General features: G+C 40.4%; 1 protein-coding gene and 1 pseudogene across 4 annotated transcripts; both read left to right on the forward strand.

The window, feature by feature from the left end:
- Nucleotides 1–22621: 22621 nt before the first annotated feature.
- IGSF11 (immunoglobulin superfamily member 11) lies at nucleotides 22622–160553 on the forward strand. 4 transcript variants are annotated; one of them, XM_065876115.1, is made up of 7 exons: nucleotides 22622–22980; nucleotides 126747–126910; nucleotides 129211–129418; nucleotides 132151–132306; nucleotides 155522–155644; nucleotides 156458–156608; nucleotides 158233–160553. In XM_065876115.1, the coding sequence occupies exons 1-7, from the start codon at nucleotides 22929–22931 to the stop codon at nucleotides 158675–158677; spliced, it is 1299 nt and encodes a 432-aa protein (XP_065732187.1). In that variant the 5' UTR covers nucleotides 22622–22928; the 3' UTR covers nucleotides 158678–160553. The 4 variants fall into 4 exon arrangements, with proteins under 4 accessions (XP_065732187.1, XP_065732189.1, XP_065732188.1 ...); XM_065876117.1 differs by lacking the exon at nucleotides 22622–22980 and having other exon boundaries at nucleotides 126755–126910; nucleotides 156542–156608; nucleotides 158233–158677; XM_065876116.1 differs by lacking the exon at nucleotides 22622–22980 and having other exon boundaries at nucleotides 126755–126910; nucleotides 155522–155572; nucleotides 158233–158677.
- Nucleotides 138106–138911, forward strand: LOC136122575 (tetratricopeptide repeat protein 19, mitochondrial-like; annotated as a pseudogene).
- Nucleotides 160554–288358: the final 127805 nt, after the last annotated feature.

Genomic DNA, 288358 nt, shown 5'->3' on the forward strand with positions numbered 1-288358 from the left:
ATTAATAGAAGCATAGTATTTAAGAATAAAGCACCAATTTCTCCTATAATCCTCAGAGTGTGAAGAATCAAAGCTTCGACCACTAAGCATATAGAAAAATCATAAAAAGGGAAACTTCTAGGGGTTACAGCTAAGGACAAGAATAAGTATAGTTAAACAGCCAAATGTAAAATTAGAAATGCCACTTAAGAAAAATTACTCAAGAAGGCAGATGTACAATTTGACAAGTTACTTAGCAGGTCTACAATTTGGCCTATTTATTTATTTTTTGTGGTACGTGGGCCTCTCACTGTTGTGGCCTCTCCCGTTGCGGAGCACAGGCTCCGGACACACAGGCTCAGCGGCCATGGCTCACGGGCCCAGCCGCTCTGCGGCATGGGGGATACTCCCAGACCAGGGCACGAACCCGCATCGCCTGCATTGGCAGGCAGACTCTCAACCACTGCGCCACCAGGGAAGCCCTTGGCCTAACTCTTAAAGGTACATTGGCAAATTGTTAAATCCAAGGACTCATAGGAGAACTCCTTAAATTGATCTAGAGATTCACACAATTCCTATCAAAATTCCAGCTCTTTTCTTTTCTTGCATAAATTGTCAAGCTGATTCTAAAATTCACATAGAAATCCCAGAGACCCAGGATAGCTTGAATGATTTTGAAAATAAAGTTGGAAGACTTAAACTTCCTGATTTCAAAACTTAATACAAAGCTACAGGAATCAAGACAGTGTGGTTCTGGTGTGAAAATAGACCTATATATTAAGTGCAATATAACTGAGAGTTCAGAAATAAATCCATACATATAAGGTCAGTTTATTTTTGACAAGGATGCCAGAACATTCAATGGTAAAAGAATAGTCTTCTCAATAAGGGACACTGGAGCAACTGGATATTCATGTGCCAAAGAATGAAGTTGGACCCTTACCTTACAACCCTTACAAAAATTAACTCAAAATGGATCAAAGACCTAAAGCTAAAACTATAAAACTCTCAGAAAGAAAAATAGGTCTCTATCTTCATAAACTTGGATTAGGGAATGGTTTCTTAAGTATGACTCCAAAAGCACAGGCAACAAAAGAAAAAGCAGATAAACTGGACTACATCAAAACAAAAAATATTTGTACATCGAAGGATACTATCAAAAGAGTGAAAACACAATCCACAGAATGGGAGAATATATTTGCAAATAATTTATCTGATAAGGGTCTAATATCCGGAATATACAAAGGACCCCAGCAACTCAGCAAGAGAAAAAGTCTCAAAAAGACAAACAGCACAATTTAAAAGTAGGCAAAGGACTTGAATAAACATTTCTCCAAAGAAGATATACAAATAAGCACATGAAAAGATGCTCAGCATCATCAGGAATTAGGAAAATGCATGTCAAAACCACAACCAAATACCACTTCAAAAGAGAAAACCATAAATGTTGGTTAAGATGTAGAGAAATTGGAACCTTGAGACACTGTTGGGGGAATGTAAAATGGTATAGCCACTTTAGAAACAGTCTGGCAGTTCCTCAGAAAGTTAAACATAGAGTTGCTATATGACCTGGCAATTCTACTACCAAACTGTACTTTGGTATATACCAAAAAGAAATGACAATATATGTTCACACAAAGACTTGTACATGAATGCCCATAGTAGCATTATTAGTAATAGCCAGAAGAGGAAATAGTTTACATACCCATCAATTGAGGAATGGATAAACAAAATATGGTATAGCCATACGATGAGTTCATAAAAGGAATGAAGTTCTGATACATATTACAATATGGATGAACCTTGAAAAAAACTATATTAAGTGAAAGAAAACTGTCACAGAAAACCACAGATTGTATGATTCCATATATATGAAATGTCCAGAGTAGGAAAATAGATAGAGACAGAAAGTAGATAAGTGGTTGCCTAGGGATGGGAAGGCGTTGGGGGATGGGAAATGGGGAGTGACTGCTAATGAGTATGGATTTTCTTTTGGGGTGATGAAAATTTATTGTGGCAATGGTTGTACAACTCTGTGACTATACTAAATACCATTGAGTTGTGTACTTTAAATGGGTGAATTATGTGATAGGTGGATTATGTCTCAATAAAGCTGTTTTTTAAAAAAAAATTCATATCTTCTGACTTGTAGTGACTCTAGCTTGCTTACTGGGGGACATGAGGGAGGGATTTAATGTAATACCTAAGTCTCCCAAACTGGGTCATAGCTTCTCAAAAATGGAATGTGAGAGCAACTGATGGTTATTTGCCAATACAAAAATATTCTATATACCTCAAAATTGGGAGGATTCAATGAGACATGAGAAGCACCAAGAAAAGTGCCTAAATCTAGCTTTCACTTCTTGACAGATTGAAACCACCATTATTAGATATAATACTTTGTGGCATGGTTGCCCAGTAAGGTCAGACAAGCCAAATCTATGGCAAGTTAGCCTATGGCAAGTGGTTTACAAATTCTGTATTTTTAGTTTTGAACTTTTGATAGGGGGTGAACGATTGAGTTTACGTAGTTAAATTTGATACTCATTTCTAATAAAACTTCTACTGCATGAGTGTGATTTTTCAGATAAGCGTTGGTCTGTGGTCTCAAGTCTTCACCAGATCTCTCGTCTGACTAGGGCATTGTTCTGGTCATGAACATCAGTCATGTTTTCTTGTGTGTTTCCTTCGAGAGAGTAGCCCTGAGCAGGTAGCAGCTCCTGCGTGGTCACCTCAGGGACTTCTGATTATGTAAACTAAGCCTTTCTCAGAAGTATGGACATTTTATTTTTTATTTTTTATTTTTGCAGTATGCGGGCCTCTCACTGTCGTGGCCTCTCCCGTTGCGGAGCACAGGCTCCGGACGCGCAGGCTCAGCGGCCATGGCTCACGGGCCCAGCCGCGCTGCGGCGGCATGTGGGATCCTCCCGGACCGGGGCACGAACCCATGTCTCCTGCATCGGCAGGCGGACTCTCAATCACTGCGCCACCAGGGAAGCCCTGGACATTTATTTTGATATCAGTTTCCTTATATCCCTGGACCATGTTAACTAGATTAAAGTAGATCAGATCTTATTATAGTTATGTACTTTTGCTTGGCTCCATTGGTGACAGAGAACAGAATGCATTGGCACCAGTTGCTTTGACAGGGCCAGAAGTATCTCTGTAGCCCACATAATCTCTCAGAATATACAAAATTGCTTAGCAGCTCTGAGAGCCAGGTTCCGGATGATACTAAACACTTATGCAGTAGATAAATATAGGGCAGTACTGCCAGTACTTCTGCATCTGTTGTATGCATGGTTTATTTTTAATAGGCTGCTTTCAGACTACATGTTGTAACCACTTCATGTTATAATAGGTAGAATGGGAGAGTGGAAAGAGGACTGAATTTATAGTCAGATAAGCTTGTATCAATTCCCCATTATTTCTACAAGTAGGAATTGCCTTCCTTGTATATGTTACTTCACCTTTGCACAATGAACATAATTCTTCTTCCTAAGTTGGGGTGAGGAGTAAATTGTGTAGAACCATCCTGCACATCCTCTTGCTGAGGACCTGGGGTGAAAAGCTATACTATTTTCTTCTTTGGTCTGGAAGAACTGTGATATAGGGGATATAGCATGTGCTCTAAAGTCAGAACATCTGAATTCCAACTTCACTGCTTACGTATGTATTCTTGGTTAAGGAGCTTTAATGGACCTCAGTTTCCTCCTTTGTAAATTGAAGATACTTCCCAGTATTGCTGTCATGGTTAAATGAGATAATGCAAAGTGCCCTGCACCTAGCAGGGGCTCAACAATCATTACTCCTCCTACCCAATGCCTTTTCTTCCAGAGTTGTCTCATACTTTAGTGAATCATTGCTAAATGGAATTTCAGAGCTGGAAAGATAGAGGTCTCCATTTCCATTGCCATGACAACAGAATCAGAGAAGTGAAAAATTTCCTCTCAAAGCAGTGAGGAACTGTTAACAAAGTATAGCACCTTTTTAATTGGTGGCAAGTATGTGATTTCTTTCCCTTTTCCCTCTGCTTTATTTAACTAGTGTCCCTAATCCTATTTGTTTACTCTGAAAGGACCAAAAGGAGAGGTTGGAGATGGATTTTCTGATTACTAGGTAAATGTTAACAACGACATCTAATACATTTATACCACCTACCTCCTAACTGCTGCCTGCAGAATATCATGGAAGGTACCTGGGGTTTTATTATTATCTGAAATTAGACCTTTTCAAAATCAATATCTGCATTTTTCAGATGTATTTAAATTATACTCTGTAATCTCAAAAAGTTACAGTGGTCGCCTAGTCTTTCTTTCACCCTCTACAGGATCATTTCCAAGAGGAATTTCTCTCCTTTTTGATTTGTCGTACCTAAAGTTGACTCAGTTAATTTCCATGGTAATATATTTCACTCCCTCATAGCTTTTATAGTCTTAATTAGGAACCCAACCTACTAAAACTTAAGCCTCTTCTCTCTCTTACCAATGATGTAGATATAGATCATCGTCACTAACATATCTTTATATGCGTTATTAAGAAATACTGCAATTACAATCTCTTCTTTAAGATAAACTGTTGTCCTTGTATTACATTACATAGTACAAAGCTAGTTTAAAATAATATATTCCACTTAAAACATATTTTTAAAAAGTTGCTCTGAAAGCCTGATTCCTTGAAAGCAGTTTGACAGAAATCTGTGACCGAGGTCAGGCTTCAGAGATCAGTAAAGAAGTCATTTACTGAAAATTTCTTATTTGAGGGAAGAACTGAGTGAGGTAGAAACATGTTGCCAGTAAAATTATTTCCTTCTCATTGGTAAAAGATCACTACAGATAGGGAAGTCATGCTTCTTCCATGCAAAGATGAAATTATAGGACTCTCTTTGGGCTTTGGATAAGGTTTTTGGAACAGAAAAGTTTTCTCTTGTCCAATTATAGAGTTTATTAGTTAGATAAGAAAGAAGATAAAAGAAGGGCTAAGAATGGAACTGTAGCAGAGATTGCTAGGTGCCCACCCAACATCCATTCTTTCCTTTCTCCTTACTAAGGGAAGTCCAGTTTTCTTAGAGGCAACATTGTATTCAGGTTAACAAATATTACATCCCTTGTGGACAAGTGATACAGTTTGGGTCAATGATGTACAAATGGAAGGTTAAGTTAGAACTTCTGGGACTACTTAAAAGTGAGTGATCCATGGCTGGTATGCCTTTTCTGTTGTATGGACTTGTTTCTTTTTCCTCCATGAAACATGAAAGACATAATGGTTAGGGGTGATTTATCTTGTAGAGATGAGGGAAAACCGTAAGAATCACAGGTGCCTCAACCCAGACCTCAATCTTGTAACAGTTTCCAGCTAAATCTAGTTCTCTGAAAAAGAAAGTCTTGATTTTTAGTGATACAACTGATTGCCATTGTGTAAACACTATTACCATAGCGATTTCAAGCTACTGATGATTTAACAGATATCTCACAAAATTCCTGAATATTTAACAATTCACTCTGGCAACTGGTACAAGCTGACTCCAGCACACCCTTCATAGGAATCATATGCAGACGGTCTTAATTATGTTAGTTAGAGACCCGAGAAAGAGAGAGATGAGAATGGGGCAGAAGCAACATTTGAAAAGGGTATAACTGAGAATATTCCAAAACTTTTAAAGTAAATCAAGCCATAGATTAAAGAACTCAGCCAACTGTAAGCATCATAAATACAAAGAATACTACATCTGGGCACATCCTTGTAAGACTGTTGCAAACCAAGTGTAATGGGCTGGATGGTAATGCCCCAAAAGATATGTCCACGCCCTAATCCATGGAACCTGTGAATGTTACTTTGTTTGGAAAAAAGGTCTTTGCAGATGTAATTAAATTAGGATTTTGAAATGATGATTAATTCAGGTGGACTCTGTTATCCTATTCCTGTCCCACCATTGTAAAAAAAAATACAAATTACCTACATAAGTTATAAAAAAGGTGACATTACCATGGATTTTACAAACATCAAAAATACACAAAGAGACTATTATGAACAATTTTATACCAGTAAATTTGGATGAAATGGATAAATTTTTGAAAACTACAAGTAACCAAAGCTGACAGAAGAAGAAATAGAAAACCTGAATAGTGTTATATTTATTTAAAAGGTTGTCTATTAAAAATAATTTTCCATAATGAAAATCCCAGGTTTGATGGATACATAAGTGAATTCTGGGCTTCCCTGGTGGCGCAGTGGTTGAGAGTCCGCCTGCCAATGCAGGGGACACGGGTTCATGCCCCGGTCCGGGAAGATCCCACATGCCGCGGAGCGGCTGGGCCCGTGAGCCATGGCCACTGAGCCTGCACATCCGAAGCCTGTGCTCCGCAACGGGAGAGGCCACAACAGTGAGAGGCCCGCGTACTGCAAAAAAAAAAAAAAAAGAAAGTGAATTCTTACAAACATTTAAGGTGAGATAAAACAACTCTTTCACAAATTCTTTTGTAAAATAGAAAAAAAGGAATACTTCCTTACTTTTTATGAGATCAGCATAACCTTGACTTTAAAACGTGGCAAGGAAATTGTAAGAAAATAAAATTACAGATCAATTTCTCTCATGAAAGTAGATTCAAATATTCTTAATAAAGCATAAAAAATCCATTTATATGTAAAAAGGATAATACATCATGACTATTGGGATTTATTTCACAGACAAAATGGTAGTTAAGTATTCAAAAATCAATTAAGGTAATTTACACATGGCCAAGAAAAAAAAAGAGAAAATCCATGATCATTGCAACAAACAAAATGAAAGCATTTGAGAAAATTTAAGACACATTAATGATTTTTAAAAATCTTGGTAAGCTTGGAATAAAATGGATTTTTCTTAATTTGATAAAACAGTAGATAAAAATCTATAGGAGACATCATAATAAACAATGAAATATTGAGATTTTTTTCCTCTGCTATTGACTAGACAAGGAGGCCTGCTACCAGCACTTCCATTCATCATATTTTGGAGGTCTTAGGAAGTATAATAGGTAAGAAAAATAAGTAAATAAGAATTGAAAAGGAAGAAATAAACTTATTGTCTTCAGATGATATGATTGTGTATGTAGACAATTCAAAAGAATCTATAGATAAACTATTGGAGTCAGTAAATGAATTTAATGAGATTGTGAGAAACAAGTTAGATGTACAAGAGTTAATTTTTTCTATACACTAGCGATAACCAAATAAAAAATGAAATTTGAAAAATGAAACCATTTACAACAGCATCAAAGAATATCACATACCTAGGAATAAACTTAACTAAAAATGGACGAGAAGCTACTAAATATTATTGTGAGAAATGAAAGAACCATAAATACATTGATTGATGTGACCTGTTCTTGGATTGGGAAACCTAAAATAGTAAAGATATAATTTTTCCTAAATTAATTTATAGTTTCAACACAATCCCAATCAAAATTCCAGGAGACTTCACTGTGGAAATTGAGGTGTGATTCTAAAATTCACAGGGAAATGTAAAGCACCAAGAGTAGCCAAGGTGCTCTTAAGAAAGAGAACAAAGCTGATATCAGATATCAAGACTGTTATATACCTATAGTAATTAAGACAGTGTATTATTTTAGCTAGGATAGAGAAATTGATCAACAAGAACAGAATAGAGGCAGAAACCCCACACATACTCAATTATCTCATTTATGTGGGCTACACTGTAGTTCAGTAAGGAAAGGATTTTTCTTACTTTGAGTAAATGGTACTGGATTAACTGGCTATCCCTACTTCACACCATACACAAATATCAAACCCATATGGATTGCAGATATAAATGTGAAAGGTAAAACAATGAAGCTTTTAGAAGAAAATGTAGGAGAACATCTTTCTGACATTGGTGTAGTCTTTCATCTGTGGTCATTTCATTCCAACTGCAGGGCCCTCTGGCACACCAGTTTTCTTGGCATCTCAGAGTGCCCTCCCTTCCCTTCCCTGAACCAAGAGCATGAGAACCCTAACCTGTCCTTAGGCGCCACCATAATGGAGTGCGTGAAGCTCTGTGAGGTCATCTTCTGGCCTAAGTGTCAAGACTTTGCCACAGCCGTTGTTCTTCCACCATCCACTTACCTAGCTGCAGTAGTACCTCCCTGAACTGCTAAACACTACAGGGAAAGTGAGGACACTCCAACTTGGCTTCCTGGCCTTCTCTCTCTCTCCCTCCCTTGGTTCATCTTTGAAAAGTTTCCCTTACCTTTTTCCTAGGGTTGGAACCTCACTTATATAATATCCTCTGACCTGTCTTAAGGGTGACTTAACAGTGAAATCGTTTGTTTGAATCCATCTGACTTATCTCTTGATACTTAAAAAAGGAGCTATTAGAATTAAAAACAAACAAAACTACAAACAATAATGACAAGAACAACAATAAAAGTAGGTAGAAATTTCCCCTCTCTTGAAGCTTGGCTACAAGAAAGTAGCTCTGCCATAAACTCAAAGAAGTAACTGTCATTCTCAAAGCAGAAGAATGACATTTTCTGTCCCTAGGGGCCTTTTATGTCCTTCTCTGTGCACAACAAAACTTATGGCTTGACCTGGGAGAGGGGGGATTGCAGGAAAATGTGATTTACAAAGGGGAATTAAAATGCATAGTTCTAATTGTTTCAAAATACCCCATTACACATTCTATTGCCTGTGCCACAAATTACCAATTTCCCCTTTGCCTGGTCAACCTTTCAATCTTTGTAAAGGAATCATATTTTTAGGGAAATTTCCCAGATCTCTTTAATTACATTAAATTCTGTTTCAATCCCACTTAACATCCAATTTCTCTCCTTCATATCACTGTCACATTTATTTGTAGGATTATGTGATGAATTTCTGCCCTTTCCACTTAAAATGGAGACGGAGCCTGGGAGACGGTATACTCTTAACAAATACTGTAGAACCAACCCTATTATAATATGCCCCATCAATAATGAGAATTAGTATATAATGCAATTTACAATTCCTGTTCTGTGTTCAGCCCTTTTTTCACATGGGGCGGGAGTGGAGGCTAAAGTGTTTACTTTCTAAGGGAGGATTTGGTGGGGTGAGTGAGTTTAGAAGGTTAAATGGCAAGTACTTCCGTCTTAGGAAGCAGAGGGTGTGTCCCCATATTTTATGGCCCAGCATTCTTGCATCAAACTGATGAAACAAGTGCTAACTCACTGTTCCTGGAATCACCAAGGCTGCCGTGGGAAGTACCAATCAATACAGGACCCAGAAACATTCCCAATAGCTGAGCTTTAGTTTGAGGTGCCACCAGGTGGCGCTAAACCACAGCTAGGACAGGAATAGACAGGGATCCAGCAACAGGACCTCTGGAATTCCTGGACAGCTAACCAATTTATTAACCCAGTTATTTTTTTAACCTCACAATACTGTGGCTGTGCATTTTACATGATCTAACTGTTTATTTTCCACTCAACAATCATAGCTGGGTTTTTCTATACCTGTTAAATTGATGAGGGACTGCATGGAAGCTGTGAACTTTCAGTAATGGGGGAAGGACAGGGTAGGATTGGTTGTGAGACAAAGGTATTTGTTAAAGCAATAATGCCTTGAAGTCTCTCGTTTCAAAGATCCAGACACAGGTTTGCTCAGTTTATTCTATGGATATATCTTGATTCCAAACACTAAATGAATTCAAATATTTGCTTATGGCTGCAAAATACAATTAATAAAAGGTTTTTGGTGAAAATACCAAATCCACAAAATGGATATTTTATCCCCATGATGGCAGAGTTCCAAATACAGTCAATAATCTACACTAATGATAATAATAAAGACAGCTAACATTACTTTCCAGGCTGATTATCTGCCAGGACCTGTAACAGGCATTTTCACATATATTACCTCATTGAATCCTTGTAACAACCATGAAGTAGGAAATAAAATAATTTTTATAAAGGAGATAGTTGAGGCATAGAGGGTTAAGTGACTTTCCAAAGGTTATTAAAAAATAAAGCAGAGTTGAAACTGAGCAAACCTTTCATCATTTAGAACTTCAAATGCAAAAGCTATATTTTGTGTTTGCCTTATCTGATTCTAGATATCAAGAAAGACACATGATAGAAACCTGCCAAGACCTATAGGACAAGAAGAAATGTACTATTCCCAGAAATCTAATGTGCAATATGAAGAGATCTGGCTATTAAAAAGAAACTATAGTAGAATCTTAGTAAGAACTGTATAACAGATACATAAAATTTACTTAAGAGTAGGTCTCTTAACCTGGGTTCCCCTGAAAACTTGTGTCAAGTCAAAGGCTTATGTAGAGTTAGTTTATTTAAAAAGTAATTTCAGGGTTTCCCTGGTGGCACAGTGGTTGAGAGTCCGCCTGCCGATGCAGGGGATGCGGGTTCGTGCCCCGGTCCGGGAAGATCTCACATGCTGTGGAGCGGCTGGGCCCGTGAGCCATGGCCGCTGAGCCTGCGCATCCAGAGCCTGTGCAAAAGTAATTTCAGAGGGGAGGGTTAATTGATGGGGGAGTGAAAAGGGAAGGCAGGAGAGCCAGTCAAGGCTGTGTTCCTTGTCAGTTGGTTACTGTTGATCACTGCCAGGACCTTCTGAGGAGCTTGATGAACTAAGAACTGTCTACTTGGAGAACACAAGGGAGAAGGATTATCCACTGGTGCCCATCCCACATTAGTCAAGAGTGGTCCTGTAAGTGTTGACATCCCTGTGCTACCAGGTTGCACGTGTCACTACCACCAGATTCCTGCTGGTGTCCCAGGCAGCAGTGTCAGAGAAGCTACTGAGCAGGGAGAGGTACTTGGCATAGGCCACCATGAAGCAAGTCACTGTCAGGTTATACAGTGAGAAGATGAGCTAAGCCTGCAGCAAAGGATGGAAGAAGAGGTAGGGCTGAGAAGGTCTGAAACAGTGTACAAGAAGGGTCTCATACTGTGGTACCCTTCCCTTAGGATTACAGAGTATTAATATGTGGATTTTGGTAACAATGAGTAGATACATATGGATTTTTCTAAAATGGTATTAAAGCTATAAACCAATTTATTGGAATTAAACTATCTTTTAGGGCATCTAACTGTTTCCTCATTATGTTACTATAGAAACATTAGTGTGGCTCACTGTTTTTTAATTTGAATTCCATTTTTGTGGGTTATTTCTGATTTTATTATTAATGGCACACAAAATCCAGGTATTATTTAGTCCTTCAAGCTCATTAAATATAAAATTTTAGAATAATTTTTAAGGGGGATGGTATCCATTTAATTGTGTAAGTCTATATATTTTAAGGAAGAATATTCACGAACAGATTCAGAAGACGGGCTAACATCTAAACCAACAATCATTTAATACTAAAAAGTAGCCGAAGTATTATCAGTTCTGAATGTTAACCAGGTTGCTAATTCAAATAGAGATTTCAGGGTCTAGTGGAAAGAAAACTGGCCTTAGAGTCAGAAAGATTGGGTTTTACTACATAAAGAGTTGAGTGATCTTGACCAAGCATTTCAAAGCTTCTCTGAATCTGAGTTTTCTTCAGTTGAAAACATGGAGTAAAACCACATATCTCACAGGGTTTTTGTGAGGATTTATATGAGACTATGTACACTAAAACACATAGCACGGTGCCTGGCATATAGTAAGTATGCTGTAAATATGGATTGAATTTAAATCTGAAATGTACACCAACTGGCTCTGATCCACACACTGATAGCAATGTGTGGATGTTACCAGACTAGAGGCCATCTTTTTGAAATTTCTGTTTTTTTTTCATGGCTTGTTTCTTCAGATCTTTTGAGTACTAGCCTAGAAAGATCTTCTCTGATGGCTCTCATCAAGTACGACCTTCCCCATTTGAAGTATGAGTTAATGAGTATCTCTAACCTCCTTCTAGAAAGGAAAGAACCTCAGAACTCTATAATCCTAAAGACAGTGTTCTTTGTGGCAAGCAACAGAAATGGATGGTGATTAATTAAGGAAGAAAAAGTCTAGGATGTTGGGTAGCTCGTAGAAAAGATGGGGAGTCTAGAGGATCAGAAAACAAGCAGCAACCCAAGGAAGCTAGGTAGCCAAAATGACAGTGTAGGAACAATCCAGTGAGTCCTCCTGGCACCGGCGCCGCTGCCAGCACCACGTACTGGATACCATACCTGGTTGCCCTGACTGCACTCTGGTTGCTAGGAGGCGGGGAAGCACTTTTGGCTTCTGTAGTGGAGAGTATACTCTGCTTCCCATTGAGAATCAAACCTTGGGGAATTCTCTGAACACTGGAAGAGGGTCTTGATGCTTAGCAGCCAGAAAAATGTTTAGCAATCAAAAAATTCCCCCGAGTCCAGCCCTTCTGATACCCAACATCCACCAATACATTTTTCCTTATATTTATACTTAAAAAAATACATAATGCATGTATCTTTCTTACAACTGAAAAATCACTCAATTCTTCCATTTTAGAAGACAACCCAAAGTCTAATATTAGTTACATTTTCCAGATTTAAGTCCAGTGGGTTGTTCTTCTGTCTTGATATTATTCAGTCTGTGGACTAACTGTAAAGTTACCTTTACATCCTAAATAAAATAGCAGGGTAAAGGAAAAGGAAAGAAACAGAAAGCTAGTTAAACTTGTAAATATATAAACAACCCAGCAAGGAATGAGATTATAGAGGCTACAGACCTTATTTCTGAAACTGATTCTGAGGCCCTGAATCTATTTCAACCCTAAATCTTTGAGAAAACATTATTTTCGCACACTCTTAGAAAGCGCCTGACTTTCATTCCAGGCCTTTAGCCCAGAATTTAGGAATTTAAGCATGTTACCTTCTTTCTTTAAGCAGTCTAGTGCCATTAAAAGTAGTCACCTACCCCACAGTTCTTCATGCTGATTTTACTGTTCTCCAAGAGCGGAAACCAGATTTCTCAAAGCCTTGCTTTCATGGACACTTAATAAAATGATCATATGATTTTTCTCCTTTCATCTCTTAATGTAGCGAATAGCATTATTTTTCAGATGTTAACCCGATCTTACATTCCTGAAATAAATCCAAGTGGTGTGATGCATTATCCTTTTCATTTTTCACTGGACTTGGTTTGCTAATATTCATTTGCATATCTCTAGATGATGAAAATTGGCCTCTTTCCCTTTCTCCCATTATTTTTGCTGATATTTGGGATTCAATATAATACTAGCATCATAAAATTAGTTGAGGAGTGTTTGCTATTTTTTCTGTATTCTCAGATAGTTTGCAAAAGACTGGAATTTTTAATTTCCTGAATATTTGGTAAAAATTGCTGTTAAAATTGTCTGGATCTGAAGTTTCATTTGTAGGAAGATTTTAAACTATTACTTTAATTACTTTATCCATATGAGACTATTCGGGTTTTCTGTTTATTTTCGAGCAAGTGTTGATAAGTTATATTTTTCTAGGAATTTGTTCATTTCTTCCAAGTTTTCAAATTTCTTGGCATAAAATTGTTCATTATTCTCCTTATCTTTTTAGCAGCATCTATAGTGATGTCTCTTCTTTTTTATTCTGATAGTATTTGAGAGCTCTCCCTCCCTCATTTTAATTTTTGATTAGTCTCATCATTTTAGTTAATTTAATTAAGCTTTTCAAGGTACCAACTTTTGGCTGTGTTTATCTTCTCTATTACATGTTCATTTAATATTTTATTAATTTTACCTCTTTATTATCTTATTCCTTCTATTTTCTTTTTCTTTTTTTAATATGTGTATCTCCCCTTCTATTTTTTATTTTATTTTTTGGTCATGCCACCTGGCTTGTGGGATCTTAATTCTCCGACCAGGGATAGAACCTGTGCCCCCTGCATTGGAAGCATGCAGTTTTAACCACTGGACCGCCAGGGAAGTCCCCCGCTTCTATTTTCTTTGGACCTATTTTATTTTCTTTGCCAAACTTCTTAAGCTATATCTTAATTAATTAGTGTTTAGGCTTTTATCTTTTTTAAAAAATTGAAGTATAGTTGATTCACAATATTGTGTTAGTTTCAGGTGTACAGCAAAATGATTCTGTTACATATATTATTTTTTCAGATTACTTTTTATCATGTTATTACAAGATATTGAATACTGTTCCCTGTGTTATATAGTAAATCCTTGTTGTTTATTTATTTTATATATGGTAGTGTGTATCTGTTAATTCTATACCCCCAAATTATCCCCCTCCCTCCCTTTCCCTTTTGGTAACCCTAAGTTTGTTTTCTGTCTGTGAGTTTGTTTCTGTTCTGTAAATAGATTCATTTGTATTATTTTTTAGATTCCACATATAAGTGGTATCATATAATATCAATATTTGTCTTTCTCTGTCCAACTTATTTTGCTTAGTATGATAATCTCTAGGTCCATGCATGTTGCTGCAAATGGCATTATGTCATTTTTTTTTATGACTGAGTAATAGTCCACTGTGTATATATACCACTTCTTTATCCATTTACCTGTTGATGGGCATTTAGGTTGCTTCCATGTCTTGGCTATTGTAAATAGTGCTGCTATAAACACTGGGGTGCATGTATCTTTTTGATCTAGAGTTTTTGTCTTTTCTGAATATATGCCCAGGAGTGGGATTGCTGGATCATCTGGTAGCTCTATTTTTAGTCTTTTTAGGAACCTCCATACTGTTCTCCATAGTGGCTGTACCAATTTACATTCCCACCAACAGTGTAGGAGGGTTCCTTTTTCTCTAGCGTTTATTATTTGTAGACTTTTTGACGATAGCCATTCTGACCTGTGTGTGGTGCATTATAGTTTTGCTTTGCATTTCTCTAATATTTAGTGATGTTGAGCATCTTTTCATATGCCTGTTGGTCAACTGTATGTTTTCTTTGGAGAAATGTCTATTTAGGTCTTCTGCGCATTTTTTGATTGGGATGTTTGTTTTTTGATATTGAGTTGTATGAGCTGTTTCTATATTTTGGAAATTAACCCCGTGTTGGGCGCATCATTTGCAAATATTTTCTCCCAATCCATAGGCTGTTTTTTTCATTTTTTTAATGGTTTCCTTTGCTGTGCAAAGGCTTTTAAGTTTGATTAGGTCCCATTTGCTTATTTTTGCTTTTATATCTTTTGCCTTGGGAGACAGATCTAAGAAAATATTGCTACGATTTATGTCAGAATGTTTTTAGGCTTTCGTCTTTTTTAATGTAAACATTTAAGGCTCTAAGTTTCCTTCCAAGTATATATTCTAGTTGCATTTCACAGGCTTTGATATGAAATATTTTTATTATTGTTTTCTTCTAAATACTTTTAGCTTCCTTTATGATTTAATTTTAGGTTTTGAATTATTGAGTGGTGCCTTTTGTTTTTTTTTTGGTACGCGGGCCTCTCACTGTTGTGGCCTCTCCCGTTGCGGAGCACAGGCTCCGGACGCACAGGCTCAGCGGCCATGGCTCACGGGCCTGGAGCTCCGCAGCATGTGGGATCTTCCCGGACCGGGGCACGAACCCATGTTCCCTGCATCGGCAGGCGGACTCTCAACCACTGCGCCACCAGGGAAGCCCCTAGTGGTGCCTTTCTTAACACCCAAATGTGTGTGTGTGTAAATTCAACTTGTTATTGATATCTAGCTTAATATAATTGTGGCCAGAGAGTGCATTCCGATTGGTTTCAATCCTGTGAAATTTTGCTTCAGTCACTGATTCATCTATTCAAAATGTTTATTCAGTGTCTACTATGTGCCAAGCACTGTTAAAGATACCAAGAATTCAGCAATGAATAAAACAGATCAAAATCCCTGTCCTCATTAGTTCTATTGGGTGATGCAGACAATAAACAAGCATGATTATTAAGTAAAATATAGTGTATTAGTGATGGAGTGCTAAGAAAAAATACAATAGGGACGGGACTTCCCTGGTGGCGCATTGGTTAAGAATCTGCCTGCCAATGCAGGGGATGTGGGTTCGAGCCCTGGTCCGGGAAGATCCCACATGCTGTGGAGCAACTAAGCCCATGTGCCACAACTACTGAGCCTGCGCCCTAGAGCCCGAGAGCCACAACTCCTGAAGCCCACGTGCCATAACTACTGAAGCCCGCATGCCTAGAGCCCGTGCTCTGCAACAAGAGAAGCCACCTCAATGAGTAGCCCGTGCACTGCAACCAAGAGTAGCCCCCGTTTGCTGCAACTAGAGAAAGCCTGCATGCAGCAACGAAGACCCAACGTAGCCAAATCAATCAATCAAAAAAAAATACAATAGGGAAAGGTATTTTAAAATGTGTTTAAACTTTTTATTTTATATAGAAGGGTCAGCTAAGGCCTAACTTTAGGTGACATGTAAGACTTAAAGGAAGTGAAAGGGGAGCTATGCAAAAACCTAGAGAAGGAACAATTTCAGTGGCCCTGAGGTAAACACGTTCCTGCTTATTCAGGGAACATCGAGGAGATCATTGTAGTGAGAGCAGAATGAGCGAGGGGAAAACAGAAGCAGCGATCAGAGAGAAAATGGGGGACTGGATCATGTAGGGCCTTGTGGTAAACAGAATAATGCCCCCTCCCCCACCAAAGATGCCACCTCCTAATCCCTAGAACCCGTGGATATGTTACCTTACATGGCAAAGGGGAATTATGGTTGCAGATGGGGTTAAGGTCATTCTTCAACTGACTTGGAGATGAGGAGATTATCCTGGATTATCCAAGCAGGCCCACTGTAATCACAAGGGTCCTTCAGTGTGGAAGGAGGCAGGAGAGAGAGTCAGAGAGATGACAGTGGGAGAAGGTCTATGCTGATGGCTCTGAAGATGGAGGAAGGGGGCTGTGAGCCAAGGAAAATAGGTGGGCTCTAGAAGCTAAGAAGGAAAGGAACACAGCCCCGTTGCCCTCTTGAGATGAGATGATTACCTAATGACACTTTGGACTTTTGACCTCAGAGCTATAAGATAATAAATCTGTTTCATTTTATGCCATTACGTTTGTAGTGACTTGTTACAGCAGCAATTGGAATCTAATACAAGCCCTTTAGTTTATGGCAAGGACTTCACTCTGAGATGGGAAGCCATTGTAAGGACTTGGGCTGAGGAGTGACCTGATCTGACCTAATAGGATCATTCTGGATGCTGTGTTGAGAATAGACCAGACAAGAAGGATTCCTTCCTACTAGATTTTAGCTTGACTTTTCCATATTTTGTTGAGAGCTCATCAATTCATTTAAGATTGAAAAAATAATTTCACAATTTTTGTAAGTCAAGGTCTCTCATCTATTTTGTTGTCAGAAATGAAAGTCTGATGTATACTTTAAACTTCTATGAAAAACTCATCAAATTTGAAAAAAATAAGATAATTGATTGCCAATACCCCAATATATAGAATCAAGTAACAGAGTTTGAAGCAGATTAATTTAGATTAGTGAAAACTGGTAAAGAGACTTTAAAGAATACTTTAAAATTATTTTCCTTATAATAAAGAGAATACAAAAAAATTTCAGGTGACATAAAATGCTTCTTATGCTGTTGCCCTTTTCAAGTCCTAAAAAACATAGTGGTGCCATTTTACATTTGCCATTAGAATAAATTCAAAAGCACTTAGTTACACTGGGCCCTGCTCAGAGAATAACTTTGCCTAAAAATAAATGTGTTCATAATGACATGGTTTCAAGGAAAAGAGCTAACTTCTCCCAAAATGAATGAAGATGTGAAACTTCACTTCAGCATTATTCACAATGGTGACAGGGACTGGGCTATGGTGAAGGGGATGGAGATGCTGTTTACCTTTGCGTAAATCTTGTCTAGCAAGAGTTACCAGAGGAATAGGCAGAAACAGATATAAGAAAGACTAAGCTGTCGATATATCTAGGTTACAAATTGATCCAAAATTTGAGAAGGATGTTTTAAAATATTAAATGATCTATTTATGTCTCAACATACAATAAACACTTATTAGTTTGCTTGTTGCTTTACTCTAATGATTCCACTATTATCTTTTCTACTCCTTTATTATTATTTTAGAGACCTTATTGCCTCTGCACAAAGGGGAAGAGGGAAGAATTCCTCTCAAGTTCTACTTTTAAAAGGATCAGGCTCATAAAAAAAAACCAAAATAATGCCATTTGCAGCAACATGGATTGATCTAGATATTCTCCTACTGAGTGAAGTAAGTCAGAGAAAGACAAATATCGTATGATATTACTTATATGTGCTATCTAAAAAAAGGGTACAAATATTTACATATTAAAGAATTAAATATTTATTTCTTATTTACAAAACAGAAATAGAATCACAGATGTAGAAACAAACTTATGGTTATCAGAGGGGAAAGCGGTGGGGGCGATAAATTGGGATATTGGAACTGACATATACACACCACTATATATAAAATAGATAAGGACCTACTGTATAGCACAAGGAACTCTTCTCAGTACTCTGTAACGGCCTATATGGGAAAAAAAATTTAAAAAGAGTGGATATATGTATATGTATAACTGATTCACTTTACTATATAGCAGAAATTAACACAACATTGTAAATCATCTATACTCCAATAAAATTTTTATTTTAAATCATAAAGAAAAAGGACCAGGCTCTGCTCTAGACTATATATGGTTCTAAGCAGCGAGGTTAAAATAGTTACAGAATGAGTTACTGGCTCAAACAAGGATCAAAAAGATATTTTCTAACTTTATAAATGATATTCTTATAAAATATTCCATAGACAAACATTCTCAAAAACATAAATTAACCTTTAATTATATACACGAATGGAGAGGGATAGGTGGTATTAATAATTTAAAATAGCTAATTAAAATAATTTATATTTAGCTTTGGAAAGCCTTATGATTCCATCCACAGTTTTTCTTTCCTAATTATGTTTCTCCTGAGCTAATCATAAATTTAATTTTCCATTCTTTTTTTTTTTTTTTGCTGTGCGCGGGCCTCTCACTGTTGTGGCCTCTCCCGTTGTGGAGCACAGGCTCCGGACGCACAAGCCCAGCGGCCATGGCTCACGGGCCCAGCTGCTCCGCGGCATGTGGGATCCTCCCGGACCGGGGCACGAACCTGTGTCCCCTGCATCGGCAGGCGGACTCTCAACCACTGCGCCACCAGGGAAGCCCTAATTTTCCATTCTTGAATGCAGAGTAACTGATTGTGGAAAGAGATGGGTCCAGCATTTTGATGGGTGGAGGAGAGAAGCTGGTCTAGGACTAAAATTTGAATTTGGATAATTCCTATTTAAATATTGAGAAGTTGACTGTATTGTCAGGTCATCAGTGTTTTTGATCCAAAATTATTATTCACTATAACAAGAGTCCCTTGTCCCAGTCCTTCCCCGCTCCATTTCTTCCTTGGTCAGGTAAGACAACTATAGCCTCCTCAGAGGTGAGAGTGGGGCTTGTCTCATTCAAATTATACAGCTACGGGCTTCTCTGGTGGCGCAGTGGTTGAGAATCTGCCTGCTAATGCAGTGGATACGGGTTCGAGGCCTGGTCCGGGAAGATCCCACATGCCGTGGAGCAACTAGGCATGTGCCACCACTACTAAGCCTGCACTTCTGGAGCCTGTGCTCTGCAACAAGAGAGGCCGTGATAGTGAGAGGCCCATGCACCGCGATGAAGAGTGGTCCCCGCTTGCCACAACTAGAGAAAGCCCTCACACAGAAACGAAGACCCAACACAGCAAAAATAAATTAATTAATTAATAAACTCCTACCCCCAACATCTTCTAAAAAAAAATATTTTACAGCTACTCATGTGCTGGTGGGATGTGGTGGTGGTGGGATGCTGATGGGGTGGAGGGGGGATTAATGTTGGGGAGGCAATTTCAGTGTTCCCCACAGATAGCTTTAAGACACTATGGTGGATATAAATTTCTTTAGATGTTGGTCTATAAAGAGATAAAAGAAAGACTTTGTGGTGTGGTTGAAAAAACTGTTGGGTTGGTTCCAGTTCTGCCCATTGGTATTTGCAATCCCTGAGATGTTCATTGATCTTTTTGAGACTCAGTGTCTTAGTGACTGAAGAGGGGGTAACACTATTTGCCTTACTTACCCCCTAGGGTTGCTGTGAAGATCACATCAGACAATATATGTGAAAGCACTTTGACATTTATAAAGTATTATACAAATGAAAGATGTTGTCTGTTGCTTTAGCACTCAGAATAATTGAGATTTAAAGAAAGCTTACTGTGGTCATAAGGCAGATTAGGATAAAAGAGTTGGTAAAACTCATTACTAATAAAAATTTTACTCAGAGTACATGCCTGAGGTATTAGCTCTGTGAATTAAATAGCACAGTTTTTCTTTGTTTCCTGTGAGAGTGTCCTTTTGGGTGCCTCTGTGTACAGCGCTTGGAGTTTCCAGTACTCCGATCTGCTTCCTTTGAGTCAGCCATCTACCATCTGCCCACATGCTTCTGGGCAGCCAGATTGCCTCCTGAAATCTGATCATCCCCAGTCTCCCTTCAGAAGCCACACTTCTTTTTCAATTAGAAGGACTGCTCCACCAAACTGTGAGCACTCTGTCCTCTTAATAACTCACTAGCTCCTGTCCGGCAAGGCAGAAGTACACTATGGTGACAAAGAGGCAGGACAGCTCTCTTTCTCTGCTGATTCATAACATTGTAGATATAGCCCAAGTGTAATTGGAAGCTATTTAAGGGTGAGGATCATACACTGATATTTTATGTTTAACCTTCAACCCAGTGCCTTAAACAGTGTAGATACTCAGTAAATATTTGCTGAATTGATTTGGTAAGAAGTATATCAGGTAACTTGCTTTATGAAGGCTATTAAGCCTAGATTATTAGGTTATTTATTTAATTATAGAATCAATATTCTATCTATTTAAATCTGGGATTATAGTGAAGCAAAGTCCTGCTTGGAGTAACACCTTGCTTTTCTCCTTATATTACTTGCTCTTATACCCTGCTTGTGGCTGGGTTAGAAAGCAGGAATATGTACAAGACAAAGGAAGGAACTGAATTGGTTGGAGAAAAAGAATATTTAGTCCTTACTCTGGAATTTAAAAGAATGAGAATGATCCCAGTGATGAAATACTTGAAATATTAAACTTTTGTTAATATCAAAAATTCTATACTGTCATATCACTCTTTTCTTGCCATTAGGGATCTGGTAAGGGATTCTAGCAAATTGGAAGTAGTCAGCAAAGTTGAAGCATTTAAAATTCATAATCAAACTATCTTTTCAGGGTATTGTTGTTAAAGGTGGTTGATGTTTCTTAATGTGGTTTCTTTTTTAACTTCAAATTATAACAGCAACATTTTCAAAAAAGAAAAAGTGCATCCATAATTCCATCATCCTGATACTATTTTAATTTTTACCTATGTCTCCCAATCTTTGCCCAAATGTATAGATGTTTTATCTTTCTCCCGTCCGTGCCATTTTCATTTCTGAGTTGCCCTGGGAGGATTGTATCTGCCAGATGGGGGCTCAGAATTTCTGAATGGCTCCAAGAATTCTAATCTATGCTGCTGTAGAAATTGACCAGAATGGTCTGACATTACCGGGGGAGATATGTCCTCAAATCTAGAAGGACTGGGTGGGAGGCTGAAGTAGAATGGGACTATGAGCTTTAAGAAAGGGAGAAAGGGGCTTCCCTGGTGGCGCAGTGGTTGAGAGTCCGCCTGCCGATGCAGGGGACACAGGTTCGTGCCCCGGTCTGGGAAGATCCCACATGCCGCGGAGCGGCAGGGCCCGTGAGCCATGGCCGCTGAGCCTGCGCGTCTGGAGCCTGTGCTCCGCAACGGGAGAGGCCACAACAGTGAGAGGCCCGCGTACCGCAGAAAAAAAAAAAAAAAAAAAAAAAAAGAAAGGGAGCAAGAAGCTCATTGGAAAAGGAATGAAGATTAGGTTTTATAAGGAAAGATGTAGGTAGGTATTTAAGTAAAATAATTTCAGATGCCATGAAGGTCTCTCTTCCCATCCAACCAAAACAAGCAAGAAACAAAAAATAGAAACCCAACCAAAGTAATCAATCACCACAATAAAAGCATCTCTAGTTAACATTAAGATAAAAGCATTACTAGTTAACAAATACTTGAAATTAGTTTAAGAAAGCGATAAGGTTTAAAAGAAAAAATTTTAAATATTGTAAGTTGTTATAAGTTTTACTAAAGGGGCAAGAGAGGGTGGTCTTTGATAGGAATTGGGAGTTAGGGGCATGCTACAGCCCCTACGCTCTTTTCAAGGAAGAAACGGTAGTCGGAAAAATAAAAGGTATAGGACAAACCTCATCGATTCTCAATTTTGCTAGAGTCAGGTTCTTTTGGGTTACTTAGGGTACAGAAGAAAGGATTGAGAGAAAGTGAAACGGCCAAATAGAAATCATCTGAAAACTGCGATAGAAAAGAACCTTGCCTCTTCGGACGCAAGCTGTGGTGAATTGCCGTGTGGGGCTCTCTGGCGCTCAGGACTGTCACCGCCGGTCTGGGGAGTGGTTCAGGGCAGGGGAGGGCCCTGGCTGCGGACGAGGAGGATGCCCGCCTTCGGTTCCCAGCGCTAGTGGAGGTGTGCTGGGAGCGAGCGGCCCCGCGCACAGGTGGCCAGGGCCGCGCCAGCTGCGCGCCGCGCTCGCTCAGCTGGTGGGCCGCCAGGCGTCGCGCTGGAACCGCGGTTGCCGGGGAGACCAAGCGGGGCGAGTGGGCGGCGCGGAGCCGAGCCGCAGCCGGGCTGCCGCCCAAGTAGCCGGGCGAGAGTTGCGGGGAGTGGATCCCCGGGCGGCTCGAGGGGCCGGCGGGTCCTGGGGCAGCGCGAGGTGGCCGTGCAGCCGCGGGGCAAGGCCGGCGAGCCCGGGACGCACCTGGTCGCAGCTCAGCCTCCGGGGAGCCGGAGGGCGCGGGTGCCGCACTTGCCTCGTTTGCGGCTCCCACCGTCCCAGCCCCGCCGGGCGGACTGCGGCCGGGCGGCGGGTCTGGGAGGTCCGGGCTGCCCCGAGAGCTCAGAGAGCCCGGCCCGCTCCTCCGCTGCCGCGACGAGGAGCCGGGCGGGCGGCGGGCGCGCTCCCCGCGGCCCCGGAATGACTTGTCGGGGCTCCCCTCTGGCGCCTTTGCTGCTCCTCTCTCTGCACGGTGAGTAGCCCTCCCCTCCCCTCCCGGTGGGGCCTGGCGGGGCCGGTGGGCCGGGGGAGGCTTTCCGCGACGCAGACAGCCTTCTCGCCAGGGCCGGTCTTCGGAGCCCAACTTTCTCGGGGGCCATATTCGTTGCTGTCGGCCGAGGCTCCCGCGCCCACGCGGCGGCTGCTGCCCAGCCGGCGCCCCCTGCCTCGGTCCGCGGCCCCCGCACTGCTCAGGTGTTCCGATCCAGAGGTAACTACACCCGCCACCCGGTTACCGCCGGTCCTGAACCCGGCGCTGACTCCGACCCCGCTCTTTGCCCCTTTTAGACAACGAACTCCCTTACTTACTGGGTCCAGGGAGAAACGGGATTTAGAATCGTTTCCGTTGTCAGGCGGCTGCAGGAAAACTGGAGATGCTTTTAAAATAATTTGGAAAACTTTAAATTGTAGTTTTCCCCAAATCTTTAACGAGCACATGTAGGTTATGACGGAAAATGTGGTCTTTATTTTAAAAAATAACTACGGTGTGCTACACTAGATTAGAAAACAAGAATTTATTATTATTTTTTTTATAGTCTAGCTTCTTCCCCAAGGGATTTAAATCGACTTACAAAAATACACAGAACATAGCAACATAAGAACAAAAGAAATAAACATATGTTTAATTTTCTTATTAACTGTCTTTAAAAAAATCTATTTAAGTTTAATATTCTAATTTCTACTTAATCTTTCTTATATTTTATTTTCTATGAATAGTCGTCATATTTAGATCCTGATTTTCATTTTATACACTGCCCTTTCTTTTTGTGTGTCCTGTCCTATGGAATCAAGTTTTCTGTTCCATTTAATTGATTGTTGAGATTTACTGAGATTTATTCTGAAGGCTTTTATTTAAAAAACAGGTTAACTGATTTATGGAGTATTGTGGTTAATACAGTTTCTTTCTGGAGATATCAGTATGTTTCCCATAATTTTAGTTGCACTGATAGTGTACCCATAGATCTTGAAGTAACCTAATTTTAGCCGACTTAAATTGTACAAATTCAATTTAAGGGGTCCATAGGAGTAATAGAAGGAAATAATCAAAATTACAGATAACTTCTCTGGACTTCATTAGGTATATATTTAGTGATGATGTGTAGATAATAAAGTGACATCAGTATGTGCATTATGTAAACTTGTGATTCTAAATTAATTTTGTCTGGTTACTACTTTGAGAGGGCCAACATTTTTCTCTGTCCTTCCTTTAGGTATGAAATAAGATAGAGTAAATGGGCTTTTAAATAATCCCTCGGACATAACTGAAATTATTATAAATATTACTATAAGAACAACTGAAATTTTTGGTGAAAAATTGGGTTGTTAACCTTTGTATATTACAATAAATGCCACCCTCTTCTTGTAAATAGCATTTGTGTATGGTTTAGTTTTTGAATTGTTAGGCAGTACTTTTAAAGAGTTGATGAAATTTGCAGAATCAGCCTTACAAGGTCATTTGATGTGTTTCTTTTCCTTCAGCAGAACTATTCCTAAACCATACTAGGATGTTTTTAAAGACTTCCAAGGACATTTCAGCCTTTGTGGTAATCTATTCTGTAGAGGCACTTTTCACCCTCAAAAAATGTGTTCATTTGTTCAGCAAGTGTTTACTGAGCTCCCACTCTGGGCACTTGGGTGTCTGGTGGAGCAGGATGGTGGTGGAAGACAAAGATGCACAAGAGTTTGTCCACAGCCTGTAAGGAGTTTGCAGTTTTAAAACAAACTGTAAGCATGCACAAGTGATTTATGATACAAGGAGTATATGATGAGTGCCATTTTTAGTTGGTGATATCAAGGGAGACTTCATGGAAAAGTTTCCTTTTGATCTGGACTTTGAATGAGTAGAATTTGAATTGGCTGAGATGAGAGTGTTTGGCTTTCCTAGCCAAAGGAACAGCCTGGCTGTAGGATATGAAGTGGAAAGTGCAGGGGCATATTCTGGAAAGGCCAGGCTTGTAGCTGCTGGAGCAGGAGATGTATATGCAAGGCAGAAAGGGCTAAAAAGGTAGTAAAAGGAGGGTAGAGAACATTGAATACTGAGTTTGGGCTTTATTCAGTGGGCCATGGGTAGGCCACTGATACTGTTTCCATAATAAGATGGGGAGGGGATGAGGATGAACAGCTGTTGAGTGCCCAGCATAACAGTTTCCAGGAGGGTACCATGTCCTGACTGTGTTAAGTTCTTGAACCAGTCAATGGTAAAGTTGGAGTGAATGAACTAAGGCCCATTCCTAGGACTTGCAATGTGGAATGAGGGGAAGAGTGGATATCGGGTGGAACAAAGTTGGGTCCATTATGAAGGGAGAAAAGGGAAATGGATGCTAGATAAATAACCATTATAGTAGTGGCCAGTACAATGGGAGAATGCACCAAAGGTAGAAAAAGGCTCTTAAATTTTTGAGAGAAAATGGTTGTCAAGAAATTTCTGTTTTTATTTCTGTTTAAATCTCTGTGGAGTAACTTCAAAGGGAATTTGAATTGAAAAGTTGACTTCTGTATAGTTCTACCAGTGGGTTATATATATCTAAAGCATTTCTTGTATTACTTCTGATTCCTTGAAATAGCAGGTAACCTTCCAGAATCTGAGAAAAATATATAAAAGATGACATAAAATGAAAAGAATTATGAGCTCCGATTGTTAGCATTATGAAAAATTTATTGTAAACTCCCATTTCTTATATCTAACTTTAATTATGGAACTGCTTTGGAAGGATTCACTTCTTAAAAAAATTTGTAGTTAGACCTACATGAAAGGTGACAGCCATTGGATGAAAATTTTAGAGAAATTAAGTTCAGTATTCAACATGGACTACTCAGGAAGCAATTTAAATATTAAATCACCAAGTGCTTTAAAAATGTTATGCTTAGAACTGTTGTCAGACCCAGGGTAGTGATGCAGTGGGTAAAGACTTCTCCCCACAGTAACAGTATGTGGCACATTTTCAAATGTGTTTTCATACTTCGATAGTGGAAGCATTTATATTGAAAATTCTCATTTGAATCTTTATACTTAAGCCATGTGATTTAGTGTCAAACAAGGTGATGTGCTGGTACACAAGATTCTTTAGTTGCTCTGAGTTGTACAGAACACTGGTGTGGGATTGAAAGTTGGGAAAATTGTGGCGTTCCCCTAATTTCTCATCTAGAACTGGACTATTTAGAATAGGGATTCTGAATCTATTGTTATCTACACCAGTGGTACCAGTTTACATGTTAGGCAGTTTGAGGTAGGATTGCTGACTTTCTAGTAGTCTGATGACCTCAAGTGAACCCTATCCCCTCAATTTCTTCCTCCTTTGTTTGATGAGGACTCCCTGGCACTTACACATCTAAACCCTGTGTTTTGAGGGCAGCCTTAGACCATCTGGAGGCTCTGAAATCCTCCCTTGATCATACTTTGAGAGAAGCTAGTTTAAGAGACGCTGTCTGTTCTTGGGTGATATTCAAAACGCCATCTGATTTGAGCTGATTTTGGTCTTAAAAACGGAAAGTTAATTAGTTTACTTATTAAGCTGATCTTACTAAACTGGAAGGATTTCTTCCTGTTAAACTTTGGGTAATTGATTTCCTCTGTACCTGGTTTCCTACCATGTAAGAAAGAGACTGTAGTGGTGGTTTGCCTCTGTGATGGTTTTAAAATTTCAGAAATGTGAAGTCAGTCAGTGTTTCCTAATTTTACAAATGATAGGCTCAGTCACTGATCTGATACCAGTTCATCATTACCATTATTGGGTACTACATAGGTGCTATATGGTGTGGCTCTGCCTCACTCGTGTTATAGGAAGGTCACATTTTCATAAATATCATTAATTTTTTATTTTTATAGAACAGTATTAAACCAATGCAATTTGCCAATGTGAACAAGAAGTCTATTCAATAAAAAATTCTTAGAAGTTGTCTACTTACTGATTTCTCTTCAGTTATCATTTTCATCTTGGGAGAGGTAACAAACTGACAAGGTTAGATGCACACTTTTATTTAGAAAAGCATTGTGGGTAAAGAAGTTGAGATCCCAGAAGCGCTGAGTTCAGGAAATTCTTGTACCACAGAACGTTTTTTGGAAGAATCTTCAGAGAAGTAGGTTAGCATTAATGGCTAATAACTATAGTGGATCAGGATTTAGAGTTGGGATAGATGGTTAAAGTATAATAGGTTTGTGGGATTGGAAATTCAATATTGTTTTTTCATGGAGGGTCACAGCTATGTAATAACACAATTTGACATTGTGAATGTCACTCTAATATAATGGGCCTACTTCTGGGCCATTCTTAAAAGACTCATTAATCCAAATTTTTTTTAAAAATGAAAAGAAATTTAAAATGCCATCAAAGTCTGTTGAAGATCACACCAGTGGAAACTTAAGAAATGTTCAAATTTAGAGTTTGAGCTTTATCCACCTTTGCCCAAAGTCTCCCTGTTTGCAGCAGTAGCTCATGTAAAATCTGTTCTCTCACTCCTGTTTTCTCATTAATGTTGATTCTTTTCTCTCCTCATCCTCCCCTTCCGTTTTGGAGAATGTTATGTCCTTTTAGTAGCATCAGATTCTTCCTAGGTAAATAAATCTAGCCAGTCATAGCTCCTTTCAGTTATTCAGCTCTACCTATTCCAGGATTGACATTAAAAAAAAACAAATCCTGCAGCCAACCAGACAGAACCAGAAATCCCCTTAGAAGCTAGAATTGGTGGGAGTGTATGAGAGTGTGGACATAGTTCTATGCTAACAGTTTTCCCTTGTTCCATGAGGTTAATTTTATGATATAATTATGGGTGTGTATATATGTATGTATGTATGTGTGTACATTTTCCCTAAAAGACAGTACCATGCCTGGCACAGAATAAATGCTCAGTAGATAATTGTGACTGAATGAGTGAGTGGTTACAAAAGCAGGTGGTAATCCCGTGTGCTTGGAGTACCTGAAAAGAATGCTTTCTTTTTCTTTTAAAGAAAAAGAGAATTTCTCATTAAAATTTTCCTTAAGGATTTGGTTTGGCTATCAGCTTCAACTAATCTTTAAACCTTGCTGTATGTTTTGTGGAATAGAGGTGCTAGAGTTCTATTTTCATAGTCTTTTCAAATTCTATGATTTTAGAAGTTTATTTAGAAATGCTGTATTCACATATCTTTTAAAATTGATTCTTAGCTTATCTTTAATCCTAAAATTTTGAAGTTGTCCAATTTGAGATAGTTTTTTCTTAAGGAATTTCTGAAGGTTTTGCTCCACGTAGTGAAGAATGATGTTAGACTTCTAGAAATCCATTTAGAACCTCGAAGTTTCCCATTTACGTCACTGGTATTCTTCGTCCTGAGGGCCTGTGTGTTAGAACTAGTCTCCCAAGAACGGAGATAATTAATTAAAATTACTCCTCATGTGGTCTGAGCCCTCTCTCCCCCTCCCCATATCATGTGTATAAAGTATTAGAGAAGCTTTTTTAGAAAAAGGAGCATTAACTCAGTCAGCCTCATGTGGGAGGCATTATAACCTCCTCCTGGTGGAGATTGCTAGTTGTCTTCCCCGCCCATTCCCTTTCCGTCCTTTGAAGGCTATGTATTTCCAGCCATAGTTTCTTCCAGCTGTGATTCATTCCTTTATGGACCATGCTCTCAGTCTGCAGTGATGTTTTATAGCTCTCAAAATGTCCAAAGTCTTCTACTAATCATAACTGCATCCTCAACAGTGTGCTTGCAGATGCCTTAAGTATCATCATCATTTATTTCTACTTTTTAAAACATCTTTATTGGGGTATAATTGCTTTACAATGGTGTATTAGTTTCTGCTTTATAACAAAGTGAATCAGCTATACATATACATATATCCCCATATCTTCTCCCTCTTGCATCTCTCTCCCATCCTCCCTATCCCACCCCTCTAGGTGGTCACAAAGCACCGAGCTGATCTCCATGTGCTATGCGGCTGCTTCCCACTAGCTACCTATTTTACATTTGGTAGTGTATATATGTCCATGCCACTCTCTTACTTCGTCCCAGCTTACCCTTCCCTCTCACCGTGTCCTCAAGTCCATTCTCTACATCTTGTGTCTTTACTCCTGTCCTGCCCCTAGGTTCTTCAGAACCATTTTTTTTTTTTTTTAGATTCCAGATATGTGTGTCAGCATACAGTATTTGTTTTTCTCTTTCTGACTTACTTCACTCTGTATGACAGACTCTAGGTCCACTCACCTCACTAAAAATAACTCAACTTCGTTTCTTTTTATGGCTGAGTAATATTCCGTTGTATATATGTGCCACGTGTTCTTTATCCATTCATCTGTCGGTGGACACTTAGGTTGCTTCCATGTGCTGGCTATTGTAAACAGTGCTGCAATGAACATTGTGGTACATGACTCTTTTTGAATGATGGTTTTCTCAGGGTATATGCCCAGTAGTGGGATTGGTGGGTCGTATGGTAGTTCTATTTTTAGTTTTTTAAGGAACCTCCATACTGTTCTCCATAGTGGCTGTATCAATTTACATTCCCACCAACAGTACAAGAGGGTTCCCTTTTCTCCACACCCTCTTCAGCATTTATTGTTTATAGATTTTTGGATGATGGCCATTCTGACTGGTGTGAGGTGATAACCTCATTGTAGTTTTGATTTGCATTTCTCTAATGGTTAGTGATGTTGAGCATCCTTTCATGTGTTTGTTGGCAGTCATATATCTTCTTTGGAGAAATGTCTATTTAGGTCTTCTACCCATTTTTGGATTGGGTTGTTTGTTTTCTTGATATTGAGCTGCATGAGCTGCTTGTAAATTTTGGAGATTAATCCTTTGTCAGTTGCTTCATTTGCAAATATTTTCTCCCATTCTGAGAGTTGTCTTTTTGTCTTGTTTATATTTTCCTTTGCTGTGCAAAAGCTTTGAAGTTTCATTAGGTCTCATTTGTTTATTTTTGTTTTTATTTCCATTTCTCTAGGAGACGGGTCAAAAAGGATCTTGCTGTGATTTATGTCATAGAGTGTTCTGCCTATGTTTTCCCCTAAGAGTTTGATCGTGTCTGGCCTTACATTTAGGTCTTTAATCCGTTTTGAGTTTATTTTTGTGTATGGTGTTAGGGAGTGTTCTAATGTCACTCTTTTACTTGTAGCTGTCCAGTTTTCCCAGCACCACTTATTGAAGAGGCTGTCTTTTCTCCATTGTATATTCTTGCCTCCTTTATCAAAAATAAGATGACCATATGTGTGTGGGTTTTCCTCTGGGCTTTCTACCCGGTTCCATTGATCTATGTTTCTGTTTTTGTGCCAGTACCATACTGTCTTGATTACTGTAGCTTTGTAGTATAGTCTGAAGTCAAGTCCAGGAGCCTGATTCCTGCAGCTCCATTTTTCTTTCTCAAGATTGCTTTGGCTATTCGGGGTCTTTCGCATCATCATTTAAGTATCATCAATTTTAAGTATCATTATACTAATCTTTGTTTCTTTGGACCATGCCCATTACTATCAGTTATACTTTTAACAGCCCCTGTTGGTCAAGTTCATTTGCCAGAACACAAAATACATGGCAAAAAGAGAGACTGAAGTGTAGTGAACATCGCTTGTTGCAGAGCATATTCAAATCAGGCTAACAATTTATGCTTTCATTGGTTGAGAAAGTTTGTAGTACATTTCACTTATGCGTATTGCCTACGTATAAGTACAGATTGCTGTACTTGCACTTGTTGGCCAAGACTTAAGGCAGTAAGAAAAACACATGAAAAATGTGTTAACAGTACACTGCAAAGATTCTCAAACTTTTTGGCGTTAAAGATTATTGGGACCTTAATGATTATAGAGGACCAGAAGGGCTTTTGTTTATGTGGGTATGTCTATCAATATTTACCATATTGGAAACTAAAAATGAGAAAATTAAAAAATATGTATTAATCAATTTAAAAACAACAATAATATATCCATTATATGTTGACATAGTATATTTCTATGACAAGTAAGAATTTTTCCAAAACCAAAAAATATGAGCAAGAAGAGTGGCATTGTTTTACATTTTTGGAAAACTCTTAAATGTCTGGCTCATTAGAAGACAGCTGGATTCTCCTATCTGCTTCTGTATTCAGTTTATTATGAAGTGTTGTCTTCGTTTGGTTGAACTATATGAAGAATATCTAGCCTCACACAACTATGTATTTGGAAAAGGAAGGAGTATTTTGATAGCATTTTTAGATAATTTTGGTTATTCTTCTTTGATATTCTACCAAAACACTTTAAGTGGTAGTAACTTAAAGACTGGTTGCAATGAAGAATCAGAAACCATATCAATAAACATTTCTTACTCCATTATATTAAAGTCCACTTTAATAAATATTAAATATTGTACTTTAAATGGATCTTTTACTCGTGTGATTTTTTTGTAACATTATTCATTGATTATTCAGTTGAATAATTATTCGGTTGAATAATAATATTCGGAAAATATTGGTTCACTTATGCAGACCTTACAAATGTTGACGTGTATTACATTTTATAAAATGTAAAAAAATAATCACATGTTAATATCACCATTGATCTCACCAGAACAGCCTTTAAGTATTGGGAAGCCATTAAGCTCACAATGGCAGATTCAAGCTTTCCAAATTTTACTATTTACTCAAATTTTATCTTTGGCAACAAACAGTTATCAGTTATTTCCCTTGAAGTGAGAGTCTTACTTTGTTCAGTTTTGAGAAAATGTCATCCAGGTACCTAAGTCTGAATGATTAGTCTGTCAGTTGTTCTTTCAAGTCCTGATCCGTGGAAAAAGCGAATAGTTGAATTAGCCTTGAGCTCCAGCAGCTGCCCCAGCGCTTCTCCTTGGGACACCATTTGGCTCTGGTAGCCACATATGAGATTCATGTTTCATTCTGCCCATTCGGTCACACAGAATATTAGAAAAGGTCAAGATGTAATGAAACTGCTGTTGTTGCTTCACAAAGACATTTTTTAAAAACTGGTTTTCCTTTCTTAACTGTGAGTGCGTGATGGTGATGACTACAATAACTTCTCCCACGGTTTCGTGACAGTGGCTTGACTTGTGCCAAGGCACCAACAGTTTTACCCACCACTGCTTCTGCACCATCCGTGCAAATGTTAACTCAGGCAAAGAGGCAGATAACACTTTACCATTATTAAGAAAAAAGCTTTTACCTCATGGACTTTCTGTCAGGATCTGGGAGACCCCCGTGGGTCTGTGGACTAGACTTGAAATGCTGGTGTACTGTGATGGGATGTTAGTTTCTTTTTTTAAAAAAGTGTTTTAGAGACAAATAGCCACACAATTATTCTATGTTATGGGGGATGGCATTAAATGGAGAATGCATGCATTAAAAAAAATAAATAATAAACTCATTTAAAATTCTTTATTTTTGTATGATAATTTTTTAAATTATAAAAGTAACATATCCTAAAAATTCAGACAATGCAGAAGTGTTTAAGAATTGACTCAAACCCACCTCCACCCACCGAATTCTCTGCTTTTACTGTGCATTGTTCTGGACCTTTCTTTAACCACAAATAAAGCCTGCATGCACATGTAATTTTTTTAAAAAAAGAAATAATGCCATAAATACTGTTCTGCAACTTATTTTTAAAACATAACAATTTAGGGCTTCCCTGGTGGCGCAGTGGTTGAGAGTCTGCCTGCCGATGCACAGGACACGGGTTCGTGCCCCGGTCTGGGAAGATCCCACATGCCGCAGAGTGGCTGGGCCCGTGAGCCATGGTCGCTGAGCCTGCGCATCCGGAGCCTGTGCTCCGCAACGGGAGAGGCCACAACAGTGAGAGGTCCGCCTACCGCAAAAAAACACACAAAAAAACAAAAAAACATAATTTAATATGGGTATCTTACCACATCTGTTACATGGATCTACCTCATTCTTTTTAGTGACCATTTAGTATTTCGCAGCATGTATATACTGTAATTTATTTAGCTGTTTCCCCATTATTGGATATTTATGTTGTTTCTGATTTCTTGATATTAATGATGTAGTAAACATCTTTGTACATATAACCTATAAATTTGTGTAGGTATTTTTGTAGTCTAGGTTGCCCAAAATGGAATTTTTTGGATGTACACATTTAGCATTTGCGGGGCGATGAGCATTGTTTAAAAGTTCATGGGTTTGTATAGTCAGACAGGTTGGGTTTGAATTCCTGACTTATTTATTTGTTCTATGACTTTGGGAGTGTTATGATGTCCTGAGCCTGAGTCTGATTATCTTGTATCAGTGCGTTGAGAAGTACTAAATTAAATGAAATGACACATCTCTCAACTGTCTAGCATAGTGCCTGGCATATAGAAAATACTTGGTTAGTAATAGTTACTGTTATAAGTATTGCTAAGCCCCAACTTGAGTCAGGAGGCAAGAGCTCTATCCAGGGTTGTCAATGGAGGTGTGACCTGGGACACATGATACAGCTCTACAGGCCTGCTTTCATCTGCAAAATGAGGGATTAGGTAGGGTAATCTCTTCTTTTCCAGCTCTGTGATCTCATGATTCTTTAACTTGGCTTCCAAGTATTGAGAATATTGGCAATAAAATAAGCTGGAGATAATATATGACTGGTGTTAACATATTTTAAAAACTTTTCCTAAAATAGTTACATGACTTTCTTCTCCCTCTCACCCATCAATATAATGAGACTTTATGGTGATATCTGTTCTGGGAATTAAAACCATCTTCATCTGTTGTAGAAACTTTATAAAAAGTGGTTTCAAATATAAAGAATTATATTTTAAAATTAATTTCTGTTCACTTTGACTCAGGCTATGTACATACATCTTTATTTTCTTAAATCCTTTATAGCATAGATAGGTATCGTATGTGTCAGGAGAGGGTCAGTTGTGAACAGGCTTTAAATGTGACAGAAAAACTTTTTACCACAATCACTGTATCCTCATCCTTTAAATTGATTTTTAGGACCTTTCTCTGCTTTTATCTCGTAATGACTTTTCTTGGTCTAAGCCAGGCATAGGTGTGAAAATTTATCTATACTGGGTTACATGATGAATATAGACATTTTAGTCGTACTGCTGTTGATTAAAGGTGAAAAGCCTGTGAGCTTTTAAAAAACAATGAGTTTTAGTCAGGGAGGTAGTGATAAAAGCTTTGGAGAGATGTGGTTGGGCACATCTTAATTCTGACGTATGTCATTGATAGTGTTTCCCAGCTGTTCTTTGTGCATTTTCATGAAAGAGAATGTTTTTATACAAAGCTAGGTGGTCTCCCAAATGGACAGTTAGTCACATTAGCGGAACTTGCAAATTAATTCTGAGATTCGTAAACTCACTGCCTACTGTGTTTTCTTGGTAAGTATGGTTTGTCTTCAGATCATTAAATTTTTCCTGAAACTAAAACACACTAGTAGAGAAGGTTCTTGAGGTTTGTACTCCAAAATAGTTATAGAAACTTAAATATGATTCATTTTCATGAAAATATTTTCTGAAAATGTGACTTTTTTACGCGGGCCTCTCCCTGTTGTGGCCTCTCCCGTTGCGGAGCACAGGCTCCGGACGCGCAGGCTCAGCGGCCATGGCTCATGGGCCCAGCCGCTCCGCGGCATGTGGGATCTTCCCGGACCGGGGCACGAACCCATGTCCCCTAGCATTGGCAGGCGGACTCTCAACCACTGCGCCACCAGGGAAGCCCCTGAAAATGTGACTTTTAATTCTTCCTAATTCGTGATTTCACTGTCCTCAGAGCAAGACATGTTTCAGTTGCCCTTTGATATCTCCAGTTTCCGTGTTAACATTTGCACTTCTTTGGACAAATGAATTGTGCTCTTCCCTCCTCCCTCCCTGGTTACTTCGAATCCAGGGGGTTGAGTTGTCTTTCTCATTAATAAGAAAGTGCAATGTTGTGAGCCACTGGGAGCTGGACCAGTAAGGTCTCTTAGAGCCCTTTAATTCCATAATGTCCTTGATCTGATGAAGCCGCTCAGTAAATCTCTTCACAATTTCCACCACCAAGCCATCTGCTTGCATTGAAATAAATCAAATCTGCTTATTCCGTCAACGTCTAACGAATATTCTATAAACTGATGATGATGACCATGAACACGAAAATAATTTGCAATCTTGAGCACTTCCTCTTGAATTCTCATCTCAGATTCTCTTGACATAGTGGAAGTCGGCCTGCCAGCTTTCTGTTTGACTTGAGAAAGAGGGTAGTGGAGCCCTTTCCCTAACTCCTTGTGGTGTAGTTATCCCAGGTACAGTGAGTGCACTTCTTCAGCTTTTCCACATTCAGATTAAACTTCACAAAACCTTTACTTGCCTTTCTACTTCATATATGCTTGCTAATATGTAAACACACACATAGTTATCTAATTTTATATGCGGCAGTTTGTATATATACGTGTGTGATGTGTGTGTATATGTATACACACACACACACACATACACACACATATAATTAAACCTCAGGCAGACTGATTTTATGTGTGGCCCAAGCTTCTGGTGTTCTCCAGACTTTGGAGACTGTGGCAGTCATGCTGTACCAGTGCATGATCCCATGGCCTGTGCCTCGGCAAAAATAATTCATTTTTTTCACATCTGACACCACCGAATCTAAACTGTTTCTTTTCAGCGTTCTTAATTTCTTGCTCTCCTTTCTTTCCTCACCACCTTCCTTAATTTAGATTCTTCTTATTTTAAGTTTACAGTATTCTGACAGTTTTCTAGCGGGTCTTTATTTCACCTTTCTTCTCTTTGATCCATCCTTTCGTCTCTGCCAGGTTGCTTTTCTGTCAAACACTGTTTTCATTATATTTCTCCCTTCCATCAACAACAATAACAACCGCAAACTCCGAAAATCTTTAGTAGTTACTCAGCCTTTTCCTTTATGGAACTAAGTTTACAGTAGCTTCCCACTTTCTTCTGACGTGTTCCTGCTGCCTTTCTAGAATTTATACGTTGTTCAGTCCACTGAAGAACGTTGACATACAGAGTTATTTTTTGGATTATATTTCAAACTTGTTAAACTTATTATAAAAGAGAATAGTGACCAGGACAGTGTAATATACACAAAAATAGTGTAGAAATATTGAGTACTACTTAGTGAATTATCGTAAGTCATATACTTAGGTAACCATCATCTAGATGCAGTGGCATGCATTGCCCACACCCAATAGCCCCAAAAGACCGTCTCAATCATCCTACCATTCCCTGCTCCCCAAAGGTAACCACTTTTTTTTTTTTTTTTGCGGTACGCGGACCTCTCACTGTTGTGGCCTCTCCCGTTGCGGAGCACAGGCTCCGGACGTGCAGGCTCAGTGGCCACGGCTCACGGGCCCAGCCGCTCCGCGGCATGTGGGACCCTCCCGGACCGGGACACGAGCCCGTGTTCCCTGCATCGGTAGGTGGACTCTCAACCACTGCGCCACCAGGGAAGCCCTCTTCTCTCCTTTTTTGTTATCTCCCTCTTCCTCCTCTGTTGCCACTGCCATCTTTGCCATCATTGTCTCCGTCTCCTTCATTAATATCATCCTCGTCGTCTGGAACTGAGGTTAGATTCTGAATCTCATGATCTTAATTTTACCATTATATAGTATTCTCCTTTAAAAATAATAATTTTAGTCTTATAATCGTGTTTTATATTGCTGAGTACCTTGCATCATAACAACACCACCTTACATTTGTTTTGTACCAGGAATTTTAACCCATGGTCCAAAAATGGTTTTCAGAGATGTCACAGAAATTTTTGTGTTGTACACATTTGGTATTTTTCTTGGTGAGAACACCTCAACTTTTAAAAGTATATTCTTTCATTTTCCAATAAACTGTTGAGAAACCTACTCTATGTACACCACTGTACGAGGCATTGTGGGTCGTACAGAGTATTCAGTATGGTACCTGGTCTTAAAGAACTTAACACACGTGTAACTATAGGTAAAACTGTAAGCGCACTTACAACTTGGAGATTTATGTGAATCAGAAAAGGAGTAGTTGTGGAGCACTTGTTGTCAGAATCGTGTGTGGAAGTTGAAGTGCAGATATGTAGTAGTTGAAGTGTCAGGCGCAAGAAGGTAGAGCCAGATAGTTAATGGCCTTGTGCAACTGCCTGTCTGGTCTTCATCCCAGCTGATGAGGCAGAACACCTTTGTTTTTTCTTTATTCAGCAGTTTTTAAGGAAAAAATAAAACAAAAAAAAGGAGGGCTTATTATGCTCCAGGCGTTTGGGGATAGAAAGATGAATAAGTGTAGGATTCCGTCTTCAGGACTCCGTGAGTTTAGTCTAAAAGACAAACATGATTCAGCTCATTATTATTTAATTTGTCACACTGATATGAATGCAGTGTTGTCTCCTGCTCAATCCTCATTCTTGTTTTGACCAAGCCATGTCATTTCCCTAGGTGGTATGGTTCTTGGGGTCTTCCAGCTCTGCAGCTGGTCACTTTCAGCATGTGCTGGAGTGATGTGGTGGAGGTAGTGGCAGAAGGCAGGTGGAGTCTGAGGCAGCGCTCCCGGTTCCCTAGGGCCTGCGTGAAGTGTGTAAGAGACCTAGTAGTGCTTGTGTGTCCGGGTGATAGAGGTCTGAGGTTAGAATGAAGAAATCCATGTGTGTAGGAATTTCAAGATCAGAGGCAAATGGTCAGGACCCCTGAATAAGGATGGGAACCAGCACGTAGCCACCACTGTTCCCCATTCAACACCACCACCACCACTGGAAGGAACATCCCCACAGAGCACCAGTCTTAACTTACTGGTTATTAGTCTGGGAGTAGCGAGTTAAGATACTCTACAGCAGAGGCCAGTAAAGACCCAGAGGACTTTGTGTGGATATGAGGGCCAGCTTTCTTCTCTGCCTTGGGGTAGTTTGAGGACTCTGTCCTTCATGCAGTCAGATACCATCTTGAAGAAAAGCAGGACGAGGGGAAAGAAATCTGAAAGATGGAGCATTTATCTGAGCCATCCAAAAGAGACATCTATGAGATTACTTAAAGAAGGTGTTCAAATTATTGGAGCAGCCTTAGATGACCAGATTGGGCTGAATTGAGTTATCCCCCTCACCCCCACTACCCATCTGGTTTTGGGGTGGGTTGTTGGGAGGTGAGAAGTGGTAAGAAGATCATATCAGTTTGAGAGAAAATAGACTGTTTCTTTGCACATGCTTATTTATTAACAAAGAAATGCAGACTTACTTATTGCTGTCCTCTTGGTAACATGTGGTTTAGATGCATGGCCAATCCCACAGAATCTAGGGTCCTCCTCTAGCCAGATGCGCCCACCTTGAGCTTTGTCCTGGTTTTTAACTGAAGCTGACGTACCAACATGGCAACAAATGTGTAAACAGTTGCAAGAACCGTATGACAGTGGTTTATTGAATCTCAATAAATGATCTTTTAAGAAAAGCCTCTTTATTTGCTTGATCACTTGGAGTGCTTTTAAAAAATACTTGGATCTGGCAGGCTTTTTCGATACTGAGGTACCCACAGCGAACCGAATGTGGTTAAACAGCTTGGAACACTGGAGTTGAGTAGACTCTGGGCACATGTGCCAAAGGGTTGGCAAGCCAAGCCGTCCTGCCTCCAGTGCCAGCTCTGACAGGCTCCAGCTCTGCTGCTCCACCGCTTCTAGATGCCTCTCTAAGTCAACACATTTCTCCTGCTTTTAGTGTCCCAAGTTTCCAGTCTAGATGTCAAATTTCCATTAAGGTCATAACTGCCATTATTTGGTACCCACCATGTGCCATGCATCACCCAGGCATTTTAGGTACATTTACTTGAAGATCCTTAAGACAAGCCTGTGAGCTAGATGAATATTAGCCCTGTTTCCAAGCGAGAAAGTTGACTGTGGTTGGAGAGTAGCGTGAATTTCAGTACCTGGAGTTAAGTGCCTGGAAGAGTAAGATAATATGTAAAGTGCCTAGTGCTGTGTCAGGCTCAGACAGTCAGTGACTGGATTACATTTTCTCTTTTTTTTTTTTTTTTCTTTGCGGTACGCGGGCCTCTCACTGCTGTTGTGGCCTCTCCCGTTGTGGAGCACAGGCTCCGGATACGCAGGCTCAGCGGCCATGGCTCATGGGCCCAGCCGCTCCGCGGCATGTGGGATCTTCCCGGACCGGGGCACGAACCCATGTTCCCTGCATCGGCAGGCGGACTCTCAACCACTGCGCCACCAGGGAAGCCCACATTTTCTGTTTTAAGCTCTGACTTTGTGGTGATTTTGTCCCCATTCTAGGGCCTAACTGGAGAAGAATTTGGGGAACTTTTATATGAGCTGTGTGAGCAGGGCTTATAAAGACGTTTAGAACCCTAAGCATGCAAAGATTATGGTGCCCTTCCTGTGAAGCTCAAAAGAAATCTTAAACTGTAAAGCAAGAGTCAGCAAGTCGAGCACAGTTGTGATTTTTCCTTCAGGAGGACTGCTTTAATCTTTGTTCTGAAATATCAAATATCAACCTTAAAAAACCCTCTCTCTCCCTCCTGCCTTGTTGGTGCCTTAGGTATTTGTTTGGTGTGCCTGTTGGATAATACAGCATGAGCCATATAAGAGTTTAGAACTTTGTTTTCATTTATTTCAAATAAGTTGGCATGGTAAATTATAAGTTCTCACATTCAAAGGGGAATGATTGAAAAATAATTATACCAAGAAGAAATTGTGCTTGGCCTTTGTGTTAGACACTGCAGGTGGTAGGATAGAAGTGCACAGCTCCTTTCCAGCCTTCACTGAGTTGACAGTTTTCAAGGAGGGAAGGGAGGAAGCATTTTTTTGAATGCCTACTAGATACTAGCCCTTCAAATGTACATTATATAATTAATCTTCATCACACCATTGCATTAGTTCCATTTTATAAACAAGGAAAAGTTAAATAAGGTCACACCTCTAGTGCCTTTTGGTATCCAAAACCTACCCTCTTCTTGCTTCAGGAAAAGGAGAGAAAGAAAACACTGTCATTTCAACTTGAAATCCCCTTTCTTCCTCTTTCTTCTGGGCCTGGAAAATAAGACTTATGCTTCCAGACCGAGGTTGGATGTCACCTTCCATGTGGTCTCTCTGAGTTGGCTTTTTCCCTCCCTGTCTCCATAGAACGTTGTTCAGACGTTAGCCCGTCCTGTTTTCTGTAGTCTACACACTCTGCTTTGTTTAACCCCCCTCTTCCTTCCTTACCTTTAGGCACTGTGCCTGGTACACAGCCAGTGCTTAATAGGTATTTGTTTAATAAATCATAAGTGATAATTGCATAGCTCAAGCTGTAAGAGCAACTGGACTTCAAAGAGACTTTATGGAACAGCAGGGAACTAGCAGAGTCTCGCAGTATCTGAATAGGATTTAGCCGAGCACTAGGGAGGCGGGACACAGCAGATTGGGGAGGCTGAGTGTGGCGACAACATCAGAAGTGGTCACATGGAAAGGAGCATTGCTAGCTCCTGTTAGGAAGTAATGTGAGTTAAATTTGGATGCCACGTTTATTATTTCAGCTCTTTGAAAACTGCCCCAATGATATCTCTTTTCTTTTGTTTCCTCAAAATTAATTATCTTTTTGTAGCTATGGCAACTCATTTGAAGCTCTATTATGCTTGTAATCTGTACACATTGAACTGTTTGCTTCAGCATTCTAAGCATTTTCCTGCATAGTCAATAATTCTATATTTACAATGTTCTCTTCCTTCTGGTGAAAATTGGCTTTTCCCTTTAGATTTCTATAGATGATTTAAAAAAGAATTAGGTTTGACAGCTTGACTAATGATTTACCATAAATGACCGTCGTCTTTGTCACTAACATTCACGCCATTATTTGCTTATACAGACATATTTCTAGACCGTTTTTACTTTGAGAACTTTGAACACATGACGCACACCACCCTGGTTTCCCTGATTCCCCTGGTTCCGAGGACCCCTACACCCTCACCCCTGAGGGTCCTACACCTCCCACCCTCCCTGTCGGGCTCCAGCAGCCCAGCGGGACACCTTTTGTGCCTCCTGCCTGGCTCTGTGGTCCAGCCGGTTACACTGTTTGTACCTGCTCTTCCCGTGTGCTGCTCATCCTGTTGCTAGCCTTCCCAGCTCAGCCTTTTTTCCTGGTTGTCTTTTATGTCCTGCTTCTTGGAGGAATTTTGCACCTGCACCCCAGCCCATCTAGGTAGACTAGATGGCCAGGTGGTTCCATGTTTTCTCCTCTTCTTTGGTCAGAGTATTGTTTAGGCTTTGAATCTTTTTCTTCATTGGAAAGTGAGGCACATGACACCTACCCCACTGAGTGATGAAGAGGTGGCCCTTACACGTGTGGTACATAGGAAGAGTCTGTAACTCTAAGTCCCTCTGTCGTCTTGAAATGCTTGTTCACTTATAATGTAGTGATAGGTTAAGAATCATGTAACTGACACAGAAAGAAATTATGTTAAGAACTTAAGTTTCCTTAAGTCATGGTAAACGTGCTTTTTAAAGTTTTTACAACCTTTGGATTTGTGTTTATGTTCTCCAGATAGATCAGTTTCTTTAGTGAAGTTACAACCTGTGCTGGGTTTCTGTCTCCATAACACTTGCAGTTAGTTGTGTTAGATAAGCTGGATCTTACACAAGAATTTGAAACGGACTCCCGTTAGTTGTATGGTTTTTATTTCTAATTAAGTGACTCCCTGTTACTAAGAACAGTAATAAAAACTTTAACAATTTCGTCTGAGACAGTCATTGCTTAGTATTACTTATACCACAGTACCTTACAGTGGGAAGGTGTTCAGGAAAGGTTTATGGACCCAGGAAATGTTTATTTCGCTAACTGAGAAATAAACTTCTTTTTTGAGGGCTTTATTAAGAATTACAGCTGATGTTTATCACCGGTAATAAACATCATCCTTGATAATGCTTGTTTTTCATTTTCCTTTTACCTTATTTTTGTACTTTAGAAATGTAAAATTGTCCCGTTTGAATTGTGTTTATTTTAAAAATACTTCTAGGTTGTTTTAGTACTTACTAAATATTTGTTTAACTTCCAATGTATATACTCATACATTTTAGGGGTAATAAAAAGGTATATAAATAAATATTGATCCATTTGCTTCTGGGTTTAATGTTGCAAATTTCAGACTAGAAGGGGAAAACTTCTTATGTTTACGGTGGCTTTTTGTGAACATTTCTGCAGCTGTCATACAGTTCCAGAACTGTATGGTGTTCCAGAAAACACCTTTAGTCTCTGGTTTCTCTTCGTTGCTGACCTCTTTCTTCCTTCCCCTCTTGCCTCTATTCTGGCATATTCTGGTTGTATAATAAGAAACCCAGAGAGGTAAAATGTTAAGTGGCAAAGTTTGGACCAGAATCCAGGTTAATGCTCTTTCCAATAAAGGCAAATAATACAGCCAAGCAATGTTTCAGTTACTTTTTCTGTCTTGTTCACATTAATTTTAACCGCTTTAGGGTCAAACATCATCTCTTCCTAGGGTCTTTCTGTCTCTGTCACACCACCACCTCAACAAAATATTATACAAGAGGGCTTCCCTGGTGGCGCAGTGGTTGAGAGTCCGCCTGTTGATGCAGGGAACACGGGTTCGTGCCCCGGTCCGGGAAGATCCCACATGCCGCGGAGCGGCTGGGCCCGTGAGCCATGGCCGCTGAGTCTGCACGTCCGGAGCCTGTGCTCCGCAACGGGAGAGGCCACAACAGTGAGAGGCCCACATACCAAAAAAAAAAAGAAAAAAAAATATTATACAAGAAAATTGTACATATACCATGAGTGTACACAGGTGTGTATAAATAGCGCATGTGTTTGTATAATTGTGGTAGGATTATTTAAACACAGTGGAGATGTGTGCACATATATATATATATATATGCACACACACACACATATATATGTGTATATATATATATATATATATATGTGTATATATATATATATATATATATATATATATATATATATATATATATATATATGATACCCTGCCCTTACTACAATTATGCTTCTGTCATGTCCTCCTATTCCAGACTGGGTAAGACAAAACAGACAAGAAAATACGCAAATTTCATTTCAGAATCTGTAGCAGCTGGAGTGAACTCAAACAGATGGGCTTTTCCACCCTGATTATCCTAACTTCCTAAATTTAGAAGTACATGCTTTAAAAAAATGTAAATTACCCCAGGGGGTGGTGTAGCACATGCCAGGCAGTGCTAACCAGTGCAAATAGATGTCATCTGCTGACTTAGATGAATCTCAGCTCCCACTTCTGTGTCTCTGTTATTTCTTTTCCTTTAGATTTGTTTTATGTCACTGCTTTCCTTTCTGAAAATGTAGTGTTAAGCCTCTTTTCACATATAGGTTAATATTATTTAACATTGGTGCGATTTATATAGTGTCTTAAACCAAAATAGTGTTTAATCTGTCTTATTACTCAAAGTTCCTTCGAATTGGTGGAAAAGGATAGGAAAGAGACATTAGATGAGCAGTTTCTTGTATCTTACCTTTGCAGCTAACTAGCTGGGTGAATTTGGACAAGATACTTACTCTACCATCAAATGGGTGGACTGGACTCAGTGGTCTCTAAAGTACCTTTCAGTTGTAAAGTTCTTTGTTTCTGAAAATTATCTGTATCTATAAATTATTTTGTGCAGTGTTGTGGCCTTAAAATCTAGCTCAGTGCCTGGTACATAGCAGGTATTTAATAAACATTGTCAAAAGCATCAATACAGCCTTATATTTTCAGTTTTACAAAATTCATTGGGCAAATTGTTTTAGAACTAAGTGTTTTATAGCCACCCTGTTCCTATTAGAATAACTATGTATATTTCTCTCCTGTGTCTTATAGTTAAGTTGAGGAGGTAACAGTCATCCAAGGACATAAAAAGCAATATCCAAATAAGTGAGGAGGTTTGTGAATATGCACATCACCTCCATTGGAATGTGAGTTGTATGGGGAATCACATTTTATGCAAATGAATATGTCGATAGAATCTCCTTTATTCCAAAGTTACAGGCGGGAAAGCAGACAACAACCTGTAAGTCCATCAACCAAGGGAAGTGGAATGATCAAGTTTGCAAGATGAGGTCAGAAATGAGTCCAGAAGCTTCATCTTAGGTGATGAGTAGGAGTTCAGGAAGTAAGGGGAAATGTTGAAGGGAGGGGGCCTGAGAGGGCCAGCCCTCTGGCAGAGAGAGTAGATGAGCAGAGTAACAGAGGCATAAAGTCGTCTGAGAGCGACGAGTAGTTCTGCATGCCGGGAGGGTAGGGTTCCCCGGGAGCAGAGGCCAGAGATGGGCCAGCAGGATAGGCCAGCACAGGGATCTGGACTACCTGGTGAGCAGTGGGAAGCCATCCCAGGGTTTTCAGGAGGAATAACTTGCTCAGCTTTGCTCTTTTAGCAATTTGGCTTTAGCAGCAGAGTGGAGAATGGATTGGAAGTGGACCAGGAGGGAGATGGCGAGGTCAGCTAAGAGGCTGTTGTGGAAGCTCAGAATCATGTGAGGTTCATCATAAATGTTGATAAATTAAGTCCAAGAAGAGAGACATACTCTCAGTAAATCTTAAAAAAACTCAAAGCTTCCCTCCCCACAAAGTGAAGACTTGTAAAGAGAATATTTTCTTCTCAGAATGGGGGAAATGTAAGAAGGAAAAAAGTGTTAAGTTTGTGGGAGTTTCATTAATATATGGATAAATATGAATAATTGAAAGGTTATTAGTGTTGTATTGAGCCTGAAATCTAGGCATTTGTGTCTATGTTCTAGTTCTGTGGTTGGTGACCAGGCCAGACCTTAGAAGTCTAGATAGCATGGTAGACAAATTCAGTTTCAGTAAAACAGTGTCCATCTGAGCACAAACTAAAACAAGCCACTTTTTTACAGGGGGTATACAATTGTGAATACATCAAATAAAGCATGTAGAATCATAGTGTAGCCCTTATTTGGGAATCTCGTAAGGTTTGGGAAATGTCATAATGAATAATCCTGAAAATGGGAGGTCTTTGTGGTTTTTCTTTTCTCAAATTTGCCTTGAGTCACTAACCACTGATGGTTTGCCAGGTTCTCTGTATTTCTCAGAGGTCTCCAAGAATCTCTGACAATCTCTTGGCCTCAAGGGTCTTTTCAAAGATTCTAATTAAGTTGCGTCTTCCACTTCCTGGAATGGATCCTCTCCCATCATCCTCTCCCTCCTCTTTCCCTTTACCTTAGACTCCCCAGTAGAAGTACATTAAGCTAAGTTAGCCCTTATTAACTGTAGCTTCCTTCCCACACCCCACGGGGAAATGGTTTTTAAAAATTTACATCCCTTTGACTTAGGGTATTTTTGGTATGGAAATGAAACATGATTTCTTTTTTTAGTTTGGTTGATGTAATTACAGCCTTTATTGAACCATGATTTCATGGAAGGTGGTAAGATGGTGAGTTGCCTATGACTAGGTCACTCGTCTTACTACAGAAAAAAGGCCCTCGAAATGGGCATCGATGATTTTTTTAAAAATACACTTTGATAAGGTACAGTTTGAGTACAAAAATCTGCATCCATTTTAAAGTACACAGTTCGATGACAGTTGTATAGACATCCATGGACCCACCGCTGCAGTCAAGATATGGAACATTTTTACTGCCCCCTAAAGATTATCTGTCTCATTTTGCATCCCTCCCTCCCTTCTTCTGCCTCTAGCCTCAGGAAACCACTGATCTCCTTGCTGCTACTGTGTGTAGGTTTGCATTTTATGGAATTTTTGTGAATGGAATCAAACAGTGTGTACTCTTCTGTGTCTAGATTCTTTCACTCAGCATGATGACTTTGCCATGTTGTTGCATGCATTGATTTGTTGCTTTTTTATTGTTGAATGGAACCCTTTTGCATGGATATACTACAACTTGTTTTTCCATTCTCCTATTGAGGAAAATTTGAGTTATTTCCAGTTTGGGGACTAATCTTGTATGAGTCTTTGTGTGAACACGTTTTCAGTCTTTTGGGGTAAATAATTTTACGTGGAATGGTTGATGTTTAACTTTCTAAGGAAACTTGCCAAACTGTTTTCCAAAGCAGTTACCTCATTTTTTTTTTTTTTAACCCCACTCCCAGTGTGTAAGAGTTTCAGTTGTTTCACATCATTGCCAAGATGTGGTGTGGTCAATCTTTTAAAATTCTGGCCATTCTAATGGATGTGTAGTGGTTTCTTGTGGTTTTAGTCTGTATTTCCGTGATGACTAGTGATGTTGAGCATCTCTTCACTTGCTTAATGGCCATTTGTATCATTTCTTTAGGGAAGTGTTTGTTCAGACTCTATTGCCAATTTTTTAAAAAATGGGGTGTTTGTCTTATTATTGAGTTGTAAGGGTTATTTATATATTCTGGATACCATTTTTTGTCAAATATATGTATTGTAAATATTTTCTGCCTTTTTGTGGGTTGCCTTTTTACTTTATTAGTGGTGTCTTTTGAAGAGCAAAAGATTTGAATTTTGAAAAGTCCGCTATAATTTTTTTCTTTTATGTTTTATGCTTTTAGTGTCATAAGAAATGTCTACCAAAAGTTGCAGATATTTTCTCCTATGTTTTCATCAGTGAGATTTATAGTTTTAGCTTTTACATACATGTCTATGATCCATTTGGAATTAACTTTTTGTAATTCAAGGTTAGGTAAGAGTAGATGTTCATATTTATTTATTTATTTATTTTTGGCTGTGTTGGGTCTTCCTTGCTGTGCACAGGCTTTCTCTAGTTGCGGCGAGCGGGGCCTACTCTTTGTTGCGGTGCAAGGGCTTCTCATTGTGGTGGCTTCTCTTGTTGCAGAGCATGGGCTCTAGGTGTGCAGGCTTCAGTAGTTGTGGCACACGGGCTCAGTAGTTGTGGCTTGCGGGCTCTAGAGTGCAGGCTCAGTAGTTATGGTGCACGGGCTTAGTTGCTCCGTGGCATGTGGGATCTTCCTGGACTAGGGCTCAAACCCGTGTCCCCTGCGTTGGCAGGTGGATTCTTAACCACTGCACCACCAGGGAAGCCCCTTAGTTCATTTTTAACTAGTATCATTCCTTGAGTTCAAAATTATATTTACTTAAGGTGACCAGATGGCCTATTCTTTGCTACTGTTCTTGAGTATTGAGGTATTAAGAGAAGCATCTTGGTGTTTGCTAATGTAGGAATTGCTCCCATCTTTCTTGCCTTTCCCTTTCTTGTTGTGTTCATTATCTTTATTCCTTTTAAACAAGGCTGTTGGGAATCCCGGTTGAATCTGTGTGACCTCATGCATACTGCTTCGCCAGAGGAAGCCCTATTCTTGGTACACTCTGTGCAGTGATGTCACCTGACTCTAAGCCTAGCTGGCTCTGAAACAGGGGTCTGAGAGGGAAAACTAGCTGACAACACACAGAGCCCCAGAGGGCAGCCTCTGGGATGACTCTTCTCTTCCTAACTTCCTCTACTTTCCCTTCATCCCTCATTCCTCCATTTTTGTCTTTCCCCTTGTTTGCTCATTCCTATTCTCCCTCCTTCCCTCATTGTGCTAATTAAATTATTAGATTAATATTCAAAATCATATCAAAATAGTATCTTATGTTTCCTAGCCAATAAAACATTACCTTACTTTTTTTTTTTGCGGTACGTGGGCCTCTCACTGTTGTGGCCTCTCCCGTTGCGGAGCACAGGCTCCGGACACGCAGGCTCAGCGGCCATGGCTCACGGGCCCAGCCACTCCGCGGCATGTGGGATCCTCCCGGACCGGGGCACGAACCCGTGTCCCCTGCATCGGCAGGTGGACTCTCAACCACTGCGCCACCAGGGAAGCCCCATTACCTTACTTTTTAAATTGTCTGTTTCATTTGAAATGTAGGCATTGTATGTTTTAAGGTAGATGTTAGGTATTTTATAGATCCTTCCCTTCCTCAATTTGTAGGGTAGCTGAAAATAGTGTGACAGAACAGTAGAGAGTGAAGCAAGAAAGTCCATGAACTCCCAATTATGTGGGAATAGAAATACCTGGAGAGGCTGAGTGTAAACAAAATCTTTTTATCAGTTAATTCCTATCAGTTCTCTGTTAAAGTCCTAAGTTATTATTGTTACTATGATGGTTATTATTTTGGTAGTATTATGGATGTCTCAAGGAGTGTGTTATGGAAGACGGTGTTGGATGGAGAGAAAGCTTTGGTAGCAGAATTTCAAATATCTTAGTCTAACACTATTACAGCTTGGTCTTTAGAACTTACAGTCTGAGAGACTGAGCACAAGTAGATTACAAGTAGGTTAAGGAATGTACGCTCTTCATGCTCATGGGCATGTTTATTTGTAAAAGAGGCTAAGCTCTAATTCAGGAAAACTCCAGGGACTTACTTAAAATGACCAACAATATCTGAAAGAGTTCTGTAGGGGAAGATGTGCACAGTTAGCATTCAGCACTGCTCCCTGCTTCCTCCTCCTAGAAACTCCTTGCTTCTTATTCCCCTGTTTCTCTTTCTACTTCTCTGACTTCAGTTTCTATGCAGGATCTTTCAACACTCAGATTTAGACTGTGTATTGCAGACAAGTGCATGGCAGAGGGAGGGATAGAGAAAATGAGGAGGAAAGTTGACTTTCCTGAAAAGATTTCACAGTGGAACTTTATTATTTGGTTTAGATGTTTAGGAATTGGTAAAGATCAAGGACACATTCCAAAGCCAACTGAAATGAGCTTTGGACTATCTGTTGCTGTATTTGTATTAACCTTCATTTCAGGTTATAAATGTGGCTCTTCCTTTTTCTTTTGTGGAGATACCTGAAATAATCTTGAGTAGGGGTCATCTTGCTTTAGTTAGTTATCTTTTTTTTTTTTTTTAATCAAGAAATGTGTATTCTTCTGGATGGAAGGCTGTCAAGATTCCAGCCCACAGTGATTCACTGTATAATGTTGGTCAAATTAATCCCTCATGAGTGTCAACTTCCTTATCCATATAATGAGCTAAATGGAGTAGATAAGCTTAAAGGTCTCTTTCAGTTTTGACTCAGTGATTAGGAGGACATTAGGGAACTTTGATAAGGCTATTTTAGTAGAGGATTTGAAACGGAAGGATCCTGAAGGAAAATGGAGGAGGTAACGGATGTGGATTATATTTGGGCAGCTTGACTAGAAGAAGGAGAGAAATTTGACAACAGTTAGAGGAGAGAGCAGGGTCAAAAGAAATTTTTCAAAATAACAAAATTTTTTGCTTTTTTGAAGGCACAAAGGAAGCGGCCAAAGAAAAGGGAGCGCCTGAAATGTGAAGTGGTTGGGTGATGAAACAAACAAGATCCTGGTGGAGGTTGAGAGATGCTTTAAGTAAAGGAAGGAGTTACCCTACCTCCTGTGGGATGGAAGAGAAGGGCAAAAGGATAGGTAAAAAGATGGACACTACAGTGTGGTAGAGAGAATTCCTTGAATTTCTTCTAGAAAAGATGAAAAGTGAGGTGTTTGCCAGGAGTTGGAAGGGTAGGATGGGAAAAGGAGTTAAGGAAGTTGCATCTTTGGAAGAGCTGTTAAAGTCTGTCTGCTGTGAACTCAGTGAGAGATGATTAATGGGAATATCTGTTGGAAGTTGGATGGTGAATCAAAAAGCCAACCTGTTTTGTTCATTTTGTTTTATATTTTTAGATTTGTGATTTTTGTTCCCCAACAACTCTGGGTGTCAGTTGGTCACTAGTACTGTAGGCAGCTTGCTTTGTTCTCACCGTTTTTTTGACCTGAGACCCTGCTTCTCAAGAACCTCCTTATAAATTAATGTTTACAAAGCATTCTGTCATTTTGGGGCAATACTAGCTAATGTGGTTAAAATAAAAGTGACCTTAAATGGACATTCTGTTATTAAGTACTATTGCTATAAAGTTTATATATAATATATGCTTTAATTTAGCATTATAAATGAAGAGACATTTTGACTTTTTTACTTAACAAGTGATATACAGTGTGATTAGAAAAATCAAATATTTTCAAAACTTTTTTGCTCAATCATTTCTTATGAGGATTTTTCAAGAAACTCGTGTTTTTACTGCCGTTTCCTTGTAGCCCTGAAGGAAACCCATTGTAATGAAATGAAGGAACCCGTTGTAGGTGCTATTTCAACCATTGATGGAATATAGAAAGGATTTGGGATGAAATTAACTCTAAGATTGCTGTGTTCCGTGTGATTCAAGCGGGCGTGTATTGAGCAGTTTTAAGATTACAGACATAATTGTGATAGTTCCTTTTTTACAAAATGGTTTTATCATTGTGGTTATATATAACCTAGTTACTGAATACAATGTTTTTGAAAGTGTTCATTTCTTTTAAAATAATCTTAGACATGGTTTACTTTTTGAAAACGTCATCTATTTTAAACATTTCTATCTTGGAAAAAGGTTATACATGCACATGGCTCAAACTTCAAAAAATATATAAAAGAATACTTCATTGAAAAGTTTCCCTTGACCACATTCCTCCAATGTGTCTCCTTCACAGGGCAACCAATGTTAGTTTTTTTTGTTGTTGTTAAGAAATATCATTTTAGAGTTATTTTAAGCATATTCAAATACATGTATAACCCTCCCCTTTTTCCTACACAAGTAGTAGCATACTGTACCTGTATGCTTCCTTATTATTTTTTTAATACCTGCACAACATTTCATTGTATTGGTGTACCATAACTTGTCTTCCCTGTTGATGAATACTTAGGTGGTTTCCAAACTTTTACTGTTGTAAACAATGCTAAGGTGAATAAACTTATATTGTATATACATTATTTTGCATGTGTGACAGGATTGCTGAATTTACTTTAAATTAATCACATCAAAGAAAGCACCACCTGTCAAATTTTAAGGTAACAGGCTTTTGGACATGAATATAGAAAGTGCAGATTGAAATTTAAGGTTGTATTGAGGCATTGAAAAGAAATAAAAACCTTACTTTGTTATCCTGTCTGGTATTTTGTCTTATTTTTTAAAAACTATTTTTGAGGCTTCTTTTTGAATATAATAATAGACAAAATATTTCAAGCTGCTATTTGTAAGTACTTTTCTGGCAAATAGCACATTGTGGGGGCAGCCTTTATTCCCCATAGATGAAAAGCCACTGTTGATGTTATGTTTTCTGTATCTTTCCTTTTTTTCCATTGGATTTGGAAGTACTGGAGACATTTTGCAAGGCATAAGAAATTTGACCAGATAATGTGATATACGCAGCTGGTAAATATCATCTTGAGTTGAAGTTGTAGGATTTAACGTTTGTGTTATTTTATTGACTTATATTTCAATAATTCTCATGTTTTCCTTATTTAACCAGTGGTTCTTTATAGATATCAAATAAATGATACATGACTAAATATAAATCAGTTTAAAACCTTAGTACTGGCAAAGTCACCAGGCTGTTGTCTGTGGTCACCTGAATGGTTAACCAGCTGACTAGGTCATAAGCCGACCCCTCTTACACTGTAGTCATACGTGCTCCCTGGATATGCAGAAAGAGGTTCTCAAAAGTTCTGTTTTAAAAGTTAAAATATTTGAATAATTATTTTATTATTGACTTAAAAATTGAATATTATCTTATTGAACTTGAAGGGTTTGTATTCAGTAGTTAAGAAACACTGCTATTGAGGAAAGTTAAGGAGGAAAAAGAATTAGGAGGTTGTAATCAGTGTCCCCTACATCTGCGTTTGGAAAAGTAATCATTACTTAAAGAAACTCTCTGGAAACTCTTCATGTTTATTTGTCATGTACAGTATTTTACATTAACTGCTTTGCACAGTACTATAGGAAGCCCACTGTAAGTCATAATTTAATTATTATTGTCTAAAAATCCTTGTAGCAGCACATTCTAAGGCAGCTCTCTAGCGTCAGTGGGAGAGAGGAAGGGATATAACTTTTGTATCTGTCGCCTAAACTGTTAACTTAGTCACGTGCCCAGACTGAGAAATTGCCTGGTGTAGTGGTCAGGATATGGACTTCCAAGCACGGCCCCAGATGTACTGTCTGAGAGTCAGGAATGATTTATGATTAACTAATAGAGAAGGCATTTGGAACTTGGTGAGGACATCCGATAACAGAGGTATTGCAAAAGCAGTTTGAAGGAAGTGCCCAAATCATAGGCTTTGCGACCAAATCACTCCTTGTAAAGATCCCACCACAAATCTAGTGCTATCTCAGTGGTTTCTCTCGTCCTTGAAATGTTAACCTAGACCTGACCCGGAGCTGCCGAATTTCAGATTAGAGAGACACTTTAATCTCTTCTAAGAAGCTGAGCTTGCTTCAAGCTTTATTAACTTAGTTCATGATTATCTAAAATAGTCTTAGTCCTGTTTACCATAGATAACTCTACTTCTGTTCTGAAACAGTGAAGCCAAATGTCATTGGGATCTAGGCCCATACTGCCAGTTGCCAGTAGGGTAACTCTACTTAGATGTACCATAGGCACCTCAAACCCAGCTGGCCTGTAACTGAATTCATCGTCTTGTCCCAGACCTGATCCTCTCTCTTTCATTCTTTCAATGTACTAGGCACTGAGTATCCCAAGATGAATAAAACTGGACATGTTCTCTGTCTTGGACATTAAGTGCAATGGGAATTCATGGAAGGCTTAAACTTCAAAAAACAGGTTTTTTTAACACCTTAAAAAAACTAAAAATAGAACTGCCATATGACCCAGCAATCCCACTACTGGGCATATACCCTGGGAAAGCCATAATTCAAAAAGATACATGTACCACAATGTTCATTGCAGCACTGTTTGCAACTGCCAGGACATGGAAGCAACCTAAATGCCCATCGATGGATGAGTGGATAAAGAAGATGTGGCACATATATACAATAGACTATTACTCAGCCATAAGAAGGAACAAAATTGAGTTATTTGTAATGTGGTGAATGGACCTAGAGTCTGTCATACAGAGTGAAGTAAGTCAGAAAGAGAAAAACAAATACCAGATGCTAATGCACATATATGGAATCTAAAAGAATGGTACTGGCGAACCTAGTGGCAGGGCAGGAATAAAGATGCAGACATAGAGAACGGACTGGAGGACACAGCGGGGGAGAGGAAGCTGGGACGAAGTGAGAGAGTAGCATTGACATATATACACTACCAAATGTAAAATAGATAGCTAGTGGGAAGCAGCCACATAGCACAGGGAGATCAGCTCGGTGCTTTGTGATGACCTAGAGGGGTGGGATAGGGAGGGTGGGAGGGATATGGGGACATATGTATATGTATAGCAATTATACTCCAATATAGCAATTATACTCCAATATAGATTAAAAAAATGGTTATCCTTGTTTGTAGACTGGATTGGAGTGAGTCGAGGAGAGTGATTGAGGCTGTTGGAGAAATCAAGGAGTGAGATGATGATGGCATGAACCAGAGTGGCAGCAGTGGCGATAGAAGTGGTGGATAGATGAACCAAATTTTGGAATTAGAATCAGTGGCACTCGGTGATGGACTGAATGGTGGGGGTCTGCTCTGGAGAGCCAATGTCAAAGGTGATTCCCAGGTTTCTGGCTCAAACAGTAGCATCAGCCTGGTGCCATATACTGAGATATGAAACCCTACACTGGAAAACAGGCTGGGGAGAAGCAGCAAGAGTTCAATTTTGAGAATTATTAGACTTCAAGTATCTTTAGGAGAGTCAACTGTCTCTTGTACGTTTCCTCTTATCAATGACATTAATTCTCTTCATGCAGGCTAGAAGCCCAGAAGTTATCCATGATTCTTTTTCCTCACTCTCTACATTCAGTAAGTTGTGAACTCTTGTCAATTCTGTACTTCTTTAGAGTTTTCTGGACTCTTTTCTCCCCTTTCTCCATCATTAATGTTTATTTTAAGCATTGGTCATTTTCCCCTGGACTATTGCGCTAGCTTCCTAATAATCTCCATCTCCTGTTATCCTCTCTTTAGTCCAAAGTTTTCCACACCTTCTTCTGCCAGAGCACAAAGGGCTCTTCTGTGGTGGGGGGTAGAGGGACATTGGCCAGGCCCCTCCACCACTGTTTCAACCAGAAGAGCTTTGCTTTTTTTTTTTTTTTTTTGCGGTATGCGGGCCTCTCGCTGTTATGGCCTCTCCCGTTGCGGAGCACAGGCTCTGGATGCGCAGGCTCCGGACACGCAGGCCCAGCGGCCATGGCTCACGGGGCCCAGCCGCTCTGTGACACGTGGGATCTTCCCAGACCGGGGCACGAAGCCGTGTCCCTTGCATCGGCAGGCGGACTCTCAACCACTGCGCCACCAGGGAAGCCCGAGCTTTGTTTTTTTTACATCTTGGGTTTCTGTGTAAAATTTCATTTGAAGACGCATTAAAAATAACATAGGTCAATAAAAACTGGAAAACCTCTTTCCCTAGTGAATCTTCATCCTGCAAACAGTTACATGGATGATATTTCTAAAATGAATCCGATCGTTTCATTCACTGCTTAAAACCTTTCAGTGCCTCACTATTACCTTTAGGGTGAGGTTTAAAATTTGTAGCACATCCACAAGATCTTTTGTGATCTGGCTTAATTTCCCCAACTCATCTTCTAACATTCTACCTAGTCTCACCCTTATTTGTTCCCCAGTTTCTTTCAGTCCCCCAAGCCTACTTGCCTTGATTCTGGTTTGCTTCTCTTCCTCCATCCCCTTTCCCACACCATTCCCTTTTACCAGTCCTTTGAAACCCTGCTCAGGTGTTGTCATTCCTATGAGACATTTGTCGGTCATCTCTAGACAAAGTTAATTACTCTCTTCTCTATACCATTTCTCTGCCCCCATACTTATACTAGTTTGCATACAGAGCACTGAACTTGAATCATTTGCTTACATGTCTGTCTTAGACTTAAGAGGCTATGAACTCCTTGGGCGTTGGGCCCACTGTATCTTTTGTCTGTGTGTTGTAAACCTAGTCCTGGCCTATGGTGGACTTCAGTCAGTGTTTGTTGAAGTAAATGGAGCCAAAATTGGCAGCAAGTGCTGCTAGCTTTTGTTAATTCTTAGAGATTCAAGGTGTTTGGAATATAAATATTGCATCCTTTGGTGCCCCCAGAGCCAGTCCAATTATAGACCAATGCTTGGGATATGAATGCATGTTGATATGAGAATAATTGTTCTACTTCAAATATGCCTGGCCCCATCTGATATCAGCTAGCTTGCAGGATGGCTTTTAGGAGTGCATAAAGATTTGCAGTTTGGCACAATTTAAAAAAAGCTTTATTGAGATAAAATTTACATACCATAACATCCACCCATCTATACAGCAGTTTTCAGTATGCAGATTTGTGCATCCATCATCATGATGTAATTTTAGAACATTTTCAGCCCTCCAGAAAGAAAGCTTGTGCGCATTAATGGTCACTCTCTGCTCTCTCCCACCCCCTCCTAGTACTGGGCAACCTGTAGACTATTTTCTGCCTTTGTAGAGTCGCCTATATGGTCTTTTATGACTAGATTCTTTCACTTAGCATAGTGTTTTTGAGGTTCATTCATGTTTTAGCATGTATCAGCACTTCATTCCTTTTGTTTAATGCTGAATAATGTTATATGTGTGGGTGGACAAATTTCTATTTATCCATTCATCATTTGGTGGACATTTGGATTGTTTCTACTTTTTGGCTTTCATAAAATACTGCTGTGAACATTTATGGACAGGTTTTGTGTGGACATAACGTTTTCATTTTTCTTGCATATATACCCAGAAGTAAAAATTGCTGGACCTTGTGGCACGTCTCTGTTTAACTGCCAGACTATTTTCCAAAGTGGTTGCACCATTTTACGTTCTCCCCAGCAGTGTGTGAGGGTTTCAGCTTCGCCTCCTCACCAATACTTGTTACTGTCTTTTTATTGTAGCCATTCTAGTGGGTTTGAAGTGGTTTCTCGTTTTCCTAATAACTAATAATGCTAGGAATATTTTCATGTGCTGATTGGCCATTTCTATGTTTTCTTTGGAGAAATGTGTTATTCAAACCCTTTGTCGTTCTTTTTTTTTGCGGTACGTGGGCCTCTCCCTGTTGTGGCCTCTCCCGTTGCGGAGCACAGGCTCCGGATGCGCAGGCTCAGCGGCCATGGCTCATGGGCCCAGCCGCTCCGCGGCATGTGGGATCTTACCGGACCGGAGCAGGAACCCGTGTTCCCTGCATCGGCAGGCGGACTCTCAACCACTGCACCACCAGGGAAGCCCTGTTGTTCTTTAATTGGGGGTTTTTTTTTTTTGTCTTTTTATTATTAAATTTTAAGATTTCTTTGTAGATGCTGGATGCAAGTCCCTTATCAGACATATGATTTATAAATATTTTCTCTCCTTCTGTTGGTTGCCTTTTCACTTTATTGGTGGTGTCATTTGAAGCACAGACATTTTAAATTTTGATCAAGTTTAGTTAGCAAGTCTTCCCTTTTTTGCTTGTGCTTTTAGTACATATCTAAGAAATCATTGCTTAACTCTGGTGCAATTTCTTCAACTTCTCTTTTTCCATTGAACTTTTTTCTTCAATCCCAAAGTGGCTATGGAATCCTTGTAATTTATCTGAGAGCCTGTGACTTGTTACAGACCCAGGATCAGTTTCACAAAGCCAGGTGCATAAATTAGATAGGCCAAAATTGCATGAGTGCTTGGAGGTGGGGGTGAGGATGGTAACTGTTTGTCTTGCCAGTCTGGAAGAGGTATTTGCTAGAATCTGTTAATCTGGTGAATAAAAGCTTTTTAAATGTAGATCCAAATAGTGTATAAACAGGCTTTGCGCTCTTTTACTAAATGTTTGAGGAATACCATCTAAGTTAACTACGTGCTGGAATCTTAGATTGTGGTTTACACTTGTACATATGTAGTAAGAGATTTACAAAAGGGGAGTATTTGGGTGAAACCTCCCAGTGTAGGTTGACCATCCAGACTCAGGCCTGCTATGTGAAATTTCTCAACATGCGAATAACCCTAGTAGTCTTTATTTTTTATTTGACATTTTGAAATATGGGTTGTTTGTGATGATTCTGGTACAATTCCCTGCTCTTCCTCTTAGTGCCAGTTTAAGAAATTGCTAATTGTCCATTCTTGCTGGAAAGTACTGATTTCCATTTGAATATAACAGTCTTTTTGCTGAAACTTTCCTGTGGTTGATTCGAGCAAATACAAGAAGCCTTCTGTTTGTGGACTGAATGTTCAGCCAGCCATGACGTGGCCACTATTCTCAATGAAGCTTATTCATCACTTTCCGTGCTGGTGTATTATACGGGCCTTGCTGAGGATCCTGGGGACTTTGAATGGAGAGCTTCTCCTCTGCTTACCTCCATACACTGTCGGTATTAAGGGATTCTGTTCTTGATCTTTTCCAGACCTTGTGGATAATTAGATCTTTTTGTTTTCCGTTGATTCCCAATAGTGTCTTGCAGATGACAGGCGCTGATTGAGAATTTGTTCTTTTTCTAAAAACGGAATGGCAATTAATGCTCTTAGGAGAAAGTTTTTTGTTCTCATATGCATGAACATTTATCTTCGATCGAATGTCATTTTACACAGACATAGGCAATATTATGTTTCTGTAAAATAAAATAAAATGAAATGGCTGTTGATGATGTTAGATTCAAGGCTTATTACTCTTTAGGTAAATTAAACTTTTTAATATTTAATCTTGGATACTTGTTGAATAATTAGATTAAGTTTACAGGTTAATTGCTGAATTTCATTTATATAGGTAGAGCTGTAGAGATACAATAGTGGTTATTTGTTCCAGTTCATGACTAGAAGGCAGTCAAAGTTGTTATAAAACTAAGCCTATTATATACTTTGGTAAAATCATGTGCCCTGAAACACAGCAGGCACTTATTAGGAGAGCCTGGTCAAACACCGTCAGACCACCATATCATGGCTCTTGAGCCTGTCTCACAGCAGTACTGTTATGATAAGCAGTGTTCCCTGTGTGTGTTAGTTATGGCCATTGGGGGTATAAATATCCATGACAGAATAATATTTGAATTGTTTTTGACTACATCTAACACAGGCTTATTTTTTTTTTCAAAATATTTCATGAAAATGGTATATGCTTGCTCTACATTCCCCACTCTTGTTACTTTCTCTCAGGAGTCACTGAGTGTCAGGGACTCACTAAGCCTGTGACCTCTATTCTAAGAAAAAGCCTAGCTCTGGATCTCAGTGGAGTTTACACTGTGTGTGGGAGGGCTGCACTTTCCCTGAAGACTGGGTGCTTCCAGAGGAGCTGGCTGGCTCAACAATTTTCATTTCAGGGATTCAAACTTGCCCTGGGGACATTTCAGGAAATACAAATTTCTTCCAGCCAAGGGACCCTCCCTCCCCACTTACCACAACCACACACACACACACACACACACACACACACACACACACACACACACCCCTCATACCCTTGAGAGATTCCTTGAACCCATAGAATTCTCTTGATTGAAAGTGAGTCTTGGTTTGTTACTTACTGAGGTAAACACCTCAGACCTTCTGTGGTCCAGAACTAACTTCTGGGGAGTCTCAGGAGACCCTAGAATTGCCCTGGGACTAACAGTGAGGTACCTCCTCTTATTCCCCTTTGTAGCTCCTGTAGTATCTACAATACTGCTCTGTTCATAGAATGTGCAAAATAAATGTGTTGGCTACAACTCTTTTTTTTTTTTTTTATGAAAGCTTCTTTCTTTCTTTATTTTATTTTTGGCTGTGTTGGGTCTTCGTTTCTGCGCGAGGGCTTTCTCTAGTTGCGGCGAGCGGGAGCTACTCTTCATCGTGGTGTGTGGGCCTCTCACTATCGCGGCCTCTCTTGTTGCGTAGCACAGGCTCCGGACGCGCAGGCTCAGCGGCCATGGCTCACGGGCCTAGTCGCTCCGTGGCATTTGGGATCTTCCCAGACCGGGGCTTGAACCCATGTCCCCTGCATTGGCAGGCAGATTCTCAACCACTGCGCCACCAAGGAAGCCCCAGCTACAACTTCTTCTCCACTGATACATGTGAATCTATTTAGATTATTTAAGCCCAATATCATTCTAGAATTTCACATTTCACCCCAGTTACCTCCCCTGTTTCTCGGCAACACACCCACTGTTCTTGTGTTTACTGAACTTTCACATTTTCATTCCAGAATTTCCCATTTTATCCCAGTATCTCTCCTGTCTCTCAGTAACACACTCACTCCTCATTCTTATACTTACCGATTTCTCCCTTGTTTAATCACTTACTAAGCGAACAACTGTCTTATTACAGATTCTGACCCATATTGATAAGCAAGGAATATTATACCTTTAAAAAATTTTCTCTAATGATACAGGTGTGCTCCAGGATGACAATTATGAACCTCAAGGTTATGTAATTTTCATAAGTTTTAGGTTGTCCACATTATCTCTCTAGGTAGCCCACAAACAGATGAAGACTTGGCTTAAAAACAACTCTTCCCACAGAGAAATAGGATGTGACTCTAAATTCCTTGATTTCTCTGTTTTAATTCTGATCTAAATTTATGTGTAATAGTTGATAATTATTTATTCATTTGAGTAGGATCTGTGATATAAGACAAGTGATTTTTTTTTCTTGAAAATAGTTTGTTCTGATTGCAACAGGTCAACATATTCTAGGTGGATTATGCTGAATAAAAACTCCATATTGCCTCTTCTTAAAAAAATAAAATAAAAAAATGAAACATTTCTCTTAAGTCATTCTCTCTTGCCTGTTTTCCTTGACATATGCAGGTTTCTTCACTTTCCACCTAGATTATTTTCCAGTATGTTCATAACTGGTCTCTATCTCTCCCTGTTCTCTCTCCCTTCAAATCTGCCTACTGTACTTCTGAAAGAATACCTTTATGAAAATATAAACACGTCCTTCTCCTGGTTATAAAAATGGTGATTCCCTCTTGCGTTTTGGGTAGAGCCCAAAGCCTAAACTATAAAGTCATACAAGTTTCTTTGAATCTTTGTAGCTTAACTTTCTGCACTTTTACTGTTTATTACTTTGCCTCAAAGTCTGTGCTGTAAACATACCATCTACTTTTATGACCCCCAGGCTTTTGCAGATGCTCTTCCTCTGCCTGAGATGCCTTTCACGTCTCACTATGTCTGATGTATCCTTTGCAGCTCAAAGGTTATCTCCTCTCTGGAGCCTCTCTGAACACGCCATTTGTCTTCGTCTGTGCTCATACAGTATCGTATTATATATAGTACTTCTGATATATCACTTTATTGCTTTGTGTGCCAATACTTTTGTAAAATGTAATAAAAATGAAATAGAAAAATGAGGTGTAAAGAAGACAGAAAATAGAAACCTCATTTTAAAATTATTAGATTCAACAGCCCTAAAATTACTAGGTTTCTAAGTGTTTATTCTCAGTTTTGAACTTAACTATGTTTTTATGGACCAACAGCAAACAATTCACAGGTCGTCACTGGTCCACAGGTCACATTTTGAGTAGCACTGTTTTATAACATTTATCAAACAGTTTTACAGTTATTTGCATGCATATTTGCTTTCCTGACTAGACTGGGGTTGTGTCTTTTTTATCTTGTGTTTTCCTTTATCTGGCTTCTCATCCTTTGTCCCCTAACCTCCCCCCGACACCCCGGTCATCCCCTCCCCCCCAAAACCAGGTCTTACAATAGTACGTGACAGAGTTAATCAGTGAATGTTCATTGAAGGATTTAAGTGTAGCAGTGGTCTCATTACCGTATAATCACAACTGGCTTGCATTTCAGTTCGCAAAGTCACATGGGTAGAGCTTTGTGTTAGTTCACACGGGTATTGCTTTGAACTTCGTGATGCCATAGTGAAGTTCTGTTGGGGAAGGGGCTTGCTGACTCAGTCTGAAGTAGATTCACTTATGTTGTACTCTGCCTAATTTCAGTAGTCTCTGAGAAATCTTGCATGCAACACATGTCCACATTCTTAGCACAGGTGATAAAATAGCTCTCTGCTGTAGGGGAGGAGCAGAGAACTAGTAACACCACTGAAGCAACTTTTTAGCAAATACTTGTTTTGAGGAGAATGTTTGCTGCCAGTTACAAATGAAATGCTTTTAATTTTTCTGGTTTTACTGACACACTACACGCAGATGCCAGGTCTCCCACCCTTGAGGACACCCAGCCCCCACACCCCTCCTTCCATCCCCATTCACAGTTCATTACTCAGTTTAGAATCTGCATTTTTGAAAGTTGTAGTTAACCAGCTTCAGAAGCTTAGAACTTGTCCCATATCTGTGATCTTGGAACAGTGTTCTGCTATGGTGGAAAGCAGTGGATATCTGAGTTCCAGCCCAGGCTTTTCTGATAGTTGACTGCATGACTCTGGGCAAGTCATACTCCCCTTATAACTTGTGTCCTCATTGGAAAATCCAGACTAGATGATTTATAGGGTTGTTTTTTAACTCTCCCCTTTGGTCCCTGTGGGAGTCGACGTTTGCCTGCTTCGATTTTGGTCATTTAACTCTGGCTGGTGATCTTCATATACTGTCATGTACATCGTGTGCCAGCAGTTACCATATTATATTGACATTCTCTCCCTATTAATGTTGGTTGACTTGTTAAGCTGAACTCTGTCCTTTGTTTTTGCTACAGAGCTTTGTTTAGCACTCTGCCTACCGGGGAATAAACCTTGCATCAGTTGCATATTTGATATCCAACTAATATATTACAGAACTGTTTCAGGTTGTGGACGTCATGAAGCCCAGTTGGAGTGATGCTGATCAGTCCCACGACTGTGTAAAGCAGGTGAGAGTTGTGGTTATTCATTCACTGTTCTCCTCTGGAGGGTCTCATTGATTATTAGCTTGATGTAGGATCTGAGTTGGTAGTCCTCTGTCTGGGCCTTCTTGGCCTCGGGCAGCTGAGAGAAAGATGTGAGTTCTCTGCCCACAGACTGTCCAGCCCTGTGGGGCAGCCTGCCAAGAGTCTCAAGTCACATGCCCAGGGAGTTGCTGCTACATTTTTTCTTCCTTGTCTTTTTCAAGGCTGCTGTTGTTGGGCTCTGTGCCTGGTGTCCCCGAATTGTAGCTCTTTTAGTTCTCTGGGTGGTGAACTCCAAACATCGTTGAGCAGCCAGTGCAATCTTTATTGGGGCTGGATTACCTCCACCGAGTAGACCAAGCGTGTTTTTATGATATCACCAGGCAAGACTTGCAGCTGTGACCCGTACACTGAGCCCACAGTCCTCAGTCCCCACAGCGTGCCCCTGAATATCCCCATGCCGGGGTGTGCAGGGCTGTGGTGTGAGCTGTAGCTTGTCCTCACCCGCTTCTCTAGGTAGGTATTCCATTGTGCATTCCGTTTGCAGAGCTGAGCCCTGAGCCCCTTTGTAGGATCTTTCATACACCAAAGTGCTCAGACGCCACGAGGAAGGTTAGTACTTGGAGTTGTATTGCAGTGGTGGTGAAGGATTAAAACTGAGCCCCTACACACGTTTTCCTAGGCTACGGGTTTGTGAAATGGTTCACAAGGTTAGAAGTTTAGTAGATGGATATCTAGTGGAATGAAACTAATTAAGTTTATTGCACCACTAGCCTTAACTTTCCTTAACGTGGTGTTCTAAGTAACAGCCGTGGTTTTAGGATGATCCCGTTACCGTGAGTCACCTATTCTGCTGAGAAATATGGAGAAGAGACTGTGAGTCTGGAGAACTTAGAAAATTTTCTTTTCTTCTTCTTTGTGTGGCCTTTTCTTTCCATTTAATTTCTGTGTTCTCTCTCTTATGTGAGAGGCACTAACGGATTCATGTAAAACCTGTATTTTAATGTTGACCCATCTGCTTTCCAGTTGTTTAGCCTTGGGAGAATTTATTATCCTCTCTGAGCTAGTTTCCTTCCTAGTAAAAGCAAGATATTGCCACTACTATTTTAAGCATTATGCATCACGTGAAGGTGTGTACTTGGTGTGGTACCCGGCTGACCTGCGGAAGGATGATAAAGGATCCTTGCCATTTTCCTGTTACATTAAGCATACACAATATTTCTTACTATAAATCCCTCATTTGTACCTGTAGTGAAAATGTTACAAATGGCATCAAGTAGAAATCGAGGCACGTAATGAAAGAAGTTTAGTGAATGTTTCTTGGGCACCAGGCACTGTGAGTGGAGGAGAAGACAGCTTCCCTGAGCTGTTGGCAGTCTCATGGGTAATACAGAGAAGCAAGCGGTGTTTGCAGAGGGTGTGATGGGTGCTGTGGCGGTGCGGCTGGTGTGCTCTGCAAATGTGGAGGCAGGCCACTCGCTTCTAAGGCGAGAGGAGCAGAAGGGATGGCAGAAAGTCAGGGAAGAGTTCCTGGAGGAATGGGGTTTTGAACTGTGGCTTGTTGAAGGGAGGAAGGAGGTTCCAGGCTGAGGGAACTACACGCAAAAGACCAAAAAGTGTAAAGTAGCATGGGGCATGCAGCGCAAGTCGTTCAGGCTGGCTTCATTGTATCGATGTGTGATACGGCCAGTGCTGGGCGGTGGAGCTGCTGATGACCGGCCCGTGGAAGGCCTTTCTGTCATGCTGAGAAACTTGGTTTGTCTCTTGGGGAGAACGGGCTCGTCATCGCAAGGCTCTCTTCTGAGGTGTGGCATGATCAAATTTGCATTTTAGAAGCATCCACCTGGTGCGAGGGCATGGAATCTGTTGGTGGGAGACAAGGTGAGGAGAAGGGGGGACATATGCTAAGAGGCTGGTGCAGGGGTTCAGAGGAGAGATGAAGATGGCAGAAGGGATGAAGAGGAGGACACCAACTGAGAGTAACTGAGGAGGTAAGAATCTGTGACTCCTTCATCTTAAAGAATGAAAAAGCATCTGGGGGAATCTCCTAGGTTCTTGTCTTGGCTGCATAGGAATGGAGAATAATAAAGGAGGAAGGGCAGGTTTTGGAAAAAGATGATAAATTCAGTTTTGGATAAATTGAATGGGTGCTGCTTGTGGAATGTGACCCAAGGGAAGGGAAAACCAGGAAGCAATTTGATACATGGGACTAGGGCTTAAGGGAGGTCTGAGCCAGAAACGTAGCTTTTCACCTTGATCAATAATAACGACATAGGAAACAATAAGTAAAATGGTCGCTTTGTCCTTGCACTGTGACAGAGGGACAGACATTTATAATATATCACAAATGAAGCTGTCATTAAAAATGTCCAATAGATCCCCTTCCCCTCCTACCTCAGTTCTCTCCTTAGTAGAGATAGGATATTGCTATTTCCCTTTTCTCTCTCAACCCCCATAGGGCCTTTTGGTTTGAAATACTGCTTTGAAATTAAATAAGGTTGAATTTTGAAGGGTCTTAAATTTTAATATGATACTTTCCATAACTCTGAGCTGCATTTTAATGGGGCTTAGCATAACTTCTGATGCCTCTGGGAGTGCTTCTTAGTAATTTATTATTATTTTATCATTAGCTCTTAGACAGAAGTTGAGAGAAAATTATTAGAACAATCAGGATGTATTCCCTAGGCTGTGAGAGGGATAAGCGTAAGGTCTCGGCTCCAGTGGCTTTCTGTCTTCTCACTCGGCACGCCCTGGCTTCTGTCTCCTGCGGGCTCTGCAGTTTTAGATCAGCATCAAGTTGTCGCTGAGCGGCAGCGTTCAGTGACAGAGTCCTTACAGGTCAGAATTTTTTGGATAATCTTCCACACCCTCACCTTTCCTCCTACCACTCTCTCTTCTTTGTTTCTTATTTCAGCGGACCTTAGGAAATCATATTCTTGGATGTTCTCATTCTATTCCTTTGTGGGCTATACGTGTTTTCCTTAATTTTCCTCTTGTCAGTATTGAGGTTTATGATAACCTGTCCTCTTCTATCTTCTTCCACGTGAATATGCATAGAAAATCAGCCATGCTCTTCTGGCATCCTTAAAATTATAGCTTTGCCTGTTTTTTATTTTTCTTTCTCTCTCTCCTACTATCCATTGAGATGACAGATATTCTAGGTTCAGTCACTGCCACCTCTCCCACCCCCACCCTCCAAATATACCTGTTAAACCTCTGTATTGCTCTAGCGACATGACCACGCTTGCCTTAAATACTTCTTATACTGGGAAGTTTGCTGTCTCGTATGACTGACTTCATTTTCAGCAGCTTCAGTTGTCAAAAGGCTTTCTTTATAATATAAACACGTGCTACTGTGATATGTTAAACAATGTACTTTCTGTTCCTGGTATTTTCTGCTGCCCTCTGACGGTTTTACTTTTTCTGGTTAGCAGTGGGGGAAGAGACACCTCAGCAGAATGCAGAGAAGAGGCAAGTGTCTGGTTTTTGAATTTCAGAAATTACAAAGCCTGGGTCTGACTATAAAACTAAATTTGGAAAAGTCAGGAAAGAAGATTTTGTAGACAAGTTGAGGGAGAGTCAGATAGGGAGTTGAGAGAGCCCAGATATTGGCCTTGTGCTTGAGAGAACCTCTAGGAAGGTTTGATGAATTCTAGAGGAGAGTGAACTTCTCCGTAAGACCTCACAGCAAAACCGCAAAGATTAAGTTTCTGCCTCTCAGCTCAGTGGGGGCTCACAATGAAAATTAAGTTTAGTTACTGAAAAAATGAAGAGAATGAAGTTACATTTCTTGCCCATCTGATTTGTAGGCTGAGATTTGTATGTGTTATTTCTATATTGAAAAACAGTGAGACGTAGTGGGAAATTGCACAGGCTTGGAAGCCAGATTAATTTGGGTTTAAATCTTAGCTCTGCATAATATCCTAGTCAAGTTACTTAATCTCTCTGAGTCTGGTTTTTTTTTTTTCATTTGTGTAACTGTAATAATAATACCCACTTTGTGGGAGTGTTTTGATGCTTAGATGAGAGGAACATACAGTCTCTAGAATGGTGTCTGGCTTATAATAGGCACTCAGAAATAACTCTCTCACTTAATTTTTTGTCTCAGTACTGCTTCTTATTTTGTCCTCTTAAGACTTAATAGAATATATCTAAATACTTCTTTCATATGATAGGCTTATAAATATTTGAAGACCAATATCCTCAACAGTGCCTAGCACTGTGTCTTGCATATTTGAGAAGCAGTGTGACATAATGTATTCTGGAGCCCGTTGCTTGGATTTGAATCCCAGCTAGGCCTCTTACTAGCTTGGGTAAGTTACTTAACTTTCTTTGGACCTCAATTTCCTTGTTTGTAAAATGGGATAATAATAATAATACCTATCTCGAGGTGGTTGTGGATATTAAAGATGTTAACACATATAAAGACTTCCAGACGCACGGTAGTTCATTAGGCATAGAGTAAGTGCCTCATGGTGTTAGAGACAATGCTACGTGATCACCTAGTCCTGTTTTATTTTCCTCTTTAGAGCCAGGTCCTGGCTGCTTTTTCTTTCCTGCCTTGTGGGTTAGGTTGGGACCATGTATTTATTCTAAACAGTAGATTATAAGTGGAGGTGACAGGTGTCATTTATGAGCCAAAGCACTTTGCCACATGGATTGTAGAGACCCTCATGTGGATTGTAGAGACCTTCATATGATGGTTTCACAAGGTCATACTTGACTGAGTCCCTGAGTCACCATTTAGTAGAGAGCTTCTGGATCCCTAGAGGACACTGTGTGAGCAAGAAATAAACTTTGTTTAAAGCTGCTGAGATTTCAGAGTTAATTTGTTACTGAGGCACAATGTAGCCTATGAGGATTAATGTAATATGGCTGTTATGGTTGTTGACTAGTTGAATACCAAATGAAAGAAACTGTTGAGTCAATTTTAGCAGAGGCCTTTTCAGTGAAGGTATTAAGGAGAGAGGAAGGGATTTTTTAAAGGAAACAGACAGGGTTGAGACAGGCACATTAATTTTTCTTTTTGAAAGAGGTTTCACATAAGTTTATGACTGGGTGATAGAATTCTTTGCCCTTCTTTTTCTTGCCCCATATCCTATAATAGAAATCTACTTGTTTTAAAGCTTCTTGTATCTTGTTAAAACTTCAAACAGTTGTGTTCTGGAGTGGTAATTGATAATTTTATTAGTGAATGAGTTTATCAGATACCATTTGATAGCATTGACAACAGCATGAAAGGAGTTTGAAAAGATAGCTCCAAGGTTAGAGCCGGTTGTTACCGTTAGCTAGAAAAAATATTGGGAAAGCAAACTTATTTTTAAGGAGAAGATGGTGACTTCACTTTTGGATATTGAGTTTAAAGAGTATTAACATGGTGGTTGGAAGTTTGACACTCCATCTCTTGTGAAAAGCTGAGCTAACAGTGGTTTAGATAGAGACTTTCTGTTGTTAGGCTCAAATAACCCCAGTCCCCCAATTTTATATTTGATAGAGCACATCTTTGAGATTTTAGAACAGGTTTGTGGAAGTATACAATTTATTATATAAACTTCGGACAGACTTTCTATGAGCGCACCTTTTGTTCATCGGGGGTACAAACTTATCTTGTTATATGTAGTAACAGAAACCTACATGAAGTGAGTGAATTATTTTTTTAAGGACAGGTACTACTGAAGAAAATAGAAAAGTGGAATGGCACTTAAAAATATACATTTGGCTCTGTGAACAAAATGATTTTTTGATTTTTTTTGTTTAATTTCTCTTTTTCAAGGCAAAGTTTCTTCAATAAAAGGATGAGACAGGAGAATTTCTTCTCTGTCAAATTTAATCTGTAGCCATCTGCTGCTGTATCTCATTATGTTCTTCATGTAATTAGAGCAATTAGGCTGAGGCTTGCACTATATATTGTATTGGTCTTGGAAAGAGGGTTGAGCTGTTTGCAGGCTTATTTTGAGAGACTGGAGATTAACGGCCTAATCTTTTAGGTAAACTGATGGAAACTGAGAAATGTTTAAGCTACTAAAAGAAGAAGGGCAGTTTTTTCTCTTCTCTGTAATGTTGCTTTCCTATCACCATGGTGACTAGGTATCTTGGCAAACATGTTTTTAATGAGATGAACTCAAAAGGTAATAGAGAAGAAAGGTTGTAGAAGAAAGAGAGGAGAAGGGCTCTGTGGAGTGGTGATTGTGGTGGAAACCTCTCTCCAAAATTTTGACACTGAGCTGCTTGGAAGGCAGGAATGGAGAAAAGGAGAAGGAGAATTGAAAGGAGACAGCATTGACTAGAGATGTACAGAACTCTCTTTTGGGGAGCCAGTCACCTGAATTTGGTTTGTGCACTGAAGAAGGGCAAGGGGGTTAGGTACTGTAACAAAGATGTGCTAAACTATTGTGGGATCCCTCGGATAGGACCGCAGTGCCACTCTGCACAACCAGCTAGGATTAGTGTGCCATTCCACGTCCTGGAAGGGACTTCTCGTGAGGGCTGACAGCTCTTCCTTCCTGCTCTGTCTCCCTCTTTGCCCTTTCATCTTCATTTCAGTTGCCAGTACACTAGTGGTGATTCTCATCACCAATAACTGAACTGTTGCATTATTTTCCAACTGATCTTTATCAAGTCATTATCTACTCCAATTCAACCTACCTGAGGCCACCAAATGCATTTTTATGAAACATCACTTCATTTTCGTCTCTCTTTTAATTCACGTGTTTTCCACATTGCCCGCAATGCCACACTTCTTACCCTGGCATTCAAGGTCCCCTGAAAGGTTACTGACCCACGTTATCAACCACGGCTCTTCCACATGAACCCTACTATTTCCAGCTAGTCTCGTGTCTTCCCTGTCTTAAGAATGTTTCATGTTCACGTCCACTGCTGCATCTCTGCACATGCTATTGCTGTTTTCTGAAAACCTCTTTATTTCTCTGAGTTCTAAATCCTTCAAGGTCTACCTCAGTACTTAACTATCCTAATTATTTTCTACCACTATTGTCTCTTACATTTTTATTGAATAGTCCTTACAGTGCTCAGAATAGTTGTTTATAACATGATAGATGCTGAAAAGTTGGTGGTGATTGAACCATAGGCCTTTAGATGTGGAAGAACTTTAGAGATCAAGGTGGCCCATCTTGTTCTTAATTTCAAGCAGTTGTGGCACCGAGTCTCTGGGAACTCAGGCGGGCAAATCAGCTTAAAGAAATGAGTTGGGTCTTTACTGCATTTCTTCGTTTAATCTTCTGTCAGAGCCCTGTTGTCATTGAACGGTTGACAGAGACAACCATTTTCTCCCGTTTTAAGGGGATTTATCCTGGATGCACTGAGTGTGTTTAGCGTCTGGGTGCGTGCCCAGGGCTGTGTGCATGGAACACTTAATTCTAGGGGCTGTCCGTGCTCCACTCTATTCAGATCAGAACTTATTTATGTGTGCCAGGCCACTGCTGAGCTTGGCACATGGTGGTGGGCAGGAGAGGCCTGCTGGTCTCTGTGCATATGACAAGTTCTGCTCCTGCTGGGCGGGGCATATGCCCGGGTGAGAGAGCAGCAGAGGGGCAAAACACTGGGAGGGGGAGGCTGGGAGTGAGTGCTAAGAGAAGAAAGAAAAGGAGATATTAAAAATGGAGGGGATTGGTATCCACATTCCTAGTGGAAACAGCCAGGGAGAGCGTGGCTGTGATGTCTTTCTCAGTGTCTTGCATCTTTATCTGGGTCCTAGCATCACTTGAAGGTAACTGACTCCAACTCCTCATTCATTTATAGTGTGATCTATGCCTTATCCCAACTCTACTTTAAGAAGGTGTTAATTCTTCATGAAAGGTGTCCATATTTTAGTTCTCCAAGGCTACTTAACTCTTTATTTTAGTTATGCCAGTGAGATCCTGGTCTGCATATCTGAAACTGTTCCATTTATCCTTGAATTATATCTCCAAAGCATTGAGCTCTAGGTTTTACAGATTCAGCCATGGAGTCTGTCCAAAGTGTCCAGGATACAGCTGTCCAGCCCTGTAACCATACTTTATGTTTCAGGCACATGGATTTTGTTGCTTCAAAATGGCAAATTTATAGGGTGTCAGGAATTGCACAGACTATGCACATGCATCCACTCAACAGCTATTTATTGAGCAAGTATTCTCTGATATGAAAAATGTGAAGATCCTTGCCCTCACAGAGCCTCCATTTTACTGCAAGGAGAAATAGACAATAAACAGTAAGAAAAATAAGGATAATGTATACTACGTTAGGAGGTGGTAAGTGCATTGGGAGACAGAAAAAGTACAGAATAGTAAGGAGGTGACTTGAAAATATGTGAATGAGACTAGATATAGCTTAATATTTTCAATTTGAATAAATTTAAACCTTTTTTTTTTTTGGCCATGCTGCACAGCTTGCTGGATCTTAGTTCCCCAACCAGGGATTGAACCCCGGGCCCCGGCAGTGAAAGCGTCGAGTCCTAACCACTGGACTCCAGGGAATTCCCCAAACCTTATATTTTAAAAAAATATGTAATTTGAAGAGATTGTACCTTTTCATGGGTTTTTAGGACCATGAGGAGTCGGGCATTCAGATCCTGGTGTCTGGACCCTACAGGAATAATTGGTTGTTTAGTCCTGTCCATTTGGGACTGGAGAGAAAGACAGGAATAAACCCCCAAACCTCAAGTCTGTAGATCAAAATTTAGTGAGAAGAAGCTCCAAAGCAAAGAAGACATTGAATGCCCCCTTTCTGTTCTCATGGACTTGGGAGTTGCTCCTTAAAGATAGAAATGCGTCTCGTTCTAATATTTATCTTCAGTGTACAGCAATAATAATTGGAGTTTTAGGTATTTTTGATTAAATACCTTTTTACTAATAGATTTAAATATGAGTTTAGGAATATGTTATCTTGAACATGCCATTCTTCATTCTTAATTTACACGCTAAAATATTAAGGTGCAAGGAAGGGCTTAAAAAGGTGAGTGGAGAAAGGATGCATTTCCTTTGTCTACCTACTATACTTTCAATCTTTTATTCTCCCTTTTTCTTCCTGTCACTTCTCTTTAGGATAATCAGTGTTACTGAACGGAGCAACTGTATCTCAGAATCAAGATCAAACCACATGTCCTGGCATAATCCTCAATTTTTGATGTTCTGTTTTTCATGCTCATGCATAAAATGTTTTCCCTTAGGTATTTATTTTCTGTTACCTGATTTTCACTCCCTAAAGTTCGCTAATTTGACTGGAGCTGACCTAGTAATTTATAACTTGAAAGTCGTTCTCTGCTCTCTGCCCCGTCTGTGTCCATGCCATGCATGCCCGTTGTGTGCTTCAGTCATTCAGTGCTTTTTACTCTCAAACACTATAATTGCCTCTAGTTATATATTTCTTCAGGTTGTTCTCTGGTTAGAGATTTAGTTAGTGAGATAGCAGTAGGATCATCTGTCAGTTCCAGGGCTCACCAGGATTCCCCTCCCGGCTTTGGTGGGGTGTGGAGAGCTGGGCCAGGCTCGTTTTTGTCGGCCTATTGTTGCCTGTTCTGTTTTAGCTGCCCAGCTCTGTGTGTGTGAAGGTAGCACAGCATTATTCTTGGTTTCTTTTTCAGCTAAATATTTTTTTCCCCAAAGAATAAGTAACCTATGTACCTATTCCTATAAATGAAGAGACTGTTTAATAGAGAAGTGTGAATGGAAAGGCAGATTTTAGGGTTTGAAGGTCTTAAGAACTTTTTTAAAAGATCAGTTGTGCTGTCTCTTTCATAAAACTGTGTATCTATTTGAAGTCTGATAGTATTTGAAAACCATAGTAATGAATGTGTTACTGAGAAACAACTCAGTAGTACTAATTTCTAGAATAAGTCTGGAATCCTTTTTCTGCTGGCATTTTAAGTCATGATCTTGAACCAGAAAAACCTATGTGAATGTAATTCAAAACCAAATTCAGAACCTTTTCACTCTAAACTGGTGTCTGTTTTGATAATGCCATTATTTTCCTAATCTCAAAGGCTAGAAAAACCATGGGATGATTTTATTTTCTCTCTTATTCAGTATCCTTTACTTCTGTTAAACATTCCCATCAATTTTTCCTTTTAATATCTCTCACCTTACCTATTTACTGTCCATTTCCAAAGATCCCCTGGTTCAGGTCCTCTTTATTTCCCACTTAGTTTGATGTGATAATGTTTGCAGTATTAACCAGTGGCCATCCCCTCCCTATGGTTTCTCTTACACTTACGCTTCTTTTCGTTTGGCACTCTGACTTAGTTTTTAATGAAAAGATTAAACACAGCATATTCTATAGTATAAAAAAGTCAAGTTTTTGACTTTTCAATTTTCGAAGTCAGGTTCCAGGGAGAAAGGGAATTGGTGTGGAAGATTCCAAATCTGCTCTTCCTGTCCTCAGAAAAGTAGAGCTTGACGTGGTGGCACAGAGATCCCCGTGCCCAGCATGGTGGATGGAGCTGAGGTAGCTATGCCAATTCCCATGGCCAGGATAATTTAGGTGGCAACAGGAGGTGCCTTTGTGTGCACAGGGGGGTATAAATGTGGCCAGGAGAGAGCCAGACTTGGAGAAGGCTTGTGGGAGGGATGAGGAGGATGAGGGAAGGATCTGGGTAGACCTGTTGGTGGAAGAGCTTCAGGTATTTGCGGGGATAAAGGCAAATGATGGTCTTCACCCATCCTGTCCCCAGATCCCCCAAATCTAGCATTTTGTAATCCTTTGGCATTTAGATATAACCTTTGAGAAAGAAGAAACCAGAAATTGATTGAGATTACCCTGAATTGATTGAAATTCAGTTTTTACCATTCAGTGGAATGGTAGCGCCCAAACAGAAATGAAATTCAGTTATACAGAAATAAACTCCAATTTCCTGCATGCTTGCGATGGTGCTTTGCAGTATGTGTACCTGTTACTCTAGTTCCTTTCCAGTGCTGCCTTCCTAATGTTGCTGCTTTCCGTGTGGAGGAATCTACCGACGCTGTTTGCAGTACATGGCCTGGATTTCCAGATTCTTCATAGTCGAGTTCTACCCCATTGTTTCCCACTGTGCTCCAAATTGAACCTCTCATTTAGGCAGGCTGGTCTCCTCATTAGCCTCATGTCTGCCAGAGAACCCCTCAGCATCTCACCCGACTACTCTTTATTTGCTTATATTTCTCCTCTTTATGTTCAGACAGGGACTGTGCATCTCCTCTTTTACGCCAGTCTAAATCCTATCCATTTTCAAGATTCAGCTCAGATTGTACTGCCTTTTTAAAAGGTTTTTTTTTTTTAATTTCAAAATCACAATGGTCTTGGTTTAAAAAAATTACAATACCGCCTAGCCCTTAGTTACATAGTGCTATTTGTGCCTTGATTTTTGTTCTACAGCCATTAGTCTTTATTTCTCCGACTAGATGATACACTTCTTGGGAATATGGGTCATACGCCCCCATATTTTTCTTGCATTCTCTTAAATATTAGCACATGATGGGCAAGAGCAGATAATGGAAAATTACTCATTAATTAGCAGGGTAGAAGCCATAGCTGTTTATATTGTGCATGTGAGACAAAGTTTATCTTTATCTGTTTTTGCTGTGTATTTCTACATCTCTACCACTCTAGCAGTTAGATAAAAGAAGCAAGCAGTGTTCTAATCTCATACTTTTACATGTACCTGTCCAGTTTTCCCAGCACCACTTATTGAAGAGGCTTTCCTTTCTCCACTGTACATTCCTGCCTCCTTTATCAAAGATAAGGTGACCATATGCGTGGATTTATCTCTGGGCTTTCTATCCTGTTCCATTGATCTATCTTTCTGCTTTTGTGCCGGTACCATACTGTCTTGATTACTGTAGCTTTGTAGTCTAGTCTGAAGTCAGGGAGCCTGATTCCTCCAGCTCCGTTTTTCGTTCTCAAGATTGCTTTGGCTATTCGGGGTCTTTTGTGTTTCCATACAAATTGTGAAATTTTTTGTTCTAGTTCTGTGAAAAATGCCAGTGGTAGTCTGATAGGGATTGCATTGAATCTGTAGATTAGAACACTCCCTAACACCAGACACAAAAATAAGCTTAAAATGGATTAAAGACCTAAATGTAAGGCCAGACACTATCAAACTCTTAGAGGAAAACATAGACAGAACACTCTATGACATAAATCACAGCAAGATCCTTTTTGACCCACCTTCTAGAGAAATGGAAATAAAAACAAAAACAAATGGGACCTAATGAAACTTCAAAGCTTTTGCACAGCAAAGGAAACCATAAACAAGACCAAAAGACAACCCTCAGAATGGGAGAAAATATTTGCAAATGAAGCAACTGACAAAGGATTGATCTCCAAAATTTACAAGCAGCTCATGCAGCTCAATGACAAAAAAACAAACAACCCAATCCAAAAATGGGTAGAAGACCTAAATAGACATTTCTCCAAAGAAGATATACAGACTGCCAGCAAACACATGAAAGAATGCTCAACATCATTAATCATTAGAGAAATGCAAATCAAAACTACAATGAGATATCATCTCACACCAGTCAGAATGGCCATCATCAAAAAATCTAGAAACAATAAATGCTGGAGAGGGTGTGGAGAAAAGGGAACCCTCTTACAATGCTGGTGGGAATGTGAATTGGTACAGCCACTATGGAGAACAGTATGGAGGTTCCTTAAAAGACGAAAAATAGAACTACCACATGACCCAGCAATCCCACTACTGGGCATATGCCCTGAGAAAACCATAATTCAAAAAGAGTCATGTAGGGCTTCCCTGGTGGCGCAGTGGTTGGGAGTCCACCTGCTGATGCAGGGGACACGGGTTCATGCCCCAGTCCGGGAGGATCCCACATGTCGCGGAGCTGCTGGGCCCGTGAGCCATGGCCGCTGGGCTTGTGCGTCTGGAGCCTGTGCTCCACAACGGAAGAGGCCACAACAGTGAGAGGCCTGTGTACCGCAAAAAAGAAAAAAAAATAAATAAAAGAGTCATGTACCAAAATGTTCATTGCAGCTCTATTTACAATAGCCAGGAGATGGAAGCAACCTAAGTGTCCATCGTCGGATGAATGGATAAAGAAGATGTGGTACATATATACAATAGAATATTACTCAGCCGTAAAAAGAAATGAAATTGAGTTATTTGTAGTGAGGTGGATGGACCTAGAGTCTGTCATACAGAGTGAAGTAAGTCAGAAAGAGAAAGACAAGTACCGTATGCTAACACATATATACGGAATCTAAGAAAAAAAATGTCATGAAGAACCTAGGGGTAAGACAGGAATAAAGACACAGACCTACTAGAGAATGGACTTGAGGATATGGGGAGGAGGAAGGGTAAGCTGTGACAAAGTGAGAGAGTGGCATGGACATATATACACTACCAAACGTATAATAGATAGCTAGTGGGAAGCAGCCGCATAGCGTAGGGAGATCAGCTCGGTGCTTTGTGACCACCTAGAGGGGTGGGATAGGGAGGGTGGGAGGGAGGGAGACACAAGAGGGAAGAGATATGGGGACATATGTATATGTACAACTGATTCACTTTGTTATAAAGCAGAAACTAACACAGCATTGTAAAGCTGTAAAGCTGTAAAGCCAATAAAGATGTAAGAAAAAAAGAAGCAAGCAGTGGGTGGATGCATGCTCCCACAAGTGAAACAAAGCTGATTTGCTCTATTTTTAGAAAGCTTGATGGTGTTCGTTTTTCAGGTGTCACTTAAAAATAGGTAGCTGAATAAGTACTCTGTTTTAATGCAGTCGTATACTTTGGTAAAAAGACCTTTGGAATGTGGGCACCTACAGGTTTAACCTCTTTAGTTAATACTTGCTCAGAGTTATTGAAGGGATAGAGAAAGCAAATGCTCTGTCTTGTTTAAGTTTTTTTAATTATGAAAAATTATGTGACATTAATTGCGGTCCCTTGACCGCAAGAATAATTTTATCACAGATTGTAGTTCTGTGTTTCATTTGTTTGCTTGAAAGAAACTCAGCTGGTTTCCTGTCCTGTTCTGTACTTTCTTTTTTATTCAGTATTTGGAGCCTTTTCATAGAGGGGTCGTCCTCAATTTTGTTTTGGAGAGGCTGGATCTTCCTTTTGCATATTACCTCTCTGGCTATAATAACTCCCTGGAGGTCCAGGGCAGGCAGGAGACCTGGGAAAGGAAGGCAGGAGCTGAAACTCGAGAGGCTTCAGCCACATGTTATCCTGTTCCCCCTCCCCACCCTCCCCAGCTATGCATCTCTTTCCCCCAGTTCCACAGGAGAACGCAGAACCCATTTTGCAGAAGTCAGCCATATGCCCCTCTTCAGGGATGACCTATAAAACATGTATTGTTTTTTACATGTAAAAGTATATAGTGCATCTAATATTTTTTAAGTCCTTAAATGACCCCTTACAAACAACTTGAGTTTTGTAATACTCTGCTTTTAATGCAATCTTATCTGAGTTTTTTTTTTTTTAATTAAGAAGCTCTCAAAAAAAATCACGTGTGTGTATACATACACATGCATGCACATGCACACACACACACACACACACACACACTTTTCTACTGGTAATGACCCTGTCACAGTAAGGTTATTCCAAAGTGTGCCCTTATTGTGAGAGTAAGGAAGAAGATGCATTAACTTTGGGCGGAATCCTTGCCCTGTTTGGTGATACTGCTTGCCAGTGAATAATAAAAAAATGAAATAAAATAAATAGAAAATCCTCTACAAAGAGAAAACAGTACAACTATATTTATTTACTTGCTTGCTCACGCACTTATTTATTTAACATGTTTCAATAGATGCTGATGAGAAAAAAACACCTGGTACTATGAGAAAGAATGCATAGGAAAGGGGGCCTTTCTGAGAAGGGTGCTTTAAGGAAGTGATGTCTAAGCTGACACCTGAAAAGCAAATAGGAATTAGAGAGTAAAAGGGTCGAAGAAGAGGCTGTTGTCTTGAAGTTGGAAATGGCCGGGTATGTTGGAGGACCTGAGGGCTGGACATGTGGCACAGCGACTGAGGAGCAGAGTGGCAGGTGCTGGAGGCAGCTTCATTTATTTTATTTTTTTAAAAAATTATTTTATTTATTTAGTTTTGGCTGCATTGGGTCTTCGTTGCTGTGCACAGGCTTTCTCTAGTTACAGTGAGCGGGGGCTACTCTTCGTTGCGGTGTGCGGGCTTCTCGTTGCAGTGGCTTCTCTTGTTGCAGAGCATGGGTTCTAGGCGCACGGGCTTCAGTAGTTGTGGCGCACGGGCTTAGGTGCTCTGCGGCATGTGGGATCGTCCCGGACCAGGGCTTGAACCCATGTCCCCTGCGTTGGCTGGCAGATTCTTAACCACTGTGCTACCAGGGAAGCCCGGCAGCTTCATTTAGAAATGCTTATATTTAACTTCTAAAAGATAATTCTTGGGTTCATGATTGACAGCTGTGGAAAGTGAAATAGTTTGTTCTGGGTCATCAGTTTGCCAAAACAGTAGATTCTTATACAGTCATGTCTAACTCTTAATAGAGAATATAAAGAAAGCCTAGAGGAGAGACTTAACACAGGTCATACTATGATCAATGGCCTTTATAAGCCTCTTAATCTTTTACTTTAATGAGTGGAATACCTGGACGTTTACTTGACACATTTCATATATATATATTTGTCTTTGAGTTTAATGTTTTTGGCATTAATTTTTGAAACTCAGTATTTGGCATCCCCTTATGTTTAGTAACTTTTAGAACTTGGGTTACTTCACTGAGAATATAACAATGTGGTTAAGTTAGAGCCCTCCTTCAGTACCCGGTTAAGTTTGGAACGTGTCCTTTTTTTCCCTTTTCCTTTCCCTTCTCCAGCTTATCTATTAGGTAGAATTACAGAAGGCAATGGGAGCAGTTGTCTCTTCTAGACATGGTGCTGTGTTACCACCTCCTGTGCAGGCAGAACCCTGCGCATTCCAGAGATGTCCTGGGAATGGAAATGAGGTAAAGGGAGAGGAAGGAGCACTGGGCTGCTGGGTTAAGCTGCGGGATACTCAGTTTATGAAAGAATAAACTGGATGTAGAGACTAGGAAGTGGCAAAAAGATTCTTTCACTTGGCTATCTTAAATTTAAATCTAAATCTGGCCCTTATCACTGTAATCTGGTTGCCTTTTATTTGGGTAAATATGTAGTCTTTGACATACTGTCTCAATGCTACCTTTGTACTAACCTAAGTCTGGAAATCCTTATCTGTATCATTGGAGATTCATGATATGGAGATGGAAGTTGCCTACAAGAATGAGTTTGTGGAATCTTCTCTTCTACGGGCCTTCATAAATAAGACAGATGTTTTGTTTGTGTGAGGTGGTCTAGAAGTGATCTTATTTGGTGCTAAAATAGGTTAGATTACCTATGAAAGAGCCATATGCTCAGAGCCTTAAAAAAACGAAACCTAACAGCTAGTTAAAAGTATAAAATGTCTTTTCTTCTTTTGGTTTTGCACCTTCTCCTCTTGCCTTGCCCTTCTTCCTGCAGGTAACTTGTGTATTTGCTGTAATGTGTGTACTTACCTTAAGCTAGTATTTCAGACCCTTTTCTCAGCCTGTGACATACTGGTAGGAAGTCCTCAACCCTGAGCCCCTTTCCTTTTCTCTTTAGCTCTGCCCATTCTTTAACCCATCCTCTGACTTGCGCTCATTATCTACCTGTGTGTTACTTGTTTCTGAAACACTGTGGTTAATACACAGTCACAGGGCTTCCCTGGTGGCGCAGTGGTTGAGAGTCCGTCTGCCGATGCAGGGGACACGGGTTCGTGCCCCGGTCCGGGAAGATCCCACATGCCGCGGAGCGGCTGGGCCCGTGAGCCATGGCCGCTGAGCCTGCGCGTCCGGAGCCTGTGCTCCGCAACGGGAGAGGCCACAACAGTGAGAGGCCCGCGTACCGCAAAAAAAAAAAAAAAAAATACAGTCATAGATATAACCCATCCAACCTTCTGACTTTTTTTTCCACTTGCTATTTTATTTACAAATCTGTAAAGCAAGTATGCAAACCCAGAGTGTAATGATACCCAAGAGCCATCTTTCCCCAAGGTAGTCCAATATACAGAATGCCACAGATGAGTCAAGAGGGAGTGACTGGAAAAACTCAAGGGAAACAAGCACATCCTTTAGGCTTCAAGTGGGAATGGGGAGGTGCTAGAGTGATTTTTAGAAAACAGTGTGTGGCAGGCTGCACTAGAGGGCCTCCCAAGGATCTTTCTGGCTCCAGTATTCTGAGACCTAAAAAATGTTGCCTAGTTGGAAACCACTGAAAACAAAAGGTTTCTGTACGTAGTGGAGCTCATTGTGCTCCTGACCCAGGAAGCTTGGCAGCTAGGCCCATCATAAGACTGTCAGTAGTCAATTCAAATCAATACCAATTAGGGAGTATTAATTAAAATTGCTGCCTCCCTAAGGAAAAGAAAATTGATTCTCTGTTTCTATACATAGATAAAAACAGTGACTGTCTATCTCTATATATAAATAAGTAGAAATATAGTTTTTTTCCCCAAATCAAAAGAAAGGCAATCACACTGAATATCTTTAATGTATCTAATAATAGTAATCTTTTTAGATTACTTTTATAGTGCTTTTAGGTTGCATGACTTCTTTATAGCACCTCAGTACCACCAAACAGAGCTTTTTCTTTTCATTCTTGTTTTACATAGTTCACCTGGCCCTCAACCCTCATCTCCGTGGTCTCTTGTCTACCCATGAACATAATTCTCCCCCCTGGCTAGTGTACTTCCTCAACCCTCATTAGAATGATGGTAATCATAATTGAAATGAGCTGATGTAAATGAAGAGCAGAAGTGTTATTTTTGCCCTGAGTACTTCTGATTATTGTATTTTTATCATGTAGTTTTTGACTTCTGGGTGGATGCTAGTAATTACTGTTGTAGCATCCTATTTTCAGAGAGACAAATTACTGAACTACAGAATGTCAGAGGGAGAATGGACCGTGAAGAGCATATGGTGCAGTGATCCTCAAGTTTTAGTATGCATGGGATTACCTGGGGAGCTTACTAAGGATACCTAAGCTTGAGTTTTAACTCCTTAGGTTCTGATTCAAAGGTCTGAAGTAGGGCCCTTGAATCAGCAGTTTTAAACAAGTGTCTCTGATAATCCTGGTGCGTGTGGTTCAGGGACCTTATTTCTGTAGATCACTGGAGCACAGTGAGTCCACTCTGGTTCACCTAGGGTTAGGAACATGGGCTTCTCATTCTGCAGTTTTATGTTTTAGCAAAATGGCCACATCTACTACCCTTTGTGGACTGCTTTTGTAAAGACCACCAAAGACATCCTGGTTGCCAAATCCAGTGTGGTTGATTGCAGGTTTCTTCATAAATTGACTTTAACATACAAATTGATTTTGTGTTTTTTTGTGCCTGTGTTACTCTCCCCCCGACACCCCCACCCCTCACCATATTTTTCCCTTCTCCAGGTACTTGCCTTACCCATCCTCATTCATCCTTGTTCTCTTTCCCCAGTTCCCCTTCCTCTGCCTGCCCTTGAAATGTGGTGTGCCACGAAGTTCTGGCTTTTATTTTTGTCTTTCCTTGAATGACCCTTTGTTCACTGTCATGACTTCATGGCCCATTTGTTCGTCTGTGACTCTTAGATCTTGCTCTTTACCCGTATTTCCGGCTACATCATGAGCATTTTCATTTGCTAGTCCCTTAGAAGTTCAAGCTCAGTGTCTAAAATTGACCCCAAATCATTTCCCCCCAAACACTTCTTCCACCTGTATTTCCTATTTTAGTAAATGGTCCCACCAGTGGCCTATCCAGAGTACTTGATAACCAGAGTAGATTTTTTGATACCCTCCTTTTTTATATGACAAAATTATTTTACTTTCAGTAATAAACATGAAATGAAACAAATAATAATGGCCAGGAAATAAATTTTTCTCTCATGCCAGTAACAAAATAAATATTAGAATGCAAAATGAAAGCTTGTAAATTATAGTAATGCAATTATATTGATATAATAGTTGAAAAAAGAAGGAAAATATGTGAAGAAACACTTCCAAAAGTGAATTCTGCAAGGTTCAGAGAATGATTTGCAGGTAGAAAGACAGACTTGAAATAATTCAAGTTGTGTTTCTTCCCTTACAATCACTGTGCTAATCACTGTTTATTTAGAATCTACTCTTCAAACACAGGACCATGTAGTTGGAGACATAACGTGGGTTGAAGACAGGAACTGCACTTGAAGTGAACTCCAGTTCTTTCAAATAAACATGTATCAGAGGCCAGGCCATATAATTACATATGTGTAAATCTCATATAATTAGTGATTTCTGTGAAGTAACTTCCATGTGGAATATAATGTTTATTAAAGGATAAGTAATAAAAATGTGCTAATTCAAAGTTTACATATGTATTATACTACTAAAACTTAATAACCATGGCAAATGTTTAGACCAGCACATTTTCTCAGGGAGTAGTTTATTTATTTATTTTTTGGTGGTACGTGGGCCTCTCACTGTTGTGGCCTCTCCCGTTGCAGAGCACAGGCTCTGGACGCGCAGGCTCAGCGGCCATGGCTCACGGGCCCAGCCGCTCCACGGCACGTGGAATCTTCCCGGACCAGGGCACGAATCCGTGACCCCTGCATCGGCAGGCGGACTCTCAACCACTGCGCCACCAGGGGAGCCCAGGGAGTAGTTTATTAATGACATTGTTTAGAATTACTGGTTCATAGTGACAAGAAGAAGATGACTTTTGTGAGCTGTATTATTATTATTTTTATTTTTAAATTGGCTGTAAACAGTGCACCCCGGTGTTGTCCAGCTCACTCCTATGTCCTCACTACTCCACTGCATCCTGCCTTCACGCATTTACCTCAAGCCAGAAACCTTAGAATCACGTTAAAAAATTCCTTTTCTTCTATTTTTTTTAAGTTTACTTTTTTATTCTTTTTTAAACTTTTCTATTATGTGGTTAATTCATTAATTTTGAGATTTTCTTTTTGCTAATGTGAACATTTTGGGCAAATTTCCCTTCACCACTTTAAAAATTAGCTCTTTTTTTGAGGAATGATTTATGTACAGTACAATTGACCCTTTTTCTAGTGTACAGTGCTGTGAGTTTTGAGAAATGAATATGGTGTGTGAGTGTGAAAGAGCCTGTGGACCCGCAGACACCTAGTGTTGGAGTCAAGAGGTCTCTGTGCACGGCTTCACAACCAGAGCCAGCTGTTAGGGCCACAGGCCCCATAGTGAGTGGCAGCAACTCTTTGCGGAATAGCCCAGGACCAGCCACATTTCAGCAGGAACCAGTAGAAGGAAGAGAGCCACCCTATACCTGACAACAGTACTCAGATCAGGGCCCTCTTCTCCCCCCTCGCTGGAAGGATCTTGTGAGCCCCCATATATACTGTCTCCTTGGGTGTTCCTGGAGAAGGGGACGGGGTGACAGAGCTCTGAGAGTCTGTCCGAGTTCTCCAAAGGGGACCACTTAAACCAGCAATTTTGTCAAGTCAGATTTTAATAGATAAATATTTAAACTGAAGAACTGTTTAAACTGGAAGAGTTTGAAATATTGCTGATTAGCAAATCTGTTTTCCCACTTCCCATGAGGTGCCTAAGGATGATTAAATCAGCCATAGAAATGAAAGAGGCTGCATTTCTTTGCACACGGAAAGTTTTAAAAATAAATTTGCAACATTTTACTGCAAAAAGTAACCCTTGCTAAAAACAGGTGTGTAGCCTTGCTAGGTGATAATAAGAGTAATATAATAAACGCATGGGAAAAAGATCAGAAATATGCACCAACAGTCTTCATCTCTGAGAAGTGACATTACAGGTAATTTTTCTTTTTTTTCTCTTTGGTTTTTTCCTCCTAAATCGTCTGAAATAAATTATATACTTTATTGCTAGGAGAAACAAATGCTATTAAAAATGATAAATTAATCAGCCATCAGAGCTAATAATTTCCTTATCGGATATATATGCATTATTACACGGCCTTATGGTATACATTTTACGTGTACATATTTGATGCAATATTTTTTATAGAATTTCATATCCTGTTTTTTATCACCTAATGTTAGAGCATGATCATTTTCCCTTTTCCCTAAAGGCTTTTCAAAAGCGTTTTAAAAAAAGTTATATAATAGTTTGTTGCTGAACCACTTCTCTCTTGCTGGACATTAAGATTGTTTTAAAATTTTTACCGTTTTAAGTAATCCTGTAATATAAATAATTCTTTGTAAATCTTTGCATCTTTGATTGTTTCCTTGAGATAGAGTCGTCGAGATGGTATTACTGGGCCAGAAAATAGGAACATTTTCAAAATACTAGGTAGTAGTTTTACTTTATTTCATTTTTTAATTTTTAAAATTTTATTTATTTTTGGCTGTGTTGGGTCTTAGTTGCGGCACGTGGGATCTTTGTTGAGGCATGGGGGATCACTCGTGGTGCAGGCTCTTTGTTGTGGCGCACAGGTTTCTCTCTAGTTGTGGCACGTGGGTTTTCTCTCTCTAATTGTGGCGTGTGGGCTCCAGGGTGCGTGGGCTCTGTAGTTTGCAGCATGCGGGCTCTCTTGTTGAGGCACGCAAGCTCCGTAGTTGTGGCGCTCAGGCTTATTTGCCCCGCGGCATGTGGGATCCTAGTTCCCTGACCAGGGATCGAACCCGCGTCCCCTGCATTGGAAGGCGGGCTCTTCACCACTGGACCACCAGGGAAGTCCCATAGGTAGTAGTTTTAATTTTAGTGATCCTTTAAGCCTTAACTAAGGACTGAGCTACACTACCTGAATATAGCCTTTTCATTTCACACATATATTATTTCTTAATAAAAACAACAACAGCAACAATTAATACAACCACTTGTATGTGTGCACATGCACACACACACACAGCTGTTCTGTTCTATCTAATCAAGACTTGCAAGTCCATACTCTCCTAAAAATTGAGGACACCTATTTGTCTGTTCTCTTTGAGAGACCTCTCACTCCTTTTTTTTTTTTTAACATTTTTATTTTAGTATAATTGCTTTACAATGATGTGTTAGTTTATGCTTTTTAACAAAGTGAATCAGTTATACATATACATATATCCCCATATCTCTTCCCTCTTGTGTCTCCCTCCCTCCCATCCTCCCTATCCCACCCTTCTAGCTGGTCACAAAGCACTGAGCTGATCTCCCTGTGCTTCCCACTAGCTATCTATTTTACATTTCGTAGTGTATATATGTCCATATATACACTACCACACTCTCACTTTGTCCCAGCTTACCCTTCCCCCTCCCCATGTCCTCAAGTCCATTCTCTAGTAGGTCTGCATCTTTATTCCCGTCTTGCCCCTAGGTTCTTCATGACTACTTTTTTTTTTTTTTTTTTTAGATTCCATATATATGTGTTAGCATATGGTATTTCTTTTTCTCTTTCTGACTTACTTCACTCTGTATGACAGACTCTAGGTCCATCCACCTCACTACAAATAACTCAATTTCATTTCTTTTTATGGCTGAGTAATATTCCATTGTATATATGTGCCACATCTTCTTTATCCATTCACCTGTTGATGGACACTTAGGTTGCTTCCATGTCCTGGCTATTGCAAATAGAGCTGCAATGAACATTGTGGTACATGACTCTTTTTTTTTTGTTTGTTTTGTTTTGTGATACGTGGGCTTCTCACTGTTGTGGCCTCTCCTGTTGCGGAGCAAAGGCTCCGGATGCACAGGCTCAGCGGCCGTGGCTCACGGGCCCAGCCGCTCCACGGCTTGTGGGATCTTCCCGGACTGGGGCACAAACCCGTGTCCCCTGCATCAGCAGGCGGACTCTCAACCACTGTGCCACCAGGGAAGCCCATGACTCTTTTTGAATTATGGTTTTCTCAGGGTATATGCCCAGGAGTGGGATTGCTGGGTCGTATGGTAGTTCTATTTTTCGTTTTTTAAGGAACGTCCATACTGTTTTCCATAGTGGCTGTATCAATTTACATTCCCACCAACAGTGCAAGAAGGTTCATTTTCTCCACACCCTCTCCAGCATTTATTGTTTCTAGATTTTTTCATGATGGCCCATTCTGACTGGTGTGATCTGATTGTAGTTTTGATTTGCATTTCTCTAATGATTAATGATGTTGAGCATTCTTTCATATGTTTGTTGGCAATCTGTATATCCTGTTTGGAGAAATGTCTATTTAGGTCTTCTGCCCATTTTTGGATTGGGTTGTTTGTTTTTTTGATATTGAGCTGCATGAGCTGCTTGAAATTTTGGAGAGTAATCCTTTGTCAGTTGCTTCATTTGCAAATGTTTTCTCCCATTCTGAGGGTTATCTTTTGGTCTTATTTATGGTTCCCTTTGCTGTGCAAACTTTTAAGTTTCATTATGTCCCATTTGTTTATTTTTATTTCCATTTCTCTAGGAGGTGGGTCGAAAAGGAACTTGTTGTGATTTATGTCATAGAGTGTTCTGTCTATGTTTTCCTCTAAGAGTTCGATAGTGTCTGGCCTTACATTTAGGTCTTTAATCCATTTTGAGTTTATTTTTGTGTATGGTGTTAGGGAGTGTTCTAATTTCATTCTTTTACATGTAGCTGTCCAGTTTTCCCAGCACCACTTATTGAAGAGGCTTTCTTTTTTCCATTGTATATTCTTGCCGCCTTTATCAAAGATAAGGTGACCATATGTGCGTGGGTTTATCTCTGGGCTTTCTATCCTGTTCCATTGATCTATGTTTCTGTTTTTGTGCCAGTACCACACTGTCTTGATTACTGTAGCTTTGTAGTATAGTCTGAAGTCAAGTCCGGGAGCCTGATTCCTCCAGTTCCGCTTTTCTTTCTCAAGATTGTTTTGGCTATTCGTGGTCTTTTGTGTTTCCATACAAATTGTGAAATTTTTTGTTTTAGTTCTGTGAAAAATGCCATTGGTAGTTTGATAGGGATTGCATTGAATCTGTAGATGGCTTTGGGAAGTACAGTCATTTTCACAATGTTGACTCTTCCATTCTAAGAACATGGTCCATCTCTCCATCTGTTTGCATCATCTTTAATTTCTTTCATCAATGTCTTATAGTTTTCTGCATACAGGTCTTTTGTCTCCTTAGGTAGGTTCATTCCTAGGTATTTTATTCTTTTCGTTGCAGTCGTAAATGGGAGTTTTCTTAATTGCTCTTTCAGAAATTTCATCATTAGTGTATAGGAATGCAGGAGTTTTCTGTGCATTAATTTTGTATCCTACAACATTACCAAATGCATTGATTAGCTCTAGTAGTTTTCTGGTGGCATCTTTAGGATTCTCTATGTATAGTATCATGTCATCTGCAAACAGTGACACTTTTACTTCTTCTTTTCCGATTTGGATTCCTTTTATTTCTTTTTCTTCTGTGATTGCTGTGGCTAAAACTTCCAAAACTATGTTGAATAATAGTGGTGAGAGTGGACAACCTTGTCTTGTTCCTGATCTTAGTGGAAATGCTTTCAGTTTTTCACCATTGGGGACGATGTTGGCTGTGGGTTTGTCATATATGGCCTTTATTACGTTGAGTTAAGTTCCCTCTATGCCTACTTTCTGGAGGGTTTTTATCATAAATGGGTGTTGAAATTTGTCAAAAGCTTTCTCTGCATCTATTGAGATGATCATATGGTTCTTATCCTTCAATTTGTTAATATGGTGTATCACACTGATTGATTTGCATATATTTAAGAATCCTTGCATTCCTGGGATAAACCCCACTTGATCATGGTATATGATCCTTTTAATGTGCTGTTGGATTCTCTTTGCTAGTATTTTGTTGAGCATTTTTGCATCTATGTTCATCAGTGATATTGGCCTGTAGTTTTCTGCCTTTGTGACATCTTTGTCTGGTTTTGGTATAAGGGTGATGGTGGCCTCGTAGAATGAGTTTGGGAGTGTTCCTCCCTCTGCTATATTTTGGAAGAGTTTGAAGGATAGGTGTTAGCTCTTCTCTAACTGTTTGATAGAACTCGCCTGTGAAGCCATCTAGTCTTGGGCTTTTGTTTGTTGGAAGAGTTTTAATCACAGTTTCAATTTCAGTCCTTGTGATTGGTGTGTTCGTATTTTCTATTTCTTCCAGGTTCAGTCTCAGAAGGTTGTGCATTTCTAAGAATTTGTCCATTTCCTCAAGGTTTTCCATTTTATTGGCATATAGTTGCTTGTAGTAATCTCTTATGATCCTTTGTATTTCTGCAGTTTCAGTTGTTATTTCCCCTTTTTCATTTCTAATTCTCTTGATTTGAGTCTTCTCCCTTTTTTTCTTGATGAGTCTGGCTAATGGTTCATCAATTTTGTTTATCTTATCAAAGAACAAGCTTTTAATTTTATTGATCATTGCTATCGTTTCCTTCATTTGTTTTTCATTTATTTCTGATCTGATCTTTATGATTTCTTTCCTTCTGCTAACTTTGGGGGTTTTTTGTTCTTCTTTCTCTCATTGCTTTGGGTGTAAGGTTAGGTTGTTTATTTGAGATGTTTCTTGTTTCTTAAGGTAGGATTGTACTGCTATAAAGTTCCCTCTTAGAACTGCTTTTGCTGCATCCCATAGGTTTTGGGTCATCGTGTTTTCCTTGTCATTTGTTTCTAGGTATTTTTTGATTTCCTCTTTGAGTTCTTCAGTGATCTCTTGGTTATTAAGTAGTGTATTGTTTAGCCTCTATGTGTCTGTATTTTTTAGTTTTTCCTGTAATTGGTATCTATTCTCATTGCGTTGTGGTCAGAAAAGATACTTGATACGATTTCAATTTTCTTAAATTTTCTAAGGGTTGATTTGTGACCCAAGATATGATCTATCCTGGAGAATGTTCCATGAGCATTTGAGAAGAAAGTGTATTCTGTTGTTTTAGGATGGGATGCCCTATAAATATCAACTATGTCCATCTTGTTTAATGTATCATTTAAAGCTTGTGTTTCCTCATTTATTTTCATTTTGGATGATCTGTCCATTAGTGAAAGTGGGGTGTTAACGTCCCCTACTATGATTGTGTTACTGTCAATTTCCCCTTTTATGGCTGTTAGCATTTGCCTTATGTATTGAGGTGCTCCTATGTTGGGTGCATAAATATTTACAGTTGTTATATCTTTTTCTTGGATTGATCCCTTGATCATTATATAGTGTCCTTCTTTGTCTCTTGTAATAGTCTTTGTTTTAAAGTCTATTTTGTCTGATATGAGAATTGCTGCTCCAGCTTTCTTTTGATTTCCATTTGCATGGAATATCTTTTTCCATCCCCTCGCTTTCAGTCTGCATGTTTCTTAGGAGTGTTGTGTGTCTCTTGTAGATAGCATATATATGGGTCTTGTTTTTGTGTCCATGCAGCCAGTCTGTGTCTTTTGGTCGGAGTATTTAATCCATTTACATTTAAGGTAATTATTGATATGTATGTTCCTGTTACGATTTTCTTAATTGTTTTGGGTTTGTTATTGTAGGTCTTTTCTTTCTCTTGTCTTTTCTGCCTAGAAAAGTTCCTTTGGCCTTTGTTGTAAAGCTGGTTTGGTTGTGCTGAATTCTCTTAGATTTTGCTTGTCTGTAAAGGTTTTAATTTCTCCGTCAAATCTGAATGCGATCCTTGCTAGATAGAGTAATCTTGGTTGCAGGTTTTTCCCTTTCATCACTTTAAATATGTCCTGCCACTCCACTGTGGCTTGGAGAGTTGCTGCTGAAAGATCAGCTGTTAACCTTATGGGGATTCCCTTCTATGTTATTTGTTGTTTTTCCCTTGCTGCTTTTAATATTTTTTCTTTGTATTTAATTTTTGATAGTTTGATTAATATGTGTCTTGTCGTGTTTCTCCTTGGTTTTATCCTGTATGGGACTCTGTGCTTCCTGGACTTGATTAACTACTTCCTTTCCCATATTAAGGAAGTTTTCAACTATAATCTCTTCAAATATTTTCTCAGTCCCTTTCTTTTTCTCTTCTTCTTCTGGGACCCCTATAATTCGAATGTTGGTGCGTATAATATTGTCCCAGAGATCTCTGAGAGTGTCCTCAATTCTTTTCATTCTTCTTTCTTTATTCTGTTCTGCAGTTGTTATTTCCACTATTTTATCTTCCAGGTCACTTATCTGTTCTTCTGCTGCAGATATTCTGCTATTGATCCCTTCTAGAGAATTTTTAATTTCATTTACTGTGTTGTTCATGACTCTTTGTTTGCTCTTTAGTTCTAGGTCCTTGTTAAACGTTTCTTGTATTTTCTCCATTCTATTTCCAAGATTTTGGATCATCTTTACTATCATTATTCTGAATTCTTTTTCAGGTAGATTGCCTATTTCCTCTTCATTTGTTAGGTCTGGTGGGTTTTTATCTTGCTCCTTCATCTTCTGTGTGTTTCTTTGTCTTCTCATTTTGCTTAACCTACTGTGTTTGGGGTCTCCTTTTCGCAGGGTGCAGGTTTGTAGTTCCCGTTGTTTTTGGTGTCTGCCCCCAGTGGCTAAGATTGGTTCAGTGGGTTGTGTAGGCTTCCTGGTGGAGGGGACTAGTGACTGTGTTCTGGTGGATGAGGCTCGATCTTGTCTTTCTGGTGGGCAGGTCCACGTCTGGTGGTGTGTTTTGCGGTGTCTGTGACCTTATTATGATTTTAGGCAGCCTCTCTGCTAATGGGTGGGGCTGTGTTGCTGTCTTGCTCGTTGTTTGGCATAGGGTGTCCAGCACTGTATCTTGCTGGTTGTTGAGTGGAGCTGGGTCTTGGCATTGAGATGGAGATGTCTGGGAGATTTTCGCCATTTGATATTACATTGAGCTGGGAGGTTTCTTGTGGACCAAGGTCCTGAACTCGGCTCTCCCACCTCAGAGGCACAGCCCTGACACATGGCTAGAACACCAAGATCCTGTCATCCACATGGCTCAGAATAAAAGGGAGAAAAAAAGAAAGAAAAAGGTAAAAAAAAAAAAAGTTATTAAAGAAAACAAATAATTATTAAAAAACCTTTTAATAGTAAGTTTAAAAAAAGAAAGAAGAGAACAACCAAATCAAAAAACAAATCCACTAGTGGTAACAAGTGCTGAAAACTATACTAAAAAACAAACAAACAAACAAATGAAAAGGAAAGACAGAACCCTAGGACAACTGGTAAAAGCAAACCTATACAGACAAAATCACACACAGAAGCATACGCATCCACACTCACAAAAAGAGAAAAAGGGAAAAAAATATATAAATATTCTTGCTCCCAAAGTCCACCTCCTCAACTTGGGATGATTCCTTGTCTATTCAGGCATTCCACAGATGCAGGGTACATCAAGTTGATTGTGGAGATTTAATCCGCTGTTCCCGAGGCTGCTGGGAGTAATTTCCCTTTCTCTTCTTTGTTCGCACAGCTCCTGGGGTTCGGCTTTGGATTTGGACCCGCCTCTGCGTGTAGGTCGCCTGAGGGCTTCTGTTCTTCGCTCAGACAGGACAGGGTTAAAGGAGCCGCTGATTCGGGGGCTCTGGCTCACTCAGGCCCGGGGGGAGGGAGGGGCACGGAGTGTGGGGCGGGCCTGCGGCAGCAGAAGCCAGCGTGACTTTGCACCAGCCTGAGGCGTGCCATGCGTTCTCCTGGGGAAGTTGTCCCTGGATCCCGGGACCCTGGCAGTGGCGGGCTGCACAGACTCCCGGGAGGGAGGTGTGGAGAGTGACCTGTGCTCGCACACAGGCTTCTTGTGGCAGTAGCAGTAGCCTTAGCGTCCCATGCCCGCCTCTGGGGTCTGCGCTGATAGCCGCGGCTCGCCTCTGGAGCTCCTTTAAGCAGTGCTCTTAATCCCTTCTTGCGCACCAGGAAACTAAGAGGCAAGAAAAAGTCTCTTGCCTCTTTGGCAGGTCCAGACTTTTTCCCGGACTCACTCCCGGCTAGCCGTGGCGCACTAACCCCCTGCAGGCTGTGTTCACGCCGCCAACCCCAGTCCTCTCCCTGCGCTCCGACCGAAGCCGGAGCCTCAGCTCCCAGCCCCGCCCGCCCCGGCGGGTGAGCAGACAAGCCTCTCGGGCTGGTGAGTGCCATTCGGCACCGATCCTCTGTGCGGGAATCTCCCCACTTTGCCCTGCGCACCCCGGTGGCTGCGCTCTCCTCCGTGGCTCCAAAGCTCCCCCCGTCTGCCACCCACAGTCTCTGCCCGCGAAGTGGCTTCTATTGTGTGGAAACCTTTCGTCCTTCACAGCTCGCTCCCACTGGTGCAGGTCCCATCCCTATTCTTTTGTCTCTGTTTTTTCTTTTTCTTTTGCCCCACCCAGGTACTTGGGGAGTTTCTTGCCTTTTGGGAGTTCTGAGGTCTTCTGCCAGCGTTCAGTAGGTGTTCTGTAGGAGTTGTTCCACATGTAGATGTATTTCTGTTGTATTTGTGGGGCGGAAGGTGATCTCCACGTTTTACCTTCCGCCATCTTGAAGCTCCTCCCTCTTTGTAGTGTTTCGACCTCTCACTCCTGATACTAACTGCTCTCCTTCTGTGAATTCAAGGACAGCCAGCTAAGAATGGCTTCGGAAGTCCGTTCCTTGGTGGGGTCCCATTTTCTTGGAATATTATTCCTTACCTATCATTCCATCAAGAGTTACACACGACATGTTTCTCTGAGGAGTTCATTGCTGTTTCCTTTGTCTGGAGTATGGTCCTGTCTCCTTGATGTTTAATTATTCTTCTCCCTGTGTTCTTTATGTTGTTGCTTATGACACCATTTTTATTGTTTTCACTGTTTTCATTAGTTGGAGACTAATGCAGTGCTTCCTACAAGATCCCTAGACGCTCATATAAGTCATCTCTGGGTACACTGTGATAAAGTAAGGGAAAGGAAAAATTAAATTACCAAGTTTAGTCACAAAATATGCCTACATTCCTCCTTGCTTTTCCCTCTAAAGCATGAGTGGTGGTCACAGTGATGGTAATTTTGATGGCTTCTGGATTTTGGTTCACTGCCACATTTGTCAACTTTATTTATTTCTCTTCTTCCTTTATGAAAGAAAAACAGTAGTCTTCATCATTGACAAGGTTAGTTGTGAACTTTAACCCTTCCTTTTTGCAACTTTGAATATTTTAAAAGTACCATATCCTACGAAATATTACAGAGAACTTTGCGGAAATATTTGATTCTGAGAAATACAAGAAAAGAGGTGGTTTGCAAGTGATTGTAGAATAAGCAGAGTTAAGTTTATGATTTCCTTTTTCCTTTGAATGTCCAGTTTTGGATTGTAGTACCTTTGATTTTAGGAAAAGAGCTGTGCAGCTGCTGTAAACCTCATTCATTAATGACGTTAATGTTAATGTCTCCTAATAAATCAGAACTTTGTAACACGCTCAGTAGCCCAGAGAAAGCAGGAAAGGTAAGGAAATTTGGAGGGTGTTGTCCTTTCTTGGAGGTAAAGAGAGGAATGTTGGTTTCATGAGCCCTGATAAAGTTTATAACAAAACGAGCTGTTCCTTTACTCTGGCCTATAGAGAAGGCACTTTCCTCTGAAGCCTCTCCTAGCAGTTGGCTGCTGTTTCAAAGTAGAAATTACTTTTACTCTGTAAAACAGGGATGATATTAATTGCATTGAAAAATTATGTTTGAAATGAATTGCTTGTGAAAAAAGTGATGATTGGAGGAAATAAGCTCGCCTGTGAGGCATGGAGAGCATGGTGGTTAAGAGCGTGCATGCACTCTGGAGACAGGCTTCCTGTATTTGGGACTGGGCTCTGTCATTTATTTGCAGTAAGTTGGCAAATTACTTAATCCCTCTCAGTCTCACTTTTCTTATCTGTATAGTAATAGTACTTATATAAAGGTTGTAAAGCTTGAGCTAATACATGTGAAGAACTTAGGATGGTTCTTAACACATAGTAAGTGCGCATTAAAGGGCTAGATACTATTAGAACTATTATTCTTTTAAAAAGAAACATCAGGGCTTCCCTGGTGGTTTATTGGTTGAGAGTCCGCCTGCCGATGCACGATACACGGGTTCGTGCCCCGATCCAGGAAGATCCCACATGCCACGGAGCGGCTGGGCCCGTGAGCCATGGCCGCTGAGCCTGCGCGTCCGGAGCCTGTGCTCCGCAAGGAGAGAGGCCACAACAATGAGAGGCCAGCATACCACAGGAAAAAAAAAAAAAAAAAAAAAAAAGAGACATCACCTGAAGCTTACTAATATGTAAATGTGTGATGTTTTATGAAAAGGAATCTGAAAAATAATACCACCCCCATTTTGTAGGAGTACCAGAGTCAAATGCTTGTGTGTGTGTGTGTGTGTGTGTGTGTGTGTGTGTGCGCGCGCACGTGTGTGTGTGTTTAGGGGAATCAAGAAATGTTAGATATATTGGCCAACTGGGGATTACCATGTGTAAAACTATTTAATTTAGATTAAGAGCAAAAAATGCTGTGATCACCAAACCAGACCCATCTGTCAGCCAAGTTTGGTCCATGGATCACCTGTTTGCAATCCCTGGTGTGGAGGAAACATGCATGATGAATAGTTTAGCTCTATAAAAAGACTAAGAATCTAAAACTGTGCTACCCATTAGCCACACATGGATATTTAAATTAATTAAAATAAAAATTTGGTTCCTCAGTCACACTAGCTACAATTCAAGCGCACAATAGCCACATGTGGCTAGTAATATATTGGAGAATGTATATATAGAACATTTTCATCATTACAGAAAACTCTGTTGGATAGAGCTGATCTAATGGTTTATAAAAATATTCACACATTACTATCTACCAACTTACATGTACCTCCATGAGAAATGGCCAGGCCAAAGGCAGTAGACCAGTAGTTTACAGTAGTATGGGATTGGGAGGAATTGTTTTCTGCTTGGTTTTACATTATAGCTGTTAATCCACTCCCTAGCAGCAGTTTCTAAGTTTGTTTTTGAAGTATTTTTAAGAAAGCTCTTTGGTGACTGTAGCCTTCTGGCACTAGGTGAATCTCATTTGCGGAGAAAATTCTATAGGGTAGGGGAATAGAAAGGGTGGTTTTCCCCACAGAACTTCAAAAGATACATTATTAGTGCCTTTCCAGGGATGAATGGGAAAATTGAACTGAGGTATATATGTGTTTGCATTTGTGTGTATTTCCTCCCACTCAGAAAAATACATCAGTGAGAAACTTAAATATTCTTTATAGAATATATAAAATGCATATTGCCTTAGAAATTTTTTACCATCATAATAATCTTGTATCTCAGGTTGGCCATCAATATCTACTGTTGCCAGAATAATGCTTTATCATGTATAGTGGGAAATAGCACACTTTTAATCATTTAATGGTGATTTGAAGAATTTTCACTATTAGAACTACTGGAGGAGGCTTAAACTGGTGGTGGTGTGATGTAGCAGATAACATTCCTTAGGGCTGTTCAGGTTAGTGGATGGAATTGTATCTCTATTGCCATTCATGATAGAGCCCATGTGTTACTCCTTGAACAAAGAAAGCACATAGAGGGAGAGTGTGTATGGCTATGGTTTCTTTAGGAAGAGCTGGTAGCATCAAATGTGTGTGTCAGGGGGAATTACCAGTTTTTCCTGAACAAATCTGTTCTTCCATTCCTGACTCAATAAATATAGGGCAATTCTTTGTATTTTCTCTCTTTATTAAGCTTTTGCATTGGTAACTGTCCCCTCACCTCCCAGTCTAATTAATTTATTCCAAGCCTTGGGCTTGAGGATTATAGCACATATACCAATTTTTATTGGTGAATTAATTTCAGATATTACAGTCACATTAAAGTGAATGTATCCCTTCTCTAAGAGGTGAAGTATACAGAGGCATATATTTGAGATGTGTGCATTTTTCTTTATGTTTGTTATGTTTCAAAAATTTCACATTAAAATATGAAGTTACAGCTGATTTTATCTTATTTGTAAATGTTGGATTTATTTACTTTTGGTCACTAAATACTTTTTCTTGCTAATCCATCAATTTAAAGAACATTTATTCTTCTTTCGTTTTGTTCCTGATTATAAAAATAACTATTATAAATTGTCTTTGCTTTATTTTGTTATTTTCTAATACAAGCATTTAGAGCTATAATTTAAGCACTCGTTTAGCTGCATGTCAAATATTTCAAGGTTATAGAGAAAAATGCCCATGGCACTCCATGGCAAAGCCAAGGGGTTAATTCAAACCTTACTCATCATTACCATGGGGAAGGCCCCTAACCTTGATTATACTTATTTAAGGCCCTCTGGAGGAAGAAACTTAACTAAACTATGAGCAGGGTAGAGAGGATCTCCCTGAAGTATGTGAGAAATCACTGAAAAAAAACCAACAAGCGGATACCTGGATACATGAGAAAGAAACAAAGAACTGAGTCAGAGATCCTAAATTTGACCCAATTGGAAGCCCAGAATTTACTAAAAGAATGTAACGAAAAGATAAAAAGACACCAATTGACTTTTGCACCTCTGCAACATAGGTTCTGAGTTAATTTTAACATCTGCTGAAATGCACTTTCATTTCATGTCTTAATTGATGCTGGGACTCAAATTATAGTTATACCTGAGGATCTTAATATATTTAAACAAGGTAATCTGTACATGAAGACCCTACCAAATTTTAATAAGGTACCCCTAATACCCCTAGAGAAGTTACCAAATATGTAATAGAGAACACATAGGCCTGTCTCACCTTACCCATTGGAATTAGTGCCTTGCCTAAATTCCCCATGGTCATAGCATTTATTGCCCGAAAATATCCAAGGTCAGCATGGATGCACTGACCCAATGAATAATAAATTAAGTTACATCTGTGACACTTACAGTTGGCTTGGAAATATGGGACTTCCTTGAATCCCTCCCCACTCCATGATTAAAATAGCTAATATTGCCCAATGTAAATGAAAATAAAGAGCCTTCAAGAATTAAAACCCATATATAAGACCTTTTAACACAATGGGTGATGATTCCTACTCTTTCTCAGTTTAACAGCACAATCTGACCTGTTTTTAAACTCAGAAAGAACGAATAGTACCTCACAGTGGATTACCATAACTTTCGAGCCATGATCCTACCCATTAAGGCCTCCATTCCTAATATTATGGAAATTACTGACTCCACCTAATCAGCAGCTGGTAGTACTTGGCAGTCATAGATCTGGCTAATACGTTCTGTTCAAAGCCTACTTCAGCAACCTCTCAACTGCAGCCTGCCTTCATCTTTGAAGAGTACACCTCTGCCGAGCTGTCCATGGGGTCCATCAATAGTCCTATTATTGTGTACAGTCTTTGCAGGCAAGATCTTCACCACATCCAGCTTTCTCCAGAAGCACAAGTATGACATCACCCTGGTGACATTCTCCTCCAAGGAGATCCACTTGACATACTCATTCAGGACATTCTAATACTCACAAAGGACATGAGCCATTGATTGCCCCACACATAGTACAGGGCCCTGCTACCTTTGTTAAATTCCTGAAAATTATTTGATAAGCCAAGAGCCACTCCATCTCTGACACTGTCAAGAAACAGCTCATGGCCCTTTCAGCACCCGTAAATGTTAAAATAGGCTCAACGTCTTTCTGGGTTTTGAAGACAACATATTTTTCATTAAAGAATTTTACTTAAGTGAATTTGTGCTGTTACTTGCAAACCAGCCCATCTTAAATGGGACTCCCTACAACAAAAGGCTATAGAATCTGTCCATATTGCAATACGGTGGCACTCCTGTTGGTGCCCCTCCTCCGACCCCAAGACTCTTACTACAGAGGCTTTAACAACCTCTTCTCATACCTCCTAGAATCTCTGGACCACCCATAATCACCACACAGCATTGACTTTTGATGCAATCACCTGGCCTCCTGGTCCCACGCTCTTTGCCATTAGATACTGAGATCTGGAAACAGAGGCTCTCATAGGCCTGAGCCATAACCTTCTGGACTATCTCAACCTGCAGCATCTGTGTTCAGCTCCCCAGTAGCTCTTCTCTATTGAGCTTCATCGAATCCTGCCCTTTGCATGCACAGCTTCACCTTCAGCCAAAGACTTAAGGGGAACTCTTTGTGGACATCTGGAGCTCGTTCTTTTTACAGCTCCTACTCTCTTGTGACCTACTCCACAAATTCCACCCACCTCAGTAGCCCCAAACTTGTCTGCCTTTTCAGCTTGATGAGTATGCTGTGCTCTGCTTTGACTCCACTTGTCTTCACTAAGTCTAGAATGTGCCTCAAGGCAGAAGGCTGGGACCATCATGGGACTCACATCATTACAGTCCTGTATGCCTCTTTTCCAAGTTCTGAAAGCAATTGCTTCATGTGTTCTGCTCAATTTTATAGCTCTTTGTACACAATGAAGAGGGAGAGTATGATACTCTTTAGTCTTTTATGGCTGGTAGTAGAAGTTATAATATATTTTTTACTAATACTTGGTAGGAACTTTATCCTAACCATTTCAAGTAATATCATCAGCTTTATCCAATGGTATGCTATGTTTTAATTGTACATTATACTTAACTTCGTTTACATAATCTAGACAAGATGTTTTTACTTCGATCGATCACACTCTTCTTAAATAGCTGTTGAGTTACTTGTAGGTTTTCTGCAGAACTTGTCTTTAATATTACCAGATTCAGTTGTATATAACTATGGTACATGATACATATATTTTATGCTTTACACTTTTTGTCGAATTCAACTCTCAAAATATTTCAGTAACTTTTAAAAATACATTTGAATTTTTTATACAATGTAATTAGATTATCATAAATAGGATATTCTGGCATTAATTGTAGCCAGATAGCTTTTGTACTTCCCCATGACAGAGTAAGTTTTCAAACATCTTGTATTTAGTTTGAGTTCATGCAGAAACATTAATACCAATGATTGATTTTCTAATTTAGAGAATATTTATTGATGTTTTCATGGGGATTGTGGCCTAATATATTAGAAGGTGGGGAGACATGAAACATAGATAATTGAAATGATTGAAATCACCAATTGCAATTTCTCCTCTATAGTTTTAATCTCTTTTCATCCAAAAACTTTAAAATAACTAAGTTTTCCAGAAATTATTAGAATGGACTGAGTTCACGGTCATTTCCTTTCTCTCTATCATCTATCATTTGATAAACAGCCAAATGAGTAATGGAATAAATAACAGTGGAAAAGATAAAGAAACATAAATTTCAGGCTTCTTATTCAGAAATACTTGAGATTTATTCCTTAGTATTTGAGTTTCTGTCTTTTGTGCAACAAATCTGATACAGTGGGAAAGACACTGAGCTGGGAATTGAGGACTAGCACTAACTAACGGTGATTTCAGACCTGTGACTTCCCTGTTGTGGGAGAAGTTTTTCATTTATGAAATAAAAGGATTGGATTAGATGATATTTAAGGTCACTTTCTACCCTTTTAACATACAGAAAAGCTTCAAATTAAAACAAACAAACAAACATTAAAATGACACCTATGGGGGGCTTCCCTGGTGGCGCAGTGGTTGAGAATCCTCCTGCCAATGCAGGAGACATGAGTTCGATCCCTGGGCCGGAAAGATCCCACATGCCGCGGAGCACCTAAGCCCGTGCTTCACAACTACTGACCCTGTGCTCTAAAGCCCGTGAGCCACAACTACTGAGCTGGTGTGCTGCAATTACTGAAGCCTGCATGCCTAGAGCCGGTGCTCCACAGCAACAGAAGCCACCGCAATGAGAAGCCCCCACAATGAGAAGCCCGCGCACCACAATAAAGAGTAGCCCCTGCTTGCCGCAGCCGGAGAAAGCCCGCATGCAGCAACGAAGACCCAACACAGTCATAAATAAATAAATAAATAAATAAATTTATATATGAAAAAAATGACACCTAAGGTCTAGGATTTACCCTAAACCTTGTTTTTTACATGAAAAGTGAAAGAATCTGTGAGCTCTGTAGGGAATCTTAAGGGTGGCACATGAAACCATCCAAAATAAATACTTTCAAAGAGACTCCTAATGAAAGAAGAACAGGAGAGCAACAATGGCAAATGCCATCTGGTCACTGACTTTATTTCTGAGTACAGCTTGGGTAATCGATACTTTTAGGAATAGAAAACTCACTGTAGCAGACAGCAGAAGGAAGAAGAACTAAAATCTGGCAGCCTGTGGAACACAAACCACATTCACAGAAAGATAGACAAGATGAAAAGGCAGAGGGCTATATGCCAGATAAAGGAACAAGATAAAACCCCAGAAAAACAACTAAATGAATTGGAGATAGGCAATCTTCCAGAAAAAGAATTCAGGATAATGATAGTGAAGATGATCCAGGACCTTGGAAAAAGAATGGAGGCAAAGATCAAGAAGATGCAAGAAATGTTTAACAAAGACCCAGAAGAATTAAAGAACAAACAAGCAGAGATGAACAATACTATAACTGAAATGAAAAATACACTAGAAGGAATCAATAGCAGAATAACTGAGGCAGAAGAACGGATAAGTGACCTGGAAGACAGAATGGTGGAATTCACTGTTGCACAACAGAACAAAGAAAAAAGAATGAAAAGAAATGAAGACAGCCTAAGAGACCTCTGGGACAACATTAAACGCAACAACATTCGCATTATAGGGGTTCCAGAAGGAGAAGAGAGAGAGAAAGGACCCGAGAAAATATTTGAAGAGATTATAGTCGAAAACTTCCCTAACATGGGAAAGGAAATAGCCACCCAAGTCCAGGAAGCACAGAGAGTCCCATATAGGATAAACACAAAGAGAAACATGCTGAGATGCATAGTAATCAAATTGGCAAAAATTAAAGGCAAAGAAAAATTATTGAAAGCAGCAAGGGCAAAATGACAAATAACATACAAGGGAACTCCTATAAGGTTAACAGCTGATTTCTCAGCAGAAACTCTACAAGCCAGAGAGTGACATGATAGACTTAAAGTGATGAAAGGAAAGAACCTACAACCAAGATTACTCTACCCGGCAAGGATCTCATTCAGATTCGATGGAGAAATCAAAAGCTTTACAGACAAGCAAAAGCTAAGAGAATTCAGCACCACCAAACCAGCTCTACAACAAATGCTAAAGGAACTTCTCTAAGTGGGAAACACAAGAGAAGAAAAGGACCTACAAAAACAAACCAAAACAATTAAGAAAATGGTAATAGGAACATACATATCGATAATTACCTTAAACATGAATGGATTAAATGCTCCAACCAAAAGACACAGGCTCACTGAATGGATACAAAAACAAGACCCGTATATATGCTGTCTACAAGAGACCCACTTCAGACCTAGGGACACATACAGACTGAAAATGAGGGGATGGAAAAAGATATTCCATGCAAATGGAAATCAAAAGAAAGCTGGAGTAGCAATACTCATATCAGATAAAATAGACTTTAAAATAAAGAATATTACAAGAGACAAGGAAGGACACTACATAATTATCAAGGGATCAATCCAAGAAGAAGATATAACAATTATAAATATATATGCACCCAACATAGGAGCAACTTAATACATAAGGCAACTGCTAAAAGCTATAAAAGAGGAAATCAACACTAACACAATAATAGTGGAGGATTCTTAACACCTCACTTACACCAATGGACAGATTGTCCAGACAGAAAATTAATAAGGAAACACAAGCTTTAAATGACACAATAGACCAGACAGATTTAATTGATATTTATAGGACATTCCATCCAAAGACAGCAGATTACACTTCCTTCTCAAGTGCACACGGAACATTTTCCAGGATAGATCACATCTTGGGTCACAAATCAAGCCTCAGTAAATTGAAGAAAATTGAAATCATATCAAGCATCTTTTCTGACCACAATGCTATGAGATTAGAAATCAGTTACAGGGAAAAACACATGCACAAACACATGGAAGCTAAACAATACGTTACTAAACAACCAAGAGATAACTGAAGAAATCAAAGAGGAAATCAAAAAATACCTAGAGACAAATGACAATGAAAACACCACAATCCAAAACCTATGGGATGCAGCAAAAGCAGTTCTATGAGGGAAGTTTATAGCTGTACAAGCCTACCTCAAGAAACAAGAAACATCTCAAATAAACAATCTAACGTTACACCTAAAGGAACTAGAGAAAGAAGAACAAACAAAACCCAAAGTTAGCAGAAGGAAAGAAATCATAACAATCAGAGCAGAAATAAATGAAATAGAAACAAATAAAACAATAACAAAGATCAATAAAGCTAAAAACTGGTTCTTTGAGAAGATAAACAAAATTGATAAACCATTAGCCAGACTCATCAAGAAAAAGAGGGAGAGGACTCAAATCAATAAAAGTAGAAATGAAAAAGGAGAAGTTACAACAGACACTGCAGAAATACAAAGCATCCTAAGAGACTACTATAAGCAACTCTATGCCAATAAAATGGACAACCTGGAAGAAATGGACAAATTCTTAGAAAGGTTTAACCTTCCAAGACTGAACCAGGAAGAAATAGAAAATATGAGCAGACCTATCACAAGTAATGAAATTGAAACTGTGAATTAAAAATCTTCCAACAAACAAAAGTCCAGGACCAGATGGCTTCACAGGTGAATTCTATCAAACATTTAGAGAAGAGCTAACACCTATCCTTCTCAAACTCTTCCAAAAAATTGTAGAGGAAGGAAAGCTCCCAAACTCATGCTATGAGGCCACCATCACCCTGATACCAAAACCAGACAAAGATACTCCAAAAAAAGAAAATTACAGACCAATATCACTGATGAATATAGATGCAAAAATCCTCAACAAAATACTAGCAAACAGAATCCAACGACACATTAAAAGGATCATACACCATGATCAAGTGGGATTTATCCCAGGGTTGCAAGGATTCTTCAATATATGCAAATCAATCAATGTGATACACCATGTTAACAAACTGAAGAATAAAAACCATATGATCATCTCAATAGATGCAGCAAAAGCTTTTGACAAAATTCAACACCCATTTATGATAAAAACTCTCCAGAAAGTGGGCATAGAGGGAACCTACTTCAACATAATAAAGGCGATATATGACAATCCCACAGCAAACGTTATTCTCAATGGTGAAAAACTGAAAACATTTCCTCTAAGATTGGGAACAAGACAAGGATGTCCACTCTCACCACTATTATTCAACATAGTTTTGGAAGTCCTAGCCATGGCAATCAGAGAAGAAAAAGAAATAAAAGGAATACAAGTTGGAAAAGAAGAAGTAAAGTTGTCACTGTTTGCAGATGATATGATACTATACATAGAGAATTCTAAAGATGCCACCAGAAAACTACTAGAGCTTATCAATGAATTTGGTAAAGTTGCAGGATACAAAATTAATGCACAGAAATCTCCAGTATTCCTATATACTAATGATGAAAAATCTGAAAGAGAAATTAAGGAATCACAGCCATTTACCATTGCAACAAAAAGAATAAAATATCTAGGAATAAACCTACCTGAGGAGCCAAAAGACCTGTACGCAGAAAACTATAAGACACTGATGAAAGAAATTAAAGATGATACCAACAGATGGAGAGATATGCCATGTTCGTGGATTGGAAGAATCAATATTGTGAAAATGACTATACTACCCAAAGCAATCTACAAATTCAATGCAATCCCTATCAAATTACCAAGGGCATTTTTTACAGAACTAGAACAAAAAATCTTAAAATTTGTATGGAGATACAAAAGACCCCGAATAGCCAAAGCAGTCTTGAGGGAACAAAATGGAGCTGGAGGAATCAGACTCCCTGACTTCAGACTATACTACAAAGGTACAATAATCAAGACAATATGGTACTGGCACAAAAACAGAAATATAGATCAATGGAACAGGATAGAAAGCCCAGAGGTAAAGCCGTGCACCTATGGTCAACTAATCTATGACAAAGGAGACAAGGATATACAATGGAGAAAAGACAGTCTCTTCAATAAGTGGTGCTGGGAAAACTGGACAGCTACATGTAAAAGAATGAAATTAGAACACTTCCTAATACTATACACAAAAATAAACTCAAAATGGATTAGAGACCTAAATGTAAGACCGGGCACTCTAAAAGTCTTAGAGGAAAACATAGGAAGAACACTCTTTGACATAAATCACAGCAAGATCTTTTTTGATCCACCTCCTAGAGTAATGGAAATAACAATAAACAAATGGGACCTAATGAAACTTAAAAGCTTTTGCACAGCAAAGGGAACCATAAACAAGACGAAAAGACAACCCTCAGAATGGGAGAAAATATTTGCAAATGAATCATCGGACAAAAGATTAATCTCCAAAATATATAAACAGCTCATGCAGCTCAATATTAAAAAAACAAACAACCCAATCCAAAAATGGGCAGAAGACCTAAATAGACATTTCTCCAAAGAAGACATACAGATGGCCAAGAAGCACATGAAAAGCTGCTCAGCATCACTAATTATTAGAGAAATGAAAATCAAAACTACAATGAGGTATCACCTCACACCACTTAGAATGGGCATCATCAGAAAATCTACAAACAACACATGCTGGAGAGGGTGTGGAGAAAAGGGAACCCTCTTGCACTGTTGGTAGGAATGTAAATTGATACAGCCACTATGGAGAACAGTATGGACGTTCCTTAAAGAACTAAAAATGGAATTACCATATGACCCAGCAATCCCACTACTGGGCATATACCCAGAGAAAACCGTAATTCAAAAAGACACATGCACCCCAGTGTTCATTGCAGCACTATGTACAATAGCCAAGTCATGGAAGCAACCTAAATGCCCATCAACAGATGAATGGATAAAGAAGATGTGGTACATATATACAATGGAATATTATTCAACCATGAAAAGGAGCAAAATTGGGTCATTTGTAGTGATGTGGATGGATCTAGAGACTGTCATAGAGTGAAGTAAGTCAGAAAGAGAATAACAAATATCGTATATTAACGCATATATGTGGAACCTAGGAAATGGTACAGATGAACCGGTTTGCAGAGCAGAAATTGAGACACAGTTGTGGAGAAGAAATGTATGGACACCAGGGTCACAAGATCACTTTGACTCCCTGGCCTCCCTGTGGGGAGTAGGGGTTGTGGTGTGATGAATTGGGAGATTGGGATTGACATGTATACACTAATGTGTATAAAATAGATAACTAATAAGAACCTGCTGTATATAAAAACAAAAGACTGGTCATAAATACTATAAGAGATACCTCATAATTGAGGAGTGGATTACTCAGTTTGGGGATTGTGTAGACCTCTGGTCTCAGTGTCACTTTCCTCTTTATTGATCACTTCTCTGGTGAGGTGGTGGTCCCCATTGGAGTCTGGCTTCAAGGAGAGAAGTGGGGTAAAGGAAGCAGATGTTTCCTTTGAGGATATTTTCATTAGGAAATTGGGTTGAGAAGGACAGAGCTGTGACCTCCAATTTCTGGTTTTTTGTGTGCCATGGAAAAAATATTGAACACTTTGAAAATTGTAGATAATGTGGCAGTCTTATTTTTCTGCTGATCTTCAGCTCAACAGCTACTTTCTTCATGCAGTTTTATTAATACTGTTCTTTTTTTTTTTTTTGGTATCCAACCTGGGTAACTGATTTTTATCTCCAAATTTTCAGGTTGTATGTATGTATGTATATGTATATGTGTGTGTGTGTACGTGTGCATACACACACATACACAGGTGCTTCTATGGTTTTTAATTAATTAGTCACAAGCCATTTTGCCCCTAGTAGTCTCTTTTCATCTGGCTAAATCTGAAAACTCCAGACAACTTTGAATAGCCATGGAGTTGTCTGAAAGGATTAAATTGGAAAGATGTGAGACTCTGTCTAGTTCACAGGGCACTGAGGGAGTGGCCTTCTTGGGTGAAGGACATAAGATGGTGTGCACTGTACAAGGAAAAGTCGTCAGAGTCTAGGACTACTGCTTCTAGTCTCCAACTGGAAGGTGTTTGGGGGAGGGAGAAAAGGCGAGAAGAACTTTAAAAATCATATGGAAGGAATGTATTACTCATGTTGTATAAGTAGTTTTAGTACCTTAGATCTGAGAGTGCTTTACTATTTTCGAAGTCCTTTAACTCAGAAGTCAGTGGAAGCACCTAGTTTCTTGTACACAGCTTGTTCCATTGTGACTAGAGTGGAGCCAGATAAGTTTCACTCTCAAGCCGTTACTCTCAGGCAGCAGCTTAATTTTTGCAGAAAAGCGGCAGCTATGCAGAAAGTTCTCCCTGTCCTGCTTGTTGTCTCTAGTTCATGATCATTTCTTCTCATGCCAAAGAAAACATCCCTCCACCAGGCTGTCTGGGCTTCCTCTGAAAATCAGTTTGATCTAAATTCAACTGAAATCCTCTCTGAACCTGAGACAGCTCTGGAAGGGCTGGATAACCAGAGTGGGTGCCCACACACCCTCTGCACCGGGGCACAGACTCCTAGGGCTGCAGGAAAGAGTCGTGCCCTTCGGTTTACCCTCTGGGCTCTTGTGTGTCAGTTTCAGACCATGAGCCAGCCCTGGTTCCATGATATTTTTCCTGAGACCTGAGGACTCAGCATTGTAGACAGGCTGGGAGAAATAAAAGTGCATATCTTCTGTATAACATTTATCACCATTGTGTTTAATCGATTAACAGCTGTATTTCCACTAGATGGTGGATTCCTTGAGGGTAGAAACTGTGTCTCCTATGTTTGCCACTCATACTGGTGTCTGGCATTTGGTTGGCTGCCTGAATTAATAAGGGTAAAATGTGATCAGCCTGGGCTCATGTGAGCCTGGGGGCCGAGGTGGAAGCATGAAGAGTATGGTTGCCCTGTGCTCCCCAGACTTTAGCCCCAGCCAGTGCCTCCTCCTTCTCTCCCCACAGCTTCCCCCTCCACTACTCACCACACACACCAGTGCTCCAGCCTCAGTTCCCTTCTCATGCCTGAAAAGAATTAAATATATCTTCTCTATTAAACAATAATATACCTGTCATCAATATATTTTCTCCCTATTCTTCCTCCACTTAACCTGTTTTGTCCAAATCCCTTATTGCCTGTCCTTTTCCTATATTTTAATAACAAACCCCATAAAAATTTATCTTCCTGTGACATTTAAATTACCGGATGTAAACATATGGGCTGAGCCATTAATAAGACTTCACCATGTAGTGAGAGAACCGAGTGATCATCCTAAAATTCCCCACGCGGAGACCTGCTGGATTCTAGTGTAGGTTTTTACAGGTGTTTAGCACCTTCTGAAATGGTCCCCGGGCACCCAGAGAGTAGGAATGGAAGCAGTGAGAAGATGTAAAATGTAGTCTGTTCCTCAAAAGAGCAGGTCTGGCAGGGGAACACTCATTCATCTAACGTTGTCATTCCCATCTCAACCCTAAGAAGCTCTTTCCCTTTCTATGCAGTGGGGCTCTGGGGGTGCCATGCTTTTTCTGATAACATCATGCTTCCCGACACCTGGTTGTAGGACCTCTTCATGATGAAACCTAATGTTTTATGTGCATTTGTTAATCCTGCAATTGAACATCAAGGCTAAGCCAAAATAGGGAGACAGTGACTGCAAACTAGGGCGAGTTTGTCCCCAGTGAGTTAGTTACTCCAGCCCTTTCTTGCTTTTACCTGGCATAAGAGCCCTTGTCAGTGGAGTGACCTTTTCTCGTTTTCTTGTTTTTCTAGTTTTAAACTTTTCACCAGCAGTATAATGTGCAGTGGACACAAAGTCACAATCTTATATTACTGTCGTAACACTCTTATTTATGAATAGTATGTGAGGTTCTTGTTCTTCTGGACCAAACATTGGGACATCTGTTAGGCCTCAAAAGAATTTTTTTTTTTTTTTTTTTAGTAAAATGGGCTCATCTTAGAGATTAAATCTGTTGTGAAATGCTATATATATGTTACAAATATAAGTGCCAAATGACAAGTATGCTATGTTTGCTTAATTCTGTTTTTTAGTTGTTAATCTTCTACAGAAATTTGAGATTATAGAGGAATGTGTAATATTTTTAAAAACCATTACTGAATTCTGCAGTGTGCGTGTATACATAATACGTATATTTTTTAAACTTCTCATCTATTTCTTGCCACTGCAGTTCTGTGGTTGCTATGGAGAAAGTTATGATAAGGAGAAGCATCAGAAGGTTAAAAGTTCTTCCTGTATCTGGGACAGAAATAACAATCCCCCCACACCATCTCTTTGTGCCCTCCCACTCATGTGATGATACCAAGTACTGTACCACCTATTGCTGACGGAGGGTGGCTTGATGCTTTCTTTTCAAAATTACATAGGAGAGCTAATTCTCCTCTTTTTCACTTTTCAGTTTTATCACGTTATCATTTTAGTATAGGCACAGAATGAAAGGAAAGAATAGGAACATTAGGGTGAGTTGTCAACTCAGTACATTTTTGTTTTGTGTGGGTGGGCTTTTTTCTTCTATTTTATTTGTGTGTTTAAATTTTTAATTTATCCTTTATTTGCTGGTCTGAGGGAGGACAAGCTTAGAGAAAGGACCTGATGTAGAACAGTTGGGATTTGGTTAATCTGCTTAGAAATAACATTAATCAGTGTCTCAGATACTGTCAACAATACAGGGCCTTCTAGCCCCATTATCTTCCCCCATTCTCTTCCTGCTTATTCTTCCTGTGCCATCTTTGGTTTCATTTAGATTTGTCTTTTTATTTCCCACCGGTTGTCTTCTAATGCTTTTTAAATATTTTTACTTCACATTTAATTTTTGAATTTCACTCCTGCTTTGTCATGGGGAAGTATTCAGTCTTTTAGCTTTTTACTAGGGGCTATGGAGGATATGAATATGCAGTAATACATCTACCAAAAGAAGTTTTCTCTTAACTTAAACATATGCTTAAGCATAACTTTGCATAGCTCTTAGTAATTAAAAAATCACAGTTATAGGTATATGTCAAAAATAAGTATATGATCATAATTTTCCTGCGAAGTTTCATGCCCCTGGGACAATTGTGAGTCTGGGTGAATACATACGTGCTTTCTTCTCTTCTTTCTTACTGCTTAATACTACTTTGGGTTATCTTCCTGAGATCAGATTCAATTATTATGCATTAAGGACTTCCTTTAAGCCAGGTACTTAAAGTACACTTCTTCAAAGTGATCTTGTGAGGTAGATATTTTTATCCCTTTCCTTAAAAATGCAAGAAAACTAAGGCTCAAAGGTTTAAGTAACGTGTCTAAAGTTATGCAGCTATAAGTAGCCGTGCCTGGATTCTAAGTCCTGTGCCCTTTTCACTGTTACTAGGAGGCTGTATGAAGTACTGGTTAGGAAAGGCCAGGGAGTCAGAGTGGACGTTGGTTTGAATCCCAGTTCTATCTGGGAATGTGTTTTAGCATCTCTGGACCTCAGTGTCCTCATGTGTAAAATATGATTAATAATTCTATCACCTCCCAGTCTTGTTTGTTACTAAGCTTATATAAAGTGCTTAGAAGAGTATTTGGCATGTAAGTTCCTGATGAATATTATCAAATGCATATTGGACATTTACTGTATTATCGGGCATATTGGGACCTGGGCATATAGTTTCTACTTAGAATCTGCCTAGAAGGTTTCTGATAATTTCAGGGAAGTACAGGGTACTGTGGAGGTATGTAAGAGGTCTGGAGGTCAGGGAAATTTTGAAATCTGAAGGATAGGTAGGAGTTAGAAGGATCCTCTGTGTGTGTGTGTGTGTATGTGTGTGGCGGGGGAGTGTATTTCAGGCTATGGAAAGAGACCATACAAATCCCGGAGAGGCCAGTGTATTCCTGGATCTGAGAAAAGTCCACTGTGGGAAAACGTGCTGTAAAACTGGTTGGAAAAACAGGCAAAGGCCATATTCAGCAGGGTCTGAAGGTCATGGAAAGTACTTAGACACATTGTGTCAGTACTTAATTCTGATGTAATATTACCTCTGTCTGCGCTCTTAGATTTCTAAGAGTTTCTAATAGGATAGATAACAAAATTTCCTACTCTCGCATTTTTTAGTTGAGGTATATTTGACATAAACATTATATTAGTTTAAGGCGTGCAACATAATGATTTGACACTTGTATACATAATTGCAAAATGATCACCACGGTATGTCCAGTTAACATCTGTTCCCATATATATACAAAATTTTTTTTCTTACAATCAGAACTTTTAAGATTTACTCTCCTAGCTAATTCCAAATATGCAATAAAGTTTATTAACTATAGTCATCAAGCTGTACATTACATCCTCATGACTTTATAAGTGGAAATTTGTACCTTTAGGCCTGCTATTTGGCCCGTCCTCCTGCCTTAGGCAACTAACAATCTTTTCTATATCTTTGAGCTTGGTGTTTTTATTTTATTTTTTTAGATTCCAAATATAAGTGAGATAATGTGGTGTTTATCTTTTTGTGTCTGACTTACTCCATTTAGCATAATGTTTTCATGGTCCATCCATGTTGTTGCAAATGGTAAGATTTCATTCATTTTTATGACTGAATAATATTCCATTGTACATGTACACCACATTTTCATTATCCATTCATCCATCCATGGACCTTTAGATTGTTTCCATGTCTTGGCTATTGTAAGTAATGCTGAAATGGACATTTAGGTACACATGTCTTTTCAAATTAGTGTTTTCATCTTCTTTGGATGAATACTGAGAAGTGGAATTATTGGATCATGTGGTAGTTCTATTTTTAATTTTTGAGGAACCTCCATATTTTTCATAGTGGCTGCACTAACTTATATTCCCACAAACAGTACAGTTTGTGAGAGAGAACAGTGGGTTCTCTTTTCTCCACATCCTTACTAGCACTTGTTATTTCTAGTCTTTTTCATGATAGTCATTCTGACAGGTGTGAAGTCGTATCTCATAGTGGTTTTGATTTGCATTTCCCTGATGATTGATGAAAGATGAGGTTGAACATTTTTCATGTACCTGTTGGCCATCTGTATGTCTTCTCTGGAAAGATCCTCTGCCTATTTTTTAATTGGATTGTTTAATTTTTAGCTGTTGAGTTGTATGAGTTCTTATTTCCTCCACATTTCAAATCTCTTATTTTTTCATATTGTACACATTGAAGAATGCTTTAAACTAGTTAAAAGTTAAACTGGTACTGACACAAACATATCCCTAAAAATCAAGAAAATTTTAAAAAAAAGTGTTTAGTTTGGAAAGAGGCAGTGTTATTGGTGAACAAGAATAAAAATTTCAGTTGAGTCATTTTTAAAAAGGAATTTAATTGGTTTCAGAATATAACATCCTTCCTGATGGTTTCAGATGGCTTTATTTGTTCATAAATAACTCTACTTTTGATTTAGCCTCTTTTATCATATGAATGCTTCATTAAACAAATGGAGCTCGCTCATTATAGCCAAGTGGGGCTATATTCAACCATTTAGTGACGTTGAGCGTACGTGGTTGTATTTAACAGTAAAAGCCATTTATCTGGCCTTTTGCCATCTGGAAACTCTAGTTAGTATTTCCCAATATAAATCTTCAATCTGCTAACCAGATTGTTACTGGCATTTAGCTAGTGTGACAGTGTCAGAAAGGCCTACCCAAATATAAACTAAAGAACTCTGTAATTTCTTTAGAAAACACAACAAAACTAAGCCAGGAAAGAAAAGTACATTCTTCCACCCTAGTCATTGTCTGGATTAAAAGCCTACATATTTAGAAGTTCTTTAGAAAGCTAAACAGTAAAAGCATTTTAATTTTTTTATCGCTGAAAAGGCCAGTGACTTGCACGTTCAGATTTGCCAAAAGGTTACCCCTGTAATAAAAGGTAACCATGAAAAAATAGCTCATAAACTGTCAGTTTTCTCTCCCCATGCCCTGCCCTCTTTCTAAACAGTGATTTCTGCAATTTGAAAGCACAGTGATTTTTTTTTTTAAAGTCTTTCATATAATCCTTGGGACATGCAGATTTTTTAGATTATACTTATTCCTAGGACCTGCAAAGGTTTGCAAGAAATGCTCTTCATCTACTTTCTGTAAGGCAAGTTAAATACAAATGTGAGACTCTCTTCTTATCAGCGTGGCAATAAATTTAATATCGATTTTTATTGGGGCTCCCTCCTACACAGCGCAAGGTCTCATGCAGAGCCAAAACACTGGGGGACTCCTCTGGTCCTCTGCAGAGTAACTATTAACATGCCCCATGTTTGAGCCTGCAGGTCCGTTGAAGTCTTGCTCTGCAGCTCTGTACTGTGTAGAACTCAGGGGATCTTGCAGTGACAGAGCCCCAGTGTCCAGGGGCAGCCATCCTTTTTGAGACACTGCTATTTCCCTTGGCCTCTGAGGAAAGTAGAGCTTGGATCCCCTCTTCTCTGGGAAGTTGGCTATAGCATCCACGCCCTTCCTAGTAGTCCGTGTTCTCCTTTCTTCAGCTCAGAGGTAGCCCCTCCTACCTCCTCTTCCCCAGGACAGTTTCCTCAGTGAGCCCAGGCTTTCCCTAGAGATAGCCTGTTTGTCTTTGGTAGTTTCAGCTTTCCACCTTGCAAAAGCCTCTGAGGTGAGGAAATACAGAGTGCTTGACAAAGAAAGGCTTAGAAGAGGTAGGGGAGAGGAAAAAGAAAGAGAAAGAACTTTTCATGTTTTCATTTACTGCTTGTTGTCATCAACATTTGTCCTATTCACGTCTGGCCATCACATGTTGGACAGCATTTCTACATTTGGAGAAATCTCCACATTATGCATCCGTCTCCTTAGGGTCAGAAGTGAGAACTCAAATTTCCAGCGTCTTTTGCTGCTTGGACTTCACTCTCCAGTCGGAGGCACTTAGGTGAGACCACGACTTGGAAGAGAACCATGTGAGAAACGGGCTCTGTGCTGAGCGTAGGCAGCAGCAGGAGAGCGTGGCTCTGGGGGATGATGGTGTTGTAGGGTTGAGTGCCTGGTAGAGACCTGGCATCAGTACTAGTTGCAGTCAGGTTTTGGCATTTAGGGTTTGGTGACTGGGACAGATGCAGCAGTTTTCTCATCAAGCCAGTTCTACAGCATAGTTTTGGATATTTTCCTAGAAGTTTAGCCTTGAGCTTGCTTGTTTTTCTAGTCATCTCAGTGATTCTGTGAACTTAAAATCAGATTTATTGAGGTATAATTGACGTGCAATAAAATACTGTTTTGGGTTTATTGTTTGTTGGGTTTTGACAGATGTTTACAGTCTCCTAATAATCACCACAATCGTGATACTGAATATTTCTGTCACCCCAAAGAGGTTATGCCCCCGTGTAATCTTCTCTGTGCCTCCTTTCCTCTCTGCCCTCACTCCAGCCCATTTTCTGCCCCTGTGGTTTTCCCTTTTCCATAATACCGAATTTTTAAAAACTGTGAATACATATTGTATATAGTTTTTGTTTCTCTGTTCTTTCACTTAGCATAATGCCTTTGATATTTATCCATGTTGCATGTATCAGTAGTGTGTTCCTTTCTGTTAATGAGTAATTTTCCAGTGTATGCCATAATTATTTTCATCCATTCACAAGTTGCTGGACATTTGAGTTTGTTCCAGTTTCTTTGGCTATTGTGAATAAAGATGCTATATGAACCTATAAAAAAACCTATGCATATAGGTTTTTTTTGTGTGTGTGTATGTGTGTTTTTACATCTCTTGGATAAATACCTAGGATTGGAATTGCTGGATAGTATGATTAAGTGTATATTTAACTTTGTTAGAAACTGTGAAAATATTCCCAAATGACTGTACCACTTTGTAGTCCCTCCAGAAATGTATGAGGTTTCGAGTTGCTCTGCATTTTGGGCAAAACTTGGTATTGTCAATCATTTTAATTTAACTCATTCTAGTTGATGTGTAGTAGTATCTCAATGTATTTTTTTTTCATTTTTAAAGTCTTTATTGAATTTGCTACAATTTTGCTTCTGTTTTATGTTTCGGTTTTTTGGCTCTGAGGCATGTGGGATCTTAGCTCCCTGACCAGAAATCGAACCCACACCCCCGCATCGGAAGGCAAAGTCTCAACCACTGGACTTCCAGGGAAGTCCCCTCAATGTGACTTTAATTTCCATGTTGACTAATGAAATTGAGTAATAAGAATTTTTATATTCTTATTACTCATTTGTATGTTGTCAATGTTGCGCTTAAAAAATTGGGTTGTTTGTCTTACTGAATTGTAAGAGTTGTTTAAATATCATAAATACAAGTCCTTGATGTGTTTTGAAAATATTTTCTTCCAAACTGTGGCTGGTTTTTGATTTTCTTAATAGTGTCTTTTGAAGACAAGAAATTGTTAATTTTGAAAGACTACTTTATCAATTTTTTAAATAATTCATGCATTTTGTATCCTAAGAAGTCTTTTCCTAACTCAAAGTCATGGAGACTTTCACCTATGTTTCCTTACAGAAATTTCATAGTTTTCACTCCTACATTTAGGTTTTTGATCCATTTCAGGTTAACTTTTATATAAGGTGTAAGGTAAGGGTAAAGTTAATATTTTTGCATATGGAGGTCCAGTTCTTCCAGCATTGATTTTTGAAGAGTATCCTTTTCCCACTGAACAGCCTTGAAATCTTTGGAAATCAATCGACCATATTTGTGTGGATCTGTTTCCGTACTCCGTATGTCTGTCCTAATGCCGATCCTACACTATCTTGATTACCGTAGCTTACAGTAAGTTTTAAAAATCAGGTATTGCAAGTCCTCAAACTTTTTTTTCTTTTCAAAATTTAGGTATTTTAGTCTTCACTTTTACACATACATTTTAGAAGCAATTTGTTTATTTCTACAAAGAAGTTCACTGGAATTTTGATTAGGATTGTATTAAATCAATAGATGAATTTGGGGAGACTTGACATCTTAAAAGTATTGTCTTTTGATTAATGGCCATGGTTTATCTCTTTATTTATTTATGTCCTTAAATTTTTCTCAGGAAAGTTTTGTAATTTTCATTGTATAGGTCTTACAGATATTTTGTTAAAGTTATTCCCAAGTGTTTCATCTTTTTGGTGCTATTGTAAAAGTGGTATTATTTTTATTTATTTATTTATTTTTTTGAGGTACACGGGCCTCTCACTGTGTGGCCTCTCCCGTTGCGGAGCACAGGCTCCGGACGCGCAGGCTCAGCAGCCATGGCTCATGGGCCCAGCCGCTCCGCGGCATGTGAGATCTTCCCGGACTGGGGCACAAACCCGTGTCCCGTGCATCAGCAGGCAGACTCTCAATCACTGCGCCACCAGGGAAGCCCTATTTTTAAATTTTAATTTCCAAATATTCACTACTATTAAATAGAAATATAGTTGATATTCATATATTGACCTTGACTTCTGCAGCCTTGGTAAACTAATTTATTAATTAGAATTTTTTGCTTTTTAGTAGGTTCATTAGGATGTTTAATGTAGGCAATTGTGTTATCTGCAAATAATCTGTACAGTTTTACTTTTTCCTTTCCAATCTATATGCGTTTTGCTTCTTATCTTTGACTTATTGCAATGGCTAGGAACTCCATGTTGAATGGTTGTGGTGAGAGCAGACATCCTTTCCTTGTTTCTGGTCATAGGAGGAAAGCAACTTTAGCCATTAAGTGAAAGTTGTCTTTTATCATTAAATATAATGTTAGCTCTCTATTTTTTTGTAGATGCTTGTTATCCATTTGTGGAAGTTTCCTACTCTTCCTTGTTTGAAGAGAGTCTTTATGATAAACAGACACTGATTTTTGTCACTTTTTCGGTACCCATTGAAAAGTGTGTGTGTGTGTGTGTGTGTGTATTTCTTTTAGTATATTGGCTTGGTAAATTATATTGATTTCAAATACTGAGTGAACCTTGCATTTAAAAGGGTAAACGTCACTTTTGTCATTATTAATTATTTTTCTATATATTGCTGGATTCAATTTGCTAATATTTTGTTAAGGGCTATTATGCCTATATTTAGAAGGGATGTTAGTCAGTAATTTTCTTTTCTTGTATTGTCTTTGTTGGATTTTGGTATCAGGGTAATGTAAGCCTCATAAAATGAGTTGGGGAGTGTTCCCTTTTTTTTCTGGAAGAATTTATATATGGAATTGGCATTATTTTTTCATTAATTTTTGGCACAGTTCACAGTTGAAGCCATTTGGACCTGGTGTTATCTCAGTGGGAGAATTCTTACATGCAAATTAATTCATTTTTTAAAAAATGAACATAGGGCTAGTCAGGTTATATCTTTTACAGAGAGCTTTGGTAGTTTGTGTCTTTCAAGGGATTTGTTCATTTCATCTGTTTCCAAGATATTAGCATAAAGTTATTTATAATATCCCTTTATTATTCTTTTAATGTCTCTGGGATCTGTAGTTATGTCCTTTCCTTCATGATGGTAATTTATGTCTTTTATTTTCTTGATAAGTCTGGTTAGAGATTTATCAATTATTGACTTCTCAGAGAACCAGCTTTTTTGGTTTCAGTGATTTACTCCATTAATAATTTTCCTGTCTTCATTTTCATTGAATTCTACTGTTATTTTTATACTTTTCTCTTTTGACTTACTTTTTTTTTTTTTTCTTTTGTGGTATGCGGGCCTCTCACTGTTGTGGCCTCTCCCGTTGTGGAGCACAGGCTCTGGACGTGCAGGCTCAGTGGCCATGGCTCACGGGCCCAGCCGCTCCGCGGCATGTGGGATCTTCCTGGACTGGGGCACAAACCCGTGTTCCCTGCATCGACAGGTGGACTGTCAACCACTGCGCCACCAGGGAAGCCCTTGACTTACTTTTGATATAATTTTCTTTTCCTAGTTTCCTAAGGTGGGTGTTTAAGTTTTTGACTATAAACCTTCTTCTTTCATACTGTGAGCATTTAGATGCTATTAATTTTCCTCAGAGTAGTGCTTGGTTGCTTGCCTTAAATTTTGATGTGTTGTATTTTCATTTTTATGCAATTCAAAAAATTTTCTGATTTTCCTTGTAATTTGGCCTTTGACCTGTGAATTATTTAGAAGTTAATTTTTATAAATATTTGATGATTTTCTATATTTCTTTCTGTTGAGTTCTAATTTAATTCACATCCCTGTGTGTTTTTAATGACTTTAAATTGGTTAAAGTTTATTTTGTAGCTCAGAATATGGTCTATCTTGGTGAATGTTCCATGTGCATTTGAAAATAATGTGTATTCCATGATGTTGGGTAGAGTGTCCTAAAAAAATCTCAGTTACGTTAAGTTCATTTGTAGTGTTGTGTAGGTCTTCTGTATTTTCACTGATTTTTTCTTATTTATTGATTTTTATATATTTGTTTTATGTAATTGTCAATGACAGGAAAGTGTTCCACTCTCTGTGATTGAGATTTTTTTCTTTTTATCCTTTCAGTTCTATCAGTTTTTGCTTCATGTACTCTGAAGCTCTGTTGTTAGATGCATACACATGACTATTATGTTTCTGATGAATTGACCCCTTTATCATTATTTAATGTCCCTCTTTATTCCTATTTTGGTGATTTAGTTCTCTCTTCACATGCTACTTCTTTCAGACTCTCCAACAAGAAGGACCGTTGTGTTTGGTACATCTTTTGACAAGGATCTTATGACAGCTATTTCATAAACAACTGTCTGGTCTATATGTGACTGATTTGGTCAGGTGCTGATTTCTGGTATACAATCACTTGTAGCCAGGATGTGAATGAGATCCTATGTTAAAACCATGGTGACCTATGTAAGGAATTGCTTCATTCTGCTTTCCCTGAGGGGAGTTTTGGCTGTGGTAGCCATCATATTATCATGTTCATCATAGCACTGCAAATCTTGCATCTGCTTTTGTGGCTTGCTTCTTTAGACAGCTAATTTTAATCACATTACTCATTTTTACAAAAGGATTTGCAAACACAGATGTTCATCAGAGTCAGGCAGGGATCCTGACTGAGAAAAGTGGTATATTGTAGATAATAGGGAGTGGTGAGGATTGTGGCAATATGGAGAACTCAAAATTTGTGTGAAGGGGCAGCACTAATTAATTGCCATGAGAAATTCAGGCCCACTATTACTCTTACAGTTTTTTAAGATAAGTTGGTAATCTAGAGTTTTTTATTATTTAATTGTAAGTAATTCGAAGTACTTAAAAACTCTGAGTGGGTCATATAATATAGGCCAAACAAAATATGTATGTATATCATCTGTAACCTTGCCAGATTGTAGTCAGCCCTGTAAGGGAATTCCTAAATGGAATAGAACAACTATGTCCTAAGTCAGATGTAAAATTAGGGGAGGGTGATAATAATGGGAGACTTGCTGTAGAAGATTCTGATCAAGATCACATGGAGTGTTAGGAATTATTGCTGAGTAGAAGTCTCCCATATAATAGATATGCCATGGCACGAAGGGGCCGAGTAGGCAGATGTATATACTTTTGATCACTTGACAAAGGGGCATGCTAATGTAGAGTGTGAGCACTGGTTCAGTACAAGGCCTTGACCTCCCTCTGGACCTCTGTCTCATCTCTGGGCCTGCTCTTTGGAACTATACTTGAGGAAATCATTCCTATACCTGGGTCCCCTGGCGTGCTGTTTGCCCTTGGCATGCTTCCTGAGGAATGTTTGTGGCTGAAGAGGAGGAGCCAGTGAGAAGGCAGTGCAGTGGCGTTTAAAGGGGCACCATAATACCATGGAAATACAATACTGTGATACCGTGGCACATGTATGGGGCTACAGTGCTCCAGTCAGAAGATGAGGATGTGTAATTTTATGGTAACCTGCCTTTGTATACCAACAATAAAGTATGCATATTGTTTACAGAGACTTGGCAGTGGTTCTGTAAATTGATTAATGTCGATGACCAGTGCATAATAAAGCCGTCTACACTGATCAAATTAACCAGATATTTACTCTTCATTTAGTTTAGTGCTGTGTTGATGGCCAAAGCCTAATTTAATGTCAGTTAACACAAACATTGTTTTTTAGTTAAAATGGCAGTTAAAATTATATAATAATAACAATTGTAAAGATAATTTCATCTGATTAAAATTTGCTTAAAATATGAAGAGAAAGTGATTTCCTTAAAAATCACTACAGTAAAATAAATAGCTAGTGGGAAGCAGCTGCATGGCACAGGGAGATCAGCTCCGTGTTTTGTAACTACTTAGAAGGGTGGGATAGGGAGGGTAGGAGGGAGACGCAAGAGGGAGGAGATATGGGGATATATGTATATGTATAGCTGATTCACTTTGTTATAAAGCAGAAACTAACACACCATTGTAAAGCAATTATACTCCAATAAAGATGTTAAAATAAATAAATAAAATATTTAAAACTTAAAAAAAATAAAAATCACTGCAATGTTAGAGACTTGTGTTATTCCATAATTTCCTTCAGAAAACAAGTATAGCATAGAATTTTTGTTTTTTTGAAATTTATTTCAGTCTGATGGATCTATAAAACTTAATTTGAACAGGTTAGATGGATTTTATAATTTTTATATGCACGAAACAGCACTTATGAAATCATATGGGAATCATACAAGCCAATAGGCATTATGTGACCGCTGATATTAACATTTGGGGCAGAAGGACAGCATAGGTCCTCCACAATGCCATAAGATCCTGTTGATGCTTTACTGACCATATTCCTGGAGGGAAGTGCTCTGGCAGTTGGGCTGATCCTGAAACATGCACACATGCTCCATAGATATCAGCAAACACTCTATTTCAACATCTCAGTTAGATTTTTGTGCCAGTTCTGCTTCTGAACTTCAGGTGTTCTGGCTCTGATGGATTTGTAGGGGGAGGGCTTGTGTCCTTTGAGTCTAGCCAATTACTGTAAAATGTCCTTTGTTTCTTCTCTTGGCTATGCAGTGTGGATGATTCCTTTTCAGACTTCTAAGGATTCTTTGCTGCCAGCTTTTTTCCTCTAACATGTACCTCTTGGTCTGAGAAAATGTGAATTTCTTCTTGCTTTAAATCTTGAGAAATAGAGGTCTAAAGAAAGAGTATACACAACTGTTATTTATGGTTTCAACTCCTGGGAGGAAATAGGGCCATGTGCTTTATGTCTTTCTTGTTTAATTGCTAGGAGTCATTCAGAATTCATGAGTTGACTTAATTTTTCTTGGGTGAACGTACTAAGAAAAGATTCAAGTCTGCAAAATGCTGCCAATTCAACTGTTAAATTATGCATTTTACATGTAAATATTGCAAATTGTAAGATATTTTAAATGAATTTTTAATTTAGTATTTAGCATTAAAGTTTAAATTCCTGCCCAGAATTTCAAACATGGAAATACACTCTAACAGAAAATAGGGTTTTTAGGGTTTTTTAAAAATAAAATAGAAAAAAAGAAGCATTTAAAATGTGAAACACACCCATTTCCTTCCTTCTTACTCTTTCTAAGAAATTCTCAATTATATTCAGTTGAATCCATATTTTAAATAGGAATCCTGAGACACAATCACAAAGCAACTTTTTGTCTTCCACATCTTTTAAATTTTATTCAAGATCCAGTTTTTCTTTTTCTAGATGAAAATTTAAGCAGGTTACACAACTTTTCTGATCATTCTTAGGTTAAAAGTAAAGCAAAGCAAGAAGATCTCAATTTATACACAGAAATATGTGTGTAGTTCTCAGAATGCCAGTGACCCACCCTCTAGTCCAGAGGTCTGCCTCCAGCTTCTTTCTCCTGGAAGGCTCATTAGACAGCCCTCTGGGACAGAATCTAAGGGAACCCACATGTGATCCACTCAGATGCCCTTTGCCCTGATATATTCAGGGAAAGTAGCCCCTTTTCCTGGGTGGGAATGGAATGGAACTTACAGCACACCACAGCTCTCCACAAAATCTGTTTCCAGACATTCATGCCTGACCCATTTATTCTCTGTATAGTCCTAAAAGTTATATAGCCAATTTTCATCTGTCTTTGTACAAATCCTTCAGGGTAGTTGATCTTAAAACTCACTTTGAATGGGCATCATCAGAAAATCTACAAACAACAAATGCTGGAGAGGGTGTGGAGAAAAGGGAACCCTCTTGCAATGCTGGTGGGAATGTAAATTGATACAGCCACTATGGAGAACAGTATGGACGTTCCTTAAAAAACTAAAAATAGAACTACCATATGACCCAGCAATCCCACTACTGGGCATATACCCTGAGAAAACCATAATTCATAAAGAGTCATGTACCAAAATGTTCATTGCAGCTGTATTTACAATAGCCAGGACATGGAAGCAACCGAAGTGTCCATCAACAGATGAATGGATAAAGAAGATGTGGCACATATATACAATGGAATATTACTCAGCCATAAAAAGGAACAAAACTGAGGGAACAAAACTGAGTTATTTGTAGTAAGGTGGATGGACCTAGAGACTGTCATACAGAGTGAAGTAAGTCAGAAAGAGAAAAACAAATACCGTATGCTAACACATATATATGGAATCTAAAAAAAAGAAAAATGGTCATGAAGAACCTAGGGGCAAGACGGGAATAAAGATGCAGACCTACTAGAGAATGGACTTGAGGACACGGGGAGGGGGAAGGGTAAGCTGCGACAAAGTGAGAGAGTGACATGGACGTATATACACTACCAAACATAAAATCGATAGCTAGTGGGAAGCCCCCACATAGCACAGGGAGATCAGCTGGGTGCTTTGTGACCACCTAGAGGGGTGGGATAGGGAGGGTGGGAGGGAGGGAGATGCAAGAGGGTAGAGGTATGGGGACCAATGTATATGTATAACTGATTCACTTTGTTATAAAGCAGAAGGTAACACACCATTGTAAAGCAATTATACTCCAATAAAGATGTTAAAAAAAAACAACTTGCTTTGAATGGGCATCATCAGAAAATCTACAAACAACGAATGCTGGAGAGGGTGTAGAGAAAAGGGAACCCTCTTGCACTGTTGGTGGGAATGTAAATTGATACAGCCACTATGGAGAACAGTATGGACATTCCTTAAAAAACTAAAGATAGAATTACCATATGACCCAGCAATCCCACTACTGGGCATATACCCAGAGAAAACCATAATTCAAAAAGTCACATGCACCCCAATGTTCATTGCAGCACTGTTTACAATAGCCAGGTCATGGAAGCAACCTAAATGCCCATCGGCAGACGAATTGTTAAAGAAGTTGTGGTACATATATACAATGTAATATTACTCAGCCATAAAAAGGAACGAAACTGGGTCATTTGTAGAGACACGGATGGACCTAGAGACTGTCATACAGAGTGAAGTAAGTCAGAAATAGAAAAACAAATATTGCATATTAACACATATATGTGGAATCTAGAAAAATGGTACAGATGAACTGGTTTGCAAGGCAGAAATAGAGACATAGATGTAGAGAACAAATGTATGGACACCAAGGGGAGAAAGCTGGAGATGGTGGTGATAGTGGTGGGGTGAATTGGGAGATTGGGATTGACATATATGCACAAATATGTATAAAATAGATAACTAATAAAAAATAGCTTTTAAAAAAACTTGCTTTGATATCCCATATCTTATATCTGACATTTTAAGGTGTTGGTTGACTTTCAAAATTGTCTTTCATAGAGAATTCTGATAGCTAAAGAGCAAAGTAGACTTTTTATATTAAGTTCTGTATACATGAGACAGAGTAGAGCAGATATATTTACAAATAAATTGAGTTTTTATTGCTCAGTGTTGGTTCTGTTGGTAAAGAAGTATCTCTTCGCCTTAATCATACTACAAGTAATCCTATCATTTGTTTTCAGAGTTATGGTCTGTGGAAGAGTTTGGAATAGTAGAAAATGTACTCTATCAGAAGTCAGAAGAAATAGATCCTAATCTTAAGACCTTTGGCAAGTCTATCTCTTTGGACCCTAGTATCTTCGTGTGCAAATTGAATTAGATCAATTAAACAATATATATTTATTGAGTTCTTATTGTGTGCTTACAGTAATGGAATTACTCTGGAGTTAATGTACCTCACAGTATTCCAAGGATGTTATCTTAAATAATCACACTGATGAAAGTGTGATTACAAGTTTGAATAGTGTTCAGAATAACAGGAACACTGCTTTATGAGACCCTGACCTAGGCTGAGGGGTCAGGAAATGCTTATCTGTGAGAAGGTAGCACTTGAGCTAATATGAAGAATGAGTAGGAGGTAATATATTAAGTAAAAGATTGGGTGTGGAACAGAGAAGGTCAGAGGAAAGACAGAGGACAGAGCAAAGGCTGTGATGGAAGTAGTCAAGAGAAATTTTATTAGTAAAATGGATCAGATTTGATCGTGGACTGGGTTTGGGAGATGATGAGAGAGTAGAAGGAATCAAGAAAGATTTCTAAATTTCTGACTTGTCCAACTTGATGGCTAGTTGAGCCATTTGCTAGCACAGGGAACTCTAAAAAGGAGCCAGATATACAGGGGATGCAGGCATGGTGGGGAAGATCAAGAGTCTGATCTTGGATGAGTTGACTTGAGGTATCTTTGAGATTTCTGTGTGGAGATGTCTAGGAGGCAATTGTATATAAGAGGAGAGGTTTGGGTTAATTAAATTTGGAAGCCATTGGCTTGTATATGAGAAATGAACCCATGATAGTGAATGAGAGTCTGCAGGGAGAGAGTTTAGAATAAGAAAAGGCAGCCGGGGGCTTCCCTGGTGGCGCAGTGGTTGAGAGCCTGCCGATGCAGGGGACACGGGTTCGTGCCCCGGTCCGGGAGGATCCCACATGCCGCGGAGCGGCTGGGCCCGTGAGCCATGGCCGCTGAGCCTGCGCGTCCGGAGCCTGTGCTCCGCAACGGGAGAGGCCACAACAGTGAGAGGTCCGCGTACCGCAAAAGAAAAATAAAAGAAAGCAAAGGCAGCCGATTGAGGAATGCCAACATTTAATAGCTGGGTAGAGAAGGGAGAAACAGCAGAAGAGATTGAGAAGTATCCAGAGATATGGAAGGAAAACCAGAAGTAAATTACATCACTGAAGCTAAGGGAAAGCTGTGTTTCAAGAAGGAGAGGGGAATGGTCATCACTGCTAGATGCTACTGAGAGTCCAAGAATGAATTCAAGAGTCATGGAGCCATCAGAAGGTCTCTGGGAAACCTAGGGAGAACTATGTTAAGAAGTAATGGTGGCAGGAGTGGATTGAAGACTAAATGTAGAAGAGTCTGGAGAGAGAGCAGTCCCTGGAGGGAACTGTGGGGTGGAGGGTGGGAGGAATTTTGTTCTAAGTGGAAATACTTGAGTATGTTTAAATGCTGTCAGGAAGTCTCCAGTGCAGAGCAAGAGGCTGAGGCTACAAGAGAGGGGACAGTCTATGATAAGGTTACTGAGGAGGCCAAGAGGATGAAATACAAATTATGCTCACCTGAGAGGCTGGCCTTAGATGAACTTCTCTAATCTAAGGGGAGAGAGGAAGAAGAGGGTAAGGCAGATCAAAGCTGACTTGGAAGCAGGAAGTTGAGGGAGTTTTTATCTGATGGCTTTATGTAAAAGTCCATACTAACTTAAAATTTGGTGATTGTATAATATAGTAGTGATGATAAAAACAAACATTTATGGACTGATTTCTGTGTGTTATGTGTGGTCTTTAAGTATATGTTCTCTGTAGATAAACTGTCTGGATTTGAATCCAGAGCTTACCATTTCCTTGAGCTGTGTGACCTATAGCTGGTTTTTAGTCTCTCTGGGCCTAAATTTCTTATGGATAAGAAATTATATATGAGGTATAATATACTTTATAGTATTAAATGAGTTTGTGTGTGTATACGTGTATGTACATGTATATGTTTACATATAGTGCTTCGTGTGGACTCGCTATGTGGTCAGTGTGCCCTAAATGTCAGCAAGCAATCGTGGTGTGGTGATGGTCACTGTCAGCCGTCAGCATCTGGTATTGCCCTCATCATACCCTTCTAACGATGTGATGATAGTGTTAGCCCTATTTTACAGGTGAGGCAATGGAATCAGAGAATAAGTGAGGCCACACAGTTAAGGAGATGAAAGAGCCAGATTTCAAACTAGACCTATCCAGCTTCAAACCCATACTTTTACAAGTTCTGAAAGCAGCTTATCTAGAGTATTTATTCTGCACCTATCTCAATGCTTGAGATTTCAGGGTTAACCTTATGTAAAAATGTGAGATAAATCAGTCTTTCCCAGCTTCTGCCACCCTGGGGGCCCGCCCTCTGCCAGCAGATCTGCTCTGTTTCCCTCAGCTCCCACCCCGATCCTGTGAATCTACTCTTCCTTTACTGGAATCCTATCGTATTTTGGTAGTTTTCCCATCTACATCTTTATCTTTCATTCATAGTCTATATTGCCCTTTTTTTCTTTTTAAAATTTGTATCAAAGATTGTGTGAGTTCAGCTTAAAATTAGTAAATTGAGGGTGGGGGGCATATGTTATCCTGTATAGTTTAAGGGGTGGCGTATTCCCTATACTTCTTCCTTGGAGTATTATCTGAAGAATGAAGTGATGGAGGATTTTTGTTTGGTTTCCACACTTACTTTTAAAAATCTCCATTGCATTTATCATAATGATCATAACATATATCCTCCGTTAACCCACTTCTACCCATGAGGTGACTTGTTCCTGCCATTGCCTGTTCCATGCTCAAGTAACCTCCACTTTCTGCCTCTTAGCACCTGAGGTTCATTCAACTTTCCTTTTTAAAACTTAGAGACTTTCCCTAATGTTATTTAACTTAGAGATTTTTCCTGATGTTATCAAGTGCTTTATATTCTACCACAGATGGCTCATTTTATGAAACATTTTATCCTGTAAAGTTAACTCCTAAGAGCGTCATTGGACTATATGTGAAGAACACAAAGTTTTATGGAAGGAAGGTGTTATGTATGTTTATTTTTTAAACAAATTGTAATCATAACAGTATGTTATTGTGTTACTTTTTTGGGCGAACTGAGGTAATATCACTTCAAAATAAAACAGTTTGAGTTACTGCCATGGACAGTGTATTTTTCATAGTTAGAATAGCTTCTTTATTGGATCCCTCTGACCTATTTTAATCTCCTGTTATTCCCATATTGTACTATAGTCCCAGGGGGCAGGCATTATTTTCAGAAAAGATTACAGTTGATTTTGACTTGTCAGGAGTTAGCTCTGGTAAGTTACTGTTTTCTTTTTTTTGAATTTTAGTAGCAATACTGAGGTATAATTTACATTCCAAAGAACTCATCCATTTAAAGTATAAAATTCAGGCTTCCCTGGTGGCGCAGTGGTTAAGAATCCGCCTGTCAATGCAGGGGACACGGGTTCGAGCCCTGGTCTGGGAAGATCCCACATGCCATGGAGCAGCTAAGCTCGTGTGCCACAACTACTGAGCCTGTGTTCTCGAGCCTGCGAGCCACAACTACTGAAGCCCACATGCCTAGAGCCCGTGCTCCGCAACATGAGAAGCCACTGCAATGAGAAGTCTGCACACCGCAACGAAGAGTAGCCCCTGCTCGCCGCAACAAGAGAAAAGCCCACGTGCAGCAACGGACACCCAACACAGCCAAAAATAAATAAATTTATTTATAAAAAATATAGAATTCAATTATTTTTAGTAAATTTATACAACTATCAAAGCAATACAGTTTTAGAAGTTTTCCATTGCCCTAGAAAGTTTCATTGAACCTATTTGCATCAATCCCTTTTCCCTTCTCTCTTACCCCATGCAGCCACTGATTTGCTTCCTGTCTCTATAGATTTGCCTTTTCTGGATGTTTCATATAAATAGAATAATACAGTATGTAGACTTTTGAATCTGCCTTCTTTCACTTTAGCAAAATGTTTTTGAGAGGCTCATCTATGTTGTAATATGTATCAGTAGCTTGTTGCTTTTTATTTCTGAATAGTATTTCATTGCATGGATATACCACATTTTGTTTATCCATTCATCAGCTGATGGATATTTGTATTATTTCCATTTGGAGGTATGATATCAATAATGCTGTTATAAGCATTCATGGTCTTTGTGTGGGCATATATTTTCATTTTACTTGGGTAGATTCCTAGGAATGGAATTTCTGGGTTATATGGTACGTTTGTTCCACGTCTGTGTTAAACTTTTTAAGAAACTGAAGCTGTTTTCCGAAGTGACTGTACAGTTTTACATTTCCACCAGCAGTGAATGAGGAGGATTCCAGTTTCTCTACATCTTTGTTCAGCACGTGGTTTTGTCTTGATTATAACCGTTCCACTGGATGTGTGATGATACCTTATTGTGGTTTTAATATGCAGTTTCATAGTGAATAATAATGTTGAGCAGCTTTCCATGTGCTTGTTATTAACCTTTGTTGAAATACATACTCAGATGTTTTGCCCATTTAATATTAGGTTGTTTGTCTTTTTATTATTGAGCTGTAATCATTCTTTATATATTCTGTATACAAGTCCTTTATCAGATATGTAAATTAAAAATATTTTTTCCCAGTCTATACCTTGGCTTTTTATTTTTTTAATTAAGTCTTTTGAATCACAGAAGTTTAAAAATTTTAATCAAGTCCAGTTTCTTAATTGTTTTCTTTTACGGTTTATGGTCCTGGTGACATAGCTAAGACCACTTTGACTAATCCAAGGCCGCAAAGGTTTTCTTCTATGTTTATTTCTAGAAGTTTAATAGTTTTAGCTCTTACATTTAGGTCTATGATACATTTTGAGTCGATTTTTGTATATGCTTTGAGGTAAGGGTCTGAGTTGAATTTTTTGCATATTAATATTGAATTGTTCCAGAATCATTTTTTGAAAAAACGATTTTTCCCTCATTTAATTGTCTTGTACCTTTGTTGAAAAGCATTTGATCATAAATAAATAAGGTTTCTTTCAGAACGATCAAGCCTGTGCCATTTGTCTGATGCTCTGTCCTTACGCTAGTATTACACTGTCTTGATTGCTATAGCTAATTTATAGCAAATTTTGAAATCAGATAGTGTAACGTCTCCAAATTTGTTCCTGTTTTTCAATATTCTTTTGGCTATTCTAGTTCTTTGCCTTGTCATGTGTTTTAGAATTAGCTTGTCAGTATCTGCAAAAAACATGCTACGATTTTGATTGGCATTGCTCTCCATCGTAGATCTATTTGGAGAGGATTGGCATCTTAACAGTGTTGATTCTTCCAACCCATGAACATTGCATATCCATTTATTTAGTCTTATTTGATTTCTTTCATCAGCATTTTATAGTTTTCAGTATATACATCCTGAGCATATTTTGTTGGATTTATATATAAGCATTTAATTTTACAGTGTGCTATTGTGTAATGATTCTTTAAAATACTTTCAGTTTATTTCTTATCCCTCATCACCGTTAAAGCTTTGCTTAGACCCTGTCAGTTGAATTCTCCCAATCTGTATTTGAATCTGGCAAATATCAGATACCGTCTTACAAAATAGAATGTGTCTTCTAATATTTTTCCTTTATAGTTTCTAAGAGGTAAAAGGTTGAAAAATTTTTATTATTTTGACTCAGTGAGTGGTCAGTAGATGTTTAGTAAGACTGTTATATCAGTCTGTTTACATAACTGATAATATAAAACACACAGACCTTTTATGAAGAGATGTGGTCTATCACATAACCTCTTTGTTCCTCCTTCTGTAGGTGTTGCAGCTTCCCTGGAAGTCTCCGAGAGCCCTGGGAGTGTCCAAGTGGCCCGGGGTCAGACAGCAGTCCTGCCCTGTACTTTCACTACCAGCGCTGCCCTCATTAACCTCAATGTCATTTGGATGGTCATTCCTCTCTCCAATGCGAACCAGCCTGAGCAGGTACTTCTGTCCCATCCTGTGCTACCTCTGAAATTTTAATCTTTTCACAAGAGGTGGGTAGGAAAGCATCTTGAGTACATATTTGATTTCTAGAATAAGGTGATACTTCCACTGAACCTAAGCTGTTTTAAATCCTACTCCTGCATTATTAGTCAACTATCAGAAGAAGCTATCCTCTTTGTAAAAAAATTTTTTTTTTTAAATTAAGAGATGTCAAGGGGATCCTTCCGAGGATTTTATGTAGGAACCTGGAATTTCATCAAAACACATTGCTGACAGGAAATACTAAGACAGAAAAAGCAAAGTATATTTTGACAGGGAGGGACTAGTACTAACATAGGTGGATGAGAGACTACTTTTTAAAGATAGTGATAGGGCTTCCCTGGTGGCGCAGTGGTTAAGAATCTGCCTGCCAGGGTTCAAGCCCTGGTCTGGGAAGATCCCACCTGCCACGGAGGCGCTAAGCCCGTGCGCCACAACTACTGAGCCTACGTGCCACAACTACTGAAGCCCACGTGCCACAACTACTGAAGCCCATGTGCCTAGAGCCCATGCTCTGCAACAAGAGAAGCCACCACATTGAGAAGCCCATGTACCACAACTACTGAGCCTGCACTCTAGAGCCCACGAGCCACAACTACTGAAGCCTGCGCGCCTAGAGCCCATGCTCCGCAACAAGAGAAGCCACCGCAATGAGAAGCCCGTGCACCACAACAAAGAGTAGCCCCCGTTCGCCACAACTAGAGAAAGCCCACGCACAGCAATGAAGACCCAATGCAGCCAAAAATAAAAATTAATTAATTAAAAATAAATAAATATAGTGATAATATTAAGGAAGTAACATTAGGTAGTAGTACTTGATCTTTTTGGTTAATTGCACAAGTATTTTAAAATAAACAAAGCCAGGCATGCTAGATCTCTTCCAAGATTCTCAAATAAATTAGGGTACATGAAAATAGAAGCTACTATCTAATGAGGTGTATCAGTTATAGGTAAAAGATTCCGTAATATGCGATACCCACTGCAGAAAATAATCCTCGGAAAATTAGTGAATTGTGAACATGACTATACCTTCATTCCCAAAATTAACTTATTTCTGTTATGAAGCTTTTCGGCTTCAGTAAGCTTTTCACTACCTAAAAATATTTGAGAAGCTAAGTTTTCTGATAGGAAATTTAAATTGATATATTTAATAGTAACCTCTTCTATTTCCTTAATCCATGGAACTTTAATAATTAGACTGAGCCTTTGAGATCATTTTGTTCAGCTTCATCATTTTAAGAGTCAGTGATAGAGGCAAGAAAAGACTTGACCACAATCTGCCAGACATTTAAGGTAGAGCTAAGATAAAACCAGGTACCTCACTCTCAGCCCAAAGGGCTTTTTGCAGTACCACTCTGAGTCCTCTCCCATGAAGAGTTAACTTTGGTAAGGAAATTGACATAGGTAAGCAATCATGGACTCATAACCCTTCTTCCCTTTCACGGCGTTCACTTATATTCAGTCTATAACTGTGAGCTATCATTTTGTGACCTAGTAAGCATGAGAATGGCAGTGTTAATTTTTTTAAACATTTTTTCTGGAATTAATTTTTGCACTGGTAAAAGTATCTATGAACTAATAGTAAGGTATCATAAAATGCACTTTCTCTAGTCTGTTGAGTTAGGTAAGGATACAATGTTATTCCAGTTTGGTATGTAAGAATTTAGAATCCCTGATATCTACAGATAGGTGCTGTAGTACAAAGTTGGTGACCTAGAGGGGTGGGATAGGGAGGGTGGGAGGGAGGGGATATGGGGATATATGTACACATATAGCTGATTCACTTTGTTATGCAGCAGAAACTAACAGAACGTTGTAAAGCAATTATACCCAATAGAGATGTTAATAAAATAAAAGAAAAGAAAAAGAAAAAAGAAAGCCCAACAAATAATTTAAAAAAAAAGTTGGGGGGGCTTCCCTGGTGGCGCAATGGTTGAGAGTCTGCCTGCCGATGCAGGGGACACGGGTTCATGTCCCAGTCCAGGAAGATCCCACGTGCTGTGGAGCGGCTAGGCCCATAAGCCATGGCCGCTGGGCCTGCGCGTCTGTAGCCTGTGCTCCGCAACGGGAGAGGCCACAACAGTGAGAGGCCTGCGAACTGCAAAAAAAAAAAAAAAAAAAAAAAGTTGGTGACAGCTTTAATATTAGAAATATAATTTTCCAATGTTTGGTATAGTCTGCTGTTTACTAGATAGTTATTGTTATGTGTCTAGAAGGAGGTGCAGTGGCCAATTTATTTCTTTCGCTTTCCTTTGCAGGTCATTCTGTATCAAAGTGGACAGATGTTTGATGGTGCCCCCCGGTTCCATGGTAGGGTAGGATTTACAGGCACCATGCCAGCCACCAATGTCTCTATCTTCATTAACAACACCCAGCTATCAGATACAGGCACCTACCAGTGTTTGGTTAACAACCTTCCAGATAGAGGGGGCAGGAATATTGGGGTCACCGGTCTCACAGTTTTAGGTGAGTGACAGGAAAATGTTGCAGCTACCTTGGCTTTACTTACGAATTTACTCTCAAGCATATTTACTTCTGCCAGTTTTTCTGTACTCTCTTTCTGCTTGTGTCGTTTTCCTGTCCTCTCTCCTTTCAGCTCCATCTGGACTCTGCTTCTGCATGCTTCTTCCATGTAGTCTCCCCACCCATTACTCCATTTCAGGTGGCTCTCGAAAGCTTACTTGTTAAATGACTTTTCCTCAGGGTGGAGAAAGGTGGTATAAAATACCATCAAAAGTGGCCTCTCACTTCTCCTAAGCTTTTATAGGATAGGACTTATTGCTGAGAGCAAATTAAATCAAGAACAATTGATTATAAGCAGGGAGCAGGGTTTTAGCACACGTGAGAATAAATTTACTACTACTTCACATCTATGTAATGCTGAGTAGGCCCCCGACAGTTCTAAGCTTTCGCCTCTTGTCCTGGAAGAATTTTAATAATACTTCCTTTTACTCTCAAAAGTATCCTTGTTTGAACAAGAAATTATATGATCAGTTTGGTCTTAATACCGAGATCAAATAGATTTAGAGTCTTTCCCAAGGTTTTATAGACCATGAACAACAATAAAGTTTAGCTTAAAATTTAGGTCTCTGTAACTCAAACCAGTATTCTTTCTGTTGTACCATACAGATAGACTATCTCATGCTAAATGAAATTCATTCTGAGCACGTTTTATTTCTCACTTGCGCTGCTTCTGAAATAAAGCGCTGCCTCCTAAATGGGTACTTGTGGTAGAAGTGGCTACATTCAGTTCATCTGGGGAGGATGAGAAGTGCCTAGAGAAGCCTGATGCTCTGGACTGTCCTCCATCCTACTGAAGTCTCAGAATCGACTCCAGGATTCCTTGGTACATTCTCCCCCTTTTCCCTTCCACTGTTGAGTCCCTTGAAGATACCAGTGTTGGGGGTTCTTGCCATTTTCCTTCTTTGGGCAAGAAAATGCTATAGCCCTGGCACCTTGTTCTCCCAGTCTTCAAACAGAATAAGAAAACCAAGGACAAGTGAGAGATTTCTGTCCTAGAACTATTGTTCATTCAAGTATATTAAAATTATTTAGACTTTGAAGCACTCTGAGTACTGAATTAAGAGTACTGTTGGAATTTAACATTATTTTGATGCTTACACCTATAGTTTAGGTAGTGAGCTTCCCACGTGATCCACATTTTTTTTTTCATTTTTTAAAGGAAGAAAAAAAACCCTGTAATTTATCTTATAGTTAGTACTACCTTCAAATAATTATTTTGGCTTTCCCCTCATAGCCTCATGGTGGCAATGTTTAAAGCAGTAAATTGAGATTGGTTTATCCCATCACAGGAGTTAAGATTCCTTGAGATTTTTCAGCCTTTCTACCTAACCCTTTCATTGTTCTCTCTTCCCCCACCCATTTTCTTTCTTTCCTCTGTGTAATGCATTCATTTTCCACTCATTCATTCATTTTTGCAAGGTTGAACACATTTATTAAAAAGTCATTAGCATTACAAGTGCATCATCACTTGTATTTAAACTCTACTATATGCATTATCAAATATGAGAATCCAAGCCATGGGCTTAGTTTATATTTTTATTTGCTTGCTTTTTCATTATAAACTATCACCTTCTTCCTTTAATATTCTTTTGTTTTTTGTAATTTTTTGTTTCACATCCTTTGTGTCCTTATCTGTATATAAAATGTCCATTGCATTACTATCAAGTACTAGATATACTTGAACCTTGCTCTGACTCCTCCCACCATAAAACCGAAGTTGGTATAATGTTGGTGTGTCTGGTTTTGTTTGTAAAGTAACAAAGATCTATGGTAAGGTGGTCTTAGCCGAGAGTAGCCGGCAGGGTAAGTGGATGCTGTTCCTTGAGATATCTTCTTTACAAGGGGGCTCTTTCATCAATTAAAAAATTTTAATTGTGGTAAAATATAACAAAATTTACCATTTTAGCCAATTTTTAAGTGAACAATTTAGTATATTCACATTGTTGTGCAACCAATCTCCGGAACTTTCTTCAGCTTACAAAAATAAAATTCTGCTCATTAAATGACATTTCTCCCTCCGCTCAGCAGCTGGAAACCACTGTTCTATTTTCTTTTTCTATGAATTTGAGTACCCTAGGTGCTGCATATAAGTGGAATCATACATTATTTGTCTTCTTATAACTGAATTATTTCACTTAGCATGTTCTCAAGGTTCATCCATGTTGTAGCATGTGTCAGAATTTCCTTACTTTCAAGGTTAAATAATATTCCATTGTACGTATACACTATATTTTGTTTATCCTTCCATCCCTCTATGGACACTTGGGTTGTTTCCACCTTTCAGCTATTGTGAATAATGCTGCTCTGAACATGTGTGTATTCAGTAATGCTTTTAAAAGCAATATGTTGACATGAAGGATCTTAAGAATTCTTCGAATACTTCTTTGGAGGAAGAAGAGTGAAACTAAAGCCATAAGGTATCTTAAAAATATAATCTGAGGGTGTTGCCCCTTATACATATTTGCTCCCTGCCAGCTGAAATTGTAGGCCCTGCACCTATGGCCAAACCTGTGCATCGTACATACCATTCACTGGCTTTGCTCATGAGGTAGTCTTCTGATATGTGTCCCCAAAACAGTGTTACCTGAGGTTCTAGTGCTGAATGTTGATGTCTCCTCTGTCATCATTTGACTCATGGTAAATGTATTCTTTATTGCTTACCCTTCCTATTATAGTTCCTCCTTCTGCCCCACACTGCCAAATCCAAGGACCCCAGGATATTGGCAGCGATGTCATCCTGCTCTGTAGCTCAGAGGAAGGCACTCCTCGACCAACTTACCTTTGGGAGAAGCTAGACAGTAGCCTCCAGCTACCCCCAACAGCCACTCAGGGTATGTATGGTGTTGCTTCACCCATTTAATTCATTATCATGGAAAATTCTGACTCGCACGCTCACAAAGTAATTGACTTTGACAGAGTTTGAAAAATAACACACCCTATTTGTAACTGCTGAAAAAGCTATCTGGATCGTTTTGTGTTTTCAGCTTTAAAGAGAATAAAAATATCTCCTTTCATCTTCGCAATGCTGTCTTTATGAAATATATCTTATCCAGTGGTAACTATATATGGAAATTCTGTCTCTTTGTAGTGAAGACTTAAAATAGCTAATTGGTGGTTTCCTTGAATTGTTAACTGTAAGACAATCCTTGAAGTTTATAACTGAGAATCTACTTCCTACTTAAGAAAAAACTGCCTAATTTAGTATGAGAAACATCAGCATGGTCATGAGAGGGTTAATCATCCTGTTTTCAGCCTCAAGTCTAATTAGAGGAGGAAGATGGGAAAGAGAACAGGAAAAGGCCTCAGATCATGGGAGATCTAGGAGTTGATCACACCAGACAGGTAAAGATGGAGGAGGCATGAGTATCACCGATGGTTTTCTGCATGTAAATCCAGCTGCTTAAATTTGATATTAAAGGAAACACCCTTGAAAAATTGAGGAAAATTTATGAAATGAGGGAAATTACAGAATCATATATGTAATTTCTATTTCAAGAGAATAAAATTTAGCAGTCTTGTGTGTTGCATCATCTCTAATACAGAGCATGTCTCTTCTAGCATTCTCAGGGCAGATTTACAAATCTTAACTTAAAGAGTTGGCAGTTAATGGAGAGGTCCCAAACAACCTTAGTTATGCCTGATAAGTTTGAATCATATTTTTGGTATAGACCTCTCATGGAAAGGAAAGTCCTAAGTTGTATGGTGAAGTTAGACATTAAAGAACCAGGATCACCAGCCTCTTAAGAGCTTTTAAGTTTCCTTTAAGAATCCCCACAGAAATTATTAATAGACCTTCCCATCACTTTTTAGTTAACTTAGCCCAGTATTATTTTAAAAAACTTCTTTTCAACATAATAACTTTTGGGTTACTCTAATAATGATTACTGCAATGCTGTTGTTGCCTACTGATTGTTCATTGCTAGGTGTTTTAGCCATACTGTGGGCTAAATAGCTTTTTTTTTTTTTTTGGTGGACTAATCTGTTAATATTACCATTGTAAGTGGCATGTTTAAATTAGCTCTTGTCTTGAAATCCTGAAAACTATATTCAAGTTCTAGATTTTCCAGTAACTATTTTCTGTGACAGTTCACCCCTTTGTTGCCTTTTTGTAAAATAAGGCTATTTAACAACATCATCTCCAAGGTCCTCTGTATTAGCATTAAGATTCTATGATTTAAAAAAAAAGATGGTGCCCCAGAGAGAGCCAGGCAGGGAGAGAAAGTCAGAGACGGTGCCCACCAGGCAGCAAATCTAGCTAAGTGCTACATCGGATGCCTGCCTCTCAGGCCGAAGCTCCAGGACAAGCAGACCAGCCTCCCCGACACGAGGTCTGGATGACCAGTGACTGCTTTGCACTGGTCCCTGGAGCAGCATTGCCTTTGAAGATATGTATGTGTTGCTAACAAATGACTGACTCTGGACCTGCACAGTGGAAGCCACAGAATGAACAACATACCTGAACAAGTCACACTATCAGTTTTGTTGGAGAGACCTTCAAGATGGTGGAGGAGTAAGAGGTGGAGATCACCTTCCTCCACACAAATACATCAGAAATACAACTACATGTGGAACAACTCCTACAGAATACCTACTGAACGCTGGCAGAAGACCTCAGACTTCCCAAAAGCCGTGTGACTGACAGAGTCCTGGTGCTCTGGCCGGGTGTCAGGCCTGTGCCTCTAAGGTGGGAGAGCCGAGTTCAGGACCTTGGTCCACCAGAGACCTCCCTTCTCCACGTAATATCACACAGCGAAAGCTCTCCCAGGGATCTCCATCTCAATGCTAAGACCCAGCTCCTCTCAACAACCAGCAAGCTCCAGTGCTGGACACCCCTTGCCAGACAACTAGCAAGACTAGAACACAGCCCCACCCATTAGCAGAGAGGCTGCCTAAAATCTTATTAAGGTCACAGACACCGCAAAACACACCACTGGACACGGTCCTGCCCGTGAGAAAGACAAGATCTAGCCTCATCCACCAGAACACAGGCACTAGTTCCCTCCACCAGGAAGCCTACGCAACCCACTGAACCAACTTTAGCCACTGGGGGCAGACACCAAAAACAATGGGAACTACGAACCAGCAGCCTGCGAAAAGGAGACCCCAAACACAGCAAGTTAAGCAAAATGAGAAGACAGAGAAACACACAGCAGATGAAGGAGCAAGGTATAAACCCACCTGACCAAACAAATGAAGAGGAAACAGGCAGTCACCTGAAAAATAATTCAGAGTAATGATAGTAAAGATGATTCAAACTCTTGGAAATAGAATGGAGAAAATACAGGAAACATTTAACAAGGACCTAGAAGAACTAAAGAGCAAACAAACAATGATGAACAACACAATAAATGAAATTAAAAATTCTCTAGAAGGAATCAATAGTACAATAACTGAGGCAGAAGAATGGATAAGTGACCTGGAAGATAAAATAGTGGAAATAACTACTGCAGAGCAGAAAAAAGAATGAAAAGAATTGAGGACAGTCTCAGAGACCTCTGGGACAACATTAAACGCATCAACATTTGAATTATAGGGGTCCCAGAAGAAGAGAAAAAGAAAGGGACTGAGAAAATATTTGAAGATTATAGTTGAAAACTTCCCTAATATGGGAAAGGAAATAGTCAATCAAGTCCAGGAAGTGCAGAGAGTCCCATACTAGATAAATCCAAGGAGAAACACGCCAAGACACATATTAATCAAACTATCAAAAATTAAATACGAAGAGAAAACATTAAAAGCAGCAAGGGAAAAACAGCAAATAACACACAAGAGAATCCCCATAAGCTTAACAGCTGATCTTTCAGCAGATACTCTGCAAGCCAGAAGGGAGTGGCAGGATGTATTTAAAGTGTTGAAAGGGAAAAACCTACAACCAAGATTACTCTACTCAGCAAGGATCTCATTCAGATTCGATGGAGAAATTAAAACCTTTACAGACAAGCAAAGGCTAAGAGAATTCAGCACCACCGAACCAGCTTTACAACAAACGCTAAAGGAACTTCTCTAGGCATAAAACACAAGAGAAGAAAAAGACCTACAAAACCAAACCCAAAACAGTTAAGAAAATGGTAATAGGAACATACATATCAATAACTACCTTAAATGTAAATGGATTAAATGCTGCAACCAAAAGACATAGACTGGCTGAATGGATACAAAAACAAGACCCATACATATGCTGTCTACGACAGACCCACTTCAGACCTATGGACACATACAGACTGAAAGTGAGGGGATCGAAAAAGATATTCCATGCAAATGGAAATCAAAAGAAAGTTGGAATAGCAATTCTCATATCAGACAAAATAGACTTTAAAACAAAGACAATTACAAGAGACAAAGAAGGACACTACATAATGTTCAAGGGATCAATCCAAGAAGAAGATATAACAATTATAAATATTTATGCACCCAACATAGGAGCACCTCAATACATAAGGCAAATGCTAACAGCTATAAAAGGGGAAATCGACAGTAACACAATCATAGTAGGGGATTTTAACACCCCACTTTCACCAATGGGCAGATCATCCAAAATGAAAATAATTAAGGAAACACAAGCTTTAAATGATACATTAAACAAGATGGACTTAGTTGATATTTATAGTACGTCCCATCCAAAAACAACAGAATGCACTTTCTTCTCAAGTGCTTATGGAACATTCTCCAGGATAGATAATATCTTGGGTCACAAATCAACCCTTAGTAAATTAAAAAAAATTGAAATCGTATCAAGTATCTTTTGTGACCACAATGCTGTGAGACTAGATATCAATTACAGGAAAAAAATCTGTAAAAAATACAAACATATGGAGGCCAAACAATACACTACTTAATAACCAAGAGATCACTGAAGAGCTCAAAGAGGAAATCAAGAAATACCTAGAATCAAATGACAAGGGAAACACGATGACCCAAAACCTATGGGATGCAGCAAAAGCAGTTCTAAGAGGGAAGTTTATAGCAATACAATCCTACCTTAAGAAACAAGAAACATCTCAAATAAACAACCTAACCTTACACCTAAAGCAATCAGAGAAAGAATGACAAAAAAAACCCAAAATTAGCAGAAGGAGAGAAATCATAAAGATCAGATCAGAAATAAATGAAAAAGAAATGAAGGAAACGATAGCAATGATCAATAAAATTAAAAGCTTGTTCTTTGAGAAGATAAACAAAATTGATGAACCATAAGCCAGACTCATCAAGAAAAAAATGGAGAAGATTCAAATCAAGAGAATTAGAAATGAAAAAGGGGAAGTAACAACTGACACTGCAGAAATACAAGGATCATGAGAGATTACTGTAAGCAACTATATGGCAATAAAATGGACAACCTGGAAGAAATGGACAAATTCTTATAAAAGCACATCCATCTGAGACTGAACTAGGAAGAAATAGAAAATATAAACAGACCAATCACAAGCACTGAAATTGAGACTTGGTTAAAAATCTTCCAACAAACAAAAGTCCGGGACTAGACGGCTTCACAGGCGAATTCTGTCTAACATTTATAGAAGAGCTAACACCCATCCTCTCAAACTCTTCCGGAATATAGCAGAAGGAGGAACACTCCCAAACTCATTCTTTGAGGCCACCATCACCCTGATGCCAAAACCAGACAAAGATGTCACAAAGAAAGAAAACTACAGGCCAATATCACTGATGAACATAGATGTAAAAATCCTGAACGAAATACTAGCAAACAGAATCCAACAGCACATTAAAAGGATCATACACCATGATCAAGTGGGGTTTATCCCAGGAACGGAAGGATTCTTCAATATATGAAAATCAATCAATGTGATATACCATATTAGCAAATAGAAGGATAAGAACCATATGATCATCTCAATAGGTGCAGGAAAAGCTTTCGACAAAATTCAACACCCATTTATGATAAAAACTCTCCAGAAAGTAGGCATAGATGTAACTTGCCTCAACATAATAAAGGCCATATATGACAAACCCACAGCCAACATCATTCTGAATGGTGAAAAGCTGAAAGCATTTCCTCTAAGATCAGGAACAAGACAAGGTTGTCCACTCTCACCACTATTATTCAACATAGTTTTGGAAGTTTTAGCCACAGCAATCAGAGAAGAAAAAGAAATAAAAGGAATCCAAATTGGGAAAGAAGAAATAAAGCTGTCACTGTTTGCAGATGACATGATACTATACATAGACACTCCTAAAGATGCTACCAGAAAACTACTAAAGCTAATCAACGAATTTGGTAAAGTAGCAGGATACAAAATTAATGCAGAAATCTCTTGCATTCCTATACACTAATAATGAAAAATCTGAAAGAGCAATTAAGGAAACACTCCCATTTAGCATTGCAACAAAAAGAATAAAATACCTAGGAATAAACCTACCTAAGGAGACAAAAGACTTGTGTGCAGAAAACTATGACACTGATGAAAGAAATTAAAGAGTATACAAACAGATGGAGAGATACACCACATTCTTGGATTGGAAGAATCCAAGTCATTGTGAAAACGACTGTACTACCCAAAGCAATCTACAGATTCAGTGCAATCCCTATCAAACTACCACTGGCATTTTTCACAGAACTAGAACAAAAAATTTCGCAATTTCACAACTGCTGCGGCTGGCAGTTGTGCATCATGAAAGATGAGCCAGAAGAGGCGAAGCTAATTTTGCATGATGCTCTTCATCTTGCCTTTTAGAGTGATAACAAGACGGCCATCACTTACATTTATGATTTGATGGCTAGCTTATCATTTTTACGGGGTCAGCTTGAAAATGCGGAAAAACTTTTTAGAGCAACAATGAGTTACTTGCTTGGAGGGGCCATGCAACAGGAAAACAATGCAATAATAGAAATCTCTCTAAAGCTGGCCAGTATTTATACTGCTCAGAATAGACAGGAATTGGCTCTTGCTGGCTATAATTCTGCATTTCAGCTCTAGAGGAAAAAATTGAAAAAGAAAACGAATTATCAGAAGACACTTTGTCAGTGTAAGAGAAAGCCAACACCCATCTCCTCTTGGGCATGTGCCTAGACACCTATGCCCGCTACCTTCTGTTCTCCGAGCAGCCATCACAGGCACAGAGGATGTATGAAGAAGCTTTACAGATTTCTGAAGAAATACTAGGAGAAAGACACCCACAGACCATCGTGCTGCTGAGTGACCTGGCTACCACCCTGGATGCACAGGGCCGCTCTGACGAGGCCTGTGTTCACGCACAGAGGGCGTCAGACCTGGCGAGACAGGTGGAGCACCCTGAGCTCCAAGTGCTGCTCAGTAATCTGGCTGCAGCCCCGATGCACAGAGAACGATATGCACAAGTAGAAGAGATCTACTAGGAAGCACTGAAACGAGCAAAGCTGAAAAGAGATGCGGTTTCTGCGCAGCACATCAGGGAAGAGCTGGCTGAGATGTCAAGAAAAAGGCGACCTTTGTTGTAGCCTTACCAAGCTCTAGACCCCTTTTTGTTGTGAGGAACGCCTAGTAACACCTCTTATTCCAGTCCCAGCGGCACCATAATCATTGACTTAAATCCTTTGTCCTTGATACTCAAGTCCCCTCAACTTAGCCTTGGTGGAGGACAAGCTGTATACACTGTATACACAGCCACTTCTGTTGTGCAAAGAAAACTTTCACCCCCACCTGATATTGCTTCTAAGGACAGGTGTCAGTTGTTGCTTTCCATTGTAACAGATGGTTGGTTAGGTGCTGTCCATGCTGGTCCGAGTATAGCTCTAGATTAAGAGACGCCAGTTTCCCTCTGGGGTAGAGTCTGGTATTTCAGCCAGGCATCTCTCCCATAAGATTTCTGCCCACCGATTTGCTGCCTTCTCTTATTTTATCAATACCTGGCAGACCAGAGCTACCGGTCTCATGGCAAAGGGGGATGACAGTGAGTTATTTTCTCTTATCATCTATCTCCTGAAGCCCAGTGTGGGATTTAATGCATAAAAAAGTAATATCTTGGCCTGCCACCAGCATCCAGCATGAAGTTTTAAAGTGGGATTAGGCACTGGAAAGTATAGTGCCCATTTGATTATAAATAAAAGTGAACTGTATGTTTTTGTATGTATCTGGTTATATACAACTATGATAAAAGGAGGGCAAGGAATGACGACCTCCTTCATCCCTGCCCTCTGAGCATTCACTCCTCTGCCTCCAGGCACAGGTGTCCCCAAACCCTCTGACTCCGAGTGGGGCCCTATAGGTGTAGTGTTGAAAGCTTCCCAGTCGCTCTGATTTGTGCTACTGGTGCTGTAGAAGAACCAGTGCCCTGGACCCTAGCTCTGGCTTTTGGAGTTTGGGTCTTAGTATCTTCGTGTGTAGTGAGATTGTCTCTTAGCCCTGGGAGAATGCATTTGGTGGATGACCTTACCTGGATAGGCTGCTGTGTTGAGAGCTTTATCACACTGCCTCAGAGTGTGTAAAGTACACAACACAGGGGGCATCGATGATGTTTTCACCCCAGCAGTTCTGCAGTTCTTCTAGGTACCATGAAGGAACCCTGTTGTTGCTGATATGCCTTTGCGGGGGGTGGGGTGGGCAGGATAAACTGATAGTTTGGGTTCCTGTGTACATACTGGGAGAACCCTTTCATAATAAACTAGACACTCTGCAATTAAATAAATAAATAAATAAGATAAAATTATGTCGCAATAAAAGTTACCAAAAAGTTGTCCTCATATAGTTTACATGTGGATACAAGATATTGAGTAAGTTTAGAACCAGCATCCTGTGGAGGTATACGTTGATTTTATACAGAGGAATAATAAAGTGGATTTAGTATTGTTCTTTTGGTATATAAAACTTTGAATTCTAAAATAAGTGGAAACTCTGTTTGATGGATATTATCTGAAGCAAAATATAGCAGTCTGGGCAGTGTTTCATTAGGCCTGTATAGTTGGCCCAGGTCCCATTAAGTGGAAACATAATGCATGAGACAGTTCATCAGCCTCTGCATCAGTGGGTTCTCAACCGGGGACAGTTTCATTTGGCAGTGTCTGGAGACATTTTCGGTTGTCACAGCTGGGAGGAAGGTGCTACTGGCTGCTAGTAGGTAGAGGCCAGGGATGCTGCTGAACATCATATATGCAACAGGTCAGCCCCCACAATAAAGAATTATCTAGCCCCAAATGTCAACAAGTGAATTAAATTAATAGATTTTTCAAACATTAAAACACCCTTGCATTTCTGGAATAAAGTCTATTTGTGATTAGTTTTTAATAAATTGCTAATATGCAGTATGCTAATTTTTTTTTTTTTTTTTTTTTTTTTGCGGTACACGGGCCTCTCACTGTTGTGGCTTCTGCAGTTGCGGAGCACAGGCTCCGGACGCGCAGGCTCAGCGGCCATGGCTCACGGGCCCAGCCGCTCTGCGGCATGTGGGATCTTCCCAGACCAGGACACGAACCCGTGTCCCCTGCATCGGCAGGCGAACTCTCAACCACTGCGCCACCAGGGAAGCCCAATATGCTAATATTTTAATAGAACTTTCTCATCTGTGATCATAAGTGAGAATGGCCCATATTTTTATGTCTTGTGTTATCCTTGGTTGAGTTTTAGTATCAGATGATAAAATGAGTTGGGCAGTTCTTTCTCTTTTTCTGTTCTCTGAAACACTACGAATAAGACAGAGGTGTTTTAGGACAAAGAAGACAGTGTGTTTGGCATGGAGTAAGCAAGGCAGAGAATAGTAGGAGCTATTTTGTCCACTTACAGGTGCTACAATGGGGGTATGTATACATATATATTTCTTAAAATCTATATTTGTTAATCATATTATTCAAATACTTTATATCTTTACCAATATTTTATTTGTTTCAGCTAGTATTTTATGTGAGAGATTTGTTTAAAAATCACATAGTAGGATTGTGGATTTGTCGATTATACCTTCTTTTTTTTAACCTGTCCTGGGCCTCTGTTGCTTATAGGTTGTTATATCTCACTGATTCTCTATGCTTAATATGCATTTTTGTGTTATTTTAACTGATATTAAAACCCCTATAATAGCTTTCTTTGGTTAATTCTTATTGTTATGTTTCTCTTTTATGGTTCATTTACTTTTGGGGTTTCCATGCTTTATCTTTTAGGTGTATCTCTTGTAAACAGTGTGTCTGGATCTAGTTTGGTTTCCAGTCTTCAATCTGAGAACATTTTTCCTTTGATTGAATCCATTTACATTAATTTTGATAATGGATATACTTGTTAATTTCTAATACCATATTTTATGTTTTTTATTTACCCAGCTTTTTCTTTTATACCCTATCCCATACCTTCTACTGCTTATTTCAATGTTCTTTATAAATTATGCACTTTTCCTTCATGGTTCCTAAGAAATCTTCTGTTGTCCTTATCCTTTCATAATTTAATGCAGCGAAAAGAGATGATTAACTCTCCTGCTTGCTTGAGAACTCTGTGCAGAACCTGGTATGGAGATCATAGATGGAACATCTTAACTATCACTGTAGTCCAAGACTATCGTGTTACAAGGGAGGAGACTGAGGCCCAGAGAGGATACCAGGTTTGCCCAAAGTCCACTGATAGAAAGCACTCCCATTCTCCTGCCAGGCTGGGAAGCCTCAGGAATCTTGATTCTCCTTGAACTCCCACTCTGTTTCCCTTCCCAGTGAGAGTGTGTCCATTTTTCTCTCATGGGGAGCAGAAAAGTCTTCAGCCACTTAATTTGCCCAATAAACAGGGGCTTATTTCCTCTTCATCGAAATGTTATTCTGACCAAAGATAAGATTTCCCCTTTGTTTTGCCTTCAGACATAAAAAAGTTAGTCCTATGCAGTGTTCATTACTCCCTCTTCTGAAAAAATTAAACACGAGCGATTATCATAACTGTATTCATTCGTTAATACATTCATCCATTCTTTTAGTGTGTGTGTGTGTGTGTGTGTGTGTGTGTGTGTACACATACACAGACACAACACTTATTCTGTGCAACTGCTTTAGGGTAGAGTGTTGGGGAAGGTAAAGGAATATAAAAATAAAGAGATATATCTCCATTCTAGAGTTCACTGTCTAATGGGGGAGACCAATATAAAGAGATAACTACAATGCTATGTATTTAATGCTATAAACGTGTTTATAGTGCTATAAAGTTAAAATGATAGAAGTATTAATTCTCCCTGAAGAGGTTAGGAAGGACTTTATAGGGAATGAAATTCCTGAGAAGAAAAGGATCTTAAGGGATGAGTAGATGTTTTACCAGGTAAAAGCGGTTATTATCAATAGAGAGAACCATGCATGCAAAATCTTACAAGCATAAAAGTTTGACCTTTTTTTGAAGTATAGTTGATTTACAATGTTATATTAGTTTCAGATATACAACATAGTGATTCAATATTTTTATAGATTATACTCCATTTAAAGTTATTGTAAAATATTGGCTATATTTCCTGTGTTGTACATTACATCATTGTATCTTATTTTTTTTTTATACCTTGTAGTTTGTACCTCTTAATTCCCTTCCCCTTCCTTGACCCTCCACTAACCACTTTCCCCACTGGTAACCCCTAGTTTGTTCTCTGTATCTCTGAGTCTGTTTTGTTATGTTCATTCATTTGTTTTATTTTTTAGATTCCACATATAAGTGAAAACATACAGTTTTTGTCTTTCTCTGTCTGACTTATCTCACTGAACAATACCCTCCAGGCCCATCCATGTTGTTGCAAATGGCACAATTTCAATCTTTTTTATGGCTGAGTATTCCTGTGTGTGTGTGTGTGTGTGTGTGTGTGTATTCCCCCCCCCCGCCACATCTTCTTTATCCTTTCATCTGTTGATGGACATTTAGGTTGCTTCCATATTTTGGCTATTGTAAATAATGCTGTTATGAACATTAGGTTGCATACATCTTTTTGAAGTTATGTTTTCATTTTCTTTGGATATATACCCAGCAGTGGAATTGCTGGATCATATGGAAGTTCTTTTTTCAGTTTCTTTGAAAAACCTCCATGCTGTTTTCCATAGTGTGTATAGAAATTTACATTCCCACTGACAGTGTATGTTCCCTTTTCTCTATATCCTTGCCAACATTTATTATTTGTTGTCTTTTTTACAGTAGCAATTCTGACAGTGTGAAGTGATAGCTCGTTATGCTTTCGATTTGCATTTCCCTGATGACTAGCAATGTCGAACATATTTTCATATGTCTGTTAGCCATCTGTATGTCTTCTTTGGAAAAATGTCTAGTCAGGTCTTCTGCCCAATTTTTAACCAGGTTGTTTGCTTTTTAGATATTGAGGTGTATGAACTGTTTATGTATCTTGGATATTAATCCATTACCAGACATATCATTTTCAAATATCTTCTCCCATTCAGTAGGTTATTTTTTTCATTTTGTATGTGGTTTCCTTAACTTTGTAAAAGCCTTTAAGTTTAATTAGATTCCATTTGTTTATTATTGCTTTTGCTTCCCTTGCCTAAAGAAACAGATCCAAAAATATTGGTAACACTTATGTGAAAGAGTGTATTGCCTATGTTTTTTTCTAGGAGTTTTATAGTTTTCAATCTTACACCTAAGTCTTTAATCCACTTTGAATTTATTATTGTATGTGGTGTGAGAAAATGTTCTAATTTCATCTTTTTACAGGTAGCTGTTCAGTTTTCCCAACACCACTCATTAAAGAGACTGACTTTTCCCATTGTATATTTTTGCCTCCTTTCTTGTAGATTAACTGACCTGTGTGTGCGTGAGTTTATTTCTGGACTCTCTATTCTGTTTCATTGATGTATGTGTCTGTTTTCTGTAACATACTGTTTTGATTACTGTAGCTTTGTAGTATATTCTGAAGTCAGGGAGGATTATACCTCCAGCTTTGATTTTTTTGTTCCCCCTAAAGGTTGCTTTGGATATTAGGGGTCTTTGGCAGTTCCATATGAATCTTAGGATCATTTGTTTTAGTTCTGTGAAAAATGTCATGGGTATTTTGATAGAGATTGCATTAAATCTGTAGATTGCTTTGGGTAGTATGGACATTTTAACAATATTAGTTCTTCCAATCCATGAACACAGGATATCTTTCCATATCTTAGTATCATCTTCAGTTTTCTTCATTAGTGTGTTATAGTTCTCTAAGTATAGGCCTTTCATCTCCTTGGTTAAATTTATTCCTAGGTATTTTATTCTTTTTGATAGGATTGTAAATGGGATTCTTTCTTGTATTCCCTTTCTGATAGTTTATTATTGATGTATAGAAAAGAAGCAGATCTCTGTATATTGATCTTATATCATGCAACTTGATTAAATTCACTTATCAGTTTTAATAGTTTTTTAGTGGAGAATTTAGGGCTTTCTATATATAGCATTGTGTCATCTGCAAATAGTGACAGTTTTACTTCTTCCCTTTTTAAATTTTTATTATCTGATTGCTATGGTTAGGACTTCCAATGTTGTGTTAAATAGAAATAGCGAGAATGGACATGCTTGTCTTGTTCCTGATTTTAGAGGAAAACCTTTCAGATTTTCTCCATTGAGTATGTTGTTAGCTGTGGGTTTGTCATAAATGGCCTTTATTATTTTGAGATATGTTCTTTTATACCAACTATGTTGAGAGTTTTTTTTATCATGAATGGGTGTTGAATTTCGTCAGATGCTTTTTCTGCATCTATGTAAATGATCATGTGATTTTTATCCTTCCTTTTGTTAATGTGGTATATCACATTGACTGATTTGTGGATACTGAACCATCCTTGCATCACTGGAATAAATCCCATTTGATCAAGGTGTATGATTCTTTTTATATACTGCTGAATTTGGTTTGCTGGTATTTTGTTGAGGGTTTTTGCATCTTTGTTCTTCAGAAATATTGACCTGTAATTTTTAGGGTAGTATTGTTATCTAGTTTTGGTATCATTGTGACAGTGGCCTCATTGAATGAATTTAGGAGTGTTCCTTCCTCTTTAATTTTTGGAATAGTATAAGATGGATACGTATGAACTCTTCTGTATATGTTTGGTAGCATTCCCCTGTGAAGCTATCTAGTCCTGGACTTTTCTTTGTTGGGAGTTTTTTCTTTTTTTTTTAAATTACTGATTCATTTTCAATACTAGTAATCAGTTTGTTCAGGTTATCTATTTCTTCCTGATTCAATCTTGGAAGATTGTATGCTTCTAGGAATTTATCCATCTCTTCTAGTTTGACCAATTTGTCGGCATATAACTGTTCATAGTATTCTCTTATGTTGTTTGTATTTCTGTGATATCAGTTGTAATTTATTCTCTTTCATTTCTTATTTTGCTTATTTGTGTCCTCTTTCTTTTTTTCTCAGTGAGCCTGGCAAAAAGCTTATTCATTTTGCTTATCTTTTTGAAAAACTAGCTCTTGGTTTCACTGATCTTTTCTTTTCTTTTGGTCTCTTTTATTTATTTCCACTCTGATCTTTTCCTTCCTTTTTCTGACTTTGTTTTCTCTCTCATTTCTTTAGGTGGTAGGTTAGGTTGTTTATTTGAGATTTTTCTTGTTTCTTGAAGAAGGCCTGTATTGCTATAAACTTACCCCAGTAGACCTGCTTTTGCTACATCCCATAAATTTTGGAAAATTGTGTTTTTATTTTCATTTGTCTCAAGGTATTTTCTGATTTCCTCTTTGATTTCTTCATTGACCCATTCGTTTTTTGGTAACATGTTGTTTAGCCTCTATGTATTTGTGTTTTTCCTATTTTTCTTCCTATAATTGATTTCTAGTTTCATACAATTATGGTTGGAAAATATGTTTGATATAATTTATATCCCTTTTAATTTTGTTGAGACTTGTTTTGTGGCCTAACAATTGATCTATCCTGGAGAACATTCCACGTGCATTTGAAAAGAATGTGCATTCTTTTGTTTTGTATGGAATGTCCTATAGATATCTATTAAGTCCATCTGGTCTACTGTGTCATTTAAGGCCACTGTTTCTTTATTGATTTTCTGTCTGGATGATCTATCCATTGATGTAAGTGAGGTGTTAATGTCCCTTACTATTGTATTATTGTCAATTTCTTCCTTTATATCTATTAACATTTGCTTTATATATTTTGGTGTTCCTATATTACGTGCATATATGTTAATGAATTTTATATCCTCTTCTTGTATTGATCCCTTTACCATTATATAATGACCTTTTTGTCTTTTTTTATAGACTTTATTTCAAAGTCTACTTTGTCTGACATGAGTGTTGCTACCCCAGCTTTCTTATTGTTTCCATTTGCATGGAATATCTTTTTCCATTCTCCCACTTTTAGTCTATGTGGGTTTTAGCACTGTGAGTCTCTTGTAGGCAGCATATAGATGGGTCTTGTTTGTTTTATCTGATCAGTCACCCTATGTCTTTTGACTGGAGCATTTAGTCCATTGACATTTAAAGTGCTTATTGATAGGTAAGTACTTACTGCCATTTTATTACTTGTTTTCTGGTTGTTTTTGTAGTTCTTCCCTGTTCTTCTTCTTTTAGTCTCTTCCCTTGTGGTTTGGTGATTTTCTTTAGTGTTATGTTTCTTTCTCTGTAGTTTTTGTGTACCTATTGTAGGTTTTTGATTTGCTCTTACTGTGGAGTTCATATATGTTGACCTATAATTATATTTGCTTGTTTTAAACTGATAGTCACTTAAGTTTAAGCACATTCTAAAAGTACTACAGTTTTATTCCTCTCCCCCACATTTTCTGTTTTTGATGTCATATTTTACATCTTTGTGTCAATCCCTTAACTGTTTATTGTAGTTAAAGTTGACTTTACAATTTTTGTCTTTTAACCTTTGTGCTCACTTTCTTAACTGGTTGATTCTCAGCCTTTCCTATATATTTGCTTTTACCAGTGGGATTTTTCCCTTCCTATAATTTCTTATTTCTTGTTGTAGCCTTTTTTACTTAAAGAAGACCCTCTAATGCTTCTTGTAAGGTCAGCTTAGTATTGATGATCTCTCAGTTTTTGCTTGTTTAAGGAGCTTTGTATCTCTCCTTCAATTGTAAATGATAATCTTGCAGGGTAGAGTGTCCTAGGTTGTAGGTTTTCTCCCTTTCAGCACTTTGAATATATCATGCCGCTCCCTTCTGGCCTGCAAAGTTTCTGCAGAAAAATCAGCTGATAGATTTATATTGGTTCCCTTGTATGTGACTCTTGGTTTTTCTCTTGGTGCTTTTAAAATTCTCTCTTTATCTTTAACTTTTGCCATTTTAATTCTTGGTGTGAGTGTCTTTGGGTTCATCTTGTTTGGGACTCTCTGTGCTTCCTGGACCTGTATATCTGTTTCCTTTTTCAAGTTCAGGAAGTTTTCAACCATAATTTCATCAAATACATTTTCTACTTCTTTCTCTCTCTCTCTTCTCCTTCTAGGACTCCTATAATGCAAATGTTAGTACACTTATGTTGTCCTCGAGGTCCTTTAAACTATTCTCATTTTTTAAATCTGTATTTCTTTTTGCTGTTCTGATTGGGTGATTTCCATTGTTCTATCTTTCAGATCACTTGTGCATTCTTCTGTATCACTTTATCTGCTGTTAATTCCCTCTACTGTATTTTTCATTTTACTTAACTATATTCTTCTGCTGTGTCTGGTTCTTTTTTATGTTTTCTAGTTCTCTATTAAAGTTCTTACTGTGTTCATGTATTATTTTCCCAAGTTCAGTTGTTATTCTCATTACCATTGCTTTGAACTGTTTATCAGGTAAATTACTTATCTCTGTTTTATTAGGGTTTTGTCAAGGTTTTTTGTTTTTGTTTTTTGTTTGAAACATATTCCTTCCTCTTCTTATTTTGTTTAACTTTCTCTGACTCTGTGAAATTAGGTGAAACAGTTACCTTTCCCAGTCTTGAAGGTGTGTCCTTGTGTGGGAATGTCCCTATGCAGTCTACATGTGCCCAGGGGCTTTGGTGGGAGAACTGGATCTGAAATGAGTATGGGCTGTGTCTTCACCTGGGGTGTGCTGGCAGCTACCACCTTGATGGGTGGTAGGGCTGGAGATGGAGGGGCTAGAGCTGGAGTCAGGTGTGAATTGGAGCTTCTTCTGTGCTCAGTGGCCATCACCACCCTATCAGGGGGTGGGATTGGGGACATAGGGGTTGGAGCAGGACCTCTGAGGGAATTGGATTTCTCCCAGGTGTGATGGCATTCTCAACCTTGGTTTGGGGTATGGCCAGGACCTGAGGATTTGGGGTTGTACTTCTATGCTGCTTTCACTTTTTCCCCAGTGTGTGCACCTGGGTTAGAGGCTAGGTCGGGGCCAGAGGGCTTGGTTCCACACTACTGGGCTGGCTCCCTCCCCAGTATGTGCAGAGACACGTGCTCAGGGGATGGCTGTTTTTGCCCTGGAGTTAGCCTTTCACCCTTCTGAGAGTGTGCACCAAAGCGTGCACTGGCCATGGCTGCCTTTGCCCTGGTCAGAGGCAGGGCTGGGGTCAGACCAAGTTCTCTTCTCTCAAAGTGTGTGCACACTTGTTGGCAACAGCAGCCTCCACCTTAGTGGAGAGCAGCTTTGGAACAAGAGCGGCTGGAGCAGGTTGCCATTGCCGGATGGGGGCATGCCAGGGTGGTCCTGGCAGGCTGGGCAGAGCTCCACACAGTTTCCAGTCTGCTGCTTCTGTGCTGCGACTGGCAGCAAGCAGGTCTGTGCATGTACTCTTCAAGAGTGTAGTCTTGGTTTCTTACAGCCCTCCAGTAAGCCACGTTGGTTTTCAGACCATCAAGGGGGCTTGTCTTCCTAGTGCTGGACCCCAGGGCTGGGCTGCCTAATATGTGGCTCAGACCCCTTGCTCCCCAGGGAGCATCCTCGAGCCTGTGATATCCCCTCCTCTTCTGTGTCCCCCTCTAGAGGTGGGGGTCCCAACCAGATCGCTTCTCCTCCCTTACTACCAGACTCTGTGTGGAGTTTTCTTTACAGCCTTGGTTGTAGAAGAGCCATCCTGCTGGTCCCCAGGTTGATTTCAGTGAGATTTGTTCTCTATATAGTTGCAGCTTTGATGTATTCGTGAGGAAGATGAGCCCAGTCCTCCTACTCTACCATCTTGATCCCACACACACTAAAAATTTTGACATTTTAAAGTGAGAAGAATTATGATTAAAGATTCACGAAGGTTTGACCTTTGATTCTGAATAAAGATTCATGACCTGACATAAAGATTCATGAAGGTTTGACCAGAGAGGAGGTTGGCAAGTTCAGGTCCAGATTGTGAGAGTCATTGTATAGCATTCAGAGAATTTGGATGTTGTCCTTGAGACTGTGGATATCGACTGGCCTTTTTATAAAGCCAGAGAAGATATCTAGATCTGCATTTTAGAAACAGCCTCAGCAAACAGGATGAGAGATTGGCAGCCAGGTCACAGATGGGAGGCTTTGATAATAGCTCCATCAAGAAATGAAGAGGGGGCTTCCCTGGTGGCGCAGTGGTTGAGGGTCCACCTGCCGATGCAGGGGACACGGGTTCATGCCCCGGTCCGGGAGGATCCCACGTGCCGTGGAGCGGCTGGGCCCGTGAGCCATGGCCGCTGAGCCTCCGCTCTGCAACGGGAGAGGCCACAACAGTGAGAGGCCCGCGTACCGCAAAAAAAAAAAAAAAAAAAAATGAAGAGGGCCTGAACTAAGGACGTGCTGATCAGGATGGAGAATGGATAGAGGCAGGGTGGGATTTGAGAAAGATGGAAGCCAGAAATCAACAAGACATGGAGCTTGATGATACACTGGGACTCAGAGAAGAGTCAAAGTTAACTGAGATTTCTGTCTTAAGCTATTGAATGGACAGTAACTATTAACTCAGAGAAGATATACTTAGAGTTTTGCTTGAGGGAAGCAATGAGGTAGTGGTCCTCTGAGACCTCTAGATGGGGACTGAAATAATGATAATGGTAACAGGTGATGTTTCTTGAGCACTAAGCACCATTCTCCTTTGATAATTAAATCTTAACAATCAACATAGAGACATCTTGATCTGAAAGAATCTACTGATGTCAAGTTGAAAGCAAGACTGCTCAGAGTCAGCATTTCTGGGAACCTAGACCGAAATATGTAGGAGAAAAGTAGTCACAAGCTAATGAGTTAGTCTTAATTGTAGCTGTTGCCATGTTGTAAGTGTGTGTTCCTGACCCGTCTGTTGCCAGTGATGAGCCATTATATTTTATACAAATGCCATGAGTGGTATTCTGATAAATAACAGATTTTAGAAGTAAAATAAATCCTTAGCTTAGTATTTTGATGTGTGATTCTATGCAGTGTTATTAATACCAAGGAGATACAAATCTTGCATTATTCAAATATTGCCCAGTAATGTCCACTGGTGTTTTCTAGTGTTTGAGTATTTGCTGTAGATTACAGTTCTTTGAAAATAATAGCAGAAATGCAAAGAGAAGTAGATGGAAATGTTGCTGTAGAATACACTGACATGAAATCAGAAATGGATTTAAAATCTGAATTGGCAAGAGTAATACCTATTTCAATGACAAAATGAAAATCAGGGCAAAAAGGCAGAGTATTTTCACTGTTAAATAAAGGAGATGAACTAATATGAAGCAGTGTGTGTCTTCACGTGTGCATCAGAGGTGCTTAGGATGTTCTCTTAATGGGGACAGGTTCTGTCTCCCCTGTCCATCTCCATCCTAATGCAACCAACATCAACACAGAAAGGAAATAAAATTTTCTTTCCATGTCTGGAAAATTTGGCATGAAACAAAGATCAACTGTTGGATACTTAATGCTGTATAGTGTTTTTAAATTTTCTTTTAGAATGACAGAGTTTAAATATTAAGTATTTGTGGGCCTCCCTGGTGGCGCAGTGGTTGAGAGTCCGCCTGCCGTTGCAGGGGACATGGGCTCGTGCCCCGGTCCGGGAAGATCCCACGTGCCGCAGAGCAGCTAGGCCCGTGAGCCATGGCCACTGAGCCTGCGCGTCCAGAGCCTGTGCTCTGCAACGGGAGAGGCCACAACAGTGAGAGAAGCCTGCGTACCGCAAAAAAAAAAAAAAAAAAAAAAAAAATTAAGTATTTGTGATATTATCTTTGAATTTTAAAATAGGTTTTATTTTGGCATTTATTTTGTGTTAATGTTCCCATTTTTACTATTTTTTATCATCAAATGTTTGTATCTGGTTGAGATAACTTTTTACATATTTTTGAAATATATAGTATGTCATAATATATTGGTTCAAATAACAATAAACCATGTATTCATTATTTTCTTCTACAGAGTACTTCTGAAATTTTTATGTAAGAGATGACTCACTGTTTATTATTATGATCATGCATTATTATAAAAATGTATAAATCATATAAAATATAGAGTAATTTGATTTTGGAAGTCTGATCTCTCAACCTCAAATCCTGAGTATTAATATTTATTGGAATTTGGAGACATTCAACATTTTCCCAATTTCTTGATTTTTCTTATGAATCAGAAAAAGATACAAATTTCCCAAGTGATGCCAAGAGGAAATTCCAACGTGGAAGCCTTGCCGGGCACTGTGCATTATGTCACTCAGTCCTCACAGTAGCCTGTGATGTAGAAGCATGTTGGCAGTTCCATGTCACACACGAGGAATCAAAGACATAGATGCAGAAGAGGTAGCACGTTCATGACCACCTAGCTAGCAGGTGGTAGAGCAGGTTCCACCCCAGGCTGCCTGAGTCTAGACCACATGTTCTCAGCCAGTGTACCGTCTGCTAGGCAGCAGAGAAGTGGTTCTGGAGCTAAGGAGAAAGGATGGAAGTGGAAATGTGCACTTATATTTATTTCTCTCTAAATTCTGTAGGGCTTCTGGCCCAGGTACACAGCTTGTGTGGGTTACAGTATTGCTGTGAACTGGGGTGTGATGCAATTTGTTGCTTTCCAGACTGCAGTTCCACACTGTTGAACTTCCCCTATTCTTTAAAAGAAAGACGATCTAAAGAATATTTATTCTCTAACTTCATTTCAACTAATTACTCTGCTCCAGAGCAGGCCAAGTGAAGTGACAGATTGAGGAATGAGCCCATTTCATTTCAGAAAGGGCCCTGTGCCCGTGGCAGGGAGCAGTCAGGTGCTGGCTGCAGAGATGCGTTGTTGCCTCGACTACCTCAGCAGCCCTCTTCTGCTTCTGGTTAGACCTGTCTTACTCATGTGTCTGTCCCATTCTCTGATTACGTTCTGAGTTCACTCCGGCGTGGTGTGTCAGCCTCACTGAGGAGGAAAGAACAGTGACTTCACCTCTTTTTTGAAGTTGTCATTTTATTTTATTTTAGAATCTTTACAGTTTACCTCTTTCTGCATGCCAGAGTGCTGCTTAGATCAGCTGTTAAAAATTTCCCAAATTCTCTCTCTGGAAGTGTCAACAAAATCACTGATTTGGTGTGAGCTGATCAAATTTCTAGAATTTCAGGATTTAGGAAAACAACAATACAGTGTGTGAAATTGTGGGGTTAGTTGCCCAGAGATTATGGTTTTCTTGCATGATGACATTTGCTAACGTATTGAAGGTGGAGTTAGACAGATGGCTTAGTTTAATACCCATAGCATTGGGACATTGATTGCAAGGTTAGGAAATATTCTACAGATGCATCCCATAGAGTGTTGTGGTTTTAAATACCTTACAAGAAACTCAACTGTGTGTATGGTGGTTATGAGCTTTGGACATGACAGACCTGATATTTTGTGCTGCTCCTTGTGTCCTGTGTGATCTTGGACCAATTGCATAGCTTCTCTGAGCTTTTTCATCTTTGAAAAGTAGGGAATATAAAACTTAAGGTTTGTAAGATTAAATGAGACATGTAAAGCTCTTAGTGCAATGTATGTGGTACACAATAGACACTCGAGAAGATTGCCCATTTATTGAGCACCTTTCTGTGGCTGGGTAATTTCTGAGGATGATGATACAGTGATGAACAAGACAAGCAAGAGTCCCTTATCTTAATGAGACAAGTAGGCAAGAAATTATAATAGTGGGGTAAGTTCCAGCACTAGGGATTACAGGGTGCTGGGGAGCACATAGGAGGGATGGTTAAGGAGAGCCTGGGAAATCAGATAGAACACGGAGGAGGAGAAAACAGTTTCCCTCCAGACGGACCCAATTATCTGAGTGAATTCACTGAAAAGCCTCATACATTGATAGCCATCAGAGTTGTTCGTTTTTAAGGAAAAGGAAATAACACACAAGTGTGAACCAAATAACCACCAAGTATATTGACTTGGGTGTGTACAGTACAATTCAAATGTCCAAGTAAGACATAAGTATAAGTCAGTAAGATATCCATATAGTATGGGTTCGACCATTTAAATGCTCCCATTAAAAAACAAAAACAAAAGCAAAAAAAAAAACCCAACCCTCCCTTCCCTGGCCTGTATATTGAAGTTAATTTCAGTGTGTGTTTGATGAGTCATTTGTTAACACTACCCGCTATATTATGTTAGAAGGCAGGGAGATAACCCAGAGGGCAGTTGCTGTCTGGGGGTCTTTCAGAATTTGCTCATCCTCACTAGATGCCCCTCTTAAGCACCCTGTATCCTCTAGTGATGGCACTTACCCCACTTATTGTGATTTCTCATCTACTTGTCTCTTTAAGGTACAGGGCTGGGTGTGTCTTGTTCATCATGATATAACCATCCTCAAAAATTATCCAGCACACAGAAAGGTGCTCAATAAATATTTATTTGTTAAATGGTTCTGCTTCTGCCTTTGATCTAAATCGAAATGAAGGTTGCCGGAAGAAACTAAATCTTAGTTTCATGTAAAAGTTGTCAGCACAGGGTAGAGATAGCTCCAGGTGTTGCCCTAGGAGTATGTGGACTTTGTGCCACCAGTGTGCCACCAGGAGGCTTTTCCTGATTTGCTGCTCTTTTTGAGCGGTCAGTGGCTGGAAGAGTTGTGCACTGCCTGAGGGAGACCGCAGTGCAGCCTGAGCTTAGAGGTAGGACAGCCCTCCGTTCAGTTCCTGTTGCCCAGCTGTGTAATCTTATCACTCATGTAAAGCTTCGGTTTCCTTATCTGTTCAATGGGATTGATGATAACAATACCGCTAAGAGTTAGTGTAAAGATTGAGATCATATGTGTAAAAGCTTAGCCAGTGCTTGGCACGTAGTAATAACCATTAACTTAGGTTTTATTATCACTGTAAGTCATTTGCGTTTTGTTTGTAAGGAATAAATCAACTATCCTAATGTTGATAAGTTACTAAAATGTGAACCACTGCAATATTTCTTGGTAATATCAGTGTGGTCACCTGGAAAATGCATGGCTCAGATCTCCTGCTGTGGAACATAATTGACTGACAGCCCCAGTGGCTTCCCGCAGCATCCACCACTGCTTCGCACCCAGGCCACGCTTCGCCTGGGCAGCTCCCAGCCAGTCACTGGGCACAGTGGGGCTGCTAATGCAGGCCCATTCCTGCAAAGTCTAAGATGCCTTTAACAGGTGACCTTGGCTCAAGGACTCCCCATCAGCCTGGTGGAAACTTCCATAAGGCTGTGTTGCAGTCTGAGACACTGCCTCCTTCCTTCCCTCTCCCCTGCACGGGGGCCAAACCTGTACTGCAGTCTGAGCCTCTCCTTGCTTCCTCCAGGTTCCTCTCCATTTCCCTTACTGCCATTTCCTCCAGTAAACCTCCTGCTTGTCTTGGTGTCCACTCCTTGGAGGAGCTGGACTTACACAAATGGTTATCATAGTTGTTGGAAGGGAGTAGCAGTCTACACCCTTGAGCACAGAGAGGGTATGTTTTCCATCAAGTATGAAGCAGACATTATTATAATAAGTTTAACTTTGTATGTTATTGCATTTCTTCAGAATTAAAATTTGGTGTTTCTGATCATAAATTCTCTAAAATAGGCATTAGCCAACATTTCCTCAGGGAAGGCTGCTCACCTTTAGGACCTCATACTAATCTGCAGATTAAGTTCTAAGACTGCCCTTATTTAGGACAGTCCTCTATAGCTCCGGGTCTTTAACGTACATTATTATTTTAGTCTTTAACCTTCATGAACCAAAAAAATCTCTCCAAGAAAAGGTATTGATAGCTCTTCACTGTTTATCTCTTTTTATAGTCTTCTGCTGATTTCTTTGGTTTTCTTATTTTCTTTCCTAAATCCTCACTTGACTGTTACTTTTGTGACAGACCAGGTCCAGGGAACAGTCACCATCCGGAACATCAGCGCCCTGTCATCAGGTTTGTACCAGTGCGTGGCTTCTAATGCCATTGGGACCAGCACCTGTCTTTTGGATCTCCAGGTTATTTCTCGTAAGTATGTAAAATTCTGATGTCCACTCTGGGTCTGAATGCCAAGATCTTTGTTAAACTAGGGAATGAAAAGTTCTGCTTGTTTAGAGGTTGTTTGAAGATTAAATCGAAATTCTTTTGATTTTAATCATTACTGAAGATATTTAATAGATGTGTTAGTATGCTTCTCAGCCTCAGCAATACGACTTCTTCTTTGTGATAAAATGTCTTCCCAGGATCATTAGAATCAGATCAGTTTGATTATATAGTGCTATAGACATATTAAAAATTTGTAATGATCTTACGGTCATGGCAAGACCTTCTTGTATTTTTCCCTAATCCCTTATATCTGCTTAAATGTTGGGTGCCCAGGTCATACATAAGCAGTGCAGAAATTTTCTCTTTAGTTGAGAATCCTGGGTTGTTTGAATTCCAGTTGCAAAAGGGAATGATCTGGCTGTGATGAGGTAGCAAGTTATCCTGCTGCTTGCCAGGTTCGTTCGGGGCAGGTCAGGCAAGTAGTCAGGTACGGTCTTTCTCCTGCTCTGCCCTGGTTGTGGCTCTCCTACAGCTGTTCGTTTATTGAACGAATTGCTCATTTATTCAGTAAATGTTTGTGAGCCTGTTGTGTGTTAGTCCTAGCCACTGGGGATACAGAAAATTAAGTGAGGTTTAACTTTAAATGGATACAATACTGTAGGCAATTTTGTACATTTTAAGAAAATTCTTTGGTAGCCTTTTATGTTTATGAAGTTGTGTGAGCATATTCTATTTCTCTTTCTCTCTCTCTCTCTCCTTTTTTTTCTTTAAATATACCTTAAATATATTTTGCAGCCCAGCCCAGGAGCATTGGACTAATAGCTGGAGCCATTGGCACTGGTGCAGTTATTATCATTTTTTGCATTGCACTAATTTTAGGGGCATTCTTTTACTGGAGAAGCAAAAATAAAGAGGAGGAGGAAGAAGAAATTCCTAATGAAATAAGGTTTGTGTGTCAGATAATTTATCCTGACATTGGCATAGCCAATGTCTGTATTTCTATTCATTTTGGCAGCTAAGATTTCTTTGCTAATCTTATGACTTTAACCAAGGTAGTTAAAGTGGCCAAATGATAGTTTCTTGTATGTTATATCACTCTTCCTCATGGTACTTACTCCTCAGCTTTATTTACTGGATCATGAAAGGCGGGAGGTGGGTAGGGTAGTCTAGCATGTGCCCAACTAGGAGGACACAAGTGAAGAATTCCCCCGTTTCCTCCCATAGCTTCAGGGTGGGTGGGGTTAGGTGGCTGCCATAGTAGAAAAGTGAGTTTAGAACATGTGTTTAATATTGGCATTTATAAATGATGCGAACATAAAGCAAGAAAGAACAGCACCTGTACAGATAGACCAAAGCAGTATGGCTTGGTTAAAAACAGTTCAGTCAAGAATATGAACATCTTAAGGAAACAATGTCAAATGATCTTGAAAGAAAGGTGACTCTTGCCGTATTGTGGAGATATGGGGGTTCAGGCTCAGTCTTAGATGGCATCACATCAATAACCTTATTGAAAATGCTTTAATGACTCCAGTCTACTTAGCATGACATACACAGCCCTTCAGAATCTGACCCTTACCTGCTTCCCTGCTTTTATCTCTCACAACTTCCCTGATCACTTTGTGTTCCAGTCTGTTGTTGTCTTCTCTCATGCCTCAGGGCCTTTCCTGTAGCCTCCACCTTGTTCCTGGACCATATACTCCTTCCCTTTGCATCCATCTCTTCAGTACATTCCTTGGTCTGGTTTAAGTCTAGTCCAGGCATCACCTCCTCACATAAGTTGACTTATCCAGCCTTTAAGACTTGCAGATGTTCTTGCATTGATTGTCACCCTCATTTGACCATAGGCTTCTTGGGTAGAGGAGCTGTCTTTTTCTCACATGAAACATCTAGTAAAATGCCTGGTACTCAGAAAATGGTAATTGAATTAGTTAACATCTTAAATTAACTTAATGACTTCTCTTAGCCTCTTATAATTCTTAAGGGTTTGGACCCTATGCAGGGACAGATTTCATCCCAGTGTAAGATTAATGAGAAAAACCTCTCATCAGCATACGACAGTGATTTCTCAAACCCCAAAAGGCAATAAAATCAGGCCAATTCTAATAGTTTTTTGAAGTTCCTACACCCGTAGTTTGGTTTCCTAGCTTTACAGCAGCTAGTTCGGTGGATTTCTTCATGGACTATTTTCCTATTTAGAGAAAAAAAAAATATATATATATATACACACACACACACACACACACACACACACATATATACACACACACATATATTTTTCGGTTATATTGGAGGACACAGTTTTTGAGAGATTTGATACTACTTTCTTGGTTACTCTTGGGGACTGAGAAGCTGAGGGAGACTTTTTCCTAAGTATTGTCTTAAAGGGAATGAATGTCAAAGCCGAGGCCACCAGGACTGCCGTGTTTGCTTTCATGATAGTGTGGTCTGTCCTGAGGGTTTGAATTTCACAGACATATTCACCTGAACATGGGAAGACAGAGTCCTGGGCAGGTAGGTAGGGTAAACCTCAAGTAAATCCTAACAACAGCTTTATTTTTGTTCGTTTTCAGAGAGGATGATCTTCCACCTAAATGTCCTTCTTCTGCCAAAGCATTTCACACCGAGGTGTCCTCCTCAGAGAGCAACACATTTACCTCTTCCAATACCTATAACAGCCGCTGCTGGAGCAACAATCCCAAAGTGCACAGAAACACAGAGTCGCTCGACCACTTCAGCGACTTGCGCCAGTCCTTCTCCCTCCACTCGGGCCATGCCAACATACCATCCGTCTATGCCAACGGCAGCCATCTGGCCCCAGCCCCACAGAAGACCCTGGTAGTGACAGCCAACAGAGGGTCGTCACCGCAGGCCGTGTCCAGGAGCAATGGCTCAGTCAGCAGGAAGCCCCGGGCTCAGTACACACACTCCTACACCATCAGCCAAGCAAGCCTGGAGCGCATTGGTGCTGTCCCTGTCATGGTTCCAGCCCAGAGTCGGGCTGGCTCCCTGGTCTAGGACGCAAGCAGATGGAGTGTGCAGAGAAGAAGCAAAGGGAGCCCCCATTCCAGCGGGGGGCGGGGTGGTGGCGTGTTGGGAAAGACACTTTCCTGACAATGATCCTAGTAAAAAGCACAAAGAAGGAGGCAGGGCTGTGACCCGGCCACTAAGATTGGTAAAATGAACTGGAATGCTCCGGCATGAAGCCTTGTTCGTTCCCCCACCCCAGCTGTCCCAGGATTCTGTTCAAAACGCTGGATCTCACAGATGTGCCAAGCCAAGGAAAAAGGTAGAAGAGCAGAATAGCATTAAAAACCCAAACTGCAGTCCAGATGGGCTTATTTTTTAATTCATGTCTAACGTAATAATTTTTCAAGAGACTAAAGTGCCAGATGGAGTTTAAATAATGAAATTATTTAAAAAGATAGGTGTCTTTAGAAACATACTGAGCAACCCTGTGTTACATCCTGCCTTTCCCCGTCCCCTCTTGATGTAGGGGGCCGAATGGCATAAATGGCGAATACTGGTCCTAGCAGGGCTGGCTTTTGTATCGTAGAATCAAAACTTTTTACACCAACAGAATTCAGTAAGGAATCGGTGAAAACTATAAACTTCTTTGAGGAGCCCCTTCATATTTATTTATTTATCCCTGGACCATGAATTTCATATTTGGAATATTGTTATATTGACAGATTATTGCCTGTCTATGTTTTTCTAGGGTCTGTTATAGGTCCATGATAGTTACTGTTCATTATTTCCTGGGAAAATATTTTTTAAAAGAAAACTGTTGTTTTTAAAAAAAACAAATACGAGAGAGGCATTGGGTTAGGAAGGAAAAGACTACTGTCAACGCCACGTCCAGTGAGCTTGTTCGTGGAGCCCGGCAGGCGGCAAGACCTAGGTCGCGCAGGCAGCACAGGAGCAGGGAGGAGGGTGGAAGGGAATTCCTGGCAGCCTCTCAGAGCAGGGCCGCCCAGGTCTCCCTTGCTGTCACACCAGGTTACTCTTAATGAGGGCAGCACCCCATGCCTTTGTACTGCAGTTGATAACTTTCTCCTTGTTTGACAAGTTGAGGTTACCGGGTTGTTACAGGGAGGGCAGGAGTTGCTTTGTTTTTGTTTTTCTCAAAATGATTATTTTTGCAAAAGAGATAAGACTGAGACAAAAGGGATGTCTTCAGATATGCTCCTGGGAGGCTCTGCCCTGTTCTTGTCACAGCTCAGGGTTGCAACTTTGCCCAGATGCGTTTTACACCACTGTAAAGAGATTCTTTGTGATTAATTACCTGGCCTTGGGAGTTCACCAGGTAATTTGCAGACTCTCCGCTCTATTTGTGCTCTGTAGATCTGGCTGTGCTTGTATCAGTGACTCTCTCGCCTTAATCACACTTTAAGCAACACAAATGATTTCTTCCCAGATTTGTTTCCTAAATTATTTATGATGCTGACCCCGGGATTGGATAAGAGCATCTTTTCTTTCCCCAACGTAGGCTCTCATTCCCTCTTCCCACTATGCTTTTGCCCTCTTTTCCTGCAAGCACAGTCGTCACAGGAAGTGGCCTTCTGGTTTTCAGACTTATTTGAATAATGGAAACCAACAGCTGCTGCATACACTGTTTTTACAAGAGGGCTAAGCTCAGAACCTAACCATTGCAATCATTCCAATATTGATGAAGAACTGAATTTACTTTAGCATTACTTATTTTTTCCGTTTGACAGTTCTTGACTTTGTAAAAATTTAAATAAATGAATGTCTATACCTTTTATAAAGAAGAGTGAAAATGCCATGACAGATAAGATGATACTATCAGATGTTGTTTAGAAAGCATTTATCTTGCATTTCTTTATTCTTTCTAATTATCTAAAATTCAATAAAAGTTTTATTCGTATAAAAACAAGTTGTCATTAATTATCATATACTAATGAATATATGATTTTGTACTTAGTGTTCTCTTAATGTTGTAAACATTTTCCATTCTGTTAAATAGTATTTATAATAACTTTAATGAGCATATAGTATTCCAAAAATTACTTAACTCTACTCTTATCATTAGAAATTTGAGTCCATTTATCACATGTGTGATTGAAGATGTGATGATCCTTTTCATACACTGAGCCATTTTCCTGTTTCTTTATCTGGAAGTTCATGAAGACAGGATCCATGGCTATCTTTTTCACCCTATATCTCTGTCACCTAGCACAGTGCCTAATATGGGTATTGAGTAGATAAATGATGATTTCTGAACTGGAGTTGCCAAGTTTCAGTTCAGAAAGTTATGGTCGTGATTGTAGCTCTTGATGTATATTGGGTCATTCCTTTAACTTTTTATTTGAGATAATTATGTATTTACATGCAGTTTATAAGAAATAATAGAGCTTCCCATATACCCTTCACCTAATTTTTCCAAAGGGTAATATCTTGCATAACTATTATACAGTGTCACATACTGATATGGATACAATCCATCCACCTTATTCAGATTTCAACATTGTACATGCGCTGCTGTGTGTGTGTGTGTGTGTGTGTGTGTGTGCGCGTGTGCACATGTGCATCAGTTTTATGGAATTTTATCACGTGTAGATTTGTGTGGCCACCACCACACTCAGGATACAGGATTCCTTGAGTTATTCTTTTATAGTCATAGCCACCTCCTTCCTCCCCAAGTCCATAATCCATAATGTCTTCTCCATCTCTATAATTTGTCATTTCAGGAATGCTGTATGAGTGGAATCATGTAGTATGTAACGTTTGAGGATTGACTTTTTCTCACTCAGCATAACTTTCTCGAGATTCATCCAAGTTGTTGCATGTATCAATAGTTCATTCCTCTTTATTGATGAGTAGAATTCACGGTACAGATATACCACAGTTTGTTTAACCATTTACCCACTGAAGGGTATGAAGGATATTTGAGTTGTTTCCAGTTTTTGGCTACTACACATAAAGCTGCTGTGAACATTTTTTGCAGGTTTTTATGTAAACGTAAGTTTTCATTTCTCTGAGATAAATGCCCAAGTGTATAGTGGCTCCAGCACTATTTATTGAAAAGTCTATTCTTCCTCCAGTGAATTGCTTTCGCACCTTTGGAAAAAATCATTTTAGGCGTATATGTGTGGGTCTTTTTCTGAGTTCTCTAGCTATTCCTCTGATTTTTGTGTCTGTTCCTTCACCAATACTATGCTGACCATTGTAGCTAATTAACAATATTTAACACCTAGTAGAGTGGTTCCTCGTACTTTATTCTTCTTTTTCAAAATTATTTTAGCTATTCTAGGTCCTGTACCCTTTCTATATAAATTTTGGAATAAGATGGTCTATGCCAACAAAACACCTTGCTGTTTTAATAGGAATTGCACTAAGCCTATAGATCAGTTTGGGAAGAACTGGCATCTTTACTATATTGTCTTCCAGTCCATGAACATGTTTTGTCTCTATTACTTAGGTCTTCTTTGATTTATTTCATCAGCATTTTGCAATTTGCAGGTTACAGATCCTGTACATGTTTTGTTGGATTTATCCCTAAGTATTTAACCATTATGTAATGTCCCTTTTTATTTCTAGTAATTTTTTTTTGCTCTGAAATCTACTTTCTCTGATATTAATTTACCACTCTTGCATTTAAAAAATTAATGTCTGCATACTCTTATAACATTACTGTCATTGTATTTGAAGGGAGTTTCTTATAGACAGCACATTGTTGGATTATATTTTTGTGTCCACTTTGTAAATACCTGTCTTTTAATTGGTATATTTAGACCATTTACATTTAAGGTAATTATTGATATGTTTAGGGCTTAAAGCTGCTATTTTCTTTTTTGTTTTCTGTTTTTTTCCTCCTCTATTTCCTATTATCCATTTCTCTTTTCTTACCTTATTGTGGGTTACTTGAACAGTTTATAGGATCTCTTCTTGATATATTTACAGTGTTTTTGAGTATATCACTGTGTATTTTTAAAAGTTTATTCTAGGTATTACAATAAGCATATATAACATATCACAGTCTACTTGTATCAAGATTTTACCACTTTGAGTGAAGTGTGAAAACTTACTTCCATATATATTCCTTTTCTTTCCCCACTTTTAAATATCTTTATCTTGATAAGATAGTGTATAATTTTTGTTTCAATCATGAAACATAAAAACTCATGAAAATTTTATTGTATGCACCCATATATGTGCTCTTTTGTTTTTCTTTCTTTTTTCCTGTTGGTCCAAGATTCCTTTTTTTTTTTTTTATCATTCCCTTTGTGTTTGAAGAACTCCCTTTAGCCAATTTGTAAGGGTACGTCTGCTAGCAAAAACTTCTATTAGTTTTCTTTTGTCCAAAAATGTCTTCATTTCCCTTTCATTCCTCACTGGGTATAGTACTCATGGTTGACAGTTCTTTTCTTTCAACCCTTGAAAAATTTGGGAAGTATTGAGCCATTATTTCTTAAAATACTCTTCCGGCCCCACCCTTTTTCTCAAATCTTTCTGAGACTCTGATGATGAATCTTTTGTTATTGTTCCACTGGCTCCTGAGGCTCTCTTCATTTTTTCAGTCTATTTTCTCTCTGTTGTTCAGAGTAAATCCTGTTCATCTGTCCTCAAGTTTACTGACTTCTGTCTTCTGTTGTTTCCTCTCTTCTGTTGAGCCCATCCAGCAAGTTTTTAATTTCAGTCACTGTATTTTTTAGTTTGATAACTTACATTTGATTACTTTTTTAAAGAAAATTTAATTAGTAATTTAAATTTCAACCTATATTATATTGAGATATAACTTACATAACAAAGTTCACTTATATAAAGCGTACAAATCAGTAATTTTTAGTATGTTTACAGAGTTGCACAGTCATCACCAAAATCTAATTTTAGGACATTTTTCATCACCCCAAAAAGAACCTGTACCCACTGACAGTCACTCCTTTTTCCATGCCATCTTCAGCCCCAGGTAACCACTGATCTACTTTCTGTTTCAATAGATTTGCCTACTCTGGGAGATTTCATATAAATGGTATCATACAATATGTGTATGTTTTTGTGTGTGTGTGACTGACTTAATTTACTTACCATAATATTTTTTAGGTTCATCCATGTTGTAGCATATGTTATTACTTCATTCCTCTTTCTTTACCAAGATTTTCTAGTTTTTCAGTTAGTTTCAAAAGAATTCATAATTGCTTACTGAAGAATTATTGAAACATTTTTATTATAGCTGTGTTAAAAATCTTCTCTGATTTGTCTTGATGTTGGCATTTATTGACGATCTTTTCTCATTCAGGTTGTGATTTCCCTGGTTCTTAGGGTAATGAGTGACTTTAAATTTTCTCTTGGACAATTTGGATATTACATTATGAGATTCTGGAAACTTTTTAATATTTTATTTTATTTTTTAGCAGGCATTCTCTTTGTGGAGGTGTAGCACAAGGACCAGATGGGTGTATATGTTTAGTTGCCTGCTAGGCTCCACCTCAGCAAAAGTGGAGTGTTTACATGGTCTCTCTGCAGATGCGGGGGTGTAGAAGGATGACTCCCCCTCAGCTCGATTTCCCCTTCTTGGTGAAAGTGGAGCACACCATGCTGTTGCCTTCAAGTAGAAGTGTAATCTCAGCTCCTGCTGGGCCTGCTGACACCCAGGAGGGAGGAAGCAGAGTGCTGACTTGCACCATTTGCTGCTGCAGGGGGGCAACAGAAACTCAACTCCACCCTGCCCCCACCAACATCAGTGGAGGTGGGGAGGGAGCTGGAGTGCACCTCACTGGTTAATGGTAGGTGGGGTGGAGGCTCCCCTCCCCACTGGGCCTGCTGAAACTGGGGGGAGGGGGAGGAGGAAGTGGAGTGACAACTACCCTACCTGTACCACCTCTTTCCACTTCGTTGGTGCTGGGTGTGAGTGCAGGCTCCGCTCCCCTACTAGGGGTTGCCAAGGTCCCTAGGAAGTGTGTCTTCCTTCCACTGTTTAGAGTCTTCCTGTGCTTGTGTGTTGTGTTATGTCCAGGTTTTTTTCATTGTAAGAGGGAAGACTGTCTTACAATAGGACTTATAATGGGGCTATTCCATCTTGGCTGGAACCAGAAATCCTGGAACTTTCCTTTTTAAAATAATCAGCAGTTAAACACATCTTATAGTACTCTACTATTTGATAGCTTTGAGGATTCTCAATTGTGTTTTAAATAAAATTCTTACTCCTTGGCTTGACTCATTCCATTCCTTCCAGAAATGGTTCACTGTCTTTCCATTCTCAACTCCTGCTAGCCTTCTACATGCAAACTTTACTCCAGGCCCGTTTATCTTTTCTTGAATTAGCTTGTTCTTTTTTTCCTCTATCTTTTTCCTACTTTATTTTTTTCTACATCTTCCACCTATCCCCACCCAAATCTTCCTGTACCACAAATCCAGTTCAAATGCTCTGTCTTCCATAAATATTCTCTTTTTCAGTCTAGTGAGAAGTCACTGCTTCTTCTCACAAGCCATATAACATTTACTAACTTTGAGGGAATTGTCATAATCTGTATTATATTCCTGTATTTGTATACATGATTGAACTTCTCTGCTGGACTATAAACTGAGTTATGCTAGAATCATTTTTTTTTTTTTTTTTTTTTGCGGTACGCGGGGCTCTCACTGTTGTGGCCTCTCCCGTTGTGGAGCACAGGCTCTGGACGCGCAGGCTCAACTGCCGTGGCTCACAGGCCCAGCCGCTCCGCGGCATGTGGGATCTTCCCAGACCGGGGCACGAACCCATGTACCCAGCATCGGCAGGCGGACTCTCAACCACTGCACCACCAAGGAAGCCTTGCCAGCATCATTTTTGATCCCTTACTATGTGCTAAACACTGTTCTAGGTATTGGAAATAAAAACAAAATAAGCAACAACAGCTGTCCTTGAGGAGCTCATATTACAGGAGGAATCGGCAAATAATTACACTTAGTATCACAAGTATATGAATGGATATATATACAAGTTCAGGCAGACAGTATGATCTCTTCTAGATCTTGGTGGTCATCACAACACTTAGCACATTGCTTCACTCAGAGAAAATGCTTGAAGGATATGCTAACTTGATGAAACTGAAAACGTAGGGTTGGTCTCTTAATCTCAGGTATTAAAAGTAGTAGTCAGATATCAGTAAATTCCTAAAGTAATGGTGCATCAGAATCATTCATCCAAGGGGCAAATGATTGTACCAATTTCCTGGGTGGCATTTGCTCTTATACTAGAGATGCAGTATTCTTTGGGAAAGCTGTAGAGATAATATACTAAATGCGGTGATTTGGAAGAAACCCGTGTTTTTCAGTCCTCCTGTCTGAGTGAACCCATGTCTGGAGGAGAGAGATGGGGTCCTGGTTGTTTTGCCTTCTAACGGTCCTCTTTCAGACAGCCCTCTAACTTGTGTTTAGTAAAATAATATTCAATCTCACGGCAGAATGTGGAGAAGATGAATGCAATCTAGAGAAAGGGTGCTTGTAAATTCTGTGTGTATATAGTTATTTATAGCTTTTCCTCACAGCTCCCTTGTGAATACGGTATTTGTCCCTATTTTAGGTAAAGGCAGGGTACAAAATTATGACTTAATCATAAGACATTAGTGATAGAGACAAAAGTATTAAAGCAATAGGTGTGAGTGCCTGCTGTGTATTTAACACTGTGAGTTCAGTTGATAGTTGACTAATTTTGGCAGGTTGGATAACTAGATAATTTAGACTAAAAAAAATTCCATTGAAGCTACATTTCTATACCATCCATCACTGCTCCCCAAGTTCATCACATTTACAGCAGTTTTGCATTTTGGGCTTGGACAAATTTATATGTCCATGTGTATGTACATGGATGCATTGCAATTGTCCATTTTATAGGACAAGTTACAAAATTCAAGAAGCCTCAAATTCATCTATGAAACAGACATAACAGGGACTTCCCTGGTGGCACAATGGTTAAGAATCCGCCTGCCAATGCAGGGGACACCAGTTTGAGCCCTGCTCCGGGAAGATCCCACGTGCTGCGGAGCAACTAAGCCTGTGCACCACAACTACTGAGCCTGCGGTCTAGAGTCCGTGCTCCACAACAAGAGAAGCCACCGCAATGAGAAGCCCGCGCACCACAACGAAAAGTAGTCCCCACTTGCCACAACTAGAGAAAGCCCATGTGCAGCAACGAAGACCCAACGCAGCCAAAAATAAATAAATAAAATAAATACATTTAAAAAAATAGAGATAGGGCTTCTCTGGTGGCGCAGTGGTTAAGATTCCGCCTGCCAATGCAGGGGACACCAGTTTGAGCCCTGCTCCGGGAAGATCCCACGTGCTGCGGAGCAACTAAGCCTGTGCACCACAACTACTGAGCCTGCGCTCTAGAGCCCGCGTGCCACAGCTACTGAGTCCGTGAGCCACAACTACTGAAGCCCACGCGCCTAGAGCCCGTGTTCCGCAACAAGAGAAGCCACCGCTCGGCACAGATAAAGCCCGCGCACAGCAACGAAGACCCAACGCAGCCAAAAACAAGTAAATAAATAAATAAATTTATTTTTAAAAAAAGATTAAAAAAAAATAGAAATAACAGTAGCTACCTTTGAGGTTGTGAGGATTGGATGAAATAATGGACGTAAAGTGAATAACATATTGTTTGGCTATAGTAAACACTCAATATTAGACCTTATTATTAGGAGTTCAGAAGCTTACATTTCCAGGCTATAGTTAAGTCATTTACACCTACTCAGTATTCCAACTCTTCTTGCCAGAGATGCTATTTGAGTGCTGCTGCATATAAACTAGCCCTTAGAGATTCTTTTGGTTTAAGAGAAAGGAAAAGACTTGGCAATTATTGTCTGTCTGACCAAATAAACCCTTGTTTCCTATTTTCCCACATTTTATCCCAAAATAGCAAATCTATGTTCTGGTTACCATCAATTTTTAAACCACTGAGGAGAATTAAAAGGGAGGGTGGGAAAACCTCAGCATTTATAGAGCACCTGCTGTATGCCAGCATGCTAATCACTTTGTGTGCATCCTATTTAATCCTCAGGACACACTTCCAAGTTTAGTGTCATGCTAATTATACAGATGAGGAAACCAAGGCTTTGGGTTAAGTAATTTGCTCAAGGTCACAAAGCTAGTAAGCTGTAGAGCCAACAGTATTACTCGTGTTGTCATAGACTACTCCTCCATTAAGATAGCTGATAAATATTAAAAGTCTTGGCATTGCCTCAAATTTGGCATGGCATAGACAGAACTCAATACCTTTTAGTCATTCTTTGCCCAAGTGTTTTTAATGATTGGAGAAGATTTCCATCTCTGACCTTCTAGAAAATTAGATTAATTTTCTCTATACAGTCAAGGTTTTTGAGTCTTCCTTTTTAACTCCTATACATTAGGAAGCCCCATAGCCTTTTACTTTTTTTTTATTGGTTTCCTAGGGCATTCGCAGTTTACATAAAATACTGATCCCCTCACCACCTTTAGCTCTCCATAGAGCTGTTGTGAGAGGAGGGTGCATTTGAGGAAATTCTCTTAGAGGAGAAGTCCCTTCTCCTTTAGGGACAAGAAAGTCCCTAAAGGCACTGCGCAAATTTGGAAGAAACGGCTAACCAGACGGATGCACTGATTACCCTGGAACCTGAGCTTCAGTCCCTGCTCCATCACTTCCTAACTGACTTTTTAGGCAAGTTGTTTAGCCTCTCTGAGCCTTGTTTCCTTCACCTATGAGATGAAGATCATCATTTCTGCATCACAGTTCTGAGTATTCAATTAGATAATGCATGTAAAATGGCATAGTCAATAAATTGGAGCTGTTACTGTTTTTTTTTTTAAGGGAGGTTGCAATTTTAATTTATTAATTTATTATTTATTTATGGCTGTGTTGGGTCTTCGTTTCTGTGTGAGGGCTTTCTCTAGTTGTGGCAAGCGGGGTTCACTGTTCATCGCGGTGCGCGGGCCTCTCACTATCGCGGCCTCTCTTGTGGCAGAGCAGAGGCTCCAGATGCTCAGGCTCAGTAATTGTGGCTCACGGGCCCAGTTGCTCCACGGCACGTGGGATCTTCCCAGACCAGGGCTTGAACCTGTGTCCCCTGCATTGGCAGGCAGATTCTCAACCACTGCGCCACCAGGGAAGCCCCTGTTACTGTTTTTACTTTATACGTAATTTATTTGAATTTTATAAGGAGGGGGGAAAAGTTCCAGTGGAGAGATTGCAGAAGATCTGGGTCTCAGATACAAGCAGTTCATCATGCTCCCTCTTCTTTACTTCCTTTTCCCCAGTCATCAAGAAGGCGAGGCTGTGTCCACCCCTCCAACTTCACAGAGCTACTCCTTTATTATGATGTAGGTAGAGGCTATGATTTTCCAAGCCCCAATCCCTTTTGTGTAGACATCACAACTTCAAATGCCAGGAGATATTAAGGAAATGAGAGGATTAGGCCAGGTGGGTGGTAGTGACCTGGAGACTGGCTCCATGCCCATGATTTAGCAGCTACTCAGCGCCCACCTAGACTTGCCAGGAAGACTTCAGGCCTGCCCGGGAAGGCCAAATCTCTCGAATCTACAAGAGAAGCTACAAATGCTGATTTGTTTATCTCCTAAGTCATGTATGTTGATAATAACGTGTTTGGAAAGTTAAACCCTGTTCAAGTTAACTATGCATGTCTGTGGGCCTTAGTTGGCCTGTGGTCCAGTACTTAGTTAGAATCTCTCTTAGAGAGCAGACCCAGTTCTAGCAGTGCCATGGGTTGATCCAGCCTGAGCTCTCCTCTGCTGTGTAGTGTCTGGTGACCAGAAACCATGTGCCAGGCACTCTTCTAAGCACTTCACGTCTATTAACTCATTTTAATCCTCACAACAACGCTATGAGGTAGGTACTATAACCACCCATTTTACAGATGAGGAAAAGAGGCACCAGCAAGTAAGTAGCCCCAGGCTACTTAATAGCCGTAGAACTGGGACTAGGATTCAAATGAAGACAACCAGCCTCTTAATTGCCAGGTTTTCTTATTTATAGTGTTTTGTGATATTTATGCTTCCAGAAGAAGGAGAAAAGATGCATTTCTGATCTTTTTTTTAACTTTCTTTGTGGTTCCCCGGCCTCTCACTGCCGTGGCCTCTCCTGTTGCGGAGCACAGGCTCTGGACGTGCAGGCTCAGCGGCCATGGCTCATGGGCCCAGCCGCTCCACAGCATGTGGGATCTTCCCGGACTGGGGCACGAACCCGTGTCCCCTGCATTGGCAGGCAGACTCCCAACCACTGCACCACCAGGGAAGCCCCTTTCTGATCATTTTTAAATGAAGAGGGAGATTTGAATGATTTAGATCAGTACACCCCTCTCCACAGTTCTCCTCATAACAATCTGGGCTTCACACTTGGAAAGGAAGGGACAGGGCTGGTCCAGGAGCCTGACTTCTTGGACTAGGTTCTTCTGAAGTACATGGAACTGAAAGCCCCCATTGTGTAAACTCCCAGTCCCCCTCCCCCCAGTGAGAAATCATGAGCAAATCTTGAGTCTCTACATCTCTAGCGGCCTATGGAGGGAAACTCTTCATTAACAATGCATTGATTTGTGACTGTACTTTTATAAAAAGAACAGCTTTAATAGAGGCCTCTGCAGCCTTTTTTTTTTTTTTTTTTTTTTTAAGGTGCAGTGTTTTTGGTTAATTGCAAAGCACTGAAGAGGAATTAACTTTCAGATGGGTACAAGGAATCTTCAGATGTGTTGCTGCTAGCACTTTTTTTTTTTTCATTGAGTATATGGGTGAAAAGAATGTTACCTTTCGGGGAGGATTATCAGGAAAGAGAATTTCTTCTCATTGATGAAACGCAGCCAAAAGGTGGGGGGGAATCTTTCACCTAGCTTTGACTTTAATTATTCCATATGATGAAAAAACTTCCTCTGTCTTGTCTGAAAAAGAAGGTAAAAACTTGTCATTTTAGTCTTGCGCTAGCAAACTTATAAATATGTTTAAGAAAGGAAAACAGAGCTGGGTAGAAATTTTGGTCAGACAAGAGGAGGTCTGGGGCCTTAGTCACTGCTGTCCAGGAAAAGGAAGTGATTTATCGAGAGCTTACCATGTGCCAGACACAGTCCATACATTATCTTATTTATTCTCACTTCAAATCCATGAGGTAAGTATTATTTTCCCCAAGGTGTTCTAAAAGGCAGTCATGTCTCCCTCCTCCACCCTCAGACACTAGTGGCTTCAGGAAGAGGAGCTGCTTGGAGGTGGCACTCTACTGGAAAGTGGGCAACGGGGAGGAAGGGAAAGTGGAGGATTTTTCCTATCATTCTGTTAGCATAGCAAATACCTGCTTTCATTTTACCTGTTTGTTTAGGAGGGCTGCAGGAGATTATGGGGGAGCTAAACCTCCCAGCACCAAACCCACCCTTTGCCACCACTGACTTCATATAATCCAGGCTGTGGACTTGACATTTCAATATCCTTCCCCTCCTCTCCTTCCCAACTGCCTTTCCTTTAGCCTGTGTTTTTCCCCCTTATTCACTTGGACTATCGTCATGGTCTCTTTAGCTGGGCTTCCTGCCTTCAGTCTGTCCACTTCCAATCCACTCTCCACACTGTTGCTGGTTGGAAATGTGATATTTTATTGCACTCCTTAAATAGCCTCTCATTGCCTACAGAAAGAGGTTGAGCAAACAGTAAAAAATGGTAGATCTCACACAGGACCGACTAATCAGTGTTATTGGGGGTGAGCCAGGCATCTGCAGTTTTTAAAGCTGTGCAGGTGATGATGATGTGCATCCTCGTTAAGATCCAGGGGCCCAGAGTGTCCAGGCTCCTTGGCACGGCACACAGGCCCTCTGTGGCCCTGCCCTTGCTCAACTCTCCAGCCTCACTTCTCACTGCAGTCCCTACCTTACCTTATGCTCCTGTCATACCAACATGCCTCACACAGCCCCAATTCACCCTGCACGGTCACCATTCCCTGTTCTACACCCCACTGCTCCATCCTTCTATCTGGAATGCTCTTCTTTTCTTCCTTGCTCCTTGGGGGCAAACTCATCTTTTATCTCAGCTCAGGAATCATCTCTCAGCAGAAATGAGGACTCTCTCTCTTTGGGGTACCCATTGTACATCTTATGTCCATCTGCAAAACCAGCGCATTAATTTGTTTCAATGTCTGCTTTCCCATGGTAGATTTGGAGCACCTTTGCATTTTGAGTACTCAGCGCATAATGCTTATGGCTAATAAAGGTTTATTGAAAAAAAATGAATCTACTTTACAGTTAATTCAAGGTCACGTAGGACTCTAGGACTGCCTAAAGCACCTGCTCTTCTGTTCTGCTCCCTGCAAGAAACTATGACAAAGAAATATTAGGCAAATTGTGGATACAATAAAGTACCCTATCTCTTATCTATAGCCCCAGAGAAACATCCCAATGCACACATGCTTAAAAAACATTAAAATCAGGCTATATGGATAATTGGTAACTTGATTTTTAAATCACTTAATATTATATTAATATATTCTTACTGATTAAGTGGTTTTTAAGAAATATTTACGTAGCTAAATAATATTCCATTATAGTGTTATCATATTTTTAATCTAGTGTTTCTCAGACTAGCTCACAACTCACTAACAGGTTTAGTGAGTTGCAATCAACACTTTAAAAAGTGAAATTGAATGAATGCATTGTATGTAGTAGAAACATGTATTGTCTCATGAAGCTTTTGTTTTGGATTTTATATATATATATATATATATATATATATATATATATATATATAAACATGCAAATGTGTTTGGTGTGTGAATATATATACAGTAGTCAAGAAAGTTCAAAAGCTACTGCCCTAAGCATTCTCCAATAGCAGGACATTTAGGTTACTTACATTTCTTTCTGTTGTAAGTAACACTGTCATGGATTTTTCTGTGGATAATTTTTTTTTTTTTTTGGCCACACCACGCGGCTTCTGGGATTTTAGTTCCCCGACCAGGGATAGAACCGGGGCCCTCAGCAATGAGAATGCGAAGTCCTAACCACTGGACTGCCAGGTAATCCCCTGTGGATAATTTTTTGAGTTTGTTTCCCTAGAACATAAAGATATGGCAAATAATTGGGTCAAAGATATTAATTTCTAACCTTTTGATTTTTTTGCCAAGTTATTGCCTAGAAATATTATATAGCAGGTTACCCTACCAGCAATAATGTATGGTACATTAAGGCGATTTTTTAGAACTGGGCCCTGAGTAATGAGCATTTCCAGGCATTCAATGAGGGAGGAAAGCACATTCCAGGCACAGAAAGCGGAATAATCAAAGGACTTGGGCCAGAGCTGCTAGAAGTACCTATTAATTTTGAGGAATAGCAGGTAGTGTTGTGTATGGGCGATTATTGGAAAAGAGCAGGAATTTAGATAGCTTAGGGCCGGGATTCAGGGGCTTTATATGCCTTGCTAAATTTTGGGTCTTTATTCTTTAAGAACTGGAGCACCATAAGGTTTGAAAGCAGAAAGTGAAGTGATAAGACCTATATTATAGAAAGACAAAATGGTGGAGAAACTAACCTTTAGAAATGAGTTAGGGGTTATTTCAGTGATTCAGGTAAGGAATGCTGAGAAGCGGAACTAGAGTCAGAAAGTGGGGATAGAAAAGAGGGTCCCACTTTGAGAGAGAGTTCTGACATAGAGTAAGATGACTTGAGAGTATATAGTTAGATGACTCCTATGTAGTAACAGAAATGGGGACCCAGTTTGTTTGAAGAGAGTGGATGGTAATAGTAACACCCTAGCCCACCAGGCAAGTGCTGTGGAATGCTGTCTTGCCTTCCAATGTAGAAATCATTGAATGACCTACCTGAGATGTTCCATGGGACCCTAGAGCGCTCTTCAGCCTCTGGTCCTGATGCACTGGTTCCAACCTCCTTATGGCGCAGGTTTGGGGTGTGTTTCTGGAACAATTTGATAGTGGGATGAGATGGGACACAATTCAAGTATGCGACCACTGGGAAGCATACTTGTTTTTTCACTGGACTATGTCCTTCTCAAAAACTCAGGAAGACATTTGATGGACAAAACTTGGAAAACAATACCTTTGGGGGGGTGGGAACTTTGACTTTGGATACAAGATTCTGATCTGGAGAATGATCATGAAGAACTTTAATATTTGATTATGGCATTTATGAATGCTGGGGAGATGACAAGGGCTCAGGGAAAAGGCAGGATTTCCAACTGCTAAAAGTCTCATTTTCTCGTTCTGTAGTTCTGTTTATTGAATAGATTAAGATATAAAATGGAAGATATTTACCTCCATACCGGGAGTGACTGAGGAAAATATAGAAAGCTGAATTATGTAATGGCACAGAACACATTTTCACTTGTGTTCCTTTCCCCTTTGCTTTTTTCGGGATTTCATTCATCATTTTTTTCAACAAATATTTATTAAGCATTTACTATGTGCCAGGGACTCTTCTAGGTGCTGGAGATGCAACAATAAACAAAACAAAGTTTCTTTCCTCAAAGAAACTTACGTTCTAGAAATTAGCATAAATCAGTATTAGGAAAGTCACCCCAGCCGTATCAAATCATAGATATGCATGGCACTTTGAATTAACCAGAAAGTTCCATTTTAAAAATTATTTTAGATAAACTAGAGATTATGGTTTTATGGCTATTGAGACATTTGAAACTATCATTTTTCAGTCAAAATTTACCTAGGATAGAGCATTCATAAGTTATACTAATATGTACATAAGACTCTGGTTCCTCTTCCACAACAGCAGAGTGTGTTCTGGACTTGGATTCAGAAGAAACAGTACTTGGCTGACGACCTGTGCAACCTGGTCAATTGACTTAACCTCTCCAGCCTAGTTCCACTTTTCTGAGACAAGTACAATAATATCTGCCCTAGTCATTGTACAATGTAGTCATAAATTTCAAATGAGATCACACGATGAAAAATATTTTGAAAAGTACAAAAGGTAAAACAAATATAAGGTTATTATCTCCCATGATCTTATATAGGCCTGAAAGGGCTTGTTCAGACCTAGGGACAGTCAAGTTCATTATGACTGTTGATTCTGGAAAAGAGCAAAGGACGCAGGGAGAGGACAGTGTGCTATTAGGGGTAGCATTGCATAGAGAAAGAAGATTCCAAATCTGAGTGAAAATCATAAGGACTTGGGGAATATCAAAACAACAGAACAAGGACTACCTTTGAAAAATCTACTTTAGCATTCTGTCACTCCCCAGTGCTTAGCACACAGCTGTTGTCCTATAGACACTTCTGATTGATAGTCAAAGGGAGGAGGGTAGAGTGAGGAGAAATAATCTGCTAAACAGCTGTTATCTGCAGTGTAATGTGAAACGGTGCAATGGTTTTGCTTTTTTGTTTTTATTTTGTATTGTTCAGTCCAGGTCGAAATGTAGGCGGTGTCCTGCATTACGTGATGTGCGTTATTACACTGGTTCTTTCTCTTGATACTGTCAGGTCCAGGCATTGATTGTTCAGTAGCTCTCGGGTGACACTTGCTGCAAATTGTAGGAACTGCACCGCTTAAAAATTCCACATTTGGGTTTCCGCAGGCTTCTGAGGTGTGACGGGTTAGTAATAACACTGATTCCATGAACCTCCCATGAAAACCAGTTTCACTGTGCCACGGCATACCACATTCCTGTTTAATTGATGTACACCTGGGAATTAAAAGCGAGTCAATATACATCACCGAGCGCCCACACTGTGCACTGTGCTGCCACCGTGTGGCGGGAGAGGAGTGGGGCGTAGTGGGGCGCCCTGGCCTTGGAATCAGGCGACCTGCAGCTCTGTAACATTTCTGTGGGTCATAAACCTCCCTTGCCTTCGCAACTGGGTTGTTATGTGGTTTAAATAACGTGTATGTGACAACTTTTGTAAATTATGTATAATGTGGTTATCCTAAGACGACCTAAGGGACTTACATTCTCGTGGAGTGTAACATAAGCAGTAAATGATAACGACACAAGACCCATACACAATACGGCAGCAGGAATAACACTAGTTATCACTTTGTGGTGGTTTCACACTGGGACAGTTGTGCTCAGCTGGGACCAACGCCCCAGGTTTCCTTCCTTGCCTGGTTGTGGGTTAGGGCTGCCTGAGGAGAAATCCACGCGAGATTTGGAAGGCGGAAGTGACGCGGCAGCTCGCGTGCTGGGCGGGTTGGTGCAGGGCGTAGAAGAAGGGTGCGTCGCGCTGTTTTGACTTCACTGGAGTCAAGCCTCAGCTGTGACTGTGGCGGCTCCTGCTCCCTCCAGCCCTCCTGCAGCTTCTTCTGGTTCAGGTAGGTACGTGCTGCTCGGTGAAGGCACCCGCTTCTTTTTCTGGTCACCAGCACTGTGTGGTTAAACGCTGTGAGAGGCAGTCGTGGGTTCCAGTTTTCCTTGCTTTCCTCAGCTTTGGTCTCGAGTTTCTTCCCCATCGGCCTACTCTTCTGACCTAACTCCTCCAGCAGATTTCAGAGGCAGCCTTCTCAGCACTGGTCTTCTTCGTCAGCTTTCCTTTGTGGTTCCTAATAAGTGATTTTTCTCTCATCCTCCAGCGTTCCCCTTGCAGACCTTTACTTATCCAGATTTCCCCACAGTTGCGTAAGGGAATCCCTGTAATAAAACCCTTATTCCATTATTAGTCATATGGTTCTGCTTCCCTGATCGCACCCTCCATGATACTCGCATATGGACTCTTCTAAGCATTTCACTCATGTTTACATATCTGATTTCCAACACAAGCCTGGTGAACAGGTCCGTTTTATCTGCATTTTGAAGACGAGAACATTGAGGCATAGAAAAACTAAATTACTTATTTAACATCATAGAGTCACTAAGGGCAGAGCTGGGATTTGAGTCCCAGCTTCAGTTTTTCCAGAGTCTAGGGTCTTATTCTGTGTACTATACAGTGTGTCCTGGCATTATTTTCATTGCTGCTGCTGTTGTTCAGTGTCAGGGGAGAGCCATGAGAACTGAAGTTGTCTCTCAAGGGCAAGGAGAGTTGTGTGAAAAAGCTGAGCCTGAAAGTGCTGGTCCTGAGAACCAGAGCAAAGCCTGACCTCCAGGCTGCAGTACCAATCCACAAGGGAGAAAGGATGGGCAAACGGTCAGAATTGAATCTAAGGTCCAGGGGCTGAATGGAGGAGTGGGGTTGATTAGGTTCTCTGAGGAATCCCATGCAGGTTGGCATGAGAGAGATCCAGCCACAGGTGTTGAGAAGCTGCTTAAAAGGACCTGCAGGTCAGGAATGGGAATCCAGTGGGAATTCATCTTCTGGACACGATTATGGTGTAAGCCGAAAAAGAGGAACTGGTAGTCAAGTCAGCTTTTAGTACCGACCTTCCTAATTCCCCTTGCCTTGTCACTGAGTCCAAGGTCTTGGGCAGTTTAAGCCCACAGTGGTAGTTAAATGGATATATGTGATTTGTGCCGCATCTCTTCCTTTGGGGACCCATCTTCTGTGATTCTGTGTGATTCATGTGGGTCTGATCGGTCCCCTCATTCCACCCCCAGCTCCAGAGAGGAGCATGTGACCAGGCTTGTGCAGTCAGAGCCTTGTTTGCCAGAACTATTGTAGACAATGTAGGTATGTTGGAGTTGGCCCTATTCCCCTGGCCTCAGTGATTGGTTATGGATTATCAGCAGAACCAAACAATGGTATCAGAACAATGTTGTCTTTTCCTCTGATACCGTGAGCTACAAACACAATATAAGTTGGAATTACTTGTGGGTCATCTTGCCTGGCTAAATGAAGGTCTCTCTCTTTTTGGAGAGGATGAGCCCAATATGCAAAGAAAAGCAAAGCTGAGAGAGAGCCCAAACCACACTGTTGAATGCCTGGATCCAGCTAAACCTGAAGGTCTAGCTCTAGGCCTGTGTTGTCTAACATGGTAACCACTAGCACGTGTGAGCACTTGAAATATAGCTAGTCCAATTTGATATGTCCTGGAGATGTAAGATAGACACCAGATTTTGAAGACTTTGTGTGTTAAAGAAAAAGTAAAATATCTCAAATAATTTTAACTTTCTGATTAAATGTTGAAAGTAGGATAATTATAGATATATTGGCTTCATAAAGTATACTATTAAAGTGAATGTCACCTGGATCTTTTAACTTTAAAATGTGTCTATTAACAATTTTAAAATTATATATGTGTTCACATTATATTTCTATTGCTTAGCACTCCCTAGACTCTTTACTTACAGTAGCCAATAAATTCCCTTTTTACTGATTCTGATTTGAATTGAGTTTTTGTCACTCACAGATGAGAGTTAGGACAGGCACATATTGGATCTCAGCTCAGGCAGATAGAAGTTGGGAGTGCTGCCACGCAGAGCCCTGCATACATCATCAGGACGGAGACTGCAGAACATTACGCGCTCCATGCATCTGGCTTCTGTATCTCTTTTCCTCATTGGTTTTCTGAGCACCAGGCACAGATTAATAGATGTTAGGTAGATATTTCCCTTTGGTCATTCCCTACCGCAAAGTCAGCATGTTTATAACCACATTGCCTGGTCTTTCTGGTCAGCCATATTCAAAGATGTGAAGTCATTCTTGATCACACCACCTTTCCCTACTTCTTGATTTTCAACGAAACAGACTTTTGAGCCAGAGTGAACTTCTTAAGTTCCTGTAGTGGGGTATAAACTCAATTCATAGGTATGAAAACTGATTAGTCAGGAAGTTTGTTAAATCTTTCTCCATGCTCTTTGCCTGTCCTGACTCTTCCCAAGTGACGAGAGCAAGCAGTTGCTGCATTCTGGCCGTCCTTTTCTCCAGGAGGAAGCCCCTGGCCACCTCCTCTGACTCCTGGTATTGTAACTGCTTGGGTTAAATGATCTGCTTGATTGCACTGCCCCCTTGTGGTACCAACAAACGTTAGTTAGTGGTGCACCCTATAAAAAAGAATAGTCAAGGATTAGAAAAGTTATATTAATTTGGTTTTCATTTACTTACTTGTTTTCATACAAGAAGAGACATATAACACTTGACTAATTTACTTATCAAATTAATCCTTGAGAAGAAATCTTATTCATTAAGTTAAAAATAATTAAAAACCATACTTCAATATTAAGGGTGAAAGAAAGGAAAAGAGCAGAAAAGGGAATGATAAGGAGTAAGAGACAAAGGCAGACCTTAAGAATGGGGCAGAGAGAGAATAAAGAAAATATATTTAAAAAATAAAGAGACAGGAAAGTTAGAGTGAGAAACACAGAGGCACCCAAGGGAAGAGACCTTTAAATGAGAAGAGCCATCCCTGTGGAATGAGACTTCTGCAGAGTCCAGCACTGTCTTCCCAAGAAGGATTGTTAGCAGTTCAAGACAAGGACTGGGCCCTTTCTGGGTGGTGACTAATTGGACCTTCTGAGAAAATAGTCAAGAGGCATCAGGGAATGCCAGCTGAGACTGTTCAGGGCCTGGTGGGCAGGGTGCGGTGGGCAACAACACTTGATGCTCCTCCCCTAGTGCCTCAGACTTTGCTTCCAGTGGGGCATCTCTGAACATCTTGTAGGAAGGACTGTAAGTAACTGAGGAAAGAGGGCCACAAACTTAACACGTGACAAGGCAAGTCCATCCTGTTTGGGAGTATATTAGTCAGCTCAAGCTGCTGTAACAAAATACCACAGACTGGGTGGCTTAAACAACAGAAATTTATTTTCTCACAGTTCTTGAGGCTAGAAGTCCAAGGTCAAGGTGCCAGCAGGGTTGGTTTCTGATGAGACCTCGCTTTGTGGATTGCAAACTGCTGCCTCCTCACTGTGTCCTCACACAGCGGAGGAAGAGAGAGAGTTTTGGTGCCTCTTCCTCTTATAAGGACACCAATCTTATCAAATTAGGAGCTCACTCTTACGGTCCTTATGACCTCATTTAACCTTAATTACCTCCTAAAAGCCATATCTTTAAATGTAGACATATTGGGGGTAAGGGCTTCAGCAAATGGATTTTGGAGGGACCAATTTAGAATGTTGGAACGTTAGTGACGAGACAGTCCTCTCCCACCTCAGCAGTGTGGTCAGTGTGGGAGAGGTCAGTGAGGCACCAGGGAGCGGAGGGATGGCAGCAGTGTGGCGATCATGAGGTGGGAATGGCTGGCCCAGGGGGATGAGGCCTACCTGCATCAGCGATGGGTCAGGTCCTCACATCACCTGCCATGTAACAGAGACAAGAACAGTAACTTTAAAACTAACGCAACATTGTAAAGCAACTATACTCCAATAAAAATGATTTAAAAAAAATGAGAAAATAATAATTTCAACTCCGAGAGGACCAGAGGAGACATTTGCTTTATGACCATAAAGGTGAACTTGTACAGTAATTACTCTCAGGCATAATGACCCACTCAAGAAGCCTGTCAGGAAGAGGGAGGAGCTCTGGCAGGACTGGATTCTAATGTTTTCACTGGCAAGGACTTAGTTTCATTTTGTAAAGCTGCCCACACCTTTCTCAGTCTTGTGATGGCTAGGAGACATAAAGATGGCGGTGCTGAGGGAGATAGCAGGGGTGTGGGCTGCTGGATGTCTGAGGATTGACTGAGGGAAGTAAGAGAGAGACTGAGACACACACACACACACACACACACACACACACACACACACACACGCACACACACAGCTGAGCTCCAGATGTACTAATAAATCCAGAGGTATCTTCTGTAACAGACAACCTCTATTATCTGGCCTTCTGGTTTACCATGGTTAAAGACCTAAATTCAAGGTCATGTTTTCCCAGTCACAGGTGTGGGGGAAATGACTCTTGGTCTTTGCTGCTGAGATGGACGGCATTGAACTGAAGGCTGGGGTCTGGTTTGGGGACCAGGGGTCCCTTTGTATTCACTCCCTGCCGAGTGGAGCTGGTAGAAAACCCACCGGAAGACTCCTCCCACCATTTCCTCATAAGCAGCTGCTCTTTGAGACATGGTTAGGCCCCAGTGCATCCTGCAACCAGCCTCTCCTAACACCAGTGAAGAGTGTAGCTGAGCAGAGTCATAATCAGCACGTTCACACATGAATTAGGGATGTTAGGAGAAGCGGGAGGTGACTAGGAGCTCACAGAAGACCCGGGCCTTTTTGCCATTGCTGGAGGGAAGGCAACAAAAGGGACTGGGGACTAATGAAAATCAACTTGCCATGTAAGTTCAGATACCTCGAAGATCTTGCCTAAGCCCTTAAGAAAGCAGGGCACACCCGGGCCAGTTTCACAGAGCTCGGTATCCCCGGACCAGTGACTGCCTGTGGTGGTGGACACAGCCACCTTCTCAGAGGCCAGGGTAGAGGAGGCATCGGGCAGTCATCAGGGGAGCAGCACGGCCGGGGCCACGAGCCCCCAGAGCTCTCACGCAGCACCTGGTGCAGCGACCCTCAGCCCCGAAGCCTGCCGTCTTCCCTCCCTCGCGTGCAGATCCATGAGCTAGAATGCAAGGGGAGCATGTTTAGCAGCAGAATGACCAAGGCAGGAGGTTTCCTCTGTGGGGGGCTTTGTGTGCAGGAGACTGAATGCCACCGGCGAGCTAGGCCAGCAGGTGAAAGAGACAAGAGTTTAGAGATGGGAGTGAGAGCAAGTTGAGGGACTCATTGGTGCCTGGGGGAGAGCGTGTGTGTGTGTGTGTGTGTGTGTGTGTGTGTGTGTGTGTGCGTGTGTGTGTGTGTGTGTGTGTGTGAGGTCACTTGCCTCTCAGTTCTCACATTCCCAAAGTCCTGTGTCTGTATTTGCTGTTGTTATTTACTCCTTCTGGGGTAGAGTTGAAAGCCCAGTCCCTTGGAGAGGAGGGTATTTCTTTGCAAGGTTTATTTCAATTAGTTATATGGTTGGTAACATAACTGTCCCTGTGTTCAGAGGTCTGAGGTTGAAAGTCCCCAGGATCACACTCCAAGTGCCACATCTTGTTAGGAGGGCGAGCCAGTGTTGGGTGTCTGTATTGTGGCTTGGTGCCTCTGAAGACACTTGTCTCCTGAGATTCTGCTGGCTGGGTGGCTCTGCTTTGACCATTCGGCCATATAAACGCTAGAGACCCGCCTGACCTTTGGTTGCTTGCTGATATCATGATAGTAGGAGACGCAATGCAAAAGGACCTGCTTGCAGAACTAAACTGTCCCAGGATTTTACAAGGTTCAACTCCCTCCTTTAGAGGAGGGGTTGACCTACTTTTTCTGTAAAGGGCCAGGTAGTAAACATTTTAGCCTTTGTGGGCCAGTTTCTGTTACAACCAGTCAGTTCTGCCATTTGTAGCATAAAAGCAGCCATAAACAATATGTAAACAAATGAGCATGGCTATGTTCCAGTAAAACTCTCTTTCCAAAAATGGGGGGGCAGGCTGCTGCCTGGATTTGGCCTACAGGCCATAGTTCGCTGATCCCTGCTATAAAATATCTTTTATATAATCCTCTCCCTTCTTAAACTCCTGGCATCACCAGAACAACCTGTATTCCATAGTTATCAGGAGAGGTGCGAGAGGCTGGAAAATCCAGGGTATTTGTTTTGACATTTCTCACTGGGGTCTTGGCCTTGATAAGCTCAGGTTATGTAACCCTGATCAATCAGCATTTGAAAACCCTCTGGGCATGAGTTACTGAACAGAGTTCTAAGTGTCCTCCCCACTGTCCTGTAGCAATAGACAAGTCAAACACGGGATTATATTGCTTCTACCTAGAAGTGTGGGGATGATGATGAAAGGAGTATCTAAAGTGTTTCCAGTTAAAAATAGAATTCAGGATAAAGATAAGGAAATGTGGGTGGTATAATGCAAACGTAGTTTTACTAGAGGTTGCCATTTTGCGTATCTGCCAGCTAAGAATCAGAGCAAATGTTTTCCTGTAGCCTCACCCGAAGGGTTTATGATTAGACTCATGGGCTTTGCTGGGAAATAGTATATCAGTGTTGTTTTAATTTGTGTTTCTCCCGTTAGGAGTGAGGTAAAGGTCATTTCATATGTTTATGAAATGTTTCTTTATCTGTGAATTTATTTGTTCACATCTGATGCCCTGTATTTTTATTGGGTTGTCTTTTGTGCTACAATTTTTTTTTAAAGAGCCCTTTTATACTTATGGAGACTAGTGTTTTTGTTTTTTTTTTGATATAAGTTGCATTTGCCCCAGTGTGGTCACTTTTGTTTTTTTTAAATGTTTTAAAATTTTATAACAGCTTTATTAAGGCACAATTTGCATACAATAAAATTCACCCATCATAGCTGAACATTTTGATGAGTTTTAGCTATTGGATACAGTTGTGTAACCACCACTACACTCAAGATGCTTCCAGCATCCCCCCAAATTCCCTTGTGCCAATTTGTAGTCAACCCTCTCCCCTCCTCCCTGCCCCAGATAACCACCCATCTGATTCTGGAAGGTCATATACTTGGAACCATATAGTGTGTAGCTTTTTGAGTCTGGCTTCTTTCACTCAGAGTAATACTTTTGAGATTCATCCATGTTGTAGCATGAATCAGTAGTTTGTTCCTTTTTATTGCTCAGAAATATTCCATTGTATGGCTACATGATATTTATTTGTCCATTCATCAGTCGATAGACATTTAGGTTGTTACCGGTTTTTATGAATTTATTAATTATGAATAATGCTGCTATGAACATTCATATATAAATCTTTATATGTATATATGTTTTCAGTTCTCTTGGGTAAATACCTAGGAGTGGGTTGTCTGGGTTGTATGGTAAGTATATAGTTTAACTATGCAAGAAACTGTCAAAGTGTGTCCCAAAGATGCTGTGCCATTTTGCATTCCCATCAGCGTATGAGAATTCTAGTTTTTCTTGTCAACACTTAGTAGAATCAATGTTTAAAAAACTTTCCTGATGACTAGGGATGCTGGGCATCTTTTCATATGCTTACTGGTCATTCTTATATAAAGTGTTTTAAATCTATCTTTAAAAATATGATTATATTGAAATGTAATTATATGATATGACTATATTGTAGAGACTTTGGTGCAGAAATTTGCCCTGGATTGAAGAGGAAGTTATCACTAATAGAGGATTTTTAAGTCCATCAAGAATGGGTTTAAAGCAAGAAAAGGCCTTTGAAAGGATCCTGTGGATAGAATGTGGTAGGGGTGGAGGGGTATTTTATTTTATTATTTTTGAATTTTACTTTCTTTTTTTTTATACAGCAGGTTCTTATTAGTTATCTATTTTATACATATTAGTGTATATGTGTCAATCCCAATCTCCCAATTCATCCCCACCCCCGCCCCGCTTTCTCCCCTTGGTGTCCATACGTTTGTTTTCCACATCTGTGTCTCTACTTCTGCTTTGCAAACCAGTTCATCTGTACCATTTTCTAGATTCCACATATATGTGTTAATATACAATATTTGTTTTTCTCTTTCTGACTTACTTCACTCTGTATGACAGTCTCTAGTTCCATCCACGTCTCTACAAATGACCCAATTTCGTTCCTTTTTATGGCTGAATAATATTACATTGTATATATGTACCACATCTTCTTTATCCATTCGTCTGTCGATGGGCATTCCATGACCTGGCTATTGTAAATAGTGCTGCAATGAACATTGGGGTGCATGTATCTTTTTGAATTATAGTTTTCTCTGGGTATGTGCCCAGTAGTGGGATTGCTGGGTCATATGGTTGTTCTATTTTTAGTTTTTTAAGGAACCTCCGTACTGTTCTCCATAGTGGTTTTATCAATTTACATTCCCACCAACAGTGCAAGAGGGTTCCCTTTTCTTCACACCATCTCCAGCATTTGTTGTTTGTAGATTTTCTGATTATGCCCATTCTAACTGGTGTGAGGTGATACCTCATTGTGGTTTTGATTTGCATTTCTCTAATATTAGTGATGCTGAGCAGCTTTTCATGTGCTTCTTGGCCATCTGTATGTCTTCTTTGGAGAAATGTCTATTTAGGGCTTCTGCCCATTTTTTGATTGGGTTGTTTGTTTCTTTAACATTGAACTGCATGAGCTGTTTATATATTTTGGAGATTAATCCTTTGTCCATTGATTCGTTTGCAGATATTTTCTCCCATTCTGAGGGTTGTCTTTTTGTCTTGTTTATAGTTTCCTTTGCTGTGAAAAGGCTTTTAAGTTTCATTAGGTCCCATTTGTTTATTTTTGTTTTTATTTCCATTACTCTAGGAGGTGGGTCAGAAAAGATCTTGCTGTGATTTATGTCAAAGCGTGTTCTGCCTATGTTTTCCTCTAAGAGTTTTATAGTGCCCAGTCTTACATTTAGGTCTTTAATCCATTTTGAGCTTATTTTTGTGTATGGTGTTAGGGAGTGTTCTGATTTCATTCTTTTACATGTAGCTGTCCAGTTTTCCCAGCACCACTTATTGACGAGACTGTCTTTTCTCTGCTGTATATCCTTGCCTATTTTGTCATAGATTAGTTGACCATATGTGCATGGGTTTATTTCTGGTCTTTCTTTCCTGTTCCATTTATCTGTATTTCTGTTTTTGTTCCAGTATCATACTGTCTTGATTACTGTAGCTTTGTAGTATAGTCTGAAGTCAGGGAGTCTGATTCTTCCAGCTGAGTTTTTTTCCCTCAAGACTGCTTTGGCTATTCGGGGTCTTTTGTGTCTCCATACAAATTTTAAGATTTTTTGTTCTAGTTTTGTAAAAATGCCATTGTTGATTTGATAGGGATTGCATTGAATCTGTAGATTGCTCTGGATAGTATAGTCATTTTCACAGTATTACTTCTTCCAATCCAAGAATGTGGTGTATCTCTCCACCTGTTTGTGTCATCTTTGATTTCTTTGATCAGTGCCTTATAGTTTTCTGAGTACAGGTCTTTTGTCTCCTTAGGTAAGTTTATTCCTAAGTATTTTATTCTTTGTGCTGCAATGGTGAATGGCATTATTTCCTTAATTTCTCTTTTGAATCTTTCATTGTTAGTGTATAGGATTGCAAGAGATTTCTGTGCGTTAATTTTTTATCCTTTACCAAATTTGTTGGTTAGCTCTAGTAGTTTTCTGGTGGCATCTTTAGGATTATGTATGTACAGTATCATGGCATCTGCAAATAGTGACAGTTTTACTTCTTCTTTTCCAATTTGTATTCCTTTTATTTCTTTTTCTTCTCTGATTGCCATGGCTAGGACTTCCAAAACTATGTTGAATAATAGTAGGGAGAGTGGACATCCTTGTCTTGTTCCTGATCTTAGAGGAAATACTTTTAGTTTTTCGCCATTGAGAATGATGTTTGCTGTGGGTTTGTCATATATGGCCTTTATTATGTTGAGGTAGTTACCCTCTATGCCCACTTTCTGGAGAGTTTTTATCATAAATGGTGTTGAATTTTGTCAAAAGCTTTTTCTGCATCTATTGAGATGATCATATGGTTTTCATTCCTCAATTTGTTAATATGGTGTATCACACTGATTGATTTGCATATACTGAAGAATCCTTGCATCCCTGGGATAAATCGCACTTGATCATGGTGTATCATCCTTTTAATGTGGTGTTGGATTCTGTTTGCTAGTATTTTGTTGAGGATTTTTGCATCTATATTCATCAGTGATATTGGTCTATAATTTTCTTTTTTTGTAGTATCTCTGGTTTTGGTATCAGGGTGATGGTGGCCTCGTAGAATGAGTTTGGGAGTGTTCCTTCCTCTGCAAATTTTTGGAAGAGTTTGAGAAGGATGGCTGTTAGATCTTCTCTAAATGTTTGATAGAATTCACCTGTGAAGCCATCTGGTCCTTTTTGTTTGTTTGTTGGAAGATTTTTATTTTATTTTTATTTATTTATTTTTAATTATTAAAAAATTTTTTTGTCTGTGTTGCGTCTTCGTTGCTGCACACAGGCTTTTTCTAGTTGTGGTGAGTGGGGACCACTCTGTTGTGGTGCATGGGCTTCTCATCGCGGTGGCTTCTCTTGTTGCAGAGCACAGGCTCTAGGTGTGTGGGCTTCAGTAGTTGTGATGCGCGGGCTCAGTAGTTGTGGCTCGTGGGGTCGGGAGCGCAGGCTCAGTCGTTGTGGCACACGGCCTTATTTGCTCCACGGCATGTGGGGTCTTCCCGGACCAGGGCTTGAACTGGTGTCCCCTGCATTGGCAGGTGGATTCTTAACCATTGCGCCACCAGGGAAGCCCCGGAAGATTTTTAATCACAGTTTCAATTTCATGACTTGTGATTGGTCTGTTCATATTTTCTGTTTCTTCCTGGTTCTGTCTTGGAAGGTTTTACCTTGCTAAGAATTTGTCCATTTCTTCCAGGTTGTCCATTTTATTGGCATAGAGTTGCTTGTACTAGTCTCTTATGATGCTTTGTATTTCTGCAGTGTCCATTGTAACATCTCCTTTTTCATTTCTGACTTTATTGATTTGAGTCCTCTCCCTCTTTTTCTTTTTTTTTTTTTTTTTTTTCAGCTTGGGAAGGTGAATTTACTGTATGGTATTGTAAATTTAAATAGAGAAACATTTCAGATACTTGTTGATTCACTTAAAAATTATAATCAACCTATTACACATGATCAGAAACAACTCTTTGATGAACGGTAACAATATTTTCCAAAGCAAAAAAAAAAATATTAGTGAGAAGAGTGGCACTGTTCTACTTTTTGGCAAATTTCCTTAATGTCTGGCTCCACAGAAGACCGCTGGACTCTGCTACCACTTTTGCATTCACTCTGCCGCACTCTCGCAGGTCACGTGAGCCTTGAGAAAACTTCATGTACAGTCATGTAGGAATGAACGTGTAAAGGGCAAATAATATCTCTATGCTATTATGAAAATCGTTTTGGCCTTGTGGACCTCTAAAAAGTCTTGGGGGGCTTCCCTGGTGGCGCAGTGGTTGAGAGTCTGCCTGCCAATGCAGGGGACACGGGTTCGTGCCCCAGTCCGGGAGGATCCCACATGCCGCGGAGTGGCTGGGCCCGCGAGCCATGGCCACTGAGCCTGCGTGTCCAGAGTCTGTGCTCCACAACAGGAGAGGTCACAGCAGTGAGAGGCCCACATACCAAAAAAAAAAAAAAAAAAAAGTCTTGGGGACTCCTAAGTGTACCCAGCCCACACTTTGAGAACCACTGCCTTATGAGTTGGGAACAGTTATTATCTCCATTTTACAAATGAGCAAACTGGCATAAAGAGGTCAAGTCATGGTCCAAGGACACATTGCTGGGACAGGTCAGAGCAGATAAAATACAAAGAGCATGATACCCTCATTAGGTTGTTTGTTGCAAGAACTGACTGAGATCAAGAAGGTAAAGCGTTGAGCATCCTCCTATCACAGGCACTCAATAACATCAATATTTCCCATCGGGCTAGATCTAGTAGAAAAGCCAGGGAAACTGCACATTTCTGATCAACTCATCATTTGACACCAGCAAGAAAACATAAAATTCCACTGCAGGCGTTGTCCAGAGCATGGACCCTACACAAGCTCTCGAAATGGAAGATTTTTGCTACTCAGAAACTCCAGGGCCTTACTCCACCCTCCATTAGGCAAAAAATGTGGCGGGCTGCACACATGTCACCTTCTTCCTTGGGAAACCTGAGCAAGCCAGGAGAGCTGCTCCATTATTTACAGCCTCCTTTTTCATCATGCTATATTTACAAGGAACCCTCAACAAACAACAATGGCGCCTCCAGTCTGTGCCGCCAAACCTCTCCTTGGAAAGCATCTGTGGTCTTCCCATCCAGGGGCTCGGCACTCCACTTCTCTCCTTGTCCATCAACCTTCGTAACCCACATGGCCCTCCTCCTCCTGCCTGTGGAGGGTACTCAAGCCCAGAGTGCAGGTCACTTCTGTTCCTCCTCCGATTGGGAAGTGAGCTCAGCTGGGGAAGTGGAACTCGTACAGTTCAGGCCACCGCACTCTCAAAACACTACCTCTCGGAAGTTATCTTCATTTTACTGGTATATTACTCATCTCCCTCCTTCCACATCGTCCTCCTAGAAGGTAAGCCGCCAATAGCAAGGACTCCACCTGGTCCCCGCGACATCTCCAACCGCCTGGCACCGCGCCTGGCACAGACTAAGCGCTCAGCAAACAGTGTAATGAATGAAGCTGCAGTGCCCGAGAGTCCCAAGCTGGCGTCCCTAGCGCCCCGGGCGCATCCGCACCGTCCGGGCGCCGGGACTACAGGCGCGGGCGGGCCGGGGGGCTGGGGGACCGGCGGGGCGGGACGGGGCTGCTCGCCCACCCGGCCGCGCGCCCGGCTCGGCGCAGCAGGTGCTTCCCGGGAGCGCGCTCACACACGTCCGCCCTGGTCCGCGCCGCCGCCCCACTCTCCAGCACTAACCATGGTGGCCGGGCTGCCGCCGCCGTCCCCGCGGGCGAGAGACGAGCGCGGTGGACTCGAGGGCGAGAGGCGAGCGAAGGAGCCGGTGCGGCTCTCCCTCTTTTTCTTGATGAGTCTGGCTAAAAGTTTATCAGTTTTGTTTATCTGTTTATCTTCTCAAAGAACCAGCTTTTAGTTTTATTGATCTTTTCTATTGTTTTCTTTGTTTCTGTTTTATTTATTTCTGCTCTGATCTGTATGATTTCTTTCCTTCCACTAACTTTGGGTTTTGTTTGTTCTTCTTTCTTTAGTTCCTTTAGGTGTAAGGTTAGGTTGTTTAAGATTTTTCTTTTTTCTTGAGGTTGTATTGTATTGCTATAAACTTCCCTCTTAGAACTGCTTTTGCTGCATCCCATAGGTTTTGGGTTGTCGTGTTTTCATTGTCATTTGTCTCTAGGGTTTTTTAAATTTCCTCAGTGATCTCTTGGTTATTTAGTAACATATTGTTTAGCCTCCATGTGTTTGTGTTTTTTACATTTTTTATTTCTCTGTAATTGATTTCTAATCTCATAGCATTGTGGTCAGAGAAGGTATATGATTTCAATTTTCTTCAGTATACTGAGGCTTGATTTGTGACACAAGATGTGATCTATCCTGGAGAATGTTCTGTGTGCAGTAGAGAAGAAAGTGTAATCTGCTGTTTTTGGATGGAATGTCCTATAAATATCAATTAAATCTGTCTGGTCTATTGTGTCATTTAAATCTTGTGTTTCCTTATTAATTTTCTGTCTGGACGATCTGTCCATTGGTGTAAGTGAGGTGTTAAGAATCCTCCACTATTATTGTGTTAGTGTTGATTTCCTCTATTATTGCTTTTAGCAGTTGCCTTATGTATTGAGGTGCTCCTATGTTGGGTGCATATATATTTATAATTGTTATATCTTCTTCTTGGATTGATCCCTTGATCATTATGTAGTGTCCTTCCTTGTCTCTTGTAACATTCTTTATATTAAAGTCTATTTTATCCAACATGAGTATTGCTACTCCAGCTTTCTTTTGATTTCCATTTGCATGGAATATCTTTTTCGATTCCCTCACTTTCAGGCTGTATGTTTCCCTAGGTCTGAAGTGGGTCTCTTGTAGACAGCATATATGTGTGTCTTGTTTTTGTATCCATTCAGCGAGCCTGTGTCTTTTGGTTGGAGCATTTAATCCATTTACATTTAAGTTAACTATTGGTATGTATGTTGATATTACCATTTTCTTAATTGTTTTGGGTTTGTTTTTGTAGGTCCTTTTCTTCTGTTTCCCACTTAGAGAAGTTCCTTTAGCATTTGTTGTAGAGCTTGTTTGGTGGTGCTGAGTTCTCCTAGCTTTTGCTTGTCTGTAAAGCTTTTGATTTCTCTGTAGAATCTGAATGAGATCCTTGCCAGGTAGAGTAATCTTCCTTGTAGGTTCTATCCTTTCATCACTTTAAATGTATCATGCCACTCCCTTCTGGTTTGTAGAGTTTCTGCTGAGAAATCAGCTGTTAACCTTATAGGAGTTCCCTTGTATGTTATTTGTCATTTTGCCCTTGTTGCTTTTAATAATTTTTCTTTGTCTTTAATTTTTGTCCATTTGATTACTATGTGTCTTGGTGTATTTCTCCTTGGGTTTATCCTGCCTGGGACTCTCTGCACTTTCTGGGCTTGCATGGCTATTTCCTTTCACATGATAGGGAAGTTTTCAACTGTAATCTCTTCAAATATTTTCTTGGGTCCTTTCTCTCTCTCTTCTCCTTTTGGAACCCCTATAATGTGAATGTTGTTGCATTTAATGTTGTCCCAAAGGTATCTTAGGCTGTCTTCATTTCTTTTCATTCTTTTTTCTTTATTCTGTTTGTGGCAGTGAATTCCACTATTCTCTTTTCCAGGTCACTTATCCATTTTTCTGCCCCAGTTATTCTGCTATTGATTCCTTCTAGTGTATTTTTCATTTCAGTTATTGTATTGTTTATCTTTGTTTGTTTTTTCTTTAATTCTTCTAGATCTTTCTTAAACATTTCTTGCATCTTCTCGACCTTGCCTCCATTATGTTTCCAAGGACCTGGATCACCTTCACTATCATTATTTTTAATTTTATTTTCTGGAAAATTGCCTGTCTCCACTTCATTTAGTTGTTTTTCTGGGGTTTTATCTTGTTTCTTCATCTGGTACATAGTCCTCTGCCTTTTCATTTTGTGTATCTTTCTGTGAATGTGGTTTTTGTTCCATAGGCTGCAGGATTGTAGTTCTTGCTTCTGCTGTCTTCCTTCTGGTGGATGAGGGTATCTAAGAGGCTTGTGCAAGCTTCCTGATGGGAGGGACTGGTGGTGGGTAGAGCTGGGTGTTGCTCTGGTGGGCAGAGCTCAGTAAAACTTTAATCCACTTGTCTGCTGATGGGTGGGGCTGAGTTCCCTCCCTGTTGGTTGTTTGGCCTGAGGTGACCCAGCACTGGAGGCTACAGGCTCTTTGGTGGGGCTAATGGTGGACTCTGGGAGGGCTCACACCAAGGAGTACTTCCCAAAACTTCTGCTGCCAGTGTCCTTGTCCCTGTGGTGAGCCACAGCCACCCCTCGCCCCGCCTCTGCAGGAGACCCTCCAACACTAGCAGGTAAGTCTGGTTCAGTCTCCTATGGGGTCACTGCCCCTTCCTCCTGGAGCCTGATGTGCATGCTACATTGTGTGTGTCCTCCAAGAGTGGAGTCTCTGTTTCCCCTAGTTCTGTAGAAGTCCTGCAGTCAAATCCTGTTAGTCTTCAAAGTCTGATTCTCTGGAATGCTTCCTCCCATTGCCAGATCCCCAGGTTGGGAAGCCTGATATGGGGCTCAGAACCTTCACTCCAGTGGGTGGACCTCTTTGGTATAATTGTTCTCCAGTTTTTGAGTCACCCACTCAGCGGTCATGGAATTTGATTTTATTGTGATTATGCCCCTCGTACTGTCTCATTGCAGCTTCTCCTTTGTCTTTGGATGTGGGGTATCTTTTTTGGTGAGTTCCAGTGTCTTCTTGTCGATCATTGTTCCGCAGTTAGTTGTGATTCTGGTGCTCTCGCAATGAGTAGGTGCACATCCTTCTACTCTGTCATCTTCAAATGAAGGTCATACAACTAGATGGTATGGAAGCTGAGACTCAAATCTTGGTGCATCTGACCAGGAAGCCCAGATTTTTGCCACTCCCTCAAGCTGCTGTGAATTCTCCTTTCTTTAAGACCAGTTGGCAGGGATTGCCAGGTAAAGCAGCTGACTCCTAAATGTGTTTTGAGATAAGGAATTACTCTGCAGGGAAGGGTTTGTGAGTCCAAGGTGAGTTCCCAGTGTGTGTGAGAGGTGAGAGGTCGACCATCAGTTCTTAGCTGGTCGAAGCTGAGAACTTGTTACCCACCTCCGTCAGGGCCCTAAAGCCTGCCAGCCCAGATGGATCACACAGGCAGAACTTGGGATCAGCCACGTGGCCCAGCTTGGTCACTTGGTTTTCAGTTTTTCTTATTTTTTTAATGTAAAAGGTTTTTTCTCCTTTTTTTGCTTTACATCTTTATTAGATTATAATTGCTTTACAATGTTGTGTTAGTTCCTGCTATACAACGAAGTGAATCAACTGTATGTATACCTATATCCCCTCCCTCTTGGCCCTCCCTCCCACCCTCCCTATCCCACCCCTCTAGGTCATCACAGAGCACCGAGATGATCTCTCTGTGCTATACAGCAGCTTCCCACTAGTTATCTGTTTTACACACGGTAGTGTATATATGTCAGTGCTACTCTCTCAATTCGTCCCACACTCCCCTTCCCACCCTGTGTCCACAAGTCCATTCTCTACATCTCCATCTGTACTCCTGCCCTGCCACTAGGTTCATCACTACCATTTTTCTAGATTCCATATATATGTATTAATATATGGTATTTGTTTTTCTCTTTCTGACTTACTTCACTCTGTATGACAGAGTCTAGGTTCATCCATATCACTACAAATGACTCAATTTCGTTCCTTTTTATGACTGAGTAATATCCTATTGTATATATGTACCATATCTTCTGTATCCATTCCTCTATTGATGGACATTTAGGCTGCTTCCAAGTCCTGGCTATTGTAAATAGTGCTGCAGTGAACACTGGGTACATGTTTCTCTTTGAATTATGGTTTTCTCTGGGTATATGCCCAGTAGTGGGATTGCTGGGTCATATGGTAGTTCTACTTTTAGTTTTTTAAGGAACCTCAATACTGTTCTCCATAGTGGCTGTATCAATTTACATTCCCACCAACAGTACAAGAGGGTTCCCTTTTCTCCACACCCTCTCCAGCATTTATTGTTTGCAGATTTTGTGATGATGGCCATTCTGACTGGTGTGAGGTGATACCTCATTGTGGTTTTGATTTGCATTTGTCTAATGATTAGTGATGTTGAGCATGTTTTCATGTGTTTGTTGGTCATCTGTATGTCTTCTTTGGAGAAATGTCTATTTAGGTATTCTGCCCATTTTTGGATTGGGTTGTTTGGTTTTTTGATATTGAGCTGCATGAGCTGCTTGTATATTTTGGAGATTAATCCTTTGTCAGTTGCTTCATTTGCAAATATTTTCTCCCATTCTGAGGGTTGTCTTTTCGTCTTGTTTATGGTTTCCTTTGCTGTGCAAAAGCTTTTAAGTTTCATTAGGTCCCATTTATTTATTTTTGTTTTTATTTTAATTACTCTAGGAGGTGGGTCAGAAAGGATCTTGCTGTGATTTATGTCAAAGAGTGTTCCACCTACCTTTTCCTGTAAGAGTTTAATGGTGTCTGGCCTTACATTTAGGTCTTTAATTCATTTTCAGTTTATTTTTGTATATGGTGTTAGGAAGTGTTCTAATTTCATTCTTTTACATGTAGCTGTCCGTTTTCCCAGCACCACTTATTGAAGAGATTGTCTTTTCTCCATTGTATATCCTTTCCTCCTTTGTCATAGATTAGTTGACCATAGGTGCATGGGTTTATCTCTGGGCTTTCTATCCTGTTCCAATGATCTATATTTCTATTTTGGTTCCAGTACCACACTGTGTTGATTTCTGTAGCTTTGTAGCATAGTCAGAAGTCCAGGAACCTGATTCCTCCAGCTCCGTTTTTGTTTCTCAAGATTGCTTTGGCTATTCGGGGTCTCTTGTGTTTCCATACAAATTGTAAAATTTTTTGTTCTAGTTTTGTGAAAAATGCCATTGGTAATTTGATAATGATTGCATTGAATCTGTAGATTGCTTTGGGTAGTATAGTCATTTTCACAGTGTTGATTCTTCCAGTCCAAGAACATGGTTTATATCTCCATATGTTTATATCGTCTTTGATTTCTTTCATCAGTGTCTTATAGTTTTCTGTATGCAGGTCTTTTGTCTCCTTAGGTAGGTTTATTCCTACATATTGTATTCTTTTTGTTGCAGTGGTAAATGGGATTGTTTCCTTAATTTCTCCTTCTGATTTTTCATTGTTAGTATATAGGAATGCAAGAGATTTCTATGTATTAATTTTGTATCCTGCAACTTTACTAAATTTGTTGGTTAGCTCTAGTAGTTTTCTGGTGGTATCTTTAGTATTTTCTATGTATAGTATCATGTCATCTGCAAACAGTGCCAGTTTTACTTCTTCTTTTCCAATTTGGATTCCTTTTATTTCTTTTTCTTCTCTGATTGCTATGGCTAAAACTTCCAAAACTATGTTGAATAATAGTGGTGAGAGTGAGCACCCTTGTCTTGTTCCTGATCTTAGAGGAAATGCTTTTCAGTTTTTCACCATTGAGAATGATGTTTGCTGTGGGTTTGTCATATATGGCCTTCCCCCCACCCCTTTAAAAAATATTTTGTATAGTCAAATAGAGCCATCTTTCTCTTTCTTGCATCTGAAACTTGTCATGTAGGAAGCTTTTCCTTCTTTCCAAATTAAAAACAATATACCTGTTTCTCTTTTAGTCCTTACATGATTTCATTTTTCTGTATTTAAATCTGTTATTAATTTGGAAATTATCTTGGTGGGTAATCTGAAGGTGGATTCAATTTTATTTTATTTTTCTAATGGCTATCTAGTTATCTCAATATTAAAAAGTCATATTCCCCTAAGATTTGAGATGGCATTTTTTCATGTATCAAATTATCATATGCACTTGGGTCTGTTTGTAGACTTTCTTTTCTGTCTACTCATATGTAAATATTATACTGTTTTAATTTACAGGATTATAATATGCTCTCATATCTCATAGGCTAGCCTCTCCCCCTTTGCTTTTCTTTTATCAGGTTGTTTCTGGCTTGTTTTTGTTTTTTCTCCTTCCAATTGAACTTTATAATTAAGTTGTCTACATAAAAAAACAATTCTATTGGTATTTTTGTTAGCGTTCCATTTGTGAGTTAACTCAGAATTAAGATCTTTATGATGTTGAGTCTTATTGAAATATGTGGTATGTTTCTGTTTATTCACATCTACTTTAATGTCTTTCATGAATATTTATAATTTTCATCATGTTCCTTCAGTTCAAAGAACTTCCTGATAAACTGCCTGTTGGACAGGTCTGCTGATCATGAGTAATCTCAGATTTTACTTACCTGAAAATGTCTTTATTTTGCTTTTAGTTATGAAGAATATTTTCACTGTATGTAGAATTCTAGATTGACAATATTTATTTTCCCTTTCAGCACTGTAAATATGTCAATTCATCAGCTTCTGGATTGCACTGTTTCTAATGAGAGGTCAGTGATAATTCTTAGCATTTTGGGGTCTTTTTTATATGGCTACATTTCTTTTCATCATTGATTTCCAGAAATTTGACTATGATGAGATTATGTGTCATTTTCTTTGGTTTATTTGGATTGTACTGTATTGAGCTTCTCCAGTCTGTGGGTTGATATTTTTCATTAAGTTTGGAAAATTTTCAACCATGTTTCTTCAATTTTTTTGGTGTGTGTTTTATTTATTATTATCTTTATCATTATTATTATTGTTATTTTACTGTAACATCTCTCTCCTCTCCCACTAAAAATCCAGTCACATTTTTATTAGACTATTTGATATTACCCAATAGCCACTGAGGTTCTATTCATTTTTCCAGCCTCCCCACCCCATCCCCGAACCCCACTGCCTGTGCTTCTGTTTGGATAGTTTTTGTTGTCCTATCTTTATGTTCATTGATGGTTTTTTCTTCAGGGTTCAGTCTGCTGTTATGTTCATCCAGAGCTTTTTTCATTTCTGTTCGATTATCAATTTTAACTTATATAATTGCTGTTTGATTCTTTTGTGTAGGGTCCACTTATCTCTTGAGGTTATCTCTTCATTCAGTATATATGTGTTTTCTCATAAATCCTTAAACATATTTATACTAACTATTTAAAATAGTTGTTTGCTAATTGCAACATCTTTGTCATTTCTGGATCTGTTTCTATTGATTATTTTTTTAATGGATCACATTTTCTTACTTCTCATGTCTATAATTTTTGATTGTGTAGTAGACATTTTAGCTACTTTTTAAAAAGCCTGACTTTGTTGTCTTGTTTTAAAGAGTGTTGGGTTTTGTTCTGTCAGTTAGTTTAGTGGAGGATTAGTTTGATGCTTTCAGGGCATAAAGTAAGCTGTATTAGGAAAAATTTATAGTAGGCTTTATTCTATGGCTAAAATAAGGCAACTCATCTTTGGCTTTTCTGAGGTCTCAGTTGAGTTCTTGGAGTGCACAGTGAGGTTTCTTTGCATTGAGTGGTTGGAACACCCATATCTCTGTGCATGCTATGACCTCTGCAATTTCCACTCAATACACAGATCTCATCCCGAGTAGCTGTTATCTGTTATGCCTCATCTGCTCTCATCCTGTGCGTCTTAATCTTTGTTCGAAATGCTAAGATCCATCTGCAGCGTTCTTGTTGTTCTCCTTTGTGAAGCTTCCTCTTTTCTAGTACAAGTCTCTACAAATTCCATTCCCTTGAGGTCCTGATCTCCAAGCTCTGTCTCTCCAGGTAATAAATCCATTATGCTCTGCATGGACTTACCTCCCTGAACTATGGCCCAGAAATTGCTTTCATACAGAAAGCCAAGGAGAGCATAGAGTGTACCTCATTTGCTTCCCTTCTTTTTTATGATTCTTGTTGTCCAACATCTGAAAACAGTTACTCATAGATTTGTCCAATTTTATGGGTGATTCTGTGAGAATATTAGTTTGGTATCAATTACTGTCATGGTTAGAAGCAGAGATATGATCTGCATTTTTTTTTCTTGTTCTTGTTACATGATGTTCAGGAGGAAACTTTGTCGATTAAATAAACAAAAAAAACTATCCATTTTCCTGCAGGATCTTGAAATCCTCATCCATGGTGCTGACTCTAAATATGTCCTTATCTCTAGAGCAGCTCTACCACATTTTGCCTTTGGAGTTTTGGCAGTTTGTCACATTTGCCTCTGAGCTTGTCAATATTTTGACCCTCAACTCTTGAGGGACTCTGTCCTGGCCTGAGCTCCCTCTCTATCAAGGATTTCAAATCTCATACCACAGCTGTGTCCTTGCCTAGTCCTTGTGTTTGGGTATCCCGGCAGCTGAGGCAGAATTCAGTTCTTCATAGAATAGGATGAGAGAAATATGCATCACCAGTCTCTAGAGTCACTGTATAGTACAAAGACACCCCAGTTCACGTGAGCATGGCCTGAGAATTCAAGCCAACAACGCCTGGGGTTCTTGCTGCTGACAGCAGACCCTTTGCTGCAGACCTCATGGGGATTAATAGTGACCTTGCCTCTAAAGCTTCTTTCCTTGGTGGCAATGAGGCTGACACGTCCCTGGAATTATAGATTCATACAGTGCAGCTGCTTAATTCCCATAGAGAGCAAACATGGTTTCTCACTGTCATGCTGAAATGCTTTCTCCAAAGGCTTTTTGCAAAGGCGGCATCCCCATTCCCAGCCTTGCCTTCTCTTCTACCATGCAGCCTGGTGAAAACGCGCAACTGTTCTAGCAAAGGGGCGTAGGGATGCTGATTTCTTTTATTACTTTATCTTGGGCTGAAACTGTGCTCGTATGACATCGGGCACAATTTTATTTTGTCTTCTTTGGCTTACAGGTGGCTTAGCTTCTCCCATTTTATTTATAGAAACCCACATATCAAAGGAGAGAATAAGGGAGGTTTTTCTATGATGTGGCTCTTAGCAAGAATCTGCAGATGTTACAGGTGTCTTTCCCTCATTGCATATATGCAGTCTCTCTTTGGACAGGGCACAGAGAGACTCTGCCACACCTTTCTAACAAATAACAATTATAGACTATTAGTTCTGTTTAGTCCTGTGAAGAGGAAAACTTCTTATGTGGGAGTGCCAGGGAATCTGGGCCCCATTTAGGACATTTTCTGGAGAACTTCCAATACATCATTTAATATAAATGTGTTGTAATTTGATTCAGAGCCCTTTTAAAAAAAATTCTCAGGCAGTTATTTAATTGACCATGCATTCTGTTGCTTTATGTTTTCTCTTTCAACACTTTATGAATTAAGGAGATTTTTTTAAAATCAAAGAATTCGTTAATGAGAAATTTAATTTGTAAACAGCACACAATAAACATTAATTTCATATAGAAGCCAAAATGTCTTTTGTTGCTGACTGTGATGTTCCTTACTTCATCTGTGTGGCTGAACTCTCGGGGCATATTTCCTGGGCCTCAGTGAGGGGTGTCATCCAAGTCCTTCTGGAACCCACTCTTTGCCCCCCAATTCTACTGCTGAAAGCATACCTTTAGTTGTTGTCTGGACCCCTGGGTAATATGGAAACCTACTACATACCTCACGTGGTCTTCTCTAAGGAACTTAAAAGAGAAGGGAGCTGCAGTTCCTCTTCTCTGTGTGACACTGTCTTTGATTCTTCTTGTCTTCCTCCAGCTATTTCCTCTCACTCTCCTACTACAGTGTTTACTTTACTGGCCAGCGTGGTCCTGCTGGTCTTCAGCTGTGAGGCTTTTCCCAGTCAATTATTCAGCCTCTGCCCCTCCCGATGGTGCATTCCTGTATCGCAGCCACATTGCATTATTAAACATTTTCATGATAAACAATTCAGAGCAGCATTCAAAATTAAAAACATTCTTCCCAAGGCAAATAAGAGCTCTAGTTTATTGGAATGTGCTTTAACAATAATCTGATATTCCTCCGAAGCAGGTTCTCAAATTACAGTCTGAGTTGCTGGGTGGTAGGATATCTTTCTAGAGTCCCAGGCTATAGTGACCCTCTCTGAATCTGCCCTTGGTTATCAGCAAGACAGTTCTCTCTGAAGCTGTGAGAGTTCCTCACAGAACTGATTTTCTATTGGAGAGTTTCCCCTGACTTCTCCCATTCCTCTTTGAGAAATAGGAGCCAGTTTGCTTCCTGCATCATCCATTAGTTCTAGGTGAACTACACTGTACTATTGTCCTAATTAAGGTGTGCATTTTGAAGAGTGCGCCAAGCTCAGCATCACGTAAATGAGCAGACCTTTAAAATTCTCACCATTTCTGGAAGAATTTTCTTTATTTTATGAACCCTTAAGACACTCTCTAGGGTAATCTCAAGTTCTTCCTCATATGTTTCTTAAGAAGGTGGCATTGCCTTTAAAGAGCTACTCAAATCTGCCTTTACAGAGGCAGAACTGCAAAAATGGTGGATGCGTTGCTTCCTTCAAGACTTCACAGCTCACATGTCAGAACTTTAGTTTCTCAAGTGCAAATGACGATGATAATAGTATCTAGCATTTAAGGTTATTGTGAAAATACAGTGAGTTGATAAATATGAAGCACTTAGAACAGTGACTGAAACATTATTCAGTGTGTTAGCTGCGATCACTTTTATTTGAAAGGACTTCATATAAAAACATACTTTAAAATGTGTATCAAATCAACATTGTATTTAACACCATTCTATCCCTCCAGTGCCGCAGTACCACTAATTGGATTTAGGTTTAGGTCTCTCCAGGCAGAACCTGAATGAACTCCAGGCTGCGACTGGGCTTTACCACCTTTCAGTGGACAATCTAGGTATTGCATTCCTGCCCTCACCTGCTGAGTTTCACCCATTCTTTCAATGGCCTCTGCTACCAACTGAGATAGCTTCCAGTTTTACCTTTGCTCCTCTCTCCCCTGCCACAGACGAGTATTTACATGGCCTGAGATTAGAGAATGATATAAATCAGGAACCTCTGTTGGCATTTGCAGCTGAGTCTGTTTCCCCAGTGCCTATCTCCTGTAGCTGGGTGGAGTGCTCTCCCGGCCCCTCTCCTCCCATCAGTCCTATTTTAAGTGATTCATTTAGATGGGATCCTACTCTTACTCTTAAAAAGTTGCCTGTTCTCAAGGCCAAAAATTGATCTCAAGTTTTAGAAGGGCATTATTGGAAATCCTTCATAAGCAGTTCATCCTCAACATGAGGTAGGAAGACCAATGGTGGTGGCAAGATATGTTGTTTGGGGCATTTATTATTTACTAGATATTATAGACTGAATGTGTTCCTCTAAAATTCATATTTTGAAACCTAACCCCCAAGGTGATGGTATTTGGAGGTGGAGCCTTTGGGAGGCGATTAGGTCATGAGGGCCTTGCCCTCATGAATGCCATTAGGGCCCTTAAAACAGAGACCCCACAGAGCTCCTTTGCCTCTCCTACCATGTGAGGTTACAGTGAGAGGCTTGTCTGTGAACCAGAAAGTAGGCCTTCACCAGACACCAAATCTTAGACTTCCCAGACTCTATAGACTGTGAGAAATAAATTTCTGTTGTTTATAAACGACCCAGTCTGTGGTAGTTTTGTCATAGCAGCCTGACAGACTAAGATTCAAGATAACTGGAAATGTGACCTTACTCTAGGGTAACCCTACTGTCAGTTCATCCAGGTTAGTCACAGGTTAAACTTACAGTCCTGGAAATTATTATTTTTTATAGAGATATAATTGACTTGTAACATATTATTAGTTTCAGGTGTACAACATAATGAATCAATCTATTTATATATTGTGAAATGATCACAGTTAAGTCTAGTTAACTTCCATCACCACACAGAGTTACAAATTATTTTTTCTTGTGATGAGAACTTTTAAAATCTACTCTCTTAGCGACTTTCAAATATATGATATAGTATGTTTAACTGTAGTCACCATGCTGTACATTACATCCCCAGGACTTATTTATTTTATAACTGGAATTTTGTACCTTTGACCCCTTGCAGCCATTTTGTTCACCTCCAGCCCCCACCTCTGTCTGCCAACTGCGAATCTCTTCTCTGTATCTGTGAGTTTTTTTTTTTTTTTAAGATTCCACATGTAAGTGATATCATACAGTATTTGTCTTTCTCTGTCTGACTTATTTCACTTAGCATAATGCCCTCAAGGTCCATCCATTTTATCTCTGATGGCAGGATTTCTGCCTTCTTATGACTGAATAATATTCCACTGTGTATGTATGTGTCTACACACACACACACACACACACACACACACACACACACACATACATCATATTTGCTTTATCCATTTGTCCATCAGTGGACACTTAGGTTGTTTCCATGTCTTGTCTTGTAAATAATGCTGCAGTGAATATGGGGTGTAGATATCTCTGAATTAGTGTTTTCGTTTCCTTCAGATAAATACCCAGAAGTGGAATTTCTGGATCATATTGTAGTTATATTTTTAATTTTTTAAGGAACCTCCATCCTGTTTTCCATAGTGGCTGTACGAGGTTACTTTCCCACCAGCAGTGCACAAGGGTTCTCTTTTCTCCACATCCTTGCCAACACTTGTCATTTCTTGTCATTTTGATAATAGACATTCTAACAGGTATGAGGTGGTATCTCACTGTGGTTTTGATTTGCATTTCCCTAATGATTAGTGATGTTGAGCACCTTTTCATGTACCTATTGGTTATCTGTATGTTGTCATTGGGAAAATGTCTATTTAGATCCCTCACCCATTTTTTTAAATTGAATTGTTTGGTTTTTTTGCTATTGAGTTTTATGAGTTATATATATATTTTTTGGATATTAACTGCTTATCAAATATATAGTTCACAAATATTTTCTCCCACACCATAAGTTGTCTTTTCATTTTGTTGATAGTTTCCTTTGCTGTGTAGAAGCTTTTTAGTTTGATGTAGTCCCACTTGTTTGTTTTTTTTTGTTGTTGCCTTTGCTTTGGGTGTCAAATCCAAAAAAAAGTCATTGCCAAGACTGATGTCACGGAGATTACTGCCTTTGTTTTCTTCTAGGAGTTTTATGGTTTCAGCTCTTACATTCCCTAGAAATTACTAAGTAAGTGTCTTTCCTTCACTCTTAGAAGTGTCTTAGTTTAGACAACAAATTATAAGATTGCTCTAACTTGAACTGTTGTCTTCTAATCCTCCAAATTGTTTTATAACAGGAGTTCATAACCTAACATCACTTTCCCATAGGTCTCTACCTCTGCCTTGCAGGCTGGTGGTTTCTATAGGCTCCTCTATTTTAACAACTCTGTTACAAAGCTTCCAGGAGAGGTATGTTGAGAAGTATGTTAGAAAACCTAACATAAGCATATTCATGGTGAAAGGTATGATGAAAATAGGACATCAGTCTCTACCACAGTAGAATGGCAAAATCTCTTTTCAGGTTATACCTCCTTCTGAAGCATTCCTTGATTGCCCAAGACAGGTGAAGAAATCTGTGCTTATATAAGACACCCTGTGCTTATCTCTATTTTAGGATTTACTATATAATACTCAAATTATATTTGTCCTGTGACTATACTTCTTGAAGGCAGGGACTATATTGCAATTATTTGTACTTTCCCAGGGTCTGGCACAATGCCTGGCACTAGTACCTGCTGAAAAAAATGTTCGTTGTTCTGAACATTCATCCTGCTAATTGAACTCAAGGCTATTTTTTTTAAATTGTTATTTATTTTTTGGCTGCATTGGGTCTTCATTGCTGCGTGTGGGCTTTCTCTAGTTGCAGCGAGCAGGGACTACTCTTCGTTGTGGTGCGCAGGCTTCTCATTGCAGTGGCTTCTCTTGTTGCGGAGCATGGGCTCTAGGGAGCGTGGGCTTCTGTCGTTGTGGCACGTGGGCTCAGTGGTTGTGACTAGCGGGCTCTAGAGTGCAGGCTCAGTAGTTGTGCACAGGCTTAGTTGCTCCGCAGCATGTGGGATCTTCCTGGACCGGGGATCGAACCTGTGTCCCGTGCCCTGGCAGGTGGATTCTTAACCACTGCGCCACCAGGGAAGTCCTTCAGGGCTCTTTGTATCAACTCTTCTCTTTATTGAAGTTGGTTAGTGCCTACCTACTAGAGGCTGCTGCCCACCTACCTAATGAAGCAAATTAATCTGATGTGTTATCGTCATGTAGGCTACTGCCCCACCCCACCCCGCCCAGTCTTCCATGTATGGAACATTCTCTTGCTTCCACCTCATGGAGGCAGGCGAACCCCTTTCCCTTCTCCCTACTCTTAGTAAGTCTGATGACACCCCATGTTCCTGCTCACCTGATCCTAAGCCACCAAAAATAAGATGAAGCAACACGTACCTCAGCCAGGAATTTCTTAGGAAGATCCTGTCAGGGACTATAGCCAGTCCCAGAGAGACATGGCCACAAGGCCCACAAGTAAAGCCAATGACCCAGGTGAGGGAGGTGTGGCCAATGTCATGAGTCTGGAGTTTGACATCGGAGCTGATCTTGATAAAAGAGATGGATCAAATAAAGAGAAACCAATTAGAATAATTCTCATTCTCTGTCTGTAATTCTGGTAAAACATATGAAAATTGTGACTCAGATATGGTGTTTACACTCTGTGGATTTGAATGACCTGAGCTATTCTTATCTTGCTTTACAGTGAATAATTGAGATTTGGGCTTTGTAGGATGAAAGAAAAAGTGTTTCAAAATCCAAGGTGACTATAACAGTGTCTGCCTCTCAAGTGGGTTAGGAGTGACATATTTCATATCAGAGGAAAATATGTATATACATCTGTATGGCTTCCTTCTACTCACAGAGGCCGGAAGGGGAGGAAGAGAGGAAAGCATAAAACTTCAAAATCTCCCCTGTTCTTTCTTTTCCTTTCTTCTTCTAATCTGAATAATGCTGCAAGTTTTGGGGGTGGGTATCAAAGGTTGAGATAACCCATTGTTTTGTCAAAGGATATAAATGAGTGGGTTTTTTTTTTATGTTTGCCAACATGAGCACAGGGCTAAGTTGGAGTGGGAACCAAATTACTCTGAATAATAAAATGAGGGGAATTGAGATGTGAGATTTGAGGTATAAGGTATAGGCATTGCTTTCTTGCAAACCCCTGCATTGCCCCAGATCTGTAATGAAGTCTGTTATTCTCTTCATGCTTTTGAGGAAATCAAGGAGCAACTGAGTTCTACATCTACAGTGTCTGCACTGAGTATAGCAGAGCTTCTCGAACATTAATATACATGCAGATCACTGGGAAGCTTATTAAACTTGAAGATTTTGATCCACCAGGTCTGGGGTAGGGCCCAAGATTCTGAGTTACTAACAAGTGTCCAGGTGTTACCGATACCCCTGGTTTCAAGATCACATTTTGAAGAAGTGCAGGTGGACTGTCATATTCGGCAGACTGAAAAGCTTAGAATGAGAAAAACCTTGAGAACGTAAACCCTAGAGTTCCTCAGATATCTTAGGGGAGAGTATTAGACTGCCCACTGAACACAGAAAAAAAAGTTGGAATCAGTTTTATTAAATCTCAAATGACAAGAAGAGGGCAGCTGATACCTGAGTTATAGGTACCTGCATTACTTTTGAGTTTTTGGGTTTTGGGGGTTTTAGGATTGAAACCTTCCTGATTTGCTTTTCATGGTTCCTTTTCTTTCTTTCTTTCCTTCCTTTCCTCCACTGTTCCTTCTTTTCCTTTCTTATTCTTCTGTGCATTTTTCTCACATCCAGTGCATGGTATCCACTGGAATCCTAGGAAGAAAACTCAGGCTTGCCCTGAAAGTGTCACCCCAAATTAATATCCCAGAAGGCTACCCTTTCATTAGTATTCAGACCTGGTTTCAGCCCAGATCATTAATGGACTCTTTTCTCTGAGGATGATAATTATGTGTGATGATGATGTTCCCTGCCAGTCTGGGGATATGAAGAGCTTTTATCACTGTGGTGGGCTCATCAGAGAGTTCAGTGGCCTGGATGAAAGCTGTTCCACCAAGAAAACGTCTTCGGACATTGTAAGCAAAGTTTTAGCCATCACCAAACCTGATGTTGTTGCATGACTTCGTGCGGAGTTTGTGTAGTTGCTGACGGATGAGAGCACGAGCACTGCTGGGTACTGGGTAGACTGTCTGGTATTAGTACACACTGTCAGGTCACCTGTGGGTAGGTTAAATGCAACAAAAACGAGAGTTCCTCCTCTGAAATCAGCTCTAATCTAGGATGCTCCCCATTCTGGCTTAGTTAATATGAACAGTGAAATTGTATATTTATCTGATGTTTCCAAACACCTCATTTGTTCTCAGATTTTCAGTCTGTTGACCATTCTCCAACCTAGTCTTTTATAGCTTTGTGTATATCAAAGAACTTCTGCATATATTCCTATTTGATGCATATGCCCTTATCTCTTTCTAATTCTCTTTTATTGCTTCATCACCTTCTGATGGAAGATTACTTGTCACTTGCCCTGGCTTATATTCACAGGGCAGTGTGTTCTACAACATTATGCAAGCATTTCCCTCCCTCAGAGCTGATACTTCTCAGAGCTCTGGCTAAGTCAACACACTGGGTTGCGGACAGCGGCTCTTCTTGTGTGGCAGGTGACTGATTAAGCTGAGCCGTGGAGGGCAGTGCCAGGAGTGAGAACCAGGCCAATGAGCAGGTAAGGGGCCAGGCAGGCAGACCACAGCCTGGGGCCACAGTTTCCTGGAAAGCAAAGCCATGTAGGTGGCCTACCTTCCAGGGAAGGGGTTAGGACTTGTAGTTCTATAGAAGCTGAAGAGATAGAGAAAAGCAAACAAGAAAACTAAGTTTTATAAGAACAGCTGCGAAATCAGGCTGTTTACTGAAGCTGTCTTCAGTCACAGAAGTTTATAGATGCTTCTTGCCAAGGTTGAATCTGTTCTCTGGAGTGACTGCCTCTGGATCTGCAGGTGGAAGTGAGTGAAATAACTTGCTAGGGTGGAGGATGGAGTAGGAATCGAGACCACAGGAAGTCAATTCCTGGTGCAGACACTATTTTTCATGCAATTTTGGATCCTCGGGTATCCAGAATTACAGGATGACCCAGGAGTACTGCTGTCTGGAAGGGACAACACCAATCATACTGCAAACTAGGTTTTAGAAACATTTATATTGAGCCCATATAAACTTTACTACTAGCACAAAGCCTAGTGCCCAATACACAGTAGGTACTATTAATGTTTGCTGTACTGAGGTGGACTAAGTGTGAACAGACTGGGGTTTGTCCAAGTGGAAGCCCTGGATGTGTGACTTGGGTAGCAGGGAATTAACGTGAGTTAAAAAGGGCAGGAATATTGAGAAAATGGAACACAGCAATAAGAGGAAGGCTACGTGTTGGGAGAAGGGCTATCAGAAAAAGAACACAGTGTGAGAAGTCCGGAGGTGGGCATCCCCAGAGGAGCTTAATTCAGCCTCATTAATGTTCTTTGAGGGCCAGCTTCTTTGGTCGTGATCTCCATGCGCCAGGGGGTGCTCTCCCTCAGGATGGGCCCTCCCCATGCTGATGACATGGCTGCCTCCTTTCCATAGTTACATAGACACAACAACAAACGGGACGAGGACTGGCTCTTCCAGGTTCTCCTTCACAGAGAGGTCCCAGCAGATCTCTCCTCCGATCTCTGCCAAGAGCTACGTATGTTCCTGTTTACTCCTACATCAATCACTGATGAGCAGAATGAGATTTCCGCGATTAGCATATATTGTGCTGAGCAGAGTGTAGTCCTTGGGGCTTTGGGGCTGGGGCTGGAGCTAGACTCTCCTAAAACACTAGACAGAACAGGGTGGAGAAGAGAGTTTGGGTAGGCTACCATCAATATTGTTATAATGGATATTTAGGGGGTTTGGGAAGCTGTTGGAATTAGTTGTGTGAAGTCCAAATCTGGTGTCTGGTGTGCGTGCCACGTTTACCTCACCTTGCTAGAACGTGTGTTGCACTCTGAATCACTGAACTGGGGGTGTGCTGCAGACCTTGTGTGCAAGAAGGGTTATGAAGGGATGGAAGGGGAGAGGCTGCATCCCAAGTTGTGATCTTTAGAAGTGGAACTGACCTGTTCACTTTGATGTAGGTGTGTGTGAGGGGAGCCTTCTTTGAGGAGATTGCCCTTAACCTGGTTCATTGCATAGTTCTACTGATCCACAAGAGAAGTTGTTTCTCTTGGTCTGATGCCTATTCTGCATGGTCCCAGTTTAAAGACTAACAGTATGGATACTCATTGCCCAAATCCATCTCTCCTTACCAGCTAGATGTCTTGTCACAGCTCCCTCTGCCCTTCTAGACCCTAGTTCCCTTGCTATAAGCCCAGGCTCATGTGTTTTCCAAGGTCAACTTTGAACCAGTGGGGAAATGCATTTCTTTCTTTCTTTTTTTTTTTTTAATTGAAGTATAGTTGATTTACAACGTTGTGTTAGTTTCTGGTGTACAGCAAAGTGATTCAGTTTTTTATATATATATGTGTGTGTGTATACACACATATACACACACATTTTCTTTTTCATATTCTTTTCCATTATGGTTTATTACAGGATACTGAAGATAGTTCCCTGTGCTATACAGTAGGACCTTGTTGTTTATCTATTTTATATATAGTAGTTTGTATCTGCAAATCCCAAACTCCTACGATTCCACATATAAATGATATCATATGATATTTGTCTTTCTCTTTCTGATTTACTCCACGTAGTATGATAATATCAAGGTCTATCCATGTTCCTGCACATGGCATTATTTCATTCTTTTTTATGGATGAGTGGTATTCCATTGTGTAATATATACCACATCTTCTTTATCCATTCATGTGTCAATGGACATTTAGGTTGTTTCTATGTCTTGGCTATTGTAAATAGTGCTGCTATGACCATAGGGTTGCATGTATCTTTCTGAATTATAGTTTTGTCTGAATATATGCCCAGTAGTGGGATTGCTGGATCATATGGCAACTCTATTTTTAGTGTTTTAAGGAACGTCCATACTGTTTTCCACGATGGCTACAGCAATTTAAATTCCCAGCAACAGTGTAGGAGGGTTCCCTTTTCTCCACACCCTCTCCAGCATTTGTTATTATATTTGTAGACTTTCAAATGATGGCCATTCTGACCTGTGTGAGGTGGTACCTCATTATAGTTTTGATTTGCATGGGAAATGCATTTCCATCTGGGACTTTCAGGCAGCCTTGTGGGGGAAATTGGGAGAAGGGCACATCTTTAATGGTACCCCTTGTTTTACTAGATAACTTTTCTGTCCGATCTCCTCTTCCTCAAGCTCATTATTCCAAATGTATTTCAAGTTCAAAGAGACCAAAGTGAACGGTGCTTTCTTCCTGACCAACTTTTTAAAAAAATTTTATTTATTTAATTAATTTATTTTTGGCTGTGTTGGGTCTTCGTTGCTGCGCACGGGCTTCCTGTAGTTGTGGCGAGCGAGGGCTACTCTTCGTCGCGGTGCACGGGCTTCTCATTGTGGTGGCTTCTCTTGTTGCGGAGCACGGGCTCTAGGTGCGCAGGCTTCAGTAGTTGTGATGCACAGGCTCAGTAGTTGTGGCTTGCAGGCTGTAGAGCACAGGCTCAGTAGTTGTGGCGCACGGGCTTAGTTGCTCTGCAGCATGTGGGATCTTCTTGGACCCGGGCTCGAACCCGTGTCCCCTGCATTGATAGGTGGATTCTTAACCACTGCACCAGCAGGGAAGTCCCCTGACCAACTTTTAATCATGTTTTCCAGTCGCCATTGAGGTGGTTGTAACATTCATGACGTTATAGTTTTAGATTTGGAATTCGTCCTTTACTCCCTAGTAACGCTTAGTTATAAATTCCTTGGCTAAATTCAGTTGGAACGTGAGATTCTCCTTATCTCATTCTCAATTTCTTTATGTGAGAAAGTCACAAACGTTACTTTTTGTTTTGTCTCCTGTGGTTTAAATGCCAGTCTAACCCCTCGTACCCTTGACACATTGTCCAAGATGGGCTGACAGTGGAGACATTTTAGATGCCATAGGATATTTTATAACTTTAAATATTTTATAACAAATTAAATGTTAATTATATGCTGGTCAGGGAAGAAAATCGCTGAAATATTTAATTAACATTTAATTTATTATTCATCAAATATTTACATAGCTCCTATCTGAGGGACTCTTCCTCTTCATTAGTGTAAGTTAGTAACAAGTTATCATTGTTAGTTACTGCAGCTCCTACTAATCCAAGTTTGTATGTCTTTCTAGATCTCTTTAAAAATACCTTTGCATATGCATACAGGTAGACCCCAATACAGAAAGACATATTTCTAAAGCCCTTTTTTCCCCCAAAGACTTTTTGTGAGTCCAGTTGATTGCTAGTTAGACATATTTTCACATAGAAATCCTATGTTTGCATGCGACTTTACAATTTGAAAACTGCCTTAATTTTCATGATCTCAATTCGCCTTGTCACTAGCAACAACTTTCATGAAATGTGTAAGGTGGGTAGGATCACTGATACCTTATAGGAGTTGGATTCTCAAAGGGTTTGTATAACCTCTCAATGTCGTGGTGGCAGAGGTGGAATTTGATCCCAGATTTTTTGCCTACAAGTTTAGCCTGTTTCATGATCAGTGTCAGGTGGTATTTCAGCCTTGGAAAAGTCCTGACTCTTACTTTAGTGACCAATTTCATCTTTTGTTTCTAATTTATTATGAACGGAAAATGTGGCCTATAAATGATTCTCTTGAATATGTTTATTTAAGCAATGTACTGGATCAGTTTTTTTGTGAATGTTTCATGGACATAAGACAAAAATGTATATGTGTTCTCTATTTGGAGCCATATGATTCTCCATATATTTAGTACATTTATTGCATGATTCAGTTCCTCTAGGTATTTGCTTATTTTTTGTCTAGTAAGTCTACCCATTTCTGAAAGAAGTATATTGAATCTTCCTAGTATATTTGTTGTTCATTTATTAAGTTCTGTTTGCGTTTCCAGTACTTTTTGCTTTACATATTTATCTGCTGTGTCATTTGGTGACTGTGGTATCTTGTTTATAAGTAGTGCATTCTTATTATTGCAAAATATCTCTTTGATGTGTTTGATGTTTTCATAATCTTGCTGATTTTAAAATGCTCCCTTCACCTTTCCTTTTATTTATATTTTCCCAGATTCTCTTTGTATAGTTCTTTATTTTCAGCCTTTCATTATCACTTTAAGTATTTCTTGTAAGCTTAGGGTTTTTTTAATAAGCAAATCTGAATTCTGTCTTTTGTCTTTTAATGGGAGAATTTAGCGTGCATAGTGCAAGGACTGGTATACTTGATGTTATTCTGTCTCTTCTTCTTTGGTTCGTATTTATTTGGTTCGTATTTACATAGTTGCATCTTCTTTTTATTTACATGGCTTGTTGAGATATAATTGAAGCACACTAAAGGCACATGTTTAAAGTTTACTATTGGATTACTTTGATATATATATGTGTGTGTGTGTGTGTGTGTGTGTGTGTGTGTATATATATAGATATATATATATACACACACACACATTTGTGAAATCATATCTTCAATCAAGATAACAAGCATTCCCATCACCCACAAAATTTCCTTGTAATCCATCCCTCTCTTCACCTGGCTTTAGGCAAACACTTCTGCCTTTTGCTAATATAAATACGTTTGAACTTTTAGAACTTTTCATGAATTGAATTACAGAGAATATATATTTTTTTGCCTGACTTCTTTCAAATGGCATAATGATTTTGAGATTCATCCACTTTGTGTGTAACAGTAGTTCACTTTTAATATGCTCTTGTATGGACATACCATAATTTGCTTATCCAGTGACCTGTTGCTGGATATTTGGGTGTTTCCAGTTTTTGGACTTTATGAAGAATGCTGCTATGAACGTTCATGTAGAAATCTTTGTATGGACATGTACTTTCATTTCACTTGGATAAATACATAGTAGCAAAATAGCCGTTTTATGTGGTAGGTCCATATTTAACTTTATAAGACACTGCCAAACTGTTTTCCAAAGTGGTTACACCATTTTACATTCTGATCAACAGTATATGAGAGTTCCATTGTTCCATGTCCTCCCCAACACAGAGGATTATAATAGGACCCAGAGGCTACATAACATAATCTCATTATCTAGTTACTTGATATATAAAAAACCAGAAAAATGTGACTGATACTCAAGGGAAAAGACAATAAAAAGACACCAACCCTGAAATGGCCTGGATGTTGGAAGTATCAGGCAAAGTCTTTAAGCATCTGTTACAACTATGCTCCATGAGGTCAAGGTAAACACACTTAAAATGAATGCAAAAATAGGAGAAATAAAACTATAAAAAAGAGTCTAATGGAAATTTTAGAACTGAAAAATATATTATCTGAACTAGAAAAAGCTCACTGTTTGAACTCAGTAGTATAGTGAAGAAGACAGAGAAATAAGTCAATGAATTTGAAGGTAGTCTGAGAAACAAAGGAATAAAAGATGGAAAAAGTTAACAGAGCCTCAGAGACCTGTGGAATGATATCAAAAAGTCTAACATACATGTCACAGTAGTCCAAGAATGAGAGGAAAAAGATGTTGAGGAAGAAAACACATAAATAATGGCCCAAATTTCCCAAAGCTGGGGAATATAAACCCAAATGTTTACAGATTCTGGAAGCTCAGTGAAACTTAAACAACACAAACTCAAAGAAAGTTGCACCTAGATGCATCATAGTCAATCTGATGAAATAAAGATAAAGTCTTGGGGCTTCCCTGGTGGCGCAGTGGTTGAGAGTCCGCCAGCCGATGCAGGGGATATGGGTTCGTGCCCCGATCTGGGAAGATCCCACATGCAGTGGAGCGGCTGGGCCCGTGAGCCATGGCCACTGAGCCTGCACATCCGGAGCCTGTGCTCCGCAACGGGAGAGGCCACAACAGTGAGAGGCCTGCGTACCATAAAAAAAAAAAAGAAAAAGTCTTGAAGGCAGCTAGAGAAAAGTGACACGTTACATACAGGGAAGCAGTGATTAGAACGACTGTGAATTTCTCATCAAAAACCATGGAGGCCAGGGGAGAGTGAAACAACAACTTCAAGTGCTGAAAGAAATGAACTGTCAACCTCAAATTCTACGTCCAGTGAAAATATCCATCAGGAATGAAAGCAGAATACAGATATTTTTCTCAGACGAAGGAAAGCTAAGAGAATTCATCATCATCAGCAGAACTGCCTCTTAAGAAATGCCAAAGAAATTTTTCAGGTGAAAGCATCCTTAGGAATAAAGGCAGAGCGACAGAAATGGCAAATCTCTGGCTGAATAGAAAAGACTATTTTTTTTTTCTCTTAAGGTTTTTAAAATATGTATGACTGAAAAAGCAAAAACTTGTGGGAGTTTTAGTGTATGAAGATGCAGTATAAATGACCATTATGACATAAATGTCGGTGAAAGGACTTACATGGTTGGAAGGTTTTTTCCTTTTATATGAAGTGGAACAAAATGAGCTCAAATTAGACTGAGAAGGTAAGGTTAGATATTAATATTCTAATCTCTAGAGCAACCACTAACAAACAAGTCAAAGCAAAACATGTATAACCAAAAAGCCAATAGATAAATTGTTATTGAATAGTAAAAATAGTTAAATAATCCAAATGAATACTCTTTTTCATTTTCATTTTTTTGGTGTTGATATGTAAAAGTTGACATTCACTTCATTTGTTGTTAATTTGGAAGTTCTATTGTACTTCTTTTCCTGTTCTGTTTTCTGTTATTCAGACTCATATACATATTTCTCTCCTGTTTATTTAAAAATATCTTGCCTATTTCCCCCATCAAGACCCTGTATCTTCCCTCTATTTCCCCTGTCATTATGGCATAAAGTAAGGCTTTAAGAATACTTTCACTTTCCCACATCTCATAATCTCCCAGCCCCAACCCAGATGAGACTTTTTGGAAGACATCTTTCTTTTCTCTATCCCCAGTCTCAAAGTTTTGCTGAAGTAGTTTAGTACTTTTAATTCTTGAGTATTATTAAAATTTTCACTGAAGTTTACCCCTTGTATTTTAACAATTCTTACTTAGTGCATTCACACAGTTTATCAGTATCCATTTATAATTCTCTCTGTCTGTCTCTCTTTCACAGTCACACACGGCAAAGCTTTCCCTATGTGGAAAAACACACTGTTTCCTCTCCTCTTCATTATGTTACAAATTGTGTTCTTGGCTCTGATTCGTTAGTTCTTTGGTTAGAGTTCTTTCTTGAGCCTTTTCGTCTGGAGAGGTATGGGTGACATGAGTATAAACAATTTATTTCCTCCTGCTAGTTAAACATCTGGGTTCTTAGGGTTGCAGTCCTTTTCTCTCAGTACTTTATAGGTAATAATCCAACATCTTCTAGCTTCCAGTGTGATGAATAAAAATTTCTATACCAGTTCTTAGCAGATAACTTATTCTTTCTGTTAGAAATTCGTAATTATTTTGTTATCCTAAGAGTTTAGGAATCTTAACATCATGTGCTCAAGAGTGTATATTCTTTCAGTTAAATTTGCCTAGAATTTAGTGTACAATTTTAATCTGAAAACTTGTACTTTCCATCATCTCAGGGAAGTTCTCTTTTATTATTTGTTTAATTATCTCCTCTTGTTTCTGTATTCCATTAATGATTTCTAGAACTCCTATTACTGGCATCTTAGTTCTCCTGAATCTATCCTCCAAGTCTTTCACCTTTTCCCTCACAATTTACTTTTCTATAATTTGAGATTATTCTTTTAATTGGAGTTCAGTGTACTAATTTGGGACTCGATGTTTACCACTTCTCTGTCAATTGATTTACTGAGATATTAGTTTGAGAATCAAGGTTTTCAGTTCTAGAAGATGTTTTTTGTGTGCTTGTGAGCTTTGCTTGAATATCATGAAGTGCTGTTGATATACTTCTGGTCAGTTGTCATCTGTCTCCTCTGGAAGCACCACTTTGCTGGATGCCATTTTGTTTGGTCTTGCCTTCTCTGGGGCCATTAGATGTATTGTTATTTTCCATTGTCTGTCACTGAGACTTAGATCTGATTATTGGGGTATCCTAAGTGGCAACAGTCCTGACGGTAGCAAGAGGTAATGTGATCTCTACCTCATGGCACGGTGGAATGGAAACAGCCGTCTGGAGTCTCTGGAAAAAGTTGCCCTCTCCCCAGATTCCATACACTCTCCCCACCTGAGGGACATGGAAACCTCAGCCCCCTAGTTCAGCTCATCTCAGCATCCTGGGGACCTGTGCAACCTCTCACAAAGGGCCAATGTTGACCTCGCCCTTAGTGGGGTGAAAATCTCTGGGGACCAAGCTCCTTTAGGGTATCCAGTCGTCACCCCAGCTCTTTGACCCTGGTCTTCAGGTCTCCCACGAACTCTCCCCGTTAGACATGGATTGGAGCCTAAGACTTCTCTGGCACTTAGCTGACCATCAGCCCCGGCATCTAATTGGGGTAGGAGTGGCAGATGGTGTGAATTAGGAGGATGGGCGGATATGTGCCAGACTGCCATCATCCCAGACTTCCTCTTCTTGTGGAAGTTAAAAAAAGCCCAAGCTGATTCTGTATAAAAATAGTAAGAGAAGTGGGAATAGACTTTTAAGCAAAATAAATGGAAAGAACATGTATGTACATATTTCAGATGTTAATTTATCTATGAGAATGAAGGGAAGACATTCATTTTAAAGGATGGTGGCCAAGTTTGGACATTTTATGTTGTTCATGTTGTATTAAATTGACTATAATCTAGTGCTCATTGATTAATAAATTTTAGTGATGTAGGAAAATGTGGTCAATTAAATGAGTGACCTTAGCCATTTATAAAATATGTCCTTGGGGTCAACTTAATGTCCTAATTTGACCCACCTAAGATGTTTCTGGAGGTAACACTTTTTTGAGAGGCTAAACTACTCGCCTCTTAGATTTGAGGTAGATTTATAAGACCAGGAACAGGGATGGGAAAGATGGCTCCACGATGGCATTGACTCAGCTTTTCGGATATGCTAGTGGAATATTCCCTTGAGGATGGATAGCCATAGCGGGGGAAAGAAGAACAGTCATGGTGATCTTTGCCTTTTGGAAGCTCATGACTTATCTTGGAACTATTTTTCCTTCCCTCACTTTGTACCCAAGCCTGAGGAGAGAGCCGGTCTAAGGGCATTAGTTGGCCCACATTACAAGGAGTTGAGCCTTGGTGGGAGGAATAAAGGTGTGCCTGTGTCTTTGCTTCTTTCTTCCTCCTGGGAGGAGCTGCCTTGCCTAGAGATGTCTTAGGTGGTAGGAAGAAACTATTTCCCTCCCTTTGCATGGTGTGCTTTTCCTTGGAATTGCTTCTCTTCTGTATTAGAGTGGTAAAACACAAAGGATTAAGATTTGAGTTTAAGCTTAGGGGAGAAGGCCCAAGGCAGCCTGTTAGCCTTCTATGTTTATATGCCTGTTAGGCAGAAGAAGTCATCCATATGGTTCAGTCTGGTCACCAAGGGCTGCAATGGAATTTGGAGTAAACAACTCATGGTAATAAAGAGTATGCCTTTTTTTGGCTTTAATGTTTATATTTTCTTAGGGACCTTGGGGAGCATGCTTTTTCTTGGTTTTGTCTCTATATATAATACATTTAAAACATTTTTATTATTAAAAACTTTTGTTATTAAAGAAATTCTATCTATCCATCCATCCATCATCTTAGGGACCTTGGTGGAGCAGTGGTAATGGCCATAATAGATAGCCTTTAAGTATTTGTTGTATTTTTGTTTTTTGGCTGTGTGGCATGCGGGATCTTTGTTCCCCGACCAGGGATCGAATCCATGCCCCCTGCAGTGGAAGCGCAGAATCCTAACCACTGGACCACCAGGGAAGTCCCAGTCTTTAAGTATTTGTGGATGTGGGGAATTCGGTCATTCCTTTCAGTCTCTCACTTGAAACATGATCTGTAACCGAGGAACTGAGATCGATCTGGTGTGGGCAGTTTTAGGAGGTCCTTTAAGCCTTTCATATCCTTGGGAAATCCCTGCCTTCCTCAGGAACTACTAGGGCTGAGGACGGGCCTCTATGAGTAGAGAAGGGCAGAGTGGGTTGTCTCTGAACCCTCCAGTGGTTTTGCAGTGTGGGACATCTCTGGTCAAGGGGGAGGATAGGAGCCTTGAGCAAGTCATTAAGCTGTTGTCTCTCACCTCTAAAGCTACCCTTCTATATTTTGCTTTGTGATAATCTCCCAACTGCACTTATGCTTTGCCACCTGGTTCCTGATTAGAATTTTCCAGTAGGGGGCACTAAGAGGGAGATTGCAAGGCTAGAGGACGAAGATGGGATTTACTACTTTCTGTTTGCTTTTGAGAGTCACCAGTAAAGCTTCTTCACTCTGGCAGTAGCACTTCCTTCCTGTAGCAGCAGATGAATTTAGTTTGCAATATTTCCAACCCCTGGAGAATCAGTCTCATTGTACCTTTCTAGAAACCCCGTATCAGTCAGCTGGCACTCCCTCCTCAGCAGACTGTGTCCCTCTGGAAGTTGTTTTTTTTCCCCTTCTCTAAGTTGTAATAATTACAAACTATTTACATTGCTCCTCCAGCCCGAAGAGTGGTAGCTGTTTCTTGTACTTGCTGCCTCCATGATGCTCTAATGTTCTATTTTTCTTTGTTTCCTGATAAGTAACTTTATACAATTCTTTATATTAAGTTCTCTCTATTCACATTTCTTCTGTGGTTTTCCTGACTGCCTTAACTGATGCAAGACCTTACATGAGCTGGTACCTGGAACTGTAGTGAGGATTTTTAGACAAGGCTAGCATGGTAGCAGGACTTGAGACGCACAGTCTTTGCAGAAAATAGGAAGAGGCAAGAACATTCTCACTTTCTCAGTTCCCCAGGCCCTCTGTGAAAAGAATGACATAGATTGCAGCTTATAAGTGATTCCAGACAAGAGCCACCCCTTTCCAGAATGCTGCTTTGGGTCACCAGAAGTTACATCCTTCTAGAGCAGGCAGGACTGAGCGAAAGTGCCCAGATACCCAGGAAATGAGGTAGTGATGGTTTAAAATGAGAGGCATGGTCTTTAGCACGACTGAGAGTCTGCAAAGCCAGCTAAGAAGGGTTGGTCCTGGAAGGGGAAGAGTTAATGTTGCAGATCTCTCTGGAGTCTGTGGTCAGAGCCTCTAGGAGAGATTTGTGGTAATGGTTGCTCCAGTAGCTGCTCTGGGTCAAATTATCAGGGTTTTGGAGAAGCCAGGGGAGGCTTGGTCTGCAGTGAGGAATCTGGGCAAAGTTTGGAAGGATGATTGACGTGTATCCTCAGTTCACTGAGCACTCTATCTTAGACACTTAGATGTATTAACTTCTTTAGTCCTAACAGTAACCCATTTTGTAAAGGAGGAAATAGTTTAAAATAGGTTCAGTAATTTACTCCATCATTTAGTCATGTGGTTAGTAAAGATTGGAAATGGACTTTGAATCCAGATCTGTCTTGAAGCTAGAACTCCTAAGTGCCACTTTTTTTTTTTTTTTTTTTTTTTTTTTGCGGTACATGGGCCTCTCACTGTTGTGGCCTCTCCCATTGCGGAGCACAGGCTCTGGACGCGCAGGCTCAGCGGCCATGGCTCACAGGCCCAGCCGCTCCACGGCATGTGGGATCTTCCCGGACCGGGGCACGAACCCGTGTCCCCTGCATCGGTAGGCGGACTCTCAACCACTGCGCCACCAGGGAAGCCCTAAGTGCCACTCTTGACCTTCTCACTCTGTAGAAGTTTTGTTGGGTGAGAAGTCAGTATTCCAAATGGGAGGAAGAACATAACACTTCTTTGGCTGTACCTGCCTAGTTCCTGCTCCTATCAGTCTGAAATTAGTTTTATAAAAATAATATTAATTTCAAATAATAATTGATGTATGCTTTATCTCTAGGCAGTTTGAATTTTTCTTCTTTGGTTCAAGTTGCATTTGCTCTTTTTAACCCAAGATAGCTCTTCAGAGAACAAATCACTTTTCTTTTTTCTAACTGTTCTCTGTCTGTCCCTCCAGCCTGGACTTGCTTTCTTTCATGTAATTGATTGTTAAGCTAAGTTGGGTACTTTCCCCATGAGTATAGAAAGATTCTGATTCTCCCACAGTTATTTAGCACACATGTACAGAGAGTTTATCTCACATCAGGGCAGTGGGAGAGGAGCGTAGTTGAGAAGCAGAGATGGGAAGGATCACCATCTTCTCTCCTTCAGTTAGATAACAAATTCCTGGAAGGCAGAGCTCTGTTTCTGATTCTGCACTGTCACATTGTTAACTGGTGTTAAATAACTGACCTAGGGCTTCTATTTTAATACGTTTTATAGCCTGTGCAGTAAGAGCAGCATACCTAACCATCTACACATACTTTTTCCAGGCCGTCCTCATGCCTGATATTGGTGGTGGTGATGTGAATGGAGCTGTTTCATAGGTTTACTGCCACTAGAGGGTGGTGGCTCTTTGTTATTAACAAACACTGATACTCTTTAATAGGCAAAAATATTTTGAACCAACACTCACATTTTAATTTTAATTGCATAATCTCAGGATATTTAAAATTCAAACTCACTATGGGAATCATAAATCTGAAAAGGGACTTTCTAGGACCATGTCATGGAGGCGATGTGGCAATGGAAAGAACACTGGATTTGGAGTCAGAGGACTTGGTTTCATCGCTTACTAGCTGTGTTCTCTTGTTCCCTAAGATCTTGAAACTTTAGCCTTATTTCTAAAATGGAGATAGAACACCTGACCATATCACCTCACATAGTACCTGTATTACTTAGGGTGAGATCAGCTGCAAATAACAGAAAATTCAAATTAGATCAGCTTAAGTAACAGTGAGAATTTATTAGTGTATGTTATTGGAGGTCTAGAACTAGGTGGGCCTCAGGATTGGTGGGATTCAGCAGACCACAGTGTCATCAAGAGTTATGTTTCTATTCAGTTCTGTCCTTTTTTGCCTTTCCTGATGCCAGCCTCATCCTGAGAATACACCCCATTGCTGTCACTACTCCAGGCCCATATGCTTCCTTGTCCACATTTGGAGTGTGTACATAAGGGAACCGTTTGGACATCTTTCGGAAGAGAGATGGTGGTGCATCTTTCAGATCCGTAGAAAACTCCAGTGTATGATCTCATTGACCCAAATTCTGTCATGTTCCTACCCTTGAACCAGTAACTTAGCCTGGGGTCAGGATAATAATTCTTTTCCTGTGTGCCCCATGTCTAGAGCCAGGTGTGGCATGAAGCATGTGGGCCACAGTGGGCAGTGTGTGAATTCTAGAATGGAAATCTTGGCAGCTACCAAGAGAAGGGGGAATGGAGGTTAGGGTAGCAAACACAATATCCATGATAATAACACTGAGGATAAACAGGCAACTCGTGGCCATGGTATTTCCAATTCTGTGTCCCATAGAGCCTCAGGAGCCACCTCTAAGGGTGTGAGGGGATGGGCGGGACACTCAGCCCCAACCTGTGCCTAACACACACACCTTCAACCAAGGCAGTGCTGACCAGTGAACTCTGGGAAAATATTAGAGACCTATAAAGCACTGTATATGGTATTATATTATTAATAATAATCATAACAAAACTACCATTATCTTAATTGGTTTACTTTATATCCTATAGACTTTGCTATTCACTTTCTGTTTAGCCAAGAGAAGAAACAGATCATTTTGTATCTTGCCAAGGTCCAAAGAGTGTTGAGTAATGCTGATCCCAATAAGCTTATGTCATTTTCTGCTTATAATATATTTGAAAGCACCTTTTCTGCACCTGCAAATGCAGACTGGTTTCTGTTTACTGTTGCAAGAGACACCTTTTATTAAGATGTAAGCAGAGCGGAAATAAAATTATAGAAGGAGTGTTCAGTTTTGACCTTCTTGACTTTGTTGCTAATAAACTGTCAAAATAACACATTACCTTATACAGAACACCTTAAAATATTCAAGACTCCACTGGTCAGATTCCTTACCAAAGGAAAGATAAATATGTATAAACAGATAGATTACCAGTTTATATTGTCTGCTTCTTGTTTATCAGTCATTGAAGTTCAAGGCCAACAGTGGCTTGAATTTTTCCTCTCTGAAAGGTTAACTTGGTGTTTTTGGATAAGGACTCTTAGCTCTTCAGTCTTCTGACCTTGGAATGTCATTCAAACTAGAGTCTCCCTCTAACGTGGCCTCAATTATTCAAAACGCCTTTAATCTTACAAATTAACCAAATCCCTTCCACTGCCCTTGCCTAGGACTCAGAGTAGACCTTTATCAGTTAATAAAATGTGACTTGAAAATTTTGAGGTTTTTATCATTTATGTTTAATTTTAAACTCTTTTTTCCCTTTATTACAAGAGTTAAAACTACAATGAAGAGCAGTCTTCCCCCAAAGTTTGAGAGCATTGTTTTAAAACAATAGATTTTATTCAAATCCTAAGCAATAGAATAAAATGGTCCCGTCACATATGGGCTGGCCTTGGATATAAAATTTCTTCATTTAGTATTTGGCCTTGATTTAGGAGCTCCTGTCTCCTCCTGCCCATCTCATGTGTCTCTCTCCTTTTCTCCCTTCTTGTCTATCTTCCTTTCTTTTCTTCCTCTTCCTTCCTTTCCTCTCCACTGCCTCCCTCCCTCAAGGGCTGTAAGACTGAGATTTTTGTCCTTCTCTGCCAGCATTGCTTGGTTTTAGCACCTGCTCCATAAATTACCCACTAATGTGTAATTTCGCTCATGAGGTAAACTTTTCTATCCTGAATTTTATGACCCAGCTGGGACTGCAGGCTGGGGCATAACACTCCCTCCCATTCTCTGCACCCCAGCCTCAAGTCCTCTTAAAGCCCTCACCCCACCCCTTTTGACTTTGCCCAGGGCTGTGATTCATCTCTGGGGTTCACATCAAGCCCTTCCAGAGTTCCTGTCCCAGCTACCCTGGCATGGAATAATGGAACATTAAGGATTGGCCATTCTTTACTGGAGTAGCTCAGTTCAGCAAAACTCTGAGGACCGCCTGCTGGCCAGGTGCAGGCAGGCGATGCAAGGTCACTTCCACCCTGCTCCTCGGAAGCTCTCCCTCCTTGAAGCCTCCACCGGCTTTCTTCAGAGATCACTCAGGACTGGCCAGGTTTGTCCATCACATTCCAACTGGGAAAGTCTCTCTCCCACGATTTAATCTCCACCTAGGAGTTTTTGCCTCTGGATTGCCAAGGGCTAGTGCATCAACCACGCTGGGCAGGCTTCTACGAGGGTACAGTAGCTGCTCACTGCCTGACGTGGCGGCTGAGGCCAGCTGGCCCTGCATGCACTGTGCCCTCCGTTTCTGCATGCAGGGCTCGCCGAGGGCCTGGAGGGACGCTCCTGTCCTGGAAGTCAGTGCAGAGCACACCATGGCCACCGCTGGTGCTGGCACACATCCGTCTGGCCACTGCCACCCAGCTGGGCTCTTTTGCCCTCCCCAGCGAGGACGGAATGGATCCCCTGACAGGACTTCTAGTTCTTTCTCTGTTTCAGGCAGAGGGTACACATTAAAATCAAAGGATTATGCTTGTTAAACTGACCCTGGGAGGGGCTGTTGACTGTCACCGCATTCGCAGCCCACCCTTCCGATGAGCTGGGCTGGCTCACGTGAACACGCCTCTCTATCACTCTGCCATGTTCCTGCATTAGTGTTTGCAGACTGGAAAACATTTTCTGTACTCAGATTGTCTGCGTTCAGATGCTGGTTCTACTGCCTTCTGTGTGCCTCTGGGAAAGTAAATTCATTTTCCTGGGTTTCAGTTTCTTCAGCTGTAAAACTGAGACCATGCTCTTATCTGCCTCAGAGGGTTCCTCGAAGGCTTAGACAACCAAATGTCTGTGAAGTACTTAACCCAGTGCCCGGTGTATTGTAAGTGCTCAGTAAACACCTATAATATTTATTATAATCATACCTATATTTTGTGGCACTTCTATTATCTGTCAGTGTTTCCATATTCATTATCTGATTTAAACCACCCAGCAATTCTGGGAGGCAGAAGTTACTGTGTCTGTTTTACATACGCAGAAACCAAGGCTGAGGGGAATTGAGTAATTTGTCCAAAGTCATGCAGCTCAAACATGAGAAGCTTTCCTCTGGACTTTGGTCTCTGTGAATCCCAGAGCATCGGCTCTCCTCCTCACTGTCCCCTGCCTCACAGGGATGACCCAGCGCAGTCAAGCTCCCAGGGTCCTGTCCATTTGGGGGATCCTGCATCTGTGTACCCTCCTAATTCGGAATCCCACGTTTCCGAGAGGTCTTCTCCCCTGGGTTCCTGAGTCAGCCTCGAGCCTGCCCAGACCCCCATCGCCCCTGGGTCAGGGATTCCCAAGCACTGGGCCCCATTCCCCTTCCCTCTTCATCCCTGGCCTGACCACCCTGGCTGTGAACCCCTGTTTACCACTTCCTCTTGGCCACGTGAGACGGTTCTTCCTTCTAGAATATGAGGGTGCCCTTCCATGCACGCTGTGGCCTCACGGTAGGAGAGGGAAGCTGGGCCGTGCAGGATTTCAGAGTGCAGGGATGAGGCCTTGGAAGCTCCTGTCCAGAGCACACAGGGATACCTAAAGCGAGGGTCAGCCCAGCGGGGCGTCCGCTGTTACTTTCCCCTGGGGGTAGCTCCATGCCTTCAGAGTGAGCCCGGCCAGCTGCTTAGTACAGCCATTTAAAGGTTTCGAAATGTGGATAAACATGACAAAGACTCCAAGACTTCTATGAGTATATGAAAAATTCAGATGTAACCTTTAAATGGGGATTCACTTTTCCCTGTCTCCTGTAGCTCAGGCTTAGTGTGTATGGTCTGGGGCGCTTCTAGGTGTCATGAATCTGCACAGGATGATGGGACTCCATGGTCAGCTATGCTGGTGACATGCTGGATTAAGCAGCTTTCTTCACTGCAAGACTTTTCACAGCCCTAATACAGTCTGAACTCAGACTCTCTAGAGAATGTTGCTTGCAGCATTTCCAAACCGGTTCCATCCTGTGGTTCTTCCTTTTTTTCCCACAGAGCTCCCAGTGAAGCAAGTATTTCAGTGGACTAAGAGGTGGGAGACTGGGGCTTGGTCCTGACGGCCATCAGCAGCCACGTGACCTGAATGGGCCACTTCCGCTTCATGGGCTGCAGCCCTTTCAGCCTCGTAATAAAGATGTGGGTCCACCAAATGTTTTCTCCCAAATCTGCCATTCCATCTTTGGGTTACATTAGAATACTTCTTGCATGTATTTGCTGGGAGATGGAGAGGTGGAAGGAGATTAAGGAGAGAAAGGAAAGGGCCCAGTGTGATCATTCCTGGGCAAAGGCAGTCTGCTTATTATCTTTTATTGTCCTGTTTCCTTTACTTGAAACTCAGTATACTTGTGAACCCCCATTTTCACCCCCTGCACCCGTGTCATGGCTTCCCCAACCCCTCATTTTCCCTCACACCCCTCCACCTGTGACCAGTCATCAAGTCCTGATGGCTCAGCCTGTAGGATCCATCCTTCAGTTCACCCCCTCCTGCCCACGTCCCCTGCCACCATCATCTCTCAGCTGTACCCCTGCAACAGGCTCCTAGCTGGTGTCTCAGTTTGTCTTGCTTCCTAAAATCCATTCTCTACTCTGAAGCCAGCTTGGAACTTCTTCATTGGAAACAAAATTTATGTGAGATTTCTCTTTTAGGTGGCACTTTTGCAAGTATACTAATGGTGCTAGGATGAGATACTGGTTGGGACGTGGAAATTGTTTGGCCTAGTGGGACTTATTTATCTCTTCATTTAAAAAAAAAAAAAACGTTTCCAGATATCTACTGTGTGCACTATTCGCGGTGCTGGGTGCATAATGGCAGACAAAGTGTACTTCTGCAGTGGTTGCAGTCCAGTGCAGTGGTCCTCAAGTGTCAGCATGCACCCACCCACAAGGAGAGCTTGCTAAAACAGAGCCTGGGTCCAACCCTCAGGGTGTCCCAGGTGATGCTGGTGTGGCTTTTCCAGGGGCCACTCTTTGAGAACCAATGACATAATGGAAGAGGAAGAAAAGGGCATGAGTAAGCAAGTGAAAGAATTGTCAGTTGTAATTCATGCTATGAAGGAACACTCAGGTGCCAGAGAGGGACTGACTTAAGGTGAGATGGGCAGGAAGTTCTCCCTGAGAAAGTGCTGTTTCGGCCTAGGCCTAAAGGAAGCGTGGGGTCTCGCTGTGTCTGAAAAAGAATATTCAACAAAAATGAGCCTGTCCAGAGACTGTGTGGTGGGAAAGATCTTGGTGTATTTAAGAAACACAGAGAAGGCCAGCGAGACTGGAGCAGCGAGAGAAAGGTGAGGCTCAGAGAGGTTGGAGGGATAAGATCACGTAGAGCATTTTAGGCGTCAGTGAAGATTTTGTCCTAAACGCAGAGGGAAGCTTCTGAAGGAGTTTTAGGCTACCTGTGGAATAGAGCGTGAAAGTCATGAGCAAGACGGTAGGTGGGACACCAGCTACAAGGCTGTTGCTCTGGTCCAGGGGAGAGAAGACAGCAGCTGGGACTGGGATGCAGCGAGGAAATGGAGAGGAGGAGATGGATGAGAGGCTGCATCTTAGAGGCTGAGCCTCCAGGACTTGGTATAACTGTGTGTGGGGGGGGCAGAAGGGTGTGGGGAAAGTGTGAAGTTAACAATGGCTCCTGAAATGAATAGGGCCCTGTAATGGGCTTAGTTTTTTTTTGTTTGTTTGTTTTTGCGGTACGTGGGCCTCTCACTGTTGTGACCTCTCCCGTTGCGGAGCACAGGCTCTGGATGTGCAGGCTCAGCGGCCATGGCTCATGGGCCCAGCCACTCCGCGGCATGTGGGATCTTCCTGGACCGGGGCACGAACCCGTGTCCCCTGCGTCGGCAGGCGGACTCTCAACCACTGCGCCACCAGGGAAGCCCCGGGCTTAGTTTTTTAAAAGTCTGCTCAGGAGGAAGTAGGCATCACGTATGAGTGCCTGCCCTAACGCATGCACCCGATGCCCGAAGAGAGGGGTCCTGGCATGGCTTTCTGCCCACAGACTCACAGCTAAGTCCCCAAGGAGAGCCCCTCCCCACCTCCTCACATCACTCCCTGTCCTGCCGTCAACTGGTTGCTCACCTTCCTGTCTTCTAATCATTGCCGTAGAGAAGTCCGTGTTACATGTCAGCAGGAATTGGTCTGGCAGGTGGAAGAGAAGGCATGCAGATCAACAGGGGAGCCTGAGAAGCCTGCACATTACCAGATGCTGTCCCTAGAGATGCAGGTCTGGTTGGGGCTGACTGCTGCGTGATGCTGATGCCAGTGAGAAAACCGCTGCTTTACATCCCGCTCCGCACAGGGTGGTCCCTCGAACCACAGCATCAGCGTCACTGCCGAGCTTGCTAGAAATGCAGAGTCCCAAGCCCCCTCCACACCTTGTGAATCATAATCTGCATTTTAATAAGACCTCCTGTGGTTCAGTTGTACAGTCAAGGTCAGGAAGCCCTGCTCCAGCTGGTGCAGCCAAACTGACCTTCCACGGTCTCTCATAATGACTTTTGGAGAAGTCAAGAGCCTGCCTCAGGTTTCTGGAGACTCTGGCTCTTCCTGTTTTATGACTCTGTTCAGTTTTATTTGCATAAACCAGCCCAGACCCTGCCTCTCCTTTCTGCTGTGTCCCAGCAGGACTGGGCACATCCTGGCCCAAGGTGACTGGCTGGGGCCGGGCCCCTCCTTGGCCCGGGTTCTCTTTCTCTGGGTGGTGAGTGTGTTCCTGCATGTCCCCGCTTCTCCTTGCCCCTGAGGATACCCCTCTGCCAGCCGCAGTTTTATTGCTTTTAAAATCTATTTTATATTCCATTATGTGATTTCACTGTCCTCCCTCTCATTCAGCTGGAGTGCATTCCATTCTAATCTAGGTTCAGAACATTTCATCAGATGGTCTCTGATTAAAATCCAATAAAATTGAAAGCAGGAGAAAGTCCAGAATAAAGGAGATGCCATACAACACACGAGGTCTGAATGAAATTCTGTTTCAAGACTTCTGAACACATTTTGGGAACCACCTCTGAGGTCTGTATTATAAAGGAAACAAAAGGACAATAGAAACTCCCTCCTCCTGCCTCCTGCCACACAACCTGTTTTGTGTCTTTAACGTGAGAAACCACAGATTGTATCTGAAGACCTCAAGGGTTTAGTACATTTATTAGGTTCTTATTATATGCTAGGTGTGGGTAACAGATAAGCTATCTATCGTCTATCTACCTATCATCTATCTATCTATCTATCTGTCTATCTATCTATCTATCTATCGTCTATCTACCTATCTTTCTATCTGTCTATCTATCTATTGCCTGCATATCTATCCTCTGTCTATCTACCTATCTGTCTACCTATCATCTATCTACTTACCTATCTATCGGTCTATTTATGTATCTGTCTATCATCTATCTACCTATCTTTCTATCTGCCTATCTATTGCCTGTCTATCTATGTATCTACCTATCTATCATCTATCTGTCTGTCTGTCTATCTATCTATCTATCATCTATGTGTTTTGTATCACAACTGCAGCTTCCAAGCCCTTGGAGCTGATCTTCCCGGGCCACACACTGCCTGCACCCTGACCACCTTCTCCCTCTGCTCATTTGTTCACGGCTGTCTCTCTGCATGACTCTTGGCCTCCTTGGATGGTGCTTTCCCTGCCCAGCACCATCTCTCTCCTCCCACAGGCAGCTCTTCCATTCAGGGCAAAAACTGACAAGAGGGAGTCAGAACAGCTTTATTCTGTTTATCCCCGACAAAGTGCCTATTATGGAAAATGGGTTGTCAACCCGTTTCTAATATATGTTTTCTTGTCACGTTTCTCATATATGTAATTAGATGCATCCAACGTATATTTACTCTCTGCCCCTTCCTAATGATGATCCCTCCCATTCAGCGAAGGAAAATGTTTCCTCCACATAATTCCCCGTACTTTAAAACAGCAAACAAAGCTACAGCCAGAAACACTGTCATGCACACGCTGACACCTTCACTCAGAATCTCCATTATCATTCTTAGCATAAAGAACTTTTTGCTTTGTGCAGCATTTTTTCTCTAGAAACTTAAGGAATTGTCTTAATTGCCTGGGACAAAGCCTGGGTGATGCAGTCGGAGAGGCAGAGTGCAATGAATTTTGTCATTGATTTGGGGATGGTCCATCTTCCAGGGCGAAGTAGGCTCATTCATCCCTCCATTTTGCCACAACGTACACTGTACAGTAAGAGACGGGGTGGGCGTGGGGAGGAGGCGACCTATGGGCACGAATACGATCCCACTGTTCATGTGCAATTATGTTCTGTTCAGGCTCCCAGAGTGGGAGTGGGAGAAGGGAGCTGAGCTAAAACTCAAGTTGCTCGTTTCTTGTTGTTTGTTAAACTGGAGGAGGAGAAGAACGGCAGGGAGGTTCTGTATTATCTGTTATTCAGTTTTAAATGTTTCAATTATGCTTCTCCATTGGTATGGAAAATTGAGAGTTGGCTATAAAATGCTTGTAAAAATAACTGTACTTGAAGCTGTTTAATTACTTTAATGAAATGAAGACAAATATTTGTAAGTGAAGAGCATGCTCATAGATAATGCAAGTCGAGAACATGTATTATTCAGCAAATGACTTAATTAGTTTTTGATTAGTAGAAATTGCAATAATTTTTTAGCATATCTTTTATTGCAATGGTTTTTAATAATAAAATAGCATGTGGGCATCCTTTGTAGAAAGCCGTTTACTGTAAAGCAGGATAACAGATTTGTTTCCACTAGAAAAATTTCAATTCTATTATAAGCTAATTATAGCTCCACTTGTCTTAGCAGTGCTCTGAGGTAGTGCTTCTTGTGTGTCGTCTGTACACATCTGGATACATGAAACGACTTGAAGATGATTTAGTTTCTAGATTCTTTCACCCTTTGAAAACCTATAGGTTTTCATCCATCCATCCATCCATCCTTCCATTCATCCTTCCATTTATCATTCATTCATCCATATATTTAATGTTTTATGGCATGTCAGGGGATGGTACTGGGTATTAGAAATTTAAAGGTTTCTAAGACCTAGGACCTTTGAAAAGTTCAGAGTCCAAGAGGGGAGACCAACACGTAAAATGCATAATTAGAATTAATTTGGTGAATGGCATCCTACAACCAATATCAAGTGGTTTTAAACCAAGATGAGGGAATAACCAGTGCTTACTGTGGGCTTCAGAGAATGTCACCTAGAAGGACTGACTTTCAAGTTCTTGGAAGGACCTCCAAGCAGTAGGAAGTTTAAGAAGAGAAGCAAGAAGGTGTGGAAATGCCTGATGTGTTGAGGAAACAGGGATAGAAGGGAGTAGCTGGAATGGAGTCTTTCCAGGGCCTTGAGTGCCATGCTATGGAATGTACTTTAAATAAATATTTTCTCTAATTATTAAAGTAATACATGCTCATTATGGAAAATTTGGAAAAAACAAAGAAGTGTTATAAAGAGTAAAATAAAAATCACGTGTAATCTTACACATTGTTCACGCTTTGGTACTTTATCTTTGCATACAAACTCACTTAAAAAAATAAGGATGAGATTCTGTTGTATAAACAGCTTTATATCCTGTTTCTTTCACTTAGTGCATTGTGCTTTCCCATGTCATTCAAAATTCCTTGTAAATGTAATTTTTAATGGCTGTGTAACAGTCCACAGTATGCATGTCTGTATGGCCTATAATTTATTTAAGCAGTCCTCTCTTGTTGGGCATTTTTATTGATTCCATTTATTACTATAATAAATAATGCTATAATAAACGTATTTGCACATAAATTTGCCTGAACTTCTGATTATTTCCTTAGGGTAGTTATCTAGAATTGAAATTACTAGGTCAAAAGCTATAAAAATTTTAAGACTTTTGATGCATATTGTCTTAGTGTTTTCACAGTGGAAGAGGATTAACAGTATAAAAGGTGTGCGTCTTACTGGACAGTAGGGAGTTTTTATAATGTTCTTAATCTTTGCCAGCTTGATAGAAAATAGTATCTTGTTGCTGAGGTAATTTATATTTCCTTAATTATAGTTATTTTTACTTAACATATATTTTAAGCAGCTGCTAATGATAGGCTCTTATGTTTTCAGAAGCCATTTGTATTTTTTCCTTAGCATCGTCTAATCCTTTGCCTGTTTTTCTATAGTGTTTTAATATTTTCATTATTGATTTGTTGTTTTATTGATAGGTAAAATATAATGAAATCTATCAAAAGTATCCTTTGAGATTTCTTCCATTCCTTAATGTTTTTCATGTCATTTGACCTGGCATTCTCAGGAATTCTGAGGCAAACCTACTGCCACGTGCCAGCTTATGCAGTGAAAATGCAGCTTTCATCTGTAAGCAGTGGGGTCTGGGTTGTTCCCATGAGATATAGATACACACACACACACAAACACACACACACACACATGAATTATAACAATGGAAAAAGAAAAAGATGAACACTTAAAGATGTCCATTAGCTTTATATTGTATTATGTCACCAAAATGTTTGAATGTTTGCTACTTTACAACATCTTTTCAGAGAATGGGAAGCCCATCTCTTGGAGCCCAATGAAAAAAGGAAAGTTGTGGCTGGATTTCATTACTGTCAATCATGTTTGGATTATAATAGCAGAGGCTGTGATTTCTCAAGGGAGAGATAGAAGGATCAGGTCATGTCCTGGGAACTTGACTATGGTTGCATCTAAGCCAGTGAATGTGGTGTGTGTGTGTGTGTGTGTGTGTGTGTGTGTGTGTGTGTGTGTGTGTCTAGTTTGGCTCAGGCCTTTGAAAGCAGTTCAAGGAGAAGTGATATCTGATGATTTCTTAATGTTATCTTGAATAGAAAATAAATGGACTTTGTTGGAAAAAATGTCTGGTTGATATCTTGGCCTTTCACTCACTGCCTTAAAAAAGAACCGATTAATTAATTTGGGACCAACCAAGGAGAAAAGAATACTGATCTTTGGCCAAAAATTCTTCTAAATCCTCTAATTCTTATAATCTATGTCAAATAACTTCATCATCAAATTAGAAGGCAAACAACAAACAAGGAAAACTATTTGAAATAACTATATAATATCTTGAAGAGAGGGTTCCTTATTCTTCTTCTAAGGTATTTAAAAAAGGTATTCTTGTCTGTTCATTTTCCCAAATGGAATTTAGAATACCTTTGTCAAGTTCTACACCTCTCCCTTGAAAAAATATCCAGTAGGGAACAATCTGAAATGCAAAGATTAATGTGCATATATTTTTCATAGTATGTTTATTGATAGATTTGATGAACTGACATTTGAGATCAATAAGATTAATGCTAAACGAACATAGGACCCTCCACATGTCTCTTAACATCACACAAAAATAGGAATTGAGTGAGCCCCCTCCCAATTGGGACAGGTGAGCACCCCATCCTGACACAGGCCCACTAAAAGCGGCATCCAAAAAAGTTGACAGATGTATGCCATCCCACCATGAACAGGGCCACATGTAGGACTGTTCACTATTCCTTGGCTCAGTCCAAACAGAGGGATAGAAATAATTTCTCTGATGTTCTGTAGACAAGAAAGAACAAGCAGATTTGGGACAACTTGGGGACAGGGTGAAGTGGTCCGGTTTAGATGATGTAATTATTTCAACAGCAGTGTGATGAGGCCAGCTTGGGAGGAATGTACTTCAATGTCAGTATGTTGGTCGTAAAGGACTTCGGTAATGGGCCAGCACCTGGTCATGGCATGGCTGCCTATTTCAGAGAGCATCTGTTGCTATGATTCTGTTTATTTTCAAACGTGTGGAAGGCACATCTTTGCTGAGAAGTCACCTCTTTAGAAGTCATTTCAAAGTGAATGAAACATTTACTCAATTGACTTTTGATTTTCATACTCTGGCCTTTGCAGCCTTCCCATCTGTACAGTGCTCTCAGTGTCTGTGCTGGCTTACCCCTGGACTCGTCTCTGGAAGCTTCACAAACGACTTCACACTTAACACAAATGAACCTCAGTTTCTTCACCTGTAAAATGGGATCAGTATATTGTATGCCTAACTCACAGTGTTGTTTTGATAACAAAATACAAATTATGTATGTGAATGTGTTATGCAAATGTGAGGTATTATCATATCTCAACCTGTTTTAGCATTCATCAATAAAGCCGCTCATGATACGCCCTGAAGATACCCAGACTAAGCTCATTTTGCCCTCTCTGGGGTAAAACAGGATTTTCCCAAAGCAGGATATTTGGTCAAAATAGCTATCATCACTTAGTGAATGAAATTCTGGAACCTTGTGATTTGTAAACAACATCGTTTTATCCTCCGGAGCGAAGGCATGTTTTATTAGTTTACAGCAGGTAGAACCTTGTAACTTCTTTCCCTTCACCACAAGGTGGTGCTAGTGTATCCAGTAAAATAGTTGGCCCTGCGACTGAATCAAAAACCCTCTTTATTTCAGCCCTAATTTATGATCAGGATTTACAACCCAGTGCCATAACTTTACCTTACCTAAGCCATCAGTTCTCTATTTATCTTTTAAAATTCTCTTCCTATGAAATTACTCCTCTGTTTTTTTGGAGGGTTAAGTTTGCTTTTGGGACAAATCCATGTCTACATTTTGAATTATTGACTCATAATTTCCACAGGGGCCAGTGCTCCCCTTTCTTCAGTGGGATACTGCAAGACCCAGTCTTGGGCTTATTTGCGGAATGTCACCATTCAGTTGTGGTATTGAAATGTTTTATGATGGATGGTCTAATAGGAGGAGGATGTGAAGGCATTTTCTCTACTGCTGAGCTATTGCTCTGCAGAAGGAGCTTTGCACCCCATTTTGTGAGATCTCTGTAACCTGTGGGCAAGTTCCTTGACCTTTATGAGCTTCATTTTACCATCTCTAAAATGGTAATAAAGGTGACAGCAATCTCTTTGGACTGTTACAAAGATTAGAGATAGATTATAACATAGTTTTTTCTCATCTGTAAAATGGGATGATAATAATAGTTATCTCTTAGCGTTGTAGACTAAGTAAATGAGAGAACACATGTAAAACTCATATAAGCACAGCATTTGGTATTTAGAGAGTGCTCATTGAACATTAGTGATTATTGTCATTATCATCAAGGATGCCATAGAGTCTGTGCAAGGGGCTGGGGGTCAGGCTGAAGGGTCCTGCTCTTAGATTCCTTGGCTCTGTGTGATTGTACATAACTGTTTCCCTGGCCATTCGTGAAGCTGGTCATAGCTGCCTTTGAAGTGGTAGGAGGTTTTGTCTCCTTTCTTTTCTTTTTCTATTCCTTTTATCCCCTTTCTACTTAAGGGGAGAATAAATTATTTCCATTTAAACTGCCCACCCATAGCCCCTTTGGGGTATGAATTTGTGTTTCTGTAAAAAGACCTGAGTAAGAAGACAGGAGCCCTGGCTTTCGCCCAGAAATGATGTCAACGTGCCCTCTGAGATTAGAGGGAGCACACCTGGAAACCAGGCGACTCCAGATCTAGAGACTTGGAAATATAATTGCTTATAAATTTAATGACTGACCGTCTCTGATTTGGTGATTCTTTAAAATGGGAATGGTAATATTTTTTCTTATCAGACAGGGTTGTTATGAAGATAAAAATGAGCATGTGAGATGTGCACGGTAATATTGGGGTTCCAGATGTCTGTATTAAAAATAGAGGTATTAGGTATCTGATGGCGCACGTGCGTGTTGGGTGAAAGAGGTCATGCTTTTGGAATGCTGATTGGACAACGTGTGACTGACCTAGCAGATTTCAACTAGAAAATCAGGAAGTGAGGGTATTACATATTTTCTTTTTCTTTCTCACTCCCACACCCTAGTTCCAGTTTAAATATTTTAAATAGGACAATTATTTGTCCCAACAGAGTTGAAAATGGAATAAACACTAAAATAAGGGTCACTCCCAACTGTGTTTGGGATATGTAGTAATTTTGCCTTTGCGGGAATGTGAACATTATTTTCTAGTGCAGGCATCAGCCCCTGGCCTCTCCTTAAGAACCCTAGTGGCACGAGGCCTGCCTAGACATCAGGAGGCATAGGGCATCCATAGGGAGGAAGGCAAAGAGCAGATTACAGAAAAGGGAAAGAAGTGGGAAAGAGAGAAGAGGAAGGTGGAGAAGGATAAAGGAGTCGTACATTGCTGGGAGTGAAGACAGTTGAGATGTGGGGTAGAGGAAGAGAGGAAAGACTGGAAGCTTGGGTGTTAGGAAAATCAGGGCTGGCTGACCCTGTGACCCCAAAGGATTAATTTAACTACTCTGATTCTCAGCTTCCTTAATTCAAAAGTGGGGTTAATAATATCTACCTTTGCATGATTGTAGTTAGTTTAGCAGGACAAAATGTCCAGTATTTGTGTGTGTGTGTGTGCGTGTTCTTGCCTAGAGTTGAAGCTGCCTGCCTGCCACACCCTTCTAGACAGTATCCCTTCAGAGCCTTCCCTGTTGAAGCCTAGGCAAATTGTACTATGTTCTTTCCTATGCAAAGACTCCCCTTGAGCATCCATCACTGTCAAAAATGTGCAACAGAATGGCTCCAAGGAAGATATTCTCAGACCCCTCTTTCAAGCCAACTTTGAACACATAATCAACACTACTTGGGGTACTTTTTCAAACAGACACTAATATATCTAATCACACTGCCTGTTAGTCCCCATTTCACCATCCTAATCACAGGGATATATTGGGAGGAATGCTAAATATTTTGCTGAAATCAAGGTATATTTGTCATACCCCTCAAATTATTCGGCTTGGTAAGGAATTCTAACAAATATGTCTTGTGAATATTTCAAAAGGTTTTGTTAAAGTGTGTTCTAAATGTCCTCAGAATTGCTAACTAATGTGTTGGACTGTAGTTGGTACAGGAACTATTCTTTTTACCTCCTTTTAAAAACTCAAGAATTCTTCCATCTTCAGTCATCTAATCATTATCTATTCTTCATGATTTCTTCATGCTAACATAGATTAACTCTGAGATATAGGTGCAGATTCCTTTAGCACCTGAGATGTAATTAGTCTGAATCCTGCTACATGTGGTTTTTTTTTTTCTTTTAAAAATAAAATAATGCTTTGTCTTAGTCAGTTTGGGCTGTTATAACAAAATACCAGAGACTGAGTGGTTTAAGTAACAGAAATTTATTTCTCACAGTTCTGGATGCTGGGAGGTCCATGGTCAAGGCACTGGCAGATTCGGTGTCCAGTGAGGGCCTCACCCTCATGAACTGATCTCCCAAAGGCCCCACCACACTAGGGGGTTAGGAGTTCAGTGTATGAATTTGTGGGGGGGACAGATTTTCAGTGTATAGCGTGATTCTTTATTAGTATAGGAATAACAACGGCTAAATTTGTCGTCTTAGAAATTTGAAAGTACCTCCACGTGCATTATCTCAAGTGATCAGTAACTGTTATCTCCATTTTAAAGACCAGGAAACTGACACTCAGGAGGTTAAGTAACTTGTTCATGATCCCACTACCACCTGTTGGCAGAGCTGGGTGCTACAAAGTGTGGGACTTCTGACTCGATTTTTGAATGTCTTGTTATATATGTATTTTATTGTGTGTTAACTATTATTTTTGGAAGAAAGTAAGCTACAAGTAGGCAAGAATAGACACAGATTATATGTATACATAGAGCTGTCCAATAGAATATTCTGTGATGGTGGGAATATTCTACCTCTGCACTTACCCAGTTACAGTAGCCACTAGCCATATGTGGCCATGAAGCACTTGAAATGTGGCCAGTGTGAGTGGAAAATGAATTTTAAATTTTATTTAATTTTGACTGAAATAGCCACATACTACAGAGCCCCATGCCCAGGAGTAAGTGGGACAGCATCCCTCAGCCTGAAGCCCTTTCCCAGAGCTAAGAGAGTTGATAAGTCCACCCTCTGGGTGGACTCTAAAGGGGCGAATCCTGGATGCACTGAGTATTCATCCCAAGGAGATAGTTTTAAGCCCCAGTGGTTGCTTGGAAGCCTTGCAGGGGCAGCCACATGGGCATGGGGGCTTAAGAGCATGGGGAATTAAACTCCATTTCTGCACATTTGAGTCATAGTATATAAATTTTAATCTACTGCATGAGCAAGCCTCAGGCCCTTTGGGGCTTTTGCCCTGTTGAATTATTCTTATAGGATCATGCCATCCTGCATGTGAATCTTTGGTTATGTACTCTGCTTTCTAATTCTGCACATTTCAAAGTATGGATCTCCACTTAGGTAATTGGTTTTGTTGGCCCTGCTTAGAAAGAACATGGAGTTCTCTGACCACCTCCTTCGTAGTCCCACAACCAGGGCCCCTAATAAGTAGCAGATCTGGCATTTACAGCATGGACTCTGGTGCCAGGCTCTCCAGGTTCAGATCCCTGCTGTGCCACTTATTAGCTGCATGACCCTGGACAAACATTTAAGTGCTATGGGACTCAGTTTCCTCATCTGTAAAATGGAACAATAATGGTCGTGCCTACGTCATAAGGCTGGGGAGAGGATTAGATGAGTGACTGGATTTAACAGTGCCCAGCACAGTGAGCACCATATTAGTATTTGATGTTGATACTGTTGTAGGCGCAGCCCCACTCTGGTCTCAAACGCCAACTAAGACCATGGGAGGTTTTAGGTGACAGAGGTTTAAGGAACACTAGGCTTGCTTTCTGCAGCTGTGTAATGAGAGTTTTTCTGTTAGTCCTGCTTACCTAGTTCCTGGAGTCCTATCTGTGACCCCCAGACCCCATGAGTCAGTCTCTTGCTGCTGCTAGACTTTCCCAGGACTGAGTCCTGTTTGCTTACTGGTGGCCCGTGCCAAACTTTTACTACTTACTATGCTCAAATCACTTGCCTACACTTCCGTTGTCAAATTCTGGGAGCTTGAGGGATCCCCTGTTCCACTCTGGTGGGTTTGTGCATTTCCCAGTTCTAACCCCTTGGTTGTCTGGCCCCTCTTCCTCTCATCATGTCTCCTTTTTATTTCTCATCAGGCATTGTTTTGAAGGTCAAATTAGACTTTTGATGTATTTTCTTTTGTAATTTCCTCTCATGAATTCGGTATTTCTTTCGGCAGTAGGATCAAAGCCTATCTTTAAGTTTTGTAATCTATTGATATAAATTCAAGCATTAACTTCTTTTTAAAAATCTAGGCGAAGTACAGATTAATTAGTTAATTAATTAATTCAACAAACTTTATTTAGTGTCCACTCTGCATGAGGCACTATGCTAGGTGCTGGAGATACAGGGTTTTGCATAATTCTAGGCCTATAGGTGGATCTCCAAAAATGGTCGCTCAGTTACACTCTGTAGGATTAAGCCCAGAGTCACACTTTTGTGGATGGCTACTGTACCTTTAGAAATACATACCTCAGTGCCCATAGGTGGGAAGGAAAAGAGCAGCTCAAATACAAAGAGCTGGAAGACAATGAAGTTTTCACCAGGTCTTCTGTCTCTTAGTTGGTGGGCATCCTGCTCTGCGGCTCCATCTACCTGTCCATTGCAAAAGGTGGCACGGGGTGAAGAAGAGAGGAGTCTCTAATCCTATCTACAGCAGTCCACCAATGTGCTGCAAAATGGAAATGGCAGGATGTATCAGAACTCCTCAAATCTGAAGATGTGTTTAGGACTGTAAATTTGGATTCACATATCTAATCTTGTTTCAGATCTAAGACTCTGCTTGTCCCTGGTCTAATCAGTTATTCAAGAGGAATTTACACAGCAAAACACTGAGACAAACACCCACAAACAGGCCTGTTTGGTTAATTTGCTTTTTCAAATACAAGCAGTTTAACTGGGTGCTATTTACCAGGTACTGTCTTAGAGGAAAGAGATGTAAATACTTATGTCAGATTTATTGGCTCAGGAAGTTCAGGCCCTACTGGAGGAACCCAGGAGGGCTTCCCTGGCAGAGGCTGAGGCCTCTGGGTTGGGAGGCAGTGGCGGGTGCAGGCCCATGTAAACAGTTCTCAGTATTATGCTACTAAGATGTGGCTGGGGCTTGGAACAGAGCGGGAAACAGAGAGAAGGAATAAGAGTGAGAAACCCCTGCTTGCTAATATGTATATTTTACATGGCACCTTTGAAGATGAAGCTGCTACTTACGCCACTTTACTCCAATTCAGTGAGTTTTACAAGACCACAGGGGAATACGTTCCAGTTTGAGCAAGCTGAAAATGTCTTAGAGCAGACAGAATAATGAGTGTTTTTTCTTTGTTTAATATTTTTGACCCAGATCGGGTAACTGTGGTTTCTATCATTTCTGCCCAATATACCTGTCGTTGTTTTCCGCCTTTGTTTCTTTCACTTCCTGAATTTCTAATTTCTTGTATGTATAATAAGGAAGTCAAATATAGGCAATCATTTCCAATTACTTTTAAGAATTTTCCAAAATTATGTAATGAATATTTGATTCTCTTGGTTAGTTACTTTTAAAACTGATGGTTTGACAGATTGTTTTTTCCCTTCCCTTTTTATTTTGTGCTAGTTGGTGTATTGCTAGCCCTGACTTGAAGATTAAACCGTGACTGGAGCTTGGCTTTCCACTCCTGGACCATCAGAAAGGGACAGGGGGAAAATTTTTCGGGACAAAGGTGTGTCTGGGTAAGCCCAGCTGGGATTAGGTTTGCAATCAGTGACTGAATGAATATTTAGAAGAAAAATTTTGTCTTGGCCCTGAGATTGCCTCTTTCTAAGGGAGAGCTTTATTAGCATCTTTGTTTTTATTATTATCCCTCCTCCCTCTCTCTCTCCCCCTCCCCCCCTTCTTCTTTTATGGTACAATTTACTAATTTCCTAATATGTGCTAAGAAACTGAGGTTTGGAGAAGTTCAGGAATTTGCTTAGGGTCACTCAGCTGCTGTGTAAACCCGGCTCTGTTTCCAAAGTTTGTTCTCATTTCACTACATACTTTCTCCATCTCTAAATCTAGGGACTCTGTTAGAAATTCCCTAAAGGCCTAGTATTTTTGCCCCTGAGGTAGTAGGGATTGTGTTTATAAATAAAAGTGCTCTCTCACCCACCTTTATAATTTGCATACAAGCTCTCGTACCTCACTTCATTTTATTACAGGGTGGGGGTAATGATTCCATCTTATAGATAAGGACACAGAGCTAAAATCAATTTTCTAGAATATCTGTTGTACTTTCTACTTCCCTGGGAGCAGACTTTATACCTTGTACCCATCCAGAGCATCAAACCAGAAGTGAAACAAGAGGGTCTGTGACCTAGGCCAGGCTCTGAGGACATCCTCTGGCACTCCCTGCAAGGCCTTGCTCGGCCCTCTCTGCTGGTGGTGGTGTGATCTGCCCTCAGTGCTTCCCTACGAGCCAAAGACCTGTTGCAAGTCGGCTCGCTGCTTCCTGTGTGTGCATCCATTTCCCACCCTCATCAAGTGTCAAGTCTTCACTCCCATCCCATTAGATTTCATTCTGCTTCATTTATCAATAATTTGCTGATGGCAACGGCAACTCTCAGCCCTGCTGGTTTCTGTGGCATTCAAGGGAGTGGAGAGGTGGATTGGGAGGAAAACTGAGCTAAACTAGGAGTCTGGGATTCTGGTCTCACTGGCTGTGTGGCCCTGAGAAGGCCATCTTGCCTCTTCCTCATTGTTGGAGCAGAGTATGGACTGGGTGGTCGGTTCTAATATGCCATGGCTCCTAGTGCAGTATTCGTGGAATGTGAGCCGATTATCTCTGTAACTTTCTGGGAAAGGGATATGCTTATCTTGTTGCTGAGAATGGTTAGTCCTAAGGATAGTTAGGAGTTTTATATTTTAATCTTTTCTGACAAAAAGGGAGAAACTGCATTTCTCCAAAATATTGACAAACCCAAGGGGTGCTGCATTTATCTGTGCTGCCATCTGCGCTGGATGGAACACAGCAGAAGTGAGAAGCCCCCAAACGTAGCGCAGTGTGCCAGTGCCTCAAGCCAGAGTTACATGAAATACACCCCAAAGTGCCAGTTCTCCAAGCTCAAACTTGGTTAGAAGGCAGGAAAGACTGGGAGACAGGGCCAGCTCTATGGAGAATTTTATTGCCATTTTTTGGTAAAAGCTCTGAGAAGCAGAGTTCTATTTTTCACCTAGAGGACAGAGGAAAGGCTGAACAATAAACGCTTTGGGTGTTATAAATATGGCACCAGAATTCTCCGCGAAATTCTGACAGTTTCTCCTTGAAGTTGTAGTCTTGATTTGGGTTTTTGATTCCTTCTCTCCTCTCTCATTCTTTGGGGAGAGGGTGAGGGCGCCCTTTTTTCTCAGGCTTTTGCCTTATAAGTTTTTACAAGTTTCTGCCTTGAATCTCAATTTCAGCAACTTATCTCCTTTTTGCTTCCTGCCCTGTTCCCTTGTTTCTCTACCATGAAGTCCTGACTTGCTCCTGCCGTAGGCCTTCTGGAGACACAAGTCCTCACCTGGAAGGCCAGTCCCAGCCTCCATTCTCATTAAGAAAAGTTAAGGGGTTAGCTCTATTATTATTTCAGAGGTATTCTGCATGTCTCCTACAGTGGGATCTCATGTATCAATCATGTCCAATGGGGAAAAACTTCTTTCTCTTTATTGAATACTGGTATCTGATGGAATGCAAAGAATAAAGAGTGTTTGAAGGAGGAGAGATACTAATAATAATGGTTTTGAATAATTACATAGAAGAGAACTCAAGGGACAATTCCTGCCTTTATTTGTTTATATTACGTCTTTTTGCAAAATAACTCCAGGCAGTTTTCAATAAGGCTCATATATACCATGTCTGTGGCTTTCCAGCTTTCCTAGTGAAGTGCATCTAATGGCAGAAGACAGTAAATAGGTACCGTTCTTGGGAGACCTGGGGGAAGAACCCAGAATGATCCAAATTTGCCTTTCAATTTCAATTCATAATATATCTGTGTTTGTCCTAGTATTAAGATGTTTTAAATGACCTAACTTTGATTAAATCGGGGTCTCCAGACATATGAGTCACCATTGTCCCTGGCTTCCTGGATCCCATGACAGATCACTGCATAGCCCGGGGATACATGCGCTTCAGTGCCAGAGCCTGGCAATAGGACTTTCCCATAGGTATAAAAGAATAGGAGTCAGGTACTATAAAAGGGAGAGAGAAAATTCCAAAGGGCAAAAAGTAGCCTCTGACTTCCCTAGCAGCAAGGACAAAACAGGAGATCTTAAACATACATTTAAATAAATCAAGCCTAAGACTTTTGTTGGAAAATTCATTTTTTTCTTTTGTTGAAATATGATCAAAGAAAAACATTGTTGAGTCTATCAGTATAGATTACTTGCTATTCTTTGTAATTAATGGCTCTGAACACCTATTGTCTACTTATATAATTTTTGCCTCAGGTAACAGAACTTATCTGTTGACATTTATTTCCCGAGTATGTTCTAGAGGTTTACAAACTTTCTTGCGCATTCAGATCACCTGGGGAGTTTTAAAACAATCCAGACGCCTAGGCTTCACCTGATGCCAGTTAACTGGAGCTGGTGGAGGAGGTAGGAGCTAGGCATCAGCATTTTATTTTTTAAAGGTTCCTAGGAGATTCCAGCACGTGGCCAAATTTGAGATCAGTGTTGCTCGAACTTGAATGTATATCAGAATCATCTGGAGGGCTTGTTAAAACACAGATTCTGGGTTCCAACCCCAGATTTTCCTAGTAACTTGACTTCAAGTGGAGCTTGAGTATTTGCATTTGTAACAAAAAAGTTCCCAGGTGATGCTGATGCTACTGGTCTGGGGAGCAGACTTTGAGAACCATTGTTCCAGACTTTCAGGTGTGTTACTATTACCAGAATGGGTGGGATGGAAATCTTCAAAATCTAAAGATGAATTTGGGTTAGCTTAGTAAAACCAGGTGATGTAGCAGGGCTTGGAAAATACTCATACAGTCATGCTCTTCTGCTATAATGGGCATATTTGAATTTGATTCACTACGTGTTTTGTTGCAGTTGGATTTAGCCCAGGTTTTGGAGACCCACCCACAGTCTATTTCCTATGGGTTAACACTGCTTCCTAAAAACGCAAGTTAAGAAAAATGTCCATCCGCTGCTGTTGTTTAACGCTGGTGTCCTGTGAGGCCTTATGGTGCACTGTGAATGTTGTGTCATTACTCCCAGGGTTTGGTGGTTGCAATGATGCTGTGATATTGTGGAAACTTTTAGAGGTGTGATAACTTTCCTTTCTCTAGGAGGGCTGCAGCTTTTTCTTTACCTGACTGAACAGTGCCTAGCCTGGCCAGCTCTTGCTTTAGCTTAGTGCATAGTTTCTTTTTCTTCTATTATAAATATCATCTGCATGACACTCTTAGCTTTCCTCGTCCCATTAAAAGGTCATTAGGTTTCCCATTAGCAGCAGTTGTTGATGGTTTCCCGCAGAGGCCTCAGCGGGCCTCCCTGCCATGAATTTGAGCTGAGGGAGAACGAGAGAAAGGAGGGAAGTGTGGAGACTCCACTAATATCTGCTTCCCAACTTCACACCACAAAAGCTAGGCTGGAACCAGAGTCTCTCTTCTTCAGCAAAGTTGGCTGCAGGTAAAATACAATTTGCATGTTTGTTCCCCAGGCCCCCAAACAGTAACTTTCATTTAATCTCTTTGCTTTTTTTTTTTTAACATCTTTATTTTTAAAATAAATTTATTTATTTATTTTTGGCTGTGTTGGGTCTCTGTTGCGGTGCGCAGGCTTCTCATTGTGGTGGCTTCTCTTGTTGCGGAGCACGGGCTCTAGGCATGTGGGCTTCAGTAGTTGAGGCGCAGGCTCAGTAGTTGTGGCTCCTGGGCTCTAGAGCTCAGGCTCAGTAGTTGTGGTGCACGGGCTTAGTTGCTCCGCAGCATGTGGGATCTTCCCGGACCAGGGCTTGAACCTGTGTCCCCTGCATTGGCAGGTAGATTCTTAACCACTGCGCCACCAGGGAAGCCCTACATCTTTTAAATATAAAAACAAATAAAACATCCAGTTAACTTTGTCACTTTTACATCCCCCACCTCCTGCCAGTTGCCAGTTCTTGTTTTCTTGAGAAAACAGTTCTCATTTTCAGTTTGCTGTCTGGGTTCCCTGCAGTTCTAGATCTGATTAATTAAACTGCCTCAGGTGTGGATTCCTAGGTGACCTACTGGTGAGGTTGAGTTCCAAAGACAATGGTACATACATTTCTTTTACTCAATTTTGCCTTTCTTATAAAAACAGCCACCTTTTGTACTAAGTTCCCCACCATTTGTATTTATTAAACACTATATCTATGAAGAATATATATAAGCAGGATAAAATTTAAAAGAAACACAAAACATGGGTATTTTAGAAATCTTCCTTATTAAGTGCTTATTGTACTTAATATCAATCCTTTAAAAAAATCTATAAAGAAAGGATGCTGTCACTTTAGAATTTCTGACATCAGAAATCCCTGTAAATTCAGGCACTTCCTCGGGCTGTAGGTGTTTTCAGCTCTTCTTTAAAAAAGACAATTATCAAGGCTTAACCTGTCTCCTCAATTAACCAAGGAAGTCACCTTCCAGAAGTTTCTAACTTTCTTCTCCTCAGATACCCACCTTTCCTTTCTCGCAGTTTGGAGGAAAAGAAAAAAGTTCCTAATTGTATACACCAGCTCCATTTACCTGTTCCACTTCACCATGATTGTGCTTTTCTGATTAGGAGAAAATTTGCTTTCTCTGACTGTTTCTTAGATTTAGCTCTCTGCCCTTTCCAGGGAAAGAGAGTCCTAATTTACACCACATGCATGCGTTTAGTCATTACCACTAAATGTTACAGCTTCTTGTTAAGAGTTTCCTGGAGCTGTTCTGTCTGGCTTTTGGCACAGCTTGGCTTCCTTTAAGGGACTTCACTGACGTTTGAGCGTATGTCAAAGTCCATCACACAATAAAATTATTCAGTTAGGAATAGGAGTGATTTTTTTCCCGTGACGGGGGTGGTTCTCTTGCTTCTGAGCCAGGTCCGTCCCACTGAATGGAGATCAGGAGGAACAGCACACGGAACGTCTGGGAATTGACAGGGATGTGATCACTGGACGGAGCAGGGCATGGCCACTGCTCCGTGTGCTTTGCATTGGCAAGCTGTTCAACTCTTCAGGAAAATTAGGTATAAATCCAATAGAAACTTTAAAAACTTTACCTCCATTTAGTAAGCTCCTTGGAATAATAGAACTCTCTCTCCTCTGTAAAACACGGGACACTGTCGAGACGTGTGGTAAACTGAATGCTCTTAATATACCAACCACTTCTGCTCCCATGGATGACTTCACTTCTCAAGAGTCAGCTGCCTTTGTGGCAAACTTGTTTATGCCAGTTGTCTTTGTTATCATAATTATGTAATTTTATTAAATATTACATAAGTAGATGGGACATTAATGCAAGAAGAAAGCGTTGCTGTGAAAGCTAAGCTTCTTTGGAAAGATTTGGTAAAACAAGTGGCTAAAGAGGATTGTTCTCAAATTAGGGATGGGCAAACCATCTGCAAAAGATTAGAAGAATATTATAAAAGTCTAGGAGAATTCTGCTTTTAGACTGTTTTGCCTCATCTAAAGAAATTAGATGCTGCATTATGGATGTGGTTTATGCAAGAAAACCAGTAAGAACTCCAATCAACAGACTCATAGTAGAAGCAGCAGCCTTGGCCCTGCATGAATACCTTGGTAAATAAATGTGCAGTTATAGGTTTAAGTTTGAATCAAATGTTTAAGGAACTTCAACTCACTTTTCTGATTAATTGAACAGCTGTCAGTCCCCATCGCATTTACTCTTCATGCAACCCAAGTGTGACCTGGGTGTTCCTGCTCTGTGAGTTACAGGATGTTGTCCCAAAGCTCCACACTGGGTCCTGTGGATTTTGAGAATCCCTGGGGGGCTCACATGTTCATGGTCAACTCTGGCTCTAAGTTTCTGGTTTCCTGTATTTTGGTTTTTGCATCATCACCTGTCCTTTGTGTGTTCTCTTTGTTCGGTGCCTCTTAGCCCTACCTATATAACTTGCATTTCTTTAATTTCTATTTAAAAAACTTACATAAAGCATTTTTATGTATAGTAGATGTGACTGAAGTGGAGAAAAGGGAGGGCAGGGCAAGGTTTTACAACTTGGGAATGAAAAGAATTTTAAATTGGAAAGAGATATCTTAAGGTCACCCTGCGACTGGGGATGTGGCCGCTAACCCCTTACAGAGTGCCAGGCCTAGTTTCTTCTAACTGCTTTCTTCTCTCTTCTGGCTCTTCTCTCCATTCCTGTTTATGTCAGTGCAGAACAGCTTGGCCATCCCTTTGCTGCCTCATTTCCTGCTGACCCTCCCTCTCTGGTGGGGTCTCACCTCCCTCCCTGCCTAGATAGTCAATAGGGTGACCACATCCTAGGAACTGGAACACCTTTGAAAGTACAAGTAGGCGATATTAATAATTTCTCCAGGACAAAAGGCAAAAAATTGGGATTGTTCTGGGCAAACCAGAATCGGCTATTAAAGTATTTTCCTAACTGCAGGCTGTTTTCTCCTTAAGAAGCATTCTGGTGTTAACAGATAAAACTCTTTTCACCCCGTTACAGATACTCTCCGAATTTTGTCAAACTCAACAGCCAATTCCTTCTCTCATCAAGGGAGCGTGTTATTCACTGAAACAAAGTGTGCTTTTTATTGGCCATCACTGTTTGCTGTTCTGTGTACCTCACCCTCCCAAGCTCGGTTTTTCCATCTATGAAATGGAGAATATTATTGTCTGTTAAGGGACTCAAATTAAAAAAAGAAAATAAATACCAGACAGTAAAGTGTTTTGGAGGACATTAAGCTGTAGAAATGTAAGGTTTATTGTAATCACTTAATTTAAATATATATATGTATTTAAATTAAGAGTCAAAAGTCCCAGGAGAGCTGTGAATTATATTATACTGTGTTAGCTTGATGGCTTTTCTGGGTTTGAGCCTCTGAGCATCTTATTTGGTGCCTTTTATTCTTGCTCCCTGACTATAAACCTGGTCATTTGAAATAACTACCAGTAATCCTGAATCCTGACCTTCAGCCTCCTTATTGTTTTGGTCTCGGACCTCTACTCAGCAAAGTCATCCAATCACCCTGAATTGTAAGTCCTTGAGTTGGGTTATTGTGTTGCTGATAAATGAGAACTAAATTGAAGCCATCAGCCTCATTTTCCTTACCTATTTCCAGATGTGGAAGTTAGTGGGCTCGGATTGGCTGCTAACGCTGAATCTCATCAAAGACCATTTTCCCTAAGGGCATTAACTGTAATTTATTGATTGGGTGGAGGCCTGAGGCGTTTGGGGTGTGGATTTGTATGAGGGCCTCGAAAACTGTTGGAGCTGAAATCTAAGCCTGACACCCGAGTTTGTCAAATTGATCAGGAACACTGTGACATTGGATTCAGAAGCCAGGTAGGCTGACAAAATGAGCAGTTGAATAAACATCTTACCTTATTACAAAGAGATAAGCAGCTCTTTCTTTCCTCTGTGAGTAGAATATAGGCCCATTTTATATGTGCCGATTTCTACTGCTTAAATCGGGGATAAGTCTATTTAGTTCTTCATTGGCTCCTGTAGTCAGTGATGGCTACTTAGATTGTCTACACCTGCTCTTTCTACTTCCTCACCTCCTGTCTTTTCTTTTAAAATTTAAGTATATTTGACTTACAATATTGCGTTAGTTTTAGGTATATTGCATAATGATTCAGTATTTTTGCAGATGATATTTTATTATAAGTTATTACAAGATAATGCATATAATTCCCTGTGCTATACAGTATATCCTTGTTGCTAATCTATTTATATATAGTAGTTTGTGTCTTTTATCTTTCTCAAACTATTTCAAAAAATTGAAGCGAAGGGCACACTCCGAAATTCTTTGTATGTTTGGTAGAATTCCCCTGTGAAGCTATCTTGGTCCTGGACTTCTGTTTGCTGGGAGTTTTTTTTAAATTACAGATTCAATTTCACTTCTAATGATCAGTATGTTCAAATTGTCTGTTTTTTCTTTCTTTTTTTTTTTAACATCTTTATTGGGGTATAATTGCTTTACAATGGTGTGTTAGTTTCTGCTTTATAACAAAGTGAATCAGTTATACATATACATATGTTCCCATATCTCTTCCCTCTTGTGTCTCCCTCCCTCCCACCCTCCCTATCCCACCCCTCCAGGCTGTCTGTTTCTTCTTGACTCAGTCTTGGCATGCTGTGTTTCTAGAAATTTGTCTGTTTCTTCTAGGTTCTCTGATTTGTTGGCATGTATTCTCTTATGATTTTTAAAATATCTCTGTGATATCGATTGTTATTTATCCTCTTTCATTTCTTATTTTGTTTATTTGGGTCCTTTCTCTTTTCTTCTTGGTGAGCCTGGCTAAAGGTTTATCACTTTTGTTTATCTTTTCAAAGAACCAGCTTTTGGTTTCATTGATCTTTTTTATTACTGTTGTTGTTGGTCTCTTTTGTTTTTTGGTCTCTATTTTTTAAATTTCCTCTCTGATCTTTATTATTTCCTTCCTTCTGCTGACTTTGGGCTTTGTTTTTCTTCTTCTAATTCTTTTAGGTAGTAGGTTAGGTTATGTATTTGAGATCTGTCTTATTTCTTGAGGAAGGCCTGTATTGCTATGAACTTCCCTCTTAGAACTGCTTTTGCTGCACCCCATAGATTTCGTAAGGTTGTGTTTTCATGGTCATTTGTCTTGAGGTATTATCTGATTTTCTCTTTGATTTCATCATTGACCCATTGGATTTTTTTAGTACCATGTTGTTTAGTCTTCACATGTTTCTTCGTTTCCTGTTTTTCTTCCTGTATTTGATTTCTAGTTTCATACTGTTGTAATCAGAAAAGATGCTTGAAATAATTTCTGTCCTCCTAAATTTGTTGAGGCTTGTTTTGGGATCGAGTATGTTGATATATCCTGGAGAATATTACGTGTACACTTTAAAAGAATGTGTATTCTGCTGTTTTTGGATGTAGTGTCCTGTAGATATCAATTAAGTCCACTGGTCTATTGTGTCATTTAGGACCTCTGTTGCCTTATTGATTTTCTGTCTAGATGATCTGTCCATTGATGTCAGTGGGGTGTTAAAGTCTCCTACTATTATTGTAGTATTTTCAGTTTTTTCCTTTATGTCTGTTAATATTTGCTTTATATATTTAGGTGCTCTTGTATTGGGTATGTATATGTTAATGAATGTAATATCCTTTTCTCGTATTGATCCCTTTATTATTATATAATGTCCTTCTTTGTCTTTTGTTATAGCCTTTGTTTTCTTTTGTTTGTTTGTTTTTGTGGTACGCGGGCCTCTCACTGTTGTGGCCTCTCCCGTTGCAGAGAACAGGCTCTGGACGCGCAGGCTCAGTGGCCATGGCTCATGGGCCTAGCCACTCCACAGCATGTGGGATCTTCCCGGACTGGGGCACGAACCTGTGTCCCCTGCATCGGCAGGCGGACTCTCAACCACTGTGCCACCAGGGAAGCCCTAGCCTTTGTTTTAAAGTCTATTTTTTCTGATATGAATATTGCTACCCCTTTCTTGTCATTTCCATTTGCATGAAATATCTTTTTCCAATCCTCTCACTCTCAGTCTGTGTGTGTCTTTCACCCTGAATTGAGTCTCTTGTAGGTAATATATTGAAGGGTCTTTTTTTTTGTTAAATCCAGTGAGCGACCCTGTGTCTTTTGATCAGAGCATTTAATACATTGTCATGTAAAGTAATTATTGATAGGTATGTACTTATTGCCACTTTATTCCTTGCTTTCCAGTTGTTTTTATAGTTATTCTGTGTTCATTTATTCTTCTTTTTGTTTTTTCCATTGTGATTTGATGATTTTCTTTTGTAGTCTCCTTGAGTTCCTTTCTTTTTGGTTTTTGTGTATCTCTTGTCAGTTTTTGATTTGAGGTTACCATGAGGTTCATATATGTTGGCCTATAATTATATCTACTTGCTTTAAACTGATAATCATTTAAGTTCAAACACATTTTAAAAGATCTACAGTTTTTACTCTTCTCCCTGACATTTTGTGAATTTGATGTCATATTTTACATCTTCATGCTTATCTCTTTACTGTTTATTGTAGTTACAATTGCTTTTACTTTTTTTTTGTTTTGTTTTTTAATCTACATACTGTCTTATTTAAGTGACTTTCAATCGTTACTATATATTTGCCTTTCCAATTGGGATTTTCTCTCTCTCTCTCTCTCTCTCTCTTTTTTTAAATAGAGAATTAGAGTCTCACTTCTTTTCCATTTAGAGGAAACCCTTCAACATTTCTTTTAGGGTAGTGTTCATATTGTTGAATTGCTTTAGTTTTTGCTTATCTGAGAAATTCTTTATCTCTCCTTTTATTCTATTTCTTAATATGTTCTTTTGCTTTTTAAATTTTATTTATTTATTTAATGTATAAATTTTTAATTTATTATTTATTTTTTGGCTTTGCTGGGTCTTTGTTGCGGCACGTGGGCTCTTTGTTGTGGCGCGTGGGCTTCTCTCTGGTTGTGGTGCGAGGGCTTCTCTAGTTGTAGCGTGCAGGCTCTAGAGCACATGGGCTCAGCAGTTGTGGCATGCAGGCTTAGTTGCCCCACGGCATGTGGGATCTTAGTTCCCGACCAGGTATTGAACCCACATCCCTTGCATTAGAAGGTGTATTCTTAACCATCGGACCACCAGGGAAGTCCCCTCCTTTTGTTCTAAATGGTATCTTGCTGGGTAGAGAATCCTAGGTTGCAGGTTTTCCTTTTCAGGACATTGAATATATCATGCGACTCCCTTCCGGCCTGCAAAGTTTCTGCAGAGAAATCTGCTGATAGCCTTATGGGGGTTCCCTTGTATATGACTCTCTGTTTTTCTCTTGCTGCTTTTAAAATTCTCTCTTTATCTTTGACTTCTGCTATTTGGATTATGTGTCTTAGTGTGGATCTGTTTGGGTTCATCTTGTTGGGGACCCTCTGTTCTTTCTGTACTTTTATATCTGTTTCCTTCTTTAGGTTTGGGAAGTTTTCAGCCATAATTTCTTCAAATACATTTTTTGATCCCCTTCTCTCTCTCTCTTTCTTCTTCTGGAACCCCTGTCATGCATATGTTGGCATGTTTTATATTATCCCATAAATCTCATATGTTGCTTTTTAAAAATTTGTCTTTCTGTCTGCTGTTGTAATTGGGTGATTCCCATTATTCTATCTTCCAGATCACTTATACATTCTTCTGTGTCATTTAGTCAGCTGTTCATTGCTTCTAGAGTACTTTTTATCTCAGGAATTGAATTATCTATTTTTGATTGAGTTCTCTTTATAGTTTCTAGTTCTTTTTAAAAATGATCTATGTTTAGATTGATTCTCTTTCTTAATTCAGTTAGCATTTTTATTACCAACTTTGGAACTCAGTGTCTGATAGACTGATTTTCTCTGTTTCATTATTTATTTTTTCAGAGGTTTTCTCTTGCTCTTTCAATTGGGAGTAGTTCCTGTGCCCTTTCATTTTATTTAACTTCCTCTGTCTTTATGAATTTAGGTGAAACAGTTGTCTACTGTGGTCTTGAAGGGGTGTTTTTATGTGTGAGAGTCCTTCTGTTGATGTCTTTGGTGTGATGGCTGGATTTATTGTGTTTACCAGCTATGTGTTTCCTCAGGGTGTGCTGGCTGCTATCACCTTGATAAGGGGTGTGACTGGTGTTGGAAGAGCTAGAGCCTGTGCAGAGTGTGAGGCAGGACTTCCTGTCTGCTCAGTGGCCATCACTGCCCTGTCAGGGTTGAGGTCTGCTCCCCAAGTTGATGGAGCAGATAGATGCCCTGAGGGTCAGGCTTGAGCTGACTGTGTTCTCTCTAAGTGTGTTTTCTCTTCTCCCTGCACTGGGGCCTTTGCCCCAAAGGAGAGGAGTAGCTGTAATAAGTGGGGATCGTGTACTTTCAGAGGTCTGATGCACTACCTGTGAAGGCATCTGTGGCTCCGTTCAGATGCAGTCCAAGGTCATGTTTTTTCCCCTGTTGTGGTTGTCCCAGATGTAGTGCAAGGTAATGGTGTGGAGTGGGCTGGGCCAGAGTGTTTGCTCAGCTGGGCCTGGGGATCTCTATGTGTTGGTTGCAGGGGTTCGAGTGACTGGGCTGCTGTCAGAAGTCTGGGCTGCTTCTGGGGTGCTGTTTGAGTAAGTGCTAACAGTGGCTGCCACTTTCCCACCTGGACCACACCTCAGGCCCCCGGGTCATCTCAGCATCCCTAGATCAAGTCTTTTCCCAGGACCTGGCTGCCCTAGATCCAGGGCCAAGCTGTGGTGTGGAGTGAGCAGGGTTGGGGTGTTCACTTGGCTTGGGTTGGGCAGTGCGGCGAGGTGGCATTCACTAGGGCAGACCTCTCTTCGCCCTGTCTGGTTGCAAGCCAGCACCTGTCATTCCTTGTGAGTGGAGTCTAGGCTTCTCCAGCCCTTCTCTCTGGCCTAGCCGTTCTCTAACCAGCCAAGGGGCCTTGTCTCCTCTGCATATGACCCCAGGACTGGGGCGCCCTGTCTGTGGCCTGACCTGCTCACTCTCCAGGATGAGAGTCCATCTGTGTGGTCTTCCATTTCCTCTTAGTTCCATGCTTAGGAGCACAGGTCTTGATTCAGTGCTTTTTTCCCCATCCTACCCAATTACATGGGGATCTTTCTTGCAGCCTTGACTGTGTAGGAGTTCTTGTGCCAGTTTCCAGTTAGTGTTCCGTGAGAATCGTTCCGCATGTAGATGTATTTTTGTTGTGTTTGTTGGTGGAGGTGAGCCCCATGTCCTCTTGCTCCACCATCTTGATCCCCTTCCCTTTCCTCCTGTCTTATATCTACTCCACTCAGGCTTTCTTTCTCCTCCACTCCCGCCAAACTACTCATAGTGACCATCAGTGCCTTCCCCATTGGTAGAAACAGTTCCCAGTCCCGATTCTAATTGCTCTGTCACAGTATTTAACATGTTTGCTTATACTCTTATATTCTTGTAACAATTTCTTCCCTTTGATTCCAGGGAATCCATCACACTCTTCTGGTTTCCTCACACCTCAATGGCCACTCCATATCAGTCCCTTTCGTTGGTGCAGCCTGAGCTTCTTGACCTGTAAATATTGGATTCTCTAGGATTCAGTCCTTGGATGTCTTCCCTGTTCTGCCTACACCCAGGCCCATCCAGACTCATGGATTTAAACATCATCTGTCTGCTGAGGACTCCCAGATTTTTATCTTTGGCCTGAAACTCTCCCATGGACTTGAAATGCATGTAATCATATGCTTACCCAACTCTCTACTTGAATTTTTTTTTTTTTGGCAGTACGTGGGCCTCTCACTACTGTGGCCTCTCCCGTTGCGGAGCACAGGCTCCAGATGTGCAGGCTCAGCGGCCATGGCTCATGGGCCCAGCCGCTCCACGGCATGTGGGATATTCCCAGACCAGGGCACGAACCTGCGTCCCCTGCATCGGCAGGTGGACTTCCAACCACTGCGCCACCAGGGAAGCCCTACTTGAATTTTAATAGGCATGTTAAAAAATTAGTATGTCTCATATTGAACTTCTGTTCTCCCCCTAATTTTTCCTTATCAATAAAGGGCAATTCCTCCCTTTCAGTTGCTTGGGCCCAAGTGCTTGAAGTCATCCTTAATTTACCTTTTATCTGACATTCTGGTTTCAGTGTATCAATGTAGTTTATTGGTTTTATTTTCAAACTGCTCAAATATTCAGAATCTGACCACCTCTTATCACCTCTCCTGCTATCACCTGGGTCCCATATACCACCCTCTTTCACCTGGTTTATTGCAGCATCATTCCTGAATGATTCCTCCATGCTTCTGCCTTGGCCCCCTGTAGTGGAGTTTCAACATGGCAGTCAGAGTGATCCTTTAAAAACCAAAGTCAAATTATGTTACTCCTGTGGTCAAAACCTTGAATAGATCCACATTTCACTCAGAGTAACAGCCAGAGTCCTTATGAAGCTCTTACTACAAGGTTCTTCACACCTGTTTCTTTTGTTGTTGTTGTTAAATATTTAATTAATTAATTTTTATTTTTGGCTGAGTTGGGTCTTGGTTGTGGCATGTGGGATCTTTTTTTTCCTTGCCATGCATGGGCTTCTCTCTGATTGTGGAATGCAGGTTTTCTGTCTCTAGGGGCGTGCAGGCTGCAGAGCACACGGGCTCTGTAGTTTGCAGCACGCAGGCTCTCTAGTTGAGGCACACGGGCTCAATAGTGGCGTGGGCTTAGTTGCCCTGTGGCATGTGGGATCTTAGTTCCCCAACCGGGGATTGAACCTGCGTCCCCTGCATTGGAAGGCAGATTCTTTACCACTGGACCACCAGGGAAGTCCCTTCACACCTGTTTCTGAGCTAATGTCCTAATAGCCCCAGTAGCCCCCTCCTCTCTTACTATGTGTGTCAGTGACCACCCTGGCTTCCAATACTCCAGCCATTCCTTCCTCACGAGATTTTTACTTGCTGTTCACTCTGCTTGGAACTTTCTCGCTCAAGATGTGCATAGTTCCCTCACTTTCTTAGGGTCTTTGCTCAAATGTCACCTTTTCAGTGAGGCCTTCCCTTATCATCCTATTTAAAATCGAAAACCTCACCCAATTCCTCTTATAGTACTTACTTTACATGGAGCAGAATAAAAAGAGACAATGTTTGTATAGATAAAATTATTTGGCCATGAATCTTAGTACCAGGTGGGGTTTTTATTCTTGAAAGTAATGTTTTCAATTTCTGAAGCTTTTTACCAAGAATATAGTAATCATCCCTAACCATTCTCTTTAAACATACTGTGTAAAAGCACTATCTGTGTTACTTGAATGGTAGATATCACATACCTGTCTCTGCTTGAAGAACTGACCTTTAGTCACTGCATTCTAGTATCTTTGAACACTTATTATAGACCTGGCATTGTGCCTTCCCACCCTGCAACTTTCTTTGTTGGAAATTAATAATATTTGTCTAAGTATGTTTTTAAGACTTTTATGTTTTAATGACATGATAAATTTATTCTAGAATTATGGTCTCGTCTATGAATGTAAATGTAAATGAATTGAATCCTCAGTCATAGGGAACAACAGGTAGTGGCAACTAAGTACTGAACGGACTTAGGTAGCAAAATCAGGATCTGGGAAGGTAAGTTAAAGTGAACTTGAAACTGGAAATCTCGAACTGTAAAAGCTATCCAGTGGAATTTGCCTCCAGTTATCGGATTGAAGAAAAGGGTCCGGTGTCCATCCCATCTCCATTTTACTAGGTGCGTAGCTGACTGGCTGCTTCTATCTCGAGCAACGCCCCAAACCACTTCTCAACCTATTAAAAAGTGATAACCTATTATTTAAATATATCTTATCCTGCTTTCAAATGTGGTGCATTTAAAATACATTTGAAATATAAGTGAATTATTCATTTACCAAAGAGCAGACTTCTACTAAAATAGTTCAGGATGAAAAGCAGCATATGAAATGATCTGATTGTCACCTACTTGCATTCTAACAACCATATGTACTCTCCCATTCACTTGGGGTATTTTCAGTCTTCAGGCTGAAAGGTCAGATAGCATTTTGACATTTGAGAATTTTGAGGTCTCTGATTAAATCCACACCTACTGGTGATCCAACTGGTGATGGTTCCATATCAGGAAACATCAGGAGAAGAACTTTGCGTGTTTGGACAGCCAGTACTTTCTGAAATTTTGATAAAGTGCAAATTCAATTATTTAGAATTCACAAACTACAAATTAAGATATGTGCTTTAATACAGCTTGTGCCCTCTCTCTCTCTCTGTGTCTCTTTCCCTCTCTGTCTCTTGCCAATTTTCTATCCTTCTGTTTGGAATATCGCCTTAGATGCCTCATTAGTTTAATCAGCGTTAGAGAACATCTAATGAGCTAGGCAGTCAGTCAAAATTGGAGTATTTTGAGTGGAAGCTCCCATTTTCTGAGATGTAGAATCATAGAATCTAAGTTTGGAAGGAACCTTAAATTTTCATCTAGACTAATGATTCTCAACTAGAGTTGCACAGTAGAATTTATCTGGGGAGTATTTTAAAATACTGATGTCCTAGACCAACTGAAACCAAGTTTCTTGGGATTGTGCCTAAGCGTCTGTATTAAAATAAAAACAAAACCCTAAGTGTTTTTACTCTGCAGCCAGGGTTGAGAGCCATGACCTAAGTAAACTCACTTGATGCTTGAATCTCCTCTGCATCATTGTCAGTGCCCCAAACTTGGCTGGTCTCTGTTAGATACTTCTGAGGAAGAAGTTCTCATTCTCTAAAGAAGAGCTCTGTAGGAAGATATTCTTTATACTGATATGAAAGCTTTCTCCTTATACCTTCTCTACTCATTGTTCCTGATTCTATTATTTGGGACCACAGAGAACAAATTCCACATTGCATTTCTTTGAAAATTAGAAGGCAATTATCATTCATTCACTTTTTTTTAAAAGCCAAATATTTATTATCTTTTATAGGCCCAGAGCTGCCCTGGAGCCCCAATACAATGAAAAATGGTCATTGCACTTGTGATGCTCACAGTATAGTGGAGAAGGTGGAAAAATCAATGACATTGGTGGACAGCTCAACAATGCACTGTTACCCTTCTATCTCCCCACCTTGCATACTACTCCATCTTACTCTTCTCTGAAAAGAATAGCCTCAGTTTCTTCAACGTGTTTTCACATGACATTGTTTGAGGCCTTCTGTCTACTGAGGTTTAGACTTACTTCAGGTTGTCTATATCCCTAATAAAGTATGGCTCTGAGGGTGGATTGTGGATGTCAGATGTGGTCTGAATGTACTGAAGAGAGAGTGGGACTACCGTCTGCTTCCTTCCACTTTTAGATTATACACTGACGGCTCATCTTGAAATTGCAGACAATTAAAGCCATTCTTCATGTATCTGGGGCTGCTTATAATGAGCAAATCTATCCTTTGGTGGACAGGCGGGCAGAGAACACAAGGCTGATGATGTCAAAGCAAGGGGTTGGAGGAGTTTAACTTCTTGTTTAGCTTAATCATGGGTCTCCTAAGTTCACATGTGAACATTCTGATAATTGATTATGCCACTGGTTCTAGGGAACCAAGGATGGGTTTGTCCACAGGTGGGCACATTTGCCAAGTGAACTGGCAAATGGGTGGGGAGCAACAGTTTGGTAAAACTCTTTTTTTTAGATTTCCATCTGTCTGCTAATCAATATTAGAAGAAGGTGGCTTTCTAAGTGGTCACTTCTGGATGCAAATTGATCAGTTCTATTTTTTTAGCTCTTGTGTTTTTATTCCTGTGCTCTAAGCTAGATGATGGAGTACATATGTTGATTTCCAGTATTACCTTATCGTTTTATGGGAAATCTTAAATTAGTGACTTCTTCGGCCTTTATCTGATTTACACACTTTAGGGTGTCAGGGTTGTTATGGACCAGTAGAAACTCCCAACTCCCATCAACTGACGTTTTCAGTGTTTTCCCCAAACCACTGTCTTCCTTTATGTTTGCCAATTAGCATCTCAAGAACGGATGCTGCCATATATTTGGATTTTTGCATTCACATTTAATGTTTCACAGATATTTATAACACAACAAATTTTGCCCTGCTGAAATAAAAAATGGATACATTGAAGACAGACCAAAGGCCATAACATCAACCATAGGATCCGTAAACATTCATTGAGGATGTGTCAAGTAGTTGGTTTAGATTAGAACCAATTTGGGTTCTAATTCAGAGAAGATTTGGGTGAGCTCCTACACCATTGGTGCCTTCTCCAATATCTCTTCAATAAGAACAAGATGCCACCATCCAGAAGGCGATGGGAAGGCATTGTGAATAATCACACAATGTGTGCTAGGTCAGCAAGCCTTCAGGACAGATGCTGTTGAACAAAGTGGAAACGGAGCTCAAATATCTGAGTGGGAGTAGAACAGTGAGGAAGGGGCTCCATCTCAAGAGCCTTTAATATGCCTACCGCGGGGCACAATGACCTATTCTAAGGATGGGGGTTACATTTTCAGATGTACATATGGAGGTGTTGGAAAATAGGCTTTTATCTACCTCCCAACTTCTCTTACCCAAGCTCCATGAGAGTTTCAAGTGCTCAGCTTTTCAAGGAGCAAATTTGTGCCAATACCAGTAGCCTGTTCAATCCTCACCATCCTGTCTTCTCTGCTGCATTTGACGTCACTGACAGTTCAGATCTGGAAAACCCCTCCCTGTGCTCTCCATTTCACTATACCATCCTGGTTGGTCGTGTCCATCTGGTCCATCCTTCTCTCACTTGGCCCTCCCACCTGCTAACCACGGGTATTCCTCAAGATTCAATGTTTGGTTCTCTGATATTGTTAATATGTACTTTTTCATTTGGATTTCTCAGGAATTAACTATCACTTAAATGATTATATGTTCCAAGTTTTTATTTTCAGCCCTAGAGCACAACATACATTATCAATTATCTGTTAAAGTCAAATGTCATTGTAATTGTTATTATTATTGACCTTGACTTAAATCCACCTGCATTTGCTGCTGTCAAATATTGTCAGTACTTGAAATCAAGTGCTTCATTTTTTTTCTTTCCTGGTTTCCCTGTCTTTTCAGTGGTACTCTTAGTCTCCCAGCCATTCAAGTATATTGGCTTTCTTTTTTTTTTCCTAGTAAAAACAAGTATTAACTATAGTTCAGACACTGTTCTAGGGGTTGGGTAGGTTAGGGACTGAAAGATATGGTCTCTGCATTAGTGGAGTTTGCATTTCCAGTGGGAGAGTTAGACATTAATCATGTAATCACAAAAATACTTCACTACATGAATGAGAAGAGCTACAGAGGAAAAGTACAGGGAGCCATGAGAATGTATAACAAGGGACCTGACAGACTCGGGGTGATAGACATCTTCCCTGCAGAACTGATATTTGACCTGAGATCTGCAAACTGAATCAGGGTTGGATAAGAACGTCCCAGGCATAAAAACCAGCCTTACTAGAAGTCTTGGAAGTGGGGGTGGCGGTAGGAAGAAACTGTGCAAGTCAAAGAAAATGATGTGGGTAGAGAAGTGACATGGAAGGGAGAGTGGAAAGGGATGAGGCTGAGTCAGATCAAAGAGGGCCTTGAGGCCATGTTAAGTAAGGGAATAACACGATCAGATGTGTAGTTTTAGGTGACCATGGTCTATGAGGAAGAGAATGGATGGGCAGGGAATGGGCCAAAGTGGACATAGGGACACTGGTCTGGAGGCTATTGCAATAGTGCAGATAAGGACAAGGGTGGAGGTTGTGGAGGTTGACAGAAAATGCTGGTTCTGGGACACACATCCAGAGCTCAGAATCACTATGTCTGAACACACCTCTCATTCAACCAGTCCACACGGTCTATTAAGTTTTGCTGTCTAATACCTTCTGCATCTACGTTTTCCCTTCCATTCCTCTTCTTGCCACTTAATTCCAGAACTGTGAACTCATGTCTAAATTATATCCATCTCCTGTTACGGTTTGCTCACTGAGAACTGCTGTTGCTCTGCCTCTCAGTTCCCCACCCTAAACAGGGTCTCAAGGGTCCCAGTGACTTGTCCCCCCTTCAGGATCTTTGTCAGCTTCTAGTAGGACAAGACAGTATGAATTTGTGTGTCTTAAAAGGCCATGGTTCCAAACTCGAATAAACTCCATCATCTGGTGCACTTTGAAAATGTACAGATTCCTAGGCTCCATACCCAGAGGTTTTGATTCAGCATCAGTTTTTGGGTGGCACCCAGGAACCTGTATTTTATGAAGCTCAGGTTTCTAAGGACCGGGCAGGATTGATTTGCTCTGAGGCACCACTTATCTGCATTTCCCTTTGTACTGAAGAGGACACTCGTTTTCTGAGTCTAGTCCCTGTCTTCTCTGAGCTCTCTTCCTCCCCTAACTAAAACAACCTTTCTCACTGAAATCTTTATTTGACTTTAAAGGCTTCTGTTTTGTGGGTTTTTTCCCCACTGGGGAATCTCTGATGTCTTCTGAACAGGCGTAGCCGCCTGTGAAGGGACGTGCCATGCCATGGAGGACTGCTCCCTGGATGGCTGAGTGACAGAGAGGATTTCCAGAGATTCATTATAAAACAGACCCTCTATTTACAAATATGAGGTGTTAGATAGAGCAAGAGAGGAAAGTCAGCAGCTAGAAAATAATCTATTTGAGAATGCAGCCCTGGTTTATGTATCTACCAGTTAGATTTGCTTCCTTTTGGTCTTTAGATGAAAAAAAAAAAACCCTCAAATAAACATGACTGTGGTGCATCTGTTTTAATGCTTCTAATCTTCTGACTACTAGAGCAAAAAATTAATATCTTTCTTCCTCGGTAACTTAGATACCAATGGAAGGAGGGGAATGAAGAACAGATGCAGTTTATCTCTGGGTGGGAGACTTTGTGAGTGTGTGTGTGTGTGTGTGTGTGTGTGTGTGTGTGTGTCTTCATATATATATGTGATTGGCATCAATTTAATAGTTTTATGGAACCGTAGCAATAGATCATGTTAGATATGTGAAAAGAAAATCAAAATTGGATCCCTGACCTAATATACCTAACTTTAGAGGCATAAGTGCATTATCAGATATCCATGAGCCAAAGAAATAACATGAAGGTAAGTTTACTTGGTGTCTAAATATGGAGTCATTACTTTTTAATATTTTCTAATGTCTAGTCTTAGAACCACAGGTCTTTTCAAATGTCCTTTAATTTCATGTATATTCACGTGTAGTCAGTACACTGACAAGTGGTTATTGAGCCAGGGCAGGTAGCAAGAGAACACAGATTTACATTGCCTAAAATTGAGTCACTGAAACCTGAATGAAGAGGAACACCGATGAATTATAAATTTAAGTTGAGGTGTGTGTGTGTGTGTGTGTGTGTGTGTGTAAGTTGGGGAGGAGGTGAAACTGGGGGGAGGCAGGAGAATGCCTTACTTCCACTCATAGCACAGGGGAAGATAAATCAACACAGAAGATTAAAAACTGTAAAGAGCTTTTCCCATTCGCCTTGCTTCCTTGCGGTGTCTTTGAATGTATTTGGCAGCAGTGGGCCCTGTCAGGCCACCTGTGCAGCCAGCAGATTGCTCCTGGTTAAATTTAAAGGGCTCCTTTATTAATCTCCTCAAGCAGCCCTTGGGGAAGCTGGATGCTCCCTTTGGAACGTCCACTGTGGTTTTACCTTTCTTGAGGAGTTATTACAGTTTCTTTTGTTTTGAGGTTAGTGAGGGTTTTCTTTAACCCCACAGTCGACGGTGCGCTTCTTCCTTAGTTTTGCGTTGTTCAGGATACCTTGTTCGATGGTAGCTGAGGTCTGTAAGTTGTGCAGCTCCAGGGCACCGGCCACATTGTCACACCTGGAGGAAGTGGCTCACGGGGTGCATTGTGAGTGGTCCCTTTGATGTCACACGCCATGGTAGTGGACACAGTACAAAATCGGTACAATGAGCAACTGAGTGACTGAGAAAATGCCTTTCTTTTCATTTTTCAGAGACAGTTTGATGTAGTTTATGTTGAGTCCAGATGAAATAGAAATATGTAGACTCCGGCTTAAGAGAAACTTGGCTTCAGTCCTGGCTCCCTCATTTACTTACTGTGTGATACGGGCGAGTTACTTAATTTCTTTGATCCTCCATTCGCCTATCTGTAAAACAGGTAACGTAATACCTACCGTGCAGAGTTACAAAGAAAATTATATGTAATATATATAGAAAGCACCCAATACAGTCCCTGGCATAGAGTAGTGACTGAATATTAAGAATGGTAATCATGGTTCTATGTTTTTCAATCCAACATGAGTTATATTAGTAGCTGTGAGTGGAGAAAGTAGAGCATGAACATAGGACTGAGCTAAAACCTGTATCAACTAAAGGCAGGGCTTGTGTCTCTTGTTCACATGTGTAGCTCCCAGTCTGTTCCTATCATAGGGATGGATAGTGCATGAATTATTATATAAGGTACTATTATGAGCTTGCAACATATTTCTTTGTTGAAATGTAAAAAATTAGTTGAGAATTACTGGTTCAGTATTGTGCAACGCTAGGGAGGTACATTTTATCATACATTAGCTTTGGCCTGTGGTAATACAACCAACTAGAAAGAATGTACAATGGGGTTCTGATATTAAACTCTGAGTGTTCCACACAAGTATGGCTGAGAGAACAGCCCTGTTCTGGCCGGCCCACATTTCTCTTCTCGGTTCTGTACCTCAGCCACGTTCCACTTTCTTTTCTATTGTAATAAATTACTTATCAAGCCTGCCGCCTGCCCTGCAGGATTTATCAGATGTATTCCTTTTTTTTTTTATTATTGCCTCCTTCTTGCCGCTTTTTTTCATTATTTGTGCCTTTGCTCTTTCCATGCATTTATGAACTGAATTAGCACATTTCCAATGTTTGTTCACATTTAATGAGGTATTGGTATTTTGATGGTGGAAACGAAGAAGTGAGACCCCCAGGTGAGAATTTTATTGAACTTCACTGTGTTTTATTTTCCAAGATGCGCAGTTCACGAAGTCTTAATCTTTTGTGCAACGCAAAGTGATACATGTCCCTACAGTATCTGATATCTTTATGGCCGAAAATATAACGCTGTTAAGGAAAGCTCCTCAGACAAATGGACTGTATCCTGAAGAGTTCAGATTTATTTAATAGGAAAAGAAAAAAAATCTTATTAGTCAGAAACACATTAAATATATTAAAAAAATAATTAGAAATTCAAAATCAAATTGGAAATGCCTCCGGATTAATTTTATTAAATAGTCTTAGTCAAGGTTCTTTTGGTGCAAATAACAGAAACCTACCCAAACTGGCTGGAGCAGAAAGGGGGAGTTTAGTGTCAGGACACACAGGTGTCCCAGAGTTTTCAAGGGCAGAAAATAGGATTGCAGCCTGGAGCTAGGAATCCATCAGAACCTAGCTAGGCACAGAGGTGATGTCAGCCTCCAGCTCTCCCCACTACTGCGTTTCTTTCTCGCTGCCATTGTTATTTGTGTTTCTTTCTGCCTGTGGAAGTTGGCTGTACCCTAAGGGCAAATGCAGCTCCTGAGTTAGGGTAAAGAGCCCAAAAGCTGCCCAACCTCTCTGAATTCCAAGTTCAGATTCCTAGGAGAAAGAAAGTGATTGGTCAGGGAAGCAGGGCTTCTACAGACTTCTGCTGCCTGGAGATCTGAGCTGGGGTAGGATGGACTGGGGTCGGGGAGAGAAGTTCTCGTTGTAGTTGGCTTATAGGACTAGCATTGTCTGTGACACACTGTGTCTTGCTTGATCCTTTTCCAGTGTCACATAGGAAGCCAGTTTAATGTGGGCACAAAACATTTGTAGCTGAAGTATTTTGTGACATTTGCTTACTGATAAAAGGCTGAGTCTATGCATATGCATGTCAGAGTGACCTATTAGAGAAGCTGTCTGTAGAACTTAAGCTCTAATAATTTTTATCTGACGTAAGTAGGAAATTATGGAGAGGGTGCATATATTTGCTTTTATATTTATTTTGCTTTCTTTGAGTTGGATTAGATTGTGTTTAAGCATCAGTATAAGCTCATTAAAGTGGTAGCCTTTATTTAATTGCTCAAAAATGTTTATTATTTCATCGATATATTCCTTTTCTGATCTTTATCCCCTCGTGTGTTCCATTTTCTCCCCTACTTCACTCTTATCCTATTCTTTCTTCCTTCCCCTCTTTTTCCTCACTCTCTTTCTCCCGAGAAACGAGTATATACGCGTGGGTGTTGTTGCAAAGGGGAGAGAAAAAAATTGAGCAGTGGCAAGTTTGAAAGTAGCAAAATTATTTTAGTAAGTCACTCTCTTGGGAGGATACATATTGATGTATAATTTATACACAAATGCAAATCGCCATGTAAATTGGGTACGTATTTTAGCTCTTGGATAATGCTGCCCACACATTGCTGTGCCGTCCTTCCTGTGCCTCGGCTTCAGGCAGCTGCTTTGGGGTCACGAGGAGTCAGAATTGAGAGGATCTGGTATAACTTATGATGAAATGTGCAGCCTTTATATTTTCATACAGTGACCAAGGCATGTGAAGGGAATGAAAGGGGAGTAGAGAGAATAAATGGAAGAGAGAGATGTGCAAGAAGACAGTGGGGATGATGGGGGAGGGTAAGCAAGCGAAGGAGAACGCGGGCAGCTGCCTGGAGGACATTGACTCGATCAGAAGAAGGGCCACTGCTGGCACATCTAGTGTGTGTGTGATTTAGGAAAAGACCCTCCCTTGCAGTTGTGTGGCTGTGGAGGAGTAACGTCCTCAACCGGCCTGGGTGCCTCTGCATGGACGAACCTCCGTAACGTCATGCAGCATCCCTGAGGGTGAGGGACAGGAGAACTGGGAAGCCAGGATGCAAATCTAAGCTTTGCAGAGAGCCCCTGCCTAGCTCATGACCCCCAGGTAAGGACCCCTGCCCGTGCTGCAGGGGCTGTGTGGGTCAGAGGTTCGCTTTGGGGTATTATTGCTCGGAGACCCTGGAGCAGGGTTGAGTCAATGGGAGAGTAATCATGGGAGACAAAGGTTCGGGTGTGGGTCATGCCTGCAAATGCAGGTGGCAGAGGAGCCTGTGTGGCTATGAGCAGGAGGCAGCCTTGGGGTGGGGAAGGCCATTGGCACGTGTTGCATTACGTACTGTTGGGTGACATACTCCAGCTGCTAGGAGAGAACCTCCTGGCTCCATTTCAGCCCCAGGTGGAGGAGGAAGAGGACTTACATGGGCCAAGACCAACTCAGTGGAAGGCAGTTCCTTAGCTCATAAGTGGTAGAGATGGGATTTGGATTTAGGCCTGTCTGGCCGCAAAGCCCATGTGCTATGTGTCCTGCCTCAGCCTCTCTGTCACCTCTCCCGCCCTTCCTAAGGGCACTGTGACCTCCAGTTTTCAGCCAGTAGGCTCACAATTGTTACAAACACGCACCTCCCATTCTAGAGCAGCATCGCAGTAGGGAAGCTGTTGCAGCAAATGTTAGGACATACAGACACTGCCATAGGAGACAAGACTCCTTCAATCTGGTCTTTGGATTTTCTGAAGCAAAAATTGTGTGTGACACATGGTCTAACAAAAGAATTTTGTGCTGCTTCATGCTGTGAGATCAGACTGGGAGACATAGACAGGAGATGAAATATTCAAACTTCAGGGACTTTGAGAGTGTTTGAAATAAGCATTGTTCTGGAAAATTCTGCATGTAAGTTCATGCTCCCTAGGGAAACCCACATAGTAGTATACCATATCTAACCGGTCTTATGGGGCAATCCAGGACGTATTTAGAATGAAAGCACACTTTTGCCCTAACATATACCTGGTAGGGGACTACCTCAAACAATTGTGATAAGACAGTAACTAAGGAGTATACAAAGGAGAGGGCTGGCAGTGGGAAGAATTAGTAGACCCTTGAGGGTTAGGGCAAAGAGACATGAGAGAGACAGGAAGCAACTCAATGGTAAGAACAGAAAAAGGCATCAAGAGAAAAAACAAAACGTTGAACTGCACGTGAAAGAATTAAATTATCTTTCCATTGATAATGTGAGAGAGGGCCTTTGTGAATGAGTTGTGCTTGCTCAAACTTTAGTTCTTGAAGTTTGTGTTCTCTCTCACCTCCGTACTTTAAATTCATGGCTTCTTCTACCCAGTGCTGATTCCATCCTTGTCTTTCTAGAGAACATCTATTTTCCTTGAAGGCCCGGTTTACCACCTTCTCCTCAGTGACACCTTTATTCAGTTGCCCCCTTCAACTCCCACCACAGCCAAGTGGATCATGCAACAGTTTAACAAGAAGTGCTTCTAAGATAAGTGGGGCTCTGTGCTAGCACTAACGATAAAACAGCAAACAAAACACACGCAGTTTCTGCTCTTGTGAAGTTTTCCTCACGTGGTGCCGCTGCTGAGCCTTTTTGTCTTTTTAATGCATGCTACTATTATTTATAATACTTACACATTGTTTTGAAATTACTTATTTATGTGTCTCTGTCTCCTATTAGATATGAGTGCTTGAGGGCAGTCACTATATCTTAATCAAGTTTTTATCCTCAGTACCTACCCGAGTGCCTGGATTATAATAGTAACTGTACATGCATATATATAATAAATGAACACTCTTTGTATTTTTACCTTTTATACATTTGCAGGCTTTGAACATGTTCTCATTCATTCTTCATCTTCTAATACTTCCATTTTCATAAAGAAGAGCCTCCCAGAGGAATTATTTAGTCCCTTCTACAGACTTTTTTGAGATCTGATATCTATCTTGAGGAGATCAACCCAAACTGGGTCGGAATGATTGTGGTTGGTGGCATTAAAATGAGTTCATTTTGTTTCACATGGCCATTATCTGAAACCTCAGAGTTACAAAAAATATGCATTATTGAGAATTGTTTAATTTTTCATCAAAGCATTCTTCTATTTGGCAAGTTCTTCTAGTACATTTGAAATGTGATTCTGTTTACAGAACACTGATTTACAAATAGCTTTATCAGCAGTATATCTGTTGTTTGAAATATACAACAGCAATATATGGGCACAGGATGAATGGTAAGTTAATTAAGAACAAGGAACATAAAACTTTAATCAATAGACATCACAAATAAAATGTACTTCAAACTAGTATTATGGCCGGGCAGGTGGTAGGGAGAGGGATAGATGAAACGGATGGGACAGATGACGGGGTGGGAGGAGGAGGTGCAAAGAGAGAAAGTCAAGATGAAGAAAGGGGTAACAGGAAATGGGAGGGGGTGGGGTAAAATAGAGGCATGAGATGGGGAGAGAAGAAAAATCGAGAGAGTAGGATTAGAGAAGTCCAAGAAGGGTCAGCTAGAGACGTGAGGGGCAGAGAGAGTTTGGGACATTGACACAGAGGCGGACAAAACTGAAGCAGATAGAAAAAAAGGCAGAGGGAGGGAGAGAGGCAAAAGGAGAGAGAGTGGGGGGCTAAGTGTGTATCCATTTGTTAGACAAAACTGTATACTTGCTGAGTCATTTTGGAACTAATATAGGGCTGGTGGGGTTAATGAATTCCTTCAGCCATTCATCCCTTTGATAGACATTTATGGAACATGAACCAAATGCTGGGCACTCTTCCAGGTGTGGGGATAGAGTAGTTATCACAAGGAGAAAACCCTTGCCCTCTCAGAGTTCAAGCTTAGGATTGGCGATGGCTCCTCTCATTCCCCAGCTACAGCAGTGGAATTCGGGCCTGTGTTCATAGTAGGGTGCATTGTCTCGCACCATCTGTTACACTGTAGGTCTGTCCTGGAGTTACCTCCAAGGCCCTTTGAAACCCTCAGTATGTATGACACTCTGGGATCTCATCTGAGGCTCAGGATCCTCTTCCAAGCTCATGTACTTGCAGGCAGAATTCATTTCCTTGCACCCGTAAAGCTCACCGTGGCTTGCTTCTTCAAGGCCAGCAGGAGAGAGCGTCTCAGACCTCTAGATGTTCTCTTGGGCTGGACTGGCCCCTTTAGTTGTAGATTCACAATGGGCCCAGAAGAAAAAACGCACTTACACAATCACAAATGAAGAGTCTCTGGGAGGTTGTGATGGTTTTGGTGAGGATACCAATCAAGTGGACCAGTGCCAAGGTTGGGTCATAGAGGCCAGGGCTTGGTCAGGCACAAGGCTGTGATCTAGCTGTGGGCTGGGACCTCATCTGAGGCTTGAGATCCTCTTCCAAGATCATATGCTTGCAGGCAGAACTCATTTCTTTGCATCTGTAAAGCTCACCATCTCTTGCTTCTTCAAGGCCAGCAGGAGAGAGCATCTCTGACCTCTAGATGCTCTTTAAAAGGGCTCACGTGATTAGGTAAGAGTAGACATAAGTATATGGACCCAGAGAGAGACCTTATTGAAGAAAGAGGACTAAAGCTAACCAGGAGGACATATGTATGATTAAGTCCAAAGAAACACTGTAGGGCTAGAAAAAGGAAATAAGGTTAGGAAGTAATCCAGAGCTGGGGAAAGTTCAGGGACAAGGTTGAAGATGGAACAGAAATAGGGTGAAGGGACTCTTTTGAGTGGATTGAGGAGCTTGGAGTTTCTCCTTAATAGTTGCTGGCAGTGTGGGTCACTAGACAGTCTGCTCAGATGAAAGACATAGCATCAGGCACAGACAGTTTCAATTTGGTATGTAGAGACCTCAGAGTAATAAAATGATAGAGTAAGAATTACTCTTATGCCGACCAGGAGAGACTCTCGGGGTATAATCTGAAAGCAGCATTGCTCCCTGCATGTTAATCCCCACACTGTGGGGCCAGTTGTGTCCTTCCCTTCCCTTTCTTGATAACCAGGACAGCTAGGACACTTACACACACACACACACACACGCACACACACACACCCCACAAATGCAATCCCAGGTAATAACAAAGTCTTTAATCCTTATGTACTCTCCCAGTTAGTCAAGCTGCAGCCTGACCGCTTGCAGAGGGACAGAGGGTGTGGTCAGCGCTTTTCCTTCTTCTCCCCATCTAGTAATTTAACCCATCCTCCCTCATCTAGTTAACCATAGTTTGGACCTTCATGGAGTAGTGTGTGTAGGGTGATATATTAGTTTTCTATTGCTATGAAACAATCTGCTACAAGTTTAGTGGCTTAAAGTGGCACCCATTCATGATCTCCCAGTTCCTGTGCGTCAGGGGTGTGGGCACAGCTGGGTCCTTTGCTTAGCATCTCACGAGGCTGCGATCCAGCTGTTGGGCTGGGATCTCATCTGAAGCTCAAGATCCTCTTCCAAGCTCATGTGCTTGCAGGCAGGCTTCATTTCCTTGCACCTGTAAAGCTCACTGTGGCTTGCTTCTTCAAGGCCAACAGGAGAGAGCATCTCTGACCTCTAGATGCTCTTTAAAAGGGCTCACATGATTAGGTCAGGCCAACCCAGGAGAGTCTCCCTTTTGATTACTTAAAGTCAGCTGATTAGGGACGTTAATCACATTTACAAAATCTCTTCACCTTTGCTTATTCTGTTGTTTAGAAGCAAGGCACAGGTTCTGTCCAGTCAAGGAGAGGGGGGTCACACAAAAGTGTGGCTACCAGGGGGCAGGAATCATGGAGGCCATCTTAGAAATCTGCCTACTACAGGTAGAAAATTTTCCACTTAATAAATATTGCTATGAACTGGTATCTGTGCTTTCTGGGATTGACAAAGGTTTGCAGCTGACTCTGTCTCATTAGCCATCCTGATAGGCTTTTGGAAATGCCCCCAGTACCTTTTCCTGCCCCACCCCCATCATAGGGGTTCTTTCACCTGAGGTTTCCTTGACACATCCAAATGCACTTGTATTCCACCTCAGGCCCCTGGCCTACGGCTGGCCACCTGCCCAGCCTCTGTTGGCTGGGCCCCCTTACCCCTGTCAGGGGCTCTTGTTCAGGATCCGTGAGGATTCCATGCAGGCTCAGGAGTAGCTCACACCTGGCTCAACAGGAACACTCACATGTGTATTTCCCTCACAAATGCTGGGAGTGCCGGGATCTCAGTATGAGAAGCTCTCTCTTCTCATGTTGTGAGAGGCCAGCCATAACTTTTCTTACCTTTCGGATTTCACAGGCATGAGTTATTCACCATTACTATGCCCACCCAGCTGCGGAGAGAACCCATTAAATTCTCTGAGAGCTTCTGTTTGAGCTTCTTTCTCTTGGCTTGATTGGAGGAGGCGGCATCAGACCACCTGGGTTAGATATCCTTGATCAAATTGCTCTTGAAAAATACTCTGCTAATTTTCAACTCTCTACCCCTTTATTTCCAGTTTTTTTTTCTCTTTCATCTCAGATTCGGAGGTGGCCACAGCATCAGTCAGAAGCAGCTGCAGAATAGGATTCCATAACCAAGAAAGGCAGAGTACACTGAGGAGTGTAGGTGGCTGGTCTGTCCACTGTAAGGAAGGACATTCAGAGACCTGCCAACACAGAGCCATCACATTCAGAGCAAGCAGCAGAACGTCAGGTGTGTAGAAGGATGCAGCTATTGCCAGCAGGGCCCGGGAAAGGGCTACAGGTTTGGGAAAGCAGTCCAGAACCAGGGAGCCATGGTTAAAGGAGGGCCAGACAGGCAGCAGATGGCACAAAAACGACCTTGGTTCCCAAAACCTGTCCTGACTAGATAGTGCACACATGAAGTGATGGGTGAAAGTTGAAAATTAGTAAGGAACATCATTATTTGTGCCTTTGTACTTGCATTTCTTTAAAATTTTTACTAATAACTTATTTAAATGAGTAGTAATAAAAGTTCTGTGTTAATTACTATAGGAAATACACAGATGAGCTTTCAAAGAGTTTATGGGTTTAAGATAAATATATAAAAAGCCATAATAAAGATAGAATATAGTTGTCAAGAATCTCTATCCTCTTTTGATATGTTGTTATTTAGTCTAAGGTTAAACATATTATTATTAATCATAATGGAGATGTTCACCAAGCCACGTACCTAATACACACAAGTAACTTTTTTTTCTTAATTAACAGACTATATTTTAGGGTAGTTTTATGTTTACAGAAAAATTGAGCAGAAAGTACAGAGAGTTCCCAAATACTCCCAGTAACTACTTTTTAAAGTTTCTGATTTTTAGTTCTAATTATTATAATCTTAAATTATCAATAATACTTCCTTTTCTTGATTTATTAATGTTAGATTATATTTGCTGATTCCTGGACATGAAGGATGTGGTATTTATTTCACTTATATTTTTTCCCACTTTCCTTTCCCCTGTTCCTCTCTTCAGTTTTTGTTACGTTAGTATTTTTTTATTTGCATTTGTATTTTACTCTGTAATGACATTTTTCTTGCTTTGACTATAGGTTTATTAGGAAAATTAGGCCCCCAAACAGCGTTTGCAATGTTCTTTTTTTTTTTTTTTTCTTTTTCTTTTTTTGCGGTACGCGGGCCTCTCACTGCTGTGGCCTATCCTGTCCAGGCTCTGGACGCGCAGGCTCAGTGGCCATGGCTCACGGGCCCACCTGCTCTGCGGCATGTGGGATCTTCCCAGACCGGGGCGCGAACCCGCGTCCCCTGCATCGGCAGGTGGACTCCCAACCACTGTGCCACCAGGGAAGCCCTGCAGTGTTCTGATTGTGCATAGATTATCCATTGTCACACCAAGCTTAGTGCCTGGTCGTAAAGAAGTCGGTTTTATCCTGTGTCAGTAAGTCACCAGTGCTCAGAAGAGGATATCCCAAGCATCAAGGTCCACTGGATCGTTGTTTAGTTTCTTTTCAGCTTTCTTCATTTCTTCCACGTCATCTTCAGCTACCACAGTTTCTTGTACCTTATATTGCCTTTATGTATCTCTTTTTAATTTTGGAGGGATAGCTTTTAGTGTATTTTTTTTCACATAGGGCACATGAATTTTCTGAACCCTCAATGTCAGAAAATGCCTTTATTTTGCCCATACATATTAAATATGTGTGGGACTCTGGCCTTAAAAATCATTTTTCTTTTTTACAGCTTTAAAGATATTATCTGATTGTGTCCCAGTACTCAGGCTTATTGATGAGAAGAATTGTGATACTTTAATACCGAAGGAGTTATTCTTTTTAAAGTGCCTAGAAAACAGCCTGGGATAAGTGCTATATAAGTGGTTGATAAGTTAAACACTGAAAATACTGTTTAATCCTTTTTTATAAATGCTTATTTTCTCTTGGCAAACTTTTAAGATTGTTTTTCTTTATGCTTGGGATTCTGAAATTTCACCAAGCTCTGTTATTAATCCTACTTGGCACTTGGTAGAATTTTTTAGTCTGAAGATTCTTGTCTGTCTCAAGCTTTGGGAAATTTTCATTATGTTTTATTTACCTACATCCATTGTAACAATTTTCTCCTTCTGGAGCTTTTGTTAAATAGATGTTGGACTTCTTGACTTTAACCTCCATATCACTTAACTTTTCCTTCCACGTTTTCCGTTGTTTGGGTCCTTTTTCTTCATCTTTTGGATCAACATCTGTCTTGTTTTATAGAAATGTGAAACCCTTTCTGCTGTCACAGAACATACTAATTAGATCTTTTTAAGTTCATGTGTGCTCCCTGAGATACCTGTTTTGAGTCAGTTAATTGGTTTCATCGCCATGGTGGAGCTACATTCTCTAGGTTTCACTCAAATGTCTGAGTCCTGGTTATTGCTTAAGACACATAATAAAGGGCTGGATTAATTAGATAAATTAGTGTATATTCCTGATATGGTTTCCTCTGTGGGTGTGCTGGTGTCTGTCAACAGGAACTTCTCTCATGAGAGGGAAGTATGTGAGTGTCTGGGCCATGTGCTGGGCACCCTGAGGTGAAGCAGGCACTTCGTCTGTGGGTGCCACAGCGGCTGAAGTTAGAAGGGAGGGCATTCTGAAGGAGAGCCTTTCCCTTCTCCCATCCTCCTTTTCTTATTCCTCCTTCTTTCCTTTAGGGTCTATGTGGAGTATAGACATGCATGAAACTTTGTACTCCTTCTCTCTGCCCAAACACCCACACATCAACCCTTATCTAGATAATTGCCCATTTTTGTGGGAATAGTCGTAAATCTTCATCCCAGCAGACAAAGGTTCTGCCCTTTGTGTTCCGTATACCTGGGAGCAGAGGCAGCACTTTGCCGGCTCAGTTGATTCAAAGAGTTCTTCTGTTAACTCACCTGATTGCCTCAGAGCCCCTCCCTGCTCTCTGCTATTCATTGACACTAAGTTGCTAGGCTGTCTCCTGCTTGTCCTGGGCGCAGCACCTCTTATCTCTGGTGTTTGGGTGGTGAAACCCCTCCCATCCCACCTTCTGTCTTCCAGGATCTCCTCAAACTTTCTGATGCCCTGATTGCTCTCTTTCTTTCATGCTATCACTGTTATGATTTCATTCTTTAAACAATATAATTTAGTTGGGTTGGAAGAGAGGTAACTGGGTATGCTCATGAAACCTTCTTGAACTTGGAGGCTTTCTTTTACGTACTTTAGTAATAGGGAAATCATGATGGGGGGGGGGCATGTGCTAATTGCTAACCCTCACTACACTGATGGACAACAGGGCTCCTTCAGCTCCTAAGCTTTAAGGGAAGCATCACCTGGTGACATATTCGAATTGTGGTCAAGTCCTTATGAGGAACAGGGAGGCTTCATTATTAGCAGCCCTGCAAACCCAAATATCTGTAAAAGGAGAGCAAACCTCCCTGCCACATGCCGTCATTGCCAGCTTCCTCAGCTTGCTGGCAAGGGCATCCACCACTTCTTCTGCCACCTTGACAGCTGCTGCCCCGGGAGCGTTAGGAGGTGTTGAGGGCTAAAGACCTTCTTACCCTCAGGTGGCCATGGATGCTAAAGCTGAGGAGAAGACATTCCTTATCAGGCCTTTTGAAAATGTCCTTCTTCCTCCTGACTTAGAGTAACACACGTCTCTCTGCCTTAAGTATTCAGCTAGTAGATGATGGGGAACAGGGTGTTCTTAAGGTTCAGGGAAATTTCAACACAGCAAATACTATTTCCAGTCTTTCAGAAAACCTTTCGATTACCAACTTGTGCTTGGAGCCATCCCTGAAAAAAAAATCCAATTTGATATATTTTATGGATTTTATTATAGTGCTATTTATTCTCCATCCCAGATAGCTAAAGCCGGTGTTAAATAATGCAGGCTTTGTAGCTCTGAACCTCCAATACAGCCTGGGTTTGTGTGCTCTGCTTTCAGAGAATCAGAGGATGGGGGAGGAGACGGCAGCTGTGGGCACAAGCTCACAGCCCTCTGCGGCACTGCGGCGTTCAGGGCCTGCCTGGAGGCTGGAGGAACTGGCCCGGGAGAGTAGGGACACCTCGGGCTTCTGACTCAGCTCTGAGGCTGTAATTGGGTCGTGTCCCTGGGCAAGTCACTGAAGCCCTCTGGACCTTGGTTTTTTCCTTCATAAAATGTTTAGAGTTTGCTCCCACCTCCTCAGGCACTTCATGCTAGATGCTCTCTCAGGTTTCTGTTGAATATTCTGAGTCTCTTTTAATAAGATTACCTTTAACAACCCCACAAACATTTCTGTAAGCAAAAGGAACACATGGAGATAGAGTGCAGCGTGAGTCTATTTAGGAGATAATGTTTCCCATGTTATAGGCTTACTCAGCCTGAGAAGAAGGGATAGGTCCATCAGTGGTAAATGATTTAAATGAGGGATTGTCATTACGACTGAAGATCCTACTGATGGATGACTATTGTGAGAATCTAGGATCATATACCCTCTAAAATGTATCTCCAGTATCCTGGGTGTTTACACTGGGTGAGATGATGTTCAGTTCTGGGTGCCTTGGTTTAAAGGGTACATGGATGAAAGGGAGTGCATGTGAAAAAGAGGAGTACACGATGTCAGGAAGAGTCAGGGGTGCAGGAGAGGTGGGGAGAGGGTGAGGGGAAATGATGGCAACAGGGAAAAAACTAAGAGGTGCGCATACTCATGTAGCTCTTATTAAGGCCCCCTGTTTGATGAGAAAATGAGAAACGAGATACTGCATGATTCCATTCACACGGACTAAAAATATGTATTATGTTAAGACCACATACAAACATAATTTTAGGAGAATTTAATAAAAAGAAACATTTAAAGGACATGGGATTATTTAGCTTGAAGAACAAATGGTTTGGGAGAGATGTGGTATATATTTGTGGGTATAAAAGACTGTCCTGTGGAAGAGGGAAGATTTGTTCTGGGCAGTCTTTGAGGGCAGACGTGGGACCATTTGTTCTGCAATTTGGGGAGCAGGTTTTAGTTCAATGCCAAGAAATTTGTGTGTGCCAGTGAAACCTTACAAAGTAGGCCAATTGGATCTATTTAGAATTGGTAAGGGGAACTGGTCTTGACTTATGTGGAAGTGACCCCTGGATTGGGCATATTTGATTATATAACGTCTGAGACCCTTTTCATGGCTAATTCTCTACATACTAGGGTATGTGTAGAACAACCTTCAATGAACTTTAGAGGATAGATAGGAAAGATAGTGCTATGAAGGTATGTGTTGTTCAAGGGGACAAAGGCAGTTAATCACCAAAACATCCCCAGGGTGGCGCTAGCTTGGTGGATTTGCAGCTGTCTAGCACTGGATAGATCTGGTGGCACTATCAGAACAGCTGTTTTCAAACTTTAACAAGCATATGAATCACTTGGGAAACTTGGTTTTAAAAAGGGCCATCCACAGGTGATGCTGCTATGGTAGGTTTGGGCTGGGGTTAGAAGTTGGCTGCAGTTGAAGCCGGGCACCCAGGTGGTGGTCCCCAGATAAGCTTTGAGAAACTTTGTGTTGGGCCAGATGCTGTAGGCAGGGTCAGATTTTGAAAGGGTTTGAATTCTTGACTTCTGGGGGCGTTTTAATCCTGAGCTCCTGAGGTTCTCTGCCAACAGTTCAAAGGAGGCCACTGGCCTCCCCAACTTGCCCCTGGCAGCCTCCTTCCTGCACACGGGAGGGGCTTGGGTCCCTGGCTCCCCAGCCACCCTGTTACAGACAGCGCCTATCTCTCCTAACATAGGCACCTGACAAGAGTTCCAGAATAATGATGAGTGACTGTCATTATTCCCAAAGACAAAAATGTTGATTTAGAAACACATGCAAATATTTAGTGCAGAGTTCTTGCTTTTGGCTGCTAACGATTTTTTGATAACTTTTGGAGTTTTAGTAACAAAATAGACACCAGTGATTCTGAGTACTAATTACATTTTTTCACATACAGAGCTGGTTGTTTGGTTTGGCTCTAGAAATAAAATTAGTTTCCTGAAATCCCACATTTGTGTTTATTTGGTTGTTAGTTGCTTCTTTCTAACCTGTGTGCCCAGAAGCCGGGGGGAAGCCTTGTGAATAAGAGCATATGCAAATGTGAAGCCGGCTGCCCAGACCCTGGAGAACATGAGGATCACCTGGAAGTATTTTAAAACAGTGGTTCTCAACTGGTTTTAAATTTCGATGACCGAGTTCCACCCCCAGAGATTCCAATTTAGCTGACCTGTGCTGTGGCCTGGCGGTCAGAATGTTTAAAAAGGTCCCCAGGTAGTGCTATTGTGTGGCCAAATTTGAGAACCACTGTTTTAAACATACAGATTTTCAAGCCTCAGCCAAGAGATTTTCATGGGGTGTGTCTGGGGTGGGGCCCAGGGATCTGCATTTAAAAAATTCCCCAGTTTATTTCGGACGCTCACTCTTCTTGTAAACTATTGGTGTAAATGAAAAGAGCTTAGATTTGGAACGAGACAGATTTGCTTCTAATTTCTGTTTTGCCACTTATTAGCTGGGAACTTACTGCCTTGGGCAAGTCCACTAACCTCTCTAAGCTGTTTCTACATCTGTCAGTGAGGGATAATATGGATCGACCTCACAGCTCCATGGTGGACACCTGTGAGTCACTGAAAAGATTCTCTAATCCTGGGCTTCTCAAGCTTTAATGGGCACATTGCGTGCGAGTCACCTGGGGGTTGTGTTTAAATGAGGATCTGATGAGGGGCCAGGGATGCTACGTTTCTAACCAGCTCCCAGGTCATTCGCTGCTGCCTGCCCGCAGGTTGAGCACCGAGGGCTTCGTGCACAATGAAAACTCGGGGCCCTTAGCTGAAACAGCGGGAAGAAAGTGTTGTTAAAGGTACTAAAGTATAGAGCTTTTTCCTTCTTCCAGCGTCTCACTTTCAGCTTGTCATGGTGTGTTTTGTTATTTAATGTAGCACTATGTAAAGGAAAAGTGAAGTTTTAAAATATTAGCATGAAATTTGCCATTTAGCTTTGAATTGTGCAATGTCACTTTTAAATACAAATATGAGAGCGTTTAACTCGTCTGTGGAATCACCATAGTTACACAGTTCAGCTCCATCGCTCATGCATCCATCTGTATTTTGTTCTCACCTAAGTCAACTGTTGTCACTTCACTTCTTGACGCACTCACAGTCCACAGTGTTCTCTGCTTTTCTCTCCTGATGAGGAAGGACTGGACAAACCAGGAACTATGGGTTGCCCTACCTTCCGTCTTTCCTGGTCCTTCCGTGTCATCATTTTCAGCATAAGTGGCTGGTTAACACAGGGATGTGATATGAGTAAGAAAAGATACAAAGATATGGTTCCTTGGTAGTTTGTGTTTCTTAGATTGCCATTTCCAAAGTAGATCCTGGTGTGAAGGAAAGTATGGTTTCTTGGGGCTGCCGGCACTCTGGCTTGCTCAGTCATGGACTTAACATGCTCACCTTGTACTTGCTTTGAGCCTTGTTGAACTCCCACGATGTGGGCCCACTGGAACTCAGTGCTTATGGGTACCTCAAATGCCATGTGCGAAGATGCATCTGGGAACAGTAAATATGCACGTTGCCCATATCTCCTCAGCTTGTGAGCATGCTCCATGTACCATTGGATTTCATTTACAAAACACAAGTTGAAAGGTAAAATTATTAAGCATTTCAAAACAGCAGAGGATCAAACCAAGTGTGACCATCATGAGTGAAGGGCCCTGTGTGGCAGCATAGGTCTCACTCTTGTGAGGCCAACCTTGGCCATGCTTTGAGTAGCAAGGATCTAGTCTCTATACTGCTGTGCACTGTCCATTACTCTCCATGGCAGGCAGATATGACAAATCATAGGGCTCAGCAAATGTTCATTCTTTGACTTTCTTATTTTCCCTCTTCTCCCTTCTGAAGAAAGAGTGGTTCAATGGAAAACCTTTGAAACGCTCAGATGAGGCCAACTGCAGGAGATGGTGAAAAGGGTCATCTTTGAATGTACTCATGTTCTGATGAAAGAATGAGTGACCCTGGGGCTGGGCTGGGCCTCCAGCCCTAGGAAGAGTTGTATGACTCTTCATGGCCAAATGTGGCCACAGGCCTAGGAATTCCAGTCTCAGGCTGCCAGGGAAGGGAGAGAGGGCCAGTTTGCCAGTCACTGAGTGGGAGGATTGCAGCACTTGCCTGTATTTGTCGCTTGTCTTCCTGCTGCTTTTGTTCTTTGAGCGAATTCCTGTTTGAAGATCTGATATTTAATTCAACAGCCCCCATGGAGCCTTGTTCCTGTGATAGAATTTTCTAAAATTCTCAGTCAACAAAATGATAACAGCTGGTCTTTGAAACTCTGGGCACTGTAGACTGGGGAGGTGCTGGGGGAGGGAGCAGTAAGGGAACCAGGGATTGGGGCTGGGGAATGTACTATTTGTTAAGGATAATGAGGCAAAAATGTGACAGAGGTTTTTAGTACAAATAATAGAAATCTTCAAACAACAGCAGAGAGTCATTAAAAAAAGAAACAGTTAAATAATTGTCTAATTAGCAGGCACCAAGAAGGCAAAATTTATTCCATTAGAACTTCTTAAGGGAGAGTCAATAAATTTACAGCTGGGTGTTCATTTTGTCAGGAATACAGAGAATGTGGATTTTCCTGGTGCCAAGTTGTTCTTCGATCCCTTTGCTAAGCTTCGTAATTAACCCAAGGTGAGTCTTGCCTCAGAGAACTGCTAGACTCAGTTGCTTTACTCAACCATGTCATTAAGCTCTGGCCCAAGTATTGAGCCTTCAAGAAGCCAGGAACTGCAGGGACCTCTACTATTAACAATGCTGTGAGCTAATGTTCATACAGCGCTCCACAGCTTACAAGGCATATTGACATATGTGATTTCATTGAATTCTTGCAGCCACTCAGCAAGGGAAGCTGAGGCTGTATAAGTGAATATTTATGAGTATGGATGGTGTATTAGCTAGCTTGGGTGACCATAACAAACCACTATAGACTGGATGGCTTAAACAACAGAAATTTATTTTTTAACAGTTCTGGAGGCTGGAAGTCAGAGATCAGAGTGCCCCCATGATTGGGTTAGGTCTCTTTTCTTGGCTTGCAGATAGCTGGCTTCTCTGTGTGCTCACATGGCCTTTCTTCAGGGCACATAGAAAGAGGGAGGGGAGAGAGAGAGGGAGGGAGGGAGGGGAGGGGAGGGAGGGGGGAGGGAGGGAGGGAGGGAAGGGGGGAGAGAGAGAGAGAGAGAGACACACACACACAAAGCGGGGGAAGAGGTAGAGAAAACAAAATCTCTTTGTTTTCCTCTTCTAGGGCCACCAATCTTATCTGGTTAGGACCTCACCCATATTACCTCATTTAATCTAAATTCCCCCTAAAAACCCCATCTCCAAATACAGCCACTTTGTGGCCGTGGTGGGGTGGGAGGATAGGGCTTCAACATGGATTTGGAGGGGACACATTTCAGTCCATACCAGATGGCAACCACCTGGTGAGAACACAAACCATCTGCAGCCACACAGCTCACTGTCTGCATTAAAATCACCTGATTTCAGGAGACTCTTACCCAGGAACATCATGTTGCAAATGATTATGATTTGGTTAAAGAACTTCCTGAGAATCCCATTTATATGAAAAAAAGGTGATTCAACCATCTCTCATCAGAGGAAATAACCCCCTTTCAGGACAATATAAATCACTTTATCAGACTCATCAAGCCACTATTGATGCTTTAAGACTCTTGGAACCATTTCCTTGCTGTGTCAACCAACCCTAAACTACTATGTCAGGAAGTTGGGCCAATCTGAATCCGGCCCCTGCATTGAAATACTTGCCTTAAACCAGACTCCCAAACCTCATAAATATCCCTCTTAGAAAATAAGTCTTGTCAAGGGCGTATTCTTCCTTATTATAGTAAGTGATGAACTTCAACTTTGCTTTATCAGTAAGCTGATTAGGTGATTTTATTGAGAAGTCCGAAATCAACATCAGTTTGAACCACTGGTTTGAACCTTGGCTCCAACACTTTCTAGCTGTATGATCTTGGAAAAAAAATTTTAACCTCTCTATGCCTCATTTTCCTCATCTGTAAGGTGGCCACCAATCACAGAAGGTCATTATAAGGTTTAAATGAGTTAATACAGGTGAAGCTGTTACATACCTGACAAATGGCAGGATCTCAATAAATACATTCATATTATTGAAATCTGTCAGATGGGCTGACCAGTGCCTTCATTCATTTTCTTGATGTATATTTCCCTAAAACAAGGCTGCTTAAGCAAAATAAAATATCATACATAGGCTTTTGATTTACAATGAAATTATATACCTCATTTCCTCCATTTCAAAAATACCATTAAATATAAAATATCAATTTAAAAACAGTAGGAGCAAAAAAATGGAACACTGCTGTACTAAGTGTACACATTGGCTATAACATGCATACCAATTTCAGAAATGATAAAATGTAGAAAAGATTGTCTTCAGGAGGATTAAGTGAATTCAGAGGCTTTTTTTTTTTTTTTTTTTTCCCTAAAGCCCTCAGCTTTTGTGGGAAGGATGGGGGCTCCCCTGAAGTGCTTTCAAACACATCTCTACGGCTGAGTGGTTTCTGACTCTCTTTTGGGGACAGGCCAAGCCAGCTTGGGGAAAAAGGCAGTGAGCCTAAAACCATTTCACATATGTTTGAGTTCCTCATGGATTTGGCCATGGGACCCTATGTTTGCAGACACTTGGAGTGTGATTGCTGCAGGCTGGAGCTGGCATTTACTTATGGGAGGCCTGGGAGAGGGGCCCTCTTTTCACAGAACTGGAATTCTGCTTGGCTGTGCTGACAGGAAGTATTGATTCAGCCATATTTCCTCTCCCATAGAGAACCTTCCCTCTGTCTCTACTCAGTGGCCTCCTTTTCTTCCTTCGTCTCACCTCATGGTGTATTCACGGCCACTGAAAGTGACTCAGATGGTCAAGGCACATCTATACAGTGCTTCCGAAAGTGACTTCTGTAGACCAGGGCCAACATGCGAACTGTTTCCAGTCTCTGGTGAGAAAAATAGAGATCGAGAACATTTAGACATTTTATAGCAGTTTAACGTTGCTGTGAAATCCATGCAGATGATGACTGACCTTGTCTCATTTAATAGAGCCTAGACCAATGCAGGGGTTGTGTTACACCCATGGTCAGTTGCATTTAGTGCAAGTCACCTACTGGCCATGTGCAGTAGGATTATAGTGGGCTGAACATTAAAACTACAACAACAGTGACAACCACGAAACCTGTCCGATAGCCAGAGATGTATTGAGAAATATGGTTGTAAAAACTAATTATTTTTTATATAGAAGCTATACCTGGAATTTCAGCAGCTGCCACCATGTCATACAAGATCTTGGAACACTGACCTGGATACCAAGAGTTCCCAGCCCAGCTGGTTCAGAATGATTAAAGTTTACAGTTCATTTGACATTGTTCTGAATACCAAACTATGATGTTGTTTTAAAAAGTGACTAGATGTGGACAGATGTGGATTGCTTATTTCTCCATTTCATGAAAATATAATTTAAAGCAAGTTTTGAAGCTGTAGACCTTAGCCATAGATCAGCATATTCTCTCTAGCTTCAGTACTAATCAGAACATGACCTTGCACCTGTCTCACTACCAGAGTGAAGGGCCTTTCTGGGCTGTACTTTCTGTAGTTAAGGGTACTTTTAGAGTTAACAAAATAAGCACTTCCTGCCGGAGTCTTACCTCTAGCATTTTTTTTTTTTTTTAATTAAAGCAAGAGGATAAGATGTTCTGTTAATAGTCATTTTTTTAAAAAAACCCAAACTTTTATCTATTTGGCCCTTGTTACACTAGAGAGAAACAAACTATAACAGTATCCCATTATTTATTTATTTATTAACATCATTATTGGAGTATAATTGCCTTACAATGGTGTGTTAGTTTCTGCTTTATAACAAAGTGAATCAGTTATACATATATCCCCATATCTTCTCCCTCTTGTGTCTCCCTCCCACCCTCCCTATCCCACCCCTCAAGTTGGTCACAAAGCACAGAGCTAATCTCCCTGTGCTATGCAGCTGCTTCCCACTAGCTACTATTTTACATTTGGTAGTGTATATATGTCCATGCCACTCTCTCACTTCGTCCCAGCTTACCCTTCCCCCTCCCTGTGTCCTCAAGTCCATTCTCTACGTCTGCGTCTTTATTCCTGTCCTGTCCCTAGGTTCTTCAGAACCATTTTTTGTTTTTGTTTTGTTTTTAGATTCCACATATATGTGTTAGCATATGGTATTTGTTTTTCTCTTTCTGACTTACTTCACTCTGTATGACAGACTCTAGGTCCATCCACCTCAATTTCATTTCTTTTTATGGCTGAGTAATATTCCATTGTATATATGTGCCACATCTTCTTTATCCATTCATCTGTCAGTGTACACTTAGGTTGCTTCCATATCCTGGCTATTGTAAATGGAGCTACAATGAATATTGTGGTACATGACTCTTTCTGAATTATGGTTTTCTCAGGGTATATGCCCAGGAGTGGGATTGCTGCGTCGTATGGCAGTTCTATTTTTAGTTTTTTAAGGAACCTCCATACTGTTCTCCATAGTGGCTATATCAGTTTACATTCCCACCAGCAGTACAGGAGGGTTCCCTTTTCTCCACACCCTCTCCAGCATGTATTGTTTGTACATTTTGTGATGATGACCATTCTGACTGGTGTCAGGTGATACCTCATTGTAGTTTTCATTTGCATTTCTCTAATGATTGGTGATGTTGAGCATCCTTTCATGTGTTTGTTGGCAATCTGTATATCTTCTATGGAGAAATGTCTATTTAAGTCTTCCACCCATTTTTGGATTGGGTTGTTCATTTTTTTGATATTGAGCTGCATGAGCTGCTTGTAAATTTTGGAGATTAATCCTTTGTCAGTTGCTTCATTTGCAAATATTTTCTCCCATTCTGAGGGTTGTCTTTTGGTCTTGTTTATGGTTTCCTTTGCTGTGCAAAAGCTTTGAAGTTTCATTAGGTCCCATTTGTTTATTTTTGTTTTTATTTCCATTTCTCTAGGAGGTGGATCAAAAAGGATCTTGTTGTGATTTATGTCATGGAGTGGTCTGCCTATGTTTTCCTCTAAGAGTTTGATAGTGTCTGGCCTTACATTTAGGTCTTTAATCCGTTTTGAGTTTATTTTTGTGTATGGTGTTACAGAGTGTTCCAATTTCATTCTTTTACATGTACCGATCCAGTTTTCCCAGCACCACTTATTGAAGAGGGTGTCTTTTCGCCATTGAATATTCTTGCCTCCTTTATAAAAAATAAGGTGACCATATGTGCGTGGGTTTATCTCTGGGCTTTCTAAACTGTTCCATAGATTTGTATTTCTGTTTTTGTGCCAGTACCATACTGTCTTGATTGCTGTAGCTTTGTAGTATAGTCTGAAGTCTGGGAGCCTGATTCCTCCAACTCTGTTTTTCTTTCTCAAGATTTCTTTGGCTATTTGGGATCTTTTGTGTTCCCAAACTGTGAAATTTTTTGTTCTAGTTCTGTGAAAAATGTCATTGGTAGTTGGATAAGGATTGCATTGAATCTGTAGATTGCTTTGGGTAGTAGAGTCATTTTCACAATGTTAATTCTTCCAATCCAAGAATATGGTATATCTTTCCATCTGTTTGTATCATTTTTAATTTCCTTCCTCAGTGTCTTATAGTTTTCTGCATACAGGTCTTTTGTCTCCTTAGGTAGGTTTATTCCTAGGTATTTTATTCTTTTTGTTGCAATGCTAAATGGGAGTGTTTCCTTAATTGCTCTTTCAGATTTTTCATCATTAGTGTATAAGAATGCTAGAGATTTCTGTGCATTAATTTTGTATCCTGCACTTTACCAAATTCATTGATTAGCTCTAGTAGTTTTCTGGTAGCATCTTTAGGTTTCTCTGTGTATAGCATCATGTCATCTGCAAACAGTGACAGCTTTACTTCTCCTCTTCGATTTGGATTCCTTTTATTTCTTTTTCTTCTCTGATTGCTGTGGCTAAAACTTCCAAAACTATGTTGAATAATAGTGGTGAGAGTGGACAACCTTGTCTTGTTCCTGATCATAGAGGAAATGGTTTCAGTTTTTCACCATTGAGAACGATATTGGCTGTGGGTTTGTCGTATATGGCCTTTATTTTGTTGAGGTAAGTTCCCTCTATGCCTACTTTCTGGAGGGTTTTTATCATAAATGGGTGTTGAATTTTGTCAAAAGCTTTTTCTGCATCTATTGGTTTTTCTCCTTCAATTTGTAAATATGGTGTATCACATTGATTGATTTGCATATATTGAAGAATCCTTGCATTCCTGGGATAAACCCTACTTAATCATGGTGTATGATCCTTTTCATGTGCTGTTGGATACTGTTTGCTAGTATTTTGTTGAGGATTTTTGCATCTGTGTTCATCAGTGATATAGGCCTGTAGTTTTCTTTCTTGGAGACATCTTCATCTGGTTTTGGTATCAGGGTGATGGTGGCATCGTAGAATGAGTTTGGGAGTGTTCCTCCCTCTGCTGTATTTTGGAAGAGTTTGAGAAGGATAGGCGTTAGTCTTATCTAAATTTTGACAGAATTCTCCTGTGAAGTTGTCTGGTCCTGGGCTTTTGTTTGTTGGAAGATTTATTTGTAATCACAGTCTCAATTTCATTGCTTGTGATTGGTCTTTTTATACTTTCTCTTTCTTCCTGGTTCAGTCTCAGAAGGTTGTGCTTTTCTAAGGGTTTGTCCATTTCTTCCACGTTGTCCATTTTATTAGCATATAGTTGCTTGTAGTAATCTCTCATAATCCTTTGTGTTTCTGCAATGTCAGTTGTTACTTCTCCTTTTTCACTTCTAATTCTATTGATTTGAGTCTTCTCCCTTTTTTTATTGATGAGTCTGGCTAATGGTTTATCAATTTTGTTTATCTTCCCAAATAACCATCTTTTAGTTTTATTGATCTTTGCTATCATTTCCTTCATTTCTTTTCCATTTATTTCTGATTTGATCTTTATGATTTCTTTCCTTCTGCTAGCTTTTGGGTTTTTTGTTCTTCTTTTTCTAAATGCTTTAGGTGTAACGTTAGGCTGTTTATTTGAGATGTTTCTTGTTTCTTGAGGTCGGATTGTATTGCTGTAAACTTCCCTCTTAGAGCTGCTTTTGCCACATCCCATAGGTTTTGGGTTGTCGTGTTTTCATTGTCATTTGTTTCTAGGTATTTTTTGATTTCCTCTTTGATTTCTTCAGTGATCTCTTGGTTATTTAGTAGTGTATTGTTTAGCCTCCATGTGTTTGTATTTTTTACAGTTCTTTTCCCGTAATTGATATCTGGTCTCATAGTGTTGTTTTTGGAAAAGGTACTTGATACGATTTCAATTTTCTTAAACTTACCAAGGCTTGATTTGTGACCCAAGATAAGATGTATCCTGGAGAATGTTTCATGAGCACTTGAGAAGAAAGTATATTCTGTTGTGTTTGGATGGAATGTTCTATAAATATCAGTTCAGTCCATCATGTTTAATGTATCATTTAAAATTTGTGTTTCCTTATTTATTTTCATTTTGGATGATCTGTCCATTGGCGAAAGTGGGGTGTTAAAGTCCCCTACTATGATTGTGTTACTGTCGATTTCCCCTTTTATGCCTGTTAGCATTTGCCTTATGTAGTAAGGTGCTCCTATGTTGGATGCATAAATATTTACAATTGTTATATCTTCTTCTTGGATTGATCCCTTGATCATTATGTAGTGTCCTTCTTTGTCTCTTGTGATAGCCTTTATTTTAAAGTCCATTTTCTCTGATATGAGAATTGCTACTCCAGCTTTCTTTTCATTTCCATTTGAATATCTTCTTCCAACCCCTCACTTTCAGTCTGTATGTGTCCCTCTGTCTGAAATGGGTCTGTTGTAGACAGCGTATATATGGTCTTTTTTGTGTATCAGTTCAGCCAGTCTGTGTCTTTTGGTGGGAGCATTTAATCCATTTACATTTAAGTTAGTTATCGATACATATGTTCCTATTACCATTTTCTTCATTGTTTTTGGTTTGTTTTTGTAGGTCTTTTCCTCCTCTTGTGTTTCCTGCCTAGAGAAGTTCCTTTAGCATTTGTTGTAAAGCTGGTTTGGTGGTGCTGAATTCTCTTAGCTTTTGCTTGTCTGTAAAGATTTTAATTTCTCTGTCGAATCTGAATGGGATCCTTGCTGGGTAGAGTAATCTTGGTTGTAGGTTTTTCCATTTCATCACTTTAAATATGTCCTGCCACTCCCTTCTGGCTTGCAGAATTTCTGCTGAAAGATCAGCTGTTAACCTTATGGGGATTCCCTTGTGTGTTATTTGTTGCTTTTCCCTTGCTGCTTTTAATATTTTTTTTTTGTATTTAAATTTTGATAGCTTGATTAATATGTGTCTTGGAGTGTTTCTCCTTGGATTTATCCTGTATGGGACTCTCTGCGCTTCCTGGACTTGACTATTTTCTTTCCCATCTTAGGGAAGTTTTCAAGTATAATCTCTTCAAATATTTTCTCAGTCCTTTTTTTTTTTCTCTTCTTCTTTTGGGATCCCTGTAATTCGAATATTGGTGCATTTAATGTTGTCCTGAGGTCTCTGAGACTGTCCTCAGTTCTTTTCATTCTTTTCTCTTCATTCTGCTCTGTGGCAGTTATTTCCACTATTTTGTCTTCCAGGTCACTTATCCATTCTTCCGCCTCAGTTATTCTGCTATTTATTCCTTCTAGAGGATCTTTAATTTCATTTATTGTGTTGTTCATCATTGTCTGTTTGCTCTTTAGTTCTTCTAGGTCCTTGTTAAACGTTTCTTGGTTTTTCTCCATTCTAGTTCCAAGATTTTGGGTCACCTATACTATCATTACTCTGAATTCTTTTTCTGGTGGACTGCCTATTTCCTCTTCATTTGTTTGGTCTGGTGAGTTTTTACCTTGCTCCTTCATCTGCTGTGTGTTTCTCTGTCTTTTCATTTTGCTTAACTTACTGTGTTTGGTGTCTCCTTTTCTCAGGCTGCATGTTCATAGTTCCTGTTGTTTTTGGTGTCTGCCCCCAGTGGCTAAGGTTCTTTCAGTGGGTTGTGTAGGCTTTCTGGTGGAGGGGACTAGTGCCTGTGTTCTGCTCGATGGGGCTGAATCTTGTCTTTCTGTTGGGCAGGACTGCGTCCAGTGGTGTGTTTTGGGGTGTCTCTGACCTTGTGATTTTAGGCAGCCTCTCTGCTAATGGGTGGGGTTGTGCCTGTCTTGCTAGTTGTTTGGCATAGGGTGTCCAGCACTGTAGCTTGCTGATCATTGAGTGAGTTGTGTCTTAGCGTTAAGATGGAGATCTCTGGGAGAGTTTTTGCCATTTGATATTATGTGGAGCTGGGAGGTCTCTGGTGGACCAATGTCCTGAACTCGGCTCTCCCACCTCAGAAGCTCAGGCCTGACACCTGGCTGGAGCACCAAGACCGTATCAGCCACGTGGCTCAGAAGATAAGGGAGAAAAAGAAAGAAAGAAAGAAAGAAAATAATGTTATTTAAATAAAAATTATTAACAATAAAAAAATTTAAAAGTAAAAATGGTAAAGAAGAGAAAAAAAGAGCAACCAAACCAAAAAACACATCCACCAATGATAACCAGCGCTAAAAACTATACTAAAACAAAGCAAAACAAAACAAAAACGGTCATACAGAACTCTAGGACAGATGGTTAAAGCAAAGCTATACAGACAAACATCACACAGTGAAGCATATATATACACACTCACAAAAAGAGAAAAAGGAAAAAAATACATATCTATATATTAAAAAAAAAGAATAGAGCAACCAATCAATAAACAAATCTACCAATGATAATGAACTCTAAGTACTAAACTAAGATAAACATAAAACCAGGAACAAATTAGATGCAGAAAGCAAACCCCAGGCCAACAGTTTCTCCCAAAGTCCACTGCTTCAATTTTGGGATGATTTGTTGTCTATTCAGGTATTCCACAGATGCAGAGTACATCAAGTTGATTGTGGAGATTAAATCCACTGCTCCTGAGGCTGCACGGAGAGATTTCCCTTTCTCTTCTTTATTCAAACAGTTCCTGTGTTTCAGCTTGGATTTGGCCCCGCTTCTGCGTGTAGGTCGCCTGAGGGTGTCTGTTCTTTGGTCAGACAGGACGCGGTTAAAGTAGCAGCTGATTAGGGGGCTCTGGCTCACTCAGGCTGGGGAGAGGGAAGGGTATGGAATGTGGGGTGAGCCTGCCGCGGCAGAGACCACCATGACGTTGCAATAGCCCGAGGCGTGCCGTGTGTTCTCCCGGGGTAGTTGTCCCTGGGTCATGGGACCCTGGCAGTGCAGGGCTGCACAGGCTCCCAGGAGGGGAGGTATGGGTAGTGACCTGTGCTTGCACACAGGCTTCTTGGTGGCTTCAGCAGCAGCCTTAGCATCTCATGCCCGTCTCTGGGGTCCGTGCTGATAGACGCGGCTCACGCCCATCTCTGGAGCTTGTTTAGGAGGTTCTCTGAATCCCCTCTCCTCGCGCACTCCGAAACAATGGTCTCTTGCCTCGTAGGCAGGTCCAGACCTTTTCCCAGACTCCTTCCCGTCTAGCTGTGGTGCACTAGCCTCCTTCAGGTTGTGTTCACACAGCCAACCCCAGTCCTCTCCCTGGGATCTGACCTCCGAAGCCCGAGCCTCAGCTCCCAGCCCCAACCTGCCCCAGCGGGTGAGCAGACAAGCCTCTCGGGCTGGTGAGTGCTGGTCAGCACCGATCCTCTGTGCGGGAATCTCTCCACTTTGCCCTCCGCACCCCTATTGCTGTGCTCTCCTCCACGGCTCTGGAGCTTCTCCCCTGCGACCCCCTGTCTCTACCAGTGAAGGGGCTTCTTAGTGTGTGGAAACTTTTCCTCCTTCACAGCTCCCTTCCAGAGGTGCAGGTCGTGTCCCTATTCTTTTGTCTCTCTTTTTTCTTTTGCCCTACCCAGGTACTTGGGGGAGTTTCTTGCCTTTTGGGAAGTCTGTGGTCTTCTGCCAGATTAACACTGAAATTGGTAGACTGAGTAAAGCAGATTATCTTTCCCAGCATGGTCTCATCCAATCCATCGAAGGTCTGAATAGAACAAAAGCCTGAGTAAGGAAGAACTTGTTCTGTCTGACTGTCTTCAAGCTGGGACTTTGGATTCAGGTTAGAACTGTATAACCACCTTCCTGGGCCTCCAGCTTGTTGACTTCTCAGCTTCCATAATTGTGTGAGCCAGTTCTTTATAAGAAATCTCCTTTCTTGGAATGGGAGTGTGTACTAGTATCTGTATCTGTTTAACTATATATCTGTGGATTCTGTTTCTCTGGAGAACCCTATATTCATGGAGCATGTTTTAGAGGCTATAGAAACTATTATTTTGATTAATCAGTGCAGTTCATCAGCTCTTTATTAAACATCTGTTAGACTCAAAGGAATGAAATATACTAAGTGCTATGAGGACCACAAAGGTAAAGAAGTTTCCAGCCTTAGGGTAAGTTTTTAAACTTGCTCTTAAACTATCATAAGGCAGGGGGTTTTAAGAGCCATGAGAGAGGTGCAATTCAAATGCTTTGTGGTTTCAGTGGAGGGAAGGTCACTTTGGCCTGGTAGTTAGGGGATGGCTTTATAAAAGAGGCAGGTCCAAGTCAGGCTCAGTTCTCCAATATCACTGAATTTTCCAACTTTTGTTCTCTTATTTATATGGGAAGAACCTTGAACTCCTCTGGTTGGTGTTGTAAGACATGTTAAAATCATGAAGGCACTATTCTTAGTGAAGATTTAATAGTCATTCAATCAAATAACATAGCATCAAAATAAATAGAGCAAAAGCTGTCAAGGAGAAATAGACCAAAACACATTAGTACAAGCAGACTTTAATAACTTTTCCTCAGTTCACTGACAAATTAAATAGACAAATGAGTAAGTAAAGATGTAGAAGACCTAGTAAACATAATTAACAAGGTAGACCTAACTGATATAGCTGCATCAATTTATAGTGTACCATACTCCGAAAACGTTTCTGAACATGTGCTGTGGAACATTTGCAAAAGTGGAACTATATTTGCCCTAAAGAAAGATTCCAGACATTTTCAGAGCCACAGACAACATTCTCAGAATCCAATAAAATAATATAAAAGATTAATTACCAAAATAGAAAACAAAGATTTCTACCACCTGTACAGTACTATTTGGCCCTCTTTCTCCTTGTTAAGGAAGACACTGGCTGCCCATGCATCCCAGGGATTTGATCGTGGGGCTCAGTCTTTGGCGGTATCACTAGCCATCTATACTTTCCTCCTGCCCTTTCTGTATCTCTGGTACTTGATGTGAGAAGGCCCTGGACTGAGGGTCATGCTACCTGAGTTCTTGTCTGCTGCTGTACATTTCTGCTACTAACTTGAGTATTCTCAGGTCAGAGTCTCAAACAATTGGAGCCTCAGTTTCCTCTTCTACAAAATGAGGGAGGTTGGATTTGATAATTTCTGAAATCTCTTACAGAGGTAGTGAGTTAAGAGTCAATGTCTTTTGCTAGTCAGTGTCTTGTTCCCTGTAGCTCCAGTGATTGCCCTGCACTATACTCTCTGCCCTAGGGTTGGGTCAGGTAGTCAGCCAGAGAACACCGTGACCTTGGATTTCTTTGGAGACTTGGCTAAAATTGGTTCTTCAAGTTTCATCAGTGTGTCTTTTTTCTTGAACATTTGTGTGCGAATATTTTTTGTTTGGTTTGTTGTGCTGATTGACAGTGAGTTCAGTAGGAGCTGAGCCAAGCTCTCAGTGCTTCTTTTTTTTTTTTTTTTTTTTTTTTTGTGGTACGCGGGCCTCTCACTGTTGTGGCCTCTCCCGTTGCAGAGCACAGGCTCCGGACGCGCAGGCTCAGCGG

Source organism: Phocoena phocoena, chromosome 4 (genome assembly GCF_963924675.1).
Source record: "Phocoena phocoena chromosome 4, mPhoPho1.1, whole genome shotgun sequence".
Lineage (NCBI taxonomy): Eukaryota > Metazoa > Chordata > Mammalia > Artiodactyla > Phocoenidae > Phocoena > Phocoena phocoena.

Excerpts from the sequence above, each read along its gene's own strand:
- IGSF11 (XM_065876115.1), top strand. The coding sequence starts at position 22,929 with ATGACTTGTCGGGGCTCCCCTCTGGCGCCTTTGCTGCTCCTCTCTCTG. Across the intron at positions 22,981-126,746 it reads GCTGCTCCTCTCTCTGCACG|GTGTTGCAGCTTCCCTGGAA; the intron begins GTGAGTAGCCCT and ends CTCCTTCTGTAG. Across the intron at positions 126,911-129,210 it reads ATGCGAACCAGCCTGAGCAG|GTCATTCTGTATCAAAGTGG; the intron begins GTACTTCTGTCC and ends TTTCCTTTGCAG.